At 44.0% G+C, this 288,358-nt stretch overlaps 5 protein-coding genes across 13 annotated transcripts; 2 read left to right on the top strand and 3 right to left on the bottom strand.

Moving 5' to 3' along the window:
- Positions 1-56,996: 56,996 nt before the first annotated feature.
- On the bottom strand, positions 56,997-96,409 carry Slc25a17 (solute carrier family 25 member 17). 2 transcript variants are annotated; one of them, XM_057791876.1, is made up of 10 exons: positions 96,292-96,398; positions 90,675-90,773; positions 83,311-83,371; positions 77,954-78,020; positions 77,596-77,747; positions 64,397-64,513; positions 62,304-62,449; positions 62,130-62,225; positions 59,677-59,759; positions 56,997-57,844 (listed from the first exon to the last, which is right to left on the bottom strand). In XM_057791876.1, exons 3-10 carry the CDS (start codon positions 83,354-83,356, stop codon positions 57,697-57,699), a joined length of 855 nt encoding a protein of 284 aa, XP_057647859.1. In that variant the 5' UTR covers positions 83,357-83,371; positions 90,675-90,773; positions 96,292-96,398; the 3' UTR covers positions 56,997-57,696. The 2 variants fall into 2 exon arrangements, with proteins under 2 accessions (XP_057647859.1, XP_057647858.1); XM_057791875.1 differs by lacking the exon at positions 90,675-90,773 and having other exon boundaries at positions 96,292-96,409.
- A 3,261-nt stretch (positions 96,410-99,670) lies between these two features.
- Positions 99,671-135,109, bottom strand: St13 (ST13 Hsp70 interacting protein). Of its 3 annotated transcripts, none has more exons than XM_057792687.1 (12): positions 134,614-135,109; positions 126,632-126,689; positions 120,800-120,872; positions 119,601-119,671; positions 117,588-117,654; positions 110,294-110,378; positions 110,050-110,160; positions 107,809-107,911; positions 107,023-107,139; positions 105,109-105,157; positions 102,877-103,010; positions 99,671-101,592 (listed from the first exon to the last, which is right to left on the bottom strand). In XM_057792687.1, the coding sequence occupies exons 1-12, from the start codon at positions 134,721-134,723 to the stop codon at positions 101,464-101,466; spliced, it is 1,107 nt and encodes a 368-aa protein (XP_057648670.1). In that variant the 5' UTR covers positions 134,724-135,109; the 3' UTR covers positions 99,671-101,463. The 3 variants fall into 3 exon arrangements, with proteins under 3 accessions (XP_057648670.1, XP_057648671.1, XP_057648672.1); XM_057792688.1 differs by having other exon boundaries at positions 105,109-105,153; XM_057792689.1 differs by lacking the exon at positions 134,614-135,109 and adding an exon at positions 133,567-133,698.
- Positions 135,110-135,308: 199 nt separating this feature from the next.
- Positions 135,309-188,050, top strand: Xpnpep3 (X-prolyl aminopeptidase 3). Of its 3 annotated transcripts, XM_057792609.1 has the most exons (12): positions 135,337-135,407; positions 144,610-144,674; positions 150,011-150,127; positions 151,182-151,329; positions 157,886-158,293; positions 161,056-161,258; positions 171,546-171,608; positions 172,806-172,919; positions 176,934-177,019; positions 180,429-180,606; positions 183,793-183,913; positions 185,270-188,050. In XM_057792609.1, the coding sequence occupies exons 5-12, from the start codon at positions 157,942-157,944 to the stop codon at positions 185,434-185,436; spliced, it is 1,284 nt and encodes a 427-aa protein (XP_057648592.1). In that variant the 5' UTR covers positions 135,337-135,407; positions 144,610-144,674; positions 150,011-150,127; positions 151,182-151,329; positions 157,886-157,941; the 3' UTR covers positions 185,437-188,050. The 3 variants fall into 3 exon arrangements, with proteins under 3 accessions (XP_057648591.1, XP_057648593.1, XP_057648592.1); XM_057792608.1 differs by lacking the exons at positions 144,610-144,674; positions 151,182-151,329 and having other exon boundaries at positions 135,309-135,407; XM_057792610.1 differs by lacking the exons at positions 144,610-144,674; positions 151,182-151,329; positions 180,429-180,606; positions 185,270-188,050 and having other exon boundaries at positions 135,309-135,407; positions 183,793-183,898.
- On the bottom strand, positions 143,611-144,549 carry Dnajb7 (DnaJ heat shock protein family (Hsp40) member B7). 3 transcript variants are annotated; one of them, XM_057792612.1, is made up of 2 exons: positions 143,868-144,549; positions 143,611-143,690 (listed from the first exon to the last, which is right to left on the bottom strand). In XM_057792612.1, exons 1-2 carry the CDS (start codon positions 144,547-144,549, stop codon positions 143,611-143,613), a joined length of 762 nt encoding a protein of 253 aa, XP_057648595.1. The 3 variants fall into 3 exon arrangements, with proteins under 3 accessions (XP_057648595.1, XP_057648596.1, XP_057648594.1); XM_057792613.1 differs by having other exon boundaries at positions 143,611-143,867; positions 144,207-144,549; XM_057792611.1 differs by having other exon boundaries at positions 143,611-144,549.
- A 10,253-nt stretch (positions 188,051-198,303) lies between the features above and the next one.
- On the top strand, positions 198,304-209,758 carry Rbx1 (ring-box 1). 2 transcript variants are annotated; one of them, XM_057792091.1, is made up of 5 exons: positions 198,313-198,468; positions 200,464-200,542; positions 203,500-203,570; positions 207,419-207,504; positions 208,476-209,758. In XM_057792091.1, exons 1-5 carry the CDS (start codon positions 198,391-198,393, stop codon positions 208,486-208,488), a joined length of 327 nt encoding a protein of 108 aa, XP_057648074.1. In that variant the 5' UTR covers positions 198,313-198,390; the 3' UTR covers positions 208,489-209,758. The 2 variants fall into 2 exon arrangements, with proteins under 2 accessions (XP_057648073.1, XP_057648074.1); XM_057792090.1 differs by lacking the exon at positions 203,500-203,570 and having other exon boundaries at positions 198,304-198,468.
- Positions 209,759-288,358: the final 78,600 nt, after the last annotated feature.

The raw sequence follows: 288,358 nt of genomic DNA, 5'->3' as shown, positions 1-288,358 counted from the left end.
TTTCCTCCCAAGTTCAAAGTGTGTTAGGACTCAGCATATTCTAAAGGATGTTCTGTGAGTTCGAGGCCAGCCTGGTCTGTAGAGCATCTTCCAGGCTAGCTAGGACTACATAATGAGACCCTGTCTCAAAAAGGACAAGAAAGAAAGAAAGAAAGAAAGAAAGAAAGAAAGAAAGAAAGAAAGAAAGAACAAAACAAAAAACAAGCCAAGCAAACAAAAAGAAAAAGAAAACACCTTAAAAGAAGGATTGTTTAAGAGCAGAATGGGTTACATAGCAAGACTTAACAAAGAAAAACAGAAAAAAAAGGTCAAAGTCCTGAGTTAGGAATATAGCTCTGTGATAAGAATACCTGTCCAGAACTAGATTCAACAGACTCTGGGTTCCATTGTAAGCACTGGAAAACAAGAAGCACAGATTTATATGAATTAGGTTAAAAGGAGTGGGACTGACAGCTGCAGAGCAAGTCAGGGCTGCGAGGGACTTCATGGTCTTGCCAGAAGCAACAGGGCACCTGTAACGTGCCCCTTGGCTGTGCTCCATCGCTGGCATGTCCTTCCTCTTCTGCCAAAGGCCTCTGTTTGCCAAGGAAACAGGGATTCAGAGAGAGGAAATGGGCGCTCAGCTGCGAACAGCCCCCGAAATAGTCCCGAGTCTGAAGCAAGGTAAGAGCTTCCAAACTCAGCCAGCCAAGGATGCTCTAAATAGGTTCAAGCTCATGGAAGAGATCCACCGCCTTCCGCAGTGGGCTGGATTCCCGAGCTCCGTTCTGTGTGTTTCAAGTGGAAGGAAATCTATACACAAGATGCAGTAGAGGCGGCCCTAGCGTGACCATAAAGGGGACAGAGGCGAGAGTCACAAAATGTTTCGTGTTTGTGTTTCAAGCACCTCCGGAAGCCAGTCCAGGGGTCAAGGAAGTTTCACATGAGAGGAGATTAGGAGGTAGTTGGAAGTGTGGGTCCTTGGCCCTCTTTCCTGTTCAACCCTAGCAGGACCCACATACTGGGGCACTACCTACACTCAGCAAGAACAGGGGAGCTAGAAAATCTCATGGAGAGTCATCATTAAACCGAAAACAGAACTGGCCTAGAACCCAGCCCTTACCACACTCCTGGTGTAGCTGAGCCTGACACCCCCCACCCCCCATCCCTGCAAAGAGATCTAAGCCACCTGCCGTTATGCACAGGTGGTCATCCTAGGGGGTTATTTGAATGGAACATGCTGGGATCTTGTCAGGCAGTGAATGACAGTTTATTTCCTCTCCTAACTCCTGCTCCTCAGAGGGCAGAGACTCACAGTATCAGATTAGTCACAGGAAACACAGAAGCAATGTCGCTCCAGTGCCTCAAAACTAGCAGAGAGCTGCTTCCGGAGACCCGCCCCTGAAAGGGACCTTGTGGGCGGGGCCTAGGAGGTGGTATGTAACCATGTGAGTGGTCACTGTCCTCCTGAGAGATGACACTGTGCCGTGGTTGCCTCTGGGATGAGATTTAGACAGATTCCCTGGTACAAATCAATACTGCCATTTACCTCCAACTCCACTCGACTCCTCCCCCATCAATGAAAAAAGGGTTTCCTATAGAAGAGCTCCCATTAAAGAGGTTAACCAAGGGAAGTTTCCAGAAGCCTCTAGACTGAGATCTGGTCCATTTGAGGTTTAGAAGAACCATGTTATGGTGCCTGCCTCAGCTCACTGAATCCCTCCATAACCCTTGACATTCTAAAACAGAGCAACACCCCACAGCCATCATTCCCCATGTTTCTGCTGGGAGGTTTGAATGCAGGCAATGTCGGTGACCCTACAGTTTGGATAGATTCAGTCCTCGACACCCACATGGTCCCCAGCACAGCCACTGCCCGGCTATAGGAGGCAGGTGCAAGGGTAATGGGGAGGAGACCTGAGGAATTGGGTGGGGCAAGTCCCTCTTTGTTGCTTAAAGGGAGATTTAGTAAGTAGCTGCCGTCACGTCAAGGAGAAAGGACAGTCCCTCCACAGTCTTGTTTGTTTCTCACAGTGGGTGAAGTGCAGGAACGTGACCTTGAGATCCAGGCAGACCCAGGATCTGGGGCAAATCACTTCAGGCTGTGTGCAGCTGCCTCAGTTTTCAGTATGAGCGTAGCGACTGTGAATAAGGGTGGCCACTTTACAGAGCCGTTGAAAGAACTAGATGAGGGGTGGTTAAGTCGTGCGGGGCTGCAGAAAGCCTGACTCGGAACAGGTGAGAAACTGGGGAGAGAGAAAAGCGTTTTGATTTGGTCCATTGTCTGTCTCTCTCCCAGCTCTTTCGCAGTCTGCATTTTCAGGATTGAATGCCCAAGAGGGAGCAGTTAGAATGATTTTGAACCAGGGAGACTGGTTTTCTGACCCTTGACCTTTGGCATCCCTAAAGAAAGATCTAGAATGCTTCTGTTGACAGGGGATAGAACAGTCTTGTAGGGAACTTGGCCTTCCTGTACTTGCAGGGAAAGTCAGAAAAAGACAGTCCTGGTCAACGGATGGTCTGTGACATCAGCCTTTGCAACCAGGCACCCAGGTGACCTTTGGTCTGAGGCCGGGAGCTGCAGTCTCCAGGGAGCAGCTGGCTCCACGCCCAGTGAGAGAATTAGGGGAATCACGTTCTCTCGGTGACAGTTGGCCACAGACAGAAAGTGTGCTCTCACCTCAGTCAAAGAACGCCAATCCTGTCTTTCTTCCCCAAGCAACGTGGAAGGAAAGGAGTCCCTGCCAGGTGCAGAAGAAAGAAGAAAGCCTGCTCTTGGCAGCAGGGGAATCAGGTTGCCACAGCAACGAGCTTCTTCCCAAGTCCACTCATTATATGGCTTTTGAATTAGACTTCCTCTGTGTATATACACCAGTGGCTTTGATTCCCCCCTGCTTGCCACCAACTTGCCTCCCAGGCTTCTCCCCAGGAAAGCGCCACTGAAGGCAGCCACTGAAGGCAGCCACTGACTACTCCTTTCAAGGCCAGGGCCCACTTGTCCCTGGGATGCATAATATTTACTTGTTGGCTTACCCTAGGAAGAGCCCAATGGGTACCCAGGGTAAAAAGCCTTCTGTCTGCAGTGGAGGGGAGAGGCGATGAGAAGGATCTGTTTGAACAGCGATTCCACCAGATGTAAATGCAGACCTTTTGAACTTAACCCCCTGGGACTTTGTTTTTTCCCCCTGGCTTTTCGAGATAGGATTTCTCTGCATAGCCCTGACTGTGCTGGAATTCACTCTGCAGACCAGGCTGACCTAGAACTCGCGAAGATCCGACTGCCTCAGCCTCCAGAGTGCTGCGATTAAAGGCACGCGCCACCACCGCCTGGTGAGCCCTCTGGGACTTTAACCTTGGAACTGCAGCAGGATGTAGAAGAGCAAGTTTAAAGCAGCCGTTATGTGACTGATAGGAGCCAAGATAACTATCAGCTTAGAGCAGTGGTCTTCAACCTTCTTTATGCTGTGACCCTTTAATACAGCCCCTCATGTTTTGGTGACCCCCAACCATATAATTCTTTTCTTTTTTTCTTTTCCTTTCTTTCTTTCTTTCTTTCTTTCTTTCTTTCTTTCTTTCTTTCTTTCTTTCTTTCTTCTTCTTCTTCTTCTTCTTCTTCTTCTTCTTCTTCTTCTTCTTCTTCTTCTTCTTCTTCTTCTTCTTCTTCTTCTTCTTCCTCTTCTTCTTTTTTTGTTTTTGTTTGTTTGTTTTCAAGACAGGGTTTCTCTGTGGCTTTGGAGCCTGTCCTGGAACTAGCTCTTGTAGACCAGGCTGGCCTCAAACTCACAAAAATCTGCCTGCCGATCTCTGTGAGTTCGAGGCCAGCCTGGTCTACAAGAGCTAGTTCCAGGACAGGCTCCAAAACCACAGAGAAACCCTGTCTCGAAAAACCAAAAAAAAAAAAAAAAAAATCCGCCTGCCTCCCGAGTGCTGGGATTAAAGGCGTGCGCCACCACCGCCCGGCTAATGCAATTATTTTCATTGTTACTTCATAACTGGAATTTTGCTATGTTATAAATCATAATGTGAATATCTGTGTTTTCCAATGGTCTTAGGCGATCCCTGTGAAAGGTGTAACAACCTACAGGTTGACAGCCACTGGCTTTGACACTATGGAAAACTACACAGCTGAAGAATAGTAAGCTAGAACTGATGTGCCCGTGTACAAATACGGACTGTTCAGAAAAAAAACCAAATGCTCAAATGCAAAGAACCAGAAAGAATGGATCTAAAGGGGAAGAAGTAGGGAGGTGATTCATGGCTACAGAATTTTACCTCTGCACGGTGAAAATATTCTGGAAATAGTGAATTCCCAGAAATAAAGAAGAGGACATAAAGATGGGAAAGAGGACACGTTGCATGGTGTTGGGGGTCAGGGAGAGTGGGAGGGAGGAGTTGGGGGTGGATAGGACCAAGACACATTATATAGCCGGGTGGCAGTGGTGCACACACCTTTCATCCAGCACTCAGGAGGCAGAGGCAGGTGGATCTCTGAGTTGAGGCCAGCCTGGTCTGCAGGGTGAGTTCCAGGATAGCCAGGGCTACACTGAGAAATTGTGTCTCAAAACAAACAAAAAGATACATTCACACACACACACACACACACACACACACACGCACGCACGCATGCACACACAGTGTGGCCATAACCCTACTGACCTCCGCTTTCAAAACAGTTGAACTAAGCAGGCATCTGTGCTGTATGAGTTCTGAGCCAACCTGGATTACAGACGACGATTCTGTCTCAAACAAACAAAACAAACAAAAAAAGCTGGGTGTGTGACACCTCCAAGTAGTAATCTCAGCACTCGGGGGCCAAAACGAGAGGATCTAGAGTCTGAGGCTTGCCCAGCTGTGTAGGGAGAACCTAGTGTTTCTTTTCATTGCTGGCATAGGCCTAGGCTGATCTTGAACTTGATATATAGCTAAGGCAGCCCTAAATGCTTGACTTTAATACCTCTGCCTCTCTAAGTGTTGAAATTATAGAAGTGAGCCACCATGAGTGGCAAGACCTGGGGTTTATTTTGTTTTTAAAGAAAGGTTTAGGCTATACCTTTTACTTTTGTTTTTGTTTTTCGAGACAGGGTTTCTCTGTAACTTTGGAGCCTGTCCTGGAACTAGCTCTTGTAGGCCAGGCTGGCCTCGAACTCCCAGAGATCTGCCTGCCTCTGCCTCCCGAGTACTGGGATGAAAGGCGTGGGCCACCACTGCCTGGCTACTTTTTCTTTTTAAAAACTTAATATATAAGAAGGCTCTTCTTTGTATCTTTTGTTTGTTTAGGTTTTTGCTTGATTGTTTGGTTGGTTGGGTTTTTTGTTTGTTTGTTTGTTTGTTTTTTGGTTTGGTTTTTTTTTTTTAGATGAAACATCACTATGTAGCCTTTGCCTGGCCTAGAATTCATCATATAGACCAAGCTAGCATCAAATTTACAGAGCTCTGCCTGCTTCTGCCTCCTGAGTGCTGGAATTAAAAGCATGCATCATCATGACCTGTTTTTCTTAATTTCTTTTCAAAGGGCTATATAACTTTTGAAGAAGATAAACTGTTGTATTTATTTTTGAAGCTGGGAGATTAAAGAAGGAAGAGGCTATTAATTGTATTCTTTTTTGGAAACTTTTAAAAATCTGAATCAAGGACTTGGAGAGGTGGCCCAGAGGTTCGAGCACATGCTGCTATTCCAGAGGACCCAGGTTCAGTTTCAGCACCCACATCAGGCAGGCAACTCACAACTGTCTGTAATGTCAGCTCTCAAGACCCAGTGTCTCTGGTTCCTGAGACCGTTTGCACTCGCTTACACATAGTCACATGCACACACATACATGCAATTAAAAATAATAAAAATGAATCTTGAAAACAGAATCAATATCCATTATTTTTATAATTTCAGTAAGCTTATCAAAACAGAGAGACGAATTAATAAGCCTGATTTGGTAAGCTTACCAGTTCAACAGACACTGAGTCAGCATAGCAAGAGGTGCTGTGGATACAGGAGAGGGAGGCAGAGCGTCCCTCACGCTTAGGGCACCTATGGGCATGAGAATCTCATGGGCAGAGAGTCACAAACCATCAGATGTGAGCATAACTATAGCTGAGGTCGAAGCCTGGGAGGACAGGGAGAATATTGTGGGTAAAGGTTTGCTTTATGCACTGGGTCATCTCTTCTCACGCCTCTTGCTTACACCAAGAACAGAGGATGAAAGGGAAATAGCCAGGGAAAGAGAGAGAGAGAGAGAGAGAGAGAGAGAGAGAGAGAGAGAGAGAGAGAGAGAGAGAGAAAGCGCAAGCAGGGCACCTCCGGCTTAGGAACAGCGATCACAAAGACCCAGAGCCAAGAGTCAGCTTGACTCGCAGCTGGGAGAGCAGGTCACCTTGGTGAGAGAAGTGCAGAACCAGAGGGAGGGTGGCAGGTAGTGGTGCAGAGGCTACCACCTGTTCCCAGGGCAATGCGAGGGCACCGCCACTGGGTTCCAAGCAGGGAGTGCCATGATCCTGTCTATGTGCAAATGAGATCATCTGGCTGTGGAGGGAGGATGGGCGACACAGGGTGAGAAGAGAAGGGAGAGACAGGCTAATGATGCCTTTGTTAGCTTCCTGCTGAATGGCATCAATGATGGTTTGGCTGGGGATGAGGTTAGAAAATGGCTGGTAATTACTGCAAGAGGTGAGAAGAATGTGCTTTCACATAAGCCTTCCATACACACAGAACAAGGGACACTTGTGGTCTAGGCTGGGGTGGGAGGACAGTTATGGTCAATTGTTTTCTAACTTTAAGGAGCCTCAAGTAGGTGGAGTCTTATTCAATAAAAAATAATCCTACACGTCTGGGTAGAACCTGAGATGGATCCCTTCTCCCCCTCTTGCCTCTCTTTCTGGTAGTTTCATATATTCCATGCTACTCTCAAGTTTGACACACAGCTGAAGATGCCCTTCCATATCCATCGCCCCAATACAGGGCTTTCAGGGATGCGCCACCAAGCTCAGTTTCATGCTGTTCCGGGAATCGAACCCAGGGCTTCATGCACAGGAAGCGTTCTACTGTATCCCCAGTCAGATTCCTAACAGGTTTCTGGGTGTTGCCGCAGCTGCTGGCCTGTGAAACACATTGACATCGCAACATGTGATGAAGTTCCAGGCCCAGAGCTTCTGGAAATATCAAATTCTTTTGTAAAAAATATAATTTGGGACTGGCAGTATAAGGTTAGCAGAATGTTTGCCTGGCATGGGCAAAGCCCTGGGTTCAGTCCCCAGCCCCGAATAAACCGTGGCAGCTCAGGCCCACAATCCCAGCACTCTCAAGTCATAAGCAGGATGATGAGAAACTCAAGGTTATTCTTGGCTACATAAGAAGTTTAAAGCTAGCCTGGGTTACATGAGACCCTGTCTCAGGAGGAAAAAAAAAAAAGAAGTTGATCTTGTGCTGGACAATAGTTGTATAGATATTCTCCAGTTTTAACACATTAAAATTGTATATATTAAAGGCCAGCCTAGAACTCGCCAGAGCGAGTTCCAGGACAGCCAGGACTACACAGAGAAACCCTGTCTCGAAAAACAAAACAAAAATTGAATATATTTACAGTATACGTGTGATGCTTTGACACCTATATACTAGGAATCATTGCTAATAACTATTGCTAACCAGTCCAGCTAGTTAATAGATTCCCCACTTCACACAAGTTACTGTCTGAAGGAACAAGCCCCGCCTCTCTTTTTCTTCTTTTATCCAATAGTTTCACACAAGCCAGCCTGGCCACATTCATGATCCTCCTGCCTGGGGTTCAAAACTCAAGTAAATGCTGGATGGGCATGATGGCCCACTTGGTATTCCAGCCCTGGAAGACAGACACAAGGGATCCTCAGAGCAGGCTGGCTAGGAGGGGTACTCAGATCAACAAGCTGAGTTTGATTAAGAAACCACTGCCTCCGGATCTCTGTGAGTTTGAGGCCAGCCTGGTCTACTAAGTGAGTTCCAGGACAGACAGAGCTGTTACACAGAGAGACTCTGTCTCAAAACAAACAAACAAACAAACAAACAAACAAACAAACACCCTGTCTCAATGAATAAGATGGAAAAATAATCCAGGATGATTCCTGACATCGATCTTGGGTCTCCATATTCACAAGTACACACACACACACACACACACCAGACACATACACAGAGAAGGAAAAAGACTAAACAATACTTCATTGCAAATACATATTGCATTTTCTTTACGCATTCATCTAGAAACAATTGGGTTGTATCCATAGCAGTTATTTTGGATACTGCTACAATGAACACGGGAGTTTATCTAGTTCTTTTGATACTGATTTTGTGTCATTTGGATACTATACATGCCCAGAAGTGGGACTGTTCAACTACATAGTAGTTTCATGGGTGTTTTAATTACTTTTCTGTTGGTATGGCAATATACCATGAACAAGACAACTTATAAAAGAAAGCATTTCATTTGGCTTAGAGTATCAGAGGATCAGAGCTCATGATGGCGGCAAAATAAACGAACAGCTGGAAGTTCACATCCTGATCTATAACCACAAGGCAGAGAGACAGGGCTAACTAGGAATGGTTTGGGCTTTTGATACCTCGAAGTTCTCCCCCAGTGACACACCTCCTCCAACAAGGCCACACCTCCTCCAACAAGGCCACACCTCCTCATCCTTCCCAAACAGCTCCATCAACTGGGGGCCAAATATTCAAATATGTGAGCCTATATATAACAATTCTCATTTAAGTCACCAGAGTGATTTTTTTTCCCTTTGTGAATTTCCAAGATGTTTCCCATACTGGCCACAGCAACTTACATTCGCGGCAAGGCTGTGCAGGCACTCCCTTTCTCCACAGCCTTGCTCAGCACTGCTTTAACGAGGCTTTTTGTTTGTTTGCTTTTGGGCTTTTGAGATATGGCTTTACTCTGTAGCTCTTGCTGCTGACCTGAAACTTCCAACCCTCCTGCCTCAGCGCTAAGATCACAGATGTTATCACCTCACCTGGTTCAGAAGAAATAATTTTTTTTAAATTTTTATTTATATTATTGTGTATGTGATGCGTGTAGGGGAGGTGTGTGTGTGTGTGTGTGTGTGTGTGTGTGTGCATGAGAACCACAGTGCACGTGTGGAAGTCAGTTTTCTCCTAATACCTTTATGTGGGTTCCAGGGCAGTCACATTATCTGCTGAGTCATCTTACCGACTCTGAGGAAGAATGCTCTAAAGTTTGGGAGGTTCAATTATTTTTGTGTATAGTGGTGTTTTGCCTGTATATATATCTATGCACTACCTGTGAGCCTGGTGTCAGTGGAGGGCAGAAGACAACATTGGGTCCCCTGGAACTGGAGTTATAGATGATTGTAAGCCACCGTGTGGGTGCTGGGACTAAAACGTGGCTCCTCAAGAAGAGTGACCAGCACTTTTAACTGCAGAGCCATCTCTCCAGTCCAGAGGAATAGCTTAGGTGAACACCAAGCACCTATGTACGTGAAGAGCTGTGTTAAGTGCTGAGGAAAGGGGCAAGGTAGGCAGGAGAGACGTTGTAAACAGGGCACAGCACCAGGTGCATAGCCAGAGTCCCTCTGGGGCATCAAGAAGGGAAGCTGGGGGAGAGCAGGGCAAGCGTAGACTTAGCCTTCATAGGGTTCATGTCCCAGCACAAGTCAGAATCGGTGACTCATAGGCCAGCGACAATGATTTACCTTTGGTGTGCATCTTCTGGCGTCAGGCATGACTTGGGGCTCTTTGCAGACTTGTCACAGAACTCCAGGGTCCAGACTCTGGGACTGAGTTACTTGAGTTTGATTCCAATGCTGCCGATCGCCAGCTGTGCACAGGAAGGTCTTTCTCTCCATCTCTGGGCTTCAATTTCCTTTGAAAAAAACAGACATTATCTGATTAGGGTGGCATGAAGATTCCTTTATACAGTGTTACCGAATGTTGGCACATACCCCATGACCAACACATACATCATTACTGCACGCCAGGCATCTAGTATGATGACTGGTGAGCAGACACATCACTATTTAATCCTTCCGGGGATTCTGTGGGCCCGGGAACATAAATGCTTGTTCTGTAGGTAGAGGCACAGAGTCTTGGAAACATCTTAGCTCTGAGAGGAACCCTCCACTCTGTTCCCACCCTCCCTCGAGCTCTCTGTGCCGAGGGAGAAGCCCCAGGGAAGGAAAAAAGGTTCTGGATCTCGAGTCCCGTATCCCATTTCCCACAGCACTCCTCAAGCCAATGCCTGGATGCCCCATGTCCACCCCAGATATTGCAAACAGAGCCATGCCTGCGTCTCCAGGCTTTCAACAGCCACCCCCGCAGGATCTGGCAGCCAGCCGGGTCTGGCTTATGTGTCTTTGGTCCCCAGGCTGCAGCATGTCCAGCTGTTTACTCACTCGGCACCTCAAAGGTAGATGAGCCACAAATCTGCAACTCAGCCTGCAGGGACCACATTACAACCAAAGCACCCCCACTGCCTTGTGTGCAGCAGCCTCCGTGAGATGAGAGCGCTGGTCTCCCCATCTATCTTCATCCTGCTGCTGGGATGCTAATTGCTTTCTCCCACCAAGGAGAAAGAACGCTGGTGGGTGGCATGGCATGACTGGCGGGGGTGTGCAGCTGACTGTGGGAGTGGGGTTAGTGACAGGACACCCCAGGAATTCTCTCCTCCTCCTGCTCTGTCTCCATCCCCTCCCACCCCCTACCTCCACCCCCGCTCCTTTAAGCACCTGCACTTGTCTTCCCCTTCATCCCAGTTTTTGGTATAGGTTTTACAGACTATGGGATTCCAGGTCAGTATTTCTCTTGACCTTATGTGGGGCAGGAAGCACTATGGTGGACCGGAAATAACCAGAAACAGGCTAATAAGGCACTGGACAGACAGTACTGGGAACCAAGGAACCCTGCAAAAGACTGAGGGGAGAAAGAGATGGGTGCTTCACTTTACTCTGGGTAGAAGAGAGTTCAAGTTCACCGTTATGGATATTGCTACTAATTTATGTGTTGCTTATGCACAGGGGTGGTGGTGGTGGGATAAGTGGGGACATTTTCATGCATGTATATGTTTATACTTATTACATTACACAAAATGCTTGAGACAGCATACAAAATTATATGCGATATCAAGGAATGAAATAGATATCTTTGGAAACTAAAGAGAAATTCAGAGGAAGGAAATAATGAAAGCCCATAAGTGTGCAGTAAGTTGTGCTACACTGTTGTTAATGTGAGCCATAAACTTGGCTTTGAAACCCCCAGCATTCCAAAGCAAAGAGTGAATGATCTCACCCGGGAAATGCAGGATCCATAAAGGAAAAAACTGGAACTTCGCAAGAGAAGTGACACCCTGCACTGAGATCTGAGAGGAATTTTTACATAGGCCCATCCAAAGATAAGCAACCATTGCTTGTTAGATTTCTTGGGCTGAGTCATGTTGCCAAAACGTCACTCAAGATTCTAATAGTCGTTATTTATAATACCAGAAATTGGAAAGAGTCTCAAGGTCCCTCGAAGACGTGATTGTACAAATGTCTGCTGGAGAAGCATGCGGTTATTCAGAGGAAAGAACAGTTTAGGTCACTCACGCAAAACAATTCCCGAGATGGGCTCTGGAAATGGAAGAGGGCAATGTTAGTGAAAATGAAAAAAATGAAAAAAAATTGTATGTGCTTCTAAGTGCTGTGGAGGTCCTTAGTCCTTCCTGGGAAGAATTCTAAGAAATCCGACTGGATGCAAGCTGTTTTTGGGGAGCATTCTCTACTTTTCTTTTCTTTCTTTTCTTTTCTTTTCGAAACAGGTTTCTCTGTAGCTTTGGTGCCTGCCCTGGAACTAAATCTTGTAGACCAGGCTGGCCTCGAACTCAGAGATCCGCCTGCTCTGCCTCCTGAGTACTGGGATTGAAGGCGGGAACATACTTTTCATCAGACAGCTGTTTGAACCTGCTGAATGTGGTAGCCTGGGAATTATGTTATATATTTAAAACAAATAATTAAAAAGTACAAACATGAGGGCCAGTGAGATGGTTTAGTAGGTAAAGGCACTTGCCACCAAGCCAGATGACCTGAACTCAATCCCCAGGCCCATGTGGTAGAAAGAATCAACATTCTCAAGTTATCCTCTGATTGCCATACCTGTGCAATGGCACCCACCATGACTAAATAAATAACTGTAATTTACATTTTTAAATATGAAAAAATATTTTAATATGAGAACAAAATCATCTAACTTGTAAGGCTTTAATTAGACATTGCCTCCAAACTTAAAGTCACGTAGATTACTTCAGAGAATAGGAGACCCCATCATCCACAGGGTCCCTATGATATCCATCTCTTAGACTGGTCTCTGTTGGACAAATTACATCACTGATCAAGAAACATTACTTTTGCTGGCAGCATTGGCACACACGTTTAATCCCAGCACTCAGGAGGCAGAGGCAGGCGGATCTCTGTGAGTTCGAGGCCAGCCTGGTATACAGAGCTAGTTCCAGGACAGACTCCAAAGCTACAGAGAAGCCCTGTCTTGAAAAAAATGAGAGACATCACTTTCTTCCTCAAATAATTATCTCAAGCACCTTTGCACGCACGCACACACACACACGCTGTTAGAACTAAGAAATTCAGCAGAGTTTCAGGACACAAAATTGACACAAAATTTGGTTTTGGGGTTGGAGAGATGGCTCAGTGGTTAGAGTACTTATTGCTCTCGCAGAGGACCTGCGTTTGGTTCCCAGCACCCATCTGGTGGTTCAGAACCATGGTGTGCTGATTTGAATAAGAATGACATACAAAGACTCATATATTTGAATGCTTAGTCACCAGTGAGTGGCAGTATCAGAAAGGATCAGAAGGATTCATAGATGTGATCTTGTTAGAATAAGTGTGTCACTGGTGTTCAGGTTTCAAAGCCCATGCTGATGTGGATTTCCCTTCTGTATGCTATGAATAAGTCTTATTATCATTGGTTAATGAAGAAATTGATTTGGCCAATAGTCAGGCAGAATATAGCTAGGTGGGAAATCCAAACAGATACAGGGAGAAAGAAAGTAGAGTCTAAGAGATGCCAGCAGTCACCAGAGAAGCAAGCAGAAGAAGTAAGAAGCCATAAGCCTCATGGTAAAATATAGAATAGAAATGGGTTAATTTAAGCTGTAAGAGCTAGCAAACAATAAGCCTGAGCTAATAGGCCAAACAGTTTGTAATTAATATTAAGCCTCAGAGTGGGTATTTGGGATCTGGCGGGCAGGAGAGAAACCTCCAGTTACAGCATGCCAAGTCCAAAAATCTACAGACCAGCGTTCATTTCTCAGCTACTGCTTCAGTGTCGACCTGCACGCTGCCATGCTTCCTCCCATGATATAATGGACTAAACCTCTGAAACTATAATAAGGCCCCATTAAATGCTTTTTCTTATAATAATTGCCTTGGTCATGGTATCTTCACAGCAACAGAACAGTGACTAAGACACATGGAGATGCATGGGTAATTCCAGTTCCGAGGGATCCAGTGCAAACAAAATACAAACAGAATGAAAACCAGTGTTTGTTCAGATTAGAAAACTTAATGCTGTTAGAATTGCTATAGTTTGGAACTTGCACAGTCCCCAAAGGCCCTGCTGTCAGTAGCTTGATGTTGTTGGGAAGTAGCGGGACTTTTAAACGTTTGTTTTGATTTCTGTGTGTGCCTGTTTGTCTGTATGTGCACCACAGAACATTGCTGTGGCAACAGCCTGAGGTGGGAAAGGCTGTTGCTCTGGAAGCCAAGAAGAACAGCAGCAGAAGGGCTGGAGCAAGGGCTAGGGTTGTTTCCTTAATTTCCTTTTTGGATTTTTCATTGTTAATACATGGAAACAAAACTGACTTAATTACATTTAGATTTATTTGTCTTATGTGTATAGAGTTTTGCATGCAAGTATATATGTGTTCCTGATACCAGCAAAGGCTCGAAGAAGACATCCAGATCTCTCAACACTGGACTTACAGACAACGGTGAGCTGATAAGGGTGCTGAGAACCCAGCCTGAGTCCTCTGCATGGGCAGCCGGTGCTCTTAACTGCTGAGCCATCTCTCCAGCTCCACATAGTGGGACTCAGGATGGGTGGGACCTAATAGAAGAAAGTTAATCACTGGAGGGAGGTGTGCCCTTAAAGAGGATTCTGAGCCCCTGGCCTTCCTGCTTCTCTCTTTCTCTCTGCTTTCTGGCTGCCATAGGTGAGCAGCTTGCACGGCCACCCAGTGTCCACTGTGATGCTCTGCTTGACCTCAGGCGCGGGAACAAAGGAGAAAGCGAAAACCATTAGCTAAGATAAATCTTTCCAGCTCACAGGTGAATATGATCTGCTGTTAGTCACAGTGACGGACAGCTAACACAGATGTCAGTGTTATCCAGTGTAGTCTACAGTTTTAACTGCAGTCCCCATTAAAAACCTTATGACTTGGGGCTGGAGAGATGGCTCAGTGGTTAAGAGCACTGCCTGCTCTTCCAAAGGTCCTGAGTTCAATTCCCAGCAACCACATGGTGGCTCACAGCCATCTATCTGTAATGAGGTCTGGTGCCCTCTTCTGGCCTGCAGACATACACACAGACAGAATACTGTATACATAATAAATATATTAAAAAAAAAAACCTTATGACTTTTTTTTTTTTTTTTTTTGGTTTTTCAAGACAGGGTTTCTCTGTAGCTTTGGAGCCTGTCCCAGAACTAGCTCTTGTAGACCAGGCTGGCCTCGAACTCCCAGAGATCCGCCTGCCTCTGCCTCCCGAGTGCTGGGATTAAAGGCGTGCGCCACCACTGCCCGGCTGACTTTTTTTTTTTTTTATTTGGTAAATATTGGGGAACCCTAAATAACCTTTGCCCCAGGTGAGGGAGTGGAAAGAACAAAATTGGAGGGCCCATACTTTCTTCCACAAAGCTACCATCGTCAACGTAATACGGCGTCTCCTCAAGCACATGTTGTATGGACCAGTGAAATATAATGCAGAGACCAGAAGGCGACTCTCACACGTGTGATGCAATGATTTTGACCAAGAGATCAGGGTTTCTCAGTGGTGGAAAGGAGTCTTTTCAACAAATGATACAACATCTATATGCCCCCAAAACTAACAAAAAAACCAAAGTGGAACTTTCCCTTTATAGCATACATAAAATTAAATAGAAAACAAACAACAACAACAACAAAAATTGGATCAAAAACCTAAACATAGGAGCTAAAACCTTACAATTCTTAGAAGAAAACTTAGGGGAAATCTTTATAATTTAGTAATGAGTCCTTAGATATGAAAACAGGGTCAGCCAAGATCTCCTGGGTAAATTGGAAGCATGGGGACCATGAGAGAGGGTTGAAGGGGAGGTGGGAGGAAGGCAGGGGAGCAGAGTAAAATGCAGAGCTCAATAAAATCAATTTTAAAAAAGAAGGAAAACAGGGTCAGCAAGATGACTTCAGCAAATAGAGGTGTTTGTTGCTAAACCTGATGATCTGAGTTTGATTTCTGAGCTCCACGAGGTGGAAGGGAGAACTGACTGTCCTTTGACCGTTACATGTATGTTACAGCATGTGTAGCCACACACATACCACACCAAATAAACTAGTTAAAACTTTAAAACTGGAAAAAATGGGGGCTAGAGAAATGGCTCAGTGGTTAAAAGCATTGGCTTCTTTTCCAGATGAGCCGGGTTGGGTTCCCAGCATCCACATGATGGCTCACAATCATCTGTCTCTAGTTCCAGGGATCTAACACCCTCTTTTGGCCTCTGTGTGCACTGCACACATGTGGTGCACACCTACATGCAGGCACAACACCCATACACATAAAAATAAATCTTTAAAAAAGATTGGGCTACACAAAAGTTAGAAATGTTTGTGCATCAAAGGAAGTAGTCAGAGGGCAAGACCAGTCGAGGGAATGGGAAGGTGTGTTTGCAAACTGTCTGCTTGATCAGGGGTTAATGATCAGACTATACAAGGAACTCCTAAAAAACCAAGAAGGAAAAAAAATCCAGTTATGAAATGAACAAGGGGATTGCCCCAAAGAAAACATACAAATGGGCAACAAACTTAAGAAGAGACATTTTACATCAACGATCTAGAACATCACAATGAGGTTTCCACCTCACGCCCACTGCAATGCTATTATAAAAAGGATAGAAAAAGTGTAGGGGAGGCTGCGAAGTCGGGGCTCTTGGGTGCTGCTGCTGGGAAACTGCCTGGTGACTCCTCAGAAATTAAAAATAGAGTCATCATAGGATCCAGCAGTTTCGTTTCTAAAAACAGGGGCTTGGATGTTCTCGTACCCCTGTTTGTAGTAGCATCAATCTTAAGTCTCAAAATATGAATGCAATATGAATGTCCCTCAACAGATGTAGGTGTGGCCAGGGAGACACGAGATGACTCAGTGGATAATGGTGCTTGCTGCCAAGCTTGACGATATGAGTTCAATTCCCAGGGCCCATATGGTGTAAAGTGTAAAGTGGTGTAAACTCACTTAATTAGTCCTCTGAATTCCACATACATGCCATACCATGTGTGTACCCCCTCCAATAAATAAAAAATAAATATATAAGTAAACACAATGCAGGATATAGTGTGGGCCCTGAATACCTGTGGGGTTGCAGGCAATGAGGGGTTGGGTCCCAAGGTGAAGATATTACGAGACTGTGAAATCATTTCGAGATGCTTAGATCATTCAGAGGTATTCTGAAGGGATCTGTGAGACCCCAGTCTCTTTCTCCTATGTTCCCTGACTTGTGCAGTGAGTAGTTTTGGTCTGTCTTGTCCTCTGCCATGACAGATGAATGACAGGCCCAAAACAATGGAACACATTACTCATGGACTGAAATCTGCAAAACCATGAGACAAAAATAAAACCTTTCTCTTTAAAACATTAATCCCCCAGATTCAAGGAAAAAGAGCATGAACCCAAATCATCATGGTCAGATTAATTACATCAAACGATTAATGAAAGCAAGCTTTTAAAAATTCCTGTACATGGTCTGTCTCCCAAATCATCATGGTCAGATTAATTACATCAAACGATTAATGAAAGCAAGCTTTTAAAAATTCCTGTACATGGGGATCAAGTGGTCAGCCTTGAACATGGGTAAGATAGGGACTTTTATAGTGCAGGAGTAGGGAGTTTCCAAACGGTGGGTTTGGCAGACAAATAGGGGGGCTACAGAAGCAGAATATAACAACCCCCTGAAACAAAGACATGCTTGCAAGGTAATCCTAACAAGGTAGTCATAACAACAGGTGATTATAACAAGTGGTCATAAACAACCTGGTCATAATAACCTTTTCACAGGCATGGTTGTCGTTTCCTGGCACAGGAAATACAGAGCCATTTGAAGTTAAGGTTACAGGTGGGGCATAAGCAAATCCTTGAGAAACAGATTTAATGATAAACAGGAGTGAATCTGGTTTGTCTTTACTATAAGATGGCTTTCAAGCCTAAGATGGAGGCAGGCTGATTCACCAATAAGTTTGATTGTCGCAGGCATTTTGTAACACTGGTGGAATATTAACATGGTGCACTAGTATATTCAATGCTATTCAGCTTTTTAAAAAGGGGGATGAGGGCTGGAGAGATGGCTCAGTGGTTAAGAGCATTGTCTGCTCTTCCAAAGGTCCTGAGTTCAATTCTGGCAACCACATGGTGGCTCACAACCATCTATCTGTAATGAGGTCTGGTCCCCTCTTCTGGCCTGCAGACATACACACAGAATATTGTATACATAATAAATAAATAAATAAATATTTTTTTTTAAAAAAAAGGGGGTGAAATTTTGGCACAAACTGCAACATGGATGAAGTTGCACAAGCACAAGTTCAAGACCATGCTTACGTAAAACAAGCCAGCCCCAGGAGGAGGCAGTGCCCACCTAAAATCCCAGCCCTCGGGAGGTGGAGGCAGGAAGATCAGTAGGACAGAGTTATCCTCATCACCCTGTGCAGCTGTTCTAAGCCAACCTGGGGTATGTGGGACCCTGTCTCAAAAAACCCAATGAGGGCTAGCAAGAAGTTCAGCAGGGAAAGGTATCTGCCACCAAGCCTGACCCCCTGGGCTTGGTCTCCAGGACTGACATGGCGGAAGGAGAGAGCTGGCGGAAGGAGAGAGCTGACTCGCTTCCCCAGGTTGTTTTCTAGCCTCCAAAGGCAAACATCCCACACCATAGACGCATCCACACATGCAATACTCAGTGCAAACGTGCATCGCACATACCACACATACCCACCACATCACACATGTTACACACACATCACAAAGACACAAATATTGCAATCATACTCCACACCCACTGCATATCTACTCTGCCACCTATACCCTCCCCACACAACTGCATGTCACATACCAGAAGCATAGCAACACCCCCCCATCCACGCACACCATACCCAGCACACACAGACTACACACCTCCCCATATGTAACACACACACACACACACACACACACACCGATCACTCGGGAAGTGGCCTCATTCAGACCCAGCTTGACATGCAGACAACACAGGTCTCCTCCCAAGTGCTTGAAACATAAACGAAAATTTGCTGCTTTTCCATGTAAACACCCGTTCTTCCCACAGCCCTAGCTCCATGCATGGGAAATGAGTTAATTATAATTGTGTGAATCCCAGGACTCCAGGGAAGCCTGAGTCTCTCCTCTCACCCACCAAATTTGCTGCTTTCCTGCCCTGTTCTGCAATTTTACAGCTTAACACCCTGAGAGAGGCACAAGACAAAATCCACAGAGAGTGAGTGGCTCTAGGCTTCAGTGAGAAAGCAGTGAGGGAGACTGGGGAGCCAGGCCTGGGCTGTTTCCAGCAGCAACGGGAGGATGAGGAAGACAGTCAGTGGTACCAGGTGCTGGGGTGGGGACCACGCCAGCCTCTTAGGAGCTGTAGCTGGTCAGCCATCCTTTCTTTTCATCGCCAGCAGGATGGCAGCAGAACCTGGCCAGCCAGTCAGATCTGGGAGGCAGCAGACAAAATGGATGAGATGCGGCGAATAAGCAGGGACAAAGGGTCCCAGCCCCGTCCTCGGGGAAAGCTGCTTAGCTGGACTGCGGAGTGGTTGAGAACAACAGAGCAACTCTGCGCAGTCCCCAAAGCCATCTCTCCAGGGCCAAGTCCTGTGTTTGCTCATTCTCTCACTGCAACCTCATCGCTCTAGTTAGGATCCGGCTGTTTCCCCAGAGGCCCATGTATCAAATGCTTGTTTCCCCGGAGTGGCCTTATTGAAATATGGTGGACCTTTTAGAGATGGAAGCTTGTGGTGAGGAGGGGGGTATGGGGGGGTGGCGTGTAGAGTTGGGAGTGAGGGAAAGTATGGGGGCAGATCCTAAATCATTTGGCTAGTTCTTAAAAGGGTAAATGCAACTCTAGCCCTTTCTCCATCTTTCTCTCTCTCTCTTCTCTCTCTCAGCCATGAAGGAGTTTTGTCCCCAGCCACGAAGTAAGCTGCTACCATGATGCTCTCTGCTTTGCCACAGTCACGGCAACAGGACAAACCAGGCATTGGCTGGACCCTCCAAAGCCCTGAGACACAACTATAAATAACTTCAGCTATTTGTTACGGTGACATGAAGCCGACTGACAAAAAGCTGTGGCAAAAGCAACTTAAGGCTTCATTTCGGCTCCTGGGTCAAGGGGAACATTTCATTCTGGTAGAGAAGGCATGATGGCAGGAGTTTGAGGTTGCTGTCGCCTGACACCCAGTCAGCAGGCAGAGAGACAAACGCTGGTACTCAGCTCTCGCTTTCTCCTTTCTATAGCGTCCAGGATCCCTACCCTGACGCCACCCACAATTAAGATGGGTTTTCCCCATCCTGATGAACCCAGTCCAGGTAATCTCTCCCGGGCATGGTCAGAGGCTTGTATCCCAGGATTCTAGCCCCTGTCAAGTTGACAGTACCAGCCGTCATACCAACATGCCCAGCACACCCTTTAGAGCTGACTGTGAGCTCTGAGCTCCCCCAGATCCTCACGACTTACGAAAACCTGCATCTACGAATTGAATGAATCAGATGTGGGGCTGGAGAGATGACTCAGAGGTTAAGAGCACTGGCTGCTCTTCCAGAGGTCCTGAGATCAATTCCCAGCAACCACATGGTGGCTCACAACCATCTGTAATGACATCTGGAGCCTCTTATGGCCTGCAGGCATATGTGCCAACAGGACGCTATATACAAAATAAATAAATCTTTTTAAAAAAATCAGATGTGGAGATGCATGCCTTTAATCCCAGCACTTGGGAAGGAGAGGCAGGTCTGGTCTAAATACTGAGATCCAGGCCGGCTAGTGCTATAGAATGAGATGCTCTCTCAAAAAAAAGATGTATTTTAACCTTTAAATTTCACCAAAACAATGAGGTTTGAAGAAGTTAAAGACTAAGCCTTGTTCTTAGAGTATCGATGATGGAAAATTCTGGAATTCTGCAAATCCCAGCTCTGTTGCCTCTACACCCCTGATCCTTTAGTGGTCCTGCTGTGGTTGGTATGGCTTGAGTGTGTGCATGTGGATTCCTGTGTAATCAGTCCCCCACCTTATTCACTGAGGGAGAGTCTATCCGCCAAGCCCTGCGCTCATTAATTTAGTTAACTTGCTCAGGGGAATCCTCTACACCCTCCTCAGGCTTGAATTACAGACAGGCTACCAGAATTTACTCGGGTTTCAGAGGATCCAAATTCCAATCCTCATACACTTGTGTGGCAAGCCCTTTAACCACCAAACCATCTCCTTAGCCCTCAGTTATACTTCAAAGAGGACAATGACATGGAAAGAGAGTAGGAGGGAGAGCTGTCACAGATGAAAAGAACCTCGTTCCCCACAACAATAAGGTTGAGAGCAGAATATGACCTAGCAAATTCCTTCTTTCTACACTTCCCTTCCCTTTCAACATCACTCCATAAATAGATTTGAGACAGTGATCGGACTGTTTGGTGACTTAGCGGCATGGTCAGAACAGAAGCTGCAGGGGTCCTACCAGACCCCCACCCCCGCCACACCCCCGCCACACCCCCGCCACACCCCCGCCACACCCCCGCCACACCCCCGCCACACCCCCGCCAGCTGCTGCAGATATTGGAGATAAAGGACCCACACTCAGACCTTTTTCTAAAGCTCACTATTGGCTAAGAACACTTGGGAGCTTGTGGCCTCTTCCTAGGGTCGATGGCAGGGCTAACGAAAGAGGATATCAGCCTGGCCCCTCTGTGAAGTGACTTCTCCAGAACACTCCATGCGACCAGACTCAGGCTGAGCTCCTAAAAACACATTTTATCCCAGCATCTTCCTAGCAAGGCTCACAGCATCTTCTCCAGAGAGCCTTCCCTCCATTATCCCCTTGCCTGAGAACCATTACCCCAGGGATGAACACTCCTGGGTCTTTCCTAGAGCTAAAGACGCTTGTTTTACACTTAACAAAATCCCAGGTGTCTGTGTTTCATTTCCTGTGGCTGGGATAGCACACCCTGACAAAACCAGCTTCAGAAAGACAAGGTTTGCTTGGCTCAAGGCTCCAGGCCATAAAGTCCATGACTGCAGGACATCGGGGTGGTAAGAACGTGAAGCAGCTGGCCACAGCACATCTGCAATCAGGACCAGGGACCGATGGGCTAACGAATGCATGCTGGTACTCAGCTCACTTTCTCAGCCGTATTTATTTTTGAGACTGTCCTGGAACTTGCTGTGTTGACCAGCACGACTGAGCCCAGGTCTTCTGCCAGAGCAACTGCAGTGGATTCAGTTCCTAGCACCCACACGGTGACTCACAACCATTCGTAAATCCAGTTGCAGGGGATCTGATGTGTTCCTCTGACTTCAGTGGGAAAGTTGCACACTTGTACACACATGGTGCATATACATACATGTAGGCAGAACACGCAGAGATATAAAATAAATATTAAAAGCTGAGTGTGGTGGCGCACACCTTTAATCCCAGCACACAGCAGGCAGAGGCAGGCGGATCTCCGTGAGTTCGAGACCAGCCTGGTCTACAAAGTGAGTGCCAGGATAGTCAGGGCTACACAGAGAAACCCTGTCTCAATACCCCCCCCCCCAAAGAAAAGAGTGCTTTTGTTCTTCAGAGGACCCAGGTTCGGTTCCTAGCACGTGTGTCAGATGGCACATAACCACTGGTAGCTCCAGCTCCAGAGGATCCAACACCCTCTTCTGACCTCCTTTGGCATCTGTACACAGGTGACACCCAAGTACAGGCGTGGGTGCACTTGCTAGCTACACACACACACACACACACACACACACCTGTGGTGATCTTCCCACTCTTTGTTCTTTGTCACCCAGCTCCCAAATAATCCCACATGGATACTTTTTCTTACTTATGAACGCCTGGCCTTAGCTTGGCTTGTTTCTTGTCAGCTTTTCCTAATTTAAATTATCCCGTCTACCTTTTGCTTCTGGGCTTTTACTTTTCTCTATTTCTGTTTGTCTTTTCTTTCCTTCTTATTCCATGTGTGTGGTTGTGTGGCTGGGTGGTCAGCCCCTTCTTTTCTTGCCCTTGGCTCTCTTCTATTTATTCTGCCAGCCAGCCCCACCTATCCTTTCTCCTGCCTTGCTATTGACTGTTCAGCTCTTTATTAGACCAATCAGCTGTTTTAGACAGGCAAAGTAACAGCTTCACGGAGTTAAGCAAATGTTCCACAGCATAAACAAATGCAACATAACGTAAGATAATATTCCATAACACCCCCAAATCTTTTCCAAAAATAAAATAACTTTCCACAGACACGCCCACAGGCCAAATGGATCTAGACAATCCCTCACTGAGACTCCTGTCCCTGCATCTAGAACCCTGGGCTATGGCAGGCTGACAAAACTAATCGTCCAGCCAGGTGACATATTTGCTCCTGAAAATCCCAGCCTGCTTCTAGGGGCCTACATTTGCCTTCCTTCTTTGAGGAATGTGTGATTTAAAAGACACCTCCAAGTAGGAGTTTGGCCTCCTCCTTTCTGGTGTCAGTCTCCTCTTGGGACTGTAGTGTCTCCTTCACCCATGGTGACAGGGGACCATTATCTCAATGTGTGTACCAGGGGGGATGGGGAGGGGTTTCGAGTGTAGATGCCTTTCATCCAAGCCTCTCAATTCCTCTGTCCATGTCATGTCTGCAGAGTGGCATCAGTGGGAACCCCCTGCCTGTTGGTCTGCACAGGCCAAAGTCTTAATCCCAATAGGATATTTTTCAGGGCTGCCACAGCAAATATCATAAACAGGGTAGTTTAATGCGACCTAAGTCTATTGCCTTCCGATCCAGGAAGCTGGGAACCCCTAAATTAAGTTGGTGGCAGGGCCACTCTCCCCAGAAACATGTAGAAAGCCTTCTTTGAGCTTCAGGTCTGCCAGCCATCTGAAACGCTCCCATTGCCATCCACACCATCACATGAGCTGAATTTCTGCTTCTGGTCTCTTCTTATTAGCACACCACAGTCTGGGGGTGTGGCCACAGAGATTGCCATCCTAGTGTGTGTAACAGCCTGGGTTCTGTTTCCACCATCGCAGGGAGAAAGGAGAAAAAGGTGCCAGGCATATTGGATTGAGGACCCAACCTCCTCTGGTATGTCAGCATCAGAACTAATCCTCTCCTCGTGTCCCTATCGGCAAATAAGATTATATGAGAACGCCAGAATTCAAGCCAGAAGACCAGCTCTGCCCCTCGTTAGCTGTGAGATGGTGGGGCCTAGAGCCTTGCCCTCTCCAGCCACGGGAAGGTGTAGATCAGGACGCTGTGTCTAGGGAGAAACTAATAAGATCATGCATGGACATTTCCCACGCAGTACCTGGCCCAGGGTAACAGCTCAGCACACGGCGATCACAGGCTAGCATTAAAGCCCTCCATCCTCCCCCCATCTGTATTAGGCCACCTCCGCACACAAACCGACTGCTGGGTAGGAGCGCCGAAGCCTTATGTCTTCCCCACAGATCTATTTTGTATCGAGGAAAGATTACCCGAGCCTTTTGACAAGTTAGGCGTGAGGGCCCATTATTTAAGAGCAACTGCCTGTGAAAACTCTCTAAGCAACAAGAGACCTGAGTGCCTACGGGGGTGGGGCCACTTGGGTGAGTCAAGTATGCAAGAAAGACTGGACGCGCAGCCCCTTCGGCTCACTGTGCATGATGGGTAAATCAATCTTCCCAGGGCAATTTCCTGTGGCCGGGGACAGGGCAGTCTGCCTTCTTGCCTTCCTGCTGCTCTGCTTCCCCGAAGTTCTAGGGCCATCAAAGGGGTGAGCGTTCAGCTTTTCTCTTAATTGATGCCCTGACAGGTCCTTTCACTGGTGAAGCCTGACATCTGCCTGCCTTTGTTCTCCTCCACCTGAAGCTGTCAGCTGTTTCCAGAATGATCTGTTCTCGTCCTGATTTGGGTTGATTTTCGTCCCTTCATGACAAGTGAAGGTCATTTTGATAGTTGCTCCCCAGGCTACCTCAGCTCACCCAGACAACAATGTAAAGATCAACCTGAGCTTGGCAAGCTCCCCTGGCAGGCATCATGCCTCTCAGTTTTGAACACGTGCACACACATCACCTGGGATCTTGTTAAACGCAAATGAAAATTCTGCAGATCCGGGTGAGGCCTGGCATGCTACATCCCTTTAAACCCTTCAGATGCAGCAGCTGGCATTGGTCCCCTGACCACACTTTGAATGGCACGTCTCTCAAGGTTGATAGAGATAGGCCGTGCAATTAGACTGCTTCTGGTACTAGCAAAGCAAGAGGAAGCGGGCAATAAAGGAGCCCCACCACCCCGGTGAAAGCTAATAACAGTGAATAGGGGGTGGGGCTGTGTGACCTGTCCTTCTAGAAGGGTCACTCTGGCTATGGTCTACTGTGTGGAGAATGGAACCGGGTCAGATGAAGGCAGAGAGGCAGAGAGGAGGTGATTGTGGTAATCAAGATAAGCCTGAAGGGTGCTAAGGTTGGTAGAAGGGGCTGGAGAGGAAGGGTGGGGTCAGAGATACAAGTGGGAGGTACCTCAAAGGGGCGATATCTGGCTGGTGGTGGAAGGTGCTGGGTAATAATGAAAACCCCACACTCGGACCCTCAGTCTGGCAGACGTGCGGGCATGAGACAGGGCAAGGGGAGGGGCTGCATGACCAGTGTCCTCAGGGAAGATGGAGGCCAAGAGAAAATGTGCATTGAGAATGAGGACTGGGACATGGCTCGCTAAGGCTTGGGGTCCCCGTGAGATGGCTCACTCAAGAGACTCTTAGTGGGAGGCAGGTGAGAAAGTACACGAGGAGCCATATGAGTGAGATCAGGAAGTTCCGTGGAGTCCCATCAGAGGGAACCCAGGGAGCAGCAAGCGGCAGACAGGCTACCCAAGATAAACATTACTGCTCAACTCAACAGCTGGCGGATACCCCTTGACCGCTCTGGTTCGGCCCCTTGTTTGGTTTCCTCTGCATCTTCATTGTGCCTTGTTTGAAGTTAGCAAGTCGGGTGTTTATCACATTAACTTTTGGCCTTCATTCCCTTCTATAAGCATTTAAGAGCATACATTTCTCATGAAGTATGGCGCTCATAGCATCCTGGAAGCTTTGATGTGAGACGGGTTCATTACTGTTTCCTCCTAGAGAATTTAGTATTTAATCTTTGTCCTCTGTGTTAGCGAGAGAAGCATTTTTCAGTTTTCAAATACGTTTACATGTCTGCTCTTTTGTTTTCCTTTGTGGGGCTGGGGGTGGAGTCCGGGTCCTTGCAGGTGCCAGGCCAGGGATCACACACACACACATGCACACACACACACACACACACACACCTGCAGCTCTTCTAACAGATGTTCACCTTTTCAGCTTTAATTTCACGTCTAGCTTGTTTGCCAGCTCTTTTCTAACCCTTTGCTTCTAAACATTCATCTTGTTCATGCTTCAGGAGGGTGAGCAGGAATTATGGTCTACGTGACAGTGATTTCCCGCTAAGGAAAGAGTGAGGCAGACGGAGTATTACCAGCTTGGTGTGCTTCAATGCCCACTGGGCAGGGCATCCTAAAGTTCAGCCATGCAGAGCCAGCTCGAAGCAAGCTCAGTGCTGACTCCACTGCCAACACGGGGCAACACGGAAAGTTTGTACAGGGTTTCCTGCTACCCCACGTTGTAGCAGATCCACTTTTCAACCATTTGCTTTTAATAAGTTTGTGTTTTAGGTTTTGTTTTGTTTTTGAGACAGGGTTGTCACTACATAGCCCACTGGGTCACCTCAGCTTCCAAGGTGACTGGAACTTCGAGAGCATCTTCAGAGATTGAGTCTTTGTCCTAAACTGTGTCCTTTGACATGGGTCTGGTGGTGCTAAAACAATTTCCCTTGGGCATTACTAGAAATCCTGTTGTACTTGTTTCAAGTAGCCCAGGCTAGCCTTTAACTCCTGGTCCTCCTGCCTTCCTCTCTCATGTAGCCCAGGCTGGCCCTCAACTCCCGATCTTCTTAGCTCCATTTCCCAAGTGCTGGGGTGAATTTTTTTTTTTTTTTGAATTCACATTTGTGTCAAGAATTGCAGCAGAAATGAAGTCTCTGCTCCTCTTTAGGAAATCCAATACTGTATAAAATAAAACGAGGCTTCCAGCAAGCAATGGTAACAGTGGAAACGAACGAACAGCCCAGTCTCAAGATGAGCAAGTCTCACTGAAAGAGCAGAGAGCAAGGAACATCTGTCCACCCTGTGCTGTGCAAGGGCAGCCTCTTCCACAATACCAGTGTGTGTGGAATGAGCAGCCCTGGGGGTGCCGCCCTCCTAAGCCTGCGGCTAATTTTTCAGTTGAATTGGAAGTTCCTTTGAAGAAAATGATTGTCTTAAAAATGAGCTCCTACGTTTGAAATGAGGGACGGGAGGTGGCGAGGGCAGTTTCCTTCTGCCAGCTCCTCTTTCTCCCTCTTCCAGCTGATCCGCCCCACAGACAAACAAACAAACCCATAAGAGCCTGTCAATTATTTTGGGAGTTGAGTGAATTATTAAGACCCTTTGAAGTGAGCATTTCAAGGGAGAATCTTGGGACTAGAGCCCGTCAGAGGCCACAGCACAGAACTGTTTATTGTCTGCGTCGGATTCTGTCCTGCTGCTAATGCCTAACTTCTGGCTTTTGTGATTGTTAATGCCAGTTATCAAGTGAGCGTCTCTGGGCTCCGTTTGTTCCTGCTCTTCTGAGTGACATTTTTCCTATTTTAATGGCCTAGAAACATAATGAGCTGCATGAGTCACAGTCATAATGACAAAAAGGAATCAAGGTAGAAACAAAGCTGGCCTCGCCATCCTGGAGGAGCCACATTCTGCTGTAGAAAGGAAACACTGAGAGCACAGGGAGGTGCATTGAACAGGCTCTCCTGGGCACTGCTCACTCCCGGACGCCACAGCATGCATCCACCCATTCACTGCTCACTGAGGAAACTGAGGGCCAGAGAGGGGTGTGTGTGTGTGTGTGTGTGTGTGTGTGTGTGTGTGTGTGTGTCTGTGCGTGCCCGTGGAGGCCCAAGAAGGACATCTGTGCCTTGCCCTACACTTCCTGCCTTATTCCCCTGAGACAGGGTCTCTCACTGAATCAGAAGTGGTATATCCTTTGGCTAGGCTGGCTTGCAGAATGCTCGCTCCCAGGATCTGACTGTATTTATTCTCCTTCCCCTCCCCCCAGCCCCGCCCCCAGAACTTGAGGCTGTTAAGTGTGCACCACCATCCTTGACTTTAAAAAAAAGTTTAGTTTATTATTTATGTGTATGTGTTTGTGTCTGTATGTGTGTGTGGGCACATGAGTACCCAAGAAGATAAGAAGAGAGTGTTGGACAGGGTGGTAGTGTTTTTAATCCTAGCACTTAGGAGGCAGAGACAGGTGGATCTCTGAGAGTTCAAGGCCAGCCTGGTTTACGAAGTGAATTCCAGGCCAGGTTCCAAAGCTACATAAAGAAACCCAGTCTCAAAACCCCAGACCCCATTTTTTAAAGTATTTGTACTAAATAAATATCTGTCTTGTTTTATCAGCGTAGACCGTGAGAGTCATGGATGTAGAAAGATGGGTGTGGCAGTTGGGGGGGTCTCCTGCCAGCATGGTCTTTTCCACCTTGCCTGGGTAAGCCCCTCCCACCTCCTTCGATCCTGGGTACACTTTATGTCTGCTGGGAAGCATCCTTGTCTCTGTGATACCCTTTGAGCATATCGTTTGTGTATAACCGTGCAGTTGAACTCACTGCTTAGCATTACAGTGGGATTTCTTTTACATTTTTAGTGTGTGTGTGTATGTGTGTGTGTGTTTAAGTGTGTGTGTGCATGCGTGCTCGTGCTATGAATGCATTCACGTGTGCACACCACAATACACATGCGAAGGTCAGAGGACAACTAACAGGAGTAGGTTCTCTCCTTCCGCCAGCAACGGGTTTTTGTGTCTTCCCACCTGTCTTAGACAATGGGCTCCTTGGGGTGAGAGCCCACATCTCATTCATCTCTTTACTCCTAGTATGGGGCCCACAGCCTGTGCCCAATCAATATCTGGAACAGGGTAGCACTCAGCACAGGTTCCCTGGGGAGTGAAGTTCAGAGATGAACAAGAACAAGTGATAGGAGTCCTCTTCCTTTGAAACCCACAGGCAGCCACCAGCCATGCCCAATGCACAGTCGCACTGCAGGTAAGAGCTGGCTATCACAGTGGCCTGCCCCACTACAAAGGAAGACGAAGGCAAGCCTCTTAAAATTCAGCAGAGAGGGGCTGGAGAGATGGCTCTGCAGTCGAGAGCACTGGCTGCTCTCCCAGAGGACCTGGGTTTGATTCCAACTACTCACTTGGTGGCTCCCAGCCATCTAGAATTCCAGTTCCAATGCCCTTTTCTAACTTCAGAGAGCACTGACACACACCTACATACGTACAGGCAAAACACTCATGCATACAGAATGAAATCATTTTAAAAACCACCCGAGAAACAAACTCCCCCCTCTGAGAGTTGGACAGCTCTGTGCATAGGGGATGTGAGCCGGCAGCAGATGTGGGCTGCTGTCTCTTTTGCTTTATGGACTAACTAGCTTCTGCAGTTATCACAGAGTCTTTTTTTCACATTAGAAAGAAAAGATCCTTTTATATGTAAATCATCTCCGCAGAGAATATTTATTACTCCTAGCATCATAAAGCTACTGGAAAGAGAGAATATAGGTCATTACTGCAATAATCCTCTTTGTATGCATGTGTGTGTGCGCGATCCTGCATGCCATGCACATTGTCTGCATCGCTCTAGTGGTCAGGAGCTGGCTTGCTTTTTTCCTTCTCATGATTGACAGTCTGCCACCAGGAAGTGGGCCTTCATCACAGCCTGACCATGCTGGCATGAGCTTGGGCTTCAAGGCTCTAGAACCATGAGAGAGGAGAACTGTTTCTAAGCTGTCCAGTCTATGGTATCCTAACAGCCATGTAACATATGTCCTACTTACTTACATATGCCCAGAACTTGGCATGGGCATGGCACCTAAGAGGGAAACTTAGTAACTGTAGACCAAAGGGCAAGGGGCTAAGTTCAGAACTGATCATACTGTGGACTTGCCACAAACCCAGCAGCCTTCTGCCAAACGCTAGGAGTTTACAACGATCGGGCACAGAAGGAGACAAGGCTAGGACTGCCCCCATGTTAGTATGATAGATGGATGAATGAATGAACAAACAGCTAAAACAATAGAAAGTATCTATTCTATTGTTGTGCAAGGGAAGTACCAGTAAAAAGGGGGAGGGGTAGAGAGATGGTCCAGCAGCTAAAAACACTGGCTGCTCTGCAGAGGACCTGGGTTCAATTCCCAGCACCCACATGGTGGCTCACAGCCATCTCAATCCCAGTTCTGGGGGGTCTGAAGCCCCTTCCGGATTCCTTGGGCACGACAGGCACATGCTGCACAAACAGGAAAAGATATACACATAAAATGCTCCTCATTTCCTTTCCAAAGACGCACCGGGAAAGGACAGACTTGAAAACATTTTCTGCAAATTGTTAACATTAAATGTGTTCACACACATCTAAAAACCTTTCATTCAATAAATGTGTTTTGAACAAATGAATAGCCATATTGACCAGTTCCTGCTATGCACGGGCATCGCAATACTCAGACTATTTGAGTGAAAACTGTTGGACTACGCGATGCTCGGTGTGATGTTTTCTCTTTTTATTATTAGCATATACTCCTTATACAAAGTGGCACTTCATTGTTGCCTTTTCACGTGTGTGTTGCACACTCCTCATCTTCGCCCCCACATAGTGTCCTCTCAGTTTTCTCTCTGGCAGATGCCAGCTCTGAATTATACCACCCGTGTCCCTGGGCATTTTGCAGTGCAGTGACTAAGAAAGAAATCAACAGTGCCGGCACACCCCCGCCTTGTCCACACCACTGGCCTGGAGGAGCCTGCAGTTTCTATAGCTACAAGCCTGTCTCTTAGGGAGCACAGTGCACCACACACTGGTCTCCCTAAAAGGGCTGCGCCTGCCTGTTGTCAGAGATGCGGCTCTCGGCTGAAATAGAGATGTTTTCTTTGAGAACTTTAATTAATAAAGTAGCGGTCGGTGTGAAACGTGACAGACCAGGGCACAATAGGAATAAATGGGCCTGCTCATCTCAGATGGAGATAAACAAGCTGGTTTATTATGAGAACCCACAGGAAGCACAAAGTCTGACCCTGCAATTATCTGTTCATCGCCACGGCGTGTTTCCAGAAGCTCTCCTTTTGTGGCGGAGACGTGTTGGAGGGTAGGAAAGCGAAACCCTTTGCGGTGTATAGGAAGAGCAGTGGGCTTATGTCACACTAGCTAATACTAAGAAAGGCGCAGGCATAGCATAGCCCCTTGCTATGTTTTCTGGCATATTAGTGACTCTTTTCCATGGCTGAGGCCCAAATCCAGAGCTCTGTGGATACAAGGCTCTACAGCCCCGTGTTAATGAATGAATCTAATCCTGCACCATCTCTCTGAAGTGGTTATGTAAGACAGTCACTCTTCAGAAGAGAACAGCAAGCTATGAAGATGTCAAGTGATGTGCTAAAAGCCACTTAGACAATCAGAGAGGGAATGAAGGGGGGACTAGGACTCGAGCCTCGAGCCTGTGTCCCCTGGCCCTGTACACAGTGAGCTTGCCACGGAACCAGTGACAATTAAAAAAAAAAAAAAAAGCCCACTTTTGGTCTGCAGTCTTGGGAGAGCCACTGAGATGAAATGATTTCTGGGTAAGCGAAGGTGGTGGCTGTAATCACAGGCCTTCACGCAGAGAGCCGCATGACAGGCTTTTACAGACGAGCCTTGGAGCCCCAGAAAAGCTGCATGGCTCAGTCATCAAGAGGAAAGGCTTTTGTCATTCTTCCAGGGTTAAAAAAATTAATAATATGTTATATTTATCAGAGGACTCCATTTCCCTGAATGTAGTCACTTTCTTTCGGAATTAAATTCCAATATTCACACTGAAACAACACAGCTCTTTCCCCGGCAAAATAAAGAACCTTGTCTAAAAAGCATAAACATGGTCAGGGTAGAGGGAGAGAAAATAAAAATATTGCCCCTAATGTCCTGACCTGTGCCAATAGCTAAAAAAAAAAAGCCACAAGGACGTGCCAGCCACTCATTCTTGAACATCAGCTGAATTTATTTACTCTTCCCCTAAGCTAAGGGCTCTCAACCTACCTAAAGCTGCGACCCTTTAATACAGTTCCTCATGTTGTGGGGACGCCCGCCCATAAAATTACTTCATTGCCACTTCATAACTGTAATTTTGCTACTGTTATGGATTATAATGTAAATATCTGATATGCGATCTGTGTGAAATGATTGTTTGACCACCCCCCAAAGGGGTCAAATGGTTGAGAACCATTACCCTAATTCCTATGCAGAGGAAGCCATAGTCATGTCAACATAATTGTTGAGGAAACCAGAGTAAAGTAGCTTCCCAGAGGCCACAGAGCCACAGGAGGTGCAGCCAACACAGTCCACTGACTGCTGGGCAAACCCGAGGTGACTCGCACCCTTCCTGAGGAGAGAGCAGTCTGGACAGGAGGACCCTGGCTTCCTCTGATCTCTCTGCCTCGGCATCAGCAGTTCCTCACTTGTGAGCTGCCTACTCCCTGGCCTCCACCGGGTCCCATTAACACTGAGGACCAAGGGTTCAGCAGGCGAAGGTGCCTACAAGCCAAGCTTGCTAACCCGAGTTCAATCCCCAGGACCTCCACGACAGAAGGAGAGCACTGACTCCTGAAAACTGTCCTCTGACCTCCACACACGCTCCATGTCCCACGTGCATGTGTTTGAGAACCCACACAGAAAAAACAAACAAATAAACAAAGGTAATCCGCTAACAAAGGGGTGGCCGTTAATAGTTACAATTCAGGTATGTGCGTGTGGAGATGGCTCGGCCGTTAAGAGCGCCCAGTGCTCGATTCCTACCACCCACATGGACTCCCAAGCATCTATAACCCTAGCTGTAAGGGATCTGAAGCCATTTCCTGACGTCCTTGGCTATCAGACATACATGTAGGGTACATACATATATGCAGACGAAACATTCATACACATAAAATAAATACATCTAAAAATTGATGTTTAATCAATCAATAGAAAAATTAAGCTTAAAAAGGAATTCCAATGACCAGAGTTGAAGCGACAGCTCGGTTAGTAGAATGGCTGTCATATAAGGACCTGAGTTCAGTCCTCCAGAAGCCACATCAAAGGCAGGTGTGACAGAAGTCACCCGGAATCCCAACACTGGGCAGTGGAGGCACGTGGTGCCCAGGGCTTGCTGGCTGGCCAGTTTAGCCAAATGGGCCAGTGCCAGGTTCAGGAGAGACCCTGCCTCAACAAGTAAGTTGGAGATCAATCATGGAAGACATCTGACATTGACTGCGGCCCTCCACACATAAGTTCCCCCCTACACACATGCACCCACACGCATACGTGTATGAACGCACATACACACTCATGTACCCTGCATGCATGTATGTATGGATGTGCACACATAGTTTCAAAACCTCTCACGGGGAACTAGCTGTAACGGCGTGAAGAGCAATGGAAGCAGAATGCAAACTACCTGTTGTGCTGACCTAAATATGTGCATGTCAATCACAGCTCCATCAACAGACATATGGATAATGGTTGTTTGGCAGTGAACTCTCAGCGAATATTTCTTCACCCATTTAGCTAATTGCTCCAAGTTTTCGTCAGTAAAGAAATGTGTAAAATGAGAGCAGACAAATTTAAATCATGTTGAAGTTGAGAGTAATTTAGGGAAAGTTTCCTTGGGATGAAGGAGTATGGACCAGAAAACAAAACAAGAAAAAAAAAAAAGTAAAACTTCTAGTTACTACAATAAGAGTCTGCTTTAGAACATGGACGCAGCAGAGGCAAAGCAAGGGGCTAGGAAGGGTTCCCCACAGCCCTGACTGTCCCTCTCCACACTCCTTCTCCTTTAATTCTTAGAGCATTTGAAATGATTTAACCACTCAGTGGCTGATACAGTTCCCACAGTTACCGTGGTGGCATGGCCAGGTGGCCTGCGAGGGGCACTCACAGGTGAGCCTGGAAAACCGGTCTTCCTTTGGGCTCAGCATTAAGCCTGCTGAGAGAGGATGGTGTCACACACATGCCACGGGTGTCATTGGTAAGGACCTCTCCGACCCTCCAGGCAGAATAAAGTCTTTGTTTTCATCTCTCTGCCTCGCTTGGTTGGAGCCATGGGGGGGGGGGGGATTGAAGGCACAGACTCTGCCCTGCAGCTGGTCCAGGTCTGTCAACAATGTCTCCTAACTGTGCACACAAATCCTCTCAGTAAGCCTTTGGCAACTGATAGAATTTCCTTTCCAGCTAAAGCCCACAGACCATTCCAGAGACACTTCAACTTGAAAGCATTACTTTTTTTTTTTCTTTCTTTTTGGCAGTGCTGGCAAACAAACCCAAAGCTTCCTCCGCTCACACATCCCAGGCAAGTGCCTACCACTGAGTTACAGCTTCACTCAAGGACCGGCACCTCTACAGCCCAGCCTCACCTTTAGCCAGCACTCAGAACTATTGTGTTCGACTGTACAATGAAACGCGGATACGGGCTCTATTCTATTCTCCTGTACCTCTGAAGAAGCAGCAACGGAAGATGTGCAGGCATTTTTAAATAGGTAAAAGAAAACTGTCATGAACTGCCCGTTATCTTCCAGAACAACTTCAGGCTTCTTGGGGTGGGGATTGAGTCATATTTCTTCAGTGCCTCCACAGTGTCTCAGACAGAGTAATCATTGAGAGCTGCTTTAAACCGAGAACAGCGGCTGTACAACACTCCCAAACACACGGCCGGATTGCCCACTCCGCCAGCGGGCATTCCTGCTGGAAGGATAAGTAAGTGTCTTCCTCCTGCAGCAATTTGGTCAAGATGACCCAGCTTTACCTAGTCACCAGAGGACCGAGGGAAGAAAGGGGGGATGCTTTTATCATACTCTTAGAAATAAGAACACAAATTTAGGGCTGGAGAGTTGGCTCAGCAGGTCAGAGCACTGCTCTTCCAGAGGATCTGGGTTCAATTCCCAGCACGCACATGGCAGCTTACAACCGTCTGTAACTCCAAGATCTGACACCCTCACACAGACATACATGCAGACAAAATAGCAACGCAAAATCAAACAAAACCCCCCACAAATTTAGGAGTTATCTGGTCAAAGTATGTTTCTAACATGTTTTCCAATGTGGAGCCCCCATTAATGGGGTCAGTGCCTAATGTAAGACGCCTGAAGAGACCCCAGGTTGCTCTCCACCAGCGTGAAAAGGTGTTCTGTGACCTAGGTAGTAGATCTTCACCAGATGCAAAGTCTGCCATTACCTTGACCTTGTAATAATAGCACACAGCTGTGAGAATATATTTGGTCATCATCCCATATCCTAGCCCAAAAGTATCAGTGACATGGCTCAGAAAAGGCACTTGCCTCTGAGCCTGACAACTTTAGTTCCTAAAACACACAAGGCGGAGAGAACCAACGGCCCCATGGTTGCCTTTTGACATCCACTCCCCTCCTCTGCCTCACTAAATGTTAAAAGGGGAGGGGGCGGGAAGATGGCTCAGTGGGTAAAGGTAGCTTGCAGCCAAGCTTGGGGTCCTGAGTTCAATCCCTAGGACCCACATGGTGGAAGGAGGAGAGGACTGACTCCGGACCACGGTCCTCTGGCTGGTATATGCACGCACATGACAATTATTTTTGTTGTTGTTTTTGGAGACAGGGGTTTCACTGTGTAGCCCTGGCCTGCCTGGAACTCCCTCTGTAGAGCAGGCTGGCAAAGATTTGTCTGCCTCTGGTTCCTGAGTGCTGGGATTAAAGACATGTGCCGCCACTGCCCGGTGACAATTTTTTTTTTAAATATTTAAGAAAGGTGAATTGGACTAGACAGAAGGCTCAGCAGCTAAGAGCGGAGCAGTGTACCTGAGTCAAGTTCCTGGTACCTATATCAGGTGGCTTACAAACCCCCTAACTCCAGGTCCTGGGGACCTGAAACTCTCTCCTGGCCTTCTCAGACATCCCCACCCGCACAGCATTCATGCAGAGACACCAATACACATAAATAAAAATATGTGTCTTGGTTAAATTGTTTCTAAAATGGTATGTTTTGTATGTCAGTTAGATAATTGGTATCTCACAGTCCCCTGGTCACTAGAAATACCAGGGATGGTTAAGACTTTCAGCGCCACCCCTAACACAGGAGCAAGAGGAGAAGGGCTGAATTGACCCCTGGAAAGGCCAGGTGTGTAATCAGCTTTGCTTGTGCGATGGTGAGGCCTGCAGAGCCTCCAGGCATTCGGGCAGGCGGGTGTCTGGGGTTAGTACTGGTCCCTTCCCACATGCTTTGCCCTCTGCCTCTCTGGCTTTTCCCTCGGGATCTTCATCTGTATCCATGGTGATATCTTTTCTAACAAATCGGTACATGCTTGAGTCTGTGTGTGTCCTCCAAAGGCCTCAGCTTCGATCTGTTGGGAGGCAGTGAAAACTTCAAGAGATGGGGGTGAGGGGGTGGGGTGGGGGGTATTCTGGTCTTTAAGGGTGTGTCCTTGACAGGGCTGGTGAGGCCCTTGGTCTCTTTTACCCTTCTAGGCCCCGGCTATGAGCTCAGCAACTTTGCTCTTTTCCATAACCTTCGTTTTGATGCTCCGCATCACCCTGGATCATGGACTAAAATTTCTGAAGCCAGAGCCACGGAAACCTTTTCTCTTTGGAAGCTGATTGCCTCGGGCATTGGTTACGGTAATGGGAAACTAATGTAGCTCACAAGTGATGAGCACTTTTTCTGAGTTCTACAAACCACTCCAGCAAATTGTTCAGACCTAAAGAGGGGAAGTCCAGCTCATTGGTCAGAAGTATAATGTCACATCCTGCGCTGGTATCTGAGGGAGCACTCTTGTGGGACTGAGCCTGCATCCTGTGGGACAGGATCCGAACTGAATCAGACACCCGCAGCTGGTGTTTGCCAGAGAGTTGCTGGGTTATACATGGGCACCGGACATGGAGCCTTATGGACTGCACTGAGGCAGAGTGGAGGAAAACAGAAAAGACCCTTGGATACTGGTTTGCTCTCTATTGAACCCCAAATTAGGAGATACGTTGTTAAGTACAATTAGACAATTTATGATTTGCCATCATCTTGTGAACAATGTTCCAGTTCCTTCTAATGTGTGTATGTAGTGTGTGTGTGTGTTTGTGGTGTGTGTGTGTTTGTGGTGTATGTGTGTGTGATACATAGCTTATTTGTAAGGTTGTAAATTTTGTGTGTGTGTGTGTGTGTGTGTGTGTGTGTGTTTGAGACAGGGTTTCTCTGTGTGGCAGCTTTGGCTGTCCTGGAACTTGCTCTGTAGACCAGACTCATAGAGAGCCTCCTGCTTCTGCCTCCTGAATGCTGGGATTAAAAGTGTGAGCCACCACTGCCTGAATGCATTCTTTTTATTATTACATTTAGATACGTATGTGTGTGTGTACACACATGGTCTTGCATGTGTGTGGAGGTCAGAGAACCACCCGCTGGGGTCAGGTCTTACCTTCTTTTTGTTATATGTGTTCTGGAGATTGAATTCAGATCATCAGGCTTGGCAGAAAATGCTTTTACTTTCTGAACCATGTCACCAGCCCATCTTCCTAAGCTAACTTCCTGTCTCCAGGCACAGGGATGCTATTTTTTCAGAAGAGGCAACCAAGGTCTCCTCTTGGCTGTGCGGTGGCTTTCGCAAGCTGAACCTGTCACAAATGGTCTCTATTCATTGTTGAGGTTGTTTTTGTTCTTTGACTTCTTACTCTTTTTGAGGGGCGTGCCACCCAGCTCCCAAGTAAATCACATGCAGAGTCTTCGTTACGAAAGCCTGGCCTTTGCCTGGATTGCTTCTTGCCAGCATTTCTTAACTTATATTACTCTGACTACCTTTCGCCTCTGGGCTTTTCTCTTTCTCTATTTCTGTTTACCTTTCTTTCCTTCTTTCTCTATGGCTTGCTGTGTGGCTGGCCCCTGATGTCCTCCTCTCCTTGTTCTCCTCCTCTTCCTTGTTTCTCCTTCTCTTTATAATCTCTCCTGTCAGCCCCACCTATCCTTGTTCCCGCCCTGCTAGTGGCCGTTCTGCTTTTTATTAGACCATCAGGTGTTTTAGACAGGCCAAGATTCACAACTTCACAGTTAAACAAATGTAGCATAAACAAAAGCAACCCACTTTAAGTTATATTCCCCAATAATCCCTACTGGAAAATTTCCTAGTCTGGTTTTCTTCATCACTGAGTGACCCAAACCCTCCTTCCTCACTGGCTGTCAGCCAGTCTTCCAGGATATATTGCAGTTTCTAGCCCTTCTGAGTTCCCTCCCTCTCTACCAGCAAGTTTGAGACTCTGTTCTTGTCCAGTCCACTGAATAGTTTATTCCCATTATCTCTGTAAACCCACCACCCCTGCATCCTTGACACAGTCAGACCCTGCCTCTCCCCTACACATCCCCACGAGTTTCCGATAATCAGGGTAAAATTTAGATCCTTTGCATGGCCTCAAGAACACAACTTGACCCCTGGCTCTCTTACTAACCTCCTCCCACCCCTCCCCCTCTCTTACTGACTCACACACTCTTGGCCACATTGGCAGTGGTCATGAGACTCAGGTTCCCGACTGTTGAGTCTCAAGTCCTTGGACAAATGGCTGAGGTGTCTATTTATCAAAGTGGACCCGGCTACCAGGTTCCCCCAGCATCTCTCAGTCCCTATCTGTTACAGGTTATCGCTAGCATACCCAGGGCCTCTCCTTGGAACTCTCCAGCCAAGAGGCTGAACTGCCCTTCCCCTAGAGGCCCTTCCCTATATAATCCAGACATTTTGGTTATGTGCCCATTTTGTACTTTTTGCCTCTTGGCTGCTGTACCTCATTTCCTCCTTTCTTCCCTCCCCACTCTCCCGACACGGCTCAGCTCAGTCTGGGCATGTCCGCTCTGATGTCTCTGTTTTTGGCTATACTCTCTGTTGTGGAATATTTGTTTAACTATGCAAAGATGTGCTGCATTTGTTTATGTTGTAGAATATTTGTTTAACTATGTAAAGATGTATTGGTATTTGTTTAATTATGCAAAGATGTGTTGTTGCTGTTTTTACCTTGCATCTGATTGGTCTGATAAAAAGCTGAATGACCAACAGTGAGAGAGGAGGTATAGGTTGGACTTCCTGGCAGGCAGAGTAAGTAGGAGGAAGAAAGAAAAAGAGACACCAGGGAGACGCCAGGGGCCAATTGGCCAGAAACGGAAGAAGCAAGAAAGTAACACATACAGAATGAAAGAAAAGTAAAAAGTCCTGAAACAAAATATAGATAAATAGAAATAGGTTAAATTAAGTTAAAAGAGCTAGTGGGACAAGACTAAGTAAGCTAAGACCGAGCATTCGTAATTACTAAGTCTCCAAGTCATCGTCTGGCTGGCAGGACAGAGAAAGAGCTTGGCTATACTCTCCCTTTCCATCTCTACTTACCCCACCACCATACTTATCTTCCCTCCTAAGATGCCACCTTCCCTCCCTGGCTCAACAGGCGCTCTGTCAAACACCGCGCAATTCCCTTGGCCTGCTTTACTTTTCTGTAGACTTTCTCCCCAGTTGATATTTACTGTTTATTGATGTGTCTGTTCCATCCACTTCCTCCACTGGCAGTTTCTTCAGAATTAGACTTTGTTTCCACTACTGAGTCCCTCCTGCTAAGGGCAGTTTCTGCCACTCAAGTGAATAACATATAACTATGTAAAACCCATCAGTGGCTTTCCATTGTTTGAGGCAGATTTCTCAGCCCCTGCTGTATGGACATCTCCGGCTAGATAATTTCTGGTTATGGGGAGAGTGTTCTGTGCATTTTAGTGTGTTTAGCAATAACTGTAATTTCTACACTGTGAGTCAGAAGTCCCTCCCTTCTCCTGACAATCAAAATGTCACCAAACATGGGTCCTTAAAGGGTAAAAATTCCTCAGTTGAGAGCCACAGATCTCGAATGGGCCAGTTTCACATGAGGGCTGGACAAAGCTCAAATCCCAGACTTGATCAGCTGTGGTGACTTTAGACTCTCTCAGGTCTAGGTCTAAAGTGACTAGTCACAGTGACAAGGTACCCTGGCCTCCAGGAAGAGCCCACCTTGGTCCTCCAGTATCCACCACTTTCTTGGCATCACTTCTGTCGTTAGCCACACCGCCCTGGTTTACGGCTTCCTTTCTCTGCGTGTGTCCTTTCTTCCTAACACAGTTGTTTCCTAATCCTTGTCTTCTTTCCCCATTGGTAACACAGCCCTTGTTTTGCTAATAGAGACCGAGAGATCACATGATCTAAGTCTACTAGTTGGAGAACCAACCAGGAGAGCTGAAGGAACAAACCCGTCTGAGTCTGAAAGCCCGAGAACAGGAGATAAGATGTCCCTGTGACCACTGGCTCTGCCAGTTTCTCTTGTTCATTTCTCCCCCTAGTCTTTGTAGCTTTGGAGCCTGTCCTGGAACTCGCTCTGTAGACCAGGCTGGCCTCGAACTCACAGAGATCCACCTGCCTCTGCCTCCCAAGTCTCTTGTTCATTTTTAAAATTACATTTATTTGTTTGTGTGTATAAGAGTGTATGTATGTAGGCAAGTGCATGCCACAACACACATGGAAGTCAGAGGACAACTTGTGGGAGTCAGTTATCTCTTCCCACCAGGAGGCTATGAGGACAGAACGTAGGTCATCAAGCTTGGTGGTGGCAAGGGCCTCTAACCACTGAGCTACCTTGCTGGCCTGGGTCTGTTCACTTCTTTTAGTAGTTCTGGCCATTGTTATATTGATGTGTTTGAATCTATTATCAGGTTCACCTTGCTTCAGACTTCCTGTTGTTTTCTTTTACTAGAAATCTATTTGAAAGTCCTCATTGTTCATATTCAGGCACCTGTACTGGCCTGCCCTTGGGGTCCTGACAGGATCCGTCCTCAGCTGCAGCCACTAAGAGCGCCTCCTGTGCACATCTGCTGTGTTCACTTTTAAAGGGCAGGCCTTGTCCCCACCGCTGCTCCCCCTCTCTCCCCCTCTCTTCTGCCACTCTTGTCCCCAGGGACCAGTCTCTGGCTCCCCACTCTGCCCCTTCTCTCTCCTCTCCAACAAACCTCCTATGTGAGCCTTGTATGTCGTGCCTTCTCTTCTCTGTGTTTTTAAATAGATTACAACACTCGTGACCTTTTCCCTTTTAATTTTAGCTTTGTCAAGGCAGGATTTTGTTGTGTAGCCTAAAGCTGGATTCGTAGAGCAGGCTGACCTTGAACTTGTTTGTAGGGATCCTCCTGCCTCGGCCTCCCAAGCACTAGGACTACTAGCGCCCACCACCAGATTTATCCCTTTGCCCTTTCTTATATGCAAAATGCTTTTTCCAAGGACATTAACTAGTTTTCCTTTGCCTTGGCGTCTGCTTGCTGTGCCTACTTCCATTTCTTCCTAACTTCGTCTTGCCCTAGCTGTGTTTTCTGTATCCCCCCCACACCCAGGTAAGCACTGCTTTGAGATTTGTTGGAACTACACATTAAGAGTTGGTGTGACTCATCCCTGCTGTCGCAGAGAGCTGCCGTTTCTTCCCTTTCACGGCTGCGTAGTGATCCATTGTACAGATTAATGTGAAAAACGGCTTTTTTTAAAAAATTAGATGATGTGAATCTTTGGCTATTATGGATAATTCTGGGTTAACAGTCACACGTTGGATGAGTAAGATAAAGAGGGGAGAGGCCAACTAATAAAAACTGAGTAAGGGGGCTGGAGAGATGGCTCAGAGGATAAGAGCACTGGCTGTTCTTCCAGAGGTCCTGAGTTCAATTCCCAGCAACCACATGGTGGTGCACAACCATCTATCTGTAATGAGATCTGGTGCCCTCTTTTGGCGTGAAGGCATACATGCAGACAGAACACTATATACTAAATAAAAATAAAATTAAATTAAAAACAACTGAGTAAGGGTATAGGTGAGGTACAAGGGACTCAGCAAGCCCTAAACAGAACAGTTCCACATAGTTTACAGAGATGCCTCACACCGGAATCATTCGCCCTGAGTAGACCTGAGCCTGGGTCTCAGGGGCATGTAAGCACCCTGACGGATTGTGTAAAGCCCCTGCACTTTAAACCAGGAGAACTTCCTCAGTTTATGTCTCTTGTTTTGAAGAAATGTCTGAAATTTTCTCTGGCAGGCTGATCCTCAGCAAATTACTGGAAGAAGAGAATGTTCTCAAATGCAGACCGATGAAAGCAAAAGTGTTCAGAATTAGAATTAGCACCTAGGAACAGGACAATACGTATTTGCAGAAACGCACAAACAGTCCAGACCAGACCACCCTGAACAAGACTGATCTCTTCAGGGTCTGGAGCGAGTCTCTGAAGTGACGGAGCAGCCAATTGTGTGGAGATGCAGCGCCTGTGGCAGCCGTCACATTAGGACAAAGTGCTAAAGCAGCAACTGAATTAGATGCACCCTATTATGTTTACTGTGACTAGGAATCGTCAGCATTCTGAGAAAGATTTAATAAAACGGTTAAAAAACAAAACAAAACCAAGCGGTGAGTCAGGACATTTTAACGCAAAGCAGACAATGAAATGACGCTGCAGAAGCTGGGGTTAGAGTATCAGTGTGTATTTGAAGCTGGGGGTTAGTGTATCGGTGTGTATTTGAAGCAGGGGGTTAGTGTATCGGTGTGTATTTGAAGCTGGGGGTTAGTGTATCGGTGTATATTTGGAGCTGGGGTTAGTGTATCGGTGTGTATTTGAAGCTGGGGGTTAGTATATTGGTGTGTATTTGAAGCTGGGGGCTAGTGTATCGGTGTGTATTTGGAGGGGGGGGTTAGTGTATCGGTGTGTATTTGAAGCTGGGGGTTAGTGTATCGGTGTGTATTTCTAAGCCTGGTGGCAGGGCCGAGCTCAGGGCAGGTGTGCGGTCTTAAAAACAAACAATGGTGGCCCTCTGGAAAACCCGCAGCTAGCATCACATTCAACAGCGCGAGACTGTGTGCTTTAGCGCATAATCAGGAACAAAACAAAATACCTGTATCCAACCTGTAAGTTCCAGTCAGAGTGATCAGGTAAAATATAAAAGCCATCCACATTGGAAGACATGAAATTCCTTAAAATATATATATTAAAAATATCAATACCCCCAATTTAATTGTATTCTTATATACTCACAATAAACAACAAAATTAAGTTTAAAAAGCAAGGCGGTGGTGGCGCACACCTTTAATCCCAGCACTCGGGAGGCAGAGGCGGATCTCCGTGAGTTCAAGGCCAGCCTGTTCTGTAGAGCACTCCACTCCAGGACAGCTTAGGCTAACGCAGAGTGGACACCACACCACGCTGTATCAAATGGTGAAAGCACAAGGGCGCTAATGGTGCCCCAGAGGAGCCCCAGTTACTTTTGCTACAATACATTCCATCCTAAGAACCCATGCTCAGATGGAGCTCTGGTTTAGTCCGACTGACTGAATACCAACCAACCAGGAGTCCCCAGCTGCCCCATATATAATAAACACATGAATATTTACTGAGCTCTCGAGAGTAGTGCCCAGGACATTAGTGAGGATTCAGGGTAAGATCATGAGCACACGGGAAAGGCGTGCGCACATAGTAGGGACATTCTTACGCTTGCATGGTGGCCTGTCCTTCTGTCCATGAGCATGACAGCATACCGCTAGACAGACTGCGGGGCTGTAGGCAAGGGTGGCACCTGAAAAGTGGCACCAGAAGCGCTCGTGTCAGGTTCTGCTGTTACTTACTGCTGGGGAGCTGTTAACCGTCGAAATGTGCCTCATACAGTCGACCTCGGAGGTCTGCAATAAGGTGCCAGAGCGCTTCTGAACTACAAAGCCATATTGTGTGACTCTTAGGTGGGAGTTCTTGCAGACTGGAGTTCTTCATGACACACTCCCCTTTTGAGACCGAGTGGCTCAGATCACTCTTCACGTGAGCATGCCAGTCTTTGAGTGACACAATTGCATTCGGCAAATACCCGTGAACTGAGCTCGGGGCACAGACAACTGCGTTCTTCTAGAGCTGTAGCAGCCGTATTTATTTCACACAATGTGGAAAGATGGACCCGTTTTGCACCAGCACCGCTGGTAAGGGGTGCTGAGCTGACTTCAGTTCATGGGTTGACAGAATGCCACCTACTCTCCGTGCCATTTTATGATGCAGTCGCTTTTTGCCTGCTTTAGCTTCTATACAGCGGGTGTTGCTGTGCTTAAGTCAAGTTATATGTTTTTTATTAGTGGCAATAAAAGCCACAAAGAGATGGATGCTACCAAAGATGGGCTTCTATGTCTCTACTTCAATTTCTGTTGATACTGGGAGGCACTGAGTTTACCTTCTGCTCAGAAAAGATTATTTTTAATCATAGATGGCAATTCAAAGTTTAGGAAGAGAATGACATTTTAGCGAGACACCACCTACTCTGTTCTTTGCCTGGTTAGATAAAAAGGATGCCCGCCCTTGTGTTCCAAGTTCAATCTTCAGATCCTCTTCGGGCTGTTCATTAAATGTGAAAAAGCTTCTTTTTCTGGCTTCTTTTCCTGGAAACAGATTTCACGAGGCACCTCTGGAGGCTGGGATTTGTAGCGCAGCAGATACTGGAGGCTAACCGTAATGCCCTCTGGTGGTTTAAAGTACTTTCCCTAGCTGCAACAGTAAAATTTAAAAAAAACAAAAAAACAAAACCAGAAAACAAAACCAAATGCAGCCATTTTTCTCTTGAAAGGGAGCTCACTTATGTTAGGACCATTTGGAGTCCTGGCCTCCAGCTGCTCTTCCCTGCTAGAGATCTTTACTTTCCTTCTTATTTACTAAAAGCTGTGTCAAAGTTGTTTACCAGCTCTGCTTCGTGAGCATGGGTTGCCTTGGCCTTGAGGATCAGAAGATAAGGTTTTCACCTGTTGGCCCACCTGACTGTTGGGTATATAAGGCTCCTGTGGTGCTATTGAATAAAGGGCTTCTTACCAGTGACTAGAGGTCCGTGTCTCTGTGTGTGTCTTTGTGTGTTTCAATCTCCAGCCCCTTGCCCAAAGCTCGTGAACTGTATGGTAGTGCATAGAGCACAGACAGGCATTGTGCGCTGCACACTTATAAAACCAGAAGTCAAAACTGTAAAACTCTTCAATATTTGTAAGCTCCATGATTATAAATCCTTTCTACACAGGCACATTACAAATGCTACTCCATGGCTTAGAGAGATGGGTAAGTGATGTAGCCTAGCACACCGGAAGTCCTTTATGTGATCCCCAGCAAGTTGTGGTGGTACGTGGCAGTAATCCTAGAGCTTCAGAGGATGAGGGTGGAGGATCCAAAGTTCAAGGTTATCCTTGGCTTTCTATCTCTGTGACAAAACACCATGACCAAGGTAATGTAGAAAAGAAAGATTTTAATTAGCCTTACAGTTTCCGAGGCTGAGTCCACAACGGCAGAAGAAAGGCACGCTGGCAGGAACCGCTGAGCTCACATCTGATCCTCCAGTTGGAGGCTGAGAATGTGCTTGGAATGGGGAGTCTTTTGAAACCTTGAAGCCTGGCTCCAGTAACACATCACCTCCTAATCCTTCCCAAACAAGTTCAACCAACTGGAGAACAAGACCATGTGAGCCTATGGGAGACATTATCATCCATAACACCACAATGAGTTTGTGGCTAGCCTGTGCTACCTGTCAAAAAAATTGGGGGGGGGCATTATGATGAAGAACTGCAAAATGTAGAAATTACTATCTAACAAAGTCACATGATGTAAGTAGTTGTGTAGACATGGAACCAAAGCCCCAAGGACAGAACTGTGGAAAATACAGAGGCTTTGGGATCTTCAGGATCCAATAAAAGATCCACACAAGGTCTTGTGACACCAATTGTAAATAGGAGGTGCCTAGTTAATAGTAGCTATTGTTATGTTCTCTTTTAGTAGATAGTCACGATCTCGGCTGCCTGCCAGTGAGGACTTTCTGCTGTGTATTGTTCACTTTGGTAGGTCATGTGACTTGGCAGGCTTTTGAGGCAGATTAGATGCACATAGAACATGCAGCCCACTCCTCAGTCCTGCACCTTTCTTCCCATTCCACTTCCAGTGGAATTTCTCCAGCAAATTCCCAAGCAGAGGTGAAGAGTGTCCACACTGCTGAATGAATGACATTGAACGTAAACAAGCCAGCAGGACAGTGGGAGAGTGCATGCTAGGCCCAGGGTTCTGTCTGGGGGGAGGAGGGTGTGGACAGATAGATGGGGGGGCATGGGAGGAGGTTATCATATACCAGACAAGATAAAGTCTTTATTTTCATTAGCTTAGTTTTTTTTTTTAATCATGGTCTCTGTACATAGCTCTGGCTGTCCTGGAATTTACTAAGTAGACTAGGGCAGCCTTGAACTCTCAGAGATCACCTGTGTGCTGATTTTAAAGATGTGTGCCATGATGTTCTGACCTAATTATTGTTCTCATGTTATCTGGATTGAGTTCCAACTCACAATGTAGCTGAGGTCTAACTACTGTTTTGCTGAGACAGTGGGGTGGTATAGTTTATAGAGTCTACGATCCCAGTATGGGAGAAACCAAGGAGGATAGAATTCAAAGCTACTATGTGCTGCAGGCCAGTCTGGCTGACCTGGTAAGACCTTGTCTTGAAAAACTACAAACCCTTAACTGGGTGGTGGTGGCACACACCTCTAATCCCAGCACTTGGAAGGCAGAGACAGGTGGATTTCTGTGGGTTAGAGGCCAGTCTGACCTGGAACAGAGCGAGTTTCAGGACGGCCAGGGCTACACAAAGAAACCCTGTCAAACACACACACACACACATCCAATATGCGTGTGGGTATGTGAGTATTTACATATATACAACAACAAAAAGAAAAACCCACAACTCCCCTCCCCACCAAAATGCAGAATGGCCAGCCTGGCTAAGGACGTAGTTACAAGAAACCTAAGGTGTTCTTGTTAACTGATCTTGTACATGGAAAACTAAACAGTTCATGTTATGATTAATTTAATTTAAAATTTTAATAACATAATTTAGACTTCAAGGACCTCATCATCTCATTAGACCCAAGTCTAACTGTAAACAAGACTGTTAAGAAAGACAGGGTGCTGAAGCCACCACCCCCAGGTGCGGGGCAGTGGCCCACAGGTCTTCCCTCTCCTCTGCTTAAGCCTTCCTTCAGTGCTCAGGCCTAGGCTGAAATGTTCTGAGTTTAGTTCAGACGAACGTAGAGAAAACGAAGTAGCATCCTCTAGCTAACTGACAAACACTGTCTACTTCCTCGTCAAGACAATCCTCTACTGCTTGGTGTGATCCCGGCGAACCTCACCTTCCCACCTCAAACTCGACGACAGTTAGACCCTGCCTCTCAGGCTATGTAGTGACTAGCGCCTGCCCGGAGAGATGGCTCAGTGATTAGGAGCTTTGGCTGCTAGTCCAGAGGACCTGGATTCAGTTCCCACAGTATCTGATGCCCTCTTCTGGCCTCAGTGTGCACCAGGCACCCACACAGTGCACAGATATATATACAACCCAAACACCTATACACATAAAATAATTTTAAAAATTAAACTTAGAAATGTTTTGTGTGTGTGTGTGTGTGTGTGTGTGTGTGTGCCACATGTGTGCAGAGTCCACAAAAACCAAAAGAGGCTGTTGGATCCCTGGAGTTTGAGTTACAGGTAGCTATGAGCTGTCCAGGATGGGTGCTGGGAGCTGAACTCTGGTCCTCTGGAAGAGAAACAAGTACTCTCAGCCGCTGAGTCACACAGAATGACTGAACATTTACATAACATTTTTTCATCAGAACTTATCGGCGGAAGAAGTCTAAGCTGTTGTCTATCTGACTCCCACACTGAATAATGAATTAGAGAGGCAGAACCTGAATATTATTTATCTTTCTAATCCAAGAAATTGGCATGTGTTTGCATATGGCAAATATCAAAAAACAATTTTTAAAGCCATGAGCAGAACATCAGTCTTAAAACAGGAAGTAGCAATTTAATGAGCCCATCCATATGGCACCCACACGGGGACCACTCACTGCTGACTGTCCACTCTACCTATGGGCTCCAGAGTCTAAAGCAAACAGGGATGAGGCGCACAGTAGTCAGCAGCTAGTCCAGGCAGCTGCCTGTAAAGCAAAGGCTAATGAGTGTTTAGAGGGTGAGTAAACGCACAATGAAGCCACGTTGTGCTGCATGTGTGTGGCCCCTGCACCTGGAAGGCAGAGGCAGGAGGATCAGGGATCTGAAGTCAGTCTAAGTTATACAGAGACTCTGTCTCAATAAGAATGAACTAATTAAAGAAAGCTGAAAATACCACAGTACAGGAATTATAAAAACATGAACTAGAGGGGAAAAAAAGCTGGCAGTGCAGCGTATACCTTTAATCCCAGCACTTAGGAGGCGAAGGCAGGTGGACTCAGAGATCTGCCTGCCTCTGCCTCCTGAGTGCTGAGATTAAAGAAACACTGCCAACGTGGTTCTAGAGCTCTGAACTCAGTTTCTCATTCTCTCACAGCAAGCACTCTTACCTAAGAAGCCATCCCATCCTCAGTTCCTTTTTTTTTAATTGAGACAGGGTCTTATGCAGACCAGGTTCTCCTCAAATTTGCTACGTAGCCGAGAATAACCATCAAACACCAGCTCTGGCTACTGCTTCTAAATAGTTGGTGTTCCAGGTGCCTGCCCTATTCCTGGTTTTTATTCTAACTTTGTTTCTTACATGTATTATTGTTGTGTGTGTGCATGGGGGAGAGACATGTATGTGGAGGTCAGAGGACAACTCTGGGTTTGGCTCTCTGCTTCCACCTTTTCACGGGTTCTAGGGATCAAACTCAGTTCACTAGGCTTGTGTGGCAAGAACCTTGAGCCTCTGACCCACCTCACCAGTTAGCACTCTGTAACTTTAAGTGATCGTTTTCTTCTCTTTTACACACACCCTAGAAAACTTTCTTTCCCGTTCAGTTAGACCCACTGAGCAATTCCATGGGACTAACTAGTGTGCCCCACAAACATCAGCATTAACACAAGTTCTTTTTATTTAGACAGTGGCAAAAAGCTTGTAGCTTCTCAAGCAACCCAATTCATTGCATGGATACGCTCCTTCCGAGTGAGCCTTCCTATCCACTTAGCTAGTCTGGTAACATTCAGCACTGCCAGGCAATCAATGCCCTGCCATCAGCTCTCTCAGCCCTGTGGCATTCGGCTCCACAAGTCACTTCAGCTTTTCTAAGGAACCCAGGTGAGTCACTAGCTCAGCCAGGGACTCCGCTATTGAACATGGCATGGTACTGACTGACTGACAATTTCAGGGAGGGACACCTACTTTGAAACCTGAATAAAATAAAACATTATTGGATTTGGCTTCTCACTTTTGCTTTTCCCTATTTATTTATGATATTCCATACTCATCATTGCACAGTTTGTTTGTTTGTTTAGATGGAATGCTTTACAAATTTGTGTCACTGTGATGGCCAATCTTGGTTGTCAGCTTGACACAAACTAGTAACCTGGTGTATGAGTTGATGTTCTCCAGAGGAACAGAACCGATAGGAAGAATAAATATATTAAAAGAATTTATTAAATCAGCTTAAGAGAGACTGAGAGCCCAGAAGTTGCTCAGTCCTCGAGGCTGAGGACTCAGGAGCTGGAGTAGGAGGCCTCATTCTATTTTATTATAGGGAACACCAGGATTGATCAGCGATCACAAAGGTCTGCGTGAGTCATGCCATTATAGACATCACTTTACCTGTGCTGCCTATTAGAGCCAGGCCATGATAAACAATGCTTGGCCTGTACTGCCCATTATGAGTCAGGCCATTATAGACACTCTTTGCCTGTGCTGCCTATTACGGTAACTACAATCCCGTCATTGGCAATTCAATGCTGCCACCTACCCCTCTTGCTACTCCAGTGCCCAATTTAACACACCGCATTTAATTTGCCAAATTGAGCGGCAACGACTCCAGCCTAAGACCTAGCAGGAGAGCAATGACAAAGCTCTTCAGGTGTGTGTCTCTCTCACCATTTTGTCTCACAGCCTCAGTGAAGGGCATGTCTTCTGATTGGGTTTTAAATAACAAAACCACTCAAGCATTCTAATTTCCCCAAGCATTAAAAATCCCTCAACACCAAGGCAGAGAATAGCAGGCATCTCCAGCTCCTTCTTGGCAGGCCATCTATCTCCTCACAGCTACTCAGCCGACCAATCAAATAAACTCATGGTTCCTGTAATTGTACCAGAGTAAACCCAGAACCTTTGCCTTGGGTCCTGATCTGGCTTTCCTTCCACCACTATCTCGCTGCCTTAAAGATCCATTCTCACACACACTCCCCAAATGTCTCCTTGAATGAGTTAACAAATGCATTAGGTTCTTCAGGCAGGTGGTGGGGATGCGTCCTCGCTAAGAATGAGACTGTTTCCTCAGGCAGACTGGACCCATGGGAATCTGAGCATTCAATGCCAATGTCCTTAGGTCCTTCCACAGATCAGCAACCAAGCCACAGGATCCTACTCTTTTCCACTCAGAGCTCTCATTTTAACTGCTGGCACCCTTAGACGTTAGGAATTACATTTGCACTGTAAGTCAGCTAATTGTATAAGGAGTGCTTGGGTTTGGTTTTCTGCAGCTTAAGTTCTAACAGCTGCTGGATTCTCTTCTGGGGCATACCAAGGAACCTTTAGATTGTGTATGCATACCTGGGGATCATCAATTTCATTGCTCATTTTTTTCATCTGCTTGGTAACTATTCAAAGACACTAAAAGGAAGTAGGCAGCATCACTATTTTTTCCACAAATGTTTAAAGGTTTTATATAAAGTCACTAGATGACCAGTTTCAAACAAGAGGTGAATCCAGAGCATCAAATGCATTTATTTTGCACAGTTCTTTAAATAGTTCATACCATAGACTTCCAGTGATAGCCAACACTACCACAGCTCACACCATAGACTTCCAGTGATAGCCAACACTACCACAGCTCACACCATAGACTTCCAGTGATACCCAACACTACCACAGCTCACACCATAGACTTTCAGTGATACCCAACACCACAGTTCACACCATGGACTTTCAGTGATACCCAACACCACAGTTCACACCATGGACTTCCAGTGATACCCAACACTACCACAGCTCACACCATGGACTTCCAGTGATACCCAACACTACCACAGCTCACACCATAGACTTCCAGTGACACCCAACACTACAACTCACACCATAGACTTTCAGTGATACCCAACACCACAGTTCACACCATGGACTTCCAGTGATACCCAACACTACCACAGCTCACACTATGGACTTCCAGTGATACCCAACACTATCACAGCTCACACCATGGACTTCCAGTGATACCCAACACTATCACAGCTCACACCATGGACTTCCAGTGATACCCACACTACCATAGCAATCTTTAGTGACCACAGTTTCATCCAGTTGGAGAGCCAGCTCCAGACACTCAAGCCTATTAGGGTAAGTCATACTTACAACTCTTTCTCCAGAATAGCTAGCTCCCAGTACCACAATTTGTATTAGTCAACATTCTCTGGAGGAACAGAACCAATGGAATATACATATATAAAACACATATATAACATGTATGCGATATACATGTATGTATATAAAGAAATTACTAAGTCAGCTTACATTGAAATAACAGGTGTCTCATACCTGAGGGGCTGGGCACTCAGTCCACTAGCCTGGGTGCCTCAGCAGTTCCAATAAGGTGCTGAAAACTGGACAGTTTCTGGAGAGCCACTGGTCCTCAGTCAACAATGGAAGCCTGGAAATTGCTAGTTCTCATATCAGCAAAGGAATCAGCAACAGCAGTCAGCCGCAACAGGGAAACTCGGAAGCAAGAGGAAAGGGAGCCCATAGGGGCAAAAGCCAAACAATCTTCCTCTGACAATCACAGCTGGGAAGGGGGAACCTCAATGGAAGGCTTGCCTCCATCAGACTGTGTAGCTTTTTCTTGGTTGCTAATTGGTGTGGGAGGACTCAGTCCACTAGGGGCAGCACCATCCCTAGGCAAGAAAGCTAGCTGAGCAGGCCTGAGAGTGAGCCTTCTCAGAAGGCAGTGTTGTGTTGTCCGTCGTCGTCCGTCCATCCGTCCGTCCGCCCCCCCCCATTACCAGCTGTGACCAGGAAGTGCAAGATGAAAGCAGCACTTATCCTCCACATTGCCTTTGGTCACAACAGAGTGCAGACTTTAATAGTCACCTTGCATAGGCACCATGCTAATGTCTGTTATCTTTTTAATTTCAATTTCTTCTGCTGAACAAGAGCCTGGTTTTCCTCTGAAAAACAACACATATATGATTAATGTCAGATGTATGTTCCACCTCATGTAATAGGCCTTTAATCCAATTTTAAGAAGCGGTTAGCTGCTCCCCTAACATCTGCACCACTATCACACTCGTTTATCTTGTGGGCAGATCACTGTTGTAAGTTGAGGGGCTGGTAGTTGGGTGAGAATGAGCATGACCTTCCTCCTCTGCTGGCATGTACAGGCCTTTCAGCACTATGAACGCTAGTCAGGACAGGTAAAGCTTCTATGTGAGCACCAGCTCCATTTCTCCATGTTCAATGACATAAGTGGCATCTTCAGTAATAGGGCCTTGCCATCCATTGGTTGTGGAGGGTACCAATAGCACTAACAATAGCTATAGTAGTTTGGGGGTGGGGCTTATGAGCTCACTGTTTCCCTCATTATATGGTAATCCCATCTGAATTCCTTTTCTATATTTTAGGAAGCTTCTAGAATACTAGCTTTCAATGTAGCTTTTCAAAAGTTACCCTCCCCATAGTCCCTCCTTTACCTTGTTCTCCCATCCTCAACCCCATCTGATCCTCTAGTCTCCCTTTCATCCCTGGATAAAACCGTACTCTAAACCAGCTGTGGGGACACATGCCTTTAACTCCAACACTCCAGGACCAGAGGCAGCTGGAACTCTGGGAGTCAGATGTCAGCCTGTTCTATACATCGATTTCCAGGATAGCCAGGCCTACATAATAGACCACGTCTCACACTAATACAAAAGCAAAGCTGTATTCTATTTCTGCTTCCTTGGACGATCACATCCTTCCTCCTGGTCCATAGAACTTGCTATGTACACTAGGCTGGTCTCAACCTCAGAGATCTGCCTGCGTCTGCTTGTCAAGTTCTGGGACTAAAAGAATGAGTCATCACGTAGAGCTTTGGGCTTTTGTTTTGTTTGCTTGTTTCATGAGAAAGAACATGAAATTGGGTGGGTAGGAAGGTGGGGAGGATCTGAGAGAATTTTAGAACAAAATACATTGTATAAAAAAATAAAAAATATATAATAAAAACAAAAACATACACATCAAAAGAAACACCCAAAGAGATTTTCTTGGTTTCAACAGTGCTTGTTAAACATAAACACACACCACATACTGTGCAGGTGCTTCAGCACCCACACACCTGTACTGTGCCCTCAGAACAGCCTTCAGCACCCACACACCTGTACTGTGCCCTCAGAACAGCCTTCAGCACCCACACACCTGTACTGTGCCCTCAGAACAGCCTTCAGCACCCACACACCTGTACTGTGTCCTCAGAACAGCCTTCAGCACCCACACACCTGAACTGTGCCCTCAGAACAGCCTTCAGAAGTAATAATTGCACTTGACAGGAGGAGGAGGACGCTTTGAAGGTGAAGTGACTGGTTTGTGGCCACAAGGCCATTATTACTTGATATATGGAAACTGGGCCCAGGTCTGACTCAAAATCCAGAGGCCACAGTTATATTTACCCAGCCAGCTGCATCCCTAATCAATATAGTAATAGTTACCACTAATGTTTATCCAGTTCTTACAAGACAACACTAACGATCACTAGATAACACTTGTGATCACCCCATAACTAACTTTACCAGGAACGCACTCCAGAGCTGGAGGGATGGCTCAGCGGATAAGAGCTTTCCACCAGAAGACTCGAGGTCAATTCCCACCAACAACCATGTGGTGGCTCACAACCACCTTTAACTCTAGTTCCAGGATATCCAATGGCTCTCTTCTGGCCTCCTTGAGCACCAGACTTGCAAGTGGTGCACAGACATACCTACAGGCACCCACAGACACAAAATAAAGTAGTATTTAAAAAAGGCGAGTGTGTGTGTGTGAGAGAGAGCTCTCCAGTCCATAGTTAAGAAAACTGAGTTTCCTGAAAGTTCAGTATGAGTGACGATCTATTTAGTCCTAGAGCCCATTCCCCTCCCCCCAAGACAGGGTTTCTCTGTAGCTTTGGTTCCTGTCCTGGAACTAGCTCTTGTAGACCAGGCTGGCCTCAAACTCACAGAGATCTGCCTGCTTCTGCCTCCCGAGCACGTGCACCACCATTGCCTGGCTTGGAATCCGTTCTCTTAATCTTCTACCAGAATGCAGGAAATTCAAGTCCGGGCTTTACCTAGGCAATCCTCTGACAGTTCTTTTTCAATTTCCTTGTTAATTAAATAGGGTTATGGTTACTTGTGCCTACTTACTCCACAGAGCTACTGGGATGGTGAGAGGAGAAAAAGCAAAAGCTTTAGAAGGGAAATTGCTGTATAAATCTGGATCCTCTCACTCCATCCCCACTGCAGGACCATAAAGGGATTTGGCGGGCATGATTAGCTCTCACAACCCTCTGAAGTGGGTAGGAAGTATTATTATCGTTACTCATCAGAGAGCGGAAGCGCAAAGAAATGACATAATCAGAGAGCCAGTGGTAAACCTGGGAATAAACCTCAACTTCTACCTCCCACCGCTTATGCTCTCAGGGTTCAGTCTAATTTTTTATGCTTCTAAATTAATTATAAAATAGTCAAGGACAGGAACATCAGTGTCCACCTCAAGGCAGAGATTAAATACTTACAGAGATGAGCATTCCCACCGCAGCGACACTGACGTAACCGTCAAGGCTCTTAAGCCTCACAGTCTAAAGAAACTGCATGATTCGAGGAAAAACTCCCATGCCCTTCTAAGGGACACCAGCCCTTCATCATGCTCAATTAACCTATTACCACCAAAGGCTACAGAACTAGGTTTTATTACTTAGTTTCTACTGGAAAGTCTATCCCCCTTCCTCAAAAAAACATAAAACCTCATTACTAAACTGCCCCTCATAAGATCAGAGAAAAAGGGACCAGGAATGGTGGCACACACCTTTGGTCCAGCATTTGGAGGCAGAGACATGGATCTCTGTGAGTTTGAGGCCAGCACAACCTACATAGTGAGATCCAGAATAGCCAGAGCTACAAAGTACGACCCTGTCTTAATTAAATAAACAAACCAGATAAAAAAGGAAGAAAATGAAAAAGATATCAGAGAAAAAGAAGTATTGAACACATTCTCACATCATAAACACGTGAGTTTTATACTTTGGTTTGGAGGGTATTCTAACATACCAACCTATCGCATCGGGAGATCAACATGCAAGCTTCTAAGTGAACAGCATAACTAAGATGATCATGAAAATACAGTAGCACCATTCTAAGTCATTCTCTTCCTCTACACAGCCTAAAACTTCAAACATACACAAATCTTAAAGTAAAATAAGAAGTAGTGGGCCAGGCGTGGTGGTGCATGCCTTTAGTCCTAACACTCGGGGGGCAGAGGCAGGAGGATCTCTGTGAGGTCAAGATAGCCTGGTCTACAGAGTGAGTTCCAGGACAGCCAAGGTTACACAGAGAAGCCCCGTCTCAAACCTCACCCTCACCCCCAAAAAAACCTGAAAACAAAAAAGTAGTAATGGTGGAGGTGGCTGAGGTTTAGTTAGTAAAGTATGTAACATGAATTCTAATTGGTCTTAATAAATAAAACCTGGAGTCAGATAATGGGGTGAAAGCTGAATGATCAGAGAAGCAGTGTGACCAGTCACTAGAGACCTTTTGCTTCTATCAATGCTCAGACCAAAGGGGGTGATCCTGTCCTCTGATTGCATCCTCAGACTGCACTGAGCTCCTGTCTCCTCCCGCCTCATATTCTTCTCTCTGTGTAGCCATATCACTCCCGTCTCCACCTCCTAGTGCTGGGATTAAAGGTGCTGAGATCACCTTTGTGACCTTCAGGCAAGCTTTATTTGTTAAGACACAAACTAAATATCACTACAAAAGTGCTTGCAGCACAAGCATAAGGACCTGAGTTCAAGTACCGGGACCCATGCAGACACAGCAAGGCATGCCTACAACTCCAGCATTGCAGAGGTGCACACAGGTGGATCCTGGGGGTTTGCTAGCCATCTAATCTAGCCAAATCGGTTCCAGGTTTAGTGAGAGACCCTGGATCAAAAAGAGAAGGTGGAAAGAGACTGGAGGGGATACCCAATGGCAGCCTTTGGCTTCCACATGCAAACACACACACACACACACAAAATGGGACTAGTTCTAGTTCTGTCTTCAATAGGGAACGAGTATTCACTAGCTCTCTTAATGTTTGTTTTCTAGAACACCACCTATCTCTTCAGTTATTACTAGTTAACAAGCACACACTTTGAAATCACCACAGAAGTAGGAGGCGAAAACAAGAAATCTCCACGGAGTCCAGATCCTCAGAATCCTCACGACTCTCCGACTGACTGAAACACAGACTTAGAAACACAGTGCGTTGTTTTGTCAGAGACAAAAACCAAAGCACAAGAATCAAAGTCATTCTAAGAGAAAGCCACACTCCATCTTAGCCAAGAGGCTGAGAATACAGAATTCTATGAACGTAAAGAGACTCTGCTTTGTGGGTAAGTGGCTTGAGCTATCTGAGCCACTCTTGGCTGTGTGCTCTGAGAGGAGAAATTGATGACATGTGATTCTGAGATTTCTCAGAGGCCAACTTTCCTACAATGCTCTAGTTTTCCCTTGAGAGAAATATTTTTTTGACTTCTGTAATCAAAACCAATGCCATCTTCTGTTGGGCCAGTGGCCCTAAGATCTTCTGAACTTTATTATAGATGAGAATCACCTGGGGATCGTGTTAAACTACAAAATATGACTCAGAAGGCCTGTGCTGAAGGCCTACCACGCTCTCAGCTCACGCCAATGCTACTGTAATGGGCCATATTTTACAGTAGTAGGCCCCCAAGGAATGTTTCCAAACAGAAATAACCTACATCAGATGCTTCTGAAAATACAGTCCACACAGCTCTGCAGGGGAGGAGCATTCTGTATGAGTATCTGGTGCTCGGTGCACTCTTACAATCTTTACCCACCTGGTTGCGCACTGCCTCGGTCGCTGCTCTACTGCTGCACTAAAACACTGCTACCCAAGAAACTTATAAAAGAAAGCATTTAATTTGGGGCTCAGGGTTTCAGAGGGCAGAGTCCGTGACTGTTGTGGTGCAGAGCATGGCAGCAGGCAGGCACGCATGGCCCTGGAGCAGCAGCTGAGAGCTCATACCCTGTGGCACAACCATGAGGCAGAGAGTCAAGTGGGACTGGTGTGGGCTCTGAAACTTAAAGCCTGGCCACAGTGACACACCTCCTCACCAACTAGGAACCAGGTGTTCACACCTGCGGGCCATTCTCGTTCAGATACCACACGCACCCACTTAGTACCTTAATAAAGAGCAAACTTCATGAATGTGTGTGTGTGTGCGCGCGCTGACAGTTTATTGAGGATTGTCTGATTGGAGCTCGCATGGGTGAACATACAACATCAGGACTTTTTTTTTTTAAATAAAAGACAATTCAAAATAAATATGTATTTAAAAAAACTATGCCAAAACTAAGGAATAACTGACATTTACAAATTTTAAGAAAATTATTTAGGATTAATCATTTTCATTTTCCCCACAAAATAAATAGCTCACTTAACTCTCATTGAGCAGGAGGAGAAGAGTCGAACAGAAATAAAGTCATGCCCATGGTATAGTCATCATGTTATTTCAGTGAGAAAAATCTTTACCAAGATTAAGACACATAAAAGTATTGAGAAAGTACATTAGAATTGTCAGAACCTGCGTTCGGGGAAAGAGAACAAGTGGCAAAATTGAGAAAAACTTCAGATGGATAGTCCATACCCCTTGCAAAAATTAATAAACACCCTCAAACCTACATTTTCAGGTTTTCAATATTTCAATATTAGTCTAACCTCCACCCCCAAATCCAAGCAAACACCATAAAAATTAAGTTGGCAATAGGCCTAGCCAACTCTACTCCCTGTTTAGCCTTTGGAGCCTTTCGAGCCAATGACAGGAATGACTGTGGTGCGGATGGAACCAGGAGAGGAGAGCCCCACTCCTCTCTGTCCAGCGTGTGCTTCTCCACACTGCTCTGTGGAGGACCTCAGCGCTTGTGTGTGCTCTTCAGGCCCATTACAGTGAAGGTAGCAGCTGTCAGTTTCTCATACACCAGGAACATGAGGGCAGCTGTGAGCACGGTCTGGAGCAGCTTGGCTTCAAGGCCTTTGTAGAGTCCCATTATTCCAAAGCGCCTGAAAGGAAAGAGGTTGGGAAAAAATAGATTTTCTTTGTAAATGTCAGCTCTTGTATTAGAGAGATCTGCTGCCCCGATAGCTTCTCTCTGAAAGGGTTTTTCTTTAGGAGCCAAACAAGCAACGGAGATTTTCAATTCCAACAGACTTCTCTGTGGAGTACTTCTTAGCCTTGAAGGCACTAGGAATAGATGAAGTTTAGTATTCAGAGACCACTGATACTTTGTCTTTATTATAGCCCTCACTCATTAGTGGGATGCTGGCAACACCGCACTACTAAGATGCAGATCTGAAGGCTTCCGAAACCACTGGAATGCTCAAACCAGAGATCTAAGAACTTCTAAGGTTAATGGGCCTCCAATTCAGTTATTTCAACTTAAAATTCCCTAAGTGGTAGGAAAGTCATTAATTAGGCTAGATTATTTTAACTTCAGTAGAGATAAGGGAAGAGACAGAAATGAAAAGCTGTCTGACTCTTAGACTGCCTGTACATTTGGTTCTAGGGCTCAAGTGAAATTCAGGAAGCACCTAAGTCACCTGAAGAACTGGTTAAATACAGGTCTGCTGGGCCATTTCCAGAGTATCTGATTCATTTCATTAACTTTGGGACAGGAAGGCGCAGATCTACATTGTGACAGGCATTTCAACTGCATTTTCTTTTTACAGATAGGGTCTTATGTAGCCCAAGCTGGCCTCAAATTTCTTACATAGCCAAAGTTGTCTTTAACTCTTGATTCTTCCACCACTTTAGGTATGCATATCACATCTGACTTCAGATGATATTGTGCATGTGTGTGTGTGGTGTGTGTGCATGCCTTTGTTTGCACATGCACAGCCCAGAGGTTGACTTGAGTGTGTGTGTGTGTGTATGTATGTATGTATATATATATATTTTAGACAGGGTTTCTCTGTATAGCCCTGGCTATCCTAGAACTCATTCTGTAGACCAGGCTGGCCTCAAACTCACAGAGATCCCCCTGCCTCTGCCTCCTGAGTGTTGGGAGGGGTGTGATGGTAAGCTTACTAAAAGAGAGAAGATGAGGCAGGAGGACTGAGGCCAGCCTGGTCTACTTGACAAGTACTAGTCTAGTCAGGGCGTCATAGCAAAACCCTGCCTCAAATAAATAAATAAATACAGTAAGCTGGCTATATACACTGAAAATATTAGTTTCCTATAATTCTCTAGAAATGTATATACTTTATAGGGACTATCTCTTGGGAAAGGAATAAGAAGAAAGGGAAAATTTTTTTAAATATATGTATATATGTATTATTTATTGACATTTAACTGGCTTTTTAACCTGGTGAGTTTTTATTTAGTTTTATTTATTGATTGTTGAGACAGGTCTCACTACGTGGCCCCAGTTGGCCTAGAACTAGCTCTGTAGAGCAGGCTGGCCTCAAACTCACAGATCTGCCTGCCCCTGCCTCCTGGGTGCAGGGATTAAAGGAGTTAAAGGAGTATGCCATGATGCCTGGCCTCTTTCTTCTTTATTTTTTCTTGGTGTTAGGGTTTGAACCTAGGGCTATGCAAGTACTAAGCACAGGCTCTGCCACCAAGCTCCGTTGCCAACCCTTTGGGGGTTCCCTTCCCAAAGGGGTTCTATATATTTGCAACTAGCAAGAAATAAAGGCCTAAACTTTTCTGTAATTCTCCAAATTGCCGTCAAATCACACTAAGCTTCTAAACTGAGAAAAACTTAAACAAGAGGGAGAGACTTCTGAGGCTGCAGCAGCACTGAAGGGGAACAGCTCACCCGACCACCCCCATCACTCCCAGCAGAGAGAGGCTGCTGAAAGGAAGCCCAGGTCAGCAAACACTTAGAGCTCACTTGACTCGCTGGTGAAGAAGATAGAGAACATTCCGAAGACTCCCCAGGGTTCTGTTTTCTGGGTTTAGTCTCTGACGTCCAAACTGGGAAGGAAGGAAGACAGAAAAAGAGATAATTACTATTTATCACTCTTTATCTTAAATTTCATTTTAAAAGAGATTTATTTTATTTCAACCATGTGTACACGTGTGTGTCTGTGTATGCGATGTATACATTTGAGTGCTGGTGCCCACAAAGTGCAGAAGAGGGTATTGGGTCCCCAGGAGTTGGAGTCACAGGAGGCTGTGGGCCTTTGACATGGGTGCTGGGAAGTGAACTCGGGTGCTGTGCTCTTAACACTGAGTCATCTCTCCACCCCTCTTCTTCTTAATTTCTACTCAGCAAATTTCTTTGGAATAACTCTCATAGCACAGTGTATGATTATAAAAATGTCCAGTTAGCACCACAGATTTTATTAATCCTCTTTTTTAACTAAATAAGCTAAAAATAAAAATATTTTTCAATAAAGAAAGTATTTTTGTTACTGTTGTTATTGTTCTGGGGGGTTATAGCAAAGGCCTTCAATACGCTAAAACAAATACCCTTACCACTAACCTACATCCTCAGCATCAATAACTTTCACTTTTACAGAAATGAAGGGAAAACTCTTATCAGCACAGACAATACAAGACAAAGCACAGGCCTGGGATGATACACAGACATGCTGGGGGTGGTAACTTCCAGTTATTTAAGACCGTTCTATTAAAAGTCAATTAAAAACAACACATAAAAATAGCACATTAGCAAAAACACTTTTCATGGAAAGCAGTGTTTTTACTGATATACTACCATGGTGGTTAGAAAGAAAATGACCCCCAAAGGGAGTGGCACTATTAGGAGGTATGGTCTTGTTGGAGGAAGTGTGTCACTGTGGAGTCAGGCTTTGAGGTCTCAAGCCTGACTCAAGCTAGGCCCTGTGAGGCGAAACACTTCCTGTTGCCTAAAAGATGTATGACTCTCGGTTACCTCTCCAGCACCACGTCTGCCTGCATGCTGCCATGTCTCGCCATGATGATAATGGACTGAACCTCTGAACTATGAGCGAACCACCCCAATTAAATGTTTTCCTTTGTGAGAATTACCGTGGTCATGGTGTCTCTTCACAGCAATAGAAACCCTAACTGAGACAACTACCTTCATTTTCTCTGGCAATAAAGCCTTTAAATCTTTTCTGTACAACAGATTTTTAACAATTTTTCTTTTCTTTTCTTTTTTTTTTTTTGTGGTGCTGGGGATCAAAGTCAGGACCTTGCACATGCTAACTAGTCCCAATAAAGTGGTATTCTGAGCAACATACCAAGTCCCAGTACAGATACTGAATCTGCCTACAGCTTATCCCCACTGCTGCTAACCTAGTCTAGGCTTATCAAGCCCTCACCTACATTACTAAAATGGTTTCCTACGTGATTGGCCCTCTTTCAGTAAGGCCTCTGTTGCTGTCTTCTCTGGATCCCTGCCTTACTGTCTTAAGACTGGTTCTCACTGAACCAGAAGATCTGCCTTTCTCCAGCCCCCTACCTCCCAGCTTCCGATCCATCTGCTACAGAAGAGCTGCACAGACCTCACAGGCCTTCCAAGCCCTACCTCAGATCCCACCACTTTCACCTCAAAGTCCTTCGCAGGCTTCCTGCTGAGCAGAGAACAGAATCTTGCCGCCTCTTTCCTCCCCAACAGCTTTCCTCTAGTTCTTCCAGACTCGCACTGGGCAAGCCAGGCCCAGTCGCAGAGGCTTCCTTTCAGCTCCTAAGATGAAGGAAGCTCTTGACGTGGCACAAGCTTCATATTCCCTTGTACATGGATTTCCATGTGCCTCCTCAGAAGGGCAGGCATTCAGCCAGATGCCCAGGAAGAACCCCACAGCTCTCTTCAGTAAGCCAGTGCTGTTCATATGCTCAACAGTGGACTCAGTTTATAATAATTACTTGGCTCTTTCCTTGATGTCTTTATCAGGACAGGAGCTACACTGCAACCCCAGCTTCTCAGTGTCTAAGACTGTCTGTATGTATACACAACCAAATGTATAAAAAAAGCCCTAAAGTCTGAAAGTGATTTGGAAAGGCTAACTCATTAAGAACTTGTGAGTGAACTAAAGGCGTTAACCTCTGATTCTGTCAGAGTTCACCTGCTTCATGGCACATGGCAAACAATGTGAATGGGAAGGAAGCAAACGCGGGTTGTCCTGAGGTCCTTGAGGAATCTGTTGGCACATATGGTTTTCCTGAGACAATACATTACTAAGAAATTCCAATGTAACCCTCACTCCTTGCCAGCTGAAAGCCTGGTTAGCAGAGTATCGCACACAGGGGAGAATGGGCACAAACACTCAGGCACACCACCTGCATTACTGCACTGAAGATCTTAGGATGTGTTTTAGATGTCACTGGACCCACTCTGGGAGGAACCCCAGCACTTACCCTCAGAATCGACTGTACCGTCTGCATGGGGTAAGTGACTGTGGTGGCGACTGCTTTGGCTATCGCACCAATGATGAACACATCCAGAGAAGAGAGCTGGAAAGCAGAGGGGGGCATTTCAATCAGACAAGAAAAAAGGCATTTCTTTTAGTCGCTTTTAAAATTAGGGATTACCTTCATTCGCTTCTTTAAAAGCTGCCGTTTTAAGCCTTCGTAGAACATGAACTGGATGGCAGGGTTGAAGACCAACAGCAAGGAGGGGAAGGTGCCATTCCACAGAGCCAAGACTCCTTCATCTCGAATAATCTGGTGGAATGCATCTAAGCAAGAAGTCAGGCTTTTGAAAAGCACCCTGATAGTGCCCTAACTAGAAAAGACAATTGTTCTGTTTGAATGGACCCAGATAGAAACCATATTCTTAGCCAGGCGGTGGTGGCGCACGCCTTTAATCCCAGCACTTGGGAGGCAGAGGCAGGCGAATCTCCGTGAGTTCGAGACCAGCCTGGTCTACAAGAGCTAGTTCCAGGACAGGCTCCAAAATCACAGAGAAATCCTGTCTCGAAAAACCGAAAAAAAAAAAAAAAAGAAACCATATGGGTACCTTTTTGTTCATTTGTTTGTTTGTTCTTGCTTTGTAATCCAGTATGACCTTGAACACTTAAATCTTCCTGCCTCAGACAAGAGGTATGAACTGCCACTGCCGTGCACTGGAGTTAACTACCTTGTTTTGTTTTTATAAGACAGAGTTTCTCTGTGTAGCCTTGGCTGACTTGGAACTTGATCTGTAGACCAGGCTACAAAGAAACTCTGTCTCGAGGAAAAAAAAAACAAACAAACCAAAAACCAAAACAAAACAAAATTACCTTGTGGGATTTGGTGTAGGAGGTCCTTCTGTTTATGTGTTACTTTAATTGGTTAATCAATAAAGAAACTGCTTGGCCTGAAAGGGCATAACTTAGGTAGGTGGAGAAGACAGAACTGAATTCTGGGAGGAAGAAAGCAGGGGCAGAGAGATGCCATGAAGCTCCTGCCTGAGACAGACGCTGGTTAGAATCTTTCCCAGGAAGTCACGACCTCGTGGTGTTACACAGATTGGTAGAAATGCATTAGATCAGGATGTGAGAGTTGGCCAAGAAGAGGCTAGATATAATGGGCCAGGCAGCAATTTAATTAATACAATTTCTGTGTGGTTATTTCGGTGGTTAAGCTAGCCAGGCGGCAGGACGTAGTCTGCTCATTCCTTACAACAGGGATTGTGCAGTAACCACACCTGTAACACCGGCACTGGGGAAGTTAAAAGGCAGGAGGATCTCAAGTTTGAGGCCAGCCTAGGTTACACAGTGAGATTGTCTCAAAACCAGTAACATGTTGGGTATGGTGAGTCACACCTGTGATCTCAGTAGTTGGAAGGACTGCTATGAATTTGAGGCCAGACTAGGCTATACAGTGAGTTCAAGGCTAACCTGCAAAATGGCAAAATTCTGCCTTAAAAAGAACACAAAACCTAAACCCTTGGAGCTGGGGATATAAGTCAGTCAGTAGAGTGCTTGCCTAGCACATACAAAGCCCTGGGTTCAGTCTCAGGCATGGCATTGTGATGCACTCCTGTAATCCCAGCACTGAGAAGTGGAGGCAAGAGGATCAGAAGTTCAAGATCATCCTCAGTATGAGTCTGAGGTTAGCCTAGGCTACAAGAGATTGTCTTAAAAACAAAAAAAAGGCTGGACGGTGGTAGCGCAAGCCTTTAGTCCCAGTAGAGGGAGGCAGATCTCTGTGAGTTCAAAGCCAGTCTGGTCTACAGAGTTCCTGGATAGTCAAGGTTACACAGAGAAGCCCTGTCCTGAAAAACTAAAAACAAGCAAAATAAGAACAAAAACAAAACAACGATGACAACAATAGGAATATTTAGTTTAGGGGTGTAGCTCAGGGTAGAATGCTTGCCTAGCACACTTGAGGCCCTGGCTTTAAAACCTAACACGGCAAAAAGTTAAATAAAAACTCACATATTCACAGCCTCTTCCCTGTCTGCTCTTTGGGAACAGTATGCACCTCTACCCTAGTCTTAGGCTTTTTATGAGGCAAGATACAAACGGGGGCACAGTAGGTGCTTCCTCTGGTGGTGTGCCATTGTTATGAGAAGAGTATGCCCAGAGGAGTTCCTACCAATCACAGACACAGAAACAATGGTTTGCTGGGATCTGAGGCTGTCTGCTAGGCAGCTTTACTGTGGAAACAAACATACAGGGACACATCCTGGAGACACTTACCAATAATGCCTTTGTAGTTAGTTGGTATAATGTCTTCATTCCGAAATTTTGCCCCTTGCAACTTCAGTCTGGTGTTCACCACCCAGAGTGGAGTCGTCAGCAGCACGTTCACCACTCCTGAGAAACAGAGAAAGACGCCTGGTGATACAGCGCTACCTGCTAAGCTCTGCTCCACTAGGTTAGACACAACATTCCATTTCTATCTCTGCCACTGACTGAAGTTACGACTTATTTTCGTGCTGGGGTACAACACATTACTGCCATGAGAAGCTATTTGGAAGCATGGCTGATAGCAGTGTTTACTGACACAAAAGGAGTGGAGAATTTCCTTACCCACTCATGAGGGCAATCATTTGTTGATTTTTTTTTTTTTTAAATAACATTCAAAATGGCAATTTGGGGCTGGGGATTTAACTCTGGGGTACAACAGCTGTCTAACACATGCAAGGCCTAGTTCAACGGCCAGCAATGCTAAAGAAACAAAACACAAGGTTACCCCAAAAACGAAGTAGCATTTGATATAGTTTTAAACAAATTGTTAAATAAGAGCTTCTGAGAGGGGGTAGTATTCTATTGACACCATGCTAAATCCATGTCAACACCAGCGAAAACAAGTGCCAACTCTCATACAGAGTAGCTCACACGGTTTTAAACAAGTATGATCTGGTACTAAGGGTGACAGGTGGGAGGACAGGGTGACATTTCCAAGTGTTTCATCTGGGACCAAAAGCTCCCAGAAGAGCTCATCACTCCGAGGGTTAGGACAGCAGCAGGCGGCAGTTACAAAGCGTTACAACACTGACATCATTACAAGCACAGAGACGGACCTTGGCCCCCCAGGCTGCCTCAGAGCAGCACAGTGAGTCAGACGCTCCTTTGAAAACACATGGTCCCAATTTAACAGCATCTTGAGATATTAAAACTTGTTCACAGTCCTGAAATGATTAAAGAAAATACCATACAGGATTGTAACAAAGCGTCTGACAAGTGGTGTATACTTTGTAACTATAGACCAACCAACGAACAAGCATTGGTTAAGTATAGTACAGCTGTCTGACTCCAGCTGAGCCCAGAAGAGGAACAATCCTAAAGAAGACAAAGAAGCCCCGCCCCACCACACTGCTAAAAGTCCTTTAAAGGCAAAACAAAGGGAAAAAATGGTTTCATTTAAGGAATCTCAAAACACCCTACAGAGAAAACAGTTTAGCCAAGGATAAAATCGGTGAAAGCAGTTCAGAGACTGAAATCTATCTTTCTATTTGTTGCATACAGTTACCAAAGTAAGATTTTTTTTGCTTATTTTCCAGATGTACCAACATATTTCCCCAAAGAAAAGATAGTATCAAGTAATCTTATGAATTGCAGTTCTATAGATTCACATAGTACCCAGAAGTCACCTGTAGCTCTGACTCTATTCACACACTGTCTCGAGGCATGGATCATGATCTGAAAAAGCTGTGTCTGCCCCAGAAGACTCTTGCTGGACTCTTTCTAAGAAGAGCCCCTCAGTGTCCCACAGTCCCAGATACATGCACATCTGCCCAGAGTTCAGAATGGATACCTACTTGATGATGTATACTTCATTTCACAGAGACAAATCAGTTATGGGAAAATCAGGCCAGAAAGTGTTAGTGACATTTAGCAGCTTTTGTTCCCCACCCTCCTTTTCTTTTCTTTTTTCTTCTTTTTATTTATTTATTTATTTTTATTTATTTATTTATTTTGGTTTTTCGAGACAGGGTTTCTCTGTGGCTTTGGAGCCTGTCCTGGAACTAGCTCTGTAGACCAGGCTGGTCTCGAACTCACAGAGATCCACCTGCCTCTGCCTCCCAAGTGCTGGGATTAAAGGCGTACGCCACCATCGCCTGGCTTTTTTCTTCTTTTTAAAAGAGAAAGACAAGACAGGAGAACTTGGAACCCATGGATACAGAAAAGCACAGTGTATACACCTTTCCAAACAAATGAAATGTAATGTCCATTAAGCAGATCCTTTAGAATTCAAAATATCCTTCAGGCTCTATTCAGTAAGTAGGCATACACAAAACACTTGAGGGGCAACGCAGCCAAGAATAAGATTCAGCCATTACTTAAAGCACTGTTTCCACATTCCCATTACTAATATAGCAGAAAGACTGAAAGATTCTGAGGACAACCTCAAGTACCAAGTGTACCGCAATATTTAAATGAAGGGATAGAAAGTCATTCCAAAGCTTTGCATCTGAGGAGGTTAAGTACTTCCTTCATCCTCTGAGTCAGAGTGGAGGGGAAATGCCTTTTTACCACGATTATCTTATGAATTCTGGGGAGGAATACACTCAAACTACTTGATAATGCTTTTTAAAAACTTCATCAAAATTTGCAACTTACATAATCAAGTGAATGGCAGTGTTCCAGAGCTCCTCATGACTAACTCTAGTCCCTAATAACATACCACAGGCAGCCCCTCAAGGGAGCTGGGGCAGCACTCTGGCTAGTTCCAATATGTGGGTGTTACTCCAGCTCTAAGACCTAAGCACTAATTAATGCTCTTCTTACCTAAGGGGATGAGGTTATTTTTCTTTGGAGTATCGTGAATTTACTTTCTTTTCCTTTTCAATAACAAATCATTTAGGAGAAAGCAGACCCAAAATCAAGAGCTGTGGTACACTAACCAAACACACAAAACCCACTCTCCCACTCTGGAAAAGGAGCCAGGGAATACCATTCCTAAATTAGCAGCCAGAATGCTAATTTTTGAATGTAGGCTCTTGGAGGCTGGAAGAGGCTCCACTCTGATGTTTGCTTATTTGCCTAAAGACAGTCCTTGCATACCACAGGAGAGAAAATTGGGTTCTGTTACTACACCTGGATAGACTTCACAAACTCTTGTCTGTCTCCCCAGCCAATTCACTTCCAGAGAATCACCCAAACCACGCTGGTCTCCAGACCCACTCATTCTAATAGCCCTTTACTGGTACCACTCAAAAATGACCTCTTTCGCGGATCTCTGTGAGTTCGAGACCAGCCTGGTCTACAAGAGCTAGTTCCAGGACAGGCTCCAAAGCCACAGAGAAACCCTGTCTCGAAAAACCAAAAAAAAAAAAAATAAAAAAAAAAAATAAAAAAAAAAAAAATGACCTCTTTCCCTCTGACAAAAAAGGGTGCATAGTTTATTGTGTAGTCACTGACCTGACTACACATCCTGTGTGATTTAAATACATTTGTTCTAATGCAGATCATGCTGTATTCCTCCTGAGAGAGGCAGTGGGTAGTTAGGACTTTCATCTATGTACTGGCTGGTTTTGCGTGTCAACTTGACACAAGCTCATCAGAGGAAGGAGCCTCAGTTGAGGAAATGTCTTCATGAGATTCTGCTGTAAGGCATTTTCTCAATTACTAATCAATGCGGGAGGGCCTAGACCAGGGTGGGTGGTGCCATCCCTAGGCTGGTCCTGGGTTCTACAAGAGAGCAGGCTGAACAACTCAGGTAAGCAAGTCAGTAAGGAGCACCCCCTCCATGGCCTCTGCATCAGCTCCTGCCTCCAGGATCCTACCCTGTTTAAGTTCCTGTCCTGACTTCTTTCAATAATGACATGCGAAATGGAAATGTAAGCCAAATAAACCCTTTCTCCCCAACTTGTTTTTTGACCATGGTGTTTTAGTGCAGCAATAGAAACCCTAAGACAATCTGCCTTTTTTTTTTTTTTTAATTCTATCTTTTTTTGGGTGAGGATTGCTTTTTGAGACATGATTTCACTTGTGTATCTTTTCCCCTGTTAACCAGTCCACTGCTGGCTAAATTCAGACACCTTTCCAGGATACAGAAGCAGATGTTTTCATCCTCACACCAGGAATAACTAGGACACTGCTTTTTACTTCTGAAATTGTCAAAATAAACAGCATTGTTGAAGAGGGAAGATGAACATATGTCTAGGATACCCAACTGGGAAGCATGTAATGACAGCTGATACAAGAAAATGTCCAGAAATGGGGAGATGGAATTCAGATCCTCAGCACCCCATAAGAAGCTGGGTATGGGGGCCTGGTGGTGGTGGCGCATACCTTTAACCTCAGAATTCAGGAGGCAGCCTGGTCTACAGGGAGAGTTCCAGGACAGGCTTTAAAGCTGCACAGAGAAACCCTGTCTCCAAAAATAAACAAACAAAAAACAACAACAAAAATTGGGCATGGACGGTTGCATGTGCCTCTAACCCCAGTGCTATGTGTGTGGAAGGACGGGGGTGGGGGGATGGACAAGAAAGGGGTGGGCTCCAAATTCAAGGTCTCCATTGAAAAACATACTTCAAGGAAATAAGACTGAGAGCTATAGAGGACAATCTCCAATATTCTTCAGTCTCCACACATACGAACATAGGTAACATACACACATGCGTTCATGCATGCACACACATAAATAAATTTTAAACAGAGAATGCTGTGGAACAATCTTTTTGTACACTACGAATATGTATTAGTCTCAAAAGCTGTATTGGTCAATAGCTGAGCAGGAAAGAGATTGAGCACAAGAGCCAGACTAAGAGAATTCTGGGAAGAGGAAGGGCGGGCTCAGAGAGTAGCTGGCAAACACAGAGAAGCAAGGTGAGAATGCCAAAGCAAGCCACATGGCTAAATACAGATAAGAATTATGGGTTAATTTATGTGTAAGAGTTAACTAGTAACCATTCTGAGCTACTGGCTGAGCATTTATAAGTAATATTAAGCCTCTGAGTATTTATTTGGGAACTGGCAGGCGGGAGAGAAGTGCCTGACTAAACGAGGAAGGAAATGGCAAATTACGTGTGGAAGGCTAAGGCAGGAGCACAGCACGACTAATAAAACCCAGAGACGATACTGGAGTTCAAGCTGAAGGTCAGAGAAGCAAAGCAGCCAACCACTAGAGAGCTCTTACCTCTATGAAATCTTCAGACTGAAAAGAGAGCGAGTTCCTGTCTCCTCTCACCTTATATTCCTCTCTAGGGCTGGGATATAAGGCATGCGCCACCACCGCCTGGCCTCTATGGCTAACTAGTGTGGCTGCTGGGATTAAAGGTGTGTGCCACCACTGCCTGGTCTTATGGCTAACTAGTGTGGCTAGCTTTGCACTCTGATCTTCAGGAAAGCTTTATTTATTAAAACATAAATAAAATATTATCATACAGCAGGGTCATGAATTCAAAGCCAGCAGTGTCTGTAGTGTGAAAGTTTTATCTCAATAAGCAATCCTTACCCCCCCACCAAAAAAAGATAGAACAAAATAAAACAAAATGGCAGGTGAAAGCCACAGATCTAAGCTACTGTCTCCCTAGAGGGGTGTGCAACATGATGCACAACAAGGATAAACCTGACTGTCCAGATTAAGGCAGAGGCAGAAAGTACATCCTCAACTCTGAAAACTGGCAGCTGGCACTCAAAAGTGCTGTGTTCAAAATCACAATTTCATCAGTGTGGCCAACAGTCTTCAGTTACGTTATCTGTAAGGTTCTAGTTCCAAATTCTTCTAGGTGTGCTTATGTGATTTTTCTGTGGAAAGATAATAAATAATAATCAAAAGTTTCAAGTAGAATCTGAATAACAAAGCCAGCAGTTCTCAACCTCTGAGTCATGATGCCTTTGGGGTTGACCAAACCTTTCAAGGGGTCACACATCAGATATTCTGCATATCAAATGTTTAGATTACAATTAATAACAGTAGCAAAATTGCAGTTATAAAGTAGCAATGAAATTTTGTTTGTTTTTCGAAAGAGGGTTTCCCTGTGTAGCCCTGGCTGTCCTGGAACTCACTTTGTAAGCCAGGCTGGCCTTAAACTCAGAGATCTGCCTGCCTCTGCCTTCTGAGTGCTGGAATTAAAGGTGTGCGCCACTACCACCCAGTGAAAATTTTATAGTTGGGGGTTACCAGAACATGAGGAACTATATTAAAGGGTTGCAGCATTAGGAAATTTTGAAAACGCTAGGGGGTGTTGGTAGTGTTCATGGGGGACCCTACCACACCCACCCTCCCTGCTGGCACAGTAGAACATTATTACTGCAGCGTCAGCAGATTAGATGAGACAGCTGGGAATTCTTAAATGGGCTTAGTTTGAAAAAAATGGAAAAAATCTTTCCCATGTTAAGAATTGGAAATATCACAATGCAGGGAGTTAGGACCCTTTTAATGCTATTATGAATGGCTTGATAATGAAAAAAAATAAACGAGGGGATGAACCATTTAGCTGGGATTGACATAATAGCAATTTTAATTACTATCTGTTTGGTTATTCATATTTTATCCTTAAAATGGTTTGACAACTGTGCCAAATATGAAAATTTGACTGATAAGATAGAAACGTTAGACTTACTATTGATAAGATGCAAGCTTTAGAAAGACTTCCTCCTTATAAGATACAAACTTTAGAAAGCCTTATTAATGAAAATAAAAATTTGACTGATAAAATAAAAGCCTTAGAAAGACCTACTAAGAAAATGAGAAAAATATTCAGACACAGACAGAGCAATTTAGAGTGGAACCTACCACACCATTGCATTATGAAATTGAAGAAGAGCAGTGTAAGGTTACCAGAAAACCAACTTTATTCAGTTACCATACAATAACAATCACCAGATGATAGGCATCCCAAGGCTATGCAGAAGTTGACTGAAATCCTGTAGAAATTTTCAATTTCAAGAGATTTTTTAAAAGCAGTCATTTCATATGACTGTAAAGCAGATGGTAAATTCGTGGGCAACTAGGAATAGAATTATTCCACAAGACTGGAAAGATTTAGCAACAGCAATATTGGAGGCTGGCCCTTAATTACAATGGAAAACATGGTGGAATGAGGAAGCTAGGATCATAGAATGAGGCAGGACTAGAGGTATGGAAATTTTCCAAGACCAGACTCTCGGTGAAGGCCAGGAGAATGATTTGAAAGGACAGTTTAGATTTGATGACTACATCTTGGTGCTATGTCATGTAGCATCTTTGAGTGCTTGGGACAGGGTTGAAGAATCAGGAAAGTGGACTGAGTCATTTACTAAAATTATACAAAGCCTAGAAGAAGTCCACACTAATTTTTTTCCAAGATTAACTTTAGCTGTAAATAGAATGATATCAGATCCATAAGATAAGACAAATATTAATTGAGTCCTTGGCTTTTGAAAATGCTAATTCAGAATACAAAAGGGTGATTAGGCCTTTAAATGCATGATCTGTATCAATAGATGAATGGATTAGAATACCTGAAACTGGATCTCACTCTTATGATGCTGCTTTGATAGGAAAATAATTTCTAGAAATTTTAAGAAAAACCAAAATGTCCTATGTTTTAGTCATGGTAAACAAGGTCATCTGAAAAGGGATTGTAGGCAAGATGTTCCTAGAAACTAGAAACAATGTTTTTTTCTAGAGATAATCCAAACAGAAGACCCTAGCTTTCTGGAATATACAGAAGATGTGGCAAAGTCTGGCATTGGACTAATGAATGCGAATCAACAAGGGACAGTCAAAATAATCTTTTGCAATCAGGAAACGCCCTGAGGAGCCTCCTGCAGCTCCAATATCAAATTTGGCTCAATCATTCTCTGTCAGCATTGGAGAAACTCATCCATAGAGCAATTAAGACACTTAATACCTGTTGTTAAAAACCACACTGCTGGAGCTGGAGAGATGGCTCCATGGTTAAGAGCACTGGTTGTTCTTCCAGAGATCCTAAATTCAATTCCCAGCAACCAACCACACTGTGGCTTACAATAATCTATAATGAGATCTGGTGCCTTCCTCTGGCATGCAGACATACATGCAGGCAGAACACTGTATACATATTATATAAATCTTACACACACACACACAAAAAAAAAACCCTGCTAGGGGCTGGAGATCTGGCTCAGAGGTTACAAGCACCGGCTACTCTTCTAGAGCTCCTGAGTTCAATTCCCAGCAACCACATAGTGGCTCATAACCATCCATAATGAGATCTGCTGCCCTCCTTTAGCCTGCAGGCATACATGCAGAGAGAACACCATATACACATAATAAACAAACAAATAAGTCTTTAAAAAATGCACACATTGGCTCCAAAACCACAGAGAAACCCTGTCTTGAAAAAACAAAACAAAACAAAACAAAAAAAATGCACACATTGCTCTGGATGTGATCAAAGACAGAACAACTTGCATAAATGAAACAAAAAGTTTGGGGGAGACCAGAAAACAAATATTCTGACAAGCTGCTATAAATGACCAGAAATCAAAGCTAAAAATACATGTAAATGGCACTGAAGTTGAGGGTTTGGTAGACACAAGTACAGATGTAACAATAATTTCACCAAAATCTTGGCATCTAGCTTGGCCTCTTAAGAAGGTAAATGTTCAAAACAAACAAACAAACAAAAAAAAAGAAGGTAAATGTTTAGCTTCTTGGGTTGGAATTTTACGTCAGGTAAAATAAAGTGCAAGATAGATAAGATAGATCAAGTGTATAGGGCCAGAAGGGCAGATAGAAAAACTATATGTGGCTAACATAGCAATAAATTTATGGGATGTGATTTGTTGCAGCAATGGAAAACACAGGTTAACATTCCTCCAATCTCAGAAATAAACTATAAAATAAGGAATGCTTCTGAGAGAAATATTAAAAGGTATCAAGAACAGCTACAGACTGTTCAGGTTGTACATGAGCAGGGCACAACATCTGGTGGTCTTTCAAGGGTACCAACCTTTAAAATGGTTAACTGACAAACTTTGTGTGTGGAACAATGGTCTTTGACATCAGAAAAATTACAGGCACTAGAACAACTGATACAGGATGCTCAACACTGAAAAATTGACCAGTTCTTAGAATTCTATATTTGTCATTAAAAAGAAATCAGGAAAATGGAGAATATTAACACAATAATTTAAGAGTGATAAATAAGGTGATTCAGCCAATGGATTCTTTACAGCCTGGAATTCTCTTGCCTTCTTTATTACCTAAAGGATGGTCTATTAGAATGATTGACTTAAGACTGCTTTTTTACTATACCTTTACAAGAACAGGATAGAGAACAATTTGCCTTCACATATAATTCTCAGCCTGTTAAAAGGTATCAGGAGAGTATTCTTCCACAAGGGATGTTAAACATCCCTACCTTGTGTCAATATTTTGTACAACAGGCATTAGAAACAATTCATAGTTCCTTCAATATATAATTTATCATTATATGGATGACATCTTACTAGCTGATTCAGACACAGATACCTTAGAAAAATTATGAAGAAGTAAAGAAAATTTTCCCTTGTTGGGGAAAAAATACAAAGAGGAGATTCTATTAATTACCTAGGATATAGATAGGTTTACAAAAAATTAAACCACAGAAATCACAAGTCAGGAGAGATCAATTATGAACTCTTAATGATTTTCATAATTTGCTGGGAGATATTAACTGGCTACAGCCTACAACTGGATTAACAACTCAAGAAGTGATTTATTTCAAACCTTACAAGGTGATAAAGACTTAAATAGTCCAAGAAAATTATCAGCAGACGCTGAGAGAGAATTGGCTTTGGTAGAAAAGAAATTACAGGAGGCATAAGTGGGTTGTTTGGATCCAGAGCTTGATTGTATTCTGGTCATTTTACCTTCTACACATTCTCCCATAGGAATTCTTATGCAGAAAGAAGATAATAGCTTAGAATGGATATTTTTGCCACACAAATAGAGTTAAAAATTAAAGACCTACGTAGAAAAGGTTCTAAATTGATTCTGAAAGAAAAATTAAGACTTTATCAATTAGCAGAAATTGTGGTTCCTTTTACTAATGCTAAAACTGCTTCATTACGGACAGAAAATAAACATTGGCAAATAACTTGCAGTAATTTTTGGGGGGAGATTAGCAACAAATATCCTAAAAGCAAGAAACTTCAATTTATAAAGAGAAATAATTGGATCCTTCCTTATACTGCACAGGGATCACAAATTTCTGGAATCCCTACATTCTATACTGATGCAAATAAATCAGGAAAGGCAGGTTTAAGACAGGAAAAATGAGTAGCTCAAAGCCCCATGATTCAGTAAAAAATCAAAATTATATGCTATTCTTACTGTATTATTAGACTTTTCCAGCACACCTTAATATAGTTACTGACTCTCAAAATGCAGAAAGAGCTGTTTTACATGCTGAAACCACTGAACTAATTCCAGATGGTTCAGAATTAACTTTGCTATTTAATTAAATTACAAGAAATAATCAGGACTAGAAAGCATCCCTTATATATAAAACACCTATCAGATCCCATATTGGCTTACCAGGCCCTCTGACACAAGGTAATGATGAAATTGATCATCTATTGGTAGGAAATGTGCTAGAAGCCTCAGAATTTTATTTTTTTTAAAGTTATTTTGAAGCCTTGGAATTTTATAAGAAATTGAACATATTAATAGCAAATGTTTGAAGAAAGATTTTTCTATCACTTGGCAACAAGCCAAGGAGATTATAAGGCAATATCCTACTTGTTCTTTGTACAGCTAAATTCCACTATTTGCAGGAAGTAATCCAAAGGGTACTCAAAAAAATGAAATTTGGCAAATGGATGTTTCATTTTGTGGAGTTTGGAGTTTGAAAAAAAATTAAAGTATATGCAGCATACAATAGATATTTATTCAGGATTTTTTTTTTTTTTTTTTTTTTTTTGGTTTTTCGAGACAGGGTTTCTCTGTGGTTTTGGAGCCTATCCTGGAACTAGCTCTTGTAGACCAGGCTGGTCTCGAACTCACAGAGATCCGCCTGCCTCTGCCTCCCGAGTGCTGGGATTAAAGGCGTGCGCCACCACCGCCCGGCAGGATTTTTTTATCTGTACAATTTGTAAATTTCATTTTATTGTATAATGGGCAGAAAACACACATTCCGGGATTTCAATTTTCTGTCTATATTGAAATTTGTTTTCTGACTTAATCCATGGATTATCCTGGAGACTGTCCCATTAGGTGATAGAAGAAAGTGCTGCTAGATGTCAACTCTATTTGGTTGACAGCCTAGTTTGACTATGATATCCCTCTATAAATCCTTATGCAGGATTTCAGTGGGTAACTGCTTTGAGTTCTGGAAAGGCTGATTCTGTAATTACACATTTGCTAGAAGTTATGGCCATCATGGAGATACCTGTACAAATTAAAACTGATAATGCTCCAGTATATGCCTTTAGTAAAATGAAAGTTATTTTCATATTACAATATAAAGCATATTACAGGTATACACAATCCTATTACAAGCTGTTACAGAAAATCTAACTGTACTTTAAAAGATATGTTTAATAAACAGGAAGGGGTAATAAAGACCCCCCCCAGAGATCCACTGTACATGCTTTATTAACTTTAAATTTTTAAATGCTAATGAGAAAGGAACAACAGCTGTGCAGAGAGATTTGCTAGTAGAAGAAAAATCTGCCTGTACACTTAAAAGATGTGCTGACCTCAGAATGGAAACTAGGTATGTGTTACATTGGGGAAGAGGTTTTGCTTTTTGTTTCCACAGGAAAAGAAAAGCTATGGATACCATCAAGACCGACAAAGATTAGATTCAAACAACAGAGACATTTCACCTTCTGGGGTCTTTGAGGGAGCTGAGGATTAGATAGTCATAGTTAAAGTCTTCCTTAGTTATAATAAAAGGTAAATTAGGTATAAAACTTTAGGTTTACAAAGATAAGATAAAAATAGAGTATTTTCTCTAATTTTGCCAAATACAAATGGACTGGATGTTGCAAATGTAATTCTTACTTGATAACTGTTTTGTTGTATATAATTTTACTATGCTAAAGTTAAAACCTTCCATTTTAATTAGATAAAAAGGGGGGAGCCGGGCGGTGGTGGCGCACGCCTTTAATCCCAGCACTCGGGAGGCAGAGGCAGGCGGATCTCTGTGAGTTCGAGACCAGCCTGGTCTACAAGAGCTAGTTCCAGGACAGGCTCCAAAACCACAGAGAAACCCTGTCTCAAAAAAAACAGGAAAAAAAAAAGGGGGGGGGAAGGGGGACATGCTGAAGAACAACCTTTGTATACTGTAAATATATATTACTCTCATTGTTAATAAAAAAGCTGATTGGCCTATAACTAGGCAGGAATTTTGGGGTACAGAGAATGCTGGGAAGACGGGCAAAGTTAGAGGAGTCACCAGCCAGATGGAAAGGAAGCAGGATATGCAGGAGAGGTAAAAGCCATAAGCCTCAGGGCAGCACACAGATTAATAGAAATGGGTTAATTTAAGTTGTAAGAGCTTGGGGCTGCTCATTCGAGGTCAGCCTGGCAGCCTGGTCTTCAGAGCAAGTTCCAGGACAGACTTCAAAGCTACAGAGAAACCCTGTCTCGAAAAAAAAACAACAACCAAAAACCAAACAAAAAAAAAAAAAGAGTACTCTGCTCTTCTAAAGGACCCAGGTTCAATTCCCAGCACCCACATGGCAGCTAACAAATGTCTGGAACTTCAATATCTGATACCCTCATACAGCCATACATGGAGGCTAAACACCAATGCACACAAAATAAAAATAAATAAATTTTAAAAAAAGTTATAAGAGTTGGCTGGAGACAAGCCTAAGGTACCGGCCAAGCATTTATAACTAATAAGTCTCTGCTGAGACACAGAGAAACCCTTCCAACACACTTGAGAGCAGTTTCCAAAGGGTTACCCACCCCATGTTCATGAAGCATACTCCAAACAGCAAGAGGTGGATGCAACCCAAATGTCCCTTAGCAGATGAAAAGATACACACAATGTGATGTATTCACACAACAGAATATTATCTGGACATAAAAGGGAAATATATGTCAAATGCTACAACGTGGATGAACCGTGAGGATACTACTAAGTGAAATGAGGTCATTACAAAAGACAAATACTATATGATCTCACTTGTATGCAGTACCAAATGTAGTCAAATCCTTAAAGGCAGAAGCAGAATGAATGACGGTTACCAGGTGTTGAGAGGAGAGGTGGGAATTTACTCAGGGGTCTGAGGTTTGTACAATGAAAACCTTCTGGTGTCAGTTTTAAAATGCACACATACTTCACATGACTAACTTACCTTAAAATGGTTACACTGGCAAATTTTATGTCATGTGCTTTTTATCACATTAAAGAAACACGTCAGAAAAACTGGCCATATTCCCTACAGCGGAACTGGGTGCTAAAATAATCTCTTAGAGGATATATGAAGCACAGATCAATATTAAAATATAAAGATATTTTATACCCAGAAAACCTTGTTACCTGCAACAAATCCAACCACCAGATCTTTTCCTGTAGAAGAACGTTGACCTTTGACCCATACTGCTTTGAGGCTATTAAAAGTGTAGAAATAGACAAAATTGGAGCAGCAGAGACTGGAGATAACTGGAAACCACCCTCGGTATGGTGCCAGGCTACGGAAAAAAACAAAAAACAAAACAATAAGCAAAGTAAAGGTCATAGACAAAAGCCACAGAAAATTGCCAGAGAAGCCTGGGATTAAGAACAGATATGCTTCTATAAGTTAGGCAATCACAAACTCTCAAGACTATAAGTCTATAACCGGGGCTTCTGCGTTCCCCAAGGAGCCACTGTGAGAAGTTGGGAAAGGGGTACTCACAGGCCTTCTTCTTTAATAATCTCCAGGAGCACTGCATGAGTAGTTTTTGACTTTCTTTTCTCATCAACTGTAAAAATCAAGAGAATTATTATCTCTAGCATCAGCAAGCGTCACTGAAATGCCATCACGCCACCTGCATCAACTCTCATCCATTTTTTTGAGCTCCCTACTTTGCCTCAGATCCTCCAGTGTGTCTGGCCATGGGTTACTTTCCCAAAGTAAATTTCTTGAGTTTCATCTGTTATTCAGAATTTTAAGTTAAACTCTAATTTCCACAGTAAAGCAGAAATGTTATTTCTAGGGTTTTATAGTACTCTTCCTACCTGTTTTCTTTCTTTCTTCATTTTTTTTCATTTTGTTTTGTTTTTCTAGACAGAGTTTCTTTATGTAGCTCTGACTGTCCTGGAACTCACTTTGTAAACCAGGTTGGCCTTAAACTCAGAGATCCACCTGCCTCTGCTCCCAAGTGATGGGATTAAAGGCATGCACCACCACCATCTGGCTCCAGTGCTTTTTCTTATATTTTATCTTTAATTATATGTATGTGTCTGTGTGTCAGTGTGTGTACATGAGTGCAGGTGCCCTTGGAGGCCAGAAGAGGGTGTAAAATCCCCTGGAACTAGAGTTACTGGAAACTGAAGTTGTGTCCTCTGGAAAAGCAGTACATGTTCTTTTTATTTTATTTATTTATTTTTTGTTTTGTTTTTTGGAGACAAGGTTTCTCTATGTAACAGTCCTAGTTATCCTGGAACTACCTCTGTAGTCCAAGCTGGCCTCAAAATCGCAGAGATCTGCTTGTCTCTGCCTCCCAGGTGCTAGGATTAAAAGCATGCGCAACCACCGCCTGGTGTAGTACACTAAGCCATCTGTCTATCGATCCCTCCTTCTCTTCTTTCTTCCCTCCCTCCCTTCTTATGTATATGTACCTCTGTGATTTTATGTGAGCCACATGTAAACAGGTGGAACCTTGGAGGCCAGAGGGCAACTATGAACCTCATGATATGGGTGCCGAAAACCAAACTTGGATCCTCTGGAGATCAGTAAATGCTCTTAATGGCTGAGCCAGCTCTCCAGCCCTATATCGTGCTCTTGTTTTAAATTAATATGCATGTTCTCATTTTTATATCCCACACCTTATAGAATAGGAACTAGATCATCTTCTCTTTTTATCTTTTATAAAAAAAGATTTATTTTATTTTCTATGTATGGGTGTTTTGCCTGCATGTGTATGTGTACCACATATGTGCCTGGTGCCCAGGGAAGTCAGAAGAGTGTTGGGTAACCTGGAACTAAGTTACAGATGGTTGTGAGTTGCCATGTGGGTGCTGGGAATTGAACCCAGGTCCTCGGCTAGAGCTACATGTGCTCTTACTGCCGAGCCATCTCTCCAGTCCCTACTCTCTTCTTTTTGTGAAAGAGGCCAGAAAATCAAACGCAAAGTCAGGAATAAAATTAAAACTCAAATTTCAAAAGTTCTGGCTTTGTGCTGCTTCTTAACCTTAAAAAAAAAAAAAAAATCCCAGAAGGGCATGTTTGTGCGTTATCACTGAATGAAAACAATATCCACTTCAATTAACTTTCAAATTTCCTACTATATACTAGAAAACTAATCTGAAAAACTAAAAATGTGGAAATGAACCTATTTCCTCAGAATTAAAATTGGTACCAATATATCTTATGAAATGGCAAGTTAGTCAGCCCTAATAAAAGCAATCTGGCATTCACTCAAAATCACACATACATTTACCCTTGATTCAGAAGAAGTCCCACGTCTGGGAATATATCCCATAAAGTTTACAGAAACAAAATGGCCTATGAACAAATCTATTCTTACATGCTATTTGCAAGAACGACAATAACAAAATTGTGAAACAGCCCAAGAATTCCTCCACACTAGGGCAAGGGTAAGCAGGTTAGGGTGCATCCACACCAGACTTGAGAACTGCAGGACTGGATGAAGGGAAACACGCTGCCAGGCTAAAGATGGACAGTCTGGGGCTAGAGAGACAAGTCACAGGTAAGAGCACCATCTGTAAGCCCAGTGCTAGAGAATCTGGTGCCTTCTGGTCTGTGTGGACACCAGACATGCATGTGGTACACAGATATGCACCGGACAAAACACCGATTACATTAAATAATACCTAAAAATAATTGTTTAAATGCATAGTCTAGAACTTTTTTTGTTTTAGTTTTGCTTGTTTGTTTGTTTGTTTGGGTTTTTTTGGTTTTGTTTTTCGAAACAGTGTTTCTCTGTAGTGTTTTCCCCCCAAGACAGGGTTTCTCTGTAGCTTTGGAGCCTGTCCGGAAACGAGCTCTTGTAAACCAGGCTGGCCTTGAACTCACGGAGATTTGCCTGCCTCTGCCTCCCGAGTGCTGGGATTAAAGGCCTGTGCCACCACCACCACCCGATTCTCTCTGTAGCTTTGAAGCCTGTCCTGGTACTCCCTCTGTAGACCAGATTGGTCTCAAATTTACAGAGATTCACCTGCCTCTGCCTCCTGAGTGCTGAGATTAAGGGCGTGTACCAACACTGCCCAGCCAAAATGTGCCTTTTGTATGAGTAAGGTGAAAACTCATAATCTACATCACTTGTATGTATTTCCATAAAGTGTGAAAACCAGGTTGGCTGACACTCAGTCTCATGCTTCACTCCTCTACAACATTGGCCTCTGGTCTCCTCATTCTTTTTGTTTTGCTTTGGCTCTCTCATTCTCTCTTCCTCCCTCCCTCTCTAAAACAAGGTCTCAGTACAGCTCCTGTGTTCAAATGGTCCACAAGCCTCCGTCTCCCAAGTAGCTGTGACTGCGGGTGTGTACACAGAACCCACCCTACATTTGCCATTCTGAAGTATGTCCAAATCAAAACACTTGGGGCTGCGAGGATGGTCCATCAGTTAAGAGCTTGTGCTCCTGTAGAGGACCTGAGTTTGATTCTCAGCATATCAGGTGGCTCACAAACACCTGTAACTCCAGGAATTCCAGCACCTTGGCTTCTGAGGCCATCTGCGCTCATGTGCACATACCCCCAGATACAAGGCATATATATATATAAAGTAATTTTAAAAACTAATAGAGTAGCCCGGCAGTGGTGGCACATGCCTTTAATCCTAGCACTCTGGAGACAGAGGCAGGTTGATCTCTGTGAGTTCGAGGTCAGCCTGGTCTATAAGAGCTAGCTCTAGGATAGGTTCCAAAGCTACAGTGAAACCCTGTCTCGAAAAACAAAAACAAAAAACACAAAAAAACTAAGGGAGAGACCCATCTTTCCTAGCAATGAAGATACCAAAGAAACAGCACAAAGTGAGTCAGTGTCAACAGTGGAGAGGAGTAAAGGTGGAGGTGAGGATTCCCTGTACAGCACTTTCTTACATGTTTTCCTTTGTGCGGCATAGAACCACCCACCTAAAAATTCTAACCACAAGCAGTAGGCACAAAGTGTTTAACCTCTTAGCTAGTTTTCAAAATCTTTTTATGCAACTTGTGGTATCAGTTTATAATTTCAAGTGGAGCCAGGTGGTGGTACACGCCTTTAATCCTAGCAGAGGTAGAGAGATCTGAGTTCAAGGCCAGCCTGGTTCTACAGAGTGAACTCCAGGACAGAGAAACCCTGTCTTGAAAACCAAAGTCGTCGTCGTCGTCATCATCATCATCATCATCATCATCATCATCATCATCAAAATAATAGCAGCAATAATAATAATTTCAAGTTAAAAAAATAGAAGAAAGAGAATTACAGCAAATTGCAAAATCCTATAGTGCTAAAGGTGTGTTAGGAGGACATGTCTGGGCGAGTAAGGGCAGTAGATACATATATCCATTGTTCCCAGTCTCCTTTTTAGAAAATCTTCCTCCTTTAAACATGCCCAGTTTAAGCCTCAAAAGTCATCCTGGAGACAGAGCTCAGAGTGGAGCACTTGCCTAGTACACGAGGCCTGGGTCTGACCATCTACTGTAAAACAAAAGCCATGGTGTGTGACCAGGATGGCTTCCAATTCAGGCCCATCCACCTCTGCTTCTGCCTCTTGAGTGCTGGGATTAAGGATGTGTGCCACCACCCCCAGACAAGGGCTGACTCTCCAAGACTTCTTTGTTGCCAAGGCCAATCCTGCTTGAACTTGCCTGGCAGGTATTAAACAGCAGTGTCCAAACTGTGGGTGTGAGTACAGTCCCGATGTCCCACTGTCCTCAGTGTAGAAATCTATTACGTGTACAGCATATTGAGAGTACGTTGTCCACCTGCCTATCAAACATCTCTTTTTAATAACTGCTAAGGAAAAAAAATACCTTTTTCAAGTGTGGGCTTGCTATATAGTAAAAGCAGCGACACTGGCTGCAGAAGGGAGGTGTCTTCGCATACTGGCATGAGGAAATGAGCTGTATGCAATCACTCTTTACTGTGAAATTCACCTGCCTGGGGTTCCCTCAACTTACCCTTCAGGCACCCTTTTCTGTTCTAAGAAGCTGCAGAGCCTTGGTATTGAATAATATGTTTTTATTTCTTCCTTTAGTAATTTATTTATTTTTATTTTATGTACATTGGTGTTTTTCCTACATATATGTCTGTGTGGGGGTACCAGATCCCTTGGAACTGGAGTTACAGACAGTTGGTAGCTGCCATGTGGGTGCTAGGAATTGAACCTGGATACTCTTAACTGTTGAGTAATTCTTAACTGTCACTCGTCAGTTTATAAGAGAAACTGTCCCTATACACTTAGTATTTAGGCTTTTCTGTCTGCATATTTGGTAATTTCCGCTGTGGAATTTTCTACAGGTGATTTATTTACATTAACTTGAGTTGCCACAATTCCCCATCTAAAGAATAATACTGGGGAGCTGGAGAGATGGCTCAGTGGTTAAGAGCACTGACTGCTCTCTTCCAGAGGTCCTGAGCTCAGTTCTCAGGAACCACATAGTGCCGTGTTCTGTCTGTGCCCTCTTCTGTCACACAGGCACACATGCAAATAGAGCACTCATATGCATAGATAAATATTTTTTTAAAAAAGAAAGAAAGAAAGAAAGAAAAAAAGAACAATACTGGGGAGGGGGAATACCTAGTGGTTGAGCACTAGACTAGCTGCTTGTACAAGCTCTAGGTTAAGCCCCTAGCACAGAAAGAAAAATTGGGGCGGGGCGGGGGATCAAATATTTAAATCAGGTGCAATGGTACATACCTATAATGCAAAAAACTTCAGAGGTGGAACAGGGGGATGAGCTCATGGTTAGGCTATGTAGTGAGTTTTAAGCCTGCTCGGGCTACACATAACCCTACCACAAAACCAAACAAGCAAGCAGACAGGTACGTAAACAGAGTATCTCATCTCGGTGCAGTACTGCACTAAGAATGAGACCACTACTCACCCTGAAGTCGAAGTCTAGCAGTATCCAAGGGAAAGAACACTGTCATAGCGGTCACACTTCCCTGCAAAGTTTAAAAAGGGCTTTAGCCGTTGCAGTAAAAGACAGGCCACAACATTAAACAAACAAACAAACAAATAGGTTGGGGTTTTTTTTTGGGGGGGGGGGTTCAAGACAGGGTTTCTCTGTAGCTTTGGAGCCTGTCCTAGAACTCGTTCTTGTAGATCAGGCCTGTCTCTGCCACCACCGCCTGGCTGTGTTTTATCTGCATGTAGGCCTGTGCATTATTTGCATGCCTGGTGCGCTGTGGAGGCTAGAAGAGGGTGTCAGATTCCCCAGGACTGGAGTTCAGATGTTTATGAGCTGCCATGAATTGAACTAAGGTCCTCTGCAATAATAGTCAATGTTCTTAACCACTGAGCCATCTCTCTAGTCCAGACTGCAACTTTTTAATGACCAAAAACTCATTAGTACAATCAGTTAAATTAAATTCTTACCAAATAAACACAGTACTTTAATCTATTGGGATTGTTCACATTCAAATTTCTATCATTAGCTACTTAAAAAAAAAAAAGAGTTTAATTTTCCAGGAGAAATCTCGTCTCTTTCTCTGATACTGAAAAAGAAACAAAACTATGGCACATTTGAAGACAACAGATAAACAGAATTTTGACTTTTTTCTCAGGTTTCTCAGGTCAGTTGCTATAATGCCTCTGATATTTCCCAAAATTAAAATAGTCAATAATTTTAAAACGTATTCTAAGCCAGGCATGGTGGCACACATCTTTAATTCCAGAACTCAGAAGATAGAGACAGGCAGATCTCTATGAGTTCAAGGCCAGCCTGGTTTACACAGCAAGTTCCAGAACAGCCAAGGCTACAAGGCAAGACTTTGTCCCAAAGACAAAGACACACACAGCTACTTCCTATGCTTAGCAAATATATTCACTAAATACTGAAAAGGCATGTAAGAATTATACAAAAAGTATTTGAAATAGTGTGTGTGTTCATGTATGCACGTGGAGACCAAAGGTTGAAGTAGTTTCTTACAAGTGGCTGTCCTAACTCCTACTACTTGTGAAAATGGCACATTATGTTATAGTTTATTAATCAGCTGACCTTAAAACAGGAAGATTATTTTGGATCACTAAGTGAAAATCATGAAATTACAAGACTCCTTAAAAGCAGCACGGGGCTGGAAAAATGACTCATTGGGTAAAGGCTCTTGGTGCCAAGCCCAGCAACCTCAGCTCATCCCAGGACCCATATGATGGAAGAGAACTGACTCCTACGTGGTGCTCTGTAGCCTCCCCACATGTGCACACACTTCCACACATATACATAAACGAAATGTAAAAAAGAAAAAATTTAAGCAGGACCACCACACAGTGGTGGCACATGCCTTTAATCCCAGCACTCGGCAGGCAGACCTCTGTGAGTTAGAGGCCAGCCTGGTCTACAAGAGCTAGTTCCAGGACAGGCTCCAAAGCAACACAGAGAAACCCTGTCTCGAAAACAAAACAAAACAACAACAACAACAAAAAAAAAAAAAAAAAATAAGCAGGATGTAGTGGTGCAAGCCTTTAGGAACACTTAGGATCTCTGAGTTTAAGGTCAGCCTGGTCTACAGAGTCCAAGTGACATAGTAAGACTATCTAAAACAATACAAAAGCACTTTTAAAAAGTAGCAAAGGAGCCGGGCGGTGGTGGCGCACGCCTTTAATCCCAGCACTCGGGAGGCAGAGGCAGGCGGATCTCTGTGAGTTCGAGACCAGCCTGGTCTACAAGAGCTAGTTCCAGGACAGGCTCCAAAACCACAGAGAAACCCTGTCTCAAAAAACCAAAAAAAAAAAAAAAAAAAAAAAAAAAAAAAAAAAAAAAGTAGCAAAGGAAAGCTGGAGATGTGGCTGAGGGGAAAAGGAGTTGTTCAACACATACAAAACCCTGAGTTCTATTCTCATCACTGAAAAAAAGAAGTATCAAGGACAAAGCAAAGGAGTAAGAGGGGGTGAGCACACGGCTAACTGTGAAGACTGAAGAATGTACCACTAGTCAAGGACTGTGGGCAGCTTCTGTAAGTGGTCAAAGTTAGGAAATTGCTTGTACCCTAGAGTCTTCATAAAGGAATACAACAAAATGAAAAAAAAAAAATTACTTCTTGATTTTGTCTCAGTCAACCTGCACTAGCCTAACTTAGAGATGATAAACAGGTAGAATTTTAAGCCACTAAATATAGTATCATTTGTTACAGCAGCAACAGAAAACAGATACAATAGGATGGTGAGGACAAATCCTGGGATATATGTAGACTTTCCTGTCCCACCAGCAGGTTCCCAAATAACTATGTAGACTTAATATTAAATGCTAAGCCAATAGCTCAGACTTATTACTAGCTAACTCTTACATTTTAAATTAACCCATATTTCTTATCTCCCCACTGCCTTGTGGCCATACCTTCTTCCAACATATTCATCTTGCTTCTTTCTTCATCTGTTTGTGACTCCTCAGACTCTGCCCTTTTTCTTTCCAGCATTTTCTCTGTCCTCAAAATCCTGCCTATCAGCTAATCGACTTTTTATTAACAATGAGAATGACACATTTTCACACTGTACAGAAGTATTAGTCCACAGCACTGGGAAGCAGAAGGAGCCCTGGGGTACCTTTCTGGTTGACGAGTTGAACACCATGACAACAGTAACCAGGGAATACCAGTCCCAGGTAATAACTGAATATGGGCTTCTTCCATCCTAAAGTGATTTGGGATATAGAGGTGGCACAGAAAGCTAGCCTGCCAGAGTCCCAGCTTACTTGTCCTAATCCCTGTGGGCCAGCAGCAGTAAATGAATAGGAACTCAAAGCTCACAGGTTTTACTCTAGTAAAGGAGAGGGTGCACTGTGCGCACACTCACACACCCACACACAGTGACTGAGAGAAAGAGAGAGAGAGAGAGAGAGAGAGAGAGAGATTCCCTCTATCCTTTGTTAGAAACATGAATGTGAGGCTTGAAACTTGAGATGTGGATTTCTAATTACAGCAAAATGGTGTCTTAGACAATGTGCCGCCCAATACCTAGAAATGTTGAATAAAATAAACAATCACCCTTCAGCTTATCTCAGTAAACTGGAAAGTAAATGAACCTCTGGAGGGCTAGAGATTAGACATCCACAGGGTTAAACAGGTTCTTCTACTTTACTGGCTTCAGGAGCTTTTTGTTTGGCTTTGTTTTGTTTTCAGTCAGTTTCTCTGTGTGTAGTCCTGAAGTCCTGGAACTCTCTTAAACCACGCTGGCCTTGAACTCAGAGATCCACCTGTCACAGCTGAGATTAAAGGTGGATCTCTGAGTTTGAGGTCAACCTGGTCTAAGGATAGCGGTCCAAGACTACGCTCAAAAAAAGCCAAAAAGACAGAGGTAGTGGTTGTACAACATTCTCATTGTACTAAGCATCACTGAACTGCACACTTTAAAATTAACTTTCTTATGTGCATTACACCCCAATTACAAAATGAGTCCCCACATCAGCCTGACATAATAGGGACTGCTACCCTGTCCATTTTACAGATGGGAACATGGCTAGAGAAGTTCAGCCATTTCTCTAACAAGATCAGAACTCAAACCTGGCAGCCTCTTCAGAGTTCACATTCAACCACTACTGTATATAAAATTTGGGACACAGGCATTTTACACATTGGGGACCTGCTGTATTTGCTTCTTCATCAAGTAAACAGAGAGCTGTTTTCACATGCGCTGTTACCTGCAACAAAATATTTATTTTATATGCACAGCTTCTACCGAGTTATACAAACACATGATTTTCAGAATCTAAATATATTCATTTTTTCCTGAGAACAATTTGTTCACTTATACAAAATGACAAGACACAAATGTGAAAGCAGTCATGACGTACCATGCTGCTGTGCCAGAGAGACATAAAATAAGCCTATTGAGTCCCACAGAATTCTGACTATCTGAGTAGGAGTGCTATTGCAGACAATAATTACAATGTACAAGAATCTATTTCTAGAGAAATCTATTTCAGAGACTTCATTCTTTCACCAAAACTATTTTGAATTACAACATTCTGCCTTGGGAGAACAAGTAAATTCCTATACTGCATTGGGACTTGAAGCCAGGAGGGTGCTTCAGTTGGAAAGGGAAGAGCCTGGGGCCAGCAGCCAGAGGCTGCCCAAAGGCAGTGTGGCAGAAACAGGATGGATGCACCCTCACTCCTCATGCCCTGTTTCACAGTTAAATATCAGACTCAGCCAAACACACATACAGCCGCCTTTCACTTTTTTTTAAGTATCACATTTATTTATTGTGTGTGGCACATGTATGTAGATGAAAGGACAATAATTAATTAATTTGTGGGAGTTGGTTTTTTCTTCTACATGTGGGCTCCAGAAAGGAACAGAGGTCATCAGGCGAGGCATTAAGCACTTTCCCCCACTGAGCCATCTCACCAGTCCTTGACTCCTTTTTCCTTCTGTCTTTATTTGTAAGTCTGTGAGTATGTGTAACATGTGTCGATGCCTACCAAGACCCCAGAGATGGAGCCATAGGTGATTATGAACTGCCCAGTGTGGCTTCTGGGAGCCAAACGCTGGTCCTCTGTAAGAGCCAATGCTCTCAACCACTGAGCCATCTCCCCAGCTTCACATACGTGACTCACTTTCATTTGCTTACGTATTTTAGAGTAGCTTTTGACTGGTCTGGAATTCTCCATGTAGACCAGGCTAGCCTTGGACTCAGTGATCGGCCAGCCTGCGCCTTCTGAATGCTGGATCACAGGTGTGCAACACTGCATCCAGCTCTTTATTTTTGTTCAGGGTTAGTTTCTTGGGTTTTGTGTTTTGTTTAGATCCACCTGCCCTTCCACTGCTCTACAGTGCTGGGATTTTAGCAGTGACTAGAAATGGAAAAAGAGACAGAATTAAAACGGGCTTCCATTTCCCAAATTATACACCAGTATAATTTGTTCAAGACAGAGAATCCCTGTTGTCTTAGAAAAAACAATGTCTTATATGTAGATTGTTTTGCTTGAATGTATATCTGTCTATCTCATGCATGACTGGTGCTTGTAGAGGCCAGAAGGGGGTTTTGATTCCCCTGGATCTGAAGGTACAGATGGTTTTGAGCTGCCATATGGGTGGTGGGTTTAATACTAGAAGGATGAAGGAACGGCGAAGAAGAGAAAAATGCATCTGGGGGCTGGCACTTGATGCCAAGCCTGAAGAGTTGAGTTTCGTACCTGGAAAATGCATGATGAAGGAGAGCTGCTCTAAGATCTCCACACAATTGCTATAGTGCGTAGACACACACATACACACAACACTATAAATAATGTTTAAAAAGACATACATTCTTAGAGCCCAGTAAATATACTTCTTCCTACCTTCTTTCCAATTATTTATTTGTGGGTTTGTTTTTGGCTTTTTTTGGGGGGAGAGGGGAGTTTCTAGACAGGGTTTCTTTGTGTAGACTTGGCTCCTGAAACTAGCTCTGTAGACCAGACTGGCCTCAAACTCAAAATCTGCCTGCCTGGGATGAAACGCCTGGCAGATGAACTAGAGTTTAACGTCTAGGTTCTAGAGGATAAAAGGTGAGGTCATCTGCTATGAGTGAAAGCAGTAAGAAGGTTGCCCTTCTCCTCTTCCTTCTCGGTGCTGGAGATTAAACTCAGGCCACTGACCATGCTAGTCACATACTTACTGAATTTCTGAAACTGGGCAAAAATAATGCATTTGCGAGAACAGACCCAAGTAGAACTGGATACTTATTGCTGTAATAGTTCCATCACGACCCCAATGTTTCATGAGAACTCTGTGGGTGAGGCATTACTGTCCCCGCTTTATAACTTGGCAAACCCAAGTTGAGGAAGAAAATCTAAGTTACCCACCATGTTACTGAGAGCTAAGCTTTACTCCAAAACCCTTCCCAGCTATTATATCACGTTTACTTGTTTAAAAGGAGGAAAGAAAGGGCTAGCATAATGGCTCAGACGCTTGTTGTCAAGTCTGATGGCCCAAGCTTGATTCCCCAGAACCTACAAAATGGAAGAAAAAAACAATTCCAGAAAGTTGTTTTCTGACCTTCAGAGTACCTCAACATGGGTCCTCTGCCCACAGAATAAATCTATAAATGTTGGGAAAAACAAAGGACAAAGGATACTGTATACGTGACTATTCCTTTTTCTTTTTCTTTTTTTTTTTTTTTTTTTTTTTTTTTTGGTTTTATCAAAACAGGGTTTCTTTGTGAAACAATCCTGGCTGTCCTGGAGCTCACTCTGTAGACCAAGCTGGCCTCAAACTCACAGAGAACCACCTGCCTCTGCCTCCCAATGTTAGATTTAAATGTTAGAATTAAAGGCATGTGCCATCACCGCCCAGCATCAATTTCCTTTTTCTAATTCATATATAAAGCCCTATGATATACACTATAACAGTGTCAGGTAACATAAAGTCTTGTTATTACCATGTTAATATTCACAAGTCGTGGGAGGTTACTGACAGTTTACAGATAGGGATCCAAGTTAACAAAAATACAGTTTGTTTTTTCTCTAAATATCACAAAATTAGTGAAACAGAAGTAATGGAGTCATGGGAGATAACACTAACATTTTCATTATATAAAAAGTTTATCAAAGCAAAGGGTTTATGGGCAGTGTAAGTACCATAAATAAATCAAATGTTCATTATTACTCTGTTGTTGTTGCTGTTTTTCAAGACAGGGTTTCTCTGTGGAGCCCTAGCTGTCTTGGAACTCTGTAGACCAGGCTGGCCTTGAATTCAAGAAATTCGCCTGCCTTTGCCTTCCAAGAGTTAGAATTAAAGGCCTACGCCACCATGTCCAGTTTTGGAATATTATATATTCTTAAAAATCAATGATATTTGAAGATTTTTTATTTTAGAGGCAGGGTCTCCCAGACTGCTTAGAAAGTGGGGTTCTCCTTCCTACCTTAGAGTCTGAGGTTTGAGATTATAGGTGTGCACTACTACCACATCTGGCTTCAAGGTGTCTTAACAGCCTGATATATATAACATCACTCTCTTTTGCTGATTTTCTTTTCTTATTTTATGTGTATGAGTGTTTGTGTACCACATGCATGCAGTTTCCATGCAGGCCTTAAGAGGGTGTCAGACACCATTTGAAGGGAATTAAAGATGGCTGTGAGCCATCATGTGGTGCTAGGATTGTAGCTGGGTTTTCTGTAAGATTATGGCCAGAGCTTCTAACTGCTGAGCCATTTTTCCAGCCTCTAATTTTCTTTTGAAGAACTACCTCACTCTATTGTGTACAATCTTGGCAGGACAGAAAATGCAGGTGCCACCCTCCACGACAGTCCCTGAAGAGGGCTTCCTTTCACACCTGTTAATTACTAGAGGTGTGTCGAGGCTTGCTTGGGCACAGGGCTTCGAGTTCTGTTAGCAGGAACTCTTTACAGGACTTCGAGTCTTCAGCAGAATCCTGTAAGGGTAGAAGGGCAGGACAAAGCTCTGATTTCAGTGGTGGTGTCTGACAGAGACTTTCCAGTGACTATTTCAGAAATCTTCCTGCAGCCACTTGGCTCCTTTCTACTCCAAGGTTTTCAGCTTCCCCACTGACAGAACAGCTCTCAAACAGCCTTTAAAGAAAACTCTTCTTAATACTTAAAATCCCAGTCTGTTTCTCCACCCTGCAACCAAGGAGCCCTAACTGCGTCACATGGGATACTCTTTATATTCCAAAACAAACATACTCATAACAAGCAAACAGAGAAATCCCAGGGTATGAAACTCCAACAGTTATAGAAACAACAACAAAATCTATTTATGTACTCATTTGTAAATCCACAGACAAAATGGAGACCGAAGATGTAGCCACATTTTGACAAACATTTTATCTGACTAACTTTAACCCAAACTCCTTTGCATAACATTGGAGACTCTCGGACCAAGGCAGCTACTTAAGGCTGCAGGAGGATGTCTTGAACCCAGAAGTTCAAGGCCAGCCTAACCAATGTAAAGAGATTGTCCTGCTGGATAACCAAAACAAACAAACAAAAAAATAAATCAAGATGATTTAAATAAGCAATTGATTCAAAAGAAATTCCTTGAAAGTTACTGGTCAGGCCACAGAGGTGAGTTGGCAAGTATACAAGTTCTTGCCGAACAAACCTGCACAAACCTGGGTCCGATTCTTGGGCCATGAGAAAAGTGGCTCCCACAGCTGTCCTCTCACCCCACACAAATCCCAACAAACTGACTGACAAAATTTTTGATATTACTGATTAATCATGACAATTCAGAATCCAGTTTCAGTGTGTAATCTACCCTATGCAAGTCCTACAAATAGCACTTTTCTAATTCTAGACTAAGGAAATCTTTTACTTGTAAACAGACGTTTCTGAGCTAGGGATGTTGCTAAGTTGGTAGAGCTTGCCAAGCACGTTTGTGTTCGATTAGAACCTTCAGCTTGGACCTGCATGGATCCGGAAAGCCCCAATCCTGCCTCTCCAAACCTAACCTGCTCAGAGAGTCTCCGAACAAAAGAAAGGTACCGAAAAGCCCAGTTCCACATTCTTGGGGGTACTGCAGCTTGCTCCCCTGACGCTGCCAGCCACTCAAGTCCCAGCCTAAAGTGTTCAGCTTCTGACCATACTTGGGCACAAACCCAGCTTGTGGCAGGACATGTCATCAACCCTCACCTACAACCTATAAAGTCTCCCTGCTTTAGTATGGGGGTGAGGATTCTGTGGTCTTGAACTCTGGGACTAGAGAACTTTTCTAAGAATTGCTTTGCTCAAATAAACCTATTATTATACTTCTTCAATTTGGCTTGATCTGGTTAAATACACTGGCAGAGAAACCTATTATGTGGTCTGGGGGAGGCAGAAAACCTATTAGTTTAGAAGCCTAGATTCAACCCTAAAATCTAATGCTAGTCTAATCTTAAAATTTAGGAGATGAAAACAAGAAGATCAAAAGTTCAAGATCATCTTTGGTTACACAGCAAGATCAAAGTCAGATTGGGCTTAAAAAAGAGAGCAAGAGAGAGATTTTTACATACGAAATCTTTCAAAGATAACCAAAATATAAATTATAAATCTAATTATACTTGTTTTTTGATGGGGGAGAGTCTTCTGTTTTGTGTTCATTTCATTGGTTAAATAAAAAGACTGCCTTGGCCCTTTAATAGGACAGAAAATTAGGTAGGCGGAGTAGACAGAACAGAATGCTGGGAGAAAGAAGCCGAGTCAAGCAGTTGCCATGATTCTCCCACCCGACGCAGGTTAAAATCTTTCCTGGTAAGCCACACCTCGTGGTGCTACACTGATTATTAAATATGGGTTAAAGCAAGATGTGAGAATTAGCCCATAAGAGGCTAGAACTAATGGGCCAGGCAGAGTTTAAAAGAATACAGTTTCCGTGTAATTATTTCCGGGGCTAAGCTAGCTGTGTGGGATCTGGGCGGGAACATAGCCCGCCGCTCCCGCCACTACAGTTTTTTATGGCTGTTTACATATGAAGCTGGTAACTACATCATATAATACTGACCAAGAACCTACAACATCTTTCTGAAGCAATGTAATTCTAGTTTTGAGATATGTAAGGTTATCTGTGATTATTCCAAGGTATGGCATCAAAAAAACTTCAAAATCGGTAATTTAACTTTTAAAATATAATTGCATACTGGGGCAGGGGGCACAACTTTGTGATAGAGTAGGTACTTAGCACATGCCAAGCTCTGGGTCTGGTACCAGCACTGAAAAAAGGTATGCGTACTTGCATTTCACTGGCTGTAGGAGAATGCACAACCTAGGGGAGCTGAACAAACAAGCCAGGAGTGACAGTCAAAGACTGGGAGTCAACATCTTCAACAATTCAACTGCTTTTACCCAGACTGCTTCTGCTCTTTGGCTAGAAACAGTTCTTCAGACAGCCACAGCAAGGCCACATCGTGACTGAGAGCACCCAAGTGCTGAGAGCCCAGGTTACACTACTGAACCTTAATATACAGACCTGCTAAGAATCTGAGAACAACTCTTTGGCATAACGAATAAAAATAATGGTAACAATACTACTAATAAAAACACAGCAGCAACAACCACGACAAAACACGGCCAGTTGTGGTGGCACGCACTGGGAGGATGTCTGATCAGGAAGAGGCAGGAGGATCACAAGTTCAAGTCCAGCCTGGGCTATACACAGGGAAGCAGCTGAATATGATGGTACATGCCTTTAATTCTAAGAATTTAGGAGGCTGAGGCTAAAAGATTTCAAGTTTGAGGTTGTTCTGGGCTATACAGTGAGACCCTGTTTCAAAACAACCAAAACCAAAACAATGTACAAAGCTACTTTTCCTTCATACACATACTAGGAATACCACTTCCTTGAGATAAAGCAAGAGTAAAATGAATTATTCTTATAAAAGTATATAATAGATAATTTGAGAAAAAAAAAACAGCAAGAGATTTGCATGCCTTAATCCCTGTGCTGGGATTAAAGGTGTGCACCACCACCACCAGGCTTCAAGTGAAATTTTAATGAAAGAAAAATAGGCAGCAAATGAATTAAAATGATTTTGTAGATTAAGAGATACACACCACTCCTGCCCATGGTCATGCTTCATCACAGGGCTCAGTAAGCTGGTCTGTGGGCCAAAATCAATGTGCCGTCCGTTTCGGTGACTGTAGTTTCATGGGAAACAAAGCTCTGTCCATCCATTTACTTATGTCTCTGGCAGCTTTCACACTACCAGGGCTGTGTTGAGCAGCCACGACAGAGACCGAACACAATACATAAAATATCTGTCAGCTTATATATATAAAAATACTTGCTAGACCTACTGATTGAATAGCATTTACTATTTAAAACAGTTTATTTTTTTTATTTATTTTTTATTTTTTGGTTTTTCAAGACAGGGTTTCTCTGTGGTTTTTGGAGCCTGTCCTGGAACTAGCTCTTGTAGACCAGGCTGTTCTCGAACTCACAGAGATCCGCCTGCCTCTGCCTCCCAAGTGCTGGGATTAAAGGCGTGCGCCACCACCGCCTGGGTTTAAAACAGTTTTGTTTACTCATGTGCTGGCTTCTCTACTGTAACCAACAGTTAGGGAAGAAAGTGACTTGGTTTCTCTATTCTTAGAACCTAGACAGCACATGGCCCACAGAATGAACTCAACAAATGGCACTGGTAAGAGAAAGAAAAATTAACAAGGATTTCTCTTCTTCCCATTTTCCGTTGCAATCCACCTAGCCCAGCTATCCACCAAAACTGGTCTTCTCAGTTAACCGCTGGATTTGTCATTCTCAGTCCCCACATTACTTGACCTCCTGGCAGTAGGTGACCCACTTGGACAACACCCTTCTTCCCGAAATACTTTCTCCGAACAGCTGGCAGAGCACTTTTTCCATTTCCTCCCCCTCTACTGGTTCTCAAGTCTTCTTTGTACCCGAAAACTTCCTTCCCCCACCTTTTCATGTCGGCCTGCTTCTCCACTCAGTCACTGTCATTTTTCTTAGTTCAGAGTCACCTCCTTGGTGAGTTAATAATTTAATGGTTATGCTACCCTCTGGAATTTCAAATTTAACTAGTTCAAAACTATGACCAAGTAAGTTTATCTTTTCCCCAAACCCATGCGTTCACACAATCATTCTCAATTCAACTCAGGAGGAAGACTATCATGTTCCTGGAGCCAAAACTGTCAGAGACAACCAACCCTAATCTACACCCATCAACCACTGAACTCTGGTGGTTCTCATAAATACATTTCAGGAGAATAATCACCACCTCCACGACCTTCATCTAAGCCTTACAACCATCTCGTCTGACTGTTGGGCCTTGCTCATTCTACTCTCTACAGAGAAGCCCAGAAGATCAGTTGTGAAAATGCAAATGAGTAAATTCAACAGCTGACTCTTTCCTACACAAAGTCATGAATAATTTGGTCACTGTTTGCATTTTCTCTACAGCCACACAGGTCTCTGTGACCAACTGAAAACATGTCAAGCAAACTTCCACGCCAGCTTTTTCTTAATGGGTGAAAGGCTCTCCTGGTTGATTTCAATGACAGAGGCTTCTTGAATAAGACACTTCCTGTAACACTCCCTCACTAATTCTCAAGAGCCTAGGGGAAAACCAGCCTTTCTTCCACTTCACAGAAATACAAATGTGGGACCTGAGATTGCCGAGTAAATAAATGGTGGAACTGGAATTCAAAACTCCGATTCCTCATTACAGGACATGAGTTGTCCCTGAGTTCATACTGGGGAAGTGGAACCATTCAGGAACGGTCCACCGAACAGACAGAAATGGTCCACAGTGATTCTAAAAGGCTAAAAGGACATGTTGGCTGGAAATTGGGGAAGGACATGAGAAATAACCTGAGAAAGAGAATCAGAAGAGGCACATTACTCGTAGCAAGAACGTGAAGTTGCAAAAAAAAAAACAAAAAAAAAAAAACAAAAAGGAAGAGTGTCGAATGGAAGGAACTCAGACGACTCAACGTCCAAGAACCGAGCACTTAACTCATAACAACCCCGATTTTGATTTAAAAACAAAGCAAAAACCTTATCTTTTCCTGGCAATAATGCTGACCAGAGCTACTTTCCTAGCTATTGCGATTACCTGCGGTAAGGTGTGGCAACAGGATGTTAGTAACCTTACATCAAGCACCCCAGCTTCACACCTAGTTTCTCCTCAGGACCGGTTAGACAAAGTTTGTGTGCAGTGAGGATGGGGTAGGGCGATGGCTGGCCTTAAACATCAGAAGGTGAAGAAAATAGCAATGTATTCTTCTTTACCCCCTGGACATTTGTGACAGCCAGTCCAGACCGGCTCTGGGAGCGCGCGGCAGGGGCAGGGGTGGGTGCCGGCCTCACCTCTCACACTCACACTTGCGGCAACTTTCTGTTTTCGCCCTGGTCCCAGTCGTGACAGACTCAGACCCCACATCTCCCGGCCCCATCCCGGGACTGACTTCGTAAAGCCCCAAACCCTTCCTCACCACGGCTCCGGCCACGGCGTGTACCAGGCTTTCGTAGGACAACACAGAAGCCATAATGCCACACTTTCCCCCTCAGACGCCGCAACGTGGGCTCCTTTCAGGAGCGTCTCAAGCCCCACCTCTCAGACCCGCCCGCCTCCAACAAAACAACCACTTCCGGGTCACAAGCTGCCGCCCTGGAGAACAGCCGCGGACGTGGATATGGAGGGCCCAAGAACGCCCCTGAACACCGATTGGTCCGGGGAAAGCAAGGGGCGGGGCGATGCTAGGCCGCCCGGGACGTCGGTGCCGAGCCTGCCACTAAGTACGGGTTCTTGGCTCCTCAGTCTGTTTGCAAGCTAATGTGGTTAGCCATGCCTATTGACGTAAAACGGGGGACATAAAAGCTCCTAGTGATCCCTGCACTCCAACTGCTTACAAAATACAAGTTGGCAGGCTGAGGACGTAGCTCAGTTGTAAGAGTCCTTGCTTAGCATGATCCCCAGCATTCCACAAACACCTGTAATTGCAGCACTCAGAAAGTGGGAAAAGGATCAAGGGACTGGAGGGATGCCTCTGTTAAGAACTCTACTGCTTTTGCAGAGGAACCGCTTTTTAGTTCCCAGGACCCACATGGCAGCAAGCTATTGTAACTCTAGTTCCAGGGGCTCTAACCTCTTCTGACCTACACTGGGTACTGCATGCACTGAGACATGCATATAATATTTTGTTAAAAAAGTCATTAGTTGAGTGACCTTCAGCTACATGGAAAGCGTGAGATCATCTCGGGTCTCAACAATACAAACCCCCCAAAACCCGTAACCGTACCCGCAGCAAAGCATATCCTAGTACCACATAGGGGGTATAGGCCAGCCTAAACTACAGAAATCATGTCACAATAATACCAACCCTCCAAAATAAGCTGAAGGCCACAGCTAAGGAGAACAGGTCAATAGCTCCAACCTTCTTCATCCATTCATCTCCAACCTGACCGCTGGATATGAAAACAAGGAGCCCAGGCATGGAAGGCAAAGCTCTAGCATGAGGCTTCGATTTGCTTAAACTGACAATTTGAGGCTAGATAGATGGTTCAGGGGCTAAGAACGTTTAGGGCTCTTGCAGAGGATCTGGGTTCAGCTGTGATCACACAACCCTCTGTAATCAAGCTCCAGGGGAATCCGGTCTTGTCTTCTGACGGCATCAGGTGCACTCACAAGCATTCATGCACATAAAGATAAATCTAAGTGGTAGGAAAACAGGCATTTACGTTTCCACTGTGACACAATACAAAGTCTCACAGAATTGTACAAACTTTCAAAACTTAACTACTTTTGTTTTCCCCTTCAACCCATGAGCTGTTTTTTAAAGTATTATGTGACCAGGCGTTGGTGGCACCCGCCTTTAATCCCAGCGCTCTGGAAGCAGAGACAGATCTCTCAGTTTGAGGCCAGCCTGGTCTACAGAGTGACTTTCAGGACAAGCTCCGAAGTTACAGAGGAACCCTGTCTCGAAAAAACCAAAATAAATAAAAATAAAAACAGATGTCTGTGCATGTTAGTGCAGAGCATTTCGAAGTCAAAGAGCTGGAGTTGCATGAAGCTGTGGACTACTAAACATGGGTGAGTGCTTCGGAACTGAACAAGGGACTTCAAGATGTGCTCTTCACGGTTGAGCCATCTCTCCTGCCTCATTAATTGCATATTTTACCTGTTAGAATAATTATACCTTAAGTTTAATGAGTAGACAAAGAACTTTAGTTATGCTGTATTCAATGGCAAAAATAACCTAGTTTATTTAACCAGTCTCATTAGAATGTCCATTTTGGCTTTCAATTTCTCCACTCACCCCAACAGGTTTCTCTGTGTAGTCTTAGCTGTCTTGGAACCACTCTGTAGATCAAGCTGGCCTAGAACTCAGATCCAACTGCCTCTGCCTTTCCATTTCTTAAAGTAGCAGTCAGGCATACTGACATAACTATCGTTGGGAGACCAAGACACAAATATGAGAATTCAAGTGCCAGCCTGGGTTACACAGCAAGACGCTGAGTAAACAAGACCATAAAAGAACAAAACTGGGGCTGGAGAGATGGCTCAGAGATTAAGAGCAGTGGTTACTCTTCCAGAGGTCCTAAGTTCAAGTCCCAGCAACAACATGGTGGCTCATAACTATCTAATGAGATCTGGTGCACTCTTCTGGCCCGCATGCAAATATGCAGGTGGAACACTGTAGACATAATAAATAACTTAAAACACCAAAACTGTAATAGCCAGGCATAGTGGTACATGGCTTTGATCTCAACACTTAAGGTAGAGACTTTGTGGTTAGCCTGATCTATACAATGTGTTTGTTTCAAGTCAGAATTGCATAGTGAAATGCTGTCTCAAAATTACCGCTAAAGTGCACGCACACTAACTCCTATAATAATCAAGAGTAACAGATTCATAAAAAGCTGGGAAGACACAAATGTGTGTGAGATTCCTTGCTCCACAAACACTACACTGAGCAACTGCCAAAGTGTTTCAGTTTCATTTATAAAATTGCAAAGCAATCAATGTACTCAGTTCTAAGATAACACAGTAGGATCTTATTACAACAGTGCATGGAACCAAGTTCTACTAATGTGAATTTTAATTCAGGTCCATTAACTTTAGGTGTGAACCACTTTCTTGTTTTTTCAAGACAGGGTTTTTCTCTGTACCTTTGGAGCCTGTCCTGGAACAAGCTTTTGTAGACCAGGCTGATCTTGAACTCAGATCCACCTGCTTCTGCTGGGATTAAAGGCACATACCACCACCTCCCAACAGTGAGCCACTTTCTAAATCCAGAAGCTATTTGTCCTTTATGAAGCTGTCTCCTGATATGTGATAGCTAGTAGGCTTACCAAGCTTTGTTTTAATCTAATAGTTTATCCATATAACCGTACACCTGTGTGCTGTTTCTGATAACTACGGCTGAACAATGGAATATGAAAAGATAGCTGTTAATGCCCTGTATCATCAGCATCTCCCCAAACTGCATCCCTAACCACACGCCTTTTTCCTTAGGTGTTAAGACCAGAGCACAAGATCAACTTCTCTGGACCCACATATAAGTTATTTACTTCAATGCATGGCAGAACTGCTAACTTCTAAAAAGTACAAAAGAAGGTAACCTCTGAATGTTAGGTGAGCTGGAGCAAGTGGGGGCGGGGCAGCTCTTGGGCTCCAAAGTTTTGCTATATCGTCCAGAATCAAACTTGGACTCCTCCCTTATCCTCTCACATTCTGGGACTACATGGGCGGTGAACATTATACTCAGCTTTTAGGTGTCAGCTGTTAGTAACCCATAGCCCACTGTACCCATTACATAACTTCAGTGTACACTATACCCCCCAAAAAAAACAAAACAAAAAGGGGAAAGGTCAAGATCCAGTTTGAAACCGTATTTTATTTTAGCATCTTAGGAATATTAACCACATATCTTTAAGCAAAAAAAAAAAAAAAAAAAAAACCAACTTCATCATCTTATAGTATTTTTCTTATAATATTTTTAGTGAAAAAAAATACCCCAATATTTCTGGTGTAGAAATGATACTGAGTCTTTATGAAATAAATGAAGCCTGTATTTTTTTTCTATCTGTGGAACTCAGAAGTCTAAAAGCAAAGAACACAATTTTCAGAAGAGCAATTTCACCCACTTATGGTAATATTTGCAATATTAGAATATAATTAGTTATAGTCAGAGTCCAAAAGAAACTACCTTTAGTAAAGCACAGCACACCATAGAAATTATGAAAGGAAAACACTCTTGGACAAAAGGAACACCGTGCAATGTTCAAATTTAAGAATATGTGATGGTTATCAAGGACTTTAAACACATGCTCTGTCCAAATACAGCTTCTTCTTACATGTAACAAGATGCATCTGTGTCTGCTGTATGAAGCAGTTAAAACCTGCATAGACATATGATTTCAGATGTGTTAATTTAAATATGCACTCTGTGAATTTATCGTTTTTCTTCATCCTTGCAGCAGGAGAGAAAACAGGCATTAAATACATCGCAGTATTTAAGAGCTGAATAGGACAAATGAATCTTTCATCATATGTAAACAATTTAAACTCTTCAAACTACAAAGATGTATACTTCAACATCAACTCTAAAATCACATTCGTTTCTCAATTTCATAAGCAAACCTAAAACCAAAGGGAAGCTCCCTTCCAATGACTTCTGATATGATAGGAGTTCACAAATGTCAGAGTTTAATATTCAAACAAGCAACTCCATGGTCCAATAAGATACCACAGCTGTTCCAGGTATGACCTTACAATGACCGTATCTACTATATATGAAATTAAACTAGCAATAAATATGCTTCCACAATTATGTTGCAAAGTGATGACGCTAGTGGAAAAAAAATATCTTTAGCTCAGCAAGAAGACCAAGAGGACAAGCAGACAGGTATTTTCTAACAGGAAAGGTAATTTTTGACAGAAACATAGAAAGCATTTTTTTCTTTATGTGGGAATGATAGGGAACATTTATGTGAAACAGTGGACAATAGCAGAACTAGGGATTCTAATTCCACTGCAATGCCTAAAAATAAAAATTGCCCCTGCAACACAGTGTAAGATTTAAACAGAGTTTACACAGGGTCAAACAAAACCTAGGACTTGCTGCTGCTCTGTCCAACATTTCAGTTCTACCCAGGTCAGATCCAAATACTGGTGGTCCCAAGAAATTCACTGAAATAGATCATTTTGAAATAAAACATTAAAAAAAGACAAATCAAGATGCTTTAGTGTCCAACTCAATCAACTTAAATGAGTTTTATTTACTTCCCACTAACAAATCTTTATTTCCATTCATGAGAGCAGTAAGTCGACCATATTCAGCTTCCTTGCCCAGTAATTCAAAGGAAAAACTCAAAAAGATTAGTAAAGAAAAATGGAGGAATTAATACCCCCTAAATTTTTAAAAAATATGTTTAAGGTTGAAAAATGTTTATAATTCCTAGTAGGAAAACATTATCTGAATGAAGACCCTAATGGCAAACCACTGTAAAATGCTTCAGCCGCATTTGATGCAGAAGGGTAGGTATAGTCTTCAAAGCACCCCAGCTCTCCTGATGAGGTCAGAGGTACACTGGTTTGTATTATTGCAACATCCAGTAAGTGAGCTAAGCTGCTCTTCATTCAGCAAGGGCTCTGTTTGACATTACGCTTGACCTCCAAACTTGGCTGACAATTTACTGATGAGATTCATAACCTTTGGGTTGTTCTGATATTTTGACATATTTGCTGGGTTCTGGGCCACATCCTGGAAAGCCACCATGACTTCTGGATCCTAAAGAAAAGAAAAAAATAAATAGGGAGTGGTGTTGAATTTTTCAATTATGTTGGATGTTTTGTTTTTGTTCGAGATAGGGTTTCTCTGTGTAGCCCTGGCTATCCTAGAATTAGCACTGTAGACCATGCTGGTCTCAAACTCACAGAGATCAGCCTGCCTCTGTTTTCCAAAAGCTGGGATTAAAGGTGTATGCCACCACATCCTGGCAATGTATGGGTTTTATAACTTATTTAAGCAACGTGCCCAATGGACCAAGTTTAGTATTCTAAATCTAAAATTTAAAACGTTTTAAATAAAGAGATATGATTTCGAATACTAAATGCCCTAATGTCAAAGCAGTGTAAAATGCTTCAGCCACATTTTTTTTTTTTTTTTTTTTTGGTTTTTCGAGACAGGGTTTCTCTGTGGTTTTGGAGCCTGTCCTGGAACTAGCTCTTGTAGACCAGGCTGGCCTCGAACTCACAGAGATCCACCTGCCTCTGCCTCCCAAGTGCTGGGATTAAAGGCGTGCACCACCACCGGCCGGCTTCACCCACATTTGATACACAAAGATTGGGAGTATCTTCAAAGCACCCAAACTCAAGTCAAACTTAATTCTGTAACTTGAACTAAAAATAACGAAAAAGAAAGCACACATAACACTGACATAAAGAAACATGAATTACTATTTCCTATAACAAACTTTCAAAAATGTAATCTTTAGGCTGGGGACCCGAGTTTGGTTCCCAGAACATATGCCAGGCAACAGGCAGCTCCCAACCAACAGCCTGTAACTCTAACTCCAGGGGATCTGGTAGCATACATTTGGCACACACAAATACAAGAACACACACACAAAATAAAACAGGCTGGAGAGATGGCTTAGCAGTTAGGAGCAATGATGGTTCTTGCCAAGGAGCTGGCTTGGGTTCCCAGCACGCACATGGTGGCTCACGATGCCCTCTTATGATCTCCAAGGGCACTAAATGCATGTTAGAAAAAGGCAAATAAATGTTCAGACATAAAAATCTTTTTTTTTTTTTTTTTAAGACAAGACTTCTCTGAGTATAGCTTGGCTGTCCTCAAACTCACAAGTATCTGCCTGTTCCTTGAGTACTGGGATAAAGGTGTGAGCCAGCACTGCCAACAAAACAAATTTATCTCAATTTAGAAAGATGCCAGTCTGCAAAATTAGTTAATTGATAACAAAGAGGAAAAATAGCAGAGAGTGCTGTCATCACACAAAAGAAGAAAAGAAAGGCTCTGATGACCAAAGCCCAACTTTATTATTCCAAACCTTACCTGCATTGCTGCAAGAACTTCGGGGTCACTGAGGATTTCATTGAGTCCAGGCATTCCTCCCATTCCAGGCATGCCCCCTCCCATTCCAGGCATTCCTCCAGGAAAATTACCAGGCATTCCCCCAGGAAAACCACCTAGAAGGATAAAAGAATAATGAGGGGGGTGGAGGGGCTGGAGAGATGGCTCAGTGGTTAAGAGCATTGCCTGCTCTTCCAGAGGTACTGAGGTTCAATTTCCAACAACCACATGGTGGCTCACAACCATCTATAATGAGGTCTGGTGCCCTCTTCTGGCCTGCAGGCATACACACAGATAGAACATTGTATACATAATAAATAAATAATTAAAAAAAAAATAATGAGGGGCATCACCAAGTTTCTACTGATCTTCTCTAACACTGAAGGACACACATGAGGAACAAGGATGCCCCTGGGTATTAGCACATTCTTTTCTTAACAGAGCAGGCTGTCAAGAGCGACTTCTAATTTTTTAGAGCTGTAAATCAGACTTTACTACTTTCTGGAGTTATTTTTCATTACTTAAAACTGCTCAATAAAACTAATCCCACCTTTAAAAAAAAAAACAGGAATCAACATGTAACATGTTTCGGGTCCTCCTAAAACATTAACGTCAGACATATCTTGGGGGTGGGGAAGTGGGGATGAGTTGTCTGATGCAGGGTGGCTGTCCTGAACCCTTCATTTCCTCCTTTGGCATCCTAAATGTTAAGTCTGCAGGTGTGTGTCACCATGCTTGCTCAATCATCTTTGAATTTCTTCTTCAGAGTTACTTGTTTCAATTTAAAGTTAATTTTTATCAGTCTAAGCTTGCTTTATTTAGTTTTGGCATTTATATAAAGTAGTTATTCCTCAAGTATTACCTAAAATAGGGATAACAAAAATTAATTTCCCTTTTTAGCTTACCGAATCAGACAGTTGAGAGCCTGGGCAAGCTCAAAACTTGCTCTGTAGGTGAAAATGGTCAAGAATCCTGAGCCTCTGGCCTCTACCTCCTAAAGTCAGTGTCCTAGTTAGGGTTACTATTGCTGTGATGAAAAACCTTGACCAAAAGCAAGTTGGCTTACACTACTTCCATATCAGTTTATCACTGAAGGAAGTCAGGACAAAAACACAAACAGGGCAGGAACCTGGAGGTAAAAGCTAATGCATGGGCCATAGAGGGCACTGCTTACTGCTTCCTCACTATGGCTTGCACAGCCTGTTTTCTTATAAAACCCAGGACCACCAGCCCAAGGATAGCGCCCATCAATCACTAATTAAGAAAATGCCCTACACCTGGATCTTACAGCGGCATACTCTCAACTGAGGCTCCTTCCTCTCATATGACTCTAGCTTGTGTCAAGTTGGCATAAAACTAGCCAGGACGGCTGACATGACAGGTGAGCTTCACCAGGCTTGGTGAAATCAATGTATTTAGGAGTCCCATTCTAAACAATCAGAATCGCTAAAAAATAATATACAATTATTGTCCTGAAACTCCTCTGTAGACCTCAAATTCAGAGATCTGCCTACCTCTGCATGAAACACCACTGCCTGGAGAACACATGCTACATTTTCAAGCTTTGAAATAAATAGTTCTACCCAATGTCATATAAGCACAAAATTTTCCTTGAGAGAATATGACCACAAAGAAGACAGTCTTTTAAAAAATAAGCAAAAAAAAAAAAAAACCCAATTGTTAAAAGTGTATTGTTTATTAAAAAAAAAAAAAAAAAAAAAAAACTTCACACTGCCTCTTTCAGGCAACAAAACTTATTTTCTTAGTTTCTTTCCCCCTTATCTTTCTGAATGCTAGTCCTCTGCTTACATTCAAAAGCTTAGTTTTGCTAATAATTTCTGATTATAAAACATTTACAAGAAAGAAAAGAGGGCCTAGACACCTCAACAGTTAGGAGTGCATGCTTGATGCTCCAAAAACAGTTCAGGTCCCAGTTTCCAATTTGGAAGGCTCCAAACTGACTGCTGTTAACTCCAGTTCCAGGGTATTAAAGAACTCTCAACACACAAACAAGTGAACATATTCTCTCTCTTTGGATTTTCAAGACACTTTAAGACAGGGTTTCTCTGTATAGTTAGTCCTGGCTGACCTGGAACTCAATTTGTAGACCAGGATGGTCTTGAACTCACAGAAATTCAGATGCCTCTGCCTCTTGAGTGCTGGGATTAAAGGCATGTGCCACCCCACCTGACTATATTCTCCTTTCATACATACCTGGAAAAGAGCCATACTGAGCCCCAGACTGTCTTCTGGCTTCTTCTTCCTTGAAGATAAAATGAAAACAAATTATGTAACAGAAGAAAAGCAACAAAAAAGTCTTTTCCCCCATACTTAACCTATCCATGGAAATCTAGGGAATCAAAAATCAAAAAATTAGAGGACAGCAGAATGGTGAGATTCAAAATAACAGAAGAACCATTTCCAACTGTCACTGGGCCTCATTTTACAAATGATTTCTAGCAATTTTACTTCTCTGGTAAGGCAAATGACTTGCTTCTTATGCAAGCTATGAATTCTCACCTACTTTAAAACTCCAAAAAGAAAGGGCATGTCTAGATTACTTCCTAGGTTCATCTCTTCTACATTCTCCCAGCAAAATGTAAAATAACACTGAAGAAGTCTTTCTGAGCTGTTTTTATAACCAACAAAAGTCAATTAGAACCTTCCTTCATACCTAGTTAGGAAAAAAAAAAAAAAAACATCAAGATAGACTATATCCCATTGGTACATATTTGCCTCTCATGTTGAGGCCCAGTTCAATCCCCAGGACATGAAGAGAAGAAAACCAAATAAATACAAACACATAGGCATATTTTTTATGAACTATGACACTTAAACATGTATATTTAAAGTACGATGTAAAATTAAGACTTCCTTATATATAGCTATAAGGAAATGCTAATAGTAGTTGTAGAACAGTTTCTTCCAGAAATGAAAACAGTCCATCCTGTAGGGAAGCTCTTAAAGCAAGGTAAACAACTCAAAATACCTTTAGAGGTCTCTGAAACTCTAGGTTCCCTTTCCTAAGAGTAAACAAGCCAAGCTGCTCAGAGTCACTCACAGTCAAGTCAAACTGCCTGAAGAGGTCATTTGGAAAGGTCACTTTGTGACCTGCTAGCCTGCCTGCAGGCTGTGCGGTGTGCTCCAGGTTCTCAGCTTTTTGTGAGCTGTCACCCATGCTGAGTGGACATTGGTGATGGAGCTGTCTCTAAGTCATCTCTTCTCCTACAAAGAAGCCCTCACCTATATTCCGGTAAGTAACCCAATTAAAAACTCATGGTTCACCAAGTTGGACGTTGCATTCGTACTTTGGTCTGTTGTGGACTCCCTATCTGGCATGAGCAGATGTGTGCCTAGCACCTCCCGAGGAAAAGTCTTGTCACATAACACTAATATACAAAGATACACAGGGAAAAACTAGGATACACAGTAAGGGTATTAACACTACGGGGGCAAACTAACAAAAATCTCTACATTTCTTTCCTTTTTGAGTGTGGAATTTATTGAGAGAAGGGTAAAGGAGATGAAAGAGGTGGGGGAGGGCAAAGACCTGCTTCCATCTTCAGAAGAGCAGCAGGAAGCCTCTTTCTACATTTCTATAATACAACTGTATAATTATAAACAGAATTTCCCCCTTGAGGGAAGACTATGCTGACTCATTTTCCCGAATGCTGGGATTAGATGCATAGCTAGAATCTCTCTCTCTCTCTCTCTCTCTTTTTTTAAATAGCCATGAACCCACAGTTAGAAAGGGAGGAACCATAAAATAAACAGAGGACAAATCCTACGGGAAAGGACTAGTACCTACACAAAATGATAGCAATATCAAATTTGAATTAACCTGGCCAGGAAATTTTGAGTTTGGATGGGGGGGGGAAGGGTTGCAGCCCTGCTGAAGAAGTCTCTGTAAGTTATACTCTTGGCCCAAATTTGCAAGTATAAAAGAACAAACAAATATAAATTGGTGAAAATACAAGATCACTTAAACTCAGAAACTAAAAACAGAAAGGAAAGAATGTATGGAGATTCCTTTCGAGAGCTGTCACCCCACACACTACAGCCATCTCAGAAAGAACAGAATTAGCAACAGTGTCCTGAGGTCTCATCTACTGGGTTACAGCAATTTACCCTTTGGGCTCTTTCGTGCTCTTCTCGAGCCTTCTTCACCCTTTCTATTCTTTCTTTTATCTCTCGCTCTTCACGCTTTCGCTCATATTTTCTCCGATGTTCAGCAATTTTTTGAGCCTGGAAAGAAGAATCACAGAAAGTAAGTTTGCCTGAAAAGTCTGACAAAATCAAGTGACGTGGCCGGGCGGTGGTGGCGCACGCCTTTAATGCCAGCACTCGGGAGGCAGAGGCAGGTGGATCTCTGGGAGTTCGAGGCCAGCCTGGTCTACAAGAGCTAGTTCCAGGACAGGCTCCAAAGTTACAGAGAAACCCTGTCTCGAAAAACCAAAAAAAAAAAAAAAAAATTGAAATTAACCCCAGAGAGGACTTTGTCCTTTGCATACCCCTATTACCTAAGATGAGCAGATGTCAAAAATAACCCTGGGTCACATTTCGTGATTTTCAGTTGCTTTCCTTACTGCCAACCTGTCCGTCCTTCCGTCCTTCCTTCCTTTCTTTCTTGAGACAGGGTCTCTCTACATAGCCAGAACTCAGATCTGCAGAACTCAGATCTGACTGCTTCTGGCTCCCAAGTGTGTGCATCACCTTTCTAATTTTGCGTATCACTCCACTGAAGTCTTGTAGAAAAGATGAGTGTCCAAATTGGAAGCATGACATACTAATGAGTTTCCAGGTGGAACACATTGTCAGTGCCTTTACCGCTCCATGTTTCATCACCTGTGTCAGGAGATTATACCTTCCAGGCCAAGTACAAAGCCATGAAGTCTTAAGGACATTCTGACATACCCGAGGTTGAACCTCTTTCAGCATTGCACTGGCATCCTCGTCATAATCCAGTTTACAGGCAAGGGCTAGATCATGAGCTGCTTCTTCCCAGTGACCCAAGAGTCTGAAATAGATTAAAAAAAAACAATCACTGAAAGAGCCACTTACAAAAAGCAGAATAACAGAAAGTTTCCAGTTAATTATAAATTACAAATTTTTAAGCAACCAATTTAAGAACTGTGTTACCATTATGGGTAACATTCTAAAAACTTGACGAAACTGAAATTTCCACAATGATAATTCTAAAGTATTTAAAAGGAGGAGGTAAAGCAGTAATTTTTTAACATCAAAGACATTTTACATGGTATTTTCTTCGTAGGACTGAAGGAAAAGCCATGCCCAAGGGTCTGCTTTATTGAGAAAACAACCCAAACTAAGACTCAGAACTAAAAGAATAGGGGTGGAGAGGCAGTTGAAAATGAAGTGGAGGTCCGGGCGGTGGTGGCGCGCGCCTTTAATCCCAGCACTCGGGAGGCAGAGGCAGGCAGATCTCTGTGAGTTCGAGGCCAGCCTGGTCTACAAGAGCTAGTTCCAGGACAGGTTCCAAAGCTACAGAGAAACCCTGTCTCGAAAAACTAAAAAAAAAAAAAAAAAAAAAAAAAGAGGGGCTGGAGAGATGGCTCAGAGGTTAAGAGCACTGGCTGCTCTTCCAGAGGTACCGAGTTCAATTCCCAGCAACCACATGGTGGCTCACAACCAGCTATAGTGCCCTCTTCTGGTATGCAGGTAGAATACTGCACACATAAATAAATAAATAAATCTTTTAAAAAAAAAAAAAAAGTGGAATGCCGGGCGGTGGTGGCGCACGCCTTTAATCCCAGCACTTGGGAGGCAGAGGCAGGCGGATCTCTGAGTTTGAGACCAGCCTGGTCTACAAGAGCTAGTTCCAGGACAGGCCCCAAAACCAGAGAAACCCCGTCTCAAAAAAACCAAAAATAAATAAATAAATAAATAAATAAATAAATAAATATAAAAGTGGAGAACACATACACCATGACACAAATACTGCCACTCCCTCAAGATATATGTAATAAAAAATGATAAAGCAAACCCTAAACCCAAATATGAATAGAAATGTGAATATCACATTTAACAACTCCCCCACCACAAAACCTAAAATTATCTTTCAAAATATTTTGTTTTACTCACATATTATGAATGAGCTATATTCTTAAGGACAATCCTAACTGTCAAGAAAAACTTTTCAACTAACTTGGAGGGTATGCTGTGCTAAGATAATAATTATGAAATACTGTTACATATATGGTAGGTTTATAAAATTACACAGGGACAAAGACTTAAATGGCAAACATTCAGTTTATAATTGAAAATTTTAGCATAAATGCAATTTAAACATTCTTCATTCAAATCATGAATTTCTAAAGATACTTTTTCTTGGTTGTGTCACTGAAGTGACAGTAACAGAAGCAGTAAGTACCCCCACCCTACCACACAGGTTTTAGAGCCCATAAAAATTAACTATTGTCTCTTAAGTTTATTCTAAATCTGTAACCAGCCAGGCACAAGATGAGAGCATGCTCGTATTAGACAGCAGATCACCACCTGAGAACTAGTGGCCAATTTCCAAGATAACCAAACAACATGTTAAGTGTCTCCTCCACCTGCACAACATTGATACATTTATTTCAACCTTTCTCTTTGAGAAATGCCTTCACTAAAGTCACTACTGTGAGTCATTTAATACATTTGTGCAAAGAACATCCATTCTCTCCAGACAGTGGTGGCACACACCTCTAACCCCAGCACTTGGAGAAGGCAAGCAGATCTCTGAAAGTTTGAGGCGAACCTGGTCTACAAAGTGAGTTCTAGAACAGCCAGTGTTGTTACTAACAGAAACCCTGTCTTAAAAAAACAACAAAATCCAAGAGAGATAATGATCGTATATTGAATACCCTAACCTGAATCTTCTTTATTCATTACTGGAACCTTTAAAAAAAAATCTGAATAAAAGGCATTTTCATCCAGTTTGGTAATTATTTCTAATGGTAAAACCTAAGTGTTTCACAAGTGTGTGTTTCCTGGTGAAGTTTAGTGACTCTCAGGTACAGTGAGAAGCTGATAAAGTTCAGGTATGAATAGAGATGACAACAGGTGTGCACCACTACTACCTATGGGTCAAACTCAGTCCTCTAAGCACTATCAACAGTTAAACCATTTCCCCAGCCCTGTTTGCTCTTTTACCTGTGTGCTTTCCCTCGCCACTTGTATGGCTGAGCTGAATCAGGGTTTATTTCAATGGCTCTGTCACAGTCTCGGATAGCAGCATTTGGCTTCTGTAATTTGACGAACACACTAAAAAACCAAGATAGTATTAAGAAAAATGTCGCTTCAAACAATAAAACCTTTGGGACTTCTACAGAATCAAAATTACTTAAAGAAGGATAAAAAGTCTATAAAAGGTACTTTTGTACTTAAGTGTTCTTACCTGGCTCTCTTGGCATACAGAATAGCCAAGCGAGGATTTAGCTTGATGGCATCAGTGAACAAGTCAATTGCTTTCTGCAGCTCACCTGAAGTGAAACAATACTTACTAAGAAATATCCAAAGGACAAAAATATTAATAAAATACTTTGACTTTTTAATCTGATTAAGAATTATACATCCTCTCCAAAGCCACAGAGAAACCCTGTCTCGAAAAACCAAAAAAAAACAAAAAAAAGAATTATACATCCTTTTCTCAGTCTATTTTATTAAATATTTATTTATTTGTTTGTTTGTTTGTTATGTATAAGTGTCCTGACTGCATGTATGCCTGCAAACCAGAAAAGGGCACCAGATCTCATTAGAGATGGTTGTGAGCCACCATGTGGTTGGTGGGAATTGAACTCAAGACCTCTGGAAGAGCAGGCAGTGCTCTTAACCTCTGAACTATCTCTCCAACCTTCTCAGTCTATTTTTTTAAATAGAGAAAAGACGCCAGGCGGTGGTGGCGCACGCCTTTAATCCCAGCACTCGGGAGGCAGAGGCAGGCGGATCTCTTGGAGTTCGAGGCCAGCCTGGTCTACAAGAACTAGTTCTGGGACAGGCACCAAAGCTACAGAGAAACCCTGTCTCGAAAAACCAAAAAAAAAAAAAAAAAAAGACTGCTAGAGATGGGAGACATAGCTAGCTCAGTGGCATGTACTTTTCAACAAGCGCGAATGAAGTATGTATTGAGCAGCCAGTACCGTAACATTTTTTAAGTAACAGGCTAGAGAGATGCTTCAGTGGTTAAGAACACTAACTGCTATTCCGGATGATCCAGGTCCAGTTTCCAACACATGTATCAGATCACAACCAACCATCTATAATACAAGCTACAGGAAATCTAATGGCTTCCTCTGGCCTCTGAGGGCACCAGGACACCCATACACATAAAATAATAAAATAATTAAAAAAAATATTTAAAAGAGTCTGCTGTGGGGGCTGGAGAGATGGCTCAGCGGTTAAGAGCATTGCCTGCTCTTCCAAAGGTTCTGAGTTCAATTCCCAGCAACCACATGGTGGCTCACAACCATCCGTAATGAAGTCTGGTGCCCTCTTCTGGCCTTCAGGCATACACGCAGAAAGAATATTGTATACATAATAAATAAATAAATAAATAAATAAATAAATAAATAAATATTTTTAAAAAAAAAAAAAAAGAGTCTGCTGTGGTGGCATATGCTTTTAACCCAGCACTTGGGAGGTCAGCTTGGTTTACAGAGGAAGCTCCAGGACAGTCTTGAAAAACAAAACAACAAAAAATTTTAAAGAAAAAAAGACAAAGCAAAAAGATGCACATTTGTAAACTCCAGAAGCAGAAGTCAAAGGATTGCAAACTGAAGGCAAGCCTAGGCTACACAAATTAGTCCTAAGAAACCTGGACTGTAGGGAGACTGTCTCAAAAGAAAAGACCCACTTGGTAGCAGCACAAAATGAATCTGAAAGCTGTTCTCTGACCTCTACACATGCACTGTCCATGAGTATCCCAACCCCAAGCAAAAATAAATAAATAAATAAATAAATAAATAAATAAATAAATAAATAGGGAGCAGGAACAATAGTCAGGAAATTTATTGCTCTTGTAGAAGACCCAGATCTGGTTCCCAACACCTACAAGATGGCTTACAACCATTTCTAACTCTAGCTCCAGAGGATCTAATACCCTGTTCTGACCTCTGAGGGCACCAGGCACACCTGTGGTACACACACATACATGCAAGCAAAACACACACACTTAAGAAATCAAGCTTTTAAAAATCCATTGTCAAGGGAGTGGGCCCACTCCTTTAACCCCAGCACCCAGGAGGCAGAAGCAGGAGAATCTCTGAGTCCAAGGCTACTAGCATGGTTTACAAAGAGAGTGTCAGAACTATTAAAGAAACACTGTCTCAAAAAAAACAAAAAAAGTAATTTTATGTCAGTCATCTTAGTTTTACTTGTTAGAAGGATAAATTAAGCTTAAACTGCCCAAACTATTACACAGGACTGAGAAGAAAACCAGAGTACTACTTTAATTCACAAAAATAGAGATATCCAAGCCATTAAGACATTAACCTTTACTCACTGTTATCATTACTTGTCTCTGTATTTTTATAAATGTATTCACACATGTTTGGACTAGAATATAGCACTGGATGCCTTGGAGCTGGACTTAAGGACATATGTGAGGCACCCAATATGGTTGCTAGGATCTCTAGTCCTACTGAGCCATCTTCCAGCCCCACAGTCTTAGCTTTATATGTAATGAATCACACCGATTTATTCTTACTTGTGTATGCATGTATGCAGAGAAATCAGGACACTTTCAGAGCTCCTTTCATCTATCAGTCCCAGGGACTGAACTCTAATTTCCAGGCTTGGTAGCCAACACCTTTCCCTACATAGCCATCTTGTTGGTCCAAAAGCTTTTGTTTTTTTTTTTTTCCCTTTGTTTATAAATTGGTCCTTTAAGAGAAGCTAACTAAGCCGGGCGGTGGTGGCGCACGCCTTTAATCCCAGCACTCGGGAGGCAGAGGCAGGTGAATCTCTGTGAGTTCGAGACCAGCCTGGTCTACAAGAGCTAGTTCCAGGACAGGCTCCAAAGCCACAGAGAAACCCTGTCTCGAAAAACCAAAAAAAGAAAAAAAAAGAAAAAAAAAAAGAGAAGCTAACTAACAAATAAAAAACAGAATTAGAAAAGTTCTTTGTATGGCTCAGTTTAATTCTCAGTAGCAAGACTGAAGAATTTTAAGATGTAAAACTTTGTTGGGAAAATTTTTACCCAATTAGTGAATACGGGATTTTAACAAACTTTACAAAAACAAAACACACAAAAAATTATCAGTGCCCGGAGGGGTGGCATAGCACTTTAATAATTCCAGCACTTGGGCAGGTAGATTTTTGAAAGCTCAAGGCCAGCTTAGTCTACATGAGTTCCAAGAGAGCCAGAACTATATAATGAGACATTGTCTCAAAAAACAAAAAGCAAAAACAACCCAAAAAAGCCTTACTTAGTACTATTGTGTGTGTATGTGTGTCTTACACAAAGTTCTTTCTAATAATAAAAATATACCATGTTCTAGGGCTTTGCACAATTCCATACAAATGTTCTACAACTACATCACCAAATTTAATAATTAATTCCCACTCAACATCGAAATCTATTCTCCATCCCCCATCTCCCTAAACAAGTAAACCGTCCTTCCATTTATCTAGGACAAACATTGGCAAACTGTTTTCTGGAAACAGCCACTACTTTATACTTTGTAGATAATACACTCAATCCAAGTTGCCATTTGAATAGAAAACTGACATTGTTAGGTACCACAACTGAATCCAAAGTAAGACACTTGTGTGTGTGATCAAATGTTTTAACTAAGTGACTTTGCCAACTCCAGGTCAGGGTTATACTCAGAATACCTAACTTAGAATGCTAAGTTTTGATCCACTTATCTATACTATAAAATCAGAACTAGGTCACTGGGTAATGGTGGTGCACGCTTTTAATCCCAGCATTCGGGAGGCAGAGGCAGACAGATCTCCCTGAGTTCGAGGCCAGCCTAGTCTACAAAAACTAGTTCCAGGAGAGGCTCCAAAGCTACAGAGAAACCCTGTCTTTATGGGGTGGGGGGTCAGAACTGGGTCAAATTTATACGGATTGACAGCTTGCCTGGAAAGAGGAAAACAGAAACAACTATTGTATGGTGTAACTCTTGTTCAATCTTGTTAAGACTGTAAGAAAAACAGACAATATGTAAAGTGAGTGACAAAATTAATAAAGAACGGCTAAGCAAATGGCTTGGAGATAGTAGTGGACTGGAACACTCTGCTCTCCAGCACTTAGGAGTAAGGCAACTGTAAGTGAAAATATGGCAAAGGAACTGAGCAGCTCACAATCTGCCTGGGTCCAGGCTTTGAACAGACACAACTAGTAAGAGGGATGTCTTTTACTTTATTTCTAAGTGGAGTGGAGCACACCAAGGGAGGTCAGAGGTCAACTCTGAGTGGGGTGGGGTTTTTCCCTACTTTGTGGGTTCAGGTCATCAAGACTAGTGGCAACACCATGACCCACACCCACTGAGCCACTTACTCACTGGCTGTTAGTAAAAGCTTTAATGAAATCACACACACACACACACACACACACACACACACACACACACTATAAAACTGCAAGCATGTATAACATCAAACAGAAGACCAGCCACTTAAATAGCAGAATAATTAAAACTACAGAGGAAAAGGACTATGACACTGGCTATCAACAACAGGGTTGAATTCAAAGATGAACAAGTTTATGTGCAGTAATAAAGCACAAGGAAAAACATTCCTGAGCAGTGAAATCCGACTGGAAATAAAAAAAAAAAAAAAACATAAAAAAGATGTGGACTCAATTACAGAGTGCTTAACCTAGCATCCTAAGACCCTTGGGTCAATCCCACCATGGTGTGTGGGGGATTGGAGTTTCATGTTCATGTGGAGGAACAAAGTAAGAAAGCTATACATAATGGCACATACCTCTAATCCCTGTACTAAAGAGACTAAGGCAATAGGATCACAATTGGAGGCTTGCCTAAACTATACCAAAAGGAACCTGTCTCTAAAAGACAAAAACAAAATATAGAGATACTTGTAGTCTGACCACAGTAGGTAGGAACATCATGGCAATCTTCAAATGTACTGGCACTCAGGCAAAACAGTAGTAACCAGTAGTTCTTGGGTGTAAAGGTGTCACGCAAATTTAATTCCAGCACTTGGGAGGCATAGGCAGGTGGATCTCTGTGAGTTCCAGGCAAGCCTAGTCTCCATAGGGAGTTCCAAGACAGCAAGAGCTACATAATATGACTCTCTCAATAAAATAAGACAGTTCTAATAAAGGCCAAAAATATCAATCAAAACCTCAAAACACTAAGGCAACTGTACAATACAAAGAATAAGCTGATGGAGGAAGGTCATTGGTTAAATAATAAAGAAACTGCTTGGCCCTCATAGGTTAGAACATAGGTGGGTGGAGTAAACAGAACAGAATGCTGGGAGGAAGAGGAAGTGAGGTAAGACGCCATTTCCTCTCCTCTCTGGGGCAGACGCCATGCCGGTGTGCTCCAGAGCAGACTCGATGAAGCTCCGACCCAGGATGGACGTAGGCTAGAATCTTCCTGGTAAGCGCACCTCAAGGTGCTACACACATGAATAGAAATGGGCCAGGCAGTGTTTAAAAGAATACAGCTTGTGTGTTGTTATTTTGGGGCATAAGGTAGCTGGGTGGCAGGAAGCCATGCGGGAGCCCGGAGCCGGGGCGGCCGGAATGCAGCCCACCACAGCTCCCACTACAATAAGCAAGCCAACAAGGACCTAAACTAAACAGATGGTACAATGAGCTGGGGATGATGCCAATGCCGAAAGTCTCCAGCATTCACAGGATCACAGGAGCAAGAGCTCGAGTTTAATAAAGGCCAGCTTTGGCCACAGAGTAGAAGTCCTGTGGACATTTTAACCTAGCTCTACTACTGAGACTAACACTTCCCCCATCCTAACCCCACTCCCATGCCAAAAAGCCAAGGAGTCAATATGGAACCACACGGCTAAACTCATCTGAAAATAAAACTTTCAGTCATCTTCTAAATCAAGTGCAAATGTGCATAAGCATGTGACAGCACTGTTAGCTATGAAGTGACACGCCTTCCAATTTATGATGTAGTCTGCATTAAATGCTACTGATAATAGTCACAACAGTTCCAAGTTTAGGATCACTCATTCAAATTTAACTAAACATAATAATATCAAGCCTTTCTAATATTTTTTAATTACAATTTAGGGGCTGGAGAGATGGCTCAGTGGCTAAAAGCTCCTGCAAAAAGCCAACTTTCATTCTTAGTATCACATGCTGGCTCACATTACCTGTAGCTGCAGTTCCAGGGCATCTGACACCCTCTCTTGGCTTCTACAAGCACCAGGCACGCACATGGTGCACACACATAGATGCAGAAAAAACACTCAACATAATTTTTAATTAAATTTTTGGCAAGGGTGGGAAGGGGCATGCCAAGGAACACATGGAGGTCAGGAGATAACCAGTGAAAGTGGTTCTCTCAGATCAACTGGATGAGTATGAGTCCCTTTACCTGCTAAGCCACCTTGCTGCCACCAACAGCAATTTTTTTGAAGATCTAAAATTCTGGGACTCTAGTCCCATTCTAACAGATGGATTGTAGGCCCATATTTCTGTATGGTGTGGCTGCCAGGTGCCAAAGCCATAGGCCACATCCGAGGTGGTCATGTAGCTCTGCAGACAAGCTGTCTCTTCCTAACAAAAGGTCAGGAAGTTGTTGCTCCTTTCTTTGTAATTTGGAGGATGCCATATAGAGATGCTAATTCAAGCCTACCTGACAGCTAGCATACACAACAGACAGGGAGATGCGGACATGACAAAAGGCCATTTACCTGGTTACCTAGGAGACAGTTTAATGTATCTTCCCGCTCAATTTTTGTGATGGTATATAAGCTGTTTGGATAATAAATGCAGGGAGATTTTCAGGAGAGAAAAGCCTGAGATGCCCTTCCGTGATGACTGTATAAGCTGTGTCTGATTATTCCTCGTTAGGGAAAATAGTTTTATATGTTGGGGCCACACGGGCTCTAACAGGAGATAACCAGTGAAAGTGGTTCTCTCAGATCAACTAGATTTGGTATGAGTCCCTTTACCTGCTAAGCCACCTTGTTGCCACCAACGGCAATTTTTTTGAAGACCTAAAATTCCGAGACTCTAGTTCCATTCTAACAGATGTTTGGCCTACAAACACCACTTGCCAAAAGATATTACTGTATCAAAAGTTATGGATTGCCAGCATTTTTTTTTAAATCTTTTCTTTCTTTTTTGAGATAGAGTTTCTATGTAGACCTGTCCTAGAAGTAGTTCTATAGACCAGAGTAGCCTTGAACCCAGATCCACCTGCCTCTCCCTCCCAGTGCTGGGATTAAAGACCACCTCACCCCTTTCATCTTTTTAAAAGCTGCTTCTGAGCAGAGAAAGGCCATATTACATGCAGAAAGAGGCTAAGTCAAATCTGTCTATGCTAAAGTAGTGTAACCAATGCTGAATGATTCTAAACTCTTTGCCATGAGGAAGGGAGTGGCTGGACAGTAGGATCTTAACATCTTCAGGACAGTAAGATAAAAAATTCAACTCTGCATGTTTACACTATTAACAGTCACTGAGGTAGGAAAAAAAACATTCCATTCCCATTGTTAAAGAAATACAAAAAGAACACACTACTCACCATCATTTAGGGCTTCAATGGCAGCCCCCTTCTTTTCATTTGCTTGATCCATCATCTCCTCAGTTATCTAACAGAAAATTGGAGGTTATTTCAGGAGTAGTGACACAAGCATGAGAAGAGAGCACTGTGGATGACAGTCACTATCCACACATTCATGCATTCACCTCTAGTAGTGAAAAACTAGAGAGTGTAAACCTTTTATACAAACATTTCACATTCTGCCTTAGGTAGGACTTTTGTTTTGCTTCCTTCCAATTGTCTTTCCTCTTCTAGTCCCTATAAAAAGTGAACTCCTGGCCGGGAGGTGGTGGCGCACGCCTTTAATCCCAGCACTCGGGAGGCAGAGGCAGGTGAATCTCTGTGAGTTCGAGGCAAGCCTGGTCTACAAGAGCTAATTCCACGACAGGCTCCAAAGCTACAGGGAAACCCTATCTCGAAAAAACCAAAAAAAAAGTGAACTACTGCCTTTCACACTACAATCATAGAAGACACAGGTCTTATGACTTTAGTCCCATAAAAATCCTGTGAGTGCCTATACCAGCTTTGAGGACAAAAATCAAGAACAATGCTGACAGCACAATGACTAACAAAAACATATGCTGAATAGCCTATCTAAAGTTGAATGTTTGGCAGTAACTTTAACCACATCCATCTTATCGACTCTGCTGTGCGAAAATGACCTATGCCATGCAATAAAAATTCAGCTTTAATCCCAATACTCAAAGAGGCAGAAGCAGGAGAATCTGTGGTCAAGGCCAACCTGGTCTCACTAAGAGTTCCAGGACAATTAGAGCTACATGAGAGCCTGTCTTAGTGTTGATGCAAGAGGAGGAAGAGATGGAAGTAATTTGCTTTGTCTAAGAACAGAAAAGAAAGCTATCTTTCTATTTAACTAGAAAATTCAATAGAAGAGACAAGTTACTTGATCTGTAAAACAAGAAACAAAAACACCAAGCAAGCCCGTTGTGGCAGCACACACTGTCATCTTAGCATTTAGGAGGTGGAGGTAGAGGATTGCTAGAACCTCAAGGTCAGCTTATTTACTGAGTAAGACCCTTACAATGCAAAAACAACAAAAGCTACGTCAGAGCTCGTGTACACCACAAAAAATTATATAAAACAGAAACCAAGCCTATAAAACATAGTTTCCAAGACCACATAAGACTTCCACAAACATGAAAGTAAAATTCTATTAAAGAATCATAAAAAGAATTCAAAGAAAATTTATGTCACATATACAAAAATAGCTTTATGTATCTATGCACAACCCAGGACACACAAATGAAAGAAATGTGGTATTTGTCTGAGTCCGACATATTTCCCTTAACAGGTTCTCCAGATGAACCTATTTTCTAACAATCAATATAACTGCATTCATCTTTATGGTTTGGTAAAAATCCACTATGTATACACACACATTTTCTATCTATGTGGTAGCTTGAATGTGCATGATCATCATAGGCCCATTTATTTGCATGCTTAGACCCAGCTGATGACAAACTGAGACGTCTAGAAGGTGTCACACATTAGAGTAGATGTGTCCTTGTTGCAGGAGTGTTGCTGGGGATTTGAAGTTGCCATGGTGTCTTTTCACAACAATAGAAGAACCAACTCACCGGCTGACAGGCAACTAGGTCAAGTCCCTAACTTGGCTACTGTGACAGTGCTGCATTAGGCACAAATATCCAAGTGTGCCTATGGCATGCTGGCCTACAAGAAGTCTGTAATCTAGAGGGGAATGGGATGGGGGAGAGAATACTCATGGTCAAAGAATATGACATACTTCAATCTGCCTTTATGAGGAAATAAGGATAATTACTCTGATTTGATCGGTATATACTATATATGTACTGAAATTATCACTCCATGCTTGAAAAATACGGCTTTGTGTTAAAGAGAAAAGAAAATTTCTTAGATCTGTATTATAGTAATGTATTCATTGAAATATTTTGATCTACTTCTAATTTATTTATTAAATTCCTTTGAAAAACTAAGCTAAGTCGTTAAACTTACCTCTGCATTTTCATCTCCCATCTCTTGAGGGTTATCAGTGTCTGGCTCAATTACACCTTCATTGTCAATTTCTGCAAAAGTTGAAAAAAAAAACCACAAAAATTAAAACCTAAACTAAACGTGTGGAATAGCCTAATAGCCATCACTTATGAAACTATTAATATCGTATGAACTGATCTAGGTGTGGCACAGGAGTAAAGTACTTGTTAGTATGTTGGAGGTTATAGGTATTATAAATAATATCTCAAAAACACAAAACTACTTGCTTGTATAACTATGAGCTAGTTTCACCTGACCTCTGATACATTATAAACTATTTCCCTATTAAAAGTAACTACTAGTAACTATTAGTAGGGAAGCCTACTACTTAGGGGTAGGCTAAAAAGATGGCTCTATGGTTAAGAACACTGGCTATTCAATTCCCAGCACCCACATGATGGCTCCCAACCATTCATTAACTCCAGGTTCCATGGGATCTGATGTCCTCTTCTGGCTTCTGAGAGCAATAGGTATGCACATGGTGCATAGACAACATGCAGAAACCTGCACACATCAAATGAAAACTTTAACAGAGACTACTACGTGAACTGTTCTTGTAGTGATGATGGTAATATACACGGTGTAGCAAATAAACACACACCACTGACTTGGGAAAATTCACTTGGGAAAAAATTTTGGGGCAGAGATTACTCAGCGGATAGAGTGCTTGTGCTAAAGCCTAACTGAACTTGAGCTCCTTCCCTGGAACTCAACACAGTGAAGGAGAAAACTGACTCCCAAGAGTTGTCCTCTGACCTCCACAAAACCTCCTCATCAGCAAATTAATAAACTTCTGTAAAAATTTTCCAGATGTACCACAATGTTTTTAAAGGCACTGATTCAGACAGCACAAGTTATAGAAGAGTAAATTAGCTAATGAGAAAATACGATTTAATTTTAATCGAATTAACTTCAAAATTCAGGTGTAGACAAATTCTATAACACATAAGAAGTCTGTAGGTCAGTATTATAACAAAACCAGTAAATAAAAACAGCACCTGGCACTCAGGAGACTGAGACAAGAGGACTGCCTCGCAGTTTTAGATCATCCTCGGCTATAAACTGAGATGCAGCATCAAAAATAAACTGTTAAACAAAAAATACCACTCACAGGATTGAGTTACCAAGGTTATCTAAACATATTATCATGTACTACTCACCTAGATCACTCTCCTCACTTGATGGTTCATCCGTCTTTATGCTTTCCTCTGTCTTACCATCTCTTTTTTCTTCCTAGCAGAAGAAAATTAAACAGTGCTATCAGTACTTAAAAACATAGCACATTTTGTGTTTGTGTATGCATATAACATATACACATAAATTTATTTTATTCAAATATACTATATCCTTCCTTTACTTCTCATTTCTTTCTTTTTGGTTTTTTTTTGTTTTGTTTTGTTTTGTTTGAGACAGGGTTTCTCTGTGGCTTTAGAGCCTGTCCTGGAACTAGCTCTTGTAGACCAGGCTGGTCTCAAACTCACAAAGATGCGCCTGCCTCTGCCTCCCAAGTGCTGGGATTAAAGGCATGCGCCACCACCGCCCGGCCTTTACTTCTCATGTCTAATTAACTTTAGATCTGGTACCCTATCCACACCTTTAGGATAGGTATTTTAGAATTCAAACCGTCTGAGGTTCTTAAAAGCAAATATAATTCACATAGGTAATATTCTTTTTTTTTTTTTTTTTTTTGGTTTTACGAGACAGGGTTTCTCTGTGGTTTTGGAGCCTGGAACTAGCTCTTGTACACCAGGCTGGTCTCGAACTCACAGAGATCCGCCTGCCTCTCCCTCCCGGGGGCTGGGATTAAAGGCGTGCACCACCACCGCCCGGCTGGTAATATTCTTTCACAGGCACTGTACGCTGACTCTCCATAATCTAACATCTTGGCTGTACATGGAAACGCCTGCCCATAACCACAGCACGCAGATAGATGCCTGAGGATCAGGAGTTTAGGAGGCCAGCTTACACTGCACAAGACTCCCAATCTCAGAAAACAATATGAAAACATTAACATTTTATGCGAAATGAACCTTACTACACATGACTGATGGTAAAGACTGAAAACAGACAAGACAGTAGAGTAGGGTAGTTTGAGGACACTCTGGGCAACAACATGAGACTGTATGTGAAAGAGCACATTTTCTGATTGTGATTGTTTTCTTTTTTAAGAGTTTCTCTGTGTAGCCCTGGCTATCCTGAACTCATTCAACTGGCCTTAAGATCTGCCTGCTGGAATGGTGTTTTAATGACAAATGTGTTCTGAATACTTCAGCTTCCAAGGGTTGCTCAGTTTGAAAACTGCAAAGAAAGTATCCTGTCAAATTGTAACACACAAAGAAATTAAAAAGAATTTAAAAGAGAATATGATGGAAAACAAATTTTTCTCCCCACTTTTTAGTACCCCATGGTTTCATCTAATCTGATACTGGAAGGATAGGAGATAAATTTGCACTGCCTTCTTTAATGAGGTTATTTTTATTATATCACTACTAGCCAATCTGTATATACTCATCCAACTGTCAACAGAACAGAAGTAATTTAACTGCACTTTTAGGTTCCTTCCCCCTTGCGATCTTAAACAAAGTCAGGCCAGGAGTGGTGGCACATGCCTTTAATACCAGCATATCTCTTTGAATTAAAAGGTCAGCCTGGTCTACAGAAATTCCAGATCTGCTAGGGATACACAGTAAGACTGTCTCCCCAAAACAGAGCAAGATGGCTTTGAGGTTTCAAAGTCCCAAGCCAAGTCCAGTGTCTCCTTCTGTCTGCAGATCAGGATGTAGGTAGGTCTCAGCTTCTGCTTCAGTGCCTTGCCTAACACTGTGCTTCTTGCCACGATAATAATGGACTAACCCTCTGAAACTACAAGCAAACTGATGGAGGTGGGTCATCTTTCTATCTGTTGTTTCATTGGTTAAGTAATAAAGAAACTGCCTTGGCCCCTTTAATAGGACAGAAAATTAGGTGGGTGGAGTAAACAGATAGAATGCTGGGAGAAAAAAGCCGAGTAAAGGAGTCGCCATGATTCTCCCACTCCAGACAGATGCAGGTTAAGATCTTCCCTGGTAAGCCAGCCCATGGTGCTACAGAAAATATTAAAAATGGGTTAGATCAATATGTAAGAGCTAGCCAATAAGAGGCTGGAAATAATGGGCCAGGCAATGATTAAAAGAATACAGTTTCCGTGCAATTATTTCGGGGCATAAGCTAGCCATATGGGCGGCCGGGTGCCGGGGACGCAGCCCAGCCGCTCATATCACAACAGCAAACCCTCAATTAAATGTTTTCCTTTACAAGAGTTGCCTTGGTAATGGTATCTCTTCACAGAAACAGCACAGTGACTAAGATATATAGCCCACACTGGTCTCAAATTCACAATTATCCTGCTTTAACCCCACAAATGCTGAGATCACAGGTACACACCACACTCATCTTGGACCAGTTATAATTCTAATCCAGGATACTTAGATATATAGGGTGGTATATGTATGTATGTTCATGTGTGCACACATTACATGAACATAGAGGCCAAAGGATGTTGGGCATCTTCATTAATAACTCTTTACCATATTTGTGAAACAGGATCACTCAACTAAAGGTCTTCTTTTATATATACACACATGTACATGGAAAACTTCATGTCTGGTGTTTGTGCAATTTGCCTGTGGTGACTTAAATGAAAGTGGGTCCCAGAGACAAATATATACAAAAGCTTGATACCTAAAGAGTGGAACTGTTTGGCAAGGATTAAGAGCTCTGGCCTTTTTGGGGGAGGTATATCATTAGGGGCTGGCTCTGGAGGTTTCAAAAGACCATGCCATTCCCAGTTCACTTTCTCTGCCCTGTGTTTGTGGGTCAAGAGGTGAGCTCTTAGTTATCCATCCATTACAATGCTTGTCTTCCTGCTGCCGTGCTCCCTGCCATAATGTTCATGGACTCTAACCCTCTGAGATTACAAGACCCCAATAAGCTCTTTTTTCTATAAGGTGTCTCAGTCACGGTGTCTCCTCACAGCAAGAGAAAAGTAACTATGATAGTGCCCAAGATCATACAAGTGTCAGTGAGCTGCAGAGGTTTGCCTGGCTGCATGACCATCCATAAGATTAAAGGCCTGTGCCACTATCATAAAAAAAACTTCATCCATCAAACTGATACAAACTTAGGGTCATCTGAAAAGAGGAAACCTCAAATGAAGAATTGTCCAGATCAGAATGGCCTGTAATTATATCTGTGAAGCACCTTAATAATTAATGTAGAAAAGGCTAGCCCACTGTGGGCAATGCTACTCTACTGTGGGACAATAGTCTGTACCATGTCACTTGTATTTTAAATAAACATTGATTGGTCAGTAGCCAGGCAGGAAGTATAGGCGGGACAACCTGGCAGAAAGTAGAGGCAGGGCACGGAGAATTCTGGGAAGAGGGAAGTCAGTCTTCAGTCCTCACCCAGACACAGAGGAAGCAAGATGTAACTGCCTCACCAAAAAAGGTACCAAGCCATGTGGTTAACAGAGACAAGAATTATGGGCTAATAATATAAGTTATAAGAGTTAATAAGCCTGAGATACTAGGCAAATCAGTTTATAATTAATGTAGACCTCTGTGATTTCTTTGGGACTCAATGCAGGAACCAGGCAGGACAGAAACCTCATACAACATTACTCCCTGAGCAGGTGGGCCTGAACACCACAGAAAAAGTAGCTAAGCCAGATGTGGCATATACCTTTACTCCAAGCAGGTGATTCTCTGTGAGTCTAAGGCCAGTCTACTCTACATAGAGAGTTGTAGGCCAGCCAAAGCTACAATGTAAAACTTTATCACATACACATATACAAAGCAGCTGAGTAAATAAACAGCATTCTTCCATTCTCTCTTAAAATCTGCACTGGAATTTCTCTAAACATTCTTATCTTCCTGCTTTCATGTAGTACTAAACACTCCACAGCTTTTCCAACTCAAAGTTCCAAGTTTGTCTGCAGCCCAACACCACACCAACTTAGTCAGATCTATTACAGCAACAAACCCACACTTCTGGCCAACAGAAAAAAACATAAATTAATATTTTAGAACATAAATTAATGCCAGAAAGTATGGCCACTAAACACAGCTTCCCATTGAATTTTTAAAGCATTAAAATTACTAAAAACTGTAGGTCTTTTAAAGTTTTATATTTCATATTAATATCACTGGAGACAAGAAAGAAAAGGTCAGTTTAAAATCATGCTTGTCAATGGGTGAAATGTCATAGTTAGCTTCACGTCCATTTGACACAAACCTATAGTTACCTGGGAATAGAAAGTCTCATTTGAAGAAGTGACCAGACTGGCCCGCAGTCTTCTTTGCTCAGACATTTTCTTAACTGCTCATTGATGTAGGAATGTCCAGCCATCTGTGGGAGGTACACCTCTAGGCAGGTGGGCTCGAGCTGTAGCTAAGCTATCTATTAATCATCATTCCTCCACAGTTTTTGTATCCAGGTCCCTACCCTGAGCTCCTGTCCTGGCTTCCCTTTATGATACTGTTACCTATCAGCTGAAATAGACCCTTTCCTCTCCAGGCTGTTTTTGGTCATGGTGTCTACAACAGAAACAGAAGTCACTACATCTACAGCTTGGGGTTTCAAGACAGTGTCTCTGTGTGTAGCCCTGACTGTGCTAGAACTTGCTCTATTGACCAGGCTGGCCTAAAAAAAAAAAAAAAATCTGAAAAATCTGAAATCCACTTGTCTCTGCCTCTCCAGTGCTGGGATCAAAGGTGAGTGCCAACACCACCCTGCAACACCCAGCTTTTTAAGTATAAGCTGGGATTGTGAACTCAGACCCTCAGGTAAAAAGTAAAAGAAAAAAAGCTGTTTTCCTTTTTGTTGGGGAGATGTCCTACAAGGTAATCCGGAATGGCCTGGAGCTCTTTATATAACACAAGAGGACCTAAATCCTCGATTCACTTGCCTCTGTGCTGAGATTACAAGCTTCTATCACCACATCTGGATTATTACTTCTATTTTCTTATACAAATTAATTAAGCCTTTACAGTTCCAAGTTAAACAGATTTTCCGATCAATTTAAGACAACTAATTAGAAAACTTGGGGGGAAAATCTCAGTCAGGAAAATAAAAACTACTGAAAAATATGTGAAGTGTTATTTGCCCCTTCATACTCAAACCACGGGCAACCTTCCCAACCTTTCATGCCATTCTACCAAGGATGCTAAAACAAAACCATGATTCATACTCTTCATCCTCGGCAATTTCCGCTCAGGTAGCAGGGACAGAGGAAGAAAATGCTCTGAGGTCTTTACCCCCTCGTGCAGCTACTACAGAGACAAGGAGCAGCAGCACAGAGTCTACTACTCACAGGCTACTAAACACACAGGTGACACTATGCTGAAACAGCTGGCATCCAACTTCAGATTCTCAGTTTTAAATCAGCTTCCAGATTTGGTCTAACATAAATTTTTTTATATATATTTATTTATTTATTTATTTATTATGTATACAATATTCTGTATGTATGTATGCCTGCTGGCCAGAAGAGGGCACCAGACCTCATTACAGATGGTTGTGAGCCACCATGTGGTTGCTGGGAATTGAACTCAGGACCTTTGGAAGAGCAGGCAATGCTCTTAACCTCTGAGCCATCTCTCCAGCCCCCTAAGATACATTTTTTAAAGACAACAAATTTAAAAGATTATACTTCTAAGTGGGAACATTAGGAATAATAAAACTTGTGAATAGCAGTTAAAAAAGCAAAAAGATCTATTTTAAAAAATAGTGTCTTATGCCGGGCGGTGGTGGCGCACGCCTTTAATCCCAGCACTCGGGAGGCAGAGGCAGGCGGATCTCTGTGAGTTCGAGGCCAGCCTGGTCTACAAAGGGAGTTCCAGGACAGGCTCCAAAGCTACAGAGAAACCCTGTCTCAAAAATCCAAAAAAAAAAAAAAAAAAAAAAAAAAATAGTGTCTTATCCCTAAACAAATAAAAGAAATTTGAACTTACCTTGACATTTTCTTCTGATTTAGTTTTGTGAGTAGCAGGTGGTACTTTACCTCCCATGCTTCAAATAAGAAAAGACAGTTGTTTAGAATATTCACTATAAGTTCACTAAAAAGCAATTAACTTCTACCTAAAAAGGGCTAAATGTCTTGATAACATTTCAAAGCTTAAAAGAGTACACTCTTAATTAATATGAATGCTGTTATGATTAAGTTTGTTAACATCAAATTGTTTTTGACACACTAGTGTATAAAATCTTTCCCCTGTCACTTAAGAGCCTAATAAACTTCTATTATAGCTGTCAGTACCCATGCCCAAAGGAAAAACAAAAGACAGAGAAGTCAATAAAAACACAATGATAAAATCATCCCCTAAGACGGTATGATATATCTGAACAGCAGAAATTTAAGGTTGACACTTGGCCAGAGTATGTCAGGAGCTCAGGGACCACTTGGTTCTTTGCAAAGCCCTGCTTCCCAAATAGTTTAAGACAATATACAAATAATAAAATTCAGAGGGGAGAAGACTACAAAAAAATAAGTTTACATGCTTTTTTGTTATAGACTCATAAACCAACAGTAGAATGCCTAAGTGCTTGATGGGTAAAAAACAAATCAGCAGAAACAAAGGCAATTTAAGGCTTTACTAACAACCAAAAAGACCCTTAAGTGTCATTTACTGAGATTTATTTATTTATTATGTATAATATTCTTTTTGAATATATGCCTACAGGCCAAAAGAGGGCACCAGATCTCATTAGAGATGGTTGTAGCCACCATGTGGTTGCTGGGAATTGAACTCACGACCTCTTAACCTCTGAGCCATCTCTCCAGCCCCTTGTTATTTCTTTTTTAAATCTTTTAGTGTTGTTTATTCTATGTAGTATGAAAGTGCAAGTGTACAACGTCGAAAAGTCAGTACTCTTCCACAATGGGATCCTAGAATCAACCCAGGTTATCCATCAGTCCAGTTAGCAAGCAAGCACTTCCACCTGCTGAGCCATCTTACCAGGCCACCATTTCTTTTATGACTAGAGCTGTCCCACCCACATTTGCACTCCTTCCCAATGGAGAATCTGGATGTAAGTTGAATTTAGATGGGCACCAGTTTCCAATTTGTTTACACCAATTTACAGTAGTTATCAACACTGCATGGAAATAGCACTTATTCAATCCTGACTTTGCTATTCCCCACTCAATTTCCAGCCTTTCTGGGTATATGCTAACATTTCACTGGATTAAGTCCCTTGTTGTAAAATCTTGGTCATCTGAAAAACATTTTTATAATATTCAATTCTCATTCAGGTTTTCATTACAATATCTTATTCTTGAGCATTCTTTTATATTCTGTCCATGAGCCTGTGTCAGTTTCATGTGTGTCAATGTTTTCTCTCATCCGTGACATGCCTTAGTACCTTTTAGTAAACCCAATACAAAACAGAAGTCAACAGATAGAAAAGAAATTTTTTGGTTTTATTTTGGTTTTGGTTTTTTTTCCTTTAAAAAAAAGATTTAGGTGCTTGAGAAATGGTTCAAAGGTTAAGAGCACTCATTGTTCTTGCAAGTGCCCTGGGTTCCGTTCTCAGTACTGACACAGCAGCTCCCAACTGTCTATAATTCTAAGCTTAATGACACACAGTTGTGAGCAATGGCATGGGTGCTGAAAATTATACCTAGGTACTCAAGAAAGATGTTCCTAACAGCTAAAGCAGCTCCCCTGCCTCTGGTTTTACTTGTTAAGAGTCAAACTACAAAGCCCAATATAACCTTGAATTTTTTTTTTTTTTTTTTTTTTTTTTTAAAGATTTATTTATTTATTATGTATACGACATTCTGCCTTGATGTATGCCCGCACGCCAGAGGAGGGAGCCAGATCTCAGTACAGATGGTTGTGAGCCACCATGTGGTTGCTGGGAATTGAACTCAGGACCTCTGGAAGAGCAACCAGTGCTCTTAACCTCTGAGCCATCTCTCCAGCCCATAACCTTGAATTTTTGATCTTCCTACATGTTTCTAAGATTACAAGTGTGTATGTCATCATAATAAACCAAATTTGACATTTCTTTTTAAGGACCATTCATTCAAGAAAAAAAAATGTGCAGGTTTTCTGTTCTAATTACACACATACACTCACTCTATTACTCAAAATACTCAATGAATAATGGTTTCTATATGACAAAAGATCACACAGTGTGTTGGGGGGAGCTGGCCCATGCCTTTAATTCCAGCACTCAGGAGGCAGAGGCAGCAGACCTGTGAGTTTGATGCCAGCTAGTTCTAGGACAGCCAAGGCCACACACAGAAACCCTATCTCGAAAAACAAAAACAAACCAACAAAAAACAAAAAATACACGATCCAAAATGCCTTAATTTCCAATTCAGGAAAGCAAAATGATTTAATAGCATCACAAACATTTCTACACTAAAAAAACAAAACAAAACAACCACTTTTCAAAGGAACACACACAGTAACCAAACACTGGCTCTTTGAGGTTAAATTTTAATAAAAATACAGAGCTTTCTTAAGCTGTGTTTTTCCTAAATTCCTAACTGCAGTGTCAGGATGTAGGGTGACATTCAAACATAGTTACAACAGTTTAACTCTGTGAAGTGAAAGCCCTGACAAGAAATGTAATTCTCAGAGAAGCTCAGACCAATCCAAATTAAGGGAAAGGCTAAAATATCTGGATTGTAATACTCAAATTGTCAAAATCAAGCCGGGCGGTGGTGGCGCACGCCTTTAATCCCAGCACTCGGGAGGCAGAGGCAGGCGGATCTCTGTGAGTTCGAGGCCAGCCTGGTCTACAAGAGCTAGTTCCAGGACAGGCTCCAAAACCACAGAGAAACCCTGTCTCGAAAAACAAAAAAAAAAAAAAAAAAAAAAAAAATTGTCAAAATCTTGAAAGCCAAGGTAAAACTGAAAACTTTCAGAATGAAAATGAAACATGGCAACAGAATGCAACCTGTAATTCTAAGGGTTGGATATTATTAATTCATCCTTGTTAGTTGCCTTACTTGGACGGCTACATTGTAGAAGACTGTCATTAGCTGGAAACACTGAATGGGATTGAGCATGCTGGCAGCCTACTATCAGGAATCAATTTCGAAACTATTTCAAAATTAAAGAATTAAACACATAACAATTTATTCATAAGCTGTATCTCATGTTTCTCACATTCCAAATTGTAGTTCATTACTTCAAGTCTGAACCAATTTTAAATGTAAATTTTGGTTTTTTGAAATAGGGTTTCTCTGTGTATCTTTGGCTGCCCTGGAACTCTTTCTGTAGACCAGGCTGGCCTTGAACTCAGAGATCCGCCTGCCCGAGCCTCTTGATTACTGGGATTAAAGGGTGTGTGTCACCACACCCAGCTTAAATATGGATTATTTTGATCAATGTTCTCAATGTTCCAAAACTTAATATGCTCACACAAAGCTTCATTCATAACTGTCATGAGAGTTAAAATCTTCAATCTACTTTCTGTTATTATTTAAGCACATGTACAAACTCTGAGGTATTACAGACAAACTCTGTACTGAGGGTAGAAATGCACTCTATCCACTATCAAATATTTACTCAGTCACGTCCCGTGAACTGTGCTACATAGGAGAACAGAAAGACATCCTGGGGACTTAATTATCACCAAGTGCAATGATAAAAGTAGGTCTAAGACAAAGTTCAGATTTAGTTTTATCTATTTGTGTATTTTTTTCCATTTTTTGAGACAGGTCTCATGAGCCTTAGCTGGCCTGGAGTTCACTAGGTAGACTAGGCTACTCTCAAACTCAGAGACCCACCTGCCTCTACCACCCAGATGTTGGGATCAAAGATATGTGTCACCCACATCCAGTCTCTTGTTACCTTTATTTCAATCTAAATTGAAACTAGATTGAGTGGGCATGTAGCACAGTTAGTAAAGTACTTGCCTAGCATGCTCTGATGGATTCAGTCCCTAGAACTGAAAACTTCCATTTTTGTATATATGATAATTTTAAATGAGATTATTTCATTTCTTTCTCCTCTGCATCTTTGTCAGTCATTGCAAATTGGGCTAAGAACCAAGACTTCTAGATCCAGGACTATTCATGTTATTAACATTTCTGTTATTACGTTATTAATAACATTATCTTAAATTGTTATTAACATAGAGTTGAAACAATTTCAGAGTTCTCTTATTCCATACAGTGTCCGCTCAAAATTAAGGTGTTGAAAACAGTTTGCTATAAATGCTGCCTTTGTTCACAGACTAACATTATATTTGATATAAAAAAAAAAATCACTGGTTACTGGTGATGGCTCATATACTTTAATCCCAACACTTGGAAAGCAGAGGTAGCAGCCTGATCTACAGAGCGAATTCCAGGTCAGGGCTACACAGAGAGATCCTGTCTTGAAAAGCAAAATAAACAAAAAGAATATTTTTAACTATTTTTCATCATCCCCTCTTCAAAAGGGGAATGAGGGAAAACAAAAATTTCAGTTTTCTCCTTTGATTTGTCTGTTTCACCTAGAATTTTAGTAATAGTTTATTTGGGAATCCTTTCTTTAACAAGCTATGAGTGGATCAAATAACAGAAATACCTTTAAAAAAATATTTATTATGCCCACAGGCCAGAAGAGGGCGCCAGATCTCATCACAGATGGTTGTGAGCCACCAGATGGTTGCTGGAATTGAACTCAGGACCCCTGGAAGAGCAGGCAGTGCTCTTAACCTGAGTCATCTCTCCAGGCTCAGAACAGAAATATCTTAAGTTTTAGGATTAACAAGCTGTTTATCAGGGAAAAACCACTAAAATTCTGTCTCAATTCTTAGTCCTAACAATGATCTAATGGCAACATGTAGATTTTTTTTTTTTGAGAAAGCAAAAATTTCAAAGGAAAAAAAAGGGGGGGATTGTTGAGGGCTCAAAGCCAAGTTACACAGGTGCGCAACCAGCCCTACAAAACAGGATTCTCTTCCATTGTTTTAATAAAGTTACAATAATAAACTTTTAGAATTCTATTTATTCAAAAAGTAAAAATCCTAGAGCAGTTATAAATATGGCAGAGAGAAAAAGAATAAAAGGCTTAATGGGGAAAACGCCACCACACAAAACAGTGACATTTTGACTTGCTTCTGGAGAATATGCCTGCTCAGAGAACTACTCTCATTATTTTTAGTAATCACCAGTCCCATTTTCCCCACAGAAAATGACTACACCAGTTTACTGCTCATGTTTTAAAGCAGCATTTCTCCACCCTCTTGAAATGCAATTTTTTTTTTAAGATTTTTATTTATTATGTATACAGGGTTCTTCTTGCATGTATCCTACAGTACAGAAGAGGGCACCAGATCTTATTACAGATGGTTGTGCACCATGTGGTTGCTGGGAATTGAACTCAGGACCTCTGGAAGAGTAGCCAGTGTTCTTTACCTCTGAGCCATCTCTCCAGCCACCTTGAAATGCAACTTTAATGTGAGGGTTTATTCTTTTAGGGAGTGAAAGTGGATTTTGACTTTAATCAGGGTCCTGCTATATTCAACCAGCCTGCAGCAGCCTCAAGCTTCAGAGTAACTGGGAAGTCAACAACATGTTGCCCCACTGTTCCCACTTTATAATTCCTTGCTAGCAGGGTGAGTTTCTTTGGGGGGAGGGGGAGGAATACGCTGGAACTAGCACTAAGCCTCCCACTAGAAGTAATTTTTGAAAGAACCCTTTCCTGAACAAGATTTGCAGCCCTTCTTTTGTCAGCTAAGGAGCCTCCCCTCCAATATGGAGATTGCTAAACTACTAGAATGTAACTATCAAAATAAATTTTGTACCATTCATCTGTTCTTCCCCCTCCCTTGGCTTTTTGAGACAGGGTTTCTCTGGAACCCTGACTGTCCTGGAACTCGATCTGAAGACCAGGGTGGCCTCAAACCCAAAGAGATTCGCCTACCACTACCTGCTGGCTTTAAAGACGTGTGTCACAACCACCTAAACAGTTAATACTCAGCTATACAGATTAGAAGGGTTGAAGCCCATTCAAAATGGACCTCTTCTGTCACAACCAGCCTTGAACCACAACTCTTGTTTCCTAGTTAACACTTGAAAGGGAAGCATCAGCTTTGCCATTTGGTAGGTTTAAAATAATGGAAGGGTTGGAGAGATTACAGTTCACCAGCCAAGAGCATTGCTGCTCTTTCAGAGAACCTGGGTTTATTTCCCAGCACCCACCCACATGGTGGCTCACAGCTGTGCGACAACAAAAGGACTGGATACCTATTCTTGCTTCACTAGAAGGCGTGCAGTGTACTTACTAGAGTGCAAGCAAAATACATAAAATAAATAATCTTTCTAACAATAAATTTAAAACATAAAAGAGTACTTCCTAGGTCAGGCAGGGTATCGGGGATATGACAAAGCTCCTAGTGAAAGGAAAAGAATCTGAGTTTCTCCTGTCCCTGAGACATTACATTCTAAACCACCCAAGATATTACATACCAAGGCTGGGGAGACTGTTCAGGAATTAAGAGTATTTGCTGCTCTTACAGAGTACCCCAGGAAGCATTCCCAACACCCACAATAGTGAATGGAGTACAGACATCCACAACTCTATATCCAAAAGATCCAGTGTCCTCTTCCCTCCCTGGGTCTCGAGCTTGTGTATACTTGCAAAACACTCAATACACATAAAATAACCTAAGAAATGAAACTGCTCCTGTGTTGGCAGACCTCTTTAATCACAATACCTGGCAGAGACAGGTGATCTCTGATTTTGAGGTCAGTCTGATTTATACAAGTTCTCAGTATGCATGGTGGGAACCTATCTCAAATAAATAACAAATAAATTCTAAAAAGAAAAAAGATTACATGTTATTTATTGGGTCCTCCCCTAAAGAGTTAACCCAGAAAACCAACCCCTCAGAAAAGCTGATTCACCTTAAGATATGCAAAAGAAATGAAATAACTGACCTTAACAAAGTAAAGCCCACAAGTCCTTCTCTCCATAGAGAAGCTTTCAGACCTCCACAGCTAAGACTGCTTTTTTCCGGATTCTAATTAAAAACAGAACTTCACCTTTCCCTCATCTCTTCTTTGGATATTAACTAAAGTTCTTAACAAGCTCGACCTGGCACTGAATTGTCACTTTTCCTGAAGACTCTCCCCCATTTCTACAACTGCTTGTAAGCTTCCACTGCGGGCCCTAATTCAGAAGGCATGACTTAACTTTCTCTTCATCACCCTCCTCCCTGGCAGCTGCAGAGAGTTACAGCTTGCCAGCACTGCTTCCCCCACCACCACCCCCCGCCCAAATTCTAATGGTCCTCAAGCTTCCTGTTAATTCTGTCCTAAAAGTCTTTTATTGACGAGCCAAAAGAACGAAAGGGAAAGCCAAATCCGAGCAATCCAGTCTCCCAGCAGCTGGCACAGGATCAGTTCACGGAATTACTCGTACGCAGGCGAAACACTCTCCAGTTAGTCCTGCAAGCACGCTGGGCTTTACAAAACCATTTTGCTACAGGGTCTGAAGTGACGGGCGCTACAATTACCGTAGGTATAAATGATTCCTAACACAATTCCAAGCAATTAAAATCTATGTACCGTACGTTATAGATAATTTAAGGTATCAGAGATTGAGTTACCACTATTAAGATAGTACTTAAAACGATATATGGGTCAAGGCAACTTAAGCAAGACGCCAGTTGGAAAAACAACCCCTCTCTATAAATGCTTTGTCTTGTTTCGCGCAGTATTTCCAGTGCCCAAATCCCCACAATTCTCGACATTTATTTCTTCCAAAACACACCCCCCTGGAGACTTCATTGTGGGAAACCCAGCTCTAACCTCTGCTTTTTCACCCCGAAACTACCCGAAGCTTCTGACCCCCGGATAACCTCTCAAAGCCACTGGGGAGCGAACCACGGAGGGGCCTAGACCCGCTACCCTCCGCCCCACGCTAGCTCGGGCCCAGCTCCCCACTCTTCCCGTCCCCAACGGTCCGCGGGGCCCAGGGCTCACCTCTCCACCCACTCCCTCAGGAAACGCATTTCCTCGGTGTGCAGGACGCTCGGATCCTGCTTACACATCTTCACGAAGGCCCGAAGCTCGCTCACTTTCCGGGGATCCATGGTCGGGAGGCGGGAGACAAGGGGCGGCTGTGGAGGCCCGGGCGCGGCTCAACGTGACCGAGTGGAAGGGGGCGGCTGCCGCGAGGCAGAACAGACTAGAACCTCCCCGGCCGCTGGCTCCTCCCCCCAACGGCCTCGTGACCCCGGGCCTTCGCTCGCTCATTCCCACTCCCTCTACCTCTGGACTTGTGCGCCGCCTCGAAGCTTCTAGAAGTGTAGCTGTCCGTGATACTGCCTGCTTCTAGACCTCGACACTCTTACGCGTATTTTTAACTCTGACCTAGCTCCTGGGCTAGATGAAGGCCCTTGCGTCAGTACTTTCAAGCGGAAGACAGGGAGACATTTGGAATAGGATATTCTGTGAAGGTGAACGTTAAGCAGAACGAGACGCCCTACGGGGGTGGAAGGAGGCGGGGCCTGTGGGACGGGCGCGCCAAAAACCCAGCCGGGTGACGTCACCGCTCCGCGCCGCCGCGGGAAGAAAGCCCGCGAGCAGCGCCTGCCGGAAGGGGCCGGGTGATTGGCTGGTTTCCTGGCGACGCGGCTGTGCTGACGGATTCTCCCCCCCCCCTCCCCCCCGGCAATTCGTACTTTCTCTTCCTGACGCGTGTGTGCTGGCCATGCCTTCCCTGCTCTCAACCCCCAAGCTGGTTCCCGTAATAGCCAGGCTCCGCGGCCTCTCAGGTTAGAGTCTTTCCCGCCGGGGTCCCCTCCAAGTCTTCCCTTGGAGAAGCCTAAAACAGTCCAAAGAGCTACAAGTTGATGAGCCTGGTTCTGGACCGGTCGGCTCCTGGGCCCCCACGGTTTTTTCTTTTGACCGGCTGCTCTGAGAAAGTGGGTTTTAGTTTGATATTCTGGGAAGCTGAAATGTCTGAAGAGAGGAAAAACCCGAGGAACTGTCTTCAAAGATGTTCGAATTCGGAATTTCTATCTTTTATCATCAAACTTGGCTAAAGTATTGCATGTCAAGTACCGTTTGTTTCTGTTAGGGCGACGTAAAATCTTTCCGGTTTTCAAAGGTTTCATAGGAGAGCTAGCTCGAAAGATAGAAGAAACACGTTTAGGAACAAATGTCTTGTGCAGTTCAGTTCACAAAGTACCGGAGATGAGGGAGACATGGCTAAAAGTCTTTTATGAACAATCAAATGGCGCAGAGACCGCGAACCTTCCGTGTACAGTGTGATGAGCAATTAATCCGATTAACATAAAATTTTATACTGAAAAATGTGTCATCCACCTACCAAGGGTATCAAATACTGGATTATATTTCAGATGAGTTGTGCTGCATGTTAACCAGAAAATAGGGTATTTGACATCAAAACTTGTCTTGGCATTTGTGTGTGAGACTTGGGCTCGCTGAAATTGAATTTTTTATATCAGCTTTCTATTAAAAAAATTGTTGATTGCACCGAGCTTGTTCTTTAAAGTTTGTTGTGCCTTTGAAGGGAGGAATGAAAATAAATGCGCGATTGATCACTTATTATCACAGAGGCCTGTCACCAGGCTAGAGACAGCTTCTTGATTCTGATCTTTAACTTTGTTGAAGCTTCGTGTAAACCCCGATTTGATCCAGCCTTAGGACTAGGTACTGAACTAAAATACGTAAAAATCTTGTAAATTTATTGTAGTTTACCTCTAAGGAAAGTAAATTCAGCGTCTTACATTCCCACTAAATGTTTTTTTTAGCTTAATGAAGGAATGGCATTGAATCTTCAGTTTACCAATGCGGAACTGAAAACGCAATTGAGGCCGATGTTTGTTACATGGTTATGTCTAGTCTTTTTACCACTTCTGAGTCTTAATTCTGCTAGTTAGAGTCCTTTTGCCGCGTCTCATTTTGTGAGCCAAAACCTGCAATTTCATTCAGTTACTTTTGAGTCAGTAGCTAATGTCGATGCATCTCTATTCCCCTCTGTTGCTCACAGTCTAGAATTTGGAGATAGACAAGCAACAGATGACCTTATGGCTAAAAAATTACAATCTTAACCCAAGGGATACCAGAACAAAGGAAAGATAGGAATGCATTTGCATTGTAAGCAATGGCTATCCATGGAGTTAGGGTTTGAGTTTCTTGTGAATAGGACTTGGACTGTCTGTGGTGTTGCTTACTGCTTTTAAATATATATTCTTATTAATTCGTTGATACTTCCATACAATGTATTTGAATCATTCACCCCTCTTCCCAGAACTTACCTCCCCAACTACATTGTGGTTGCCTTTCTTTAGAAAGACTCTAGATCGTTGCCTCTTAAACTTCCAAATGCTTCTGCCCCTTAATAGAGTTCATGTGCTGACCCCAACCAAAAAAAAAGTATTTTCATTGCTACGTCATAACTATAATTTTGCTAGTTATGAAGCGTAAATATCTGATGTGTGGGATCCAATATACAGCCCCTGTGAAAGGTCGCTCAACCCCCAAAGGGGTCACAACCCCCGTGCTGAGAACTGCTCTAGATTGAAGACTATTGACTGCCGTAAGAAACTCTAACCGAGGTGATGTGTGCATGCTTTTTATCCCAGCACTAGGGAGACAGAGGCAGGTGGATCTCGGAATTTGAGGCTAACCTGGTGTACATAGTGAGGCCTAGGACAGCCAGAGCTAACTAATTGAGACCCTGCCCCCCCCCCCAAAAAAAAGAAACTTTCTCTCCAGAGGAAGGTATGAATATCTGAAGTGAAAGTAGGTGTTTTGGTTTTTCTGGTTGGTTGGTTGTGGGTGATGGGGATTGAACCTGGAGCTGACTTTACCACTGAATTATGCACAAACACACACCCCAGCCCTGCAAATGCTGCTGATTTTAAGTCCTCTTAGTTGAGAGAGAGGGAGAGAGATGGCACGTCCTGCATTTAAAAGCTGTCTAACACATGTGCACAGGAGGTTGACTTGACTACATCATACGCAGATGACGGGGCTCACACATGCGCCCCAAGGTCTTAGCTGAGTCATCCGTGTGTGATACAACCACACATGCACGTTGGTCACGCAGGGCCCCGGGACCATTAGGCACTTCTGCCTGAGGGCCTGTCTGCACATGCATGGCTCTAGAGCCCGGAAGTGTTTTCATTTTACATGGATGGTAATGTTTTGAAGTGTTTTCAAGGTATTTATATCATTTTAAGGTATTTATATCAAAATGACTATTTGGTCTAATGCATAAGCTGCAATCTGTACACTCCCAGTTAATCTTAAATTTTAAAAGGAAGATGATGTAATTAGCAGTGATTGACAAAATCTATTTATCTTTATTTATATTGTAGTAAGACTTGGACTGGAATTCCTGGACATATTAGAAAAAGCTGGACTTTGGCTCATTGAAGACCTTGTAGATTCTATCAAGAAACAATGAGAGCTGGGTATTGTGGTGCATACTTCCCAGTACTGGAAAAGCAGGAGTAAGTGGATCTGAGTTCAAGAACCAGCCTGGAGAGTAGGGGAATTTTTTCCCCCTGAGACAGGGCTTCTCTGTGAGATAGTCCTGGCTGTCCTGGAACTCGCCTTGTAGACCAGGCTGGCCTCAAACTCAACAGAGATCAGCCTGCCTCTGCCTTCCAAGTGCTGGGATTAAAGGCAGGTACTACTACTGCCCAACTTTTTGTGTTGAAGGGAGTGGGGCCCCTTGTTCCATCCTGCCCGACTTAGCTTACACCCAAAATAATCACATAGAAACTGTATTCATTTAAACACTGCCTGGCCCACTATCTCTAGCCTCTTATTGGCTAACATTCTGCCCAGGCAGGGAGCATCAAGCCACAGGCATTGTCTCAGGTACTTTGTTCCCAACCCGGAGTGGGCACACAAACGTCCGGGCCCACAAGTGCTCCATAGTCGGAGTTTGCACCCGTGGCAGGGCCCAGAAAACCTTGTTCTAAAATGGCAAGGCTTTTGTTGTTGTTGTTGTTGTTTTTCGAGACAGGGTTTCTCTGTAGCTTTGGAGCCTGCCTGGAACTCCCTTTGTAGACCAGGCTGGCCTCGAACTCCCAGAGATCCGCCTGCTGGGATTAAAGGCGTGCGCCACCACCGCCCAGCTTTTTGTTGTTGTTTTTTGTTTTGTTTTTTGTTTTTGCTACAGCTGAATCAGGAAAATCTCTTAAAGCAGCTGCGGCAAGCCACCAGCAAACAGCAAGAAGCTGTGTTAAACTCTGTATTCTTTTTGAAGCTCTCTCTGATTTTACGTGGAGTCAGTTTACCACGTTGGGCACCACTCTGTTGTGAGGAGAGAGGGCCTGCTTTTGGTCTCTGCCGCCCGGCTAGCTTATACCCGAAATAATCACACAGAAACTGTATTCATTTAAACACTGCCTGGCCCATTATCTCTAGCCTCTTATTGGCTAACTCTCACATATTAGTTTAACCCATCTCCATTAATGTGTATCGCCACTTGACTGTGGCTAACGGCATGAGTATAACCAGCGTCCGTCTTGGGCAGGAGAACCATGGTGTATGCCAATCTGCCCTTCTTCCCAGAATTCTGTTCTGTCTTCCCCGCCTACCTGAGTTCCGCCCTATCAACTAGGCCAAGGCAGTTGCTTTAATAACCAGTGAAAGCAACACAAATACAGAAGGACCTCCTACACCATTTTTGTTTGTTTGTTTTTCAAGACTGGGTTTCTCTGTGTAGCTTTGAAGCCTGTCCTGGAACTCGTTTTGTAGACCTGGCTGGCCTCAAACTCACAGATCCACTTGCCTCTGCCTCCCAAGTGCTGGGATTAAAGGCGTGCACCACCACCTCCAGTCAACTATTTTTTTTTTTAATTTAACATTGAAAAAGATAATTAAATCTAAATTTTTAGCTAAAAGTGGATAAATGACCAGATGTGGTAGCACATTCCTGTAATTTTAGCACTTGGGAGATAGAGGCAGGAGGATTAGAAGTTCATGATCATCCTTGGCTTCTTAGCAAGTTCAAGGCCAGCCTGAGCTACATGAAATCCAGCTCAAAGAAAGGAGAGATGAATTGGAGGACATATCATTACAGTCTTGCTGTTTTTGAGATGTTGGGTTTTGGTTCTGGAAATGGATTTTCTTATTTCCAACCTTACTCCTTCATGGAGACAGGTTAATCTAAGTGACACATTTTATGTTAATAGCATTTAAAATAGTCTAAGCTTTTATGATTTTCTGAAAATAACTTTGGATGCTCATTGTCCCCAGTTTCTCCTAAAGGATAAATTACCTTTCCTCCCCACTGAGAATCAGACAATACTAAGCAAAAGTTTACATTTGCTATGGGAATTATTTAAAAATAGTAGTTATACTGACGGTGGTGGCACACACCTTTTTTTAATCCCAGCACTTTGGAGGCAAAAACAGGTGATTTCTTGTTTCAAGGATTAGGTAGGTAGGTAGAAAGGAAGGAAGGAAAGAAAGAAAGAAAGTTGTTTCTGGCTTTCAATTTAGTGTTTGAACAAAGGTGATAGGTTTCAGTGTTGCTGGATGATTTGTTTACACCCTTTAATACTATAATTTATAAGAATTTGGGACTAGAAGCTTGATGATGCCTAGAATTAACAATAATTACATTTCTAAAATACAAAAGAAAAAGGGATACATATATGGCCAATAATGTAATAAAGGAAGAAGTTAATGGCAGATTGTGTAAACACAAGTCATGCAGCAAATTGTTTTCATGCTTAATAAAGTCTAGCCTCCCTTGTAGCATAGCCAAAACTTAGCCCCTGCGCTGCTGTCACACTTAAGACAGTTCTCTTGTTTCCTGTGTTCCAAAACCTGTTGGTCTCAACTTCTGTCATACCCTGTCAGCATAACCTGTCCGTTCTACCTTTTTAGTATAGCCTAATGCTATCACTTTTAAGTCACACAGACCCCATTGCCACCACCTTGGACCAAACTGTGACAATATTTTAATTTCTCTTTTTTACCCTTGCTTGAGTCTTTTGGCAACTGCAAAGGAGTCCAATTTGAATGTGATTCCTCTCCTCAGAACTTCCTGTGGCTTAGTTCCTCCCATGCAGTAGTTAACATGCTTATGAACCAAGCAGCTCCTGAAGAATCTGCTTTCTTTCAGGGCTTTGGCTTTGTCCATTTGCTATCCTTAACCTGCAGCACTGGTCTTAGTGCTCCTCAAACTCCTCCCATGCAGCCTACAGCAGGAATGTTACACCTTGCTAGTCCAATGTCTGAAATTGTTTCATCAAATAGCCACATGGAAAAATTATAATTCTATACTCCAAAATTTCTTTGCTCCATCTCCTTAATCAAGCAACTAAAAAAACCCTAGCAAATCCTGTTTTACTTAGATATGTCTCCAGTTTGTAGACTCAGTGGCTTTTGTTTGCATAGTGCTGTGTGTCCCTCAAATACCTTACTCTGCTCACTCAACAGAGGCAGTAGGCCCTCAAATCGTAATGCTCAGTGTTCAGTGGCTGAGGGGATGAATAAAATGTGGAGAAGCATCATGAAGATAGAAGCGTTACAGAAAGCTAAGACATGACAGGGTTAAAGTAATAGGTTTTTTTTTTTATTTTATGTGCATATTTTATCTGTGTGAAGGTGTCAGAACTGGAGCTGGAGTTACAGACAGGTGTGAGCTGCCATGCAGGTGCTGGAAGTTGAAGCCAGGTCCTCTTTAAGAGCATCCAGTGGTTTTAACCACTGAGTCATCTCTTCAGCCCCAAGTTAATTTACTTTTTTTCTTTGTTTTTTTTTGTTTTTTTTTTTTAGGATTTATTTATTTATTATGTATACAACATTCTGCCTCTAGCCGGGCGGTGGTGGCGCACGCCTTTAATCCCAGCACTTGGGAGGCAGAGGCAGGTGGATCTCTGTGAGTTCGAGACCAGCCTGGTCTACAAGAGCTAGTTCCAGGACAGGCTCCAAAACCACAGAGAAACCCTGTCTCGAAAAACTTAAAAAAAAAAAAAAAAGAATGAAAAAAAAAAAAACATTCTGCCTCCATGTATGCCTGCACGCTAGAAGAGGACACCAAATCTCATTACAGATGGTTGTGAACCACCATGTGGTTGCTGGGAATTGAACTCAGGACCTCTGGAAGAGCAGCCAGTGCTCTTAACCATTGAGCCATTTCTCCAGCCCCGTTAATTTATTTTTAAAAGAAACAAATTTAAATAAAGTATTCAGCTCAAACCCATTTGGTACCTAATACATTTGTAATTCACCATTTTTTCTCCCAACATGATCCTCAAATGAATTAGCTGTAGGTATTTTATAGTAAAGCATTTGTAGGTCTTACATACAGACACAATAAAACTAAAACATTTCTTATCTGGAGAGAGTGACTGGTGACCTGCAGCTCATGATACAGCCATGTTTATTCCAAGGAATTGTGGGTAATCCTTGTAGTATAATACACACTAAATTTAGTTTACCATGTTAGACATTTTTTAATGTGCAGTTCATTGATATTAATATATTCACGTTGTTGAGAAGTGAGGTTCCAGGGTGTTTTTATTTTGCAGATCTAAAGCTCTGTACCCACAAAACAGCTTCTTCCCCACTTTCTATCTCAACTGGACTGCTTTAGATACTGTGTAACATTTACTTTTTAGTATTTGTTTATGGGTGACTGGCTTATTTCACTTAGCATCTTAAGATTTTAGTATTTCAAAAACTCAGAAGAAGGGACTATCTCAGGAGACTGTGTGTGTGTGTGTGTGTGTGTGTGTGTGTGTGTGTGTGTGTACAAATGCTCGTAGGCATGCATATGCTCATAAGTGTGACTACTTATTTTTTTTTTTTTTTTTTTTTGGTTTTTTGAGACAGGGTTTCTCTGTGGCTTTGGAGCCTGTCCTGGAACTAGCTCTTGTAGACCAGGCTGGTCTCGAACTCACAGAGATCCGCCTACCTCTGCCTCCCAAGTGCTGGGATTAAAGGCGTGCGCCACCACCGCCCGGCTACTTATTAATTTTTGTTAATATCTTAGGTCCTTAATGAGCATTTGGCTTGCTCTTACCTCTTGGCTACTGTGAGCAGAGCTGCTGTGAACATCTGACTGATTACTTCAAACTTAAAAGAAAATACTGCTAGAATCTGAACCTATAATTCTTTTTTTTTTTTTTTCGAGACAGGGTTTCTCTGTGGCTTTGGAGCCTGTCCTGGAACTACTCTTGTAGACCAGGCTGGTCTCGAACTCACAGAGATTCACCTGCCTCTGCCTCCCAAGTGCTGGGATTAAAGGCGTGCGCCACCACCGCCCGGCTCTATAATTCTTAATAGACTTTTATCTCCTAATGTATATTTACCAGGAATTTGTTATGCTATTAAAGGAATTAAATAGGTCATAAACTCTTGGGGGAAATGCTCAAAAAGCTCAAAAGTAAAACATAAAAAATCTTTGTAGTTTCCCATAGTTTTAAAAATAACTGTTCCCACAAATTCATCCTTTTCTGACATAACTTATTCGCACAACTACTGACCAAATGTCCATAATCCTGTAAAAAAAAAATTTTAGGCTGGGCGGCGGTGGCGCATGCCTTTAATCCCAGCACTCGGGAGGCAGAGGCCCGCGGATCTCTGTGAGTTCGAGACCAGCCTGGTCTACAAGAGCTAGTTCCAGGACAGGCTCCAAAACCACAGAGAAACCCTGTCTTGAAAAACAAAAAAAAAAAAAAAAATTTTAAGCCAGGCATGGTAGTGTACACCTTCAATCTCAGCAACTGAGAGGCAAAGATAGGCAGATCTCTGTGAGTTTGAAGCCATCCTTGTCTCTGTAGCAAGTTCCAGGCCAGCCTAGGCTACATAGTTGAGACCCTGTCTCAAAAACACACAAAAACAAAACAAAACCAAAAGACCCCCACCTACTCTTACATAGTATTAACAAATATTATCTATGAAACTCTGTGATTAACCAAAACACACAAAAGAGTGGTGTTTAAATGTTATATGATCATAATGTGTCTGAAGAGGCAATTAGTGATTCTTTTTGTTTGACTTCTTCTTCTGCCCCTCTTTGTGTTTCTTCTTTTTTCTCCTACCACCTTCTTTGAATCCTGCTGAGAAAATGGAAGGCTCCTTCTTGCTGGTGACCCAAGGTGTACCTTGTTCATTGTTGTCCACAATGGTATATTGAGATATGTTTGGGGGGCTGTAGGAATTTGGTGAATAGTTGTTGAGCGACTGTCTTCTCCAGTGTCGTTTTTCTGAAAAGCCCTCTTCATCTGCCACACTATTTAGAAGAAAGGATTTCAACTCACCATCATCTTCAGCTTCTCTTTCTTGATAGTTCTCAAAGGTTTTCTTTGTACTGATGTTCCTTCCATTAACAATTCTGCCTGAAGGTGTGATGGGTGTGTAATTGCCCATCCCAGTGTCATCAGATGCCAGGGAAGAGAATGAAGTAAGGCCCTCGTGCCCCAGTGAAACATAAGACGTATATCCTGTGTCATAAGAAGAAAGCTTGGCAAACACTGGGTGGTCATACGAACAGGAGAAAAGGGATCCGGTGCCTCTGCTTCTGCTTCCACTAGAGCTTCTCGAACTGCTCAAAAGGTCCTCAAGTGAGTCTTCAAAGAAGTGAAATGAAAATGGGTCCCTTTCACCAAAAATTTCCTTGAAGACGTCATCTGCCTTACGGAATATGAAGCCATACTCATATTCATCATCATCAAGATGACTTCCACCTCTGCCATTTAATCCTTCTTTGCCGTATTTGTCATAAATGTTCCGTTTTTCACCATTTGATAATACTTCATATGCCTCGGCGACTTCTTTGAATTTTCGCTCTGCTTCTTCTTTATTTTCTGGATTTTTATCAGGATGCCATTTAAGTGCCACTTTACGGTAAGCTCTTTTAATGTCCTCCAGTGACGCATATCTCTGCACTCCTAGAACTTCATAGTAGTCCACCATGGTTTGACAGAGTGTTAGACACAAACACCCTTGATAGTAAGCACTGTGTTTTCCTTGCAGCTCAAGCTCTGTTGCTGCAGCTGGTGGTAGAAGTGACCGCAAATAGGCACATTTTTACTTTGAAGGTAATGTTAGTGCTGGGGGCCACTGCTGAAGGACGTGAGGGTTCTGATTGTGTGGCAACAGAGGGGCACGCATATGTCAGAGCTGCATTATGGCGTCATACTGGGGTAGAGATAGGGATTGAATCTTCCGAATGTGATTTCTCCAAAGTCACTCTGGGCTAGAACACCTCTTATCTTTCTCCCATATCTTCCTGTGCGATCTATGCCGATGGCCACAGCATCCCTCTTATATGTTCTGACTTCTAGATTACTGAGCCTCAATTATTGCTTGGTTCTTCTGGGTTTGGTTGATTGGTTGGTTTGGTTTGGGTTGGCTTTTTTTGTTTGTTTGTTTTTTGTTTTTGTTTTTTTGGACAGGATTTCTCTGTGTCGCCCTGCCTGGCTATCCTGGAACTCACTTCCTCTGTAGATCAGGCTGACCTCAAACTCAGAGATCCTACTGCCGCCTTCCCTGTACTGGGATTAAAGGCGTGTGAGTGACACCATACCAGCTTCTATGTTTTAATTTAGAAAAATAAAGACTTAGAAAGCTTTGTGCAGGGGGTATTCAAGCAGTTGAGAAATTTATTGTAGTCAAAAGACACATTCAATGAAGATAAAAAATAAGTAATTTGGTTATAATTAAAACTATGATGGAATATACACCAGATGAATAAACTAGTTATGTGACATCCCTGGGCTGTGGTCTCAAAGAAAACTTGCTGGACTTAGTAGCCTACTAGTCAAGCTTTCTGCCAGCAGTGAGTCATTTGAGATAGGGTCTGTGCCTACTTAATGTCTATTATAAAATCACAGTAAAAGCCATGCACCGTGCTGTGTACTGTGACTCTGTTCTAGAAGGAAAAGAAAAGCATGAATAAAGCTCTTGGAAGCTGTGCATTTATGTATTCAGTATATAATGTCTACTTTGTACCAGGTAGTTTTAGCCTCTACTGATAGCCGTATTGAATAAAAGTACTAATTTTCAGTTGTAATGGCATACAAAATGGGTAGGGTAGTTCATGCCTGTAATCCCAACATAGAAGGCTGAGATAGGAAGACTAAAAGAGAGTTTCAGGCAAGCCTAGACTACAGGGGAAGACCCTGTCTCAAAAACTAAATAACAAGCTTGATTATACAGAATGCAGAAAGTACTGACTATACTCAAGTGGCCCATGCCTTTAATCTCAGCACTTGGGAGGCAGAGGCATGTGGATCTCTGAGTTTGAGACCAGCCTGGTCTCCAGAGTGAGTTCCAGGACAGGCTTTGTTAAAGAGTCTCAAAACAACAATAAAATGCATAAAACAACTTGAGAAAATATGATATCTCAACTTTTTAGGGAACATAGTAAACTCGGGCAGAAACAAACATGCAGCAGCTGTTATGGTAAAAATAAAACACTGCGGATCCCCGAGTGGCCTGTGTAGCTGCCGTGTCCACAAGAAAACATACAGGCACGGATTCATACATACATACAAAATAGAACTTTTCTAACAGACAAATGTGAGCCTGTGTCCACGCTGACCAAAGGTCAGAGAGTTGGAACTTACCTCTAGTTCTTCAAGGTTATTTATTACGTTTCTACCTCAAACAAAGGTCCTTACCTAGTTCTAGTTCTGCTCTCAAGGTCAACAGATGTGGCTAATAGCGAGGCCTTGTACTCCAGGAATAGAGATGTTCATACCTCAAACAAAAGTCTAAGGATCCAACTAAGTTCTAGTTGATTCCCTTAAGTACATAACTTTGGATTCCACCCAGGGAGTGGTTTGCCTACAGAGTGTTTTGGTCTAGAGAGTGAGTGTGACTTGTTTTGTTGTAGCAATAGAATGTTTAACTGTGAATGTAGCCCGCAACCTTCAGTTGATCTGTTCATTTCCTTGTTTCATATTAATGTAGTTTTTTGTTTTATTCTTATCTTTTGGTGTCAGGTATTTTAAGCAGTTGGAAATTAAACACGGGTGAATTTCAGTACTCACTGGAATTCCCCTCCTGATACTATTCCTATATGTTTCTTCGTTTTATTATTTTCTTTTGCATCTTCATATTCTTTACTTAAATTTTCTAAATCCCCACACCTCTACCCTGGCAAGAGGTATTTTTTGTCAAGGCTGGTCTCTGACAGACAAACAAAACTTTCCATGGAAGCAGACTTTGTTATAAATTACATAGATTTTAAACCATGCCAGATGAGCAATTTACAAATCCTGAAACAAGAGTTTACAGTTTACAGTGTAGAGCCAGGCAATGGTGGCACACACCTATAATCCCAGCACTTGCAAGGCAGAGGCAGATGGATCTCTTGAGTTCTAGGCCAGTGTGGTCTACAGAGTTAGTTTCAGGAAAGCCAGGGCTACACAAAGAAACACAAAGAAAAGAAAGAAAGAAAAGAGTTTACAGTATAATCTGAAAATATAGAGCGACATACAAAGAAATCATAGGGAAAAAAAAAGATTTTTAGGAGTGAGGAAGTAGAGCCTTAGAGGTAAAGGACAAAGCATACAGTCAGATATAAAATATTTGGACATCATTTGTGGCAGTAGATGGTAACAGTCTGTGAGAATGTGGAAATTGAGGTCGTCGATTTTGACCATTGATTTGTGTTGAGGCCAAGCTGATGAAATAAAATCTGAGTCGGGGGTGGGGGAGGTTAAGACTGACTGCAAGGTACCTCTTCCAGGTCAAGACCTCTTCTGAGTCAGACTCTTGGGGTCTCCTGCAGGCAGTGGCTTGGAAATGGGTGTCAAAATTCAATCCAGTCGAAGATAAAGGGTGAGGAGTACCACCCCCCGTGGCCAATTAACTGGCAGGAAGCTCAAGTCTTCCTGGGTTTCCAGTGTCAAGATAATAGGTTTTCTGTACCCTGATAATAGGTTTCTCCACCAACACAGTAAGCCAGATCCAGCCAAATTGAAAAAGAAAAAGTTTACTTTGAGGAATGCAACTCCTGGGTGAGTCCTCCAGCCCCCAGAGATCAAGGCTGAAGAAGGGGCAAGAGAAAACATGGCCCAAACTAAAGGAGGGTGCTTCTGTACCCTGTAGTTGAAGGGTGACAGCATATCCTCCATAGGCTGGGTTTGTGCCCAGTTATAACGCTTTAGGCAGAGATTGGGTCTCTGGCAACTTCAGGGGAGGAGCCTCCACAGCCAGCAAGAATACACGACTGGACGTTTTCACAGTTTGTTTTTTTTTTTTTTAATAAACATTTTTTTAAATTTTTTTATGGTTTATTTAACTTTATGTGCATTGGTGTGAAGGTGTCAGATCCCTGGAACTGGATTTTCAGACAGTTGTGAGCTACCATGTGGGTGCTGGGAATTGAACCCTGGTCCTTGAGAAGAGCAGTCAGTGCTCTTAACCACTGAGCCATCTCTCCAGCCCCCAGTTTTTCTTTGTTGAAGATTCTCTGAGAGAGGAAGAAATGGAGCTTTCCCTAAACAGTTTTGCCTTTTTGTTTTGTTTTTTGAGATTGGAATTCTTTATGTGGCCCCGGCTTATAGTGGCATTTCATTTGTATTTTAATAGATTAAGCTTGCCTGAAGATCAGAGAGTAAGACAGCCCCACTGGTCAGCCTTACAGGCCAGGCAGTGGTAACACACACCTTTAATCCTTGTAGCCATACTAGTTGCCATAGAAACCGGGCAGTGCATGCCTTTCATCCCAGCCCTAGAGAGGAAACACTCTCAGGCACAGTCTCATTCTGAGATTTTGGAGGAAGGATCACCATTTCTTTCTTTTCCCCAAGACAGGGTTTCTCTGTAGCTTTGGAGCATGTCCTGGACTAGCTCTTGTAGACCAGGCTGGCCTCGAACTCAGCAGATCCGCCTGCCTCTGCCTCCCGAGTGCCAGGATAAACCGTACAAAGCTTTCAAAGGACTGCAGCAGAGTACCTACCGTTACACCAGTGTGTTCCCGTGTGTTCCTGCCTCCCTCCTCTTTCTCAAGCTCATTTGCACATATGGTTCCTGCTGTCATGGCATTTCATAGGATGCTTTTCAGTTCTCCCTCAAGGGGAGGTGGCGTGAGTGATTTCTATTCAGAGCAATCATCATCGCCTTTTGCAGTCCCGCACAAATAGCTTTTATGAACGACTCCATGTGCCTCTCCTTGTTATTATACCCATCTTAAGTTGTAACAGTTACTGTGTTTATGAATCTAGTACTTCATAATATTATATAGTATTGTAATGTTCTGTCTTGTCTCATTTCCATTATACTTCATTTTGATTATGAGGTCAAACAATCTTACTCTTATGTCTTGCTTAGCGTGTGTTCCAATGATGTCCTAATAAAATGGTTAAATTAATGCTAACAGGCCAGGCAGTGGAGGCACATACCTTTAATCCCATCACTTGGGATGCAGAGGCTGGTGGATCTCTGTGAGTTCAAGGTCAACCTGGTCTACAGAGCTAGTTCCAGGACAGCTAAGGGCTGTTACACAGAAAAACCCTGTCTGAAAAAACCAAATGAGGGGACTGGAGAGATGGCTCAGAGGTTAAGAGCATTGCCTACTCTTCCAAAGGTCCTGAGTTCAATTCCCAGCAACCACATGGTGACTCACAACCATCTGTAATGGGGTCTGGTGCCCTCTTCTGGCCTGCAGGCATACACACAGGCAGAATACTATATACATCATAAATAAATAAATATTTAAAAACCGGAATGAATGAATGAATGAATAAGTAGATAGACAGACAGATAGATAAAATTGATGCTGGCCATGCTTATATTTATATTATATGCCAGCTATGGCTAAGCATTTTTCATACATTATTTTACTAGACTTGCATTGCAATACTAAATGAAATAGCAAGGGCTTGTTTTCTTTTTTGGTTTTTCGAGATAGGGTTTCTCTGTAGCTCTTGTAGACCAGGCTGGCCTCAAACTCACAGAGATCCGCCTGCCTCTGCCTCCCGAATGCTGGGATTAAAGGCGTGCGCCACCACCACCCAGCAAGTACTTGTTTTCTTATAGCTAACATCGTCTCAACAACAACAACAACAAAATGTCAATTCTGTTCTTCCAAATTTTAGAGTATTGCCTTGGGCTACCTCTGAACTCCTTTCTGACCCTTTTTTGCTTTTCCTTCTCTTCCTCCTCCTCATAGCTCCTTATTCATGCTATGTTGTGTGTTTGTGTTGTTTCTGCTGTAGCAGACTGAGGTCTCCGGGAGTAGGGAGGTTCTTTGTGTTTCCTAGGGCCCAGTATAGGCTCTGACATAGAAAAGAAGCCACAAACATATTGGAAGGAAAAGGGAAGAAATGCTAATGTGTGTTTGGTAAGGATCGAAACTGCAGGGAATTGATGAGTGTGTGCATGCTGTAAAGATGCTCCATTATAGCCTTTGCTTCTTCTTCAGGATGCATATCGTGTTTACAGCGAAGGTACTCCCTCCAGCCTGTGCCAAAGAAGAAGATTCCACACCGGTACTTAGGCCAGCCCAGCCCAGTTACACATCCACACCTCCTCAGACCAGGTAACTAACAACCACTACTCTGTGTATATGCTCTGTCTATAATAATGCTTTGCATTAAAATTTTTCCTACTAACTGTGTGTCATGATTATACACTGATAGTGTTCTAATGTTTTTGTTTGTTTGTTTGTTTTGATTTTTGTTCTTTTCAAGACAGGGTTTCTCTGTAGCTTTGAAGTCTATCCTGGAACTAGCTCTTGTAGACCAGGCTGGCCTCGAGCTCACAGAGTTCTGCCTCCCAAGTGCTGGGATTAAAGGTGTGTGCCACCACTACCTGGCAAATAATATTATTTTAATTAAGCTATAATTCAGAGTAACTAGTAAGAAGTATATATTCCAGAATTTTTGTATGGGTATTTTGTCTTCATGTATACCTGTGTACTACATATGTGCCTGTTGCCCTTGGAGGCCAGAAGAGGACATTGTATCCCCTGGAACTGAAGTTAGAGATGGTTGTAAGCAACTGTGTTGGTGCTGGATACTGAACTCAGGTATCTAAGAAAGCAGCCAGTGCTTTTACCCACTGACCCATCTCTAGCCTCATATCAGATATTTTTAAACAAAAATTCTAAGTCATGGTTTCTAAAACTATTTTCTTTTGATCTTTTTCTATTTGAAATATTAAACGTTCATTTGAGAATTTTAACAGAATTCTTCAATATGAATTGAACAAAATTTCCAGCTGTCTGCCACTGTGAGCAGCTGACTCAGTTGGTAGAGGGTCATGGGAAATACCGGGAAGGCTTCTTTTGTTTCTAGAGATGCTACTAGAACAGGTGCCATCGCAGTTGCAGAGAGTAAGACTTGAAACTGGTTTTTGTTTTATTTGTCTTGTGTCTAGGAAGGCGATGGTGTATATGTGACTGGTACTCCAGAAATGGGGTAGCAGGGTAAACCAAATGCTTTATAGAAAAATCCAGGGTTTTGAGGAAAATTACTTATTCCTTCCACCATGGGAAGATAAACATGTATTTCTTTAAGTTGCTATGAAAGCATGTATATTAATAAAATAAATTCCCTTTAGAAATATGTTGCTCTTTCACTGTTTCCACTCAGTGAAGGATACCAGTGTGTCTCTCAGTGAGGACTTCCTTTGGCTGATTCCTCATCAGACTGGAATTCCTGCTAGGAAGTCGGCTGACACTCAGGAAATGCAGCTCACCACTGAAACACACAAGAAATCAGAGTTTTTCAAAGCTGTAAGGTAAGCATGATAGTAGTCTGGTTGATAGTAAAGATTTTTTCTACCCTGTCCAGCTACTTGTAGTTTCTGTTTAAAGAAGAAGAAAAGGTAGAATTGATACTTAAGTTTTACCAGCTTTGAAATGATTGATTTCTTGTGGTGAAATACTTTTATGTGGTAAGCTGCATCTCCCAGGCCTTGACCCTCACAGTCGCACAGAAATGAATTACTTCCTGTCTAAATCATTTGCTCTCTACATTATGTGCGTAATTTTTTTACTTTTGCCTTTGTAACAGATTTGAATATTGTTCTGAAAAAATGTTAAAAGCAACTTGAAACAAAACACCAATATTTTAAAAACAACAACAACAAAAAGACAGACCAATATTTAGTCTCAATGCCCATCACATAAAACATGAAAATTTCCTTTAAAAAGAGAAAAATAGAAGCCAGGCAGAATAGGCCACCTTAAAATACCAATGTAGTTAGTTTCAGGAAAAAATTAAACTACATACCTCCATCTTTCCATCCATTTTTGGTCTTTATTGCTCTTTTTTCTCTGGGTTTTCTGCTTGGCTAATTAAACATGTCCTTGCTCTCTTATTAGACCTGGTCCTAACTGTCATGAAGACACTTCCTTCTTGGCTGCCATCTTAGAGTTGATTGTACAGTCTCTAGTCTTTTGGTTCATTAAAGTTGGTAGAAGGTCACCTTTGTCCCTAATTGATTTCACAAGACAAAATGCTAACTTTAATCCTTAATAATTACAGTTTCACAGAATGCCAGAATGCCTACTCAGAAGAAATTTAGGCCATATTGACTGTTGGTTCTGTAGTCAAAGTCCATTGCAACTGCAAGTTTACTGATAGAGTACAAAGTTCATTCCTTACCTGCTTTGCACTGTCCCCACCAGATGAAGAAAATGGCTCATTTTCTGCATGCTTTTTCTGTTGTGATTTATTAGTCTACTGCTTTGAGATTTTGGAAGTTTGAAAGCATTTAGCTAATGATCATGCCAAGCTGTAGATAATTACCAGTCTTGGGAAAATACAGCAAATATTTTTAAAAAACTTGTCAAACAATCATTCTTATGAACTAGATTTCATAAAGAAATGCTTTAAATGAGGCTGGGGAGATGCCTTTAAATCAGACTGGGTCTGTAGCTCGGCTCTGGTAAAATGCTTGCCTAGTATGCCTAAGAACCCTGAAAACTGAGTGTAGGGATATACGCTTGTAATGCCAGCACGCTAGAGATGGAGGCAGGAGGATCAGAAGTTCAAATTATAATCAGTCTCTGCTTTTATGAAAGTGTATAGGCAAGGCAGCCCATTCTCAGAACCTCTCCCTGCTGCAGGGAGCTGTCAATAAAACCTTGCTTGCCTTCATAAACACACACATGCATGAACATATACATGCACGTGCACATACATTTGCTACTTGGGTAACTAGGAAATTTCCAGTGCTGAGTAACAACGACAAACTTAGCATGACTAGTTATCAGAGTACAAAGTTGAGATCTCTGCCTGCATTCTAGGAGACTTGGGAGGCGTGGTCTCAGAAGAAGACAAATGTGGGAATAGGTTCTTTGTTAATCTCACCAAACCAGGGTAAAGACCATTACCAAATTCTTTGGTCAAAGTAAACAAGCTTTATTTTCTCTCAGACAGGGCTATCTCAAGTGAGGTTTGAGAAAATAGCATTGAACATAGGAAAAAAGTGGGGCTTCTATGGCCCAGAAAACTGCAAGGCTAAGGGGTTTCCATGGGTTTTTGGTTACATAGGAACTTGGCAGAGCATTTCAAAATTATTTGGCAGAGCATCTTATCAGGGTGGATATTAGGGTATAAGGTATGGAACATGTCAAATACCAGAAAAATGGGTCAAGACCTGGCCAAATGAAAGTTCTGCAGAAAACAGGCAATAGGCATGAACTTATTTTGACCTTGTAATCTTAAAATGGAGTCAGGCAGGTCCATCATCTTTCTCATCCCACTGTTGCTTTGATTGATTGAGACTAGTCTATAGGTCCTAAATTACCTCTATTTATTTATTACCAATTTTATCAATAAAAGTAAAGGGGATTTTTATTATAAATATTTTTAATTAAAATTTAAATTTTTTCAGGTTTTATTTTATTTTTTTTTTTTTTCGAGACAGGGTTTCTCTGTAGCTTTGGTGCCCGTCCCGGAACTAGCTCTTGTAGACCAGGCTGGCCTCGAACTCCAGAGATCCGCCTGCCTCTGCCTCCCGAGTGCTGGGATTAAAGGCCTGCGCCACCACTGCCCGGCATTTTTTCAGATTTTTGCTTTTGTTTTTTGAAACAGGGTCTCACTAGCCCTTGCTGTCCTGATACTTACTATGTAGATCAGGCTGGCCTTGAACTCAGAATTCTGTCTACATCTGTCTCCCAAGTGCTGGCATCAAAGACATGTTTGGCCTAAACATTTTATTAATAGAAGGCAAACTGCATAATCTGCTGCAGTTAATTCTACACAAGTAAGTAAAACTAGACAGTTCCAAAGTAACCACAAATAATCGAGTTACGAATGTTGGACATGGTTGCTAAGAGAACTCCAAGGTCCTCTGATTTAACTTACTGCTCTGGGGACTATGGCAAAGGCAGGGAGAAACCAGTGATCTGTAGAGCATAAAGGTGTTGGACTCTAGCGTCCAAACACCGAGGAGGAGTCGCCCCCAGAGACGCATCTCACACACCACAGCCGATGCAAAAGCATGAGGATTTTATTAATTCTGTCATGACAGGGTCCCCCAGCATTCGGGAAGCCGAGGGACCCCGAATAGATGGCACAGGCTACTTTTAAAGGGGCCACCAGAAGCAAGGGGGGTTATTCTTTGACTATTCTGATTGACTTATTCAAAAGGGCTATTACCAATAATTGACTGGAGAGCTGTTGCCAGATCAGGTGAGGTAAGAGGTCATTTTGACCCCGTTTCCCAGGGGACCGAACCAAAACATACGTATATGGGTAATTGTTCAGGAACTGAGTACGTGCGAGTGTAGCTGTTAGGTCCTTGGTTCCCAGGGGAGGAGGGGAAGCACTATGGCACGGAGGCTGAGAGGATTCAGAATTGTCAAAATGGCTTCAGAATTGTCTTAAAGTCTTACAAAGGATGTAAATGCAGTAATGTTTATCATGGCAGAAAAAAGCTGAAGCTGTATAAATGCCTGCCGTTGTGAGAATTGCCTGGAAGTGTGGGTCCGTCCACACCAGTGTGCTCCAGAGCAGGCATACTCAGAGGTCAGCTTCCTGCGGTTGCTTCAGTGCTCTCTGCCCTCGTTTTTTGAGCTAGAATGTCTCAGTGGACCTGGCTGGTCAGTCCAGCAAGTCTCCAGGATCTCTGTCACTTCCTTCCCAGCACTGGAATTATGCGTGTGCCAACTTGCTCATCTCTTTACATGGAAGCTGGGGATCCAAAGCCATGTCCACATGCTTGAGACATCTCCCTGGCTCAGTGTCTTTCTTTTCTTCTTTTTCCTGAGTCTCACAGTGGACTGGCCTGGACTGGCCTAGAACTCATAAAGATCCCTGCCTCTGCCTATAAGATCCTGATAAAGGTGTGCACCACCATGCCCAGCCCAAGGCTTCCCTTTTTAACTGTGTTTTTCTCTTTATAAAATTAATTATAAAAGCACATACTTGTTAGAATTCAAGTACATTGAGTAGAGATTTTCAGTCTGTTCTAATCTCACTCCTGCTAGAACATCATCAAGAAAATAATGCTTATTTTCTAAAATTAGGTCTGTGTCTCATTTTGCTCTGTTCCTTTTTCACACAGCACTGTTCCACAGTTGTGTTTGCATATTTGCACATGAGCACTGGCCACTACAGGAAGAATCGTAGTGCCACAGTCGGCGTACAGATTAAATGAGGCAATATAGGATGGTTACTACTATACATGTAGCGAACACTCAGAAAACATCAATTGTTTTGTATTATGGGAAGCTGCCGCAAAACGCAGAGCTCTGCCCATGAGCTGAGACTCTCCAAGTCTGCCATATGAATTCAGCAGGGAGGGCTGGAAATCCTAAGAGCACATGAGAATCTAAAGACCCTCTTGCAGTGTTCACAGAACATACAGGAACATTTACAAGTCTTGTGGAGTAGCACATTCCAGCTTCCTTGAGATGGGAATATCTGTAGTACAGATCACTTCCCACTGTCCTTGGTATGCTGTGGAGCAAAGTGTTTCTTTCTCAGATGAGGCTATTGGCAACAGCAAGTGAAGGCCAAAGGGATACACCTTGGTAAATTGCTCTTTTATATTTATTTATGGGTTTTTTGTTTTGTTTTGTTTGAGGCAGAGTTTCTCTGTAGACTGCCCTGAAACTCATTCTGTAGATCAGGCTGGTCTCAAACTCATAGAGATCTGCCTGTCTCTGCATCCCGAGTGCTGGGATTAAAGGTGTGCACCCCCACCGCCTGGCTAATTTTTAAGGTTTTATTTTTAGTTGTGTGAGTAGCTGTGTGGATTTGTGCACATGACTTGATATTTGGAGGTCAGAGGCATTGGAGCCACTGAACTAGAGTTCTAGGCAGTTATGAGCCATCAGACATAGGAGCTGGAAACTGAACTTAAGTCTTCTATAAAAGAGTGTGCACTCTTGACTACTGAGCCATCTCTTCAGCCCCTAAATGGTTGCTTTATTGGTTCGTTTATACTTTGAAACATATAATAAAAGCGGGCAATTTCCATTTCCTGAAGATTTGTTGAGTCATAACTCGCAACCCTTTCCACAGATTTATTTATTTATTTATTTGGGTTTTTTTTGAGACAGCGCTTTTTAAATAACTAGTAACTTTTTGTTTGAGAGAGAGAGAAAAAAAAATATAGCCCTTTGAACTTTTATCTCAAAAGTTTGTATGTACTCACATGTTAAGAGACTGAAGACTCCTTAGGGTTTGATCCTTAAGAACCACATGTAAGCCGGGCGGTGGTGGCGCACGCCTTTAATCCCAGCACTTGGGAGGCAGAGGCAGGTGGATCTCTGTGAGTTCAAGACCAGCCTGGTCTACAGAGCTAGTTCCAGGACAGGCTCCAAAACCACAGAGAAACCCTGTCTCGAAAAACCAAAAAAAAAAAAAAAAAAAGAACCACATGTATTGGGGCAGAAGCAATGGCTTTGTACCTTAGAGCATATGTTCCTCTTGCAGGGGACCCAGGTGGAAGCTGACAACCATCCATAATTTTAGTGCCCTCTGGCTGTGGGCACCAGACACATACATGGTGGACATGCATACATATATACATACATACAGGCAGGCAAACACTCATACAAAAGAAATAGCATAAGCCTAATGGGCTTAATTCCAGCACTCAAGAGGCAGATATCTGAGTTCAAGGCCAGCCTGGTCTACAGAACAAGTTTCAGGATAGCCAGGGCTACACAGAGAAACCCTGTCTCAAAATAAAATAAGCAATAAGGTATAAAAAGATAAAAGGACCACATGCTTTGTTTAATGCCAGCAAGATATCTCAGTAGAAGGAAAGGCCTAAGCCCTGCAGATTGTCCTCTGAGCTCCACATGTACACTGTGGCGTGTACATGTCCACAGGCACACAAAGAAGTTAATGAGTGAATAAGGAATGTAATTTAAAATTTAAGGCCGGGCGGTGGTGGCGCACGCCTTTAATCCCGGTACTTGGGAGGCAGAGGCAGGCGGATCTCTGTGAGTTCGAGACCAGCCTGGTCTACAAGAGCTAGTTCCAGGACAGGCTCCAAAACCACAGAGAAACCCTGTCTCGAAAAACCAAAAAAAAAAAAAAAAAAAGTAAAATTTAAAGAGGGGGAGAACTACATGTTTATTTGATTCTCACAACAGCCTCAACAGGTGGATAGATAGTATTATAATTAAAACTGCATACTATTAACAGCCAAGAATCTACTGTATTCTAATTATACTGTACCTTGGTAATATGGTGAACAGGCAAAAATCTATGTCCATGTGGAAATTGTGTTTTTACAAGGAAGTCATAGAGAAATAATGTATCAAAATGTATTTAACATGTTAAAATTTCAAGGAACTATATTGTAGCACATAGTAATATTCTATAAGAAGCTGAAGAGACGACTCAGCTGTTAATAGCACTGGCTGCTCTTGCAGAAGACCCAAGTATAGTTTCCAGCACCCACAAAGTGGCTCACAATCATCTATAATTACAATTCCAGGAGATCTAACACCTTCTGATCTCTTGAGGGGACCAGTATACACGTGGTGCATGGACATATGAAAGCAAACACCCATGCACATAAAAATAAATAAAATAAATATTTTAAATAATGCTTGATAAACACTTCATTAGATGAATAAAAGAAGGAACCAAAGATCTGTACAAAATCTTACAGGGTTCTAATCATAATTTTTCAAATATTGACACATTTGACTACAGTTTACAGTCAAAACCTGGATTATCTTAATTCTCTGTGTGTTATGTCATCAATTAAAGAAATAATCACAGATGTCTCCATCTGATAGTAAGGATTTTAAGTGGCCTTTCCAAAGCATCAATTGGCTTCATTTAATTATTTATTTACTTACTCATTTTACTGTTTCTAGGGGAGGTGACACCAGGACTGTCTCAGGTGGAATACGCACTTCGAAGACACAAACTGATGGCTCTGATCCACAAGGAAACCCAGGGGCACAGTGGGACAGACCACACAGTGGTGGTGCTCTCTAACCCCACGTACTACATGAGCAATGACATCCCCTACACATTCCACCAAGACAACAATTTCCTGTACCTCTGTGGGTTCCAAGAGCCTGATAGCATTCTGGTCCTTCAGAGCTGCTCTGGGAAGCAGTTACCATCCCACAAGGCCATGCTTTTTGTGCCTCGGAGAGACCCTGGTCGAGAACTGTGGGATGGCCCTAGATCTGGCACAGATGGAGCAGTAGCCCTAACTGGGGTGGATGAAGCCTACACCCTGGAAGAATTTCAACACCTAGTACCTAAACTGAAAGGTAAGGCTCGTAAAATCAAATCATGGGCCCAGTTAGAATTCAGGACTTCCTTGGGCTGTAGTTTTTTTTGGTTTTTTTTTTTTTGGTTTTTCGAGACAGGGTTTCTCTGTGGCTTTGGAGCCTGTCCTGGAACTAGCTCTGTAGACCAGGCTGGTCTCGAACTCACAGAGATCCGCCTGCCTCTGCCTCCCAAGTGCTGGGATTAAAGGCGTGCGCCACCACTGCCCGGCTGGCCTGTAGTTGTTAATTTTCTTTTTCTTTTTTTGTTGTTACTGTTTTTTATTTTTTGTTCTTCGAGACAGGGTTTCCCTGTGTCACAGTCCTAGCTGTCCTGGAACTAGCTCTTGTAGACCAAGCTGGCCTTGAACTCACAGGGATTCATCTACCTCTGCCTCCCGAGTGCTGGGATTAAAGTCGTGCACCACCACGGCCTGGCTTTGTTAATTTTCTTTTCTTTTTTTTTTTTCTTTCTGTTTTTAATTGTGTATACAGTGTTCTGCCTGCATGCCAGAAGAGGACACCAGATCTCATTGTAGATGGTTGTTAGCCGCCATGTGGTTGCTGGGAATTGAAATCAAGACCTCTGGAAGGCTAGCCTGTGCTCTGGTCTTCTCTCCAGTCCCATTGTTAATTTTCTAAAATAATTCTCCTAGTAATGTTTCTTTGGCCATTATGAAAAGAGTCATGTCTTTTGTAAAAAGCAAAACTATTGCTAAATGTGGTGACACATACTGTATCCCAACGCTCAGGGAGACTGGGACACGAGGATCTCTTACGGGTTTGTTGTTGTTGTTGTAGCTGTTAATTGTTAGGTTTTTTTTTTTTTTTTTGAGACAGGGTTTCTCTGTGGCTTTGGAGCCTGTCCTGGAACTAGCTCTGTAGACCAGGCTGGTCTCGAACTCACAGAGATCCGCCTGCCTCTGCCTCCCGAGTGCTGGGATTAAAGGCGAGCGCCACCATCGCCCGGCTGTTTTTTTTTTTTGTTTTTTTTTTTTTGGTTTTTCGAGACAGGGTTTCTCTGTAGTTTTGGAGCCTGTTCTGGAACTAGCTCTTGTAGACCAGGCTGGACTTGAACTCACAGAGATTCGCCTGCCTCTGCCTCCTGAGTGCTGGGATTAAAGGCATGCGCCACCAACGCCCGGCTAATTGTTAGTTTTTTGAGACAGGATTTCTCTGTGTAAACATCCCTGGCAGTCCTAGAACTTGCTTTGTAGACCAGACTGGCCTTGAACTCATAGAGATTCACCTACCTCTGCCTCTTAAATGCTGAGATTATAGGTGTTTGCCCCAGAAGGCAGAATTTGAATCAGTGAGTTCTGGGATTAAAGGTATGCTCCAGTCACCACCCTGCTCTCTGGAAGTTTTAAGATCAGCCTAGATTAAATAATGAGACCTGTCTTGGACTTTGGCTGGGGGAAGCCACATAAATACTGAGCACAAGGCATTTTCTCTCTGGCCTTTTAATTTCTTACATAAGTTGCTACCTTTGTTGTCTTTGGCAGTCAGAATTAACCTGGGAGGCCTGGAGAGATGGCTCAGTGTAAGATCACTTGTTTCTCTTCCAGAGGACCCATGTTTGATTTGCAGCACCCACATGGTTGCTCACAACCATCCTTACTCCAGTTCCAGAAGATTTAACACCCTCTCGCGACCCCTGTAGGCTCCTGACACAAACATGGTACACATACATATATACAGCCAAAACATTCCTACACATAATGGTTTTTTTTTTTTTAATTTTCTTTAACTGCCGGGCGGTGGTGGCCCATGCCTTTAATCCCAGCACTTGGGAGGCAGAGGCAGGTAGATCTCTGTGAGTTCGAGACCAACCTGGCCTACAAGAGCTAGTTCCAGAACAGGCCCCAAAGCTACAGAGAAACCCTGTCATGAAAAACCAAAAAAAAAAAAAACTTTAACCATATATAGTTAAATCCTGATAATACATGTGTTTTTTTTTTTTTTAAGATTTATTTATTTATTTATTATGTATACACCATTCTCAGTATTCTGTCTGCATGTACGCCTGCAGGGCAGAAGAGGGCACCAGATCTCATTACAGATGTTTGTGAGCCACTATGCAGTTGGAATATGCAGTGGGAATTGAACTCAGGACCTTTGGAAGAGCACTGGGCCATCTCTCCAGCCCCAATACATGTGTTTCTCGAAAGGACTTTTCTCATTTACTGTCTTTCTTTCTTTAAGTCACTATTTCTTTTGTTGTTGTTTTGTTTTTTGAGACAGGGTTTCTCTGTAATTTTGGAGCCTGTCCTGGAGCTAGCGCTTGTAGACCAGGCTGGCCTCAAACTCAGAGAGATCCACCTGCCTCTGCCTCCCGAGTGTTGGGTTTAAAGGCATGCACTGCCACCACCCAGCAACATATTTATTATTGATATGCTGTTTGTTTATGTTTTATTTTAGAAGGAACTTGGGGCTCATGTACTAGACAAGTGTTCTGCCAGTGAACTATTTCCTATTCTGATGTTGGGGTTGTTTTTCTCACTGTGGCTTTTTGAGGCTTGTCTCATGTAGTCCAGATTGGCTTTGAACTCACTATGTAACTGAGTCCTGGTCCTCTCTTGTACCTCCCAGGGTGTGATTACAGTAATGCAATGTCACACCCAAGCCAGTGTTAGTTTAATGTATATTATTGCTTGGTGCTGGAGGCTGAACCAAGGCTCTCGTTAGTGCTAAGCATGCTTCCACCACTGAAGTCCCCTTCAGCCTCTGTTGGTTCTAAACTTATTTTGGCTTCCCAATTTAAGCGGAGACAAGCATGGTTTGGTATGACTGGATGAAGCCTTCTCATGCACAGCTTCACTCGGACTACATGCAGCATCTGACCGAAGCCAAAGCCAGAAGCAAGAACAAGGTTCGGGGTGTCCAGCAGCTGATCCAGCGCCTCCGACTAGTTAAATCTCCTGCAGAGATTAAGAGGATGCAGATTGCTGGGAAGTTGACATCAGAGGTATGGAACTATTAAAAATATTTCTTTGTGAGATCACAAAACTTAAGTTCTTCATGTTCAGTAGGGCCTTTAAGGTCATATACCCATTGTAGTGACTTCAGAAGTCGAATCTATCTAACTTCTGCAATGTTTAGTGAATATCAATAGATTTTCTATACTGCAATAATAGGTTTCTCACTGACACAGTAAGCCAGATCAAGCCGAATTGAAAAGGCAAAAGAACAGGTATATTTGAGCAAAGCAGCCTCCAGACCCAGAGATCAGGGCCAGAGAAGTCACAGGCAGAACTAAGGCAGGGAGCTTATGTACCCTGTAGGTGAGGGGTGATGGCATGTCTCCACAACTGGGTTTGTGCCCAAGTATGGTCAAAAGCTGCTGGCTTTAGGTGAGATCTGGGCTTTGTGGCACCTTTTCTTAGTTGGAGATTCTCTGACAGGGTGGGGTTTGGAGAGAGGGGAATGGGGCTTTCTGGATCAAGCAGGAGTGAGCTGGTGGTTCCAGTCGAACAGCCCAACCTTTTGGGGTATTTAAGCACTGGTTCAAATCTGGCTACTTCCTATTGGCGTGGGACACTTTGGGGAGGCAGAGTCAGGAAGTGGTGGACTCATGCTCAGTGGGAGTTACAGGTGAAGCGGCTTGGTATTTTGGTTGTTTTGTTTCTGAGACAGGGTCTCTCTATGTAACCCGGGCTGTCCTGGAACTCTGTAGACCAGGCTGACCTTAAAGATCTGCCTGCCTCTGCCTCCCAAATGCTGGGATTAAAAACTTAAACGACGTCCAGCAAAGATTTTATTCCTTTTGTTTGTTTGGTTGGTTTTGTTTATTTCTTTTGTTTTTCGAGACCTGGTTGTTCTGTGTAACAACCCTAGCTGTCCTGGAACTTGTTCTGTAGACCAGGCTGGCCTTGAACTCAAAGATGTCTGCCTGTCTCTGCCTCCCAAGTGCTGGAATTAAGGCAGCTGCCACCACCGCCCAGCAAGCTTTATCTCTTAAGATAGCTGGAGAGATAAGATTGCTTGCTGTGCTATTGTGAGGACTGTAATTCAAATCCCACAAACACCTGTCATTCAGGCTTTGAGGGATCTGGTGCCTTCTTCTTACCTCCACACAGCACAGGTCCAAACACCCTACATACATGTGCACATACACAAACACAAATAATTAGAAATAAAAATAAATTTATTGTCGGGAGATAGTGGCACTTGCCTTTAATACCAGCACTCGGGAGGCAGAGGCAGGTGGATCTCTGTGAGTTTGAGTACAGCCTGGTCTACAAAGCAGGATCCAGGACAGCCAAGGCTACAGAGAGAAACCCTGTCTTGGGTGGGGAAAAGTTAAGATAAATAAATTTATAATTATTTTGAGTATATGGTGTTGTGCCTGCATGTATGTCTGTGCATGCAGTGCCCAAGGAAGCCAGAACAGGGGTTCTCCTGGGCCAGCCAGGAGTTACAGATGTTACAAATTGCCTTGTGGATTCTGAGGATGAAAAGTGGGTACTCCGGCTAGGCAGTGACAATGCACACTTTTAATCCTAGCCCTCAGGAGGCAGATGGAGGTGGCTCTCTTTGAGGCCAGCCTGGTCTACAGAGTGAGTCCCAGAACAGCACAACTCGTAATTTCACTGAAGCTCTCTTACTTGAAAACATGCTGAATCCACTGGGCTTAGGCTGGGGTGACAGTAACAACCACACTGATTCAGTTGTACCGCAACCGTCTCCCTGGCCATCCACTGTGCACTTTTGAACTTTTAAGAATATTTGTCTTCAAGGGCAGAGGTAACACTCAGAGATCTCCGTGAGTTTGAAATCTACCTGGTCTGCATAGCAAGCTCCAGGCCAGCCAGGGATACATAATGAGACCCTGTCTTAAAAAAAAAAAAAAAAAAAAAAAGCCTACTGAATTAGACCAACTAGTTCCTTTCTTTGCCAGTGAGTTAAGTATCTGATTGTTCATCTTATGTCTGTTCATCTGCAATAATAAAATAAATAGCTATTTTACACATATTATAAGAGAGGGGGCAGAGCAGTGAATAAGTTTTTTGGGTTTTGTTTTTTATGGGGTTTGTTTTGTTTTTTTGTTTTTTTTTTTTTTTTTTTTTTTTTTTTTTTTTTTTTTTTTTTTTTGAGACAGCGTTTCTGTGTGGCCCTGGCCTGGAACTAGCACTGTAGACTGAGCTACCCTCAACTGAGATTCATCTGCCTCTGCTTCCTGATTGCTGGGATTAAAGACATGTGCCACCACAGCCAGCTCTAACTTTTTTGCCATCATATTTTAGCACTTTTATCTGAATCACAATAATGACTGACTAAACAGTGTTCATTCACATTATTGTTAATTTGCTTACTCTGATTTGTATTTTTACATATAGCCAAAAATCATGTGCCAACTCTTGAGTATTTGTTAGGTTAATGCCTCTCTCTTACTTATGGCTATCGAGTACCAGAGATTTGTAAGTCCTTCACCCTGAAGGGCATCTGGGTCAGTGACAGAAAGAATATTGTTCTGATGCACTAAGCATTTCTTCACACAGAGGGTCTCTTGGGCTTTTGTAGCATCTGTTGATTGTTTCCCATCACCACAGCAATAATCTTGCCTTTTTTTTTAATTATTATTGAATTTACTTTTATTTTCTCTGTTTTTACTTACTCTTACTTAAGGAGAGGGCATTCATATGGGGCATGTGAGGAGAGCAAAGGACAACGGGTGAGATTCGGTTTTCTCCTTCCACCATGTGGGCTGTGTGACTCAAACTCGGGTCCTTAGGCTTAGTGGCAAAGAGCTTCACCCACTGAGTCATCTCACTGACCTTTATTGTCTACATTCAACCTGTACAGAAGGTTGATGACGTATTTGTCAGCCTCAAAACAAGTCTACAAAGAGTAACATTATTTATTGAGAATTACACATAACAAGGATATGTAAACTGTGAGTCTATTCAAAATGTAACAGGCTTTCTGTTAGGCCACCGACCAGCTCCCAAGTCATGACATGGAGACTTCTTATTAGTTAGGAATGCTTGGCCTTACTTTATGCTTGTTTCTTGCTAGCACTTATGACTTAATTTCTCCTGTTTCTCTTCATCTACATTTGCCTTGAGACTTTTTACTTTCCTTCCTTCCTTCCTTCCTTCCTTCCTTCCTTCCTTCCTTCCTTCCTTCCTTCCTTCCTTCCTTCCTTCCTTTCTGTATATTTTACTTTCCTGCTGTCTCCACGTCTGGCTGTCTGGCAACTGCCTGGCTTCTGGCCTCAGGTTGTGTCTCTCTTTCTCCCTCATTGTCTTCCTCTCTTTCAAGCCTAGTTTTTTCCTCCTTATTCTCTCTGCCTGCCAGGCCCTCCTGTCCCTCTCCTGCCTAGGTGTTGGCCATTCAACTCTTTATTAGACCAATCAAGTGCATCAGGCAGGTAAGGTGTGTAAACAGATGTTTCCTGTCCCAACTGCCGGGTCCCCGATAATCACTCAGAGGCTTATATTAATTACAAATGCTCAGTTGATAGCTCAGGCTTGTTACTAGCTGAAACTTAATTTAAATTAGCCTATTTCTGTTAATCTGTATTGACACGTGATTCCTGGCTTTACTTGTCCTCTGGCATGTCTTGTTTCCTGGGCAGCTGGCTAGCTTCTCCCCATTTCACCGTCCTTCCCATCATTCTGTTTGATTTTCCCACCTAACTTCCCAGCTACCAACCTGTCAGCTTTTTATTAACCAGTGAGAGTAATACATATTCATAGTGTGGAAAAGGTTTGTTCTACCGCATTTCTTTCTTTTTGTCTAAATAAAAATGAAAGTTTTAACCATAATATATTAAAACTATATATAACAAAAAGTTATTAAGAATTACAGTAACAGTATATAGATAATATAATATAATCATATTCTATGATTAATAGTGTTACTTCATTCTTGTGATTGGGTTTGCTCTGTAGCCCATGTAAGCCATGAATTCATAATAATTCTCCTGCCTCAGCTTCCCAAGGTCTGGGAGTGTAGGTGTGAGCCAACATGAATTTTCTTTCCCAAAACTGCAATACTGTTTTCTACTTTGATTGGGTTATTTTTGTTGTTGTTGAGCTACACATCGACCTTACTTATTATTTATTTATATGTTTATAGGCCCGTATGATATGGCCCTGCATGTGCATGCAGGTCAGGAGACAGCTCTGTGGAGTTGTTTCTCCTCCAGGGATTGACCTCAGGTTGTCTGGCTTCACAGCAAGTACTCTGATGAGTGTCTTACCTCTCTAACAGTAAATACCCTTTGATACACCATTTTTTTTTCTAATTTTTATGAAATCCAGTTTGTCTTTTTGGTGTTGTTACCTGCACTTTCGGTATCATATCACGGGGAAGAAAATCACTGGTCAAGTCACTGTTAAAAACCACTTCTTAAACTGGACAATGGTGGCATATGCCTTTAATCCCAGCACTCAGGAGGCAAGAGGCAGGTGGATCCCTGTGAGTTCGAGGCCAGCCTGAGCTACAGGGCAAGTTCCAGGACAGGTCTTGAAAAGCAAAAAACACTTCTTAGAATTTTGTAGGTTTAGCTAATATGTTTAAGTTGGTCATCCATTTTAAATATATTTTTGTATGTGGTAAAGGGCTAATCTAATTTTTTTTTCTCTTTAAGGCAAGGTTTCTCTGTGTAGTTTTGGCTGTCCTGAATATCACTTTGTAGACTAGGCTGGCCTGAACTCACAGAGATCCACCTGCCTCTGCCTCCTCAATGCTGGGATTAAAGGCGTGCGCCACCGCCTGACTGCTCCACGACCTCCTAGCCTAACCTAATTCTTGGTTTGTCTTTTTCTTAGCTTTGTTTCTTTTGTAAAGTATTGGACTTACTTACTACTATTTTATTATCTAGGATATCAGTAACGAAACTTTTGTTTGTTTGTGAAAGGTCTCAATAAGTTGCACGAACTAACCTCAAGGCTTCCGAGTGTTGGGATTTCAGATGCCTGGCTGATGGGGTTCCACAGCTGACTCTTGTAGTCTACTGGAGATGCCCTTTTAGTCACCCCTAAGTAAGAAATGCAGCATCGCAGGCATTAGTAGCATCTCTGCATCTTTAATGTACATTTATCTGACCAAAAAGGGGCATGATTCACCCATTTCAGGGTAGAGAGGGGATGGCCATTTCTTTTCATGCTTGGTTTTTGAGGCAGGGTTTTACTGTATAGACCAGGCTAACCCTGAATTCAAAATCCTACCCAGACACCCAAATGCTGCTCTCAATGCTGTGTACCACAATTCCTGGTTTATCTATGGGTATGCACAGTAGAATGCTCTCTCAATCAATTTTGGTAAATTAAGCACTTCTGTGAATTAGGATGAGGACACACTTGGCCTGATCAGCCTATTACTTTTTTTGCTTTATTTTGTTTTGTTTTTGTTTTTCAAACTTGCCTTGGCTACTCTGGAACTCCCTTTGTAGACCAGGCTGGCCTTGACATCATAGAGATTTGCCTGCCTTTACCTCCCAAGTGCTGAGATTAAAGGTACCCATGACTACTTAAAGCAAGAGATCTCACTCAGTGTTGAACATATTGGTACACAACTTTAATTCCAGCACTTGGGAGGCAAAGGCATATGTCCGTGAGTACAAGGCCAGCCTGGTCTACATATTGAGTTCCAGGCCAGCCAGAGATACTTTGTGAGCTCTTGTCTAAGAAGTAGAGGAAAAAATGTTACTCCTTTTAAAACTCAAACTCCCAGGAACCCCATTTTACAGAGCTTTGTAAGGGTATTGTCACAGTAATCTGGAAGGCGGCTCGCTTCCTTCACTAACAGCTCTTCACTCCATGGGCTCACCCTCCAGTAAGACCACTTTACCACTGAATAATTTCAGTTGTAACGATTAATTATTATCACATTCATCACGTTAACTGTGGGTGGCCCAAGTTCGCTTGGTCAGAGCTCCACCTATTGACCAAAGAGAGAAGCTCGTCTGCAGGGATCCTCAGCTTCACTTGAGTCATTACTGAAGCTGGTAACTACACCTGAATATTTAGCAGATCTGTTACCAGTTTTCATTTTCCTTTCAATACATTGTCCAGCTCCTTACGGTTTCCAAATTCCACTGGTGTCAATGTGTATGCCACTTCAAACCAATCGAGGTCTGCTTTAGTAAAACATTTTCCCCCCTGAAACAGGGTTTCTTTATATAGCCCTGACTGTCCTGGAAGAGTTTCTGTAGACCAGGCTGGAACTCACAGAGATCCTCCTGCCTCTGCCTCCCCCAAAGTTTAATGTGAAGCCTCCACTGCCTGGCTGAAACTTTTGGTAGAAAACATGAGTCAGTCTGTATGACCTTGAAGTCACTAGTGGAGTTAATTATTCCTAAAGCACAAGCAGCAAAAGAGAGAACTTGTATTTCATCAAAATTTAAAGATGGCTCAGAGATCAGGATGGACTGCTCCTCCAGAGGACCCAGATTTGATTCCCCGCACTCACATGCTGCCTCTCAACTGCTTTGTGACACCACTTCTAAGAGGATTGGACTCTCTTCTGGCCACTGCTGGCACAGCACTCATGTGGTACACAGACAGCGGCAGGCAAAACACCCATACACATAAGGAAATCATGAAAAAAAGCTTTACATTTTTTAAAATTCTATATACATACATAAACTATTCAGAAAGTAAAATAACTACATAATGGAAGAGTATGTTTATAGATTCTAGTTTGATAAATATCTAGTATCTAAAATATATTTAAAACAAAACAAAAAAAAAAACAGCAGTGGTGGTGCAGGCCTTTAATCCCTGCACTCGGGAGGCAGGGGCAGGTGGATCTCTGTAAATTTGAGGCTAGAGAAACCCTGGAGTGGGGGTGGGATGAAGACATGGTTCAGCTGTTAGGAGCACTAACTGCTCTTCCAGAGGACCTGGGTTTAACTCCCAGAGCCCACATGGCAATTGACAACTGTTTCTAACTCCATAGATCTGACACCATTGCACAGACATACATGCAGGCAAAATACCAATGCAAATAAAGACTAAATAAAATTTTTTTTAATATTTATTTATTTATTTATTATGTATACAATATTCTGTCTGTATGTATGCCTGAAGGCCAGAAGAGGGCGCCAGACCTCTTTACAGATGGCTGTGAGCCACCATGTGGTTGCTGGGAATTGAACTCAGGACCTTTGGAAGAACAGGCAATGCTCTTAACCACTGAGCCATCTCTCCAGCCCTAAATAAAATTTTAAAACCCTCAGAATTCAGGGTATGGGAGACAGCTCCACAGTTAACAGCACTGACTGACCGGGTGGTGGTAATGGCGAACACCTTTAATCCCAACACATTCTGGAAGCAGAGGCAGGAGGATCTTTGTGAGTTCAAGGCCAACCTGGTCTACAGAGTTAGTTCAAGGACAGGCTCCAAAGCCACAACCATCTGTAACTCCATTTCTCAGGGACTCAATGATCTCTCCTGACCTCCATGGACATTGCACCCATGTGATATACAGACATACCTACTGGCAAAACATACATACATATAAAATTTTTTTAATTAAAAACAACTCAGATTTCACAAATTACAAGTCAATATTTTTAAAATTTATTTATTTTATGGGTATTTTCATGCATGTAAATATGTGTATCATGTGCACACCTGTGGCCCACAGAGGTCAAAAGAGGGCACTAGAGTCCCTTGAACTGGAGTTAGGATGGGTATGAGCCACTATGTGAGTGTTAGGAACCAAGCTTGGGTCCTGCAAGAGAAAAAATGTTCTTGACTTTTGAGCTCTCTCTCCTTTCCACACCTCAGAGCTTGTTTTAGCTCTAAATTTAGCCTATCGTGTCATGTTTTAAATATCTGCATAAGCTAATCAATATATTTTCTGCAGCCCTGGGAGTATAACTCAGTAATAGAGCACACCTGGGTTAATCACCTGCACCATAAATGTGTGTGTGTGTGTCTAAAAACTAAGTATGGTTGTGAGTTGCAAGTATATATACCAATAAAAATAGACATACACACGGGTGTGGCTGTCCCAGAGAATCAGTATTCTGGGTCAGTGGTTCTCAGGGGAAGTATATTTGTCTCTTGTAGTTGACATAGGCTGCTGTGTCTGGTGTTTGAATATGCAGGATGCTATTGACATCCTACATTGAATGAGATGGTTCCTCACAACCAGTCGTTACCTATGTCCAGTTGTCAATACTACTGAAGTTTGGTCTAGGGAGATGGCTCAGTGGGCAAAGCACTGGTTGCCAAACATGAATTTGCTCCGTGGGACCAACGTGGTAGAAGGAAATACTGGCTCCTGAAAATTGTCCTATAACTTCTGTGTGCATGCACATGTGTGACACCTGCACACCCCCATGCATATGCACACATACACTCATGATAAATGTCACTTTGCTAGATGTGTTTTATTTTATGTGAGTGTTTTGCGTGTGTGTGTGTGTGTGTGTGAGAGAGAGAGAGAGAGAGAGAGAGAGAGAGAGAGAGAGAGAGAGAGAGAGAGAGAGAGAGATTGTACCACAGGCTTGCTTGCTGCACACAGAGACCAGGAGAACACATCAGATTCTGGGTCTGGAATTACAGATGCTTGTGAACTGCCTTGTGGGTGCTGGGAATCACACCCAGGACCTCTGGAAGAACATCCAGTACTCATAACCACTGAACCATCTCTCCCAGCCCTAATTTTTAAAAATAAAAAAGTACTGAAGGACTGGAGAAATGTTCTTCCAAAGGTCCTGAGTTCAATTCCCAGCAACCACATGGTGGCTCACAACCATCTATAATGGGGTCTAGTGTCCTCTTCTGGCCTGCAGGCATACACACAGACAGAATATTGTATACATAATAAATAAATAAATAAAATAAATAAATAAATAAATAAATAAATAAATAAATAAATAAATAATTTTAAAAAGTACTGAAGTTGGGAAACCCTGCTGTACACTAGGCCATTCAGTCCTTGATTTCACACAGTAGAACTGCAGACACTTCTTGTTACATGACACGTGCTGCTTCCTCTTTTGTGCAGCTCTGTCAGATCACCTGAGAATAATTAGCTCCATCAGTGATAGCGGTTTCTTCAGCTTCACACTTCTGGAGACTAGGAGTCCTCACGCTCAGAGTGACACCTCTCAAAACTGCTAATCCCACTCTTGAGGGGGCAGACCCTGTGATGCATCACTTCAAGGGCCCTGACCTTCCTACCACCCCAGAGAGGATTAGATTTTTCTTTTTTTAAAGATATTTATTGCTGGGCAGTGGTGGCACATGCCTTTAATCCCAGCACTTGGGAGGCAGGGGCAGGTGGATTTCTATGAGTTCGAGGCCAGCCTGGTCTATAAGAGCTAGTGCCAGGACAGGAACCAAAGTTACAGAGAAACCCTGTCTCAAAAAACCAAATATATATTGTCCCGCGCAACCGTCTCGCCAGCAAGAACGACGCGGCACACACAGGATCCTTCTGCAGAAAGCTTTAATGCATCTTGAGAGGGAGAGCATAAGCTTACAGAGCGGAGACCCCAGAGGACCAAAGCCCAATCCTTTTATAGGTTAATAGTCCTCGCCTCCGACGTGTCACACTCTGACTGGTTGCAGCTCGTCAGCCCATATGACGCCACGGGAGAGGCAGAGAACAAGGGATGGAAATTTCAGTTGGTGCTGCCGAATGCAGGCGCCATCTTGTAATGGAGTATGCAGGGGCGGCTCCCCACAATATATATATTGTACATATACATGTACATCACTGATGCTTGACTCAGCATGAGTTTTGGAGAAGACATAAGACTTTACAGATTGCTGGCTCTAACATACGTGTTTATTCTGAGTGGGAAGGTTGAGTGCCCTAACTCTAAAACGATTATCAGTCAACTATTCCAGCGAGCAATGTTTCTTTTCCCTCCTGAAATTTTATACTAAGTACTTAGTCATAGCATCTGGTTGAGAAAACTCTGTAGCTCTGGCTGGCCTGGAACTCACTCTGTAGACCAGGCTGGCCTTGAACTCAGATTCTTTCCTGGGTGCTGGGATTAAAGGCTTGTGTCCCCATCCTACCCCCAGCTGGGAAAAGTGTTCTTTATTTGAACCCCAACATTTTGAATGTTTGTGTGATAGATAAAATGAAACTATATTTGGGACTGAAGAGATGGCTCAGTTCTTAAGAGCACTGGCTGCTCTCCAGAGGACCTGGGTTCATTTCCCAGCATCGACTTGGCAGCTCACAGCTGTCTGTAAGCTCAGTTTTAAGGGACCCTCACTAGGATGTACATGCAGGTGAACAAATGTGACCAAGTCCTCCCCCTTCCCTCTCTCTCCAGGCCTTCATAGAGACCATGTTTGCCAGTAAAGCACCAGTGGACGAAGCCTTTCTCTACGCAAAGGTGAGCTTCACATAGCAGGAAAGGGCCTGTTGGGGCAAATGTGTAAGTGAGGTCATTGGTTCCCGGGTGGTAGGCAGGTAGAGTAGTGGCAGCTCATACTCCTCGTGTTGTTGCTAACTTACTCATCTAAACACGTGGTGTTCCCATGAAGAAAAGTGTGAACGGAGATCAGCACTGAGTACTTGTAAAGGAAGGGAGATCTGAGGCAGCCCTTAGATGGAGCCTTCGGAGTGTACTGAAGGTGGCAGAATGTAGTTTCCCAGCATGCTTTTCCACTTAACCAGAACATTTAGGTTGGTAACTATTTATAGAAATAAAATTAGCCGCCGGGCGGTGGCGGCGCACGCCTTTAATCCAGCACTTGGGAGGCAGAGGCAGGCGGGTCTCTGTGAGTTCGAAACCAGCCTGGTCTACAAGAGCTAGTTCAAGGACAGGCTCCAAAACCACAGAGAAACCCTGTCTTGAAAAACAAAATAAAGAAATAAATAAATAAATAATAAAAATAGGGCTAAAGAGATGGCTTAGCGGTTAAGAGCACTGACTGCTCTTCCAGAGGTCCTGAGTTCAATTCCCAGCAACCACATGGTGGCTCACAACCATCTGTAATGAGATCTGGTGCCCTTTTTTGACCTGCAGGCATACATGCAGACAGAACACTGTATACATAATAAACATTTATAAATAAATAAATAAAATAAGCCATTTTAAGGTATTGATAAAAATATAAGCCATATATTGATTAGTTGATAAGAATAGCCTTGCATATGTTTTTGGACTCAGCCTTCTTTACAGATTTTCTCTGTCTTCTGGACTTCCTTTGAAAACCATGGGAATCTTAAATTACAGGAGATTTATAATAAGATTGTTGCATGTCAGAATGCAACGTTTAGGAAATGGACACGTGTGGTCAGGAGTTCGGGGTCATCCTCAGGTATATTGTAAGTTTGAGGTCAGTCTGGGCTACGTGAGCTCCTGTCCATACTAAAGCTAGATGACAGGATTGATGTGAGAGGGCATTTATAGACCAGAATATAGAACATCAGAGTCAGAAATGTGATGAGTTGATGGCATAAAATGGTTGCTTAGGTATGGCCAGTGTTCCGGTAATAACTTAGAATAAGTACCTCTGTGGTGGTTGAAAACAGCCTGAGCTGGGACAGTTCCATAGAAACTGTCACACTTTGTTCTTTTTCACAGTTTGAATTTGAATGCCGGGCCCGAGGTGCCGACATCTTAGCCTACCCACCAGTGGTTGCAGGCGGTAATCGCTCGAACACTTTGCACTATGTGAAGAACAATCAGCTCATCAAGGTATTCGGAATGCCCTGTGGTCCACTCCCCAAGAGGCTCGGGTTTCCCAAACTGACTGTTCTTCCTTCCCTCGCAAATGGAATGCCATTGAAAAGCACTTTTTATTTCTAAAATGGTCTGTGGATATTATTTCATTAGTCCCTGTCAGGTAAGAACATTTACTAGCATACTTAGTGGGTGAAAAAGATAGTTGTTAAACGTTAGCAAGCCGTAGTACACAGGCAGGGTGTGAGGCAGCACTGGGTGGAGCAGGCGGGTAGCCTCCAGAGTGCTGCGTGTGAAGCAGCCTGTGGAGCTGCTTGAGCTGGTATTTCTTTATGGGCTTCCTTAGCCTACTGGTTCAGGCTCTTTTTTTTTTTTTTTTTTTTTTTAATTTATTGTGGTAGTGATTGTGTCTTTGTTTTGTCTTTTTTGGATGGTTGATATGGGTGGTTTAGAGACAGGGTCTGATGTAGCCAAGAATGATCCTGAGCTTCCTTGTGTGCCTCTCTCTATAGTGCTAGGATTACAGGTGGACGCCATCATCCAGTTCTGTGTAGTGCTGGGGATGGAACCCAAGGCTTTGTCATACTAGACTCTACTGAGCTACATTCTAGTCCATACTGTAGGTTTTGTTTTTCGGTTTTTTTTACCAATACATACTTAACATAATTTGACTTTGTTTTTGAACTTTGTATAACTTCAGAATGTTTAGGGGCAGAGTATTATTGCTGGCAGGATGCTACTCCATGGTTTAGACTAGCTTAGAATTCTCTTGTGTAGCCCAAGCTGGCCTCAGACTTGCAGCAATCCTCCTGCCTTGGTCTCTCTCCCAAGTGCTAGCATTACAGCGTGCATACCATGCCCGGCTTTGAAGCCATTTTACAGCAGTTCCAGTGGCACACAGCTGCAGGTGCTCTGCGTTAGTTTCACTGGTGTAGAACAGCAGAAGGTCTGAAGGGTTAAGTCAGTTCGCATAGGACTGAGACGTGATGTGATAGCCTTCCCTCTTGTGCTGTTACAAGTCCCACTGGAGTGCTCTGTGGCTGCTCAACAGCTTGAGCTGCAAGGCCATTGTAAGACTAGGCTAGACAGAAAGTCATGGAAATTAGTACATTACAGTATTCTACATTTTTATATAGAAGCATCATTAGTTTCATAAAACTAATGATATATATATATATATATATATACATACATACTTAAGTAATAGAGTTTTTGAGGTGGAATTAAAGAGACAAGTCTTATCATGTGGCCTAGGCTGTCTGCAAACTCCTCGCCTTAAGCTGTCATTCTGTGTCAACCTTCTGAGAGTAGCTGGGGCACCAGGCATGCGCAGTGTTTTTGGGGTCTTGTATTATTGTTTGCGTTGCTAAGGGTCAGACTTGGGTGCCTTGGGTGCTCGGCCACTGAGCTATATAGCACAAACACAATTGTTTGTTTTTTGTTTTTGTTTTGTTTTTTATTTCATTTACATTTAATTAGACATCCCATTCTCGGAATTTGTTAAAAACAAAACCAAAATTGTTTTCTATTCTTTTTTGTAATTTAATTAAAATAAAATTGTTTCACAACTTTTTTAAAGATTTATTTTTATGTACATTGGTGTATTGCCTGCTCATATGTCTGTATGAGGTGTCGGATTCCTGGAACTGGAACACAACAGACAGTTGTGAACTACCATGTCGGTGCTGAGAGTTGAACCCGGGTCCTTTGGAAAAGCAGCCAGTGCTCTTAACAACTGAGCCATCTCTCTAGCCCAATAATTGTTATTTTTAAGTGACTTTAATACTATAAATTTTTTTCTTAATTTCTTAATGTGATAATAGACATTTATATGCTATTTCCAAATTTATAATGTTATTGTTTGTGTCCTGGCATATAAGCATCAAGTTCTTCCAAGGGACACGTAATAGTGGAATGTCTGGGTTGAAAGATGCGCATGTGGGGGCTGGAGAGATGGCTCAGAGGTTAAGAGCATTGCCTGCTCTTCCAAAGGTCCCGAGTTCAATTCCCAGCAACCACATGGTGGCTCACAACCATCTGTAATGGGGTCTGGTGCCCTCTTCTGGCCTGCAGGCATACACACAGACAGAATATTGTATACATAATAAATAAATAAATATTTAGAAAAAAGAAAGATGCGCATGTTTGCATCTTGGATAATACCAGACATAGACATTTCCAAAGTGATTACAGCAATTAAATTTCTTTTCCTGAGATAACTTTATACATTTTTCTACCACCTTGTTTATTTTGCTTAAGTCATGGTCATATCTAAATCTGCTTCATAATCATAGTTACTTTATCTTTTCTCAAAAAGAAGATATCACTGGACAGTTACTTTAAGAAGTAAAGACGCCAGAGGGCTTGTGTGGTGTGCCTTTAATCCCAGTCCTCTGAAGACAAGGCAGATCTCTAATATGAGTTTGAGGCTAGCCTGGTCTTCATAGTAAGTTCTAGGCCAGCCAGGGCTACATAGAGAACCCAAAAATCCAACTTGGTTTTATGTAAATTAATTTATTTCTGCTTTCTACATCTATACGTTTATGTCTTTAATCTGATGTCAGTGTCTCAGATATAATTAAGGTATCATCTTTCCTGTGTTCTATATGTTCATTCCTTACTCCTTCAAGGTCTCTAAAATAGATGTGTCCTACACCTTTTCATTCTGTTCTCTGTTTCATGCTTCCCCTTGCCTCGACTTCGTCATGTTCTAGGTGATTGTGTTAGGTCTAGCTACCAGTGTTGGTATGTGTCTTATTTGCTGTTAACTTAGCCCGCTATTGCCAGGTCTAGGTTTTTGTTTTTGTTTCTGAGATAGAGTATTGCTATATAGTACCAGCTAGCCTGGAACTCACAGAGATCTCCCTGCTTCTGCCTCCTGAGTGCTAAAATTGAAGGTGTGTATCACCACACCCAGCCTTGGGTTATCTGTTTTTAAGCAAAAGTCTTTCCAGTATCTCTTATATAATGTGATTTTTTTTTTTTTTTTATTTTCGAGACAGGGTTTCTCCGTAGCTTTTTGGTTCCTGTCCTGGAACTAGCTCTTGTAGACCAGGCTGGCCTCGAACTCACAGAGATCCGCCTGCCTCTGCCTCCCGAGTGCTGGGATTAAAGGTGTGCGCCACCACCGCCCAGCTAATGTGAATGTTTTATAAAGTATTTTGTACAGGGCCAAGTTAGCTTTTAACAGGGACTTTATTCAATCCTGTTGCCATTTCTTCCGTCCTCCACCCTCACCTCCACCCCAGACAGGGTTTCTCTGTGTAGCCCTCGCTGTCTTGGAACTCACTCTGTAGACCAGGCTGGCCTCAAACTCAGAGATCCACCTGCCTCTGCCTCCTGAGTGCTGAGGGATTAAAGGTGTGTGCCACCACTGCCTGACAAATACCATCATTTTTATGCCAAAGTTTGTTTTTATTTCTGTATGGCAAGGATATGACCTATCTTTAAGGGTTATGAGTTGATCAGGACAAATACACTCAACATTCTTTCACACACATATTGTGACAGCAGAAAAGGAATGCTAAAATTAAGAGCTAAAAGTAGTGAATCTGTGTTAGTTCATGGCCAGCCTCTTCTACATAGAAAGTTCCAGACTAGCCAAAGCGACACACAGAGACCCTAAGGAAAAGATGCTAAGAGTAATTGTGTTTTAGTAAGGAAGTGGATTAACGTATGATGATGATGATGATGATGATGATGATGATGATGATGATGATGATGATGATTGTCAAGCACCCTTACTCAATGAACCATCCTGCTGGCCCCAGAAACTTTCCCCCCTCAATTTGTGTGTGTAGTTAGTCTGCATGGGCCCATGAAGATCAGAAGAGGTCATCAGATCCTCTGGAACTGGATCTGAGAGTGGTTGTAAGCCACTATGTGAGTGCGGGGAACCAAACCCAGCTCCTCTGCTAGAACAAGTGCTCTTAATCACTAAGCCATTTCTCCAGCGGTCCAGAGACATAGACAAGAACTTGCAGTTGTGAGATTGCCTGATTGCTACCTCCTTCCCTTTCTGTGTTCCAGGATGGTGAAATGGTGCTTCTTGATGGAGGTTGTGAATCTGCCTGCTATGTGAGTGACATCACCCGGACATGGCCTGTCAATGGCAGGTAGGGATCTACAGAGTAACATGCCCCATGGATCTTAGGATTTGAGTTAGTGGAAGGATGTATCTTGAATAAGTGGCTCTTATATGTCAAGTTAGCTGTCTTTACAAAGCTTTTTACTGTTTTTGTTTTTGCCTGACTTATTCATGTAAGGCACATAGAAAGGCTTAACATAGAAACCACATACACTTTGTTTTGATATTTGCATTTGTGGTTTTCTTTATTGCTTTTTACCTTCTAATTATAATGTCTTATACAGTAGTATATCTTTGTTGCATTAACACTTCATAGATTATGATTATAAAATCTCAACAAAATATTAAGAACAATTTGAAGGCACTAAAGAGTATCTATCCATTATAGGCAAAAAGTGTAAATCCTGCCGGGTAATGGTGGTGCGCACCTTTAATTCACCAGCACTCAGAAGGCAGAAGCAGGCAGATCTCTGTGAGTTCAAGGCCAGCCTGGTCTACAAAGCAAGTTTGAGGACAGCCAGGGCTGTTACACATAGAAACCCTGTCTCAAAAAACAAACAATCAAAACCTGTAAAATTGTGTGTGTTTTTGCACCATATGTGTGTAGTGCCCACAAACCAGACGAGGGCATTGGATCCCCTGAAATTGGAATTATGAACAGCTTTAAGATGGGACTGGGGAGATTGCTCTGATGTTGGGAGTATTGGCTGCTCTTTCTAGAGAACCCAGGTCCAATTCCCAGTACCCACATAGCAACTCATAACTGTCTATAACTCCAATTCCAGGGGTTCTGACACCCTCACACAGACACACATTCAGGCACAATAATGCACATAAAATAGATAAAAATAAATAAACCATTAAAAAAAATAAACAGCTGTGAGCCATCATGTGGGCACTGAGAGTCAAACCCGGGTCCTCTGGAAGAGCAGCCAGTCTCAAAACCACTGAGCTGCCTCTCCAACCCATGTAAATCCTCTTAAAATAACTAAAATAGGTGGATTTAGTGGTTAGGGTTTTCAGCCTGAGGCTAGTTTCTTCATTATTTTAAATTTAATTTTAATTTATATACCTGTGTGCATACAGGAACCAGTGAAGGCCAGAGGCATTGGATGCCCTGGAGCCGCATTTACAGGTAATTCTGCCTGACTTGGTGCTATGAACTAAACTCAGGTCCTCTGCAAAAGGAGGGAGTCACTCTGAACACTGAGCCATCTCTCTGATAAGCCCCAAAGGCGTTTCCTAGTCCACAGTACTATACCAGTGTAAAGCCAGTCTCAGAAGCCTGAGATGGCAGAGAACAGCCTGGCAGCAATGGCACACGCCTTTAATCTCAGTACTCTGAGGCAGAGGCAGGTGGATCTCTTGAATTCAAGTCTAGCCTGGTCAACAGAGTGAGTTCCAGGACAGCCAAGGCTATACAGAGAAACCCTATCTCAAAAAAGAAAAAAAACAGAGAACAGATTTTGGTCCTGGCAAACAAACCAGAAATTTGGGGGAAATTCTTGAAGAGAGGAAGCTAGAAAGAGTAAATCCCCAAATCTTCATGTAAAATATTCAGAAATTATTAGCTGATAACAAAACTTTGCTACAAAGACACTAGAGCACTCAGTAAAATACCAGCAGTTAGAATCTGGGTAAACTAGGCAGAGTGTCTAGTTGCTTCCCGTTGAGAACACTTGTGCTTTGGATCCAGCCAACATGAGAAAATCACTCTTCAGAAGAACATAACCCCTAAAGCAACCAGAAAAAGATAATACAAATAAGTATATCTAACAAGCCAATAGAGAAGTTACAACAGATTGCTTTAAAAAAAAAATTGGGGGGCTGGCAGGGATGGCTTTAGTGGGTGAAGGCACTTGCCACCAAGCCTTTATGACCTAAATTTAAACCCTCCTGGGAGTCACACAGAAAGAACTGACTTCCCAGGTTATCCTTTATCCTCCAGTCCTGCACATGTGCACCGTGCCATGAATTCTCAAGCAAACTAAGTATAGGAATTATAGGCATTCATCACCATTCCTGACGACAAGCCACATCCACCCCTTTGTTTTGTTTTGTTTTGTTTGTTTTTGTTTTTTGAGCAGGGCTTCTCTGTGTAGCCCTGTCCTGGAACTCATTCTGTAAGTCATGCTGGCCTCAAACTCAAGAGGTCTGCCCACCTGTGCTCCATAGTGCTGGGATTAAAGGTGTACATCACTACTGCCTAGCACAAAAATGAAAACTCTTAAACTCATGAAAATAAAAAGATGGGGGAAAACATTTCCATGAAAACATCAACCATAAGGAAGCTAAAATGGTGTGGCTTCTTGTCTTTTGACCAAAATCAAGTGTGGAAAACTAAAACAGTGACAGCAATACACACAAAACAGACTCAGGACTAGGCTGTAGACCAGGCTAGCCCCCAAAATAGACTCAGGACCAGGCTGTAGACCAGGCTGGCCCCCAAAATAGACTCAGGACCAGGCTGTAGACCAGGCTGGCCCCCAAAATAGACTCAGGACTAGGCTGTAGACCAGGCTGGCCCCCAAAATAGACTCAGGACTAGGCTGTAGACCAGGCTGGCCCCTAACTCAGAGCCTTGTACCTCTGCCTCTCAAGTACTGGGAGTAAGAATGTGCCTCACCACACCTGGTTGACAGACATACATTTCAGAGCTGGAGAGCTGACTCAGTGATGAAGAGTCCTCTTCCAGCAGACCCATGTTTGGCGGCTCACAGGGCCTTGTTAGGTACTGCATTCACATACACAAACCATGAATACATATATAACCTGAAATAAATAAAATCTCTTTTTGAGATGTCCAAGTAGTTGGGAAGGAGTGAGTATGAGACAGAGTGGTACTGTGCTTCTGTAACCCAGAACTGGAGCAGGATGACAGAGTTAAAGGCTGGGCTGGAGAGGTGGCTCAGCAACTGACAGCCTGGCCTGCAGAGGGAGCTCCTGGACAGCTAGGGCTACACAGAGACACTATCTCAGAACACCAGAGAGAGAACACCATATATAAATATTAGGAGAAGAAAGCTGAAGCAAACCTTTGTGACTTTTGTTTTCAGGCAGGATCTCACATAGTATCCTAGACGGTTGCACACTTACTGTGTAGCCCAGCCTGGCCTCGAGCTTATAGCCCTCCTGCCTCAATCTAATGAGTGCTGGGCACTGAATCCCTGTACCACCATGCCCAGTTTAGAAGTTCATAAACTTTAAGTGTTTAAACTGGAAAGGAAAGTGGTAGGTACTTGCCTCATATTCATAAGGCTTTGGGCTCAAACTGCAACACAGAAAGAAATAAAAAGGAAGAAAAGGTTTAAATCAGTAATGTAAACTTTCATCTTAAACTATTGAAGGTCCAGCAAGATGACTAGCTAGTAAAACACCTGCTGCCAGGCCTGCCTACCGAATACCTAACTCGTATTCTTTGGTTTTCTTGTCCCTAGATTCACCGCGCCTCAGGCAGAGCTCTATGAAGCTGTTCTAGAGATCCAGAGAGCGTGTTTGACACTGTGCTCCCCTGGGACAAGCTTGGAGAACATCTACAGCACAATGATAGCACTAATGGGGCAGAAGCTTAAAGATCTGGGGATTGTGAAGAACAGCAAAGAAAACACCTTCAAGGTACCTTCCTCCTCTTCACCCAGTCCTTGAGAACAGCCAACACACTGCTCAATTTTTTGTTTGTTTGTTTGGTTGGTTTTTTGTTTTTCTCTTCTTTTTCAAGACAGGGTATCTCTGTAGCTTTGGTGCCAGTCCTAGAACTAACTTTTTTTTTTTTTTTCGTTTTTCAAGACAGGGTTTCTCTGTGATTTGGAGCCTGTCCTGAAACTAGCTCTTGTAGACCAGGCTGGTCTCGAACTCACAGAGATCCGCCTGCCTCTGCCTCCCAAGTGCTGGGATTAAAGGCATGCGCCACCACCGCCCTTTTTTTTTTTTTTTTTGGGGGGGGGGGGATTTTTCGAGACAAGGTTTCTCCGTAGCTTTTGGTTCCTGTCCTGGAACTAGATCTTGTAGACCAAGCTGGCCTCAAACTCACAGAGTGCTGGGTTTAAAGGTGTGCATCACCACCGCCCAACTCAGTTTTTACCCTTCTTAATAAAGCTACAAAACTTAGACACTGTCTTTGCATTTCCTTGTAAAATGGATTTAGCTTTAACATGGATTAAAACAAAGGAAATTGATGCTTACTTTTGCCAGTAGGTGGCAGCACGTTCTGATTCATGGTCTGCTATAGGACTAGTGTAGTCCTCAGAAAACAGAAAATGAAGTCTGTACAGGCAGGGTGGGAAGGAAGCAAACAAGGAGAGAATTTTTTTTTTTTTTTTTTTTGGTTTTTCGAGACAGGGTTTCTCTGTGGTTTTGGAGCCTGTCCTGGAACTAGCTCTTGTAGACCAGGCTGGTCTCGAACTCACAGAGATCCGCCTGCCTCTGCCTCCCAAGTGCTGGGATTAAAGGCGTGCGCCACCACCGCCCGGCTACAAGGAGAGAATGTTAACTCCTAAACCTTTCCTGGGAATTCTGGGGATCAGAGGGGAGACTGTTTATTGATTCAGTTACATTATTGAGATTTTAGCAAAATGCCCAAGGGTTACACCTGTAATGGGTTTTGTCTGTATCTAAATGTAATGGTATCCATTATAATTGCAAAAACCTGAGTCACACAAGCATTGGACATCTTCCATCTCCAATTTTAGAATTCCAGGATTCCTATTGTCAAAAAAAAAAGAAGAAGAAGAAGAAGAAGTTACAAATTCCCTGTGCCAGGCCAGGCCAGCAAATATTTAACTAACTGTTAGAATTATCCAAGCCAATAAATATACAATCATGCCTATTCCACAATTTGATTTGGAATACTTAGGATTTCCGGAATAGGCTACCCAAAAGAGATGTGTGAGTTATATCTTTTTTATTTCACTGATGGCAGGGACAAGATCTCATAACCTGGGCTGGTCTTAAATTCCTGATTCTCCTGTTTCCACCCACCAAGAACTGGGATTCAAAGTGTGTGCTCATAGTTTGTATCTTCCTTTTTTGTTTGTTTGTTTGGTTGGTTGGTTGGTTGGTTGGTTGGTTGGTTTTTCAAGACAGGGTTGCTCTGTATAAGTTCAGGCTGTCTTGGAAGTCCTGTTGTAGACCAGGCTGGCCTTACATTCACTGAGATCTGCCTCCCAGGTACTGGGATTAAAGGCCTGCACCACCACTGCTCTGCATATCTTCCCTGTATGACTTGAAAGGATAACATATAACATTGCTGCCTTCCTTTCCCCAAAAAGATTTTTTTCTCCCCTGTGCTAGGGATGAAACTGAAGACTCCTCAAATGACTCCTCAATTTGCATATGGTAGGCAAATACCACTGAGCTATAGCCTTGTCCCGAAACTGATTCTGTTTATCAGTTATTACTGGTTTTCCTTAGCCTGTGTATAATAAATTTAACAGTGGGATGGAAGGCAGCATGGTAAGTATGCTGATGGCACAGTTTGCCAGGCATGAATGTGGCTCAGCGAGTAAAGTGATTTCTGATGCAAGTATGAGGACCTGAGTTCAGATCCCCAGCATCCACGTGAAAAAGAAGGTGTAGAAGCTGAAGAGATGACTCAGGCTGCTCTTCCACAGGACCCAGGTTGCCAGCAACACATAGAGGGTTATGAACATTTGTAACTGCAGTTCTAAGGGATCTGATACCCTCTTCGGGTCTTTGAGGACACTAGGTGCGTACAGAGTACACATACATACATGCAGGCATACACTCATACTAGTAATATTAAAAAAATTGTTTGTTGGTTTTTTTTGTTTGTTTGTTTGTTTTTTGGTTTGTTTTTTTTTTGTTTGTTTTGTTTTTTTTTTGGTTTTTTGAGACAGGGTTTCTCTGTGGCTTTGGAGCCTGTCCTGGAACTAGCTCTGTAGACCAGGCTGGTCTCGAACTCACAGAGATCCGCCTGCCTCTGCCTCCCAAGTGCTGGGATTAAAGGCATGCGCCACCATCGCCCGGCCTCATTTGTTTGTTTTTCACGACTGAGTTTCTCTGTGTAACTGGAACTCTGTCCTGGAACTCGCTTGGTAGACCAGGGTGGCCTCAAACTCACTGAGATCCACCTGCCTCTGTCTCCCAGCATTCCAAGGCAGAGGCAAATGGATCTCTGTGCGTTCCAGGACAGCCTGGTCTACAGAGCAAATTCCAGGACAGCCCCGGCTACACAGAGACCCTGTCTCTTTAAAAAACATAGCAGCCTCTTTCCATGATCCTGGCACTAGGCAGTGGAGACTGGAGCAACCTCTGTGGACTTGCTCACCCCTAATCTAGCCAGCCAGTGAGCTACAAGCTCATCAAGAAAAGGGATGACAAGGTAGTTCCATGTATAAAAAGTCACATGCCACCAAGCCTGATGGCCTGAGTTCATTCCCCAGAATGTACATAGCAGGAGGAGAGAACAGGTTGTGTTCTTACCTCCACACACATTAGACATGAACACCCACACAAGAACACAACCGACCAGCCAGCCAATCAAGAAACAAGGTGAAGTTCTGTAGAGGAAGACAGCCACTGTCGACTCTGGCTTCAGTAGGCACACTCATGCATCTGTGTACCTGTACACAAGTGCACACACTGGCATCCCACACACTCTTGCACACAGCACAACACACCACACTCCCCCAAAAAAGTTGCAGTTTGTCCGGTCTCTCGAGTATTAATCCAAGGCTAGGTTAACTGGCAGTTACTAACACCACATCTCATCGATTTGTCCATGCCAACTTTTCCCTGTAAGAGCTCGCTGCCCTAAGAACACTGTGCAAATATCTTTTCCAGGCTGCTCGGAAATACTGCCCTCACCATGTTGGCCATTACCTTGGAATGGATGTCCATGACACTCCAGACATGCCTCGTTCACTCCCTCTGCAGCCTGGTATGGTGATCACAATTGAACCAGGTGAGGGATGGCTTAACCTTGAAGTGTGCATTGCTACTTTTCTCTTTGTAGCTTTGGAGCGTGTCCTGGACTAGCTCTTGTAGACCAGGCTAGCCTTGAACTTACAGAGATCTGCCTACCTCTGCCTCCCGAGTGCTGGGATTAAAGGTGTGTGCCACCACCGCCCGGGTACATTGCTACTTTTATTTACAGAATATAAAATATTTAGGTTTGTCTTGAGTTTTCTCACTTAGGATCATACGGTTTGTTTAATTTGACTCCTCAAATGAACATCAGATGGCAAATACTTTCTGTAAGTTGATATCAAGAAACAAATTTTTGGGGGGTGGAGAGATGGCTCAGAGGTTAAGAGCATTGCCTGCTCTTCCAAAGGTCCTGAGTTCAATTCCCAGCAACCACATGGTGGCTCACAACTATCTGTGATGAGGTCTGGTGCCCTCTTCTGGACTTCAGGCATACACGCAGAAAGAATATTGTATACATAATAAATAAATAAATATTTAAAAAAAAAAAGAAACAAATTTTTTTAATCCTGCCTTTGCCATGGTCAACTTGTGATAGTTTCACAGTAGTGGTGGGTCGCAGCATCCCGCTACCTACAGTGAACTGTCCACCCTCATCCCACAGAGTTACCTGACTCAAGCGAATGCCTGTTGAGCAAGTGGAAAAGTCAAGTTGTGGTCACAGTGAGGTGCAAGGGCTGGTAGGAGAGTCTGACTATTAAAAAAATTGATGATTCTTAGACCAGGACCCAGAGTTTGAAAATTAGGTGTATTATGACTGATAAAGGCTTTTTGCATTGTTTGTTGATTTGTTTTTGGGTTTTTGTTGGGGGGGGGTTGGTTTGGGGGGATTGGGGGTTTTTGGTTTTTTGTTGTTGTTATTTGTTTCTTGGTTTTTGTTTTGTTTTGTTTTTTGCTTTTCAAGACAGGCTTTCTCTATGTAACAGCCCTGACTATCCTGGAACTCTGTAGACCAAGCTGGTCTAGAAACCACAGAAATCCACCTGCATCTGCCTTCTGAGTGCTGGGATTAAAGGCGTGCACCACCACTGCCAGTCAAATTAGTGACTTTCTTAAACTACTACACCATGACAGAATCGTGATTGGTATTACTATAGTTGAATGCAATCTGTAGTCTACTAAACAAAATGGCTGTAACAGTAGTAATCCTAACTAATGACCGCCACCTTGACTGAGCTTCCTGTACACAGCTCTCTTGTCTGTAGTAGTTCATTTAATTCCTACCACTTCGAAATAGTGCACTGAAGATCCGTCAGTTGAAGGAACTGTAACAGAGGTGAACATGCTTCTGGTTACTGTCACTGGTCACACACAACCTGTTTCTCTTCTTTAGGCATTTACATTCCTGAGGATGACAGAGACGCACCAGAGAAGTTTCGCGGTCTCGGAGTACGGATTGAGGATGATGTGGTGGTGACTCAGGACTCACCTCTTATCCTTTCTGAAGATTGTCCCAAAGAGATGAATGACATTGAACAGATCTGCAGCAGGACCTCATGACCACCACTGTCGCTGTCACATCTCAGGTCCCAGACTGGCGTCCTGCCTATGTGTGTAGTCAGCGTCTCTGTGGCGGATTAGACACAGGTTCTGTGGGGAGTACACAGCTATATGAGTGGATGTCCTTATATATCAGGACATTTTCATGTTAGGTAGATGTAAATCTGGGAAGGTAAATTCTGGAACAGTCTGTTTCTAGGACTTTAGTGACAGTAATTCTGGAAAGCTAGTGGTCAAGGAAGTTTAACATGTGGATGTAAAGTACGGTTTTGGTTGTGCATACCCATGCATTCCAGTTAACACATTCAGCAGAAAACTTGTCTTCAGGTTCTCCCTTTCCTCACTTCTGCTGAGATACACTTAGTATCCTAGATACTTGTGTGATGCTTGTGTTTTTACTCTTCACCAATGCCTGCCTGTGCTAAAAGCTACCTGTCAGTGTTCCAGGTGGCCAATACCTATCCTCCGTGATCTCTGCCTCCCCAGCCAAGCTCCATACATCTTCTGGGACCTCTCAGGCTCAGGGAGCATGCGTGTCCTGCAGTCTTTCCATTCAGCCACAGTACAGCAACACCAGCCAGCCAACAAAAGAGTCTCGGGTCTTTCTTGCCATTCGGTTGTCCAGCACCTGGAAAGTGCCTAGGTTTTTAAAGGGGATTCTTTTTCAAACATCCACCTTCCTGTCCTTCGTAGGTTCTTTTCTTAGACAAAATGTCACTGTGCCTCAGATCCTTCACAGGCTGCTTTCCTTTGTGACAGGCTCTTGAGGTAGTTCAGGCTGGCCTCAGACTACCAGTCTTCCTGCACCCGCCCATTTTTACAGGGGTTTTGTGGGGATTTTGGTTGGTTGGTTGTTGGGTTGGTTGGTTGGTTGGTTGGTTAGTTGGTTGGATAGTTGATTTTTCTTTTTTTTTTTTTGGTTTTTCGAGACAGGGTTTCTCTGTGGTTTTGGAGCCTGTCCTGGAACTAGCTCTTGTAGACCAGGCTGGTCTCCAACTCACAGAGATCCACCTGCCTCTGCCTCCCCAGTGCTGGGATTAAAGGCGTGCACCACCACCGCCCGGCTAGTTGATTTTTCAAGACAGGGTTTCTCTGTGTAGCCCTAGCTGTCCTGGAACCCTCTTTATAGACCAGGCTGACCTTGAATCTAAGAGATCCGCCTCCATCTGCCTCCCTGCTAAGATTAAAGGCCTGCACCACCACCTCCCAGCCTTTTGCCAGTTCCCTTGAACTGGCTATGTATGTCAAATCATCATGATAGGACTCAGTCTAGGTAACAGCCCTGGCTCTCCTGTACACCAGGCTAGCCTCGAACTCACAGAAATCCAGCTGTCTCTGCCTCTGAAGTGCTGGGATTAAAGGTGAGTTCCATGTGTCCACTTCCTACTCTAAGCTAGGGTGGCATAGCAATGACAAAGAGTCATGTTTCAATACAGCATCAGGTTCGGTTATACAACCCAGCTTGCATGGTGAGCAGGGCAGGACTGGATTAATACAAATGCTTTTTTCAAAAGCTCTGTGATAAAGAGACCTTAAGAGCTAGTGTGCTAATTTCTTTTAAATCTGAGTGTGTGCATAATACAGACGACTGTACCCAGACATAGTTCACACACACCTGTCAGCACAGCACTTGCTAGATTGAAGGGGATTGCTGTGAGTTCAAGACTAGCCTAGGCTACAGGGTAAGTCCCTGTTCCAAAGATGAAAACAATAGTAATACAGAGATTGAAAGTAGGAAGTATGGGTCCTGCCTGCTCTCTTGTGCTCATGCAGGTCATAAGTAAAGCATAGTGAGCTCTCCCACCAGTCCAAATGGTACCTTCGCCTCCTTTATAACAATGTTCCCAGAAATTTCTGCCAATTAAACTTGAGTTCTGAGTTGGAGCCAGTACCACAACTGACTAGAAGACTGTAAATGAAAGGATCACTTATTTAATCAGGCAGTGGTGGTGCACACCTTTAATCCCAACACTCAGGAGACAGTGCCAGGCTGGTCTCAGAGTTCGAGGACAGCCTGGTCTGTATAGTGAGTTCCAGGACAACCAGGGTTACAAAGAGAGACCATATCTCAAAAAAAAAAAAAAAAAAAAATTTAAATGGGTGCCCAAGCTGGTGTCATAAAGAACACTACACGGAGAATACGGAGAATTTTTTATGGTGTGGCTAATGGTTTTTATTCTTAACTTCCTGAAGTGACATCTAAAGCCCAAACCTGAATAGACTGTGTAAGTTTTAGACCTTGGTAAATCTTCTTTAAATTGACGTGTTTATGTATTCCTGGGCAATGACATCATAACTCCTACCACTGTAACAGAATCCTGTGGTCATAAACCTCTGGGCTTCTTCCTCCTATGGCCACTGCGGAGCTTTGACTGTCAGTATTGTATGGGTCAGGGGTCACCACTGGACTTCAGGCCCACAGGCCGTGCACCCACCAGAATCCAGAAACTACAATCTTGGTCAACATTTCTTAATGCTTTGTATGAATTTTGTGCAATTATAAGTTCTGTTTGAACAAAATGCTGTTACTCTTTAAGGCCCTATTCAATGACAATGGATGTAGCATTCCCCAATAAAGGGAGTGCACTGTTACTGTCATTTTTTAAATATACTATAAAATAATACAGAATTGTATGGCATGTGTATTTTATTTTAGCCTGTTGGGAGTTTAAATGAAAATTGTCATGATAGGCATGTGTATTTGGACTCTTGGTCTCCCACTAATGGTGCTATTTGGGAGCTTATAGAACCTTGGAAGTAGCCGGGCAGTGGTGGCTCATGCCTTTAATCCCAGCACTCGGGAGGCAGAGGCAGGTGGATCTCTGTGAGTTCGAGACCAGCCTGGCCTACAAGAGCTAGTTCCAGGACAGTCACCAAAGCTACAGAGAGACCCTGTCTCAAAAAAACAAAAAAGGACCTTGGAAGTGGAGCCTTGCTGGAAGAAATATACTCCTGGCAGCAGGCTGTAAGGGTAGAGCCTCATCTCACTTGCTGTTCCCTCCTTGCTTCTTGTGTGGAAGTAACGTGCAGTCAACCAGCAGCTTTCTGCCACCCCTTCACCACCATCTGAACTCTCATTCGGAAATGTAAGCCGAATAAAAATTTCTTATTTGTTTGTTTGTTTTTCAAGTTTCTCGGTGTAGTCCTGGCTGTCCTGGAACTCCTTTGTAGACCAAGTTGGCCCTCAAAGTAAGCATTTCCATAAATTGCTTTTGGTCATAGTGTTCCACCAGAGCAACAGAAGAGTGACTAACACAGGAAAGTGTTTTTTTGTTTTTGTTTGTTTGTTTGTTTTGTTTTGTTTTTTCCGAGACAGGGTTTCTCTGTGGCTTTGGAGCCTGTCCTGGAACTAGCTCTGTAGACCAGGCTGGTCTCAAACTCGCAGAGATTCGCCTGCCTCTGCCTCCCGAGTGCTGGGATTAAAGGCGTGCGCCACCACCGCCCGGCTGGAACTAGCTCTTGTAGACCAGGCTGGCCCCAAACTCACAGAGATCTACCTGCCTCTGCCTCCTGAGGTTTGATTCCCAGTACCCACATAGCAGCTCACAACCATCTGTAACTCCTGTTCAAGGGGCCCCAATACTCTCTTTTGGTCTCTGCTGGCAGGAGTACATGTACAGTGAGCACAGACATACATGCAGACAAAATATAAATATATATTTAATAAGTGTTTTCTTAATAATTTTTTAAATAATTTTCAGCTTGAAATTGTGTCATGGGAGTATAATCCTCACATGCAGGCAGAGGTGGCAAGAGGATCAGTAGTTTAAGGTGCAGGATGGTGGTGGCACATGTCTTTAATCCCAACATTCAGGAGGCAGGTGGATCTCTGAGTTTAAGGGCAGCCTGGTCTACAGACTGAGTTCCAGTACAGGCTTGGCTCCAAAGCTACACAGAGAAACCCTGTCTCAAAAAGACGCTGGGCGGTGGTGGCGCACGCCTTTAATCCCAGTACTTGGGAGGCAGAGGCAGGCGGATCTCTGTGAGTTCGAGGTCAGCCTGGTCTACAAGAGCGAGTTCCAGGACAGGCTCCAAAGCTACAGAGAAACCCTGTCTAAAAACAAACAAACAAAAAACCCCACAAAACTAAAAAGGAAGGAAGGAAGGAAGGAAGGAAGGAAGGCAAAGAAATTAATGTGCAAAGCAGGAAAAACAGATCTTGGCCAACTGGAGATACCCTTACAGGTCTCCAGCCCATAGCACCCACACCTTTCAGCCCTCATGAATCTGACTGTGGTGTTGTTAATGAGAATGGCCCCCATAGGCTTATACGCTTGAATGTTTGATTCCCAGTTAATGAAACTGTTTGGGAAGGAGTAGGAGGTCTGTTCTTGTTGAAGGAGATGTGGCCTTGTTGGAGGATATATGTCATTTGGGTGAAATTTGATGTTTCAAAAGCCCAGGCCAGGCCCAGTCTCTGCCTGCGGATCAGCCGCTCTTCCAGCATCATGCCTGTCTGCTTCCCACCATGATGATAATGGACTAACCCTCCGAGACTGTAAACAAGCCCCTGGTTAAATGCTTTCTTTTGTAAGAGTTGCCTTGCAGGTCATGGAGTCTCTTCACAGCAATAAAACTGTAACTAAGACTGGTCTCCTTATCTTCAATGAGTTTATGTTCACCCAAAATCTTCTGCTAAAATAGGTAACCCAAGGATGGTACATCTTCTTGGCCATATTTCCATAAATCTCGGGCTCCTGGTGACAAGTAACAGATAAAGATATTCTCCAAGGTAAACACCATGCCAAGCCCCATCCTGGAAACAGAATTGGTGTCTTCCAAGGCTCTTTGTTTTCCTTTGTAGCCAGTGATTGTTCTGGAACTCTCTCTGTAGACCAGACTGGCCTTGAACTCACAGAGATCCTCCCGCCTCTGCCTCCCCACCTAATTTATTTTCCTTTTTAAATTGCATTTATTTGTTTGTGTGTGAACACATGGGATAAGGAGAGATCAAAGGGCAGTTTGTGGGTGTTAGCTCTCTCATCCATCTACCATGTGGTTCCTGGGAATAGAACTCGTGTCAGCAGGTATCTTCACCTGATAAGCCAAATCACCCACTCTTCTGGAGCAGCTCTTCCAGAGGACCTGGATTCAATTCCTAGCACCCACATGGTCGCTCCCAACTGTTAGTGGACCCAACACCCTCAAGTAGATATACATACAGCCAAAACACCATTGCATGTAAAAAATAAATATATTTGCCGGGCGGTGGTAGCGCACGCCTTTAATCCCAGCACTCGAGAGGCAGGCGGATCTCTGTGAGTTCGAGACCAGCCTGGTCTACAAGAGCTAGTTCCAAGCCGGGCGGTGGTGGCGCACGCCTTTAATCCCAGCACTCGGGAGGCAGAGGCAGGCGGATCTCTGTGAGTTCGAGACCAGCCTGGTCTACAAGAGCTAGTTCCAGGACAGGCTCCAAAACCACAGAGAAACCCTGTCTCGAAAAACCAAAAAAAAAAAAAAAAAAAAAAAAAAAGAGCTAGTTCCAGGACAGGCTCCAAAACCACAGAGAAACCCTGTCTCGAAAAACAAAAAAACAACAACAACAAAAATATATATATATATATATATATATATATTAAAAAAGCTAGGTGGTGGTGGCATATGCCTTTAATCCCAGCACCCTCAGATCTCTGAGTTCGAGGCCCACCTTGTCTGCAGAGTGAGCTCCATCACAACCACACTACATAGAGAAACCTTGTATTGAAGAAAAAAATCTGTTTCCCATCTTTAGGCAGACCATGCCTAAATGCTCAACTATCTAAAATGGCATGATGTAATTGGTAAAGTTGATGTTAATCATACCACTTACCCACTCTCTTATCTCGTGTTGTTGAAACCAGGTCTTTCTATATAACCCAAGCTGGCATGAAACTTCCTGCCTTGGCCTTCCGAATGCTGAATTACATAAATATTCCACCATGCCCAATATAACTATAATCTTTTTTTTTTTTTTTTTTTTTTTTTTTTTGGTTTTTGGCTTTTTAAGACAGGGTTTTTCTGTGGTTTTGGAGCCTGTCCTGAAACTAGCTCTTGTAGACCAGGCTGGTCTCGAACTCACAGAGATCCGCCTGCCTCTGCCTCCCAAGTGCTGGGATTAAAGGCGTGCGCCACCACCGCCTGGCTTATAACTATAATCTTTTTAAAGTTTTCTGTTTTGAGTCAGGGTCTCTCTATGTAGCCCTGGCTATCCTGGCCTTGAACTCAGAGAAATCAACCTGGCTCTGCCTCTGCTGCCCTCTAAGATTAAAGGTGTGTGCTACCACACCTACCATGTGTCCTTAACTATCTGAGCCATCTCTCTAGCCCTCTTTCTTTTACTAGCATAAATTATATATTATAATAATAGAACAACATAATTATACATATAGTTTTATTATGATACTTTCATGTGCTTTTAAAATTTTTATGCATGTGGCTGCTTTGCCTGAATGTGTGTCTATGCACCCCATGTGTGCCTAGCACCTGTGAAAGCAAGAAGGGGATCAGATCCCCTAGAACTGAAGCCGCCATGTGGGTGCTAGCAATAGAACCCTGGTATTCTGGAATAGTCAGTATTACTGACTACTGAACCATCTCTCCAGCCTGGAAATAATGTAGTTTGATTCACCATCCATTATACTCTGTTCTCTTCCTTCCCACTCCTATGGATCTTCCCAGCCAATCTCTTTCTACTTTCATGGGTTTTTGGGAGTGTGTGTGTGTGTGTGTGTGTGTGTGTGTGTGTGTGTGTGTGTGTATACTTAATGAATTTCAAGGCTTACCTACAGGAATATGGGTAGGGGTCAATTGCAGAAGAATGGGCAACTTACTAGTGGCAACATCTCAGATGACAATGTCTCTTCCTTGTCCAGCTATCATGAGCTCCCTGTGGATCCTTGGAGGGGAGCCTCCATGAAGGAATGTTGATGGGCCCAAATTTCTGCAAGCCTTGTGTAGGTAATCACAGCTGCTGAGCACTCCAGGGTGTGATGGCCATGTCCTACCTGGAAGACAGCATTCCACAGCACTCCACCCTTTCATTCGGCTCTTATATTCTCTCACTCCCTCTACCACAGGATTCCCTGAGCCTCAGAGAAGTGATATTGATATCCCATCTAGGAATGAACATTCAACAATCTCTTATCTTCACATTGTCCAATCATGAGTCCCAACATTAACTACTACCTACTGTGAAAAAGCTTCTCTGACCAAAGCTGATAGCAGTGCTAGTCTTTGAGCAAAAACCTATTCAGAAGGCAATTTGACAGGCACATGATGTCCATTTTAGCAAAACAGCAGTAGCATCACCCCTAGGGTTAATAGCCTCTCTAGCTACAGGCTTTTGACCACGTTTACAGTACCCAGTATTAATTCTCTCCAGTGGAACATGTAACTGGAGGTTTCTCCCCACCCACCAGTTCCCAAATAATCACTCTGAGGCTTGATATTAATTACAAACTGTTTGACTCAGTCTTCTTATTAACTAGCTCTTACAGTTTAAGTTAACCTATTTCTGTTAGTCTACATTTTACCACGAGGCTCGTGGCTTGTTACCTCATATCTTGCTTTCCCAGCAGCTGCTAGCATCTCCCCAACTCCGCCTTCTTTCTCCCTGTTTCTGTTTGGATTTCCCGCCTAGCTATATTCTGCCCTGCCATAGGCCCAAACAACCTTCTTTATTAACCAATGGTAATAAAATGTATTCACAGCATACAGAGGGGAATCCCACATCAAATACAGGCGTCAGATCCATTTTTTAGAAAAGCTGATTACCCTAAACAGTCTTACATGGTAGGTTGGTAGTGTGGCACAGACTACTCACAGTGAAGTAACACTGTTTTAATCTTTTTGTTTGTTTGTTTTTTACTGTTTTTGTTTTTCAAGACAGAGTTTCTCTGTAGCTTTTAGAGCCCGTAGACCAGACTGGCCTTGAACCCACAGAGATCCACCTGCCTCTGTCTCCCTTGTGTTGGGATTAAAGGTGTGTGCCACCACCGCCCAGCTGAAGTAACACGGTTAATAACTACTCTTCCCCAGCAGCTTATCCAGACCATGGCAGCATTTATAAAGGAAAGCATTTAACTGGGGCTAGCTTGCAGTTCAGAGGTTTAGTCCATTATCATTATTGTGGGAAGCAGGGCAGACAGGATGCTGGAGCAGGAGCAGCATCTGGATTGGCAGGCAGCAGGAGACTGACACACTCACTGATCAGGCTTGACCATTTAGGACCTCAAAGCCTGCTCCCAGTGACACACTTCCTACAAGAAGGCCATACATCCTTATAGTGCCCCTGTGGACCTACTGGGACCATTTTTATTCAAACCACTATAGTGTGCTCAACTAAACTCAATTCACTACTTAGTTGAGGAAAACCTTAAACTTCTACTCTTGATTTCACATTCTGAGTGATGGAACTAAAGATACCTACTACTAAAGTTTGGTTTTGTAGTACTGAAGATTGAACCCAGGGCTCTGTTGTTTTTTGTTTTGATATGTTTTTCTTTTTTAATATTTATTTATTATGTATACAATATTCTGTCTGTGTGTATGCCTGCTGGCCAGAAGAAGGCACTAGACCTCATTACAGATGGTTGTGAGCCACCATGTGGTTGCTGAGAATTGAACTCAGGACCTTTGGAAGAGCAGGCAATGCTCTTAACCTCAGAGCCATCTCTCCAGCCCCTTGATATGTTTTTCAAGACAGGGTTTCTCTCTGTAGCTTTTGCTATCCTGCAACTTTCTCTCTAGACCAGCATGGCTTCAAATCAAGAGATCCTTCTGCCTCCACCTCCTAAATGCCTGGATTATAGGTGTTTGCCATAGGAGGCAGAATTTGAAATCAGTGTCTGCCTAACCAAGCCTGTCTTTGGTGTGCTGACCACACCTCACCTCACCCTTACACCCTGTAGTGACAGCATCTACAATCCAGAGTAAGTTTTAGTTAGACTGTAGGCAGACATCCCTTTTTTTAATCTCCTTTCTCCCCATAAAAGGGAGGAGGACGCTGCCACCTGCTACTGTTTTTAATCTGTTCATCGTTCTGGTCTGTCTTTAGAACCCCAGTTCTGTTTTTTTGTTTTGTTTTATGAGACAAGGTTTCTCTACACAACAATCCTGGCTGTCCTGGAACTCAGTTCTGTTGACCAGGCTGGCCTCGAACACACAGAAATCTGCCTGTCTCTACCTCCTGAGTACTGGGAGTAAATAAATATGCCATCACCACCCAGCCTCTTCCCTCTCTTCCTAAATCTTTGTATAGTAAGGGATGACAGTGGTCCCCTAATTCTCCTACCTCTCTCTTCCAAGTACTGAAGTAACAAGCATGTGCCGCCACATCCAGATATATGAGAATTATACAGTTATTTGTTTGGTTTGGTCGATTGGTTTTCGAGACAGGGTTTCTCTGTATCCTAGCTGTCCTGGAACTAGCTCCATAGGTCAGGCTGGCCTCGAACTCCCAGAGATACGTCTTCCTCTGCCTCCCAAGTGCTGGGATTCAAGGCATGCGCTGCTGAAACCATCACCTGGCGAGACTTCTACAGTTTAAAGGAGCCCTGAGAACTGCACATAGTGGCAAACACCTTTAAACCCATCACTTGGGAGGCAGAGGCAGGTGGACCACTATGATTTTGAGGATAGCCTTGTCTACAAAGAGAATTCCAGGACAGCAAGGACTACATAGGGAGAACCTGTCTTAAAAATATTAACTAAATAAGTGAGCCCTTAAAACCATCCAAATCCCATTCTAGTGCTGTCGAAGCAAAGGACTGGCTACTTAATGCTGCTTCCATCTTACATTTCTATAATCTATTCTTCACAAAGATTATAAACTAAAAAGTTAAATAAAGCTGGGTGTTCTGGTGCGTGCCTGTAATCCCCTTTCATGTGAGGGTGGAACAAGAAAATTCCAGATCAATATAAACTCCATAGCAAGACTCAGGCTTCTTTAATCCCAGCATTTGAGAAATAGAGACACAAAAATTTCTTGTGAGTTCAAGGCTGGCCTGGATTACATAGCAAATTCCAGGACAGCCACAGCTACATAGAGAGACCTTGAATCGAAAAGGCCAGTTTATCTTGTAAGCATGAACATGAGTTCAAACCCCATAACCAACTGCAATGAATCTGGGGCTCACCACCTAGTCCGCCCAGCCTTCAAGGCCAATGAGAGACCCTGTCTCAGAAAACCAAGTGAAGGGGGCTGGAGAGATGGCTCTGTGGTTAAGAGTGCTGACTGCTCTTCCAGAGGACCCAGGTTCAATTCCTACCACCCACATGGCAGTTAACAGCTGTCTGTAACTCCAAGATCTGACACCCTCAGATAGACATACATGCAGGCAAAACACCAATGCAAATAAAATAAAAATAAATAAATTATTAAAAAAGAAAACCAAGTGAATATCTCCCCTCTGGCCCAGTGTATGCACACATGCACACACAAATAAATGAAATAAAAAGAATGAATGAGATAAGAAGAAATACAGGAATAGGAAATCAGTTGGTAGAGTGTTTGCCTGACATAAACCCCTAACTTCAATCTCTGCACAGCCTTTAATCCCCGCACAGGTGCAAAGACACTTGCTCATTAACAGAACACACGAAACATGATCCCATAAGTGAGTGTGCCTCTGGCCTAGCGAATATGTAGCAGGGAACAAAAATCTGGACAAAGATATGTAGGCTGAGGACCTAAAAGTAAGAATATGGGGATCATGGGAAAGGGTAGAAGGGGAGGGGGGGCGGAAGGGAAGGGACTAGATTAAAATATATAGCTCCATAAACAATAAAAATATATAAAAGAGCCAGGCGGTGGTGGCACACGCCTTTAATCCCAGCACTTGGGAGGCAGAGGCAGGTGGATCTCTGTGAGTTCAAGACCAGCCTGGTCTACAAGAGCTAGTTCCAGGACAGGCTCCAAAACCACAGAGAAACCCTGTCTCGAAAAACCAAAAAAAGAAAATATATATATATATATATATATAATGACTTAAAAAAGAATAATAATCAACAGGCTTATTCCTAATGAGAACGTTTCTGGTTCAGACTGCGGACAGGTTGGAAAGGATGAGTTTTTTGTTTTTTAAGATTTATTATGTATACAACATTCTGCCTCTATGTATGTCTGCATGCCAGAAGAGGGCACCAGATCTCATTACAGATGGTTGTAAGTCACCATATGGTTGCTGGAAATTGAACTCAGGACCTCTGGAAGAGCAGCCAGTGCTCTTAACCACTGAGCCATCCTCTCCAGTCCAGCCAGTACTTTTATAGCATTTTTTAAAAATTATTTTTATGTGCAGTTGTGTTTTGCCTTCATATGTGTCTAATCTTGGAATTTCAGAGAGTTGTGAGCTGCCATGTGGGTGCTGGAAACCAAACCCGGGTCCTCTGGAAGAGCAGTCAGTGTTCTTAACAGGGCAGGCTGGAGAGAAGGCTCAGAGGTAAAGAGAACTGGCTGCTCTTCCAGAGGTTCTGAGTTCAATTCCCAGCAACCACATGGTGGCTCACAACTATCTATAATGAAATCTGGTGCCCCCTTTTGATATGTAGGCATACATGTAGTCAGAACACTGTATACATAATAAATAAATAAGAAGAACCCAAAATTTAAAAGACCTGGTACATAGAGATAATTGTTGAATAATGGATAAATATGTTCTCAATATCTTAATTAACTATGGATTTCTAGCATCCCCATAGAAGGTCGGTTAACACAAAATAAATCAATGACAGCTTTAACATGGGAGGTAGAACTTGGCAAACATACACACATCCAGCAAGACTCTCACACATTTTCTTTGTGCTAGTTAAAGCTGTGGTGCTGTTTCTGGATTTATTGCTCTGCTCAGCAATGGCATCAGCATCACACTCCATTACCTTCCAGTAAATATCTCTTTCAAGAGGATATGTGACATTTTAGATGAAGCTCTTTGTTGTCATGTTGTGGGGACCAGAATACAAGAGCCTCCTGCTTTGGCCTCCCAAGTCCTAGGATTAACGGACAAATAAAAACAGAGAAAATTCAAGGTGATGTATTCCAACCATGCCTCTGCTAGTGTAGGAGATAAAACCACAGCGGCCTGGACTACACATGGGGGCATAACATAAAGTCCATGTTGTTTAGCTCGATGGAAATGACGTGTTAAGATTATCAGAATGCCTCACCCAAATTCAAGTTCAGCCGCTACAGATGAACTAGCTTAACTGTAGTACAAGCAGGAAAATTCGGATAGGAAATGGGGAGAAAGGGAGGACCATTTAGGACTGGATGGTTAGGAGAGGCAATATGGCATCTCCCAGGCTCCCAAGTGTTCTCCATCTCTTCCTCCTCGTGAGAAGGGGAAGAAGGCAGAGCTGATGCCTGCTCTGTTAGGTCGGAGACAGAACACACGGGCCTCTTCTCTCCTCACGAAATCACTTCCCACACTGACTGGGAACTCAGCCGGGGCCCAGGCCCTGGCAAACCGGGCCGCAGGCCTCCTGGACACGGCCACACCGCCTAGCTCCAAAACCGGCCACGACCAGGGGAGGACGCGTGTGGAGTTTCGGGTTTCCACAGAGCCGCCCACGCCCCTTCCACTGCAGCCTCGCGGGGGCAGCGCTGGGGCAACGGACCAGCTGTAGGTCCAGGCAAAAATGAGGTGAGCAGCCGCCGCCCCAGATGAAGGCGTGAGGCCATGGGGCTTCCCTGAAGGCGAGCAGCGTGAGAGCTCGCGGACATTCCCACCGGCCGCCTCCCGTCGCTCGGCCCCGCCCGGCCCCGCCTCAAGCTCCCAGAGCCGCCTCCCCAGCTGAGGGCCAGAGGAAGCCCCACCTGCGCCTTTAAGGGGCGTGACGACAAGCCCCGCCCCTCCTACCCGCGCGCGCCAATAAGGGGAGGGACGCGGGAGGAGGAGCCCAGTGTGCGGAGCAGGAGGTGAAGTGTGAGCCGACGCGCAGGCGCAGTGGCCCGACGAGGCACAGTGTGTTTTCAAAATGGCGGCAGCGATGGATGTGGATACCCCCAGCGGCACCAACAGCGGCGCGGGCAAGAAGCGCTTTGAAGTGAAAAAGGTTGGGTCTCGCCAGTACCTTCCTCAGGGAAACTAGCGAGGCGCGGATATGGCTGGCAGGCCTGAGGACGAGCGAGGCGCGGGGGAAAGAGCTTCGGCTCAGGGCGGTCCTGGGGACCGGGGACCGCGAAAGGAAGCTGGAGGGCGGGCCTTAGGGTTGACCGGCGTGATGGTGGCCCACTAGCTGAGGCCATATTAGTTTCTCTGGGAAAGCTGAGGGGCCAATCGCGGAGCTGCTTACTGAAACACGCGGGGTCGACTTCCTTGCGGGAGCCAAGCGCTTGAGCTGTCACTAAAGTGACTGAGAGGTGGGGGAAGGACTGGGTGGGGTGGGTGGAATGGAGACTCGCAGAGACTGCGGCGGGCGGAGGATGGGGCCGTGCGGACAAAGCTGGGAACGTGCGATCGCAGCGCACAGGAGCCTCTGAGAAGCCCCGCCGGTGCCCTTGCCCCGCCCCTTCCTGGATCCCTGAGTCTTTAGACTCCCGGGAGACCTGGTTTGGGGCCTCGATTGTATGGAGGCCTTCATTAGCCTCGGAAGGCCTAGTCTTCGTGTGTCAGACTTGGTTCTTCCGAGGTGTCTACTGCTTGTCACATAGCTTCTGCCAGTCCCATACTTCTCTAATGCCCGGATGGATACCTTTCTAACAAAAACCAGTAACTAAAAAAGCTTGGTGGTCGTCTTTCTTTTAAAAGCAAGCCCAGGGCTTAAGGCATTTAGGAAAGTGGGGTACTAATTATTAATGACTTGAGAACAGGAAAGTAGAAATGCGGGACGTCTTTTTACACGCTATTCTTCTTCATAGTTTAGCAGTCTGGGAGAAAGGTGTCGGTTCCTACCTAAGATTACTTAAATCTGTTCAAAATGAGGATCTTGACGTTGGGCAGGTGTAGTTTAGGAACGTGTCGCGCGGGGCACACTCTCCACCCCACCCCCTTCTTTGGCGTCTCTTTGCTGTTCATTACAGCCAGCAGCCATGTTGAAGAAGAATCAAAAGAATCGGGTTTCCCCCCCCCACTCGATGTGGCATGAAGTGTACTGTAGAAGTTACTGAACTTCTGAGAGCTGAATTTGAAAGAAATGAAGAGTTGGGAAGTCACATCAATTAGCCCTTGAGAGGGGTATCTGGCAGGTTGTGTGCATCACTGCAGAAGCCGGTTGATCTACGTTTAGATTGACTAGAATTAATAGTTAATATTACTAGACTTAATAGTTTGGACAATATAAAAGTTGAGAACAGCCGGGCGGTGGTGGCGCACGCCTTTAATCCCAGCACTTGGGAGGCAGAGGCAGGCGGATCTCTGTGAGTTCGAGACCAGCCTGGTCTACAAGAGCTAGTTCCAGGACAGGCTCCAAAGCCACAGAGAAACCCTGTCTCGAAAAACCAAAAAAAAAAAAAAAAGTTGAGAACATCGGAAAAGAAAATGGTAGTGGCTTTTACTTTGCCATGAAATTAATCTGGTTAGATTTAAGTGAAGACCTTGTTTCGTGTACTGACACTGAAGGTAACTAGCTGCCCAGCTTATCCCGCGATTATCCTCTCCATGATCCAGTCTTCTTAGTCAATCTGTTCACCTCCCTGCTCCTCTGTCCGAACTGCCTGAAGAGCAGATGCTTCTGCAGATTTCGAGTCTGTCCTTCCACAACTGCCAGGGAAGGCTGCACGATAAGTTTGTACTTAATTAAATCTAAAGCAGGTGTTTAAAAAAGTGTTTCTAATTTGTTTACATTAGTTTGGCTAACTAAATTATTTTACACTATAGACAGAAAATTGAAGAATCCCATGTTCATATAGTCCGTCTTTGGGTGAATGAGGAAGCATACATATAGTTCGCTGTTGTCCTCTGACATAGTACAAATAGTATAATCCAAAAACATTCTTTCTTGGATAATCCCTATGGCCAAGGAGTTGTAGCTGGAGCTGAAACCTGAAATCCTAATGAGTCTGATCCATTACAATGAAAATGCATTGTTTCCCCTCTTTTCTCTTCTCAGTGGAATGCCGTAGCCCTCTGGGCCTGGGATATTGTAGTTGATAACTGTGCCATCTGCAGGAACCACATTATGGATCTTTGTAAGTAACTCAGGGAGGATGGGAAGAAGTTGAGAAGGTTACAGAAATGGTGATCATCCTGATGTGACTGATTTTTTTTTTCAACGAGTAGAGCAGGATCAGAACCCTTGGGTACTTGTGCATCTCATCCATTGGTATGTTTGAAATGGATTGTTTTGTTTTGGTTTTTGAGACACGGTTTTTATGTGTAGCCCTGCCTGTACTAGAATTCAGTATTAAGTTAATTAGTTAAAACTAATTTGCCCAGCCGGGCGGTGGTGGCGCACGCCTTTAATCCCAGCACTTGGGAGGCAGAGGCAGGTGGATCTCTGTGAGTTCGAGACCAGCCTGGTCTACAAGAGCTAGTTCCAGGACAGGCTCCAAAACCACAGAGAAACCCTGTCTCGAAAAAAACCAAAAAAAAAAAAAAAAAAAAAAACTAATTTGCCCAAAGTTCCTGTCAGCCATCTCAAATAAAAAGTTAAATTGTTTTTTAAAATGATGTCTTGGAGGCAAACCCAGCTCTCAGAATAGTCATTGTAAAGCCAACAAGATCCTATTCACAATGAGTTGTAGGAAGAGTTGACATTTCTTCCCATCTTGTACAGACGCCAAGACAAAAATAGTAAAAGAAAATGACCTTTGAAAGTAGATACATAAATGTATCCCTGTAATCCCTGCGTTTGGGAGGCAGTGGCAAGAGTATTGGGCCAGCCAGGGCTAAAGTTTGAGCTACAGTACTTTTAATCTGATCTAGGTTTTGTTGGGTAAGATGTACAGTCACAGGCTGGAGTGATGGTTCAGCGGTTAAGAGCACTGGCTGCTTTTCCAAAGAACCCAGGTTTAATTACCAGCAATCACATGGAGACTTACCATGGTCTATCACTTCAGTTCCAGGAAATTCAATGCCCTCTTCCGGCCCTGAAGGGTACAAAACATATTCTAGTCCAGGCATAACATGCATATATATTAAATAAATAAGCAAGTAATTATAAAGAAAATTTACAGTCCATCATACATAATCTCAAGTTCTATCTACATTTGTGATTCAAGCAGCATCTGGGCGCGCGCGCGTGTGTGTGTGTGTGTGTGTGTGTGTGTGTATCCCCCCACATTCTCCACATTTACACATGCACACATAGGTTATTGGCAGTTCTTTCAGATATTCCCAAGATATATTCTAGTACCCCTTTATGTCTGTCATTTAATCAGGTGGTTATTTACTACTTTAGCATATTATCTAAGCTGGGCATTGTGGCACAAGCCTTTAATCCGAGCAGTCAGGAGGCAGGCTGATAGATCTCTGTGAGTTCAAGGCCAGCCTGGTCTATGAAAGTCAGTTCCAGGATATCCAAAGATACACAGAGAAACTCTTACCTTGAAAAACAAAACAAAACTATCTAATATATAATAAAATTGCTCCGAATATTTGCTAGATGGATAACAAAAACCAAATGGTGTAGCAGTCTGTGATCACTGCAACTTGGAAAGCACATGTGCCGTTTGCTGGTAGTTGTTGCTGGCTCAGAGTTTCTCTGAACTGTGACTTATTCTTTTTGCAGGTTTTTTGCAGTTGATTTTGATTGTTTTTGTTCTGTTTTATTTTCTGAGACAAGGTTTCTCTGTGTAACAATCGTAGCTGTACTGGTACTCATTTTGTAGACCAGACTGGCCTCAAACTCACAGAGATCTGCCAGCCTCTGCCTCCTGAGTGCTGGGATTAAAGACACGCGCCACCTCCACCCACCTCCACCGGGCTCTGAGCACGGCAACTCTTATAAGGAAAACATTTAATTGAGGGAACTTGCTTACAGTTTCAAAGGTTCAGTCCATTGTTATCATGGCAGGGAGCATTGTGGCATGCAGGCAGACATGATGCTGCAGGAGTAGCTAAGAGTTCTACATCTTGCAGGCAACAGGAGGTCAACTCAGACACTGGGTGGTATCCTAACATAGGAAACCTCAAAGCCCACCTCCACAATGACAAACTTCCATCAATAAACCATACCCACTCAAACAAAGCAACACCTCCTAATAACACCACTCCCCATGAGATTATGAGGGCCAGTTATATTCAAACTACAACAGTGGTAGAACCAAGAGGATTAGGAGTTCAGAGTAATCCTTGGCTACATAGCAAATTCAAGGCAGTTTGATTTTATACATGTAGATAGGTAGGTAGGCAGATAGACAAAGAATTTATGAAACCGTCTCTCGAAAAGTCATGCTGGTGAGTGACTCAGTGGTTCCTTCTGGCTCCACCTCTGAACTCATGGGGGAAAGGCCTGCGCCACTTTGTCTTTATGGGGACAGGTGTCATTGTTTTTGCTTGCAACAAGGTCTCACTGTACAGTCCAGGCTGACCTGGAACTTAACAGATATCTGACTGCCTCTGTCTCATGAGTGCTGGATTTCAGGCATGAGCCTAGCCCCGGTAATTTCTTGACTGTGAAGCATAGACCTTAGACTCTTCCGGGTGGCAAGCAGACTATATGTTACTGTGTTTCTGAACAGCAGAATCAGTTCTGTGATTTCAGAGCCTTGGCTTCTCATCTCTCTGAGGAGTGGGGAAAAGTCCAACCTTAAGACTGATGTCCCAGTAATGCCTTGCCTTTCTGCTTCCTATCTGCTAGCCTGGTACAGTTGTACCAGAATAAGGAGTCTTTCCTAAACTTTTTGTTTTTCAGAAGGGAGATTTTATTTGGTTGACATCTTGAGTAACATTTTGTAAATGCACCGCTACTTCTCCTGAGATGGCCTTGAAAATTATTAGGGGGAACGAATGAGTAATCCTAACTGGTCTCAGACTGGCAGATATCCTCCTGCCTCTGCCTACCAAGTCCTGGGTTTATAAATGTGAGCTACTGCACAGCCCTCTCCACTGGTTTATGGCCAGTTAACCCTCTTGAGGACTTGGCTGGCCAGGTTGGAAACTGCTGCCCCCAGGTCCAGTGATGCTTTTGCTCTTGTTCCCACAGGCATTGAATGTCAGGCCAACCAGGCGTCTGCCACTTCTGAAGAGTGTACTGTTGCGTGGGGAGTCTGTAATGTAAGGAACCATCTTTACCTATGCCTGTGACTTGTGCATGTGTGGCCGCTTCTCCTTTTTTTTCAGTCTTGAAAATTATTAGGGAAAATAATTTAGCCCACCTTTCTCCCAGAAGGTCTACAAATAGTAAAGACAAATTTTAAATCCTTACAGTATTAAATTTAACCAGATAAGCAGTAGTTATTACAAAGGAAAAATAGTTTGTCTTAATTATTATTAAGTGGGCCTTCTTTCCTATGAAGTGTTTTGAGTATTCATCTACCTTCAGGGATTTTCTTCAAAGCTGAAAACTGTCTTGGGAGAATATCTGTACCTTCTCAACAGACCTTTTTCTTTCTTTTCTTTTCCTAAAGATTGCTTATTTATGTATATGAGTACATGTTGGACTTCATCCCAGAAGAGGGCATCAGATTCCATTAGAAATGGTTGTGAGCCACCCTATGCGGGCTGGGAATTGAACTCAAAACTCAGAACCTCTGGAAGAGCAGCCTGTGCTCTTCACCACTGAGCCATCTCTCCAGGCTCCTCAACAGACCTTCTAAGGGAAGTGTCTAGGGTATGTGTGTGTTTGTGACACCTGCCAGAAATATTTAATGAGGCAGTGTTGACTGGATGTCCAGCTTTGCATGTGTGACAGCTGTGAAGGAGATGAGACAGCAAATATATTATTTTTGGCACGTTAAAAATTCATCTATAGAACTGTAGTCTTGGTTACAGGAGCTAAAATTGCTCTGACCAGTCAGACCCTGACTACACAACTCCCGTTGTGACATGGAGTCATGGAGTGTGGGCTCAGATCACCCTCTGTTCTGTCTTACTAGCTAAGTGACTTTGTCAGATCATCTAACATCTCTAATCCTGGGTTCCCTCTGGTAAAATATGGCTAATAGTAAAAATGTAAACAGGATTAAATGATTTAACTTTTGGTTTTTTCAAGACAGGGTTTCTCTGTGTAACAGTCCTGGCTGTCCTGGAACTCACTCTGTAGACCAGGATGTCCTCAAGCTCACAGAGATCCACCTGCTTTTGCCTCTCAAGGGTTGGTATTAAAGGTGTGCGCCACCACCACACAGCTTAAATGATTTAAAACTTTTAAAAAAGTGTTTAGAGGGCCAGTGAGATGGCTCAGTGGATACGGGGCCTTGCTGCCCAGCTTAAGGAGCTGAGCTTCAGTTCTAGAACACATGGTGGAAGGGCAGAACTGACTCCTACAAGTTGTGCTAACCTAAATACGTGTTTAGCAAGTAAACTACTTAGAATGTCTCCCAGGACACAGAAAGCTACAGGGAGACTAGAGAGATGGCTCCGAGGTTAAGAGCACTGCCTGCTCTTCCAGAGATCCTGGTTCAATTCCCAGCAACGACTTGGTGGCTCACAACCATCTCAAAACCATCTGTAATGAGATCTGGCCCTCTTTTGGCCTGCAGGCAGACATGCAGACAGAACACTGTATATATAATAAATAAATAGATATTTGAAAAAAGATTTATTTTTAAAAAAGAAAAAGTTACAGGGAGGTGGTGACATATGCCTTTAATTCCAGCATTCAGGAGCCACAGATTGGTGGATGTCTGCATTCAGGAGGTAGAGTTCAAGGCCAGACTGATCTATAGAGCAAGTTCCAGGACAACCAGGGCTATATAGAAAAACCATGTCTCTAGAAACCAAAAAGGGAAAGAAAGAGATTGGGGCGGGGGAGAAAGAAAGCTAAATGTGAGGGGTCAGCTGTTAAGGGCACATACTGCTCTTCCAAAGAATCCATAATTCAGTTCCCAGAACCCAAATCAAGCTGCTCAGGACCAACTGTGATTCCAGCTCAGGGAATTGGACACCCATTCTAGGCACCTGCACACACCTGCTGTGGTCACCTGTACACACCTGCTCTGGGCACCTGCACACACCTGCTCTGGGCACCTGCACACACCCACCCTAGGCACCTGCACACACCCGCTCTAGGCACCATCACACCCTCACTGTAGGAACTTGCACACACCCACTGCGGGCACCTGCAAATGCCCACTGTAGGCACACTCTCACACAATTAAAAATAATGGTCTTTAAAATGAATAGAGATTTGCGGGTGGCCTTAACTGGTGCTCAGTGTTTTCCTTGTGGCCTTGAAGCTGTCTTCCCACCCACTCTTCCTTCTCTGTCCAGACCCTTTGGCCACTTCACAGACCTCATTAGCCAAAAATGATGTTAAATGTTCATGGAGATAGAGAAAACACACCAGGTACTTTGCCCTTGCCACCCTCAGACTAAAGGTGACATTGCTCTGTGTGAAGGGGAGGGGTGAACCTGGTGAGTTGGTTCATTGGATAAAGGTGCTTACTGCCAAGCCTGACAACCAGAGCTCAGTCTCTGGAGCCCCCATGATAGGAGAGAACCGACTCTACATGTTAGCTCTGATCTCCACATGAGTGCCATGCATACCTGTGCCCATAAACATAAACACAAATAAATGAAATTTTAAATTTTTATTTATTTAGACACTCAGTTTGTATTCCTAGCTGTTCTAGAACTCAGATCTGCCTATGTCTACCTGTGCTGGGATTAAAGGCATGTACCATCATGCCTGGCTTTTATCTAAATAAAAGAATTTTTGAGCCAGGTGTGGTGGTTACATGCCTTCAATCCCATTACTCAATAGGCAGAGATAGGTGGATTCCTAAGTTTGTGACCATGGCTACACAGAGAAATTCTGTCTTGAAAAGGGGCAAAGGAAAGAAATTTTCTTTAATGAAAAATTTAAAGATGAATTTATTCAGATAGCTTGCCGTAAAGTAGAGCCTGGTCATGCTGTGCCAGAAACCTCCAGATTAGGCTAGGGTGCTAGTTCTGAGTCTTGTGAGATCCAACTCTGTAAATTAGACAAGTCATTTGTCTGGGGTTCAGTTTCCTGTCTGTAAAGAACAGATAGTAATATCTGTCACGCCTGCTTGCCAGGGTTGCAGTAGGCTCGAATGAGGTAATAATGTCAACTTCTTCCATAAACCTGGGCTGTAAATGTGCCCTTGGTAAATTGTACTATCTGCTGGATATACTCTTTACTGCATTTTAAATTAAGACAAAGAAAGATGGGGTCCATTTGCATTGAAACCTAATTCACACACACTTTGCCCTTGAACACTTGCTATTCTGTGGGGTTAAGCCCCATTCTGTAGGATACTTAGCAGGGAGGTGGTAGCTAAAGACAGGTCTCTTGCCTGTCTTTGAGTGAACTGTCCCCAGTACCTAGATGTTGCAGGAAGTGTCTCAGGCTCTGCCTCTTGGAAATTCTGAGGGGGCTTTTTATTTTGTTGCTTTGTTTTTTTAAGACATGGACTCCTGCAGCTCAGGTTGGTCTTGAACCAGGTGTTTAGCTGAGTGTGACCTTGCTCCACCTTACAAGTGCTGGGGTTATAAGCATGCAGAAATGCTGGTTGGTTTGGATGTTCATATTTTTTTTTTTTCATGATGAATCATGTCAAGAGTCTGAAGGGACAGAATCTAGTAAGAGTTGTGGCTGTGAAAGAACAGTTGTCTTCTGTGATCGAGACCCTTTCTCAGGAATGTAGAAGTATCCTGTTAACAGCTATTGGCACCCGGGAGCCGCATTCCTGCAGAGACCGGTCCTCACTGTCACAACATACTCCTATGCTCCCCAATCATTCATTCATTTCTTTAGTGGTAGGGACATGCCATGTGTTGCAAATGTCCTTATCAATAAGAAGAGTTCCAAGATGTTCTGTGGGATGTTGCCCTCTCCTCCACGGCTGCCCTATCTCCTGTTATCCCCACACACAGCCAATGATTGTTGTTGACAGTGGTCTCTGCAGTGACATGTAACAACCTGTCTTCTCTTTCAGCATGCTTTTCATTTCCACTGCATCTCTCGATGGCTCAAAACGAGGCAGGTGTGTCCATTGGACAACAGAGAGTGGGAATTCCAAAAGTAGGTGTTCCACCTTGTTTGGGGTTCTAAGTCTGGGTCTTCTAGTTAAGGTCATTCTCCTACTGGCCTCAAGCTGAAGGCAGCTGGAGTGGTGGAGCATATCCCCCCCCCTTGTTTGTTTGTTTGTTTGTTTAATTTATTTGAGATAAGGTCTCTAAGTAGCTCTGGCTGTTCTTGAACTAGCTCTTGTAGACCAGGCTGGTCTCAAACTATCAGAGATCCGCCTGCCTCTGCCTCCCAAGTGCTGGGATTAAAGGCGTGCGCCACCACTGCTTGGCTCATTATCCAAAATTTTATGTCCACCTGTTGCCTTTCTTTGACTGTGGAGGAATGGTCTAGTGGTGTGTGGGGTCTCTTGGTGTAGCTTTAACTGGCCTGTGACTTTTGGGATCCCTCCTGCCTTTGCCTGTAGAGTGCAGGAGTCACAAATGTGCCCACCAAAACCCACTCTTGTTGTGTGGGCTGTTTATTTCTTCTTGAGACAGCATCTCATTCTGTAATTCATTAGGACCCTCCCACCTTAGCCCTCCAAGCAAGTGCCTCAAGTGCCAAGTCTCTTTGGCTTCATTCAGCTGATTGATTCTGATACCAAACCTACAGCTGATTGATCACTTTTTTTTTTTTTTTTTTATTTTCGAGACAGGGTTTCTCTGTAGCTTTTTGGTTCCTGTCCTGGAACTAGCTCTTGTAGACCAGGCTGGCCTCAAACTCATAGAGATCTGCCTGCCTCTGCCTCCCGAGTGCTGGGAGATTTATCACATTTTTATTATTAAACAAAGCTAAACCAGGCGTGGTGGTGAATGCCATTGATCCCAGAACTTAAATTCAAGGCCAACCTGGCCGACAGAGTGAGTTCCTAGACAGCCAGGGCTACACAGAAGAGAAACCCTGTCAGGAAAAACAAAATGTTTAGTGGGCTTTAGGGTCTTATTCTCCAGCATCCTCATGAGGTCGTTTGTTTTGTCTTTCAGGTATGGGCACTAGAAAAGACGCTCCCTAAAGCTTACCCGTGTGTTACTCATGTAGCGACTCACCTTCCTGTTAATTATAAATTAGATAGAACTATGGTTTTTTCTTTCTTTTGTCTTCGGTGTTTGCTGTTCCCACAGCCATATTGTATTTTGTGTCAAATAAAGTCGTTAAGTTCAAGAATGGTTGCTGTCTTATGTGTGTGGAAAGAGTGACCTTGAGAAGGGGCCTCTTCAGTGCCAGATACAACCTCAGAAAGTGCACTGTTCATCATCAGAACAGAGGTGTCCTGCAGGTGCATCATCACAAGGTCATGAGGAACCTGTTAAAGTCTGGAACTGTGGGTCACTTGTCTTTCTTCTGAGATAGCACCAGGCAGCTGAATGAAGAAGGACGTAGGGACTCAGCTCAGTCCTAGCCTGCTTCTCAGTGGCTGCCTTGGCCCAGCCAGGTCTGCTCAGGCCCTCTCCTGAGGGGCCTAGGATTGAGGAAATGTGCTTGGTGAACTCTGAAACACTGCAGGTCAGTGCTGATTGTGTATGGCATGTTGCATTCTCTAGTTTAGAAAAAAACCTTTTTTTTAAGAGTGATTTTAAACTCGTTAAACATTGTTTGCACTGATTGTAATCCCATGAGTTTATGCCTGTAATCCCAGGCACTTGAGTATATGCCTGTAAACCCTGGTACTGGGATTCAGGAGAAAAGGAACCTGGAGTCCAAGAGACCTTATTTCCAAAACAGACATTGCAGTTTGTATGCTGGCACATGTAGTAGGCATGTTTGCCCAGACCCTGGGTTCAGTTACTGACAGACCATAAGTAAAAGAATGTTCAGCCGAGCAGTGGTGGCACAAGTTTAAGGCCAGCCTGGTCTACAGAGTGAGTTCCAGACAGGCTCCAGAGCTACACAGAGAAAACCCGTCTCGGAAAGAAAAAAAGATGTTCAAACTGAATTAACAAGAGCTCAAGTTTCTTTCAAACAGGCTGGCCTTGAAAGGAGTTGCCATCCTGATGCTAAGTCAATGGCTGACGTCTACTGAGAAACTGTTTTGGTGCCTTGGTTTTTAGCAGCTAATGGTTCTTGAAATCCTCCTGGGCAGTTTGCCTTCAGTGCAACGCCAAGTGAAAGCATTCTTCTTTGACTTTAGTAAAGCCACGCATGATCAGATGAAGCAGATTTGAGGCTCTACCTGTCTCCTGTTGTCAAGAAAGACTGCAAAAGTGTGGAACAATACTGTCATTTGTTTTGTTTTCAAAGTTAATTTTAATAAAAATGTTTATGTTAATATGTGATGTATCTGGTATGGTTTACTCATTTTGGTTTTTCGAGACAGGGTTTCTCTTTGTAGTAGCCGTAGCTATCCTGGAACACTGTCTTTGTAGACCAGGCTGGCCTCGAACTCACAGAGATCCTCCTGCCTCTGCCTCCCAAGTGCTGGGATTAAAGGCATGCGCTACCACCACCCGGCAAGTACTTGGGTGACTCTAAACCACACATGGGCTGGACAACCACTCTGGGACTGAGTTTATATCCCCAGTAATCCTACCCCCACCCATTATTTTTTGCTGAGACAGGATCTCAAGTTACTCTTTTGCTTGCCAAGGTAGGCCTTGAACTTGTGATCCTCTTGCTTCAGCCTCCATGAGTGCTGGGATTATGTAGCCTATTCCATTATACCCAGCTGCCCCAGACATTCTGGAGGCAGAGGCAGGTGAATCTCTGTTAAGTCAAGGCCAACCTGGTCTACTGGATGACTCTGTCTCAAAAAACGAGTGAAAACAGGAACTGGATTGTTAATTAAAAGTATAAATACAGGGGCTGGAGAGATGACTCAGAAGTTAAGAGCACTGGCTGCTTTTCCAGAGGTCCTAAGTTCAATTCCCAGCAACCATATGGTGGCTCACAACCATCTGTAACTTGATCTGGCTCCCTCTTCTGGCATGCAGACTGAACACTGTGTAATAAGAAATATTATAGGGCTGGAGAGATGGCTCGCTCAGTGGTTAAGAGCACTGACTGGTCTTCCAGAGGTCCTGAGTTCAATTCCCAGCAACCACATGGTGGCTCACAGCCATCTATAATGAGACCTGGCGCCCCCTTCTGGCTTGCGGGCACACATGGAAGGAATGCTGTACACATAATAAATAAATAAATAAAATATTTTAAAATAAATAAAAAGTACAAATACGTTCAGAAGACCTAAGTTTAGTGCCCAGCACCCACATGATGGCTCATAACCATCTCTATTTCCTGTTCCAGAGGATATGAAGCCCTCTTCCAGCTTCCAGGGATACATGCAGTGCACATAAATACTGCAAGCCAAACCCCATACACGTACAAAATAAAACTGAAAAAAAAAGAGGAGAGAGAAGAAAGAAAGGAATATCAGGTCTTCTGCAGGATGGCTGAAGTTAATTTAAGGACACCTGCCAGCATCGAGCCTGACAACCTGAGCTGGATGTACACAGTGATCTGCTAGCTGTCCTTTGACCTCTCTATGTGTGCCATGGCATGGGCACATTGCCCACCTCAATAAAAATGTAATTTAAAACAAAACTAAAAACAAAAATATTAAATTTGAAAAAAAACTGTCAGTGAGGTACTGAGGTCAAGTAACCTACCTAGGGTGGTATGCTCCATGGCAGGCCTGACCTTTAGACCTGGATTTATCTATTTCCAGGATTGCCCGTTTTCACAAGCTCTGATAGCTAGACAGCCTCACACGATGACTGAGGTAAAGCCCTCTGTAAATAGTTACCGCCTATACAAATGTCAGGTCTCCCTATTAATCAAGAGCTTGGTTATTCCTCCCACCTCCAGGTTAATGAAGTGCCTTGTTCTTGTTGACTTGGACTCTCAACTTTGACCTTCCATATATTAAGAACTGGGTTCTAAAGACAGAGCAGAGCGATGAACAAACTGAAAACAGTGGCAGGTGGTGGCGTCCTCCTCCCTTCTAGGGGAGAAAGGGATGAAAAGGGATGTCTGCCTACAGTCTAGCTAAAACCTACTCTGGATTATAGATGTTGTCACTAGAGGGTGTAAGGGTAAGGTTGAGGTGTAGTCGGACACCAGGGACAGGCTTGGTGTCTGCTGTGGGACTTACATGAAGCTTCAGAGCCAGGCAGACACTGACTTCAAATTCTGCCTCCTGTTTTCAGCCAATAACCCCAGCATCTGGGAGGTGCAGACAAGGGGATTGCAGTTGAAGGTCACCCTCAGCTACATCATAGTTTGAGACAACTTGGGCTACCAGGGATCTAGTTTCCAAAAAATAAAAACGGAGAGGACAACTGGAGAGCTGGCTGTGCTATTAAAGCAGTGGCTGCTCAAGCCAGAACCTGTGTTTGATTCCCAGCACTTGGGAGATGGAGGCCGGAGGATCAGGGCTCAGGAGTGCAGCATGCTCACTAGTGAGTGACCTTCCGAGGTTTTCATCAGTGGCTTGTCCCACATGTCTCTTGCTCCTCATTTCCAGAAGTCGTTTTACTTGTTCCCCATCTCACTTCAGAGTTTGTATTTCTTTTTCTTGTTTTGTTTTTGTTTTTGTTTTTTTTTTTTGGTTTTTCGAGACAGGGTTTCTCTGTGGTTTTTTGGAGCCTCTCCTGGAACTAGCTCTTGTAGACCAGGCTGGTCTCGAACTCACAGAGATCCGCCTGCCTCTGCCTCCCGAGTGCTGGGATTAAAGGCGTGCGCCACCACCGCCCGGCTTGTTTTGTTTTTTGAGACAGGGTTTTTCCGTAGCTTTGGTGTGGTGCCTGTCCTGAACTAGATCTGCCTGCCTGTGCCTACCTAGTGCTGGGATTAAAGGTGTGCGCCACCACCGCCCGGCTCACTTTTCTTGTTCTTGTTGGTTGTTTACTGTAGTGCAGCAGGGTAGCTTGCCCACCATTCGCGTCTCATCTTGTCAACCAAGAAGCCAGTAACAGGGAGGTCTGGGGAGGTGTTAGGAACTTTACTCAATCCTTATTCAAAATGGAAGTTCTATCCAAAATGGCTTCAGTTTGGTTCCTTCATATACTTCCAGCTCAAAGTCAAGTACTGACTCTTCCACTGCCAACAGAGTTCAGCCAAATAAATAGTAATATGCACCCAACTTCCTTGCTCCCAAAATCCACAACTGAAAGGTGTCAGGGCCCATTCAGTACCTGTGGCTCTTCCCAGCAGGTCTAATCTGGCCCCTCCCCCTAGCCCAGGGACTGGGCTCTTCCCTTCCCCAAGGGCTGGTTCCTCTATAGTCCAGTCATTTGGCTACTCACTCCCTTGGTTCCCCTGCACTTCCCTGATAATTGGTTTGAGGCTCCTCTCTGGATCCTCTTGCCTTCTCTTCTTGTCCTCTATCCTCTAATGGCCTTGTTCAGTCTGAACCCTTCCAGATGCCTCTGGCCATACTCTCCCTCATGTGTACAATAAAACCCTTCTCCTCAGCCATACCAGGGATGGTGCATGTCCTCATTTTCATTCAAAAGGGATATAGGTGTCTAAGCCTACTTCATTCTTCTTGGAGAGGCAAGAAAGACTGTTTTGATTGAGACTGTCTCATGTAGCTTAGGCTAGCTTTAAAGTTACTTTGTAAGTAAGTGGAGGGATTAGGAAGAGGGGAGGGAGAGGGAACTTGGATTGGCATGTATAATGAATAAAGATTGTTTTCTTTTTAAAAATAAAATAAATTTAAAGAAAAAAAGTTACTTTGTAGTCAAAGATGGCTTTGAACTCTTGATCTTCCCTCTTCTATCTTCCAAATGCTGGGATGACTAGTACCACATCCTTTGTGATACTTCAGCACGTTGCCAACAGAGTTACATTTCCCCACCTTTTATTTATTTGTTGGATTTTTGTTTTGTTTTGAGTTTTGGTCTTTACAAGACAGGGTTTCTCTGTGTACTTTTGGTCTGTAGACCAAACTTGTAGACCTGGAACTTGCTCTGTAGACCAGGCTGGACTCGAACTAACAGAGATCTGCCTGCCTCTGCCTCCTGAGTAGTGGGATGCAGCCGGTGGGAGAAAGATAGATATGCCATGAAGAGAGAGCTTGGGTATAGAGTCTATTTAGTGATTATTGGTAGGGGGTGAGGGGAGGGGTGTTATGGTGGGGGGGAGAGAAAGAGATAGATAGGCACAGAGAGAGAAAAGAAGGGAGGCAGAGGCTGCCTCTTCAAAAGAAGAAGAGAGGGCCGGGCAGTGGTGGAGCACGCCTTTAATCCCAGCACTCCGGAGGCAGAGGCAGGCGGATCTTTGTGAGTTTGAGACCAGCCTGGTCTACAAGAGCTAGTTCCAGGACAGGCTCCAAAACCACAGAGAAACCCTGTCTCGAAAAACCAAAAAAAAAAAAAAAAAAAAAAAAAAACAAAAAAAAACCATCAAACAAAACAAAAGAAGAAGAGACAGAGAGAGAGAAGCGGAAGGGAGAAAAAGAGAAAGGGAGGCAGAGGCTGCCTCTTCAGAAGGGACAAGGTGGAGAGAGAGAGGAGAGAGAGAGAGAGAGAGAGAGAGAGAGAGAGAGAGAGAGAGAATCAGTTTGCCTCGGGAGAGAATCAGTTTGCCTCAGGAAGTGCGCGGAGCTTTTCTCTTAAAGGGAGGACACGGAGAGAAAGAGAAAAGAGGAAGGGGAAAAACAGGAAGGTAAGAAGGCAGAGAGGCTGCTTGTTCAGAAGAAGGGGTACACAGAGAGAAGAGGGAGGGGGAAAAAGAAGGGAGGCAGAGGCTGCCTCTTCAAGAAGGGACAGAGAGAGAGAGAGAGAGGTTTGCCTTGGGGAAGTGGGTGAAGCTTTTCCTTAAAGGGAGGACAGAGAAAGAGAGAGAACAGAGGAAGGAAGGGGAAAAAGAGAAAGGGAGGCAGAGGCTGTGTCTTCAAAAGAAGAAGGGAGAGAGAGAGAGAGAGAGAGAGATCAGTTTGCCTTGGGGGAAAAGGGGGAGATTGGGAGTGTCTCTTAAAGTGACAGGGTACTCCAGGAGACAGGCATAATTATAGCAACCAGCACTGGGCGGTGGCGGGCCAAGCCTTTAATGCCACACACCTCCCCCCCCCCCCCCCCCCCCGGCTATTTGATTATTTGCTTGCTTGCTTATTGCAATAGTGGCTGATGGCATGGGAGGCAGAGAGATGCCCCTGTCTTTAAGAAAAGCATGCCAGTTGGGTGGTGGTGGCACACACCTTTAATTCCAGGTCTCAGGAGGATCTCTGTGAGTTCAAGGCCTGCCTGGTCTACAGAGCTTCCCAGAGTTACAGGGTTTTAGGACATGTTCCAAAGCTACACAGAGAAACCCTGTCTTCAGAAACAAAAACAAAAAAAGGAAAGAAAAGAATACCTGGGCTGGAGAGATGGCTCAGTGGTTAAGAGCATTGCCTGCTCTTCCAAAGGTCCTGAGTTCAATTCCCGGCAACCACATGGTGGCTCACAACCATCTGTAATGGGGTCTGGTGCCCTCTTCTGGCCTGCAGACATACACACAGACAGAATATTGTATACATAATAAATAAATAAATATTAAAAAAAAGAAAAGAATTCCAGTCAGGCATAGTAACTCAGTTTTTTTTTTGTTTTTTTTGTTTTTTTTTTTTTTTGGTTTTTCGAGACAGGGTTTCTCTGTGGTTTTGGAGCCTGTCCTGGAACTAGCTCTTGTAGACCAGGCTGGCCTCGAACTCACAGAGATCCGCCTGCCTCTGCCTCCCGAGTGCTGGGATTAAAGGCGTGCGCCACCAAACCGCCCGGCAGTAACTCAGGTTTTTAATCCTAACACTCAAAGGCTAAAATAAGTGAATCTCTATGAGTTAAGAGGCCAGCCTGGCCTACATAGTGAGTTCTGGGACATTCTAAGCTACATAAGTGAGAAACTCTGTCTTGAATAGACAGAAAAAAGAAAAAAAAAAACAAGAAAAGAAAAGCAACGTGTCCAGCATGGTGCAGAGAAACACATGCTGTCTGCCTGCCCCACAAGTAGCATCAATAACAAGTTCGCTGCAGCTCCTCCTTGCTCCGAACTCCCTACCGAACACAGATTAATTGCCACAGAGAGAATTGGAATTACTGGAGCATAAATTCAGATTTTGACTTTCAGAATAAGCTCTTGAGGCCCATGTAAGAAGAAAACATAAATAAAACCAGCCCGAAGCAGATTTATTCAACAAATATTTATGTCTGAAGCCCCCGACCCATGAGCTGAGAGCAGCAATTTGAAGGGTGGGGCTCAGCCTGTGTAAAGCAGAGGCTTTACCTAGTCTACCATGTAACTAGCTCCAGAGAGAGAGGAGCAACATCGAGTCAACGGTAACGCAACTGAGCCGGCTGAGGCAGAGGGGAGCAGGGCTGGTTTAGGCTGAACCTTCAGAATAGGACAGTTCCTGGAGAAGATGACTTGACGCAGAACAATGACCTTCTAGACCCAGGTCCCAGGTTGGGGATGGAAGTGACACAGACCCAGCAAGGACTCCATTGAAACCTGTGAGCTGCTCCAGCAGGTTGGATAATTTTACCACATATCTGTAGGTGTCCACTATGGTCAGAGCCCTCTGGGGGCGCTGCAGGAAAAGAGAACTGTCAGAAAGTATTTTACTTACTGGACCATGATGGGCGTGGCATTCCATGCAGAGGAGGCTTTCTAGGTCTGGTAGCTTGAATAGGAATTGCCCCATAGATTCATGTGCTTGAGTTCTTGGCCCATAGGGAGTGACGCTATTAGGCAGTGTGGCCTTGCTGGAGCCTACTGGGAGTAGGCTCTGGGGTCTCATATACTCAAACTACACCCAGTGCCACACAGTCTTCTCCTGCTGCCTGTGGATCAAGATGATCCTTCTCCAGCACCATGTCTGCCTGTAGACCATCATGCTTATGATAATAATGGACTAAACCTCTGAAACTATAGTTCAGCCCCAATCAAATGTTTTCCTTTAGAAGAGTTGCTGTGGGAGCTGGAGAGTTGGCTTAGCGGTTAAGAGCATTGCCTGCTCTTCCAAAGGTCCTGAGTTCAATTCCCAGCTACCACATGGTGGCTCACAACCATCTGTAATGGGGTCTGGTGCCCTCTTCTGGCCTGCAGGCATACATGTAGACAGAATATTGTATACATAATAAATAAATAAATAATAGAAAAAAAAAGAGTTGCGGTGGTCGCGGTGTCTCTGCACAGCAACAGAAACCCTAACCAAGACACTGTGGACCTGAGGAGACTGGACATCATCCTACTCCACACTGTCCAAACCTACATTTTCACAAATGACCTGCACCACCTACCTGCCCAACCCTGTAGACCCTGATCATCCCTTAATCTGCCCCAGTATCTCACCCTTCCGAGCCTGCCACATGCTTCTGCTACCATGTTTCTTTTTTTTCTTTTTTTTTCTTTTTTTTTGGTTTTTCGAGACAGGGTTTCTCTGTAGCTTTTGGTTCCTGTCCTGGAACTAGCTCTGTAGATCAGGCTGGTCTCGAACTCACAGAGATCCGCCTGCCTCTGCCTCCCGAATGCTGGGATTAAAGGCGTGCGCCACCATCGCCCGGCTGCTACCATGTTTCTGATGCCCAAAGTCTTCCATCAACAAGCACCCTAAGTTCGCTGACCCGGCTCTCCTCGGAACCTGGTTCCTTTCAGCCCTTCCCTGGGGACTCTGTGTGGCAAAGCCTGGGGTTGGAAGCTGTGCCATGACCCTCATTGTCCCAGTCATTGCCCTTGTCACCCTCACAGCCCCATGTGGTGTTAATGCACTGACCCTTGGGTGGGGTGACTTCCCCCTTGGCATCACCAGCCTTTCTTCCTGGATCACCCCTGCCCTGCCTTCTGCAGGTGCACTTTTCAGTCTTTATAATAATCTCAGTATCCAGGGGAACAAGCCAGCCAGTCCCTAGGATCTCAGTTCCTCTGCCTGTTCTTTGGCCCCCTTGCTGCCTTCATTATAGGCCAGACCCTGTCCTTGTCACTGCAGTACTAGGCAGATCTGCCTCTGAAAACGTCTTGCTGACTTCTACTGCTGATGAAGGAGGGCCTTCTGTTTATGTGTTGCTTTCATTGGTTAATCAATAAAGAAACTGCTTGGCCTGATAGGGCAGAACTTAGATGGGCAGAGAAGACAGAACTGAATGCTGGGAAGAAAGGCAGAGTGAGAGACACCATGGATCTCCTACCTGAGACGGATGCTGGTTAGAATCTTGCTGGTAGGCCACAGTCACATGGCGATACACAGATTAATAGAAATGGGTTAAATCAAGATGTAAGAATTAGCCAATAAGAAGTTAGAGCTAGCCTAACTCTAGCCTCTAGCTCTAGGTGGTGGCGCACGCCTTTAATCCCAGCACTCGGGAGGCAGAGGCAGGCGGATCTCTGTGAGTTCGAGACCAGCCTGGTCTAAAAGAGCTAATTCCAGGACAGGCTCCAAAACCACAGAGAAACCCTGTCTCGAAAAAACCAAAAAAAAAAAAAAAAAAAAAAAAAAAAAAAAGAAGAAGTTAGAGCTAATGGCCAAGCAGTGTTTTAATTAATACAGTTTCTGTGTGGTTATTTCGGGTGTAAGCTAGCCAGGTGGCCGGGACAAACAAAGGGATCTGCTCCTTGTAACACACTGCTCTTGTTTTTGTTTTTTTCAGTTAAGTTTTTATTTATTTATTTTTATTTTGTTTACGTTGGTGTTTTGCTGCATGTATGTGTGATGGCATTCTGTCCGCTGCAATTGGAGTCGTAGACAGTTGTAAGCTGTCATGTGGGTGCTGGGAATTGAACCCAGGGCCTCCAGAAGGGCAGTCAATGCTCTTAACCACTGAAATATCTCTCTAACCCTCCTTTTCTTTTCTTGATTTATTTTGTTTTTGAAGATTTTATTTTATTTTATTTCATTTTTTCGAGTCAAGGTTTCTCTGTGTAACAGCCCTGACTGTTCTAGAACTCACTTTGTAGACCAGGCTGGCCTCAAACTGAAACTCACAGAGATCTGACTATCTCTGCTTCCTGAGTGCTGGGATTAACGGTTTGAAACACCACCACCCAGTTTCTTTGACTTTTAGTATATCTTTGATTTATTTTTTGTCAATTTCACACTTCTACACATTGGATCTTACCATACCCACCTTCGACTCCCTCCCCCACTCTTTCCAGTGTGTGTGCCCATTTAAACGTTTTTGCAGGTGGTGGGAATCAAACTTAGGTCCTCTGCAAAATCACTCTTAACCACTGAGCCAACTCTCCAGCCTGGGGTTTTTGTTTACTTATTTGTTTTGAAATAAGATCTCTCTCTGCAACCGAGGCTGCTCTCCTCTCACAGCAATCCTCCTGTCTCAGCTTCTCCAGTGCTGGCCTTCCAAGCTAAAGCCACCATGCCCTGCCTGGCACCACCTTTCGACATGACACTCAGTGACGTTCACAGTCTCTCTCTGTGTCTCTGTCTCTCTCCCCTTTCTTCCTGTTATTTATTTCTTGGTGCGTGTTCTTTTTTTTTTTTTTTTTTTTTTTTTTTGGAGCCTGTCCTGGAACTAGCTCTTGTAGACCAGGCTGGTCTCGAACTCACAGAGATTCACCTGCCTCTGCCTCCCAAGTGCTGGGATTAAAGCAAGTGCTGGGATTAAAGGCGTGCGCCACCACCGCCTTGGTGCGTGTTCTTTTTTTGTTTGTTTGTTTTTTGTTTTTTCGAGACAGGGTTTCTCTGTGGTTTTGGAGCCTGTCCTGGAACTAGCTCTTGTAGACCAGGCTGGTCTCGAACTCACAGAGATCCGCCTGCCTCTGCCTCCCAAGTGCTGGGATTAAAGGCGTGCGCCACCACGCCGGGCCTTGGTGCGTGTTCTTTAAAGACAGTTTAAATGCAGCCAGGCGGAGGTGGTGGTGGCGCACACCTTTAGTCCAGCACTTGGGAGGCAGAGGTAGGCGGATCTCTGTGACTTTGTGTCCAGCCTAAATGTGTTACTATTGCATTCGTGTACATATATGTTATGCATATAAACACAGGTGCAGGGCTGGAGAGATGGCGCAGAGGTTAAGAGCACTGTCTGCTCTTCCAGAGGTCCTGAGTTCAATTCCCAGCAACCACATGGTGGCTCACAATCATCTGTAATGAGATCTAGTGCCCTCTTCTGGTGCACAACAGAACACTGTATACATAGTAGGTAAATAAATGTTTAAAAAAAAAAAAACCACAAGCACATGCGTGCCACAGCACAGTAATCGCGTGCATGTGAGCACAGGTGCATGTGTGACACCACAGTGTATGTATATGGCATGCATGTGAGCATGAGCACAGGCACAAACATGCCCCAGCACAGTATGTATATGGTGTGTACGTGAGCACAGGTGCATGCATGCCCCAACACAGTATGCATATGATGTGCATGTGAGCACAGGTGCATGTGTGTCACCCACACCTGTAGAAGGGAGAGGGTGATTCTCAAGAGTCAGTTTTCTCCTTTGTGAGTCGGTGGCTTCAGGGCACGAACTCAGGTCAACAGGTTTGCAGAGCAAGCCAGCTCTCTGCCTGAGCTTGCCCCAGGCTGGAGTGAAACCGGGAGCTGAGGGGCTGCCATTCTTTCCACAATCATCACTTTTCATATGTTAATCTCTGGAATTTCCTCCTCCTTTGTTTTCCAGCAACTGTCCTGTGTTTCAGGTGCACTTAGACTCACCGATCCAGTCCTAGCTTTTTTTTTTTTTGGTTTTTCGAGACAGGGTTTCTCTGTGGTTTTGGAGCCTGTCCTGGAACTAGCTCTTGTAGACCAGGCTGGTCTCAAACTCACAGAGATCCGCCTGCCTCTGCCTCCCGAGTGCTGGGATTAAAGGCGTGCGCCACCACCGCCCGGCCCATCCTAGCTTTTTTAACAGGATAATTTCACCACACCACTGACAGCTCTTTCTTGACTTTATTTTACAAAAACTCAGTAGGAGGCTGACACAGTGGGCCCAGCCCGTGAACCTAGGAAGGTTGATGCAGCAAGCATGCTGCAAGCTTGAGGCCAGCCTGGGATACTTAAAAAGGCCTTCTCTTGAAAAAGAAGAAAAAAAAAACAGAAAAAGGAAAAAGGAGACAGATACACACTCGCAAGCAAAGCCACCACCACCAGGACACCTCAGCACAGCTTCAGGGAGACTTAGTGGCTCATTCTTCCTTCTTGTTTTCAGTGGTTTCCTCTGCAGCTTGTTGCTGAATCAGGGAAGCTGACAGCAAATGTCAGGTATAAGCCCTGCCTACCAGCCCAATGTAGGACTTGCTAAAGCAAAGAGGTTAGATTCTTAGAAGCTCCCTTGCTCCCTTGCTTCCCCTGCCTGTCTACCCCTCTCTAGGCATTCAGCTAGAACAGCTCTTGAGATGTGAAGGACAAGATATTCATCTATCAGCAATGCCTAGGAAAGAGTTAACGTGTGGAAAGAGGGATTCAGTTTGGTGATGTGGAGGAAAGAGCCTCAGAGTTTGGTCAGGCCTCCTTGACCCAGGAGGAAAGCAGAAGCCAGAACCTCCCCTGGGGCGAGTTGTCTGCAAGAGCCCTGCTTCTGATCCTCACAACAGGGCCTCTGCAGACAGTTTGCTTGCCCATCTCTTGCTGGTTGGTGTCTTCAGCCCTGAAGTTCACTCAGACTACCAAGCAAGGAGCAAGTATGAGACAATCAGGCCCTGAGCAGGTCCCCGGGACCCACACCCCAGGCACTCACAATAGCACGGAGGGTCTCCCCTTACCTGGAGTATTCATTGTAAGGAAGACCACACGTGTGTTAAGAAAGGCCCATGACTCCCCGAATGAAAAAAAAATCCAAAGGGAAGGCCATGACTGCTCCCGGGTATGATGGAGGAGAAAGTTTACTGTAGAGAGCATAGGGGCTGCAGTTAAGGAGCACAGGCTGCTCTTCCAGAGGTCCTGAGTTCAATTCCCAGCAGCCACACAGAGACTGTCAACTGTTTGTGTCTCTAGCTCCAGGGATATGGATTTTTCTAGCCTCAATGTAAAGGAAAATACTTCTACACATAAAAAATAAAATAAAAAGAGCATAGCCAAAGGTAGAGACACCTGGTTCAAAGTGGACATGACCTTGAACCATGTGAGGAGAGAAAGAGAGGCAACCAGGTGCAGCAGTCAAGAGAGCAAAGGGTAAACAAAGGATTAAAAAAAGGGCAGGGGCCGGGCAGTGGTGGCACACACCTTTAATCCCAGCACTCAGGAGGCAGAGGCAGGCGGATCTCTGTGAGTTTGAGGCCAGCCTGGTCTACAAGAGCTAGTTCCAGGACAGGAACCAAAAAAGCTACGGAGAAACCGTCTCAAAAAAAAAAAAAAAAAAAAAAAAAAAGGCAGGGCTTAGTAACCAAAATGGTTGGGTTAGTAGAGAAGAGCCTCTGGGAGAGGGGCAGCCTTGCCCCTGGGCAGGAGAGTTCAGGATAGAGGGCAGTCATATCCTGTAACAGGTAGGGAATGGGGGATACTGGGAGAACCTGGTAGCCAGGTCCACTAAGAGATCTCAAATAGACACCTCAGTCAGTTGAGATTCCAGGACTCCCCTAGATTGGTATCTGCAGACACCAATACAACTTCCAGCACCCCTTTGGGCAGTTCACTAACTCCTGTGACTCCAGTTCCAATGGATCTGTTGCCTCTTTCTGGCCTCTTCAAGCCTCTGCACACACTACCATGTACCATATACTCTGACATATAGACACACAAAAAATACATCTTCAAAGAATATGAGTTTATTGTTTTTCAGAATACAGTCATACCACAAGCCAAGGAGCAGCTTCAATATAACTTAGTATGTGGTATTAGAGGACCAAGTGTGGTTGGTTGATATCTATGAACGTATGACCCCAATATAATAGCATTGTGGCTTTCTCTGTCAGAGCTCAGGACCCATGTGTAGCCAAGGACAGTCAGATTGTCTCTGCACTGCTGTTTCCTGGTAGGTGAGCAGAAACAGGCAGAGAGAAGACAGAAAGTTGGCTAGAGGGTGGTGTAATGGTTTGCTCTGTCCCTTTAAGAGACAAGCCACATCCACTCCTTCCCAGTCCACTGAGGCAGACTGATCTTCAGCTTCCAGCCTGAGTCCCTTCCTTTTCTGTCTCCCTCTTCAAGAGGCAGCTTCTGTCTCTCCCCTCTTCTCCCCTTTCTCACTCCTCTGCTCTTCTCCCCTTCTCCCTTTCCCCTCCATAACCCACTAAATAAATATCCAGCCTCACCCTGCATGGCATGCCTATCCATGTCTCTGTCTCTTGCCCACCTTGTGTCTCCCTGGGACCAGCCACCTTCAGAGACCTGCGGAGTGGTCTTGTGGCATGCCTATCTGTCTGTCTCTCCTTGTGGGATTGGCTGCCCTGTTGAGGTCTCTCACTTACCATGCAACTCCCTGCCTGGGACTCCATGGCCTGCTGCAGCCACTCAGGGAATTGCGCCATCCCTGCCTGGGACTGGCTGCTATTGGGACCCACTGCCCGCTGCCTGCCCCAGTTCAGGTACCTGTGGTGTGGTCTCATGGCCTGCTACAGTCACCAGGAACCTGCAGCATTTTTACTTAACCCATTATAGGTGGTCACATGAGAAACTGTGCAATCCACATGTCCAGCAGGGCAAACAGGAAGGCAAAGCCACACAGAGGTGAACTCAAAAATCATCTTTCTGAAGCCGGGCGGTGGTAGCGCACGCCTTTAATCCCAGCACTTGGGAGGCAGAGGCAGGCGGATCTCTGTGAGTTCGAGACCAGCCTGGTCTACAAGAGCTAGTTCCAGGACAGGCTCCAAAACCACAGAGAAACCCTGTCTCGAAAAACCAAAAAAAAAAAAATCATCTTTCTGTGCCAGAGAACAGACAGACATGTACACAAGTGTATGGAAGGGGGAAGGCAACTAAGGTAGGCAGGAGCCTGTTGTAAGGAGGCTGCTTGTTTGTTTCCCAACCACCCAGCAGTTAAGACCCAAAATAGCCACGCAGAAACTGTATTAATTAAATCACAGCTTGGCCCATTAGCTCTAGCTTCTTTTTGGCTAGCTCTTACTTTTTTTTTTTTGTTTGTTTGTTTGTTTGTTTGTTTTTCGAGACAGGATTTCTCTGTGGCTTTGGAGCATGTCCTGGAACTAGCTCTGTAGACCAGGCTGGTCTCGATAGCTCTTACATATTAATTGAACCCATCTCCCTTGATCTGTGTATTGCCATGAGGTCGTGGCCTACCTGCAAAGTTTTAGCATGGTCTGTCTCTGGCAGCAGCTCCTTGGCTTCTCTCTGATTCCTTCTTTCTACCAGCATTTAGTTTAGTTTTTCCCGCCTACCTCAATTCTGCCCTATCAACTGGCCAAGGCAGTTTCTTTATTCACCAATGGTATTCACAGCATTCAGAGGGGAATCCCACATCAGTTGCCCAGATTCAATAGATCAGAGGTGAGATGTGAAGGTCCAAGGTTCAGCCCTGGGCTTACAAGAGAGGTAGAGGGAGATGAAGTGAGCTGGGAGGATGGCAAGGCCAGACCCATGACGTACACAGCCTAACACAGCATAGGTTGTGGGTCATCTATGATAACAAAGACACCAGAATGCAGGTAGGGGTAGAGTGTGGAGAGGGGAGCTGGAATTACAGTGGTAGTGAATGAATGCAGCTTGGCAAAACCCTTGAATAAAGATGGGGCTTTGAGGCCGGGCGGTGGTGGCGCACGCCTTTAATCCCAGCACTCGGGAGGCAGAGGCAGGTGAATCTCTGTGAGTTCGAGACCAGCCTGGTCTACAGAGCTAGTTCCAGGACAGGCTCCAAACCACAGAGAAACCCTGTCTCGAATAACAAAAAAAAAAAAAAAAAAAAAAAGATGGGGCTTTGAAGGCCAGGAAGGGGGCTGGAGAGATGGCTTAGTGGTTAAGAACACATACTGTTTTATAGAAGCCTGGAGCTCAGTTCCCAGCTCCCACATCAAGCTATTCACAACCACCTAGAACTCTAGCTTCAAAAGGATTTCATGCCTTTGGCCTCCACAGACACCTGCACACAGGTTCGTGTACATATACATACATGTAATTTAAGAACATAGATAAAACAAGCTGCTGGTGGCGGCACACGCCTTTAATCCCAGCACTCGGGAGGCAGAGGCAGGTGGATTTCTGTGAATTCAAAAACAGCCTGGTCTACAAGAACTAGTTCCAGGATAGGCTTCAAAGCTACAGAGAAAATCTGTCTCAAAAAACCAAAATACGAGCCGGGCGATGGTGGCGCACGCCTTTAATCCCAGCACTCGAGAGGCAGAGGCAGGCGGATCTCTGTGAGTTCGAGACCAGCCTGGTCTACAGAGCTAGTTCCAGGACAGGCTCCAAAGCCACAGAGAAACCCTGTCTCGAAAAACCAAAAAAAAAAAAAAAAAACCAAAATACGCCGGGCGATGGTGGCGCACACCTTTAATCCCAGCACTCGAGAGGCAGAGGCAGGCGGATCTCTGTGAGTTCGAGACCAGCCTGGTCTACAAGAGCTAGTTCCAGGACAGGCTCCAAAATCACAGAGAAACCCTGTCTCGAAAAACCAAAAAAAAAAAAAAAAAAAAAAAAAAAAAACCAAAATAATAATAATAATGTAGATAAAACAAAGAGTGCTGTGCCTGGGGTCACACACCTTTGATCCTAGCACAGCAGCACAGCAGAGGCAGAGGCAGGAGGGTCTCTGTGAGTTCAAGGCTAACGTGGTCTAGGCTAGCTGTGTGTAGCCTTAAGTCAACAACCCAACCTACCCCTCCCCACCCTGCAAAAAAAAAAAAAAAAAGGAAGATTATTCCAAAGTCTTCAGTGTTGGCTGCAGAGGGCAAGGAGGGGAAGGAGAAAAGAAGAAAAGCCTGCCTCAAGGAAGGAAACATGGTCCCCAACAAGGAGTTTGGTCAAAACAGAACCTAAACTGTTGATTGAAAAACCAAACCACAGACTTCTTTTTGCTTGCTCAGAAGTTAAGACGGTATAAAAATATATCTGGGTATTTCTCATGAATATTCATATTTCTGTCTCATTTCCTTTCTTTCTTTCCTTTTTTTTCTTGCCTGTTTATTTATTGACAGTCTCCCCTTTTGAAATTCTCGATGGTCCAAGTTAGCCTCATGCGTTTAAGAGCCAAGATTGGCCGGGCGGTGGTGGCGCACGCCTTTAATCCCAGCACCCGGGAGGCAGAGGCAGGCGGATCTCTGTGAGTTCGAGACCAGCCTGGTCTACAAGAGCTAGTTCCAGGACAGGCTCCAAAACCACAGAGAAACCGTGTCTCGAAAAAACCAAAAAAAAAAAAAAAAAAAAAAAAAAAAAAAAAGAGCCAAGATTGCCAGCCTGCACAACCATATTTAATTCTTGAATCTATCTATCTATCTATCTATCTATCTATCTATCTATCTATCTATCTATCTATATTTTGGGTTTCTTGCAACAGGTTTTACTCTATAGCCCAGACTGTTCTGGAACTTGCTATGTAGCCTAGGCTAGCCTCAAACATACAGTAAGCCACCTCCCATGTGCTAGTGTTCTAAGAAAGAACCTTCACAGCTGGCTTGTATTTAACATTTTGTTGTTATTACCATTTTTGGTGGGTTTTTTTTTTTTTTTTTGAGGCAGGGTTTCTCTGTGTAACAGTCCCAGCTGTCCTAGAACTAGCTCTTGTAAACCAGGCTAGCCTCAAATTCACAGAGATCCGCCTGCCTCTGCCTCCTGAGTGCTGGGATTAAAGGTGTGTGCCACCATCGCACAGCAGGGTTTTTATTTGTTTGTTTTTAATATGTGCAAAAGCTATTTGCTTTTCCTTTCTGAGTTACCTTCATTTTTTCCTTCCTTTCTTCCTTTTTCTCTTTCCTTCCTTTCTTTTTCTTCCTTCCTTTCTTTCCTTTCTTCTTCTCTTTGTTTCTCTTGAGCCTCATCTTCTCTAGGCCAGGACCCTAAGACCCTATGAGCAGTACTATCCCTGTACTTCACATTTTTGGTTAAATTTCTGAGAATTTTCTAAGATTTATTATATTGCCTTGTCTATAAATGACAATTATTTACTTTTATTTATTTATTTTGGAATAGTATCTCATTATGTATGTAGCCTTGGCTATCCTGAAACTCACTCTATAGACCAGGCTGGCCTCAAACTCACAGAGATCTGCCTGCCTCTGACTCCAGAGTGCTGGGATTAAAGGTGTGCGCCACCACCGCCTGGTATCATTATGCATTTTAGGCCTGAGGAAAAAAATCCCAATTCTACAACTGTCTACGAGCCATTAAGTGGGCGCTAAGAACTGAATCTGGGTCCTCTGGAAGATCAGTCAGTGCTCTTAGCCACTAAACCATCTCTCCAGCCCTCATTTAATAAATATTATTTTTAAAATATTATGCCTCAGGTCTAGTGCTCTAGGAAAGTAGTCGATGTGCTTTTATTTATTTCGTTATTATTATTAGTTTTAAAAATGTAATTGTTTTCGGGGGTGGTGTGCACATGCCTTGTCCCAGGTTAATATGAGAAGACACTCAAGGGTTAGTGCCCTCCTCCCACCCTGTGGCTAAGGAGATCACACTTAGGTTGGCAAGCAGGCTTGGTAGCAAGCTCCTTCAGACACTCGGCTGTTCTACTAGCCCTCAATCTCAGGGTTGTTTTTTTTGTTTTGTTTTGTGTTTTTTTCGAGACAGGGTTTCTCTGTAGCTTTGGAGCCTGTCCTGGAACAAGCTCTTTTTTTTTTTTTTTTTTTTGGATATTCAAGACAGGGTTTCTCTGTAGCTTTTCGGTTCCTGTCCTGGAACTAGCTCTTGTAGACCAGGCTGGCCTCGAACTCACAGAGATCCACCTACCTCTGCCTCCCGAGTGCTGGGATTAAAGGCGTGCGCCACCACTGCCCGGCTGGAACAAGCTCTTGTAGACCAAGCTGGCCTCAAACTCACAGAGATCCACCTGCCTCTGCCTCCCAATTAAAGGTGTGAGCCACCACCACCACACGGCTCTCAATCTCAGCTCTTTGTTGGCCTGTGTTAACCCCTACTTTTCTTAGACAGAAAAGTATTAAACAATTTAGTGAAAGCTCTAGTCTTTTTGTCCTGAATTGCCTATAGCTGTTACTCCTTAAGTCCAGTGACCATGGTAACCGTATGACCATAGCAACGGTCGATATGAGCATCCCATGACGTCTAATAACTTGGAAGCGTTGGCTCAGACGGTAGTGTGGCTGTGTAGAAAGTGCATGGCTTGACTGTCTGTCCAGTCTTTCTTCAACTGCTTTCCCCCTTTCTTCTTTTCACCATTTATTTTAGACAGTCTCACCTATCCCAGGAAGGCCTCAAATTCACTGCAGAACTAAGGATGACTGTGGATTTTTGGTCCTCTTGCCTCTGCTTCCCCAGTACTAGGATTCCAGGAGTATACCGCCATGGCCAGTGCTAGTGATATAACTCATTGGTGCTCACTAAGCAAGCATGTACTGTTGAACGACAGCCACAGCTTGTTTTATTTTCCTACCTTCCTTTCTTTTTGTTTTTCAAAACAGGGCTTCTCTGTGTAGCTCTGGCTGTCCTGGAACTCACACTCTGTAGACCAGGCTGGCCTTGAACTCAAAGATCTGCCTGCCTCTACCTCGGAGTGCTGGGGTTAAGGTGTAAACAGGGTGACAGGGACTTTCAGTGTAATACCTGCTCACCTGGATTTGGCCCTGAGTTCTCTCAGTTTCCTTAGTTTTTCACCCACTTGAGTTTATTACCCCCAACCCTCATAGTCTCAAAAGTCCCCTATAGTGCCTGATGCACAAGGGACCCCAGGTTCCAGGACAGCACTTCAAGGTGTATCACAAAATAAAGTCCCTCCAGGTCTGAGATCCTTGGAACCAGATGAAACACAACCTTGGAGGCCCTTTCCTTCTCAGACCTGGAAGTTCAGGTTCTCAGATGACAGCAACCCCCAGACACAGGTTTTCCTGGGCAGGGCTGAGTTCAGCAGAGACTTCCATCCTTGTCAGACCAGATTTCCTGGTTTGCGGTTTGGGAAATCCAGTTGCCCTCAAGTAGATTGGAGGGGATAAGTTCCTTTGCCTCAGTGCCTTCGCTCCTCAGTTTGAAGCGTCTGTAAGAGCCAGCCACAGTCCAGCCCCCCAGATTTATGGGGAGCAGTGGTGGGAACTGCATGAAGTCAGGGACTCTGGGTTGCATTCTTTATAAAGGTTTCCTCTTGCACACCCCTGCTTGTTTGTTTGTTTGTTTTTAGAGTCATGGAATTCACTATATAGGCCAGGCTGACTTCAAATTCACAGAGATCTGCTTGTTTTTGCCCCCCAAAATCTGGAATTAAATGTAGGCCTGTGGGATTAAAGGTGTGTGTCACCTTGTCAGACCCATATTTTGTTTTGATTTTTTTTCCCCAGAGACAGGGTTTCTCTGTGCCTTAGGAACTTGTCCTGAAACTAGCTCTTATAGACCAGGCTGGCCTCGAACTCAGAGATCCACCTGCTTCTGCCTCTCAAGTGCTGGGATTAAAGGTGTGTGCCACCACCGCCTGACTCTGTTTTTTCAGTTTTTACAGACAGGGTTTTCTCTGTATAACAGTGCTTGTTGTCCTTACTCTGTGGACCAGTCTGGCCTCAAACTTACCTGCCTACGCCTCCCATTGGGATTAATAGCATGTGCCACCAAGCAACACTTGTTTTGATTTTTCAAAGATTTATTTGGGCTGTAGAGAATGCTCGGTGGTTAAAAGTGCTGGCCACTCCCTCAGAGAACCTGAAGCCATTTTCTGCCCGACTCAGGCACCAGGCACACAGTGTGCAGACATACACATATAGTAATTTAAAAAAGACAAAGTTTTTTTAAGATTTATTTTTATGGGCTGGGCAGTGGTGGCGCACACCTTTAATCCCAGCACTTGGGGGGCAGAGGCAGGCAGATCTCTATGAGTTCAAGGCCAACCTGGTCTACAAAAGATAGTTTCAGGACAGTCAGGTCTGTTACACAGAGAAACCCTGTCTTGAAAAACAAAACAAAACAAAAAATAAATAAAAACTTAAAAAAAAACTTTTTAAAAATTTATTTTTCTGTGTGTGAGGGATGCCTGCTTGCATGCAACATGTCTGTGCACTGCCCAAGGAGGTCAGAAGAGGGTGACCAGTCCCCAGGAATGGGAGCTATAGATGATCGTGAGCTGCCATGTGGGGCTCTTCACTGGAAGAGCAGGCAGTGTTCTTTAAAGCTGAACCATCTCTCTGGCTCTACCTTTTGATGTTTGAGACTGTGTAGCTTGGGCTTGACTTAAAAATAATTTAAATCAGCCGGGCGGTGGTGGCGCACGCCTTTAATCCCAGCACTTGGGAGGCAGAGGCAGGCGGATCTCTGTGAGTTCGAGACCAGCCTGGTCTACAAGAGCTAGTTCCAGGACAGGCTCCAAAACCACAGAGAAACCCTGTCTCGAAAAACAAAAACAAAAACAAAAATAATAATTTAAATCAATTATTTAAACTGAGGGAGGCAGATTCAGGAGGATCTCTGTGAGTTTAAGCCCAGCCTGGTGTATAAGCGCTAGTTCCAGGATAGGCTCCAAAGTTAGAGAAACCCTGTCTCAGAAAACCAAAATCAATCAGTAAAATGATGATGATGATGATGATAATAATTTTTAGCCAGGTGGTGGTAACGCAGTCCTGTACTCAGAGGCAGCCTGGTCTACAGAGTGAGTTCCAAGACAGCAGGGCTACAAAGAGAAACCCTGTCTGGAAAAACCAACAATAATAATATTTTTCATTCTTTTCTTTTTTGTGCTTGAGTGCATGTGTGTGCACTGGTGTGTGCACTAGTGTGTGCGCCTGCTTGAACAGGGGACAGAAGGACACCAGGGGTCCTGTTCTCACTCTCTGTCTTGTTCCCTTGAGACAGGGTCTCCCATTGAAGCTGGAGCTAGACTGGGGGCCAACCAGCCCTGGTGAGCCTCCTAAGGCTGCACCCTACAGGTCTGGGATTACAGACACATATGTGGTCATGCCCAGTGTTTTTCTGGGGGTGCTGGGGATTCAAACTCAGGTCTTTATGCTTGTACAGCAAGCACTCTTAACCATTTAGCCATCTCTCCAAATACTTTATTACCATTTTTTATTGATTTTTATTGAGTTCTACATTTTTCTCTGCTCCCCTACCTGCCTCTCCCCTCCTCCTTCCAACCCTCCCCCAAAATCCCCATGCTCCCCCCAATTTACTCAGGAGATCTTGTCTTTTTCTATTTCCCATGAAGATTAGATCTATGTAAGTCTCTCTTAGTGTCCTCATTGTTGTCTAAGTTCTCTGGGATTGTGGTTTGTAGGCTTTATGTTTAAAAACTACCTATGAGTGAGTACATGTGATAATTGTCTCTTTGTGTCTGGGTCAATTTATTACTTTTTAAGATTTAATTTTGTGGCCGGGCGATGGTGGCGCACGCCTTTAATCCCAGCACTTGGGAGGCAGAGGCAGGCGGATCTCTGTGAGTTTGAGACCAGCCTGGTCTACAGAGCTAGTTCCAGGACAGGCTCCAAAGCCACAGAGAAACCCTGTCTCGAAAAAAAAAAAAAAAAAAGATTTAATTTTTTTTTTTTTTTTTATTGTTTTGGTTTTTCAAGTTAGGGTTTCCCAACCATCCGGAAATTCACTCCTGTAGACCAGGCTGGACTTTAACTCAAGAGATTCACCTGCCTCTGCCTCCTGAGTTTGCGGATTAAAGGTGATTGACAGCAGAGGCCCATATAAGGCTTATTTTTAATTACGCATAACATGTGAACCTATGTGTATGTATGCATGTGTCTACAGGTGCCCAATGACTCTAGAGGAGGGGCTGGATTAACAGGTGGTTGTGAGCCATTTCATGGCTGCTGGGAACAAACTCGGGTCCTAGGCAAGAGCGCTTAACCATTGAGTCGTCTCTCCTGCCCTGAAGTCTTTCTAAAATATCTAGTGAAACATGCCTTTAGTCTCATCACCAGGGAAGCCAATCAAATGGATCTTTATAGGTCTCTATTGTGAAGTTCAGGCAGCCAGAGTCCCTGTCTCAAACAAACAAGCCTGTCCAGGCCCCCCAAAAAATCTTGGGTGGGTCGGGCAGTGGTGGCGCACGCCTTTAATCCCAGCACTAGGTCTACAAGAGCTAGTTCCAGGACAGGCACCAAAAGTTACGGAGAAACCCTGTCTCAAAAAAAAAAAAAAATCTTGGGTGGGATGTGGTAGCATACATTTTAATCCCAACATTCAGAAGGTGCGGACAAGGAGGATCAGGAGTTCATGGTTGTCCTTGGCTACACAGCAAGTTTGAGGCCAGTGTGGGTGTATGAGACCTGTCAAAAAACAAAACACGCTGGGGTAGCGGGGTGGAGCATGACTTTAATCTCAGCATTTATGGTTAAGGGCAGACTGATCTCTGTGTGTTCGAGACCAGCCTAGTCTACAGAGCAAGTTCCAGGACAGCCAGGGTTATACAGAGAAACCTTGTCTCGAGAAAAAAAAAAAAAAAAGAAAAGAAAAGAAAAAGAAGAAAAAAAAAAAAGAAAAGAAAAATATACACACACACCACAACCAGCCAGCCGCAGGAAGGAACTATGTTGAAAGCAGCAGGGGTAGCCAGGAGCAGGGACACAGTTGCACAGTTGCGGGTGGAGCCAGGATAGGGTTGATGGGGGGAGGGAAGGAGGGAGGATGGAGTTGGAGTCTGTGAGGAGGAGGCTCTTCTGTCCTACCGAGCTTGGCAGGGCTGGGGTGGGGCATGCTAGGTTGCAATCCAGGTTATGCTGGCTCTAGTCCTCCACTTTTGGTAATGGCTATTGCTCCACGCAGAGGTAGCAGCGCCCCCTGGCCTAGGCTTCAGTCTTTGTTCCTCTCGGTTGCACTTCCCCGTCCAGGCTGGGGTAGCAGTGTTGGGTGTGACCCGCTGCCTCTTTTGGCCTAGGGAAACTGCCATGACTGCTACTCGGTCCTTAGTTGCTGAAGGTCCCTGGCAGAGGAGCTAAAGGAAAAGAAAATGTGATGTGTTTACACAGCCCTCAGAAACACAGTTATTCAGGCCGTAAGACCTAACCTCTTCCAGGGTAAGGTCCATGACCTACGAATCAAGGTCTGAGTCCCCAGCTAAGATGCTCAGGGCCTGGAATCCTGGTGGGGGAGGGGTAGGAAGGCTTGCAAAATATTTACTGAGTAAGGCATGAGTTAGTGAGCTGTAGAGACCAGAAAGCAAGGTAGGAAAAAATCCTGGAATCCCAAAGTCAGGCAGACCGACCTGAGTTCCCATCCTAAAACCTCAAGTTCCTCAACTGCAAAATGAAAACAAACAATTCTACCTGGCCCAGGACACTGACCTGGAATGTCTGTGTGTATGGGACATGGCAGATGTACCAAGTGGTCACTCTTAGCTCAGCAGACGATCACGAAGGGTTTACTATGTGCGGATGCCAGTAGACCGGTCAAGGGAGCGTTTGTTCAATGTAGCCACATTGGAAAGATGAACAAAGGTCCAATGACTCCCCCAGGTCCATTCGGGATGTCCTAACGTGAGGTTTAGGGGTATGCATGGTTGAGCAGTCCTGGTCATGGCGACATTCTGACCTGAAAGATGACGTGGTAAGTTTTCCTGAGACAAGTTCCTTCACTGGCTGTCATCAAACATCAGCCCCTTCCTTCTCCCAGAACCAGATTCCTGGGGAAATTCCACCTCTGGTCTCAGCTTGCACACAGGTGTGCACACATGCATAGACTACACTCACACTGTGTGGATCCCGGGGACTGAACTGAGTTCCAGTGTCAGGCTTGGGGGCGAGTGCTTTTACCCACTGAGTCATCTAGATAGTCCTGAGTTTTCCTTTGTTTGTTTTGTTTGAAACAGGATCTCATTTCCTAGCCCTGGCAGGCCTCAAACATACTATGTAGACCGGACTGGCCTCAAAGACACAGATTCAGAGATCCACCTGCCTCTGCCTCTTGAGTTCTGGGATTAAAGGTGTGCCAACGAGCCCAACTTTCTTGCTTTGATTTTTTTTTTTTTTTTTTTTTTTGAGACAGATTTCTCTGTGTAACAGCACTAGCTATCCTGCTCTTGTAGACCTTAACGCAGCGCCTTAGACTGCTCGGCCATCCTGACAGCTTTCTTGTAGACCTTGAACTCACAGAGATCCGCCTCCCTTTGCCTCCCAAGTGCTGGGGTTGAAGGCAATGCGTGCATCACCACCACCCAGCTTGGTTTTTGTTTTTCAAGACAGGGTTTCTCTGTGTAACAGTCCTGGTTGTCCTGGAACTCACTTTGTAGACCAGGCTGGCCTTGAACTCAGGGATCCTGTCTCTGCTTCCCGTGTGCTGGAATAAAACGTGTACACCACCACCGCCTGGCCCGATTTCTTTCTTTATTTATTTATTGGTTTTTCGAGACAGGGTTTCTCTGTGGTTTTTGGAGCCTGTCCTGGAACTAGCTCTTGTAGACCAGGCTGGTCTCGAACTCACAGAGATCCGCCTGCCTCTGCCTCCCAAGTGCTGGGATTAAAGGCGTGCGCCACCACCGCCCGGCCCTTTTTTTTTTTACCATTTTTAATTTTGTGTGTGTGTGTGTGTGTGTGTGTGTGTATACACCATACGGAGATCAGATAAAAATGTGTAGGAGTCAATTCTTCCATTCCATCATGTGAGTCCCTAGGCTTAACTCAAGTCCTCAAGCCTTACTGTGCACTGAGCCATCTTGACAGCCCTACCCCTAACTGCTATTGTGTTGGTCTAATGATTTTCTATTTTCTTCATTGCTTCTGTACTCAGTAATTATAATTCCTCTGCAACAAAAGAAGCTGTCCTTAATTATCTATTCATACCAGTATAGATTTGTGGATACTTTATTCTATGGGACTTGCTGTTAGACTTATAAAAAATTTTGATAAATATTTCTAGAAGAGGGGCTGGAGAGATGGCTCAGTGGTTAAGAGCATTGCCTGCTCTTCCAAAGGTCCTGAGTTCAATTCCCAGCAACCACATGGTGGCTCACAACCATCTGTAATGAGGTCTGGTGCCCTCTACTGGCCTGCAGGCGTATAAACAGACAGCATATTGTATGCATAATAAATAAATATAAAAAAATATTTCTAGAAGGAGCAGAACATGAGCAAGTGAAAGAGGAGCCAGGTATGGTATTGCACACTTAATAACCCAGTACTCAGGAGGAGGCTACGAAGGAGGTTCAGGAGTTCAAGGCCATGTTCAGCTACAGAGTGAAGATTTCTAGGCCAACCTGAGCTACAAGAGAGCTGTCATCCCTGCCCCCTAAAAAAAAAAAAAATGAAAGAAAGAAAGAAAGAAAGAAAGAAAGAAAGAAAGAAAGAAAGAAGAAAAGGGAAGTGACCTGCGTGAAGTGAGAAAGGCCTGGGGCTAACCTTCTCCAACCTTCAAATGTTCTGTGTTACAAATCTGACCTTTCTATACAGTTCCTAAATATTCAACAGCTCAACAGCTCAAAATACTATCTGTCCCATCTTTTCACAGACCAAGTCAGAGGGTTCTTTTTTCTTTCCCTTCTCTTTGAGATCGAATCTCTCTCTATAGCCCTGGTTGGCCTGGAATTCTCTATGTTGACCAGACTAGCCTCAAACTCACAGAGATCTGATTGCCTCTGCCCCTCAAGTGCCAAGATTAAAGGCGTGTGCCACTACACCTGGCAATAGGACTTTCTGGATAACACCACCGTTGGGGTGAGTATGGATCATAACCTGGAACCTTTAGGGCCTCTCATTAGCCTGCTCCAGGCTAATGTGTCTGAAAACCAGGCCTCAGGCCTCTCCTCCTTCAGTGACCCCCACCTGCTCCCTCACCTTTGCCCTTCTTAGAGTTTCAGAGACACCTGTATTCCCAGCAATCTTTACCTTCAGAATTCCTGGGTTGTATCCATTGTTCATAGAATATGCTCCCGCCACAGAGGTCACTGGGAGTGTGAACAGGAGTTCAAGTCCTTGCTAATTGCTGAGTCCCAGCTGTCATCCAGGAAAGAAAGGCTTGCTGAAGGAATGAATACTTGTTATGGGACAATAATGGGGAAGGGGGGGAAGGTTTTTGCTCAGTTGATTTTTCAGTTAGTATTGCAAGGACCTGGTACAAGGTAGGTCAGAGTTCTCTCACTCGAAGGGGAGGAAGGGGAGAGTAGACGTGGTCTCCCGGAGCTCAGGCTGGTCTTGGACTCTTGTTTTGTTTGTTTGTTTGTTTTTTGAGACAGGGTTTCAGAGTCTACTAGCCTGGAACTCTCAAGTAGACCAGGCTGGCCTCCAGCTCACATTCCACAGAGATCTACCTGCCTCTGTTTCCTGGTGCCTTGGAATTTTTGTTTGTTTTTGTTTGTTTATTTTTGAGACAGGGCTTCTCTGTGTAGCTCTTGTAGACCAGGCTGGCCTCGAACTCCCAGAGATCCGCCTGCCTCTGCCTCCCGAGTGCTGGGATTAAAGGCGTGCGCCACCACTGCCCAGCTTATTTATGTATTGAGACAAGGTCTCACATAATCCAGGATGGCCCCAAATTCATTATGTAGCCAAAGATGCCTTTGATTTTGAGTTTTTTTTTTCTTTGGTTTTTCGAGACAGGGTTTCTCTGTGGTTTTGGAGCCTGTCCTGGAACTAGCTCTTGTAGACCAGGCTGGTCTCGAACTCACAGAGATCTGCCTGCCTCTGCCTCCCAAGTGCTGGGATTAAAGGCGTGCGCCACCACCGCCCGGCTGATTTTGAGTTTTCTTGAAGCTACCTCAGCTTCTATTGTGATGGCTAAAATTATGTTTTAAGTTTCAATTACTGTGCTTAAGACATCTGTAAAACAAAAATTACTCTAACCTGTAAGCCCTACTTGCCCAAAGACAGGTATCTTCCTGGATGCTGGGGCTACTGTTCATGTAAGATAACAAGCCGTGTATTTTCGCTTCTGTTAACAAGTTTGGTTGCCTCAACTACACAGGATGTGCTTGCTCACAACGTAGCAGGGAGATACTTAGGTAGGAAGTACATCAGGATGTATGCTTGCCCCTGATTGGACAACAGCCTTGTGGGTTTGCCTTTATAAGTCGCTGACTAGTGTAATTTGGTGTCTTACTCTGGGAGTCCCAGACTTGGAGCTGGCTCGTGTCCATCATTCCAGCCAGTATGTAATAAAGCTTGCTTTAAATTTGGCTCAAGGGGCTGGAGAGATGGCTCAGTGCTTAAGGGAACTGACTGGTCTTCCATAGAATCTGGGTTCAATTCCCAGCACCCACATGACAGATCACAACTGTCTGTAACTCCAGGAACCAACACCCTCACACAGACATACATATAGGCAAAAGACTAATAAAATAAAAATTTAAAGAAATAAAATAAATTTGGCTCAAAAGTTGTGGTAGTGGTCTTATTCTTGACCAGTAGGATTAATTCTACCTCCCCGGGGCTGAGACCACAGGTGTCAGCTACTCTGCTTGGTTTCTGTGGCAGTGGGAGAGGAATTCAGGGCTTCATGCTAAGCAGCTGAGCTATATTGCAAGTCCTTTTTAATTTTTTAAAAATTTCCTCTTTGCCGGGCAGTGGTGGCGCACGCCTTTAATCCCAGCACTTGGGAGGCAGAGGCAGGCAGATCTCTGTGAGTTCGAGACCAGCCTGGTCTACAAGAGCTAGTTCCAGGACAGGCTCCAAAGCCACAGAGAAACCCTGTCTCGAAAAACCAAAAAAAAAAAAAAAAAAAAAAAAAAAAAAAAAAAAAAAAAAAAAAATTCCTCTTTCTTTTAGAATTTATTTCACTTTATTTTATGTGCATTGGTGTGAAGGTGTCACCTGGAACCGGAGTCACAGACAGCTGCAAGCTGCCATGTGGGTGCTGGGAATTGAACCTAGGTTCTCTGGAAGAGCAGCCAGTGCTCCTAACTGCTGAGCCATCTCCCCAGCCCCCTAATTTTCCTTTCTTTGTTTAATAAGGCTTATTTATTTTCACTTGACATGTACAAATGTTTTTTCTGCATGTTGGTGGTAAGTGCCCTAACGCCTGAGCCGTGTTGCTAGCCTGACACAGTTTTCTGGGGATGGGGGAAGAATACTTTAAGGCAGCAATGTCTTGTCTGTCCCACAGATGGTCAATTAGGGGCAGATTCCTCAGAGTCACAGAAGGTTGTGCGTATTGGGGTGGGGGTGTCCTGTGATGAGTGTAGTCCTGCGTGCTTTGTCTGCTGACTGTGACCTCAGCTAGAATAGGCACCTGGGGCTGATTGCAATGGGGTAAGACCAGAAGACTCACAGCACTGGACCTGTCTGAGGTCTCTTTCAATGCCCTGGAACCCAACTTGTGCAGCCACTACGACTGCAACCAGTTCTGGCTGTTCAGCCTCTCAGGCCCATGTATGTGCCCACAGCAAGAGCGGTGGTGTTCCCATGGTAACAGAGCCCCCGATAGGCCTCCCTCTTATAAGCTGTTCTGCAAGGGAAAGTCAGGGTCGTCTCAGGTACTGCTCTGCCCTGCAATCCTTCATCCAAATCACAGTAGAGCAAGAAAACATCACTCAGCTCAAATCTAGGCTCTAACAGTGTCTGTCTTCAGAAGTCCCTGGACTCTAAAATAGTATGGATGGATATTCAGTGGGATTATCCACGGGCAACACTAGCCCATTCCCAGCCTATGGTAAAGGTTAGCCCATGTTAAATCACCTCTGAGAAAAGTCTGATGGGAATATCCAGAGGGGGTGCTGTGGTAGTTTGAATATAATTGGCCCCCAGAAGCTCGTAAGGAGTGGCACCATTAGGAGGTCATGGCTTTGTTGGAGTAGGTGAAGGAAGTGTGCCACTTCGGGGGTGGGTGTTGAGGTTTCCTATACTCAAGATATTCCCAGCCGGGCGGTGGTGGCGCACGCCTTTAATCCCAGCACTTGGGAGGCAGAGGCAGGCGGATCTCTGTGAGTTCGAGACCAGCCTGGTCTACAGAGCTAATTCCAGGAAAGGCTCCAAAGCCGCAGAGAAACCCTGTCTCGAAAAACCAAAAAAAAAAAAAAAAAAAAAAAAAATATATATATATATATTCCCAGAGTCTCAGTTTACTTCCTGTTGCCTACAATCAAGATGTGGCCAGCATCGTGTCTGCCTGTATGCTACCATTCTCCCTGCCATGATACTAATAGAACAAACCTCTGAAACTATAAGCTTCCACCTCAATTAAATATTTTCCCTTATAAGAGTTGCTATAGCCAGGCAGTGGTGGCCTTTAATGCCAGCATTTGGGAGGCAGAGGCAGGCGGATCTTTGTGAGTTCGAGGCCAGCCTGGGCTACAAGAGCTAGTTCTAGTACAGCTAGTGCTGTTACACAAAGAAACTCTGTATCAAAAAACCATAAAAAGAAAAAGAAAAAAGAGTTGCTATGGTAATGGTGTCTCTTCATAGCAACAGACAGGAACCCTGACTAAGACAGGTTCTCACACAGAGTTCTCAGAGCCTCGAGAGTTTTCCTGGAACATTCAAAAGACCTGAACCTGGAATCCCACTATTTGGGAGATGGAGGCAAGAGCATCCTCAGCCATACGGGGGATTTCTATGCTGGCCTGAGCTACACAAAACCAAAAGACACACACAGCCTGAGACTGCAACCTTCCAGGTGGGAATGAAGATACTCTAAAGAAACAATCTGGCTGTTAGACTACTAAAGCAATGAGCCCCAGGGGATTAGAATCCAGATAAGGGGAGACCTGAAGCCCAGTACCAGCTGCAGGGGAACTTGTCCACCAGGAAGAGATTTCATACTGTTCTGACAACTTGTTTAGGGCATTTCCAGGGGCGAGTGCAGCTGAGACAAGAATGGATCAGTAGCGGGTGGGACCAACACAAACCCTGACTAGGACTGCGTAGTTATGCAGACTTGTTGTCTTCTTTTTGTTTTGTTCCTTTTTGAAGCAGGGTTTCTCTCTGTAGCCCGAGCTGTCCTGGAACTCAATCTGTAACTAGGCTGGTCTCTAACTCACAGAGCTCTGCCTCGGCCTCGGATTAAAGGTGCGTGTCATCATCTCCAGGCTCGCCGAGTCTACTTACTGCTGCCTACCAGACGTTGGTTGATCTTAATGGTTTGATCTTGTGAGGGTAACCATGCTGCAGTGAGTTCAAAGACCAGCCTGTGTCCAAAAGAGAGTATTTCACAGTCGTCCTGGCCATCCTCTGGCTCCTACACTCTGTGGTCCTGTCTTCCAGGCCGTGCTCTCAACATGGGTGGAGGTGGAGGCAGGGTGGGGGATGTGTATTGATACAGATGGCCCGTACAGTGCTGTGCACTCAGCTGTCGCTGTTTCCGAGTACCTCGATCAGTTATAAATCTGTGCATTAACTGCTGCCCCCCCCCACATATTTTTCCCCTTAAGACAGATTGCTTCAAATTCATTATCCTCCTGCCTCAGCTTTCCAAGTGCTGGAATTAGTTGCATATTTGAAGCCTGACGTGGCACTACTGAAAAGAAACAAATTAAAGGAAGACTGCAGTGTGTCCCCAGCCCACTTGTGGAGGCCAGTTGTTGACATCAGATGTCTCCTCTATGGCTTCTCACCTTATTTCTGAGACAGGGTTTCTCACCTATTTGGCTATACCAGCTAGCTAGTAAAGGTCAGAACCTTCCTGTATCCATCGTTCCTGATTTTTTGTTTGTTTGTTTTGTTTTTTGCAACAGAGTTTCTCTGTGTAGTTTTGGAGCTTGTCCTAGCTCCGTAGACCAGGCTGGCCCTGGGGTTAAAAACACATGAGCCACCACTGGCTCTACTAGGTTTTTTTTTTTTTTTTAGATGAAATTTGTATTTGTAGGTAATCAGAGGAGGGATAGATTAAAATAGAAGAACTAGCGAACTAGCAAGCAGTCCACAGGGATTCTGTATCCATCTGGGGATGAATAGTGAGCCATAAAAGGGCCTGAGGGGTGCTCAAGAATGGTGTGAGTAGGCGCACGTCTTTAATCCCAGTACTCAGGAGGCAGAGGCAGACGGATCTCTGTGAGTTTGAGATCAGCCTGGGCTACAGAGCTAGTTCCAGGACAGGCTCCAAAGCCACAGAGAAACCCTGTCTCGAAACCAAAAAAAAAAAAAGAATGGTGTGTGTAGGAACTGACCCGTGGTTAGCTGATGGTACTTTAGCTTCAGTCCAGACATCTGAGTGGAATGTGCTGGAAAAACCAAGACAGTATTTGTTTTTGTTTTCTTTTAACCATTGAGTAGGTGCCTGTTCATGTGTGTGTGTGTGCATGTTTGATCGTGTGTGTGTGCATGTATGTGTGTGTGTGTAAGTCAAAGGACAACATCCACCTTGTTTGAGATGGGATCTTCTGATGGGGAATGAGGCTGACTGACCCTAGAACCCCAGGCATTCTCTCACCTCACCTTGGGAGCGACAAGATTGCAGATCTGTGTTTCAGGGTCCAGCTTTACACAGGTTCTGACGTCCAAACTCATGTCCTTGACCTTGATGGGCAAGTGCTTTGCCCACTGGGCCACACTTCTCACCCATCACACTTTTGTTTTTTGTTTTATGTGAGTGTTTTGCCTGCATGTGTATCTACTCTGTGTACCTGGTGCCTTTACAGGCCAGAAGAGGGCATCAGATCCACGGAGCTGAAGTTACAGACAGTAGCGAGCTCTGGGAGCTAAGAATTGAGCCCTGGTCTTCAGGAAGAACAAATACTCTAAACTCCTGAGCCATCTCTCCAACACCCATCACTCAGATTTCAATTGCCCAACAGAGCAGGATGGAAAACCTGTAGTCAATGCCATGGTCAGTCTGGGCTTGGCCTAATCTCCGAAGTGAGCAGTCTGTCCTAACTATGCACACTGGGTATGAGGGTACACTCAGTTAGTGGTAACTAGATGTTGTTAATTCCTTGACTTTCCAAGAGCTTTCAGGGACAGACAACAAAATCCCACCATGCATTCACAAACTCAACACCCTTCTTTCCTCTCCACAGCTAGGAGAGAACCCATGAAGCCTTTATTACTATTTAAATTACTTAATTAACTTATTTATTGAGACAGAATCTTGCTAGACACAACTGCCTTGAATTTACACTGATTCTCTTGCCTCTGCCTTACAAGAAATGGGAATACAGGTCATGAGTCCCTATGGCTGGCTTACTTATTCATCTTTTTTTTTTTTTTTGGTTTTTCGAGACAGGGTTTCTCTGTGGTTTTGGAGCCTGTCCTGGAACTAGCTCTTGTAGACCAGGCTGGTCTCGAACTCACAGAGATCCGCCTGCCTCTGCCTCCCAAGTGCTGGGATTAAAGGCGTGCGCCACCACCGCCCGGCTCTAAAATTTTATTTCTAAGAAGAGAGATTCTGGCCGGGTGGTGGTGGCCTTTGATTCTGGTACTTGAGAGGCAGAGGCAGGCAGATCTCTGTGAAGTACAAGCCTAGCCTGATCTATACAGCAAGTTCCAGGACACTCAAATAGAGAAACTGTCTTTTTTTTTTTTTTTTTTTTTTGGTTTTTCGAGACAGGGTTTCTCTGTGGTTTTGGAGCCTGTCCTGGAACTAGCTCTTGTAGACCAGGCTGGTCTCGAACTCACAGAGATCTGCCTGCCTCTGCCTCCTGAGTGCTGGGAGAGAAACTGTGTCTTGAGAGAGACGGAAACAAGGAGATTGACTGATTCTGGATTCTGACTCACAGGAGTCCTGGACAGGCTGGTTTCTGGTGTCTACCAGTACCCCCTTGAGAGGTGACAACTGCTCCCAGGGAGATCAACTCATTTACTGACTTCTCCAGGCCCACCTTATACCTTCATCTCTGCAACTTCTCAGGGCAGGTGTGGTGCTAGAAGTCTTAAATACTTGGAAGAAGGATTAACCACCCCACCCCCCACCCCAATTGGTTTGCTTTAAACTCGATCAATGTCTATTACAGCACGCTCACTGAGCCTGTTCTGTGTTCATGCCCTTCAGAAGCAAGCAGCCCAAGGACTAGGATTTTTCTGCGGAGCACTTCACTTGCCAGGCCCAAGGCTCAATTAGAAAGTGCCACTCCCACTAAGCAGAACAGGAAACTTAAGCTTCCAGAAGTCACTAGTCGAGAGGCTTCTGCGCTTATGTCCCAGTTCGCCAGTTCGGGTGTGCTGGACCACTGGAGCTTCGGAGGGGACGGGGGGGGGGGGGGGGGGGCAGGGGAGCGGTGGTTGTAGGGGTGGAGAAGAGGGGGAGCTCAGAAGCTCAGGAACCTGGGTTAGCGGGAGGAATGACTCAACGGCCCCGCCCCGCTGGCCCTGGGGCGCGGCAACAGCTAGCCTCACCTCTGCCTGAGTTCATCGTTCATTCTTCCTGGACCCTGGTCTGCAAGTGGGTGCGAGGTTGGGGGCTCAGAGCCTGGGACACCCCCACCCCAAGACTGTTCACACTTTCGCCCCTTGTGCTGCTGTGCAGTCGGACCGAATAGCCACACCTGTGTCCGGCTAGAGCCCTGGCCTGAGTCGGGACACGGACGCCATTGCTGGAGGCGGCGCATACGGGGGACGCAGACTCAGCCTTGGCTGGGGCCGCATCGTTTTTTTTTTTCCCTCTTGGCTTTGTTTTGTTCAGTCTGAGTCTCAGCACTAACCGGGCTGGTCCAGAACTCACTAATGGAACCCAGGCTGGTCTCGAACTCCCGGCAATTCTCCTGCCTTGGCTGGGATTATTACGAGTTTGCCCCTCTAGTCGTAATAACGCATTGAATTTTGAAATGACAAGAAAAAATGCTTTGTGTTTGTGTACTCTAAGGGCATCCATCCCGCCCAGTTCGGGAGGTGGGGGGGGGCGGGGACAGTGCCCCCGGCACCCAGAAGGTGTGAGGGGCTGTGAGGGGTAGCAGGGTACAGTATCTGACCAAGAAGGGACACGAAGGTAAACTGGAACCCAGGAGATTTTTTTTTTTCCAGTCCACTCGGGAGTGACAAACACAAAGGCGGTGGTTCCGGCCACTTCCGCAGAGCAGGGCCATCAGCCTCGGGCGCGGGCTGGGTCTGGCCACACCCAGATACCTGAAAGGGCGCGCGTCCCTCCTGGCTAGCACCGAGGGACCCGGACGGGCCCTACGTCCCCTGGCAGGGGTGGGAGGGGGAGACAGCCACCCCTCACCCTGCACCTCTCACGATGGCCTGGGTTCCACCCGGCACACCCCTGTCAGAGGGCTCGGCTCGAACCTGGCGCGCGCGCCCAAGCCCGGCTGCGAGCCGGTCGGCGTACTCGGTTCCTCGGGGCCCCGGGGAGGCTGGTCACGTGCCCAGGGTGGGGGCTGGGAGGCTGGCAGCCGAGCCCCAAGGCTGCACGTGCCGGCCCAGGGCGGAGCTCCGGAGGCAGGAGCGGAATTCTTATCCCTGGTTCCCATCGTGGTGGCCAGGCCGCCTGCCTCCAGCCTGGGCAGCTCTCTGTCCCAGCCTGGAACCCAGAAAAGGTTTAGTGCTAGGGTCTCACTCCTAAAGAACCGCAAGCCCTCCCGAAATTGTTCCTGTTGTACCGATACAAAGAGTTCCTGTCGGTGAGGAGAGTTGCGACAGAGCAGTGGTTCATCTGCGGCTTTCGTGTTGACTTGGAGTAGGAAGAATTTCGAACACGAACCAAAGTCACGATCCTAAAGCGCGTCCCCCACCCTCACCCCTCGCGCATCACCTAGTTAAACCATCCGCTCCTGACGATCTGGTTTTGTCCATCGCAAACCCACCCCCACCGCTGCCCTTCCCGGGGATTGTGAAACAAATCCCTGACTTCATATTTCAGCGTCCGTCCGGAATGATTGCCGTGTTCTGATGAAAGTCTCATTGTTTCTTCAGAAACCTTTCTTTAAAAGCCCGGTAGATTAAACAACAAAAAACAACAACAAAAAGAGTTGAAGTAAAGATGTGTGGGGTGGGAGTTGAGATAAAGTATATGAACATCACAGACAGGAATCAAGATTTAAGAAATAGCAGCAAGCGATGTTGTCCGAGCTGTCAGCTGGCCAGGTGGCTGCTGGAACCCGTTGTAGAGAGCAGAGCTGGGAGAAAGGGGCTGAACCAGACCACTAGTGGCCGAAGCCACCATATTAGGTCGATTAGCGATGGGCTGGACTAAGGTCGAGATAAAATGAGAGGATTAAGGATGGAAATCTGAGGGGGCTTCGGTACACTAAAGTGGGATGGGGACACCAGGGAGGGAGCAGAAAAGAAGTCTTTTTTCGTTTTTTTTAGTTTTTTTTTTTAATTGTATTTTATTCCTGTGTGTTGTTGCAGAGTCCAGAGGAGGGGGCAGGCAGGGTCCGGGGGGGGGCGGGCCTCAGACTGGCTAGGAGGCCCTTTGCCACTGAGCTATTGACACCCTCCCCCCGCCCCCACCTGGAACACAGATTTGATGTTGTTGATTGTTATTTTTTGAGACATGGTTTCTCTATATAATTAACCCTGACTGGGTCTTGAACTTGTTTTTTGTTTTTTTTTTCCCCCCAGGACTGTCTTGGAACCTGCCTGCTACCCCGCCACCCCCCAACACACATCCACCGGGCTGAGATTAAAGGTCTATGAGCAGCAGCTGTTGCCTCTGCCTTTCTAGCGCTGTAGAATAAGAGGCGAGTCCCACAACAAGCAGGACCACCTGACACATGCTCTCTCCTCCATTCTTCCACTTCTGCTCAACTCCACACCACTCCCCCCATCCCCTCAACCCCCCACCCCGATATTTTAACTTAGGCAAACACTACTACTGAGCTGTAACCCCCAGTTCTGTCCTGGAACACAGCTTTCTGTTGGGGGAGGTGCACACGCCATGGCTTGAATGTGAAGGTCAGAGGACACTTTTGTGGAGTCTGTTCTCTCCTGCCTTTCCGCAGTTTCTGGAATGGAATTGAGGTAGCAGGGCTTGCGGGTTTCAGGTAGCTAGGTTTGCGCAATAAGCACCTTTGTTCACTTAGCCATATTGTCAGACCAAAGACCAAAGACTTGTTATTTTATTTGTTGGTTAGTCTATGAGACAGGGTTTCTCTGTGTAACAGCTCTGGCTGTTCTGGAACTCACTCTGTGGACCAGGCTGGCCTTGAACTCACAAAGATCCACCTGCCTCTGCCTCTGGAATGCAGGAATTAAAGGCAAGTGCCACCACTGCCTAACTCTTGTTACTGACTTATTTGTTTGTTTATTTATTTATTTATTTTTGGTTTTTCGAGACAGGGCTTCTCAGTGTTGCTTTGGAGCCTGTCCTGGAACTAGCTCTTGTAGACCAGGCTGGCATTGAACGCACAGAGATCTGCCTAACTGTGCCTCCTGAGTGCTGGGATTAAAGGCGTGCGCCACCACCGCCTGGCTTCTGATTTATTCTTAAAAAGATCTATTTTAGTTGGGGAAGTGGTGGCACAAGCCTTTAATCCCAAGGCTGAGGAGGCAGAAGTTCAAGACCAGCCTAGTCTACAGACTGAGTTCCAGGACAGATAGAGCTATATAGTGAGACCCTGCAGTCTGGAAAACAACAAAAGATCTATTTTATTTGTTAAAACAACAAAAGATCTGTTTTATATTGCATGCACACGTGTATGGCCAGAAGAGAGTGTCAGACTTCTAGGACTATAGGTATAGGCAGTTGTGAGTTTACCTATTAGGTGTTGGGAACACAATAGGGTCCTTTGAAGAATACTAAGTACTTTTTTTTTTTTGTTTTTTCGAGACAGGGTTTCTCTTTGGCTTTGGAACCTGTCCTGGAACTAGCTCTGTAGACCAGACTGGTCTCGAACTCACAGAGATCCATCTGCCTCTGCCTCCCAAGTGCTGGGATTAAAGGCGTGCGCCACCATTGCCCGGCACTAAGTACTTTTAAATACTAAGCCATCTTTTCAGCACCAAGAACTTGTATGGGTGTTTTGCTGACGTTATATATCTGTGCACCCACCACGTGTATGCAGTGTTCTTGGTGTCCAGACAATGGAATCTCCTGGGACTGGAGTTACAGATGTTGTGAATCACCCTGTGGGCGCTAAGAACTGAACCTGGGTCTTTTGCAAGAATAGTCAGTGCCATTAACAATTTAACCGTCTTTCCAGCCTCTCTCTATACTGATTTTGTTTTTTCAAGACAGGGTTTCTCTGTAGCTTTGGAGCCTGTTCTGGAACTAGTTCTTGTAGCCCAGGCTGGCCTCGAACTCACAAAGATCCTCCTGCCTCCCTAGTGCTGGGATTAAAGATATGCACCATCACCACCACCCCAGCCTCTCTCCCTCTCTCTCTATATATAGTCTTTCTTTCTATCTATCTATCTATCTATCTATCTATCTATCTATCTATCTATCTATCTATCTATCTATCTATCTTAAGAGAGAAGAGAGAGAGAGAGAGAACTCAGACTGTCCTCGAATTTGCTTTGTAGCCAAGGTTTACCTTGAACTTCTGATCCTGCTGTTGCTACCTCTTAGATATTGGGATTTCAGTGTTTGACACTATGTCTTAAGATCCTGTCTCGGCCGGGCGGTGGTGGCGCACGCCTTTAATCCCAGCACTCGGGAGGCAGAGGCAGGCGGATCTCTGTGAGTTCGAGGCCAGCCTGGTCTACAAGAGCTAGTGCCAGGACAGGCTCCAAAGCTACAGAGAAACCCTGTCTCGAAAAACCAAAAAAAAAAAAAAAAGATCCTGTCTCGCTGGAATCTAGTTCCAGGACAGGAACCAAAAGCTATGGAGAAACCTTGTCTCGAAAAATCCAAAAAAAAAAAAAAAAAAAAAAAAAAAAGTTAGCTGGGCGGTGGTGGTGCACGCCTTTAATCCCAGCACTTGGGAGGCAGAGGCAGGCGGATCTTTATGAGTTCGAGACCAGCCTGGTCTACAAGAGCTAGTTCCAGGACAGGCTCCAAAGCCACAGAGAAACCCTGTCTCGAAAAACCAAAAAAAAAAAAAAAAAAAGATCCTGTCTCCAAGATGAGAGGTGGGGGCACATGCCTTCAATCCCAGCACTTGGGAGGCAGAGGCATGTAGTCGGAGTCTGTCCCAAATAACCTCAGAGACTTAATATTAGTTATATATGCTCAGTCAATAGTTTAGGCTTGCCTCCAGCCAGCTCTTACAGCTTAAACTAGCTCTATTTCTATTAATACGTGCACTGCCCTGAGGCTCATTTACCTCATCTATGAAGGTCCCATTTTGCTTCTTCAGTATGTGGCCCATGACTCCAGACTCCTCTGATTCTGCCCTTCTTCCCAGCATTCTCTCTGCCTGGAATATTCTGCCTACCTATCAGCCAAATGAGAGCAACACATTTTAACAGTATTCAGTAGAACTATTCCACAGCAGAGGCAGGCAGATCTCTCTGAGTTTGAGGCTTGCCTGGTCCCTGGTTGTAGGGCCCGGGTCTACCTCTGCTCCTGGGGTTACTTGAGGACAGTTTCTGGTCAGCCAGCTAAAACATTCTGTTTGTTCCTGTGTTCCCTCTGCCCCACCTGGTGATTAGCTGTAGGGCATTGTTTACTCCATCTTGGGTGTGGCAATTTCCTACCTGCCTGGGGGGAATTCCTTGTGAGGCAGCTAGGTATATAAGGATTTCCCCAAAACTGAATGAACAGCATTTGGCTGATCTCCTTTCCAATGGCCCAGGTCTCTTTTGTGTTCTTTCAATCTCCAGGCCCTTGCCCGACTCGCATATGGTACAGTGGCGCGTGAACTGTACCAAGGGGGTAACACAGAATCGGGTGTTACACCTGGTCTATGAGTTCTAGGACAGTCAGAGAGGAAAAAAAAGAAAAAGAAAAAAGATCCTGTCTCCAAAAGAGCAAATAAACAAAGTAGGTAAAAGTCTATAGCTGTCCATCAGTCCCCTTGCCCAGCTACCCTGGTGCTTTCTAGTGAATTTATGTGGCTGTAGCAGTCATGTGCTTTGCATGGTCCAAACAACAGTAACACCTCTTGACTGACATGTACTGTCATTCCTAATTATGTAGTCGCCAACAGCAGAGACCAATACTGACTTCACTTACCACCAATAAGCCACCCCACCCCAGGTAGACCAGTTGTCCACCTGTTGGTAAACTGATGACCTTCCATCACGGAAGAGGCAACAATTTGCCTTTGCTAGAATAAATACACATTCTGAGTAAGTGGCACCCAATGTGTAGACAACGTAAAACCTGAGAGGGCTTGAAAAGGAATTCTAGACACAAATATAGAGTTTAACACAGCTTTTTGCTGTTTGCTGGCCCGATGTCGCAGAGAGATTTTCCTGACTCAGCAATAGTAGTAGGGGGGAAAAACCATACCATTTTAAAGAAGGCTTCCTGGGCCCTGCCACCAGTGCAAATTCCGGCTATGTAGCATTTGTGGGCCCGGATGTTTGTGTGCCCACTTAGGGTCAGGAGCAAAGTACCTGTGGCTTGGTACTCCCTGCCTGGGCAGGCAGCAGGATCAGGTCTACTAGGCGTGCACAAGCAGGAGTGCATGACAGATTTCTGCCACCATACAGAGAGAAGTTTCCAGGTTGCACAGTACTCTGCGTGGCAGATTTGGCTGTAACTCAGATAAAAAGAATTTATGTGCTGCATGCTCATTCTCAGAGTTAAAGTGCTGAGTGTGGCTCCTACCTGGAGGCCCAGAGCTAGTAGAAATGGTACATCCACCATTTTGAAATTGGAGAGATGTGGAGCCAACATCCAGAGCACCTGCCACCAAGCTGCTTAGCATTTTAAAGCTCTCCAAGACAGTAGAGAATTACAGACAATGCAATAAGACAGATTCAGACATAAAAGACCTCTAAATGGGTCACACTGTTGGATAAATTCACATAGGCTTGGGAGAGAGAAGAAAAACAGTATAGAGAGTCATAAAATAAAGTTAATACTTTTTAAAAAAAGAGTAAAGTCTTTAAAGAGATAAAGTACAGATAGTCATAGATTAAAAGAAATAAAAAAATAAGCCACGTAAGAATGGAAAATTCACAGAGAGTCTGGATTCTGTATATTATTGTGTTTTCTTTTAATTTTTTGACTGTGAAGAAGCTAAATGCAGAGAGATATTTCTTTTTTTTTAAATATTTATTTATTATGCATACAATATTCTGTCTGTATATATGTCTGCAGGCCAGAAGAGGGCACCAGACCTCATTACAGATGGTTGTGAGCCACCATGTGGTTGATGGGAATTGAACTCAGGACCTCTGGAAGAGCAGGCAATGCTCTTAACCACTGAGCCATCTCTCCAGCCCCAGAGAGATATTTCATTGTGTGGGCTGCTAAGGTAAACCAGCATGTATATTATAAAGGTATCATGACTTCAGAATTTGGGTCTAAGGATATGATACTTTGGAAAAGAGGTTCTTCTTTTGTTTTCACAGAACATGAGAACCTGTGGGTTACCTCCAGGCGAATATGGTCTGATAGACCATGCCCTCCTGAAAGGTTGCTGTGAACACCCTCAAAAACTTACTTTGCTCAACTGCCGACTGAGATAAACCTAGCATACAGAATACATCATGAAAGACCTGGTTACCAGCACCCCCATACAGCACAAAGCAGTTTGGAGAAAAAAAAACTACGCTCATATTCCCAAATATTGCTTATAAATGTTCTTTTAGATTTAAAGGGGGATATGATATAGATATGAATGATTTGCATTGGTGTAAGTCTTGATTTATTGATATAAGTTTAAGGTCAATTTTGTTATATGTATATGTATTTCTGATCTTTATTAAGGTATTGTGATTGTGCAGCTCATTTAAAAATATAATGTATAATTAAGAAATATAGGCTAATTGGTAGTCATCTACAATAGTCAAAATTTGTAGTCATGTTAATTAGATTTCCTAGATGTACATAGATATATTACAGATAGGCATTCTTCATATCTTTCAAAGACTAAAAAATATGGCACTTAAAATGTTTTAATAGGCCGGGCGGTAGTGGCGCACGCCTTTAATCCCAGCACTCGGGAGGCAAAGGCAGGCAAATTTCTGTGAGTTCGAGACCAGCCTGGTCTACAAGAGCTAGTTCCAGGACAGGCTCCAAACCCACAGAGAAACCCTGTCTCGAAAAACCAAAATAAAAAGAAAAAAAAGAAATAAAATGTTTTAATAACTTAGGACTTTTCATGACAATGAGACATGTCTGCTCCTGGTAGCACCAATCTACTTCAAGAGGAAGATGGACATTGAAGAGGCTCCTTATGGAGTTGGTTAGCCATTTGGGCAAGAAACTGTGCTTCACTGGACTGTTGCATAAACAGGACATGAAGAACCCACAGAGAGATGACTGCCAAACTTGCCAAAAGGTGTGATGATCCTTTGGGGTTCCTCATTCATGAAGAGTCTGTGAGACATTCTGCAGGATACAGAAAAAAGTGACTGAACTGTCTTTGAAATTTACTGCTTCATGGAAAAGTCAGCTGGATACTATGGGCCTGTAATCTGAAGATGGATGCCTCAATGGTACAGAAGAATTTTGGGTAAATGTCCAGGCAGCGAGAGGTCTCTTTCATTTCTAGAGTTTTGGAAGTTGCTTACTTCTTGTTTACTTAGGTAATATTATGTCCTTCTGGAGTCTTTGATGGATTTGAAGAATAGATAGATAGTTATAATTATAGTTTTCCTTTGTTTTGATAAAAGATAAAATAGATAGCCGGGCGGTGGTGGCGCACGCCTTTAATCCCAGCACTCGGGAGGCAGAGGCAGGCGGATCTCTGTGAGTTCGAGACCAGCCTGGTCTACAAGAGCTAGTTCCAGGACTGGCTCCAAAACTACAGAGAAACCCTGTCTCAAAAAAACCAAAAAAATAAATAAATAAATAAAATAGATATAAATATTGTAACTGTAATTCTTACTTGATAACTGTTTGTTGTTGTTGTTGTTGTTTGTTTGTTTGTTTGGTTTTTCGAGACTTTTTTTTTTTGCCAATTATCAACTTGAACTGTTTATTCAAGAAGAGCAGAGAAATCATAGGAATATAGAAAATTCTGTGGACATTTATGCCAAACAGTGAGTGGTGTGGGGGACAAGTGAACACAGGGCTGAGGAATGTTGCTCAATTGGTAGAGTACTTGCCTAGCATGCAGGAAACCTTGGGTTTAGCCTCACGTAAAGTGGCCATACTGCACATGGCTACAATCAAGAGTGCATATTGGGGGTGAAGAGATGGCTCAGTGGTTAAGAGCACTGATTGCCCTTCCAGAAGACCCAGGTTCAATTCCCAGCACCCACATGGCACCTCACAACTGTTTGTAACTCCAGTTCAGGGGACCTGACACCCTCACACAGACAGACATACATGCAGACGAAAACCAATGCACATAATTAAAAAAAAAAAAAAAAAAAACACAAACCTTTTTGTTAGCTGGGCGGTGGTGAAGCATGCCTTTAATTCTAGCACTTGGGAGGCAGAGACAAGTGGATCTCTGTGAGTTCGAGGCCAGCCTGGTCTACAAGAGTTAGTTCCTATGGCTTAGAGGTTAAGAGCATGAGCTGTTCTTCCAGAGGTCCTTAGTTCAATTCCCAGCAACCATACGGTGGCTCACAACCATCTGTCATTTGATCAGGTTTCCTCTTCTGGCATGCAGACAGAATACTGTATACATAATAAATAAATTAATTAATTAGAAAAAGAGTTAGGCCGGGCGATGGTGGCGCATGCCTTTAATCCCAGCACTTGGGAGGCAGAGGCAGGTGGATCTCTGTGAGTTCGAGACCAGCCTGGTCTACAAGAGCTAGTTCCAGGACAGGCTCCAAAACCATAGAGAAACCCTGTCTCGAAAAACCAAAAAAAAAGAAAAAAAAAAAAAAAAGAGTTAGTTCCAGGACAGGCTCCAATCCAAAACTGTATTGGAAACCCAGAGAAACCCTGTCTCAAAAAACAAAACAAAACCAGAAAAAGAGTGCATACTGCTCTTGCAGAGGACCTGAGTTTGGTTCCCAGCACCTGTATTATATTAGGTTGTCACCAACTGAAATTCCAGCTCCAGCCTCATAAGTACCTGTACTAATGGCACACACCTACTTGCATCACATAATTAAAAATAATATTATCTGGGCCAGGGCCCGGCGATGGTGGCACATACCTTTAAGTTAATCCCATCACTCAGGAGGTAGAAGTGGGTGATTCTCTGTGAGTTTGAGGCCAACCTTGTCTACAAGAGCTAGTTCCAGGACAGGCTCCAAAGGCTAAAGAGAAACCCTGTCTCAAAAAAATTTTTATAAAAGGAATAATATCTGGGTATGGTGGCACACATCTTTGTTACTTGGGAGGCAGAGGCAGGTAGATCTCTGTGAGTTTGAATCTACATAGTTCTAAATCATACAAAGTTACATAGTGAGCTTTTGCCTCAAATAGATAAATGTTTTTTTTTTGTTTGTTTGTTTGGTTTTTTTTTTGGATTTTTCGAGACAAGGTTTCTCAGTAGCTTTTGTTCCTGTCCTGGAACTAGCTCTTGTAGACCAGACTGGCCTCGAACTCACAGAGATCCGCCTGCCTCTGCCTCCCGAGTGCTGGGATTAAAGGCGTGTGCCACCACCGCCTGGCTAGATAAATGTTTTTGAAAAGGAAATGAATTTTTAGTAATCATCTATGTTAAGAGCCCTAACCTGTTTATGTCGCAGCAGAGGGTGAACAAACTCTGGACAGAATAGCAGACAAAGGAGTTCTGACTCTTAGCTGATGCCTTGTGAACATTACAGACTTGGTGCAGGGGACTGTCGTGGTGGGGTACCTCCACGGCGCCTTTACATTTGACTTCATATTATTATGTGTGTGTAAGCATGTGCTAGAGTGTATGGGTAGATGGGTGCATGCCGTGGTTCACCTGTGGAGTCAGAGGACAACTTTCAGGAGTCAGTTCTCTTCCCACCATGTGGGTCCCAGGGCTTGAGCTGCCACCACGCCGGCTGAACTCAGATCTCAGGGATTGACAGCAGGATCTGAGTCATTCTATCAGCACAGAGGCTAGCACTTTGTCAGACCAGCAGTTTCAAGGAAACATACTTTAGGGTACGATCAATGTCAAAGTAAGCTTATTTGGACTATAGTTTTATTTATTTATTCATTCACCTTAATTTATTAAATAATTTTTTTTTTTTTTTTTTGGTTTTTCGAGACAGGGTTTCTCTGTGGCTTTGGAGCCTGTCCTGGAACTAGCTCTTGTAGACCAGGCTGGTCTCGAACTCACAGAGATCCGCCTGCCTCTGCCTCCCAAGTGCTGGGATTAAAGGCGTGCACCACCACCGCCCGGCTAATTTATTAAATAATTAATCATTTTGCTAGAGATCAAACCCAGGGCCTTGTGCTTGCTACTACAAAACTACACCTCACTCATATTATTATTTTATTATTATTATGTATTTATTATTATTATTATTATTATTAATGGTGGTTTGCTTTGTTGAGACAGGCTCTCATTATGTAGCCCTGGTTAGCTGAAACTTATTATGTAGACCAGGCTAGCCTTTATCCCACTGCGATCCACGTATGCCTGCCTCCTCAGTGGTGGGGTTAAAGGTATCTGTCCCCAGGTCTGGCCGGGGAGCGTTACGACAGAAGCAGGAAAGATAGCCCTGAGACATGAATGAGAATGTGGCCTGCCATCCATCACAGACGAAAGCAAACTGCTTCAAGCTAACTTCCTGGTAGCGACATCACGGCCACATACCAAGTAGTAGAGGCTGTGCCCTGCTGCACAAAAGCTACTGTAGCTGGCACAGCAGCTGCTACTAGGGGAACCACTTGGTTGAATTAGAGCAGTGTGTGGCCATGAGCTCGCTGGGTCCATACAGAGAACTGAGCCCCGTGCTCATCTCTCGCTGACTTACCTGCCTGCATGATTGATGCCTCCACGCTTCTCTTCCCCTTTGCTTCCTCTTCCTTCTTTTTTGTTGCACTGGGTAAGGAACCCCAAGCTCCACACACCAGCTAGGTGAGAGCTTTGCTACTGAACTACATCTCTAGCCACTGTGAAGCTGCTTCTGATTGACTGTGAAGCTAACGTGGGCTCAAACAGCTTAAGAGATTTGACTTGTTTGTTTGGAGTCTGTTTAGTTTTGACAGCAGGTCTTAAACTCATTGTGATCCTTCAGCCTTAGCCCCTCGGGTCCTGAGGTCACAGGCATTTGCTACTTTGCCCAGCTATTCTGATCTGACCTCTCACTCAGAGGTTTGAAAATGATAGGATCTCAACTCTGTGCCGTGTCCTCATCAGCTTCCCCTTGCTCTCGCCCACCAGGGGCGTGTGGGGGCATTTGGCTCTCCTTGTACCGGCATCATTTCAGACTTGCAACCAGAGAGCTAGGAATCCTCCATCCATTGGGGAACAGAGAAGGAATTTAGTTAAGAATTAAGAATCCCGTTGGAGAAGTTGAGCAATTTCTCTTGCCTTACTTGGTGTGACAATGCGGGTCCTTCTTCAAGAGAACCCGGCCTTCCCTCTCTGCCTTGCCTCTGACATGTATATGTTCCCACCTGGTCTGTGTGCCTCATCCTTCTTTTTTTTTTTTTTTTTTTTTTCTTTTTCTTTTTCGAGACAGGGTTTCTCTGTGGTTTTGGAGCCTGTCCTGGAACTAGCTCTTGTAGACCAGGCTGGTCTCAAACTCACAGAGATCCGCCTGCCTCTGCCTCCCGAGTGCTGGGATTAAAGGTGTGCGCCACCACCGCCCGGCTGTGTGCCTCATTCTTATTGGCACTAGGGAGCCCAGATGTGCTGCAGCGTCCACCCCACCCCTGCCTGTATAATCCAGGGCCGGGGGTTGAAGCCAGCGCCTCACACTTGCTAGGCGAACTCTCTACCCGAGCTACACCCCTAGGGTTCCATCTTTACATGCACTATAGCCGCTACTGAATATCTCAACAGTGTTAACCTGCACTAGTGCATTCTGTATAGCTGCAGCGGAGTGTGGTCAGCTGGCAGGTTCTCTTGTTTTACAGAATAAATCCATTTGAACAGGCTCAAGTCTCTCAGCCTGGTGACCTTCTCCTACCGTAGTCCCAAGGCAAATTCCCCTGCTTTGTCTTAGGCTTTCAGAGGCTATTTCAAGAGGAGTGAAAAGTGACTACAAAGGCTTTTTGTTTGTTTTTGGTGTGGGGTGTGTACGTGTGTGTGTGTGTGTGTGTGTGTGTGTGTGTGTGTGTGTGTGATTCCAAGAAAGGATTTCTCTGCATAGGTGTAGCCCTGACTGTCCTGGAACTCTGCATCCCAGCTGCTGGTATTAAAGATATCTGCCAACATACCCAGACCTTATTTTTTATTTATTTTTTATTTGGAGGGTGCGTTTCAAGACAGGATTTCTCTGTGTAGCTTTGGAGCCTGTCCTGGAACTCGTTTTGTAGACCTCAAACTTACAGAGATCCGCCTGCCTCTGCCTCCCGCGTGCTGGGATTAAAGACGTTCACCACCACCGCCTGGTTTGTTTTTTATGTTTAATCATGTGTATTCATGTAGGTTTGTGTACATTAGTGCAGGCACTCACAAGACTGGAGCTGGGATTTCAGGCAGTTGGTAGCCACATAATGAGGGTGCTGGGAACCAAACCCGGGTCCTCTGTGAGAGCAGTGTGCACTCTTCATCGCAGGCCATCTCTCCAGACCCTCAAACTTTATTTCTAAGGCACTGGAATTAAAGGGGCGTGCCACCGCTACCCTGCGGACTTCACGAGTCTTTGCAGGGATCCTTGATTCCGGGTCCTAAGAGGTTTCCTCCAGACCATTGTGCGTGCTTTTATTTTTTAATGATTAAAATCACATTCATTTATCATTCATTCATTCATTCATTCATTCATTCATTCATTCATTTGGTCTTTCGAGACAGGGTTTCTCTGTGTAACAGCCCTAACTGTCCTGGAACTAGCTCTGTAGACCAGGCTGGCCTCAAACTCACAGAGATCTGCCTGCCTCCGCCTGAGTGCTGGGATTAAAGGCATGCGCCACTATCGCCCAGCTGTTTATTTATTTGTGTGTGCGAGCATGTGTGTGGTGTGCAAGTATGGGCACATGCATGCATATGTGCATATGCACACTTCTGAGTGTGTATGTAGCTATCAGAAGATAACTTGTGAGCCCCCCCCTTCTTCCTCCTACCATGTGGGTGAGTTTTAGGATTGGACTCAGGTCATCAGATTTGGTGACATGTGCCTTTATTGATTCATTTTACCATCTTCAGTAAGCTTTTAACTTGTCCCTTGGTCCCTGTTCTTAATATTTAGTCCCAGGTAAGCTGGATCATGCTAGTCAAATTCTAAAGCCCGTTTGCTACTAACTGACATTTGGACATTGCATTTGTTTGAGAAGCCTGGAAGGTCAGGAAAAGAACTTGAAGGAGGGTAAAGAACACATTTGTTTCTCCTGAGCTAGTTGCATGCTCTGCAGGCAATGCCAGGCTGCTTCCCTACTGGGCAAATGGTGCAGGTGAATCTGGGCATGTAGGTTAATCAGCTGCATTTACTCAAAAGCCATACCCAGGCCAGCTCAGTGCTACATAATCCCAGAACTCAGGAGGTAGAGTTACCAGGATCAAGAGTTTTAGGTCATGCACAACAGCATAGCAAGTTAAAGGTCAGCCTCAGATTCCTCAGACCTACATAAAAAAAAAAAAAAAAACATGAGATCAGTAAGACATTTTAGTGGGTAAAGGTACCCACCACCAACTTAACAATGAGAGTGCAATCCACAGGGCCCACAAGGTAGAAGGAAAGAGCCAATCCGACACATTGTCCTCAGATCTACACACACACACACACACACACACACACACACATGTTCACATAAAATAAGGAAATGATATTGGCTGTAACGGTTTCTGTCACACGGCCTCCTTGGAAGCCTCAGTCCCAGCTCCCTGGGCTATTGCTTGAGGTTTCTCAATCCTGTCACCTCAGTCTCTTCTCTTTCTTCCCATCCCAGGGGTGAGAGCGCCTTCCTGCCTCTTAGCTGTGCCTGATGTGCAGATAACTTCTGATCACGTTCCCTTCTGCACATCCTTCATCTGCTTTATTTGGTCGACATCCTACCTACATTGCTGTCCTTACTTTGAGATTGATTTGAATGTTCATAGATAAAGATCTTAAAAATCTCTGCATGCCAGAGAGATGGCACAGCGTTAAGAACCCATACTACGCAGGGCGGTGGTGGCGCACGCCTTTAATCCCAGCACTTGGGAGGCAGAGGCAGGTGGATCTCTGTGAGTTCGAGGCCAGCCTGGTCTACAAGAGCTAGTTCCAGGATAGGAACCAAAAGCTACAGAGAAACCCTGTCTCGAAAAATCCAAAAAAAAAAAAAAAGAACCCATACTACTCTTCTAGAGGACCCAGGTTCAATTCCTAGCACCCACGTTGAGAGTCTCACAACCCCTGTAACTCCAATCCCAGAGGATTCAAGGCCTTTGGCACCTTAAATGCACATACTACACAGAAATATCATTAAAAATAATAAGCAGATAATAAATTAAGTAAATTTTTTAGCCGGGCGATGGTGGCGCACGCCTTTAATCACAGCACTCGGGAGGCAGAGGCAGGCGGATCTCTGTGAGTTCGAGACCAGCCTGGTCTACAAGAGCTAGTTCCAGGACAGGCTCCAAAGCCACAGAGAAACCCTGTCTCGAAAAACCAAAAAAAATAAAAAATTAAAAAAAAAAAATAAATAAATAAAGTAAATTTTTAAAAAAAAAGGAAAAAAAATAAGCCGGTGGTGTTGGCTGGTGCCTTTAATCCTAGTACTTGAGAGGCAGAGGCAGGTGAGTTCAAGGGCAGTCTGATCTTCAAAGTTCCAGAACAGTTAAGACTGTTATACAGAGAAACCCTGTCTCAAAAAAATCCCAGAAAACAAACAAACAGAACAGATCAATTAACAAATAATAAATAAATATCTTATATAAGAAAAAGGAATCTCTGCTTATACTGTCTGCTCCATTGATCTCCCCAATCAGGTGTATCATACAATTCCACCCCTCAGCCTTTGTCAGGGATGCCATTTATTGACCGATTGATTGATTGAGACAAGGTCTCAACTAATGTAGCCCTGGCTGGCTTGGAACTCACTACTAGCCTAGGCTGGCCTTGACCTCAGATCCACCTGCCTCTGCCTCCCTCTGTCTGACATTAAATTGCTGGGCCACTTTTGCAATTTCCACCAAGATTTTGGAGGGAAGCACTTTAAGAAAGGAAATAAACAATTTAAAATAGTTTCAGGTGGCGCTTGCCTTTAATCCCAGCACTCAGGAGGCAGAGGCAGGTGAATCTCTGTGAGTTCGAGACCAGCCTGGTCTACAGAGCTAGTTCCAGGATAGGCTCCAAAGCCACAGAGAAACCCTGTCTCGAAAAACCAAAAAAAAAAAAAAGTTTCAGGAAGTCCCTGAAACTGACCCTAGGGCCCTACTGCCCCTAAGAGTATCTAAGCAGTACAGACACATTCAGACTGGAAGAAATAGAGCAGGTGAAATGCCTATTAAGAGTGATTCTCAACCTATGGGCTGCGGTCCCTTTGGGGGTTGAAGGACCCTTTCACAGGGGTTACTTAAGACCATAGGAAAACACGTATTTACATTACAATTCATAACAGTAGCAAAACTACAGTAATGAGGTGGCAATGAAAATAATGTTATGGTTGGGGATCACCACAACATGGGGAGCTCTATTAAAGGGTTGCAGCGGTGGGAAGGTTGAGAAGCAACAAAGCCCTGGCTGCCGAATTGCTCAGCCAACTGAACTGCTGGAGAGCACATCCTCCAAGCTGTGGAGTGGCCTGCAGCCTACCCCAGGTCCCCAGCTTTCACAGGGGCTGTCGCTGGCATGAAGGCCAACAACAAAGACCACGTCAGGTTGGTTTTGGGTGGTGTCTGTACTTGATTCTGCTGCTGGTTCCCCATTGGGGGGTAGTTGTTTGTTCATGTTCCCCAGAAATAGTGTTTCACAACAGCCACCACACCCACCTGGCTCCTTCTAGACGAGGTTTCTCCTGTAGTAGCCTAAACTGGCCTTGAACTCTGGGTCCTCCTGCTACCACTACCACCTCCACCTCCGGACGCTGAGATAAACAGGCGTGAGTCACCAGTAGCGGTGGCGGCAGTGCCTGCTGCTTTGTCTAATTCTTTTTCCTCCGCCTCTTCCTTTATTTCCTTCTCCTCCTTTTGAGAGACTATCCCTGTGCAGTCTGGGCCAGCTTCAGAATGGCTATGCAGGGTCCACGAGACTGCTCAGCAGGTATTTGCCCTGCAAGCCTGGAGTTCTAATTTCCTCCCCAGAACTTACTGAACAGTCAAGAGAAAGTTGGGCTGTGGTAGTGCATGCTTTTAATCCCAGCACTAGAGGCAGAGATGGACAGATCTCTATGAGTTTAAGGCCAGACTGGTCTACAAAGCTAGTTACAGGACAGCCAGGACTACACAGAGAGACCTTGTCTCAAGAAAACAAAACAATTTAATCCCAGCACTTGGGAGGCAGAGGCAGGCGGATCTCTGTGAGTTCGAGGCCAGCCTGGTCTACAAGAGCTAGTTCCAGGACAGGAACCAAAAACTACGGAGAAACCCTGTCTCGAAAAATAAAAAAAAAAGAAAAGAAAAAGAAAACAAAACAAAACAAAAAAACCAGTCAAGGGAACTGATTTCATAAAGCTGTTCTTTGTGCTACTTTGGTAAGCATGTAAAACCAACCCCTCATACACTAAATTTTTTATTTTTTTAAATATTTTTTAAATATTTTATTTATTATACAATATTCTGTCTGCTTGTATGTCTGAAGGCTAGAAGAGGGCGCCAGACCTCCTTACAGATGGTTGTGAGCCACCATGTGGTTGCTGGGAATTGAACTCAGGACCTTTGGAAGAGCAGGCAATGCTCTTAACCACTGAGCCATCTCTCCAGCCCCATACACTAATTTTTTAATTGATTTTTATTTATATGTATCTGTGGTTTTTTTTTTTTTTTTTTTTTTTTTTGGGTTTTTCGAGACAGGGTTTCTCTGTGGCTTTGGAGCCTGTCCTGGAACTAGCTCTGTAGACCTGGCTGGTCTCAAACTCACAGAGATCCGCCTGCCTCTGCCTCCCGAGTGCTGGGATTAAAGGCGTGCGCCACCATCACCCAGCCGTATCTGTGTTTTTGAGAGTCAGGTTGGGGATGTGCATTTGAGTGTAGATGCCCGCAGAAGCATTGGATCCCCTGGAACTAGAGTCTGGGAGCTAAGGGACATGGCTGCTAGAATCTGAACTTGGGTCCTCTGGAAAAGGGGTAAACGTGCTAACTACTCAACCATACCATCTCTCCAGCCCCCCATAATCATAGTTTTAAAAAATTGCTATGTAGTCAACGCTGGCTTTGAACCAACGCTTCCTGCTTCAGCCTCCTAAGCACTGGGATCACAGGCATGCACCATCAGGCCTGGCAGTACCCTATTTCTTGTGGTAGGGAACTCTTGATCTTCTCTCAGGACCTGACCAAACTAATCCTTTCTTTTGCTTGACTGGTTTTCCCAAACAGAGTGACTTCCGCTTGGCAATTTACATATGCATACATGCAACTATTGTGACTTGTGTTAAGCCCTTTTGTGTGTGTCTGCTTTGCCTTCCTTTGGGGTCTCATTCATCCCTATACCTTCCCTTGTTCATTCATCCAACAAATCTATTTTTGAGCGTCTGCCTATCCCAAGCGTGGGAGCAACTCACTCAAAGTCTGTGGAGGGATGAATGGAGTGGTGAGAGGTTGTTACCCCAGTGGATGCGGGGTTGCTAGGTTACAAACTCTAGAGGAGGGGGTGAGGCTGCTAGCGTGTGAGAAGTGTACAAGTACACACCCATTTTCATGCAGGATCAGGGAAAGCAAGTGGGTGGAAATCCCGTGTTTCATTTTGCTTTGGCTTTGATTTGGGTTTGGGCTTTTGATTTTTATATGACAGGACCTCACTATCTAACTTGGGGCTATCCTCCTGCTTCAGTCTGACTTACCATACCTGGTTTTCTGTTGTTTTCTGCTTCTTTGAGACAGGGCTTCAGATTGTAACCTGGGTCAAATATGTAATCCAAGTCTGACTTCAGATTCATGGCAATCTTCCTGCCTCACCGTGTGGGTGTTGGAAATACCTGTGGGAGCCACTATGTCAGGCTTCTGACTTTTTAGTGTTGAAAAAAAAAAAAAAGCAGAGTTTTACAAATCAGGGAGTCATCAGTTTTGGGGCTCCCCTGGTCCAATGCTACTATCTGAATGTTCTAGCATGCTACTTCAAAGAAAGAATATCATTTATCCTGGATGTCTTTCCAGCTCCAAACTGCTCCTGGTGCAGGGTGGTTAAAGACAATCTCCACTCCTGCCAACTTCCACTGCACGCCTGTAGGCTGCAGGTCTCTGAGCTTGCCTCCTTTCTGTGCGAGCCTCTGGGTCCATATCTGTTATCAGGCTCCTCCTCTAGCTTGCGAGCATCCCATGGACTGATTATTCAGGTTCCCCCAAGAACTAGAACTCAAGGAATAGCTGGATGCGCTGGTATAAGAGGGTTCTGTTTGGGTTTGGTTGGATTTGGATCCCCCCTCCCTTTCCTTCTCCTTTTGAGCCGGGGGCTCATTTCAGGCTTTTAAGCATTCTAGGCAAAAGCTTTACCCTGGGTTATGCATGCCTACGAGATGAAATGTATTTATTTTTGTTTTTCAAGACAAGGTTTCTCTGTAGCTTTGGAGCCTGTCCTGAAACTAGCTCTGTAGACCAGGCTGGCCTCGAACTAACAAAAGATCCCCCTGCCTCTGCCTCCTGAGTGCTGGGATTAAAGGTGTGCACCACCACTGCATGGCTGAGGTGGAATTTATTAGAGGGAATAGGTCATTGATTACTGAGGCCTAGAAGTAAGGAAAAACTTCTTGAATACTGAAGACAGTGTGAGGCCAGTTGTGTGGCCCTGCCTTAGTCCAAATGCCTCAGAATGAAGTAGGGAGAGAAGGGGGGTAATCCCTATCTAAAGCTGGAGCCTGAGAGCCCCCAGCAGGGAGGTACTGGCTTGTGTTCTGGTGACCTTGAGTAAGAGGGTTTTAGGGCTCTGATGTCCAAAGGCAAGAAGGGAATTGTGTTCCAGGAGAGGGAAGAGGGTATTTGTCTTCTTTTTTTTTTTTTTTTTTTTGGTTTTTTCGAGACAGGGTTTCTCTGTGGTTTTGGAGCCTGTCCTGGAACTAGCTCTTGTAGACCAGGCTGGTCTCGAACTCACAGAGATCCGCCTGCCTCTGCCTCCCAAGTGCTGGGATTAAAGGCGTGCACCACCACCGCCCGGCTTGTCTTCTTTTTTCTTTTTCCTGAGACAGGATTTCTCTACGTAACAGCCCTGGCTGTCCTGGAACTTGCTCTGGCCGTGAACTCACAGAAATCCACCCGCTTGGTCTCCAGAGTGCTGGGATTAAAGGTGTCTGACCACACCTGGCACTGGTATTTGTCTTGTTTGATGGGGGAGAGTCCTGCAGCACAGGGTGGGTGGGGTCATCCCTGGGTTTGTGCCCCTGGGTTCTATAAGAAAACAGGCTGAGCAAGCCACATGGAGCGAGCCAGGAAACAGTACTCCTCCATGGCCTCTGCATCAGTTCCTGCCTTCAGGATCCTGCCCTGTTTGAATTCCTATCCTGACTTCCTTCAGTGAAGAACAGTGCTGTGGAAGTGTGAGCCGAATAAACCCTTTCCTTCCCAATTTGTTTTTTGGTCATGGTATTTTATCACAGCAATAGAAATCCTAACTAAGAGAGCATCAAAAGCCCTAGAAATGGGACTAAGGTGGTTGTGAGCCTCCCTTGGGTGCTGGGAACCAAGTCTGGCGCTGGGCACTCTCTTAGCCTCCTCTCTTTCTTTCTTTCTTTCTTTCTTTCTTTCTTTCTTTCTTTCTTTCTTTCTTTCTTTCTTCCTTCCTTCCTTCCTTCCTTCCTTCTTTCTTTCTTTCTTTCTTTCTTTCTTTCTTTCTTTCTTTCTTTCTTTCTTTCTTTCTTCTCTGAGACAGGGTTTCTCTGTATAGCATTGGCTATCCTGGTACTCAGGCTGTAGACCAGGCTGGCTTTGAACTCAGAGAACCACCAGCCTCTGCCTCCCAAGGGCTGGGATTAAAGGCCTGTGTCACCATCGCCTGGCTTTTTTTCATTCTTTAAGAAAAAGGATCGACTTGCCGGAGCATAGTGACATACACCTTTAATCCCAGGTCGATCTCTGTGAGTTCAAGGATCATGCAGTCTACTGAGTGATTTCTAGGACAACTGTTACACAGAGAAACCCTGCCTCGAAAAATGAAAAAGCAAAAAAACAAAAAGAAAAAAGAAAGAAAGAAAAAGGATGGAAAAAAAAGGAGAGAGTGGCCCAGAATTTACAAAAACACCAAATAGAAGGAACAGTGGACCCCACATCACTGAGGCAGCCTAAGTGGATGGGTGTCAGGAGACTAAACCGCCACATGGTTGCTTGGCAACCAAATTTGTTAGTGACAAAACCTCAGAACCACAACAGAGGGAAAGCTGAAACCTGCGCTCTGGTAAGGGGTTCATGTAGTTAAGTAAAGCCCCGGGTCTGCTAGGTAGGGGCTGGGGGTGCCAGTGAACTCCAATACAAGGACCACGGGGCTGGGTGTCCGTTCACCGGTATGGCAAAGAAGTCATTCAGCTTGACTGGCAGGGCCCCTGCTCTGAGGGACTGGGCTGGGGGCACCTACAGGATTTCGTCTGTGTCTGGCTAGACTCCTGCAGGCGTGTTAAGCTAGAACTGGGGGCCTCTTTATTGCTAAAGTCAAGTCCGTGTGTTATGTGGGTCTGCAGTATCACAATGACCAAAATTCTTAGCATACCTTAGTCTCAAATCTGTGGCTCTCCAGGCAGCGTTCTTTGTCGGTCTTTCCTGGAGGGAAGGCGTGTGACTGTTGTCCTGTGCTCAGCACCGAGACTGCAGAGGAGTTGCATGTTGCATTCTAGGTGAATACAGCCAGACACCTTGGGTTCATTTTTTTTAAATTTTTATTTATTTATTATGAATACAGTGTGTCCTTGCAGACAGAAGTTGGCACCAGATCTTATTACCGGTGATTGTGAGCCACCATATGGTTGCTGGGAATTGAACTCAGGACCTCTTGAAGAGCAGTCAATGCTCTTAACCACTGGGCCATCTCTCCAGCCCACCTTGGGTTCATTTTGAGTTTGATTTTGAATTACCTTTGGGCACTTGTGGGTCCAAACACCCTTTGCTTTCACTATGTTTCTGTTTTGTTTTGTTTTTCCCCAAAATGAGTTATGTGAGCCCATGTCCTCAGTTTAAGAAGCTGGTGGTCTAAGCTGGATGTGGTGGCACACGCCTTTCATCCCAACACTCAGGAGGTAGAGGTAGGCAGATATCTGAGTTCGAGGCCAGCCTGGTCTACATAGCAAGTTCCAGGACAGTGGACTACTTAGAGAGACCCTGTCTTAAAACATAGACTGGGGGGCTAGAGATGGTTCATTTTTTTTTTTTGGTTTTTTTGAGACAGGGTTTCTCTGTAGCTTTGGAGTCTGTCCTGGAACTCCCTTTGTAGACCAGGCTGGCCTCGAACTCACAGAGATCCGCCTGCCTCTGCCTCCCAAGTGCTGGGATTAAAGGCGTGCGCCACCACCGCCCGGCGAGATGGTTCATTTTTAAGAGAGTGCACTGCTTGGTCTGGAGAGATGGCTCAGAGGTTAAGAGCATAGACTGGTCTTCCAGAGGTCCTGAGTTCAATTCCCAGCAACCACGTGGTGGCTCACAACCATCTATAATGAGATCTGGTGCCCTCTTCTGGTGCACAAGCATACATAGAAGGAATGTTGTATACATAATAAATAAATAAATCTTTAAAAAAAAAAAAAGAGTGTGCACTGCTTTGGGCAGTGGTATCCCAGAACTTTTGTTCCAGCACTTGGGAGGCAGTGGCAGGTGGATCTCTGTGACTTCCAGTCCAGCCTGGTCTGCAGAGTGTGTTACAAGTCAACTAGGAGAAATCCTGTTTCGTAAAACCGGGGGGAAAAGTGTGTACACACTTATAGAGTGCCCAACTTCAGTTCCCAACACCCATGTTGGACTATTCACAGTCAGCCTCCCTTAACTCCAGCTTCAGGAGTTATACCTATACCACTCTGTGGCTTCCTTGGGCACCTGCATAAATGTATAAAAAAATAATAGAAAAAAATATTTTTAAAAGAAGCGGGCAGGAAAGAAGGCTCAGTAGTTGGGAGCACTTCTGCTCTTGCAGAGGACCAGAGTTCAGTTTCCAGCATCTGCATCCGGCAGCTCACAACCGCCAGGGATCCCATTCCCCCTGCTGTTTTCAGGTCTCCACAGGTGTGGGCACCACACAGCTGAGCAGAGCGCAGAGGTTTCTGCATACAGTGACACAAGGAGGCAGGCTGAGCTAATCTTGGTCTGAACAGCCTCTTAGGGGGAGCAGCTTTTAGGACATAACCCCGGGGGAGGGAAAGAAAGCTATCGGGGACATCTTCTGCAGACACTATCGACAGTCACACTCAGCTCAGAGAAAGGCTCTACTGTCCCTCTGAGTCTTCTCCGGGAAAAGCCTTGCCAATCCCAAGGAGCAGAGGCACTATGATCCTTGACACACCCACACCAAGTTATGCGTCACCAAAACACATTCACTCAGGAATTCACTTTCTCCTTACAAAGGAGGAGGAGTGAGCCAGTGACCAAGTGCAAGTTCCCTTTATCAATTATGAGTATAACATTAATAGTAATTACTAATTTGCTTGCTTGTTTTGAAGCAGGTGCTATGTAGACCAGGCTATCCCCAAATCTCCAGAGATTCTCCTGCTTCTGCCTGACAGAAGTTTCAGTTATTTTTTGGGACAGGACCCTCTACTTGGAGCAGTCTACCTGTAGTACAAAATAAAGAAAATGGAAAAGTTGGGTATCATATTGCAGACCTAAAATCACAGACTCAGGAGGTGAAGGCAGGAGAAACAAGAGTTCAGGGCAAGCCTTGGCTATCTGAGACCTTGTATCTAAAACAAAAATATAAAAAAGGCTGAGGAAATGGCTCAGTTGGTAAAGCATCTTCTGTGCAAGCATGAGCTGTGATCCCAGCATACACGTAACATGCCAGCGCTAGAGGAAGGAGCCAGCCTTGCCTAACCAGCAAGTTCCGGGTTCGGTGAGAGTCTCTGCCTCAAAAAATAAGGCAGAGGGCAATGGAGGAAAATATCTGACATCTACCCCTGTTCTCTGCAGGGTTTACACACACACACATACACACACACATACACACAGATACACACAGTTAGAAGAAAATTATTCATGGTGAGTTGTTTTAGCTACTTTTCTATTGCTGTGATGAGACTGTTATTCTTTTTTAAAGATATAAGGGGGGAAGGCTGGTCCAACGAGGGACGGAGGTCCCACGAGGGGTAGCGGGAGCTGATCCAAGGCCTCAGCGGGTCTCCCAGGCCTGGGAGAGTCCCCTGAGGCCTTGGTGGGCGGGAGACCTCCGGGGTTTGGCAGAGCAGCCTGTCCTATGAGAAGCCACAGATGGTGAGAGACATTCAGATACATCATGCAGAGAGAGAGTGTGAGTATAGAGTTTATTTAGTAGGTTATGAAGGGGAAAGGGAAAAGGGGAGAGGGAGAAAAAGAGAGAGACGGACGACAGAGGGGAGGAGGAGAGAGCGAGCAGAAGTTAACTCTTTCAGAGAGAGATGGAAAGAGAGCATGCAGGCTGAAGGAGGTGGGATATCCACTTTCCTTGGTTGAAGGGGAGAGGTAGGGAGAGGGTGGGGCTTGTCTCTGAAAGAGACAGGTACCCAGGCAACAGAGCAGGCCAGCAGATCATAACAGAGAAAACACAATCAAGGAAGCTTATAGAAAGAATGGCTTATTTGGATTTACAGTTCTAGAAGGTGTTTTTTTTTTTTTTTTTAAAGATTACCTTGTTATGAACACAATGTTTCTCCTGCACGTACACTCCACGCCAGAAGAGGACACCAGATCTCATTACAGATGTTTGTGAGCCACCATGTGGTTGCTGAGAATTGAACTCAGGTCCTCTGGAAGAGCAGCCAGTGTTTTTAACCTCTGAGTCATTTCTCCAGCTCCCGAGTTATAGAAGTTTTGTATTTTTTTTTTTTTTTGGTTTTTCGAGACAGGGTTTCTCTGTGGTTTTGGAGCCTGTCCTGGAACTAGCTCTTGTAGACCAGGCTGGTCTCGAACTCACAGAGATCCGCCTGCCTCTGCCTCCCAAGTGCTGGGATTAAAGACGTGCGCCACCACCGCCCGGCTCTTTCTCTTTCTTGATTGTTTTTCAAAGCATGGTTTCTTTGTGTAACAGCCCTGACTGGAACTTGTTCTGTAGACCAGGCTGGCTTAGAGCTCACAGAGATTCACCTGTCCCTGCCTTCAGAATGTTGAGATTAAGGATGTGTGCCACCATACCTGGCTACACTAGTCTTGTTCAAACTACCACATTTCATCCCAGGCCCCTATTGGCTTGTGGCCATGTCATAGTGCAAAATGCATTTAGTCCAACTTTTAAAGCCCCCGTAGTCTTTAAGTCTCAATATAGTTTAAAAGTCCAAAGTCTCTTCTTAGACTTAAGGAAATCCCTTAGCTGTTGTTTGGCTAGAACTTCAGCTCAGTCCTGCTTGATTCAGAAAGCCCCATTCCTCTTTCTCTGAACCTTGCCCTCTCAGAGAATCTCCAACAAAGGGAAGGCACCAAAAAGTCGTTGCACATTCTTGGTGACTGTAGCAGGTCCTCCCCTGAAGCTGCCATTAGCCTAAGTCCTCCCCTAAAGCATTCATCATTTGACCATACTTGGGTACAAACCTAGCTTGTGGTGGACACATTCTTACTCCCTGCCTGCAGGGTGTATAAACTCCTTGCTTTAGTTCGGGCATGTGACTTCTCCTGCCTCCATCTCTGGAACTGTAAGACTCATCCGGGAGTTGCTTTGCTCAAATAAACCTGTTTTTTTACTTTTTCAATACTGCTTGATCTCTTTGAGACCAGCCTGGTCTACAAGAGCTAGATCCAGGACAGGCTCCAAAACCACAGAGAAACCCTGTCTCGAAAAACAAAACAAAAAAACAAACAAACAAAAATACTGCTTGATCTGGCTTATTGTGTTGCAGAGAAACTGATGATCAAGATACAGAAAACCTACTAGTTGTAACCCCTATAAAATCAAAGTGTAAATTACATACTTTCAACATACAGAATATACATTACCATTCTACAAGGGAGGAAAGGGGGCATACAAAAAAAGAAAAAAAAAAAAAAACTGGACCAAAGCAAGAGAGAAACCCAGCAGGGTAAACTCCAAATGTTTTGTTTGTTTGTTTTGTTTTGTTTTTTGAGATAGGGTTTCTCTGTGTAGCCCTGGCTGTCGTGGAACTCACCCTGTAGACCAGGCTGGCCTCAAACTCAGAGATCCACCTGCCTCTGCCTCCTGAGTGCTGGGGTTAAAGGTTTGTACCACCACCTGGTTAGAATGAGGTTTTGAAACCTCAAAGTCTATCTTCAATGACATGCCCCTCCAACAAGGCCATATCTAATTCTTCCCAAACAGTTCCACTAATTGAGGCTTAAGTATTTAAATATAGAGCCTAAGGAGACCATTCTTATTCTGACCACAACCAACCTCAAAGCCTATTTATCCCCAATGAAATATTTCCTCCACTAAGATCACATCCAATAAACCTCTTCCAAGCAGTGCTGCCAACTGGAACCAGGTTTTCAAATGCCAGAGCCTTTGGGCAATATTTGCATTCAAACCACCGCAAAAGTCTAACATACATGTACTAAATGACCAGAGAGATCACTGTCTCTTAGGTTATACTTGTCCAAGATAAATCCTGCCTTGCCAGACTCAGGTGCTCCCATCTCGTAAGACTTGGTTACATGGTCAGGCAATTCTGTGATGGATTTCACCTACTCATTTAGGGGATGAGTCTCTATGATGTCACACACTGGATGTTCAGCAGTCAGTTTGCCACTACAGCGGTGGTAAGCGTCTCATATTTCCCCCTGTGTGGTGCACACTCTATTGCACACAGCAGCTCTCCCGTGGGTCACAGTCTGGTTTCTGGTTCTGTCATCTCACCAGTCTGAAGCATCTGCATGCTTGTTTTCCTTTAGACTGGTAAAATATTTGATAGGTAGGTGGCCTTTAATCCCAGCACTTGGGAGGCAGAGGCCAGACTCTGAGTTCAAGGTCATCCTAGTCTACCAAGCAAATTCCAGGATGGCTAGGGCTGTTAACACAGAGAAACCCTGTGTCAAAAAATAAAACAAAACAAAACAAAAACAACAAAAAAGAGAAGGAGGAGAAGAAAAAGAGGAGGAGGAGGAGGAGGAAGAAGACATATTCAAAAACTTCTCCAAAGCCACATTACTGGGATTCAAGCAATAAGATGGAGAGACAGGAGGTGACTCCGGGTTGATATAGCAACTGATGGCAGCATCTCAGTACTGCTGGCAGTTCTGGTATACTAGTGAAGAGGACTCTGTTGTTATGGTAACAGTTTGATGAAATGCGGCTAGTGCTGACAGCTTGACAGGATCCAGATTCACCTGGAAGATGGGCCTCTGGGTGTGCCTATGGGGGTTACCTTGATTACATTAATGGGCTGCATGACTGGAGAAAGCAAGGAGAAATGCAGCGACATGCATTGCTCGTTTCTGGCTGATGATGCAATACCTACCAGCTGTTTCAGGGACCCGATGCCTTGACTTCCCTACCCTGATGGATGGCACCCTGAACCACACTAAGCCCTTTCTTCCGCTCCCTCAGTTTGTTATTGTCAAAGTGTTTCTTTTTTTCTTTTTCTTTCTTTTTTTTTTTAAATCACGGCAACAGGAAGAGAAACTCTTCTCAGAAGGCATTTCTTTTTTTTTTTTTTTTTTTTTTTTTTTTTTTTTTTTTTTTTTTTTTTTTTTTATTTTCGAGACAGGGTTTCTCCGTAGCTTCTGGTTCCTGTCCTGGAACTAGCTCTTGTAGACCAGGCTGGCCTCGAACTCACAGAGATCCGCCTGCCTCCTGAGTGCTGGGATTAAAGGCATACACCACCACCACCAGGCTCCTGAAGGGTTTTCTAATCAAAATCATACATCAACAGGAGTAGATGAAAGCTATTGATCACAGAATGGCTAATTACATGATAGCATTTCTCCTGCCTCCACAGAATGCTAAGCAGCCATTGCAGAAGAGACTCAGAAAGACAATGTTGCGCCGGGCGGTGGTGGCGCACGCCTTTAATCCCAGCACTCGGGAGGCAGAGGCAGGCGGATCTCAGTGAGTTCGAGACCAGCCTGGTCTACAAGAGCTAGTTCCAGGACAGGCTCCAAAACCACAGAGAAACCCTGTCTCGAAAAACCAAAAAAAAAAAAGAAAGACAATGTTGCAACCTAGGATACTATGTGAAAGAGCAGAACTGAAGAGTCCAGCCTGTCCTGTGATTGTTCCACGCATGCCTGGTCCCCGGGAGATAAGCGATGAGGTCACTATTTTTAGTTTGTGTGTGTAAAATTGTATATATCTATTTGTACATATATGTATTTGACTTCTTACTTTTGGTTTTCTGAGAGAGGGTCTTATATACCCTAGGTTGGTCTTGAATTACTGACTGTCTTAGTTAGAGTTTCTATTGCTGTGAAGAAAAATCATGATTATGGCCTCTTTTGCGGGGAGGGCATTTAGAGACAAGATTTTTTTTTTTTTTAAGATTTCTTTTTTTAATTGATTTTATTGAGCTATACATTTTTCTCTGCTCCCTTCCCTGCCTCTCCCGTCCCCTTCAACCTTCTCCCATGGTCCCCATGCTCCCAATTTACTCAGGAGATCTTGTTAGAGACAAGATTTCTATGTGTAACAGCCCTAGCTGTCCTGGAACTTGCTCTGTAGACCAGGCTGACCTCGAACTCACAAGAGATCTGCCTGCCACTGCCTCCCATGTGCTGGGATTAAAGGCGTGTGCCACCATTGCCAGGTGACCATGGCCACTCTTATAAAGGATAACATTTAATTGGGGTGGTTTACAGTTTAGAGGTTTAGTTCATTATGATCATGGTGGGGAGCATGGCAGCATACAGGCAGACATGGTTCTGGAGAAGGAGCTGCTACATGTTGATATACAGGTAACAGGGAGTAGACTATCACACTGGGCGGTATCTTGAGTATAGGAGACCTCAAAGCCTACCCCACAGTGACACACTTCCTCCAACAAGACCATAGCTACTATACCTCCTAATAGTGCCATTACTCCCTGTGAGATTATGGGGGCCAAGTGCGTTCAAACTACCATACAGACCATCCTGCCTTTGCCAGCTGAGTGCTAGGATTGTAAGTATACACCAAACCTGACTCTAATATGTGTGTGTGTGTGTTTAATTAAAATTTTTAATCAAGTTGGGTGGTGATGGTCCACATCTTTAAGCCCAGCACTCAGGAGGCAGAGGCAGGTGGATCTCTGTGAGTTCAAGGCCAGCCTGGTCTACAGAGAGAGTTCCAGGACAGGCTCCAAAGCCACAGAGAAATCCTGTCTTGAAAAAGCAATAAAAAAAAAAAAAACCCCAAAAACGAAAAAAGCATATTTAAATCAGATGTATTCATTTCATGTGTGTTTTTGTCTGCATGTGTGTCTGTCTGTCTGTATACCACATGCATGCATTGTTCTTAATGAGGGTGCAGGAATCTGAAATAGGATTTTTTTTTTTTGGGCTTTCCCAGACAGGACAGGGTTTCTTTGTGTAACAGCCCTGGCTGTCCTGGAACTTTTTTTGTACACTAGGCTGGCCTCAAACACTAGAGATCCACCTGTCTCTGCCTCCTGAGTGCTGGGATTAAAAGTGTGAACCACTACTGACCTGTGAACTATGGTCTTTTGCTAGAGTAGGAAGTGTGCATAACCACTGATCCAACTCTTCAGCTCCTATTTAAGTTTTATTTAAAAATTTGAGGACTGGAGATATGTCTCCGTGTTTAAGAACACTGCTCTTCCAGAGGACCAAGGTACAATTCCCAGCACCCAGTTTGCAGCTCACAACTGTCTGTAACTCAAGTTCTAGTGGATCTGACACCCTCATGCAGGCAGGCTAAACAACAATGCACATTAAGAAGATTTTTTTTTATTTATTTTTTATTTTTTATGTTTTGGTTTTTCGAGACAGGGTTTCTCTGTGGTTTTGGAGCCTGTCCTGGAACTAGCTCTTGTAGACCAGGCTGGTCTCGAAAAGAAGATTTTTTTAAAAATTAACCAGGCATGGTAACTCAAGCCTTTAATCCCAGCATCCAGGAGGCAAAAGCAGGCAGATCTCTGTGAGTTTGAAGCCAGCCTGGTCTTAGTTTTAGGACAGCTAGGACTGCATAAAAAGACCCTGTTTCAAACAAAGGAAAACAAAATTTCAATGCTATGTGGTGATGTTTTTCTGTAGTCTCAGAACAATGGAGGCATTTAAAAGAGGGTTACTTCAAGTTGGAGGCCAGCCTGGGCTACAGAGTACGTCTCAAAACCAACAAACCATTCTGTGTGTTTGAGCTAAATGTCCAATTCTAGGAACACATCCTGTGATCTACTATCTGTCAAACAACACAAGAACATCTAAATATTATATAGCATTGTAATGGCGAACGATCAACAATGATATAAATGGCAGCAGAAGCACGCAAAACTCTGTGAGTTCAAGGTCAGCCTGGCATTACAGAATGAGTTCCAGGATAACCAGAACTAAACAGAGAACCTCTGTTAAAAAATAAACAAACAAACAAAAGAAATGACCTAAATATCATTAACAGGGTACTTGTTTCAAAAATCTGGACAAAAGAATGCCTTGTGGCTTTGGAGAAAGGCAGAGGCTGGTATATAACTCAGTGGTGAGCACTCTCTTTGGTAATGGAGCTATAGGTTCAGTCCACAATGCCCCAAAAGAAATAAAAATGATAAGACAGTCAAAATTTTAGGTGACACAAGCTTGCAAATCCAGCACTTGGGAAGTAGAGGCAGCAGGACCAGTAATTCAAGGTCATCCCTAGATTCTTATTGAATTCAGGCCAGCATGAGATGCCTGAAACTCTGCCTCCAAAAAACAACAAAGAAAAACGTGTCTTGGTAGCGTCTTCCTGTACTCCCAGCACTGCACACTGAAGCAGGATTAACTCAAGCTGGAGGCCAGCTTCATCTATACAGTGATTTCTAGGCTAGCTGGGGCCAGAAACCTGTCTTAGTCGGCTCAGTCACCTGACTCCAGTGAAGGCCATCCAAATTCGGCCCCTGAGACCCACATGGTGGAAGGTGATAGCTGGCTAATACAGGCTATCCTCTGGCCTGCACACAGGAACCACACACAAAATAAAATAAATAAACCTAATAAAATCTCAACAGTAGCCGGGCAGTGGTGGCGCACGCCTTTAATCCCAGCAGAGGCAGGCGGATCTCTGTGAGTTCGAGGCCAGCCTGGTCTACAAAGGGAGTTCCAGGACAGGCTCCAAAGCTACAGAGAAACCCTGTCTTGAAAAACCAAAAAAAAAAAAAAAAAAAAAAAATCTCAACACTTGATGGTTTAGGCCATTATCCCAAGGTACTTGGGAGGTAAAAAGCTCCGGGTCATCTTCGGTGATATGTAGGGGGTCAAGGCTAGCCTGTGCTGCAGGGGGCCACTTGTTTGTCCGACCGCCCAGAACCAAAATAACCACATGGAAACTGTATTCATTAAATCACTGTTTGGCCCATCAGCTCTAGCTTCTTGTTGGCTAACTCTTACATCTTAATTTAACCCATCTCCATTAATCTGCTAGGTATTTGCTTACCAGCAAAATTTCAGAACATCTACATCCGGCCATGGATCCATGGCGTCTCTCTGACTCTTTCAATTTCCCAGTACTCAATTCTGTCTTCCCTGCCTACCTAAGTTCTGCCCTATCAACAGGCCAAGGCAGTTTCTCTATTCATTAACCAATGAAAGCAAGGCATAGACAGAAGGACCTCCCACACCAAGCCTGGGCTAGGTGAAAGCCTGTTTTTTTTTTTTTTTTTTAAGATTTATTTATTTATTATATATACTGTATTCTGTACCAGATCTCATTACAGATGGTTGTGAGCCACCATGTAGTTGCTGGGAATTGAACTCAAAACTTTCGGAAGAACAGGCAGTGCGCCTAACCTCTGAGCTATCTCTCCAGCCTGAAAGTCTGTTTTTTTTTTTTTTTTTTTTTTTTAAAAAAAAAAGTGGGCTAGAGAGATGGCTCAGAGGTTAAGAGCACTGGCTGCTCTCCCAGAGATCCTGAGTTTAATTCCCAGAAACCACATGGTGGCTCACAACCATCTGTAATGAGATCTGGCACTCTCTTCTGGCATGCGGGCATACATGGAGGCAGAATGTTATATACATAATAAATAAATCTTTAAAAAAAAAAAGTTGAGCCAGGTGGTGGTGCACGCCTTTAATTCCAGCACTCAGGAGGCAGAGACAGGTGGATCTCTGTGAGTTCGAGGCCAGCCTGGTCTAAAAAGGGAGTTCCAGGACAGGCTCCAAAGCTACAAAGAAACCCTGTCTCGAAAAACCAAAAAAAAAAAAAAAGTTGAGCTAGGTGGTGGTGCACGCCTTTAATTCCAGCACTCAGGAGGCAGAGACAGGTGGATCTCTGTGAGCTCGAGGCCAGCCTGGTCTACAAGAGCTAGTTCCAGGAGGAGCTAAGACTGTTAAAAAGAAAAATTTTAGCCGGGCGGTGGTGGCGCACGCCTTTAATCCCAGCACTCGGGAGGCAGAGGCAGGCGGATCTCTGTGAGTTCGAGGCCAGCCTGGTCTACAAGAGCTAGTTCCAGGACAGGCTCCAAAACCACAGAGAAACCCTGTCTCGAAAAACAAAACAAAACAAAAAAAAAATTTTTGTCTTAAAAACAAAACAAAATGTTGGGCACAATAGTATACTGTCTTAATCACTATTGCTGTGATGAACACCATGACCAAAAACAGCTTGGGGAGGAAAGGGTTCATTTGGCTTACACTTCAATATTGTAGTTCATCATTGAAGGCAGTTCAGGACAGGAACTCAAATGGGGTAGGAACCTGGTGGCAGAAGCTGATGTAGAGGCCATGGAGGAGTAATGTTTGCTGGCTTTGCTCCTCCTGCTTTCCTATACACTACCCGCCCAGGGATGGGCCCACCCCTACGCCCACCTCCACCCCCACGCCCAGTGGGCTGGGCCATCCCCAAGCAATCACTAATTAAGAAAATGTCCTATATGTTTGCCCACAGCCCAGTCTTAGGCATTTTTCAACTGAGGTTCCCTCCTCTCTGACACTCTAACTTACATCAAGTTGACATAAAACTAGCCAGCACATATAGCAAGACCTCACCTCCCTGACTGCTCTTCCAAAGGACCTGCGTTCATTTCCAGTACCCACATGGCAGCTTACGATTATCTGTAACTCCAGTTCCGGGGGATCTGACACCCTCACACAGACATACATGCAGGCAAAACATCAATGCACATAAGACAAAAATAAATTGTTAAAAAAGTTTGTTTTGTTTTGTTTTTGTTTTTACATAGGCGCTGGAGAGATGGCTCTGTACTTAAAAAGTACTTATGGCTCTCCCAGAGGACCTAGTTCAGTTCATAGCTCTCACATGGCAATTCACAACTGTATTAGTTAGGGTTTTTATTGCTGTGAAGAGATGCCATGACCATGGCAACTCTTTTTTTTTTTTTAATTTATTTATTATGTATACAATATTCGGTCTGTGTGTATGCCTGCAGGCCAGAAGAGGGCACCAGACCTCATTACAGATGGTTGTGAGCCACCATGTGGTTGCTGGAAATTGAACTCAGGACTTTTGGAAGAGAAGACAATGCTCTTAACCTCTGAGCCATCTCTCCAGCCCAATGGCAACTCTTATAAGGAAAACATTCAGTTGAGGAGGCTTGCTGACAATTCAGAGGTTCAGTCCATTATCATCATGATGGGTGTAACAGTCTGTCCTGTCCTTTAAGAGACAAGTCCTGCCCACTCCCTCTCCTGTCCCCTGAGGCAAGCAGATCTTCCTTCTGCTTCCAGCCCCAGTCCTTCCTTTTCCATCTCTTTCCTGAAGAGGCAGCTTCTGCCTCTCTCCCTTCTTCCCTTTCCCCCTCCTTTCTCTCTCTGTTTTCTCTCTGCGTCTCTCTCTGCTCTTCCCCTTCTCCCCGCCCTTTCCCTTTCCTCTCCATAACCCACTAAATAAATATCCACTTTCTCTGCATGGCGCATCTCTGTCTCTCACCCACCGAGAGGCTTTCACCTACCATGTGGCTCCCTCCCTGGGACGTGGCTGCCTTCATGGCCCGCCGTGGTCTCGTGCTACCCAGGGACCTGCAGCGTTTTATTTTTACCATAACATAACAGTGGGGAGCATGGCAGAGTGTAGGCAGATGTGGTGCTGTAGGAATACCTGAGAGTAGGAAGTCAGCTGACACACCTGGTGGTATCCTGAGCATAGGAAACCTCAAAGCCCACTCCCATAGGAACACACTTCCTCCAACAAGGCCATACTCACTCCAAAAGTATCACACCTCCTAATAGTGCCATTTCTTATGAGATTATGGGGCCAATTATATTCAAACTCCCACAATAACCCTCTGTGACTCCATTTTTCAGGTGATCCTATGCTCTCTTCGGGCCTCCATGAGCACCAGGCACTCGAAAAACACAGATTGCCGGGCGGTGGTGGCGCACGCCTTTAATCCCAGCACTCAGGAGGCAGAGGCAGGCGGATCTCTGGGAGTTTGAGGCCAGCCTGGTCTACAAGAGCTAGTTCTGGGACAGGCACCAAAGCTACAGAGAAACCCTGTCTCGAAAAACCAAAAAAAAAAAAAAAAGAAAGAAAAAAAAGAAAAACACACAGACTTACATACCGGCAAAACACTAGTACATACACACACACACAAAATCTATGAAAATATCCTATTATTATGTAAGATCAATTTTTAATTATTTTATTTTTATGTGTTTGAGAGTTTTGCCTGTTTTCTGTGAAGTACATGTGTGTCTGGTCATAGGCTGGAAGAGAACATAGATTGGAGTTATAGATGGTTTCCATGTGGGTGCTGGGAACTGAACCCTCGTTCTCTGGAAGAGCAGCCTCTGCTGCTCTAACAAACACTGGGCCTTCTCTCCACCCTCTGACTAACACCTGCATGCCTTCATGGAGGCATACATGTGTGTGTGTGTATATACACACTGTATAAATAAATACAATGTAGTACAACTTAAATTTTTTAAATTTTACACCTTCAGTCCCAACTCATACCAGAACTCTTATGAGTAGCTAACAGGCAAAAGCAAGACAAAGCTCAGAAAACCTGCTCCACAGTCATGGGCACCACAGGCCGTGCGACCTGGGGCTGGCAGTGGGGAAGGAAGGACTGGACACTCAAGTATTTAAAGTCCAGAATATGTGTGACGGTGGAGAACCTTCCTCACCAGGCACTATAATGATTAACAACCTCCCCTCTGCTTCCTATTCGGGGAAAGTAAAACGACCGGAAACAGGAAGGCACTAGTGAGCATTCAACAATCTACTAATAAGAGCAGCAAGTCCTAGTCTGAAACCTGACAGCTATTAAGTAAGTCTGTACAGACAGAGTTTCCTAAAACTGAAAGTGCAAAATATGCTACAAAGGACTGGTTGCTGAACAACCAAACTAGATGAAAAGGTGTGGGGAGAACATTTAAAAAAAAAAATTTAGAGGAAAATGGAAAGCCTATGATTCTAGTACTAGAGATGCTGACAAAAAAGGAGCATTTGAGTTGGGAACCAGCCTGGGCTATAAAGCTAAGCCAAGCTATTCAATCATCTTAAGACCAGACCTTGAATTTGCGCCTTTCTTTTCTTGAACTCGGGCTGTCCTCAACTCACCAGTAGCTAAGGGTGACCTTAAACTTGTGATCCTCCTGCCTCCACCTCTCAAGGCCTGGGATCACAGGCACACACAGCCTGAGTGCAGACCTATATACCTTGATTTTCCACCCTTTCCTGCTTTGTTTGTCTTTTTGAATCTACTGACAAAAGCCCAATCACTGACATTATAAATATTCTTCTCCTTCCATTTTCCCTATTAAATGAAACAAACACACAAGCGCCATTACCAGCAGCAGAACCAAAGTAAATGACCTGGAAACCACTGTGATAAAAGAAAAATCCAGCCTCCTGGTGTCCTAAAGGGAATATACCCTCAGGCTCCAGTTTCCCTGGCTGCTGAAGACTGCTGTGACTGTCCAGTTAGCTGGCCAGGGCTCAGGGCTCCCTGCTCAGAGCATGTGTTTAGAGCATTAGTGGGCTCCGTCGGATTAGTTGCTTCCGGTTCACACGAGCTTTCTCAGGAGGGCACGAGGCAGATGGACATTGGAGAGGGCTTGCTGGCCTCCCTGACCCCGTAGTTTGTGAAGGAGTGACTCTGTCATCGCAATCATGTCGTGTCCCGTGTGTCCGTGTGTCCTGTCTCCCCCCACCCCCCCACCCCCGCCATCGTCTAGCCTAGCCCTAGCATTCTGTTGTGGCTCTACAAAGACCTGGTTGTTGAAGAAAGCGGTTTTTCACAGCAAACATTCAAAGCCAAAAGCAAAAACCACTCCTGGCTTGACCGCAAAGGGTAATGTTGGCAGGGACAGGAGCCGGGGTCCAGAGCTTTTGCTGGTTCCCTACCCCCACCCCAAGGAGCAATGCAGATCACGCTGAGCTGATTTGCTGCTGTCACCGATGATTTATGACCCAGCTGTTGGCCTTGGGTCACAGCTGCTCAAGGTTAAGCCCGTCCTGTGTGAGGGACTTGACAGGGACTGGCCCCTGTGTCATTGCTGCCTCTCTGCGAGACAGGGGCAATCACGTTGCCAGTGCCATCTTAAGAAATTTAGCTTCCCCCTCCCTGCCCCCAAAGATCTAAAGCTCTGCACCGCACTCTCTCTGAATTCCCCTGATGATCCGCTGGCGGGTGGTATCAGGCGGTAATTGCTGAGGGTCACGTTGGTCCAGCAGGGCTGGAACAGTCGGTTGTAAAGCGGCTCTCTAAAAGTGGAAGTGCCGCTATGAGGCCTGAAATCCTAGGAAGGGAAGGCAGAGGCGGGAAGATCGGGAGTTCAAGGCCTAGGCTGTGTAGGAGACCCAGTCCCAAACCAAAACAAAACGTGAAAAACCTGTTCCCTCTCTCCACGCCCTATGGTATTACTTGATAGTCATTCAAAAAGAGATAGGCAGAGGAGCATCTGAGGGAGGCCTGAGACAGATAGGAAGGTACCACCCAACTCTTCAGCCCCCCACACACATTGGGTCTCAAATGGTGGAGGCCTGGTAGGGCCTCAAATTCACTATATAAATGATGACCTTGGACCTCTGATCCTCCCACCTCCACTTTCCAAGTGCTGGGATTCAGACAAATGCTACACAGTTTTATGGGGGTGCTGAGGATCAAACCCAGGGCTTTGTGCATGCTAGCAAAGCTCTCTACCAACTGAGCCACACTTGCTGGCCCGGGAACATCTAACTGCAGGCCATTAGGTGCTCAGGATCCTGTCTAAAGACCTCACAGGCAGCTTCTCCTCCAACTCTTGTCAATAAGCCTGTGGGAGAGGTGGAATTGATTTTACTAATAGTCCTTTTCTCAAAAGAGAGATGATTTACTTACTTAATGTGCATCGGTATTTTGCCTATACATCTGTCTGTATAAGGTGTCAGATCCCTCAGGAACTGGAGTTACAGTTGTGAGCTGCTATGTGGGTGCTGAGAATTGGAACCTGGCTCTTAAGTGCTGAGCCATCTCTCCAATCCCTACTAAAATTCCTTCAAATCCTTTAAGTAGAAATTATACAAACTGACCAAGTGCCACTGCTCGTTCTCTGTCTGAGGAGCCAGAGACTATTAACAGTTACTGTGCCTTCTCTAGGCTGCTCGCAGGGCCATCAAGACTGGTTCTGTTGAGGCACTGATGAATCAATGCAGGGCCATTCCTATGGCCGCCGAGGCCATCAGCAGCAGAGCTGAGACTGTCCCTGGTGTGGGTGACAGCAGGTAATTCTCTTTTTCTATGCTTTAGCCTACCTAGCCCCACTTCCGTGAGAGGGACCCACTGTTCATTTTCTGTCAAGGGTGCTGGCCAGCCTGAGATGGATCCTGTGTCACCATAATAGCCCCGGCTTGCTCAATTCCCTTAGCACCGGTGGCGTGTTCTTCCCTGATGTCTCTCGGGTCCAGCTTGTCTCAGGGTGGGGACGCACACACATGCTCTACTGCGTGTGCGTAGCGTGTGTGGATGACAGAGACAGTTGCTGAAGTTACTATGTGGGTCCCAGGGATTGAACTCAAGTCGTCAGGTTTGGTAGCAAGTTTTTTTTAACCTGCTGAGGCCTTGCCAGACCCAAATCGAGAGTTTCCAGGATTCTCAGATGTCTTGACTGACCCTGTGAGGCTTCCTAAAGTCCTTCCTCTGTTTCTCTCTGGTGTGCTGGGACTTGATCCTGAACATTCGTACCTATGTGTCCTTGGATGTCATTTTGCTCATTCTTGTCTGTGGCCCAATAGCTTTCAAGTTATTTCTCCTGTTCCAGTCTCTTCTCTAAGAGCTTACAGTCAGCTATCCCTTCCACATTCTTTAGATGCTTCACACTGTGAAATCCATCCACTTGGTACCAGCAGTTTCAGTGGTTCCCAGCTTAGCCACATACTTGCATGAACTTCTTTTCTGACACAGGGTCTCACCCAGTCCATCCAGGCTTACCACTCACTATGTAGCACCAAATGAACACCATTAATTTAAAAACATTTTCTTAGCCCGAGGAGGTGGCACATGCCTTTAATTCCAGCATTCATGCGCGATGCAGAGGCAGGCGAATTTCTGAGTTCGAGGCCCCCTGGTCTACAGAGCTATTTCCAGGACAGCCAGGGCTGCACAGAGAAACCCTGTCTTGAATGACAAAACAAATGAAAACCACACCCTGGTTCCTTCCTTCCTTCCTTCCTTCCTTCCTTCCTTCCTTCCTTTCTTTTTTTGGTTTTTCGAGACAGGGTCTCTCTGTAGCTTTGGTGCCTGTCCCAGAACTAGCTCTTTTAGACCAGGCTGGCCTCGAATTCCCAGAGATCCGCCTGCCTCTGCCTCCCCAGTGCTGGGATTAAAGGCGTGCACCACCACCGCCCGGCCACCCTGGTTTCTTTCTAAGGAACTGTAGAGTTTGAAGGACCGCTTAAGTATTTCTTGTCTTCTTCTTACTTTGTAATTACTAGCAATCACTCCCCATGACCCCCAATTTCAGCATGACTTTACAATCACTTATCTGCTTTCTATTTATATAGATCATTCTATTCTGGATGTGCTGTATGAATAAGATGGTCCACCATGAATTTTTTATGTGAATGTCTCCTCTCCTTTTCCTTTCTCTCCTCTCACTCTTTTTGAGACAAGGTTTTATGTAACCAAGGTTGACCTGGTTATATTACATAGTCAAATGTGACCTTGAAATTTTGACCCTCTTGCCCTCAGCTCCCTGCCAAGGGCTGGGATGATAAGCATGAACCACTACTCCCATTGGAGCTCAACTATAGTCATCTGCACCCTGGAAAGGGCATGACCTCATCATCTTCTTGCCTCAGCATGTTCAGTGGCTTTTCTTACAAACCTGTACCACCAAGTCCAGTTTTACTTGTCCTGCTTTATCTATGTAGCTCTGGCTGTCCTGGAACTCACTATGTAGACCAGGCTGGCCTTGAACTCAGAGATCCACTTGCCTCTGCCTCCCCTCCCAAGTGCTGGAATTAAAGGTGTGTGCCACTGTGCTCAGTTTTTATTTATTTATTTATTTATTTATTATTTATTTATTTATTTATTTATTTATTTTGGTTTTTTTCAAGACAGGGTTTCTCTGTGGTTTTGGAGCCTGTCCTGGAACTAGCTCTTTTAGACCAGGCTGGTCTCGAACTCACAGAGATCCGCCTGCCTCTGCCTCCCAAGTGCTGGGATTAAAGGTGTGCGCCACCACTGCTCGGCCTGTGCTCAGCTTTTATTTATTGGTTTTGAGACAGGACTTTATGTCGCCCCAGCTGGCCTCAAACTTACTAGTTAGCAAATCATGACCATTAACTCCTGATCCTCAGCCTCTGCTAGGATTCTAGGCAAGCGCTTCCATGTCCAGCTCTTTTTTGTTTATTTATTTAATTGTGTGTGTGTGTGTGTGTGTGTAGGGAATGTTGCTTACCTGAATATGCTCGTGTAGAGGCAAGAGGTAGACTTTAGATTTTTTCTGTTCTCTATTTGCTGAGACAACGTTTCTCACTGAATCTGGAGCTTGCGGTTGCAGCTACACTGACAGCCCCAGATCTGCCTGTCTTTGTGCCCAACTGTTGGATTACGGGCATGCTGCCTTGCCTGGCTTTTCTATGGGTGATGTGGGAGTGTCATTTATCAATCTGTTGATTTCATTGGTTAAGTAATAAAGAAACTGCTTGGCCCTCATAGGCTAGAACATAGGTGGGTGGAGAAAACAGAACAGAATGCTGGGAGGAAGAGAAAATGAGCTCAGATGCAGGGCAGCTCCTTTCAGAGACAGATGTAATGCAGCTCATTGCCAGGGCAGACGCGATGAAGCTCCGACCCAGGATGAACGTAGGCTAGAATCTTCCCGGTAAGCGCACCTTGGGGTGCTACACACATTATTAGAAATGGGCTAAATTAATACGTGAGAATTAGCCAAGAAGAGGCTAGATATAATGGGCCAAGCACTGTTTAAAAGAATACAGTTTGTGTGTTGTTATTTCGGGGCATAAGCTAGCCAGGCGACCAGGAGCAGGGGTGGCAGGAACACAGCCTGCAGCTCCTACTACATATGGGTGCTGGTGATCTGAGCTAAGGTCCATCTGTATGTGCAGCAAGCACAGCAATCTTTCTCCCAAGTCTGTTAGGCTGGTGAGATGCCTGGTACCCTGAGAGAAGCAAAGATTGGCTTTGCCTCATCGTTCCATTCCACCATGGTTGGGAGGATGTGGTAAAACTGAATAGATCACATGATTGGTACTGGGCGGTAGGGAGGGGAAGGGAGGGGAGAGGAAGGGAGGGGAGGTAAAGAACAAAATGCTAGGAATGACAGGAGAGGAGAAGAGGAGGAGGGGGAATGAGGACCGGAGGTGGGAGGGAGCAGAGGAAGGAGGAAGTAAAGAAAGAGAGGTGAGGGAGAAAGGGAGCAGGGAAGGAGGATGATTGCTCCATCTGAGTTTCCAGTCCTCGGATGGTGCTGCTTCCACTCTGGGTGAGTCCTCACGTCATCCTCTCTGGACCTTTGGCCTGAGATACATCCAAAGGTGTGCTCACAACTCATCTCCTAGGCGTGATCAATCCACTCACCTGAGGATGAAAGCTAGCTAGGAAGGCAGATCCTGGCACATGTATGATTCCTGACAAGCCTGAAAGCAAGCATCGGCTTCTTCTCCTCTTTCCTTTCCTCTCCCTTCTTTTTTTTTTTTTAAAGATATATTTATTTATTATGTATACAACATTCTGCCTTCATGTATGCCCACACGCCAGAGGAGGGTGCCAGATCTCATTACAGATGGTTGTGAGCCACCATGTAGTTGCTGGGAATCGAACTCAGGACCTCTGGAAGAGCAGCCAGTGCTCTTAACCACTGAGCCATCTCTCTAGCTCCCTCCTCTCCCCCCCCCCTTTTTTTTTTTTTTTGGTTTTTCAAGACAGGGTTTCTCTGTAGCATTGGTGCCCTTCCTGGAACTAGCTCTTGTAGACCAGGCTGGCCTCGAACTCACAGATCCACCTGCCTCTGCCTCCCTAGTGCTGGGATTAAAGGCGTGCGCCACCACCGCCTAGCCCTCCTCTCCCTTTTTTTTTTTTTTTTTTTTGGTTTTTCGAGACAGGGTTTCTCTGTGGCTTTGGAGCCTGTCCTGGAACTAGCTCTGTAGACCAGGCTGGTCTCGAACTCACAGAGATCCGCCTGCCTCTGCCTCCCGAGTGCTGGGATTAAAGGCGTGCGCCACCATCGCCCGGCCCTCCTCTCCCTTCTTATCTCTCTCCTCCCCTTCCTGTTTTCTCTCCTTCTTTATAACTAGGACTCAATGAGTGAAACTGGCTAACTTGGAACTCCCTGTGTAGACCAGGCTGACCTCCTACACATAGAGATTCAGAGACACCCCACACTTTGCCTCTGGAGCATTGGGATTAAAGAAATTCCAAGCCACACCCAAGCATGGAGGTTACTTTCTTTTTTTTTTTTTTTATTTTGAGACAGTGTTTCTCTGTGCAGCCCTGGCTGTCCTGGGAACTAGCTTTGTTGAACAGGCTGGCCTTGAACTCACAAAGATCTGCCTGCTTCTTCCTCCAGACTGCTGGGATTAAAGGTGTGTGCCACCATCAGCCAGTGCCTGGGGGCGGGTGTCTTAAAGGTTTGAGCCTTTAATCCCAGCACTCAGGAAGCAGAGACAGGTGAATCTCTGTGAGTTCAAGGTCAGCATGGACTACAGAAGTAGTTCCAGGACTATTTCACAGAGAAACCCTGTCTCAAAAAACCAAACCAACCAAACAAAACAGCAAAACAAAGCCAGGTTACTGCAGGAGTCATATCTTCTACAAACCATAGTGTAGGCAGACTGAAAAGGCAGACTTTGGGCTGCCAGCTCAAACACACAAAAAATGACATGGAGACTAATATTAATTTTGAAAGCTCAGACAATAGGCTTGTTTTTAACTAACTCATAACTTAAATGAAACCATTTCTATTAACTTACTTTCTGTCACCTGTCTATTGCCTATACTCTGTATAGCCCATGTTGCTTTTCTCCTTCCTCCATGTCTGACAGTTCCTCCCTTCTTCCCAGCATCCTGTATGCCTGAAAATCCTACTTAACTATTGGCCAGCAGTGTTTTAGTAAGGCACACAGAATGACTCATCTTGATTGCTGCCAAGAGCAGATGTGTCTCATTGACATGAAAAACCTTATGTTATAAACATAAACATCTTTTTTTTTTTTTTTTGAGACAGGGTTCTCTGTAGCTTTGGAACCTGTGCTAGAACTAGCTCTTATAGACCAGGCTGGCCTCAAACTCACAGAGATTCACCTGTCTCTGCCTCCCAAGTGCTGGGATTAAAGGCATTCACCACTACCTGGCAGGTTAGTAAACATCTTAATTGCCATATTCTGCAGGTCTCTGAAACCTTTAAGGATCACCTATCTATCTAAAATATATCTGTTTAACTTTGAAAACATACCTAGCCGGGCGGTGGTGGCGCACGCCTTTAATCCCAGCACTCGGGAGGCAGAGGCAGGCGGATCTCTGTGAGTTCGAGACCAGCCTGGTCTACAAGAGCTAGTTCCAGGACAGGCTCCAAAACCACAGAGAAACCCTGTCTCGAAAAACCAAAAAAAAAAAAAAAAAAAAAGAAAACATACCTAACATATGTTATATGTTATAACTATTAATCTGTATTTATTATCCTAAATAGCTTTTAAATACTAAAACTTTATATTACTTTTTAAAATTTGCTGCATAGGTACAATACCTTAAACAAGAATAGAAACATAAGTACAGTATAACAAAAATAACCTCAAATTTGTATCAATATACAAAAATCCAAACCAATGTAAAATATTTAAGACTAGTGTTTGTTTAAAAGACTCAACAATCCACCCTTTATCTCATCATTTCTATACTATAGCCCCCTTTTCCCTTCAGAAAGAGATCCTTGAGTCTAATTTCCTTTGTTTAGTTTTTTTTTTCCTGCCCATGACCAAAAACAATTTGTAACCAACCCCCCTAAACAATGATAGTCATCTTTAACTCATTGAATGACTAAACACCATCCATCCCACCTCTTGGGAATGTGGGCATCATGTTCTCTAGACTGCTTTGTAGTCTAGGAGACTGGCATCTTTAGGACATCCTAGGAAAATTGGTATAATGATCAAGTCCTGGGAGAGTTAGCAGTATTATTTGTTGTCCAGTCTCTGTGTAATGGGAAAGTGCAAGGCTTATCTGAAGTCCTGGCTGGAGTACACTGTGAGGCTGGACCATCACAGCCAGCAGTCATGAAGCTGTTCTGGATGCAGAATTCTGAGGAAATTGCAACAGAGGCATTCTGAGAGTCTGGATCACCTGGGCCAACCATTTTCATTGGTGTCTGGTCCTTTGCTCTGTAAACACATAACTTTCTTTCTTTTTTTTTTTTTTCCTCCAGGACATTTTCTTGAAAACACATAACTTTCAAAAGTAACATACATATCTGCATTAACACAAGTATGGAATGTGTGGTGTGCACAAATCAGTTACAGATGATATTTTGGCCAGGCAGTGGTGGCGCATGCCTTTAATCCCAGCACTCAGGAGGCAGAGGCAGACAGAGCTCTGTGAGTTTGAGGCCAGCCTGGTCTACAAGAGCTAGTTCCAGGATAGGCTCCAAAACTACAGAGAAAAAAAAAACAATAATGTTTTTTGTTGTTGTTCTATGTTTGAGGAGGTAAAAGATATCTGTCAACTTTATAAGTCCGTTTGGACTGTATAATCCAACTGCAATGTAAATCTGTTTCCATGAACCAATAAGATTTACCATGTCTCATCCTATGTCAAAGGATCAGCTTACATATTACCTGTCCTGTAGTCTTTTTTGGCTCCTTTCTTGTTTGTAGCCAAGACACTCAGGAGGTCTCCCCCGATCAAATGTGATCTCTATTAATCTGGAAGGAATCCACAGCGTTTCATTTCCTGTGGAAACAAAAACATAACCTCTCCCTTACTACAACACATTGTTCAACTTCCATTTTGAAGTTAATACATTCTAAAAATATATAGGTTGGTTTAATTTAGCAGTTTCCATAATCCAGTGTTTCTTAGCCGCTATTTTGTTTTACATTAGTGTTTAAAAAATTCAGGGCTGGAGAGATGGCTCAGAGGTTTAGAGCACTGAGTGCTCTTCCAGAGGTCCTGAGTTCAATTCCCAGCAACCACATGGTGGCTCACAACCATCTGTAATAAGATCTGATGCCCTCTCTGGCCTGCAGGTGTACATGCAGGCAGAACACTGTACACATAATAAATAACAAAGAAAATATTTATTTAAAAAATTTAAACTTAACAAGATACCATATAGGACACAGACTCCCTTTGTGTTTCTCATTCTTATGTGACATATATTTTAATGACTTCCTCTTTAAAGACTTTACTTCATTATTATTATACTATTTTTTTTTTATGATTGTCTATAGCCATATTTTTTCTTAAGCCTGTGCACACTGGAACCTGCTGGGATGTCTTTTCTGTCTAAATGTATATTACTGCGCATCTGTAACCTTTTCTGTTTGCATGAGCAAAACCTTAAACCCGCCATGCAGCTTAGTTCATGGCACACTGGCAGGTCAAGCATACAGGCAGCTGCCAGGAGATGTGTCTGCACTGTGGTTGGCATTAGAGACATAAGACTAGAAAGATGCCTTTGGGCCTGATTTTGTCTGATGTGGATATACGTGGCCCATGTAGAGCATCATTTGTAGGCAGACATTTTCACCAGGACTGATGGCTTCCCAATAATGATATGGAGACTTACTATCAATTATAAAAATCTCGGCTAATAGCTTAGGCTTATTACTAACTAGCTCTTACAACTTGAATTAACCCATTTTCATCAATCTACTTTTTGTCTCATGGCTTTATTACCTTTACTCTGTCCATGCTGCTTCCTCTTCTTCCAGCTGGCAACATCTCTCTTCTCAGTGTCTTGTGTGCCTGAAAATTCTACTTAGATACTGTTCATTCAGATTTTTTATTAAACCAGTCAGAATGACACATCTTCACATTGTACAGAAAGCTTATTCCACAATACAGTAGTTCATTCTGTAAGTAGTTCATCCTGTAAGCCTCTTACTTAAAAAACTTTCTTAACTCAGAGTTCCGTGTCATCCAAGCATTTGAATCCACACAGCTGATTTGCTATGAGGTTCAAGTCACAGCTTTGAACTCAGAATACTCTCCAGCTCTCTCTCTGTTTTTCTCATGCACCCAGCCATATTTTACAGTATTTAATCACTAGGACATCGTACAGAAACTTCATATATTCAAATGTTCATTTCCCCCTCTCAAATCTTTTCCTCTTTGAATTTCTCTTGATAAATAACATTGGATAGGGGATGGCTCAGCGGGTAAAGGGCTTGCCTTCAAAGCATGAGAATTCAGAATTCAGATCC

The sequence above is a fragment of the Chionomys nivalis genome, chromosome 17, assembly GCF_950005125.1.
Source record: "Chionomys nivalis chromosome 17, mChiNiv1.1, whole genome shotgun sequence".
Classification (NCBI taxonomy): Eukaryota; Metazoa; Chordata; class Mammalia; order Rodentia; family Cricetidae; genus Chionomys; species Chionomys nivalis.
The sequence above is the reverse complement of the archived record's forward strand: the minus strand, read 5'-3'. Positions and strand labels throughout refer to the sequence as shown.

What these genes read in the sequence shown, in the direction of transcription:
- Rbx1 (XM_057792090.1), top strand. Translation starts at nt 198,391, where the DNA reads ATGGCGGCAGCGATGGATGTGGATACCCCCAGCGGCACCAACAGCGGC. An exon ending in AGCGCTTTGAAGTGAAAAAG is followed by an intron (nt 198,469 to 200,463) that starts GTTGGGTCTCGC and finishes TTCTCTTCTCAG; the next exon opens with TGGAATGCCGTAGCCCTCTG. An exon ending in AGAGAGTGGGAATTCCAAAA is followed by an intron (nt 207,505 to 208,475) that starts GTAGGTGTTCCA and finishes TTTGTCTTTCAG; the next exon opens with GTATGGGCACTAGAAAAGAC.
- St13 (XM_057792687.1), bottom strand. Translation starts at nt 134,723, where the DNA reads ATGGATCCCCGGAAAGTGAGCGAGCTTCGGGCCTTCGTGAAGATGTGT. An exon ending in AAGTGAGGAGAGTGATCTAG is followed by an intron (nt 119,672 to 120,799) that starts GTGAGTAGTACA and finishes CAACTTTTGCAG; the next exon opens with AAATTGACAATGAAGGTGTA. An exon ending in CATTGAAGCCCTAAATGATG is followed by an intron (nt 110,379 to 117,587) that starts GTGAGTAGTGTG and finishes GTTTCACTTCAG; the next exon opens with GTGAGCTGCAGAAAGCAATT.
- Dnajb7 (XM_057792611.1), bottom strand. Translation starts at nt 144,549, where the DNA reads ATGGTGGACTACTATGAAGTTCTAGGAGTGCAGAGATATGCGTCACTG.
- Slc25a17 (XM_057791875.1), bottom strand. Translation starts at nt 96,345, where the DNA reads ATGGCTTCTGTGTTGTCCTACGAAAGCCTGGTACACGCCGTGGCCGGA. An exon ending in ACGCCGTGGCCGGAGCCGTG is followed by an intron (nt 83,372 to 96,291) that starts GTGAGGAAGGGT and finishes TAAACTTTGCAG; the next exon opens with GGAAGTGTGACCGCTATGAC. An exon ending in TTTTAAAGAAGCGAATGAAG is followed by an intron (nt 62,226 to 62,303) that starts GTAATCCCTAAT and finishes TCTGCTTTCCAG; the next exon opens with CTCTCTTCTCTGGATGTGTT.
- Xpnpep3 (XM_057792608.1), top strand. Translation starts at nt 135,344, where the DNA reads ATGCCTTCCCTGCTCTCAACCCCCAAGCTGGTTCCCGTAATAGCCAGG. An exon ending in TCCACACCTCCTCAGACCAG is followed by an intron (nt 150,128 to 157,885) that starts GTAACTAACAAC and finishes TACTGTTTCTAG; the next exon opens with GGGAGGTGACACCAGGACTG. An exon ending in AAGCCTTTCTCTACGCAAAG is followed by an intron (nt 171,609 to 172,805) that starts GTGAGCTTCACA and finishes TCTTTTTCACAG; the next exon opens with TTTGAATTTGAATGCCGGGC.